Source organism: Manis javanica, chromosome 4, assembly GCF_040802235.1.
Source record: "Manis javanica isolate MJ-LG chromosome 4, MJ_LKY, whole genome shotgun sequence".
Classification (NCBI taxonomy): Eukaryota; Metazoa; Chordata; class Mammalia; order Pholidota; family Manidae; genus Manis; species Manis javanica.
Window position 1 is genome coordinate 56,029,454 of NC_133159.1, and position 283,936 is coordinate 56,313,389.

A 283,936-nucleotide genomic window follows, 5' to 3' on the forward strand; every position below is an offset into this window, starting at 1 on the left:
TGGAGCTCTCTGTGACTCCTGGACCTGGATATCTGTTTCCTTCCCTAGGTTAGGGAAGTTTTCATTTACTATTTCTTTAAGTTTTTAACCCCTTTCTTCCTGTCTTCCTCTAGGACTTCTATAATGTAAATGTTAGGGTGCTTGATGTCCTAGAGTTCTCTTAATCTAACCTCATTCCTTTTCATTCTTTTTTCTTTATGCTGTCCAGTTAGATTGTTTTCCATTACTCTGGCTTCCAAATCACTGATTCATACATTTATATCCTCTAATTTGCTGTTGATTCCTTTTAGTGTATTTTTTCATTTATTATAAACCAATCTCTGATTTTTAAAAATATTTTCATCTCTTCTTTGAGGTTCTCACAAGTTCATCCACTCTTTCCTCAAAACTGGTGAGCATTTGCATAACCACTACTTTAAATTCTTTGTCAAATTGTTTAATTTCTGTTTCCTTCAGTTCTTTTTCTGAAATGTTGTCATATTCTTTTGTTTTAAGAGCATACCTCTATCTCCTCATTTTTTTTGCTTTTCTGTGCTTGTTTCTATACTTTAAGTGAAAGAGCTACTACCTCTCCCAGTCTTGAAGGTGAGGCCTTGTGTAGGAACAGTCCCTTGGTGGACTGCTTGTGCCTGGCAATCTTGGCTGGCTGGCTGGAGATAGGTAGTCATGGGCCAGGGTGTTCCAGTGCCAGGGTTCTCAGAGCATGGGTGGGGGTCTCCCAGGGCTGCACTGGTCAGGTGCTGAGGTAGAGTGGCATGGTTGTGGGGTCCTTTTGGTGAAGAACAGCCAGGGCCATGTTAAAGGGGTGGCTGGGGGTGGATGGGGTGAGTCTGCAGGTCTCCTGGCTTGGCACCAGGCCGGAGATGTGCAAACAGGGTGGCCAGGGACAGAAGGAGAGTGGGTGGGGTGAATCCACGTGAGTGTCATACTAGTGCTGATGGGGCTCTCTGACCTCTGACAGGTGTGTTTGGGTGTGGGTGGGGGCCAAGAGGCCATCTCTGGCACATGTAAAACTGGTGTGTTCATTCTAACTTGAGCTCCTGGCTGCGTTATCAATGTGTGTAGGGGATGTAAACAATGGCACTTACCCTGCTCCTGTCCACACTAGCAGTGTGCAGGGGTGACATAAACAGTGTAGCTCATGCTGTTCCTGTCTGCACTCGTAATGTGCAGGGGGAACATTAATAATAGTGCTCATCCTGCTCCCATCTGTGCTAGTAGTGTCTGGGGGGTGGGAGGTTGGGATAAACAATGGCGCTCACCCTGCTCCATTTATCCTCGCAATGTCTGGGAGGGAACACAATGAAGGCTCCGCCTAGCCCCTCCAGTCCCAGAGAGAGTTCCAGCAGAGCCCCTGCTGTTTGGCAGGTGCTTGCATTCTGAAAATCAGCTTCTTCCATTATTGTCATGATTGGCTTTAACCCTCTAATTAGTGGCTTTTTTCTGTGCCCTGGACAAGTGAAGGATATCCTTTCCTGCTGCAGGGCTGTGCTGGGGGTGGGGCTCCCTCCATTACCATGGCTGCCTCTTCTGCCATATTTTATGTGGTATCATTATCCCTTGTTATACAGAAGGTGTTCACTCAGGATGCACTGCTCTGTGTGTAGGCATAGATTTGGGGTGTATATGTGGAAGGAGAGGGGCTCAGACTCTATCTACTCTGCCATCCTGGACCTGTCTCCCAAATTGAGTCTCATACATCAAAAGCCAGTATAAAACATTTTACCATAAGAAGACACCTGGTTCAGGGAACTAGGACTGTGCTGGGTCCGAATATTCAAAGGATGGGCCAGACCAGAGTTCTATAGCAGATATTAGCCAGTGAGGATCCATAGGTTAGAAATGTATTAGGGAGAAAAAAACAATCAAGTGAAACAAAAACTGTGATGAATCAGATGCTAGAATTATCTGACAAGGATTTTAAAGCAGTCATGATATGAATACAACAATCATAAACTTTCTTGAAACAAATACAAAGTAAAAATTTCAGCAAAGAAATAAAATGTAGAAAAAGGATCTAAATGGAAACTATAGAAAAATACAATGATAGGAACTTTTTAAAACTTTCTAAATAGACTCCGTGATAGAATAGAGAAGACAGATGGTAGAATCAGTGAGCTTGAGGCTAAAGCAATAAAATTTATTCAATTTAAACAACAGAGAGAAAATAGGTGGGGAAAAAATAACGGACAGAGTCTCAAGGAGCTGTGAGACAATAACCAAAATTGCAACATTTGTAGTATCAGAATCCCAGAAGGGGAGGAGTCAGAGAGTGAGTCTGAACAAGTATTGGAAGAAATTATGGCTGAAAACTCCCCAAATTTGCTGAAAGACACAAACCTATGGTTTCAAGAGCAAATGTCACCAGGATAATGACAGAGAAATCCATGCCAAGACATATAATGAATTCTGAAAGCTGAACACAAAGAAAGCTCTTGAAAACACCTAGAAAGAAACCTAGAAAGAAACAACATTATCTAAAGAGGAACGCTAATTTGGATGACAGCAGATACGTCATTTGAAACCACAGGTGACAGAGAAATGACATGACATTTTTCAAATCCAAAAAGAAAAGAACTTTCAACTGCAAATTTTATATCTAACAGAATGGTCCTTCAAGAATAAAGAGGAAAGAAAGACATGTTCAGATGAAGAAAAACTAAGAAAGTTTATTGCTAACAAACTTACCTTTAAAGAATGGCTAAAGAAAATTTTTGTAAACAGAAAGGAAAAAACAGAGGGCAACTTGGAATTTCAAAAAGCAAAGTAGACTATCAGAACAGGTAAAAATAGGAGTAAATAAACTATCCTTCTTCTCATGAGGTTTCATAATCCCATTTGATGACTGAAACAAAAATCATAACAATATCTGATACTCAAGGCAATAATATTGAAAATTGAGAACAGCAAAGGATCTAAAGAGAAGTAAGGTTTCCATACTTCACTCAGTGGTAAAATGCTGATACCAACAGACTGTGATAAGTCACATATGCTTATTGTAATCCCCAGAGCAACAACTTTCTATACAAAGGGATATATTCAAACACACTCAAAGTAAATCAAGATGGAATCCCCAAAAATGTTCTAATAACCCACAGGAAGGTGAGAAAAGAGAAAAGGAGGAAAACAAGAAAACAAATAATAAAGTTGCATACTCAAATATATCAAGAATTACCTTAAATGTAAATGGTATAATCACAACAATTAAAAAGGCAGATAGGCAGAGTGGATAAAAAAAAGAAATACAAGTTAACTATATGGTATTTGAAGTGAGAAGAAACTCACTTCACATTCAGTGATAGAGGTAGATTGAATGTAAAAGGATGTTTTTATATAGTAACAGAATATATGAAAACTAAAATTTAAAACACAATTTTATTTACAATCACTATAAATAAAGTGAAATAGTTTATATACACATAACAAAACACATAAAGAATCTGAATGCTGAAAATCATAAAATGCTAATAAAAGAAATCAAGACTAAATAGGTAGAGAGACATAATATGTTCATAAATTAGAAGACTTTTAGTAAAATATCAATTCTCTCCAAATTGATCTATAGGCTTAATGCAATTCTTATCAAAATCCCAGCAAGGTTTTTTTTTCTTTTTATAGACATAAACAATCTTATTTTAAAATGTATATGGAAAAGCATAGTACCTAGAATAGCTAAAACACTCTTGACAAAGAGGGATAAAGTAAGAAGAATCATTCTGCTTGATATTTTGGCTGACAACATATCTAAAGTGATCATGCTGGGTCATACTGGTGAAGGGATAGACATGTCGATCAGACATGTTGATCAGTGGAACAGAACAGAGAACCCAGGAAGAGGCCCACACAAATATGCCCAACTGATTTTTGACACAAAAGCAATTCAATGCAGGAAGGCTAGTCTTCCCAACAAAAGGTGCTAGAGCAACTGAGCATCCACAGGCAGAAACAAGCTAACAACACAGAAAACTACAATCTTAATCTCATACCTTTAAGATGGATAAGGGACTAAAACATAACATGTAAATTACAAAATTGTTAGAACATAAAAAACCAAAATCTTTGAAATTTAGTCTAGGCAGCATTCTTGACCTTGACACCAGTTTCCATAAAAGGAAAATTTGATAAATTAGACTTCACAAAATTTAAAGCTTTTGCTCTGTGAAAGACCCTGTTAAACTAATGGAAAGAAAAGATATACACTGGAAGAAAATATTTGCAAGTCACATATCTAGCATTGGACCAGTATATAGAATATGTAAGGGACTCTCAAAACTCAATAATAAAAACTAGAAAATGGGCAAGAGACACAAATAGACATTTCCCTGAAGATATACAGATAGCAAATAACCATATGAAAATCTTTCAACATCATTAGCTGCTAGAAGAATGCAAATTAACAGCACAAGATACTGCTACACTCCTACTAAATACTTAAAAAATAGTGATAACATAAAAAACTGATGAGGATGCCGAGCAACTGGATCACCCATACATTGCTGGCGGGAATGTAAAAGGACACTCTGGAAAATAGTTTGGTGGTTTGTTATAAAACTAAACATGTAACTAACCTTACAACAATTGCACTCTTGGACATTTATCCAAGAGAAATGAAAACCATGTTGACAGAAAATGCACACAGCCATCCTTTAATGGGTAAAATAATTCAAGGTATATCCATATCATGGAATACTACCCAAAAAAAAAGAACAATTGATACACACAACAATTTGGATGAATCGCAAGAGAATTACAGCGAATGAGAAAAAGCCAATCACATAAGATTATATACTATATGATTCCATTTATGTAACTTTCATGAAATAACCAATTTATAGAAAAGGTATTGTTAGTAAGAGTTAGGGAGGGTCATGGGAGGAATGTGCTTATAAAATGACAACATGAGAGATTCTCGTGATGGGATTGTTTTGTATCTTGACTGTGCTTGTAGATATACGAACATACACATATGATAAAGTTCCATAGAATTAAATACATACACAAATGAGTACAAGTAAAACTGAGAAAATCTGAATAAAAGCAGGGGATTATGTTAATACACTGGGTATGATATTGGCTACAGATGCAAGTTATTACTGTAGAGGAACATTGAGTAAAATTTATCAAGATCTCTCTGTATTATTATGATTGCATGGGAATCTTCAGTTAACTCTTAATTTTAAGAAGCTCTTGCAAAAAAAAAAAAAAAAACCCAGAAGCAACACAAACCTCATGGTTCCCTGTTGCCTATACATTTGAAGTTCAAATTCTTTAGGTTCATATTCCCAGCTCCCTCCAAACAAATCCCAAATTCCCTTCCCAGTCTTACCTTCCACGAGTCTTCTACACACATAAGCTTAATAACGATATTCTTGGGAGTTCCTATATCTGCTTCTCCACTCAGCTCATCCCCCAACCCTGTCCCCTCAACCCTACTCTCTTCCAACGGTCACCTCCAAATGGCACCTCCAGCTGGAGGGAATTTCTCCCTCTGAGCTCCCAAAACATCTTTTCACCTTATGCTGAAGTTTTGTATGTACTAGTTTTCATTTTCCACAAAGCTATGAGATTTTCTCAAACAGAACTGAGTGTCTATGTTTGAAATATGATTGACTTATTTGTGTAAAATTCAAGCAGGGTATGGCTTGTGGAGTGTAAATGAGCTAACATTTATTTGAGTGTTTGCCATGATCCAGGCAGTGTTCTAATTATTTTACATGTGTTAACTCATTTAGAACTTACCATGAGTCTATAAAGTGGAGACCTCCATTTTACAAATGGGCACAGAGGGATTAACTAAGCAGTAGAGGCTAAATTCCACAAGTCTGGCTAGCTCCAGGGCTTGGGCATTTTACACCATGCTGCGTTTCTAGTAGAGACAGGTGGTAATGTTCAGAATTATAATTTTGGGTCTGTTTTCTTTCAGTTTTTTTCTTGGCTCCTCCCCCTTCTATACACTCTGTAGTAAACTTCTCTCCTTCACAAGGAGAGTATCATTTTTACAATTTTAATTTCCAAGATCAGGATTGCTTCAGAATCCCTTTCCTTATCCCATGCAGGCATCTTCTCCCATTCCTGCCAATTTTGTTACCAGCCTCACTGCTTTCTCCTAGCACCCTGCTGCTACAAATAGCCCCTTGTTCACAGAGATATCTCCTACCTCATAGATAAAGGAGGCCGCCGGATAAAACTCCACCAGCCCCTCGCCCACATGTATCCTCCAGCATTTTCTCTTTTCTCCATCCAAGACTAATTCCTTCACCTGAGCCCTGGCATGCTTTTCAACCCAGTCACCTGTATTGGAATCACCTGGGGCGCTCGTTAAACATACCAACCCAACGTACACAATGTTACATGTCAGATTTATTCAATAAAAAAATTACCCAGCCCATATTCATAGAATCAGAGTCTCATAGGTGAGAACTGAATTTTAACAAGCCCCCTCAAGTGAATCTGATGTAGAAGAAAGCTTCAAACTACTCCCTTAGCACCTTACTCGATCAGTGACTCATCTCTAACCTATCTCTTGAGCTCACACTTGACTGGATTCTTACTCTTAGACTGCAAATATACTCAGATCTCTTCTATCCTAATAATAAGAGGTTCTAATGTTGCGATATGTGCTCCTATATATTGTTTTCCTCTGAAACTTTTTTCACCATGGTTAGACTGGTTTTTAGGAGGAAGATCCCAGATGAAAAAAAAACATTTTCATTATATAATATTCAGGGTACATACTATCAACATTATTTTGGTATTGTAAGTAAAAGTTTATCACCAAACTAAAGGTCATCTAGATTATCTTCTATGTTATTTTCTAGGTGTTTTATAATTTTTCATTTTACATTTAGGTCTATGATCCATTTGAGTTAATTTTTGTGAAGGGTATAAAGTCTGTGTCTGCATTCATTTTTTTGCATATGGGTGTCCAATTTTTCCAACACCATCTGTTGAAAAAAAAAACTTTCCTTTCTCCACTGAATTGTCTTTGCACCTCTGTCAAAGATCAGTTGACTATACATTATTTAGCAATAAAGAGGAATGAAGAACTGATACATGCTAAAACATGAATGAACCTTGAAATCAATATATATGAAAGAAGCCAGTCACAAAACACCATATTATAGGGTTTCACTTATATGAAATGTCCAGATAGGCAAAACTATAAATAACAGAAAAATAGACTAGTTGTTGCCTAGGGCTGGGAGGGTTGGAAGGAAATGGGTATGAGGTTTCTTTTTGGGGTGATGGAAATGTTCTAAAATTAATACTGGTGGTAACTGCACTCTGTGAATATACTAAGAACATTGAATTGTATACTTTAAATTAATAAATTGTATGGTATGTGAATTATATCTCAATAAACTTATAAAAGAAGATAAGTTGACTGTAATTGTGTCAATCTATTTCTAGGCTCTCTACTTCTAGTCATCTATGTGTCTATTCTTTTGTTATTACCATTTTGTGTTGATCACTATAGCTTTATAGTAAGTTTTGAGGTTAGGTAATGTCAGTCCTCCAATTTTGTTCTTCAGTACTGTGTCTGCTATTATGGGTTTTTTGCCTTTCCATATAAACTTTAGAATCACTCTGTTGATTCCATGAAAAAGCTGCTCATATTTTGATCAGATCATGTGGAATCTATAAACCAAGCTGAGAGGAATTGACATCTTAACAAATTTTGAGTCCTCCAACTCATGAACAAAAACTGTCTCCCCATTTATTTAGATCTTGATTTCTTTCATTTTAGTTTCAGATTCCTCTGAATATAAATCCTATAAAGATTTTGACAAATTTTAACCTATTTCAAGTTTTTTTATGCTAATGTAAATGGAACTGTGTTATTAATTTTAAATTCTAAAGCTTATTGTTGTTATAAACGAAAGAAGTTGACTTTGTACATTTACCTGGTATCCTGTGACCTTACTGCAGTCATTTATTAATTTCAGAGGGTTTTTTATTTTGTCAATTCTTTGGGATTTTTTTCATAAGCAAAAATGTAACCTATAGACAAAGACAGTTTATTTATTCCTTCCCAATCTATATACCTTTTGCTTATTATTATTTTAAAAAATATTTCATTCTATGGTCCCTATTAGTTGGCATAGAAAATTTATTGACTGTTTCCTATGACCCAGGCACTGTTCCAAGTATTTTATATTTATTTACTCCTTAAATACTCAGTATTCACTTACATGAACTCTATAAAGTAGGTACCATTATTATCCCAATTTTATAGATGAAGAGACAAGATAAAGAGGTTAAACAAATTGCCTAAAACATGGAAATATCCAAAGAATGTCAACACTTTAGTATTAAATTTTTCTCTCTTTCATCTGGGCAAAACACAAAAATTTATTGCAAACTCTGGTTCCCAGGTTTTGTTTCAGAAAATATGGTTATCAAATCTGTCCATCCAGCCCCAACCTTTCCCTGGAGATCTATTCCCATTGCTCCAACTGAGTACTAGAAATAGTCTCCTGTGTGTCCCCCAGGCATTGCCAACTCAACATGCCCAAAATCATACTCATGATTTTCTTCTCCAGTCTTGTTTACCCTCCTATGTTTCTTTTTCATTGTTGTTATTTTTTCTTCTTACCTTTGGACCCTCTTTACCCATTTCTCCCACCCTGCCTCTGGCAATCACCAATCAATTCCCTGTATCTATGAGCTTGTTTTTTTTATTAAGATTCCACATAAAAGGCAGAGAAAATAGTATTTTTTTCTGTTTTACTTAGCATAATGCCTTTGAGGTCCATCCATGTTGTAGCACATGGCAAAATTTCATTCATACATTTTACCTTTTGTTTTTGTTTTTCTTTTTATTGCACTAGCCAGGACTTTTAGTTCGATGTTGATTAGGTGTGACAAGAGGGGCCATCCCAGTTTTAGGAGAAAAGCATACAGTTTTTCATTCTTATGATATTAAGTGTAGGTTTTTTGCAGATATTCTATATCAAGTTGAAGAAATTCCTCTCTATTCCCATTATGCTGAGAATTTTTAAAATCATAAAAACATATTGCATTTTGTCAAGTGCTTTTTTTGCATCAGTTGTTATGATGTGAGTTTTCTCCTTTAACTTGTTGATGTGGATTACACTGATTAATTTTTGAATGTTAATCCAACCTTACATACCTGGGGTAAATCCTACTTGGTTATGATACATAATTCACTTTTATACATTGTTGGATTCAAAATGGTAAAATTTTATTGAGGATTTTTACATCTATGATTATAAGGGATATTGGTCTATAGTTTTCCTTTCTTATAATGTTTTTATCTGGTTTTGGTATTAGGGTAATGTTGTCCTCATAGAATGAGTTTAGGAGGTTTTCCTGTGTTTTTATTTTCTGAAACAGGTTGTAAAGAATTGGTGTCAATTCTTCCTTTATTGATTTTTTTTCAAAGAACCAGTTTTTTTGTTTCATTGATTTTCTCTGTTTTCCAGTTAATTTCATTGATTTCTGTTTCAATTTTATAATTTCCTTCCCCTTGCTTGTTTTAGTCTTAAATTGTTCTTTCTCGAGTTTTCTAAGGGAAAGCTTAGATGATTGATTCTGGATTTTTCTTCTTTTCTAATGTTAACATAGAGATTTTAGAGGTGGAATTAACACGGACATTCCATGTTATAAATTTCCCCCTATAAGCACTGCTTTATTGCATATAACAAAAACTATGCTGTTAAATCTCTGAATATTTGGGGATTTTTTTTTTTTACCTATCATTCTGTTATTGATTTTGTTTTATTCTACTGTAGTCTAAAAACATACTTTGCATGAATTCTAGTCTTTTAAATTTGGTCAGGTGTGTTTTATAGCCCCAAATGGGTTTGTCCTGGTAAATGCTCCATATGAGTTTGAAAAGAATGTGTATGCTGCTCTTGTTGGATTAAGTATTTTATAAATGTCAATTAGGTTTACTGATTAACAATGCTGTTCAGTTCGACTGAATTATTACTCATTTTCTACCTGCTGAATCTATTAATTACTGAAGGGGTATTTAAGTGTCCAATTATAATAATGAACTTGTCTATTTCTCCTTGAAGTTCCGTTGGTTTTGCCTCATGTTTTTCATGTTCTGTGGTTAGATACATACACACTAAGCATTGCTATATCTTTTTGGAGAATTGATTCTTTTATCATTATGTAATCACCCTTTCTATTCTTGGTAATTTCCTTTGTTCTGAAGTCTGATTTGCCTGAAATTAATATAGCTACTCCAGCTCTCTCTTGATTAGTATTGTTATAGTATCCTTTTTCACGCTTTTACTTTTAATCTATCTGTGTCTTTATAATTAAAATGGGTTCCTTGTAAAAAAATATATAGCTGGGTCTCCCTCTTTACTCTGACAATGACTCTTTTAATCAGTGTATTTAGACCATTTATTTTTAATATGATTACTGATGTATTTGGTTTAATATCCACCATGTTTACAACTGTATTCTATTCATTGTATTTGTACTTTATTTTTTTCCCTCTTTTTCTGCCTTCTTTGGTTTTGACTGAGCATTTTATATAATTCCATCTTCTCTTCTCTCTTAGCCTATCAATTTGCAGTAACTAATTTAAGTCCACTTTCAAATAGCACTATACACTTTACATGCAGTGCAGATACCTTATAATTTAGTGTTCTAAACCCATCCCCTCTCCATCCCTTATAACAATGCCATGCATTTCACTCATTCATATGCTATAATCACCTAATACATCATTACTATTATTACTTTAAGCAGTTATCTATTAGGTCAATTAATAAGAAAAACAAATTTTTTTTAACCTTCATTTATTCTATTTGTAAAGCTCTACCATTCTTTATTTAAATCTGAGTTCTAAGGAAATGTTTTATAGAGAACATGCTATATGGAGAGAAACCTTGGAGAGAGAAGAGCACATTGGAGAAAAGACAGAAGAATGAGACCAAAAGGGCAGAGAGCCAAGAAATCATCTGTGGACGAAACAGTAGTTGAGTTGGAATCCATCTGAGAAATCATCTGTGGTTTAATTACCTCATTTCCTAGGTGAGTAATTTGCCCAAAAATTACACAGCTAGAAAGTTGTGGAACGGAGATTTAAAACCAGGAAGAGTGACTTCAGCACCTGTTAACCAAGAAGGAGGTTAGGACTTGTCCAAGATGGCCCAGCCAACCGGACTCGGCCAGGATAGGGCCTTGGTTCCTGCCTCCCAAATCCTCTACTTCCTATTCTCCCTCAGGTGCGCATCCTGAACCAATTAATGCTTAGAAATCCTATGAGGATTTTAGAGATGCAGTTAACATAGTCTTCCGGGGAAAAGGAAAATAGGTCCATAGAAATCAGAAATGATATATTCTCAGTAGGTAGAGATTTGTAGACTAACATGAATTACAGCTTTGAATAAGCTGCCAGCATAGTCTTAATGAACTGATCCAGAATCCTTCTTTGGAAACTTCCCTAGAAGAACAGGTATGTGTAAGTGAATATTTGTACCCTAGATCCAAGGGAATACGCCAACCAGATGAAGTATCCCCGAGGAGGGGCTGGTGGGACAGTGTCAGACACCATGATGGGCCAGGTGGGGAGGGTCTTTCTTTCCATGACGTGCGCCTTGGAGTATTGTGGAGCAATCACAGGTAAAAGACTCTAAGTTCACAGAATAATAAGAATGGGTGTTAAAAACATAGTGCTACTGAAAAGAGTAAGAAAATGGGATGAGATATGTGATACCTCACCATTTATATAAATTAAAGACTTCCTGCAAAACAGAATTATACATTATTGCAGAAACACATACATACAAGATATATATTAAACACATTGGAACAGTTGTCCGTGGGTGAGGCAAAGAAAGACACAGGATATGTATATGATCTACATATTTATATTTATTATACACACATGACTTATATGAGGATATAATACACGTGGATATTTATATATATCTGTGGATGTCTGTGTGTGTGTGTTACAAACCCAAATGATGATAAGATGCCTGAGAGTAGCATCTGTAAATGATTCACTTACTTCCTGGTATATAGTTGGCAAACAACGTTTCTGAATGAACAGCTTCATCTCCAACTTCCCTGATGTTCTGAACATGACCTGCCAGACAGAGCAAAGCCCTTTCTTCCCAACAGTTCCCTTGCCTCTGCTCCCAGTTCTCTCTTTGCCACTTTGGTCTCTTAAAGCGGCAGGAAAGAACTGCCTAGAAAAAGAGGAATAATTATTGAAGAGTGAAAATGATTATCCCCATTAAAAACAGGTAGCATATTTCATACACTTCTTTTAAATACAAAAGTTTAGTTTTCCAGTGTATTCTGAGTATTTCCACATAACAGTGTTTCCACTATAAAATAGTCATTAGCTAAATGAAAGTATTTCTCTGTGCAAATCAGTAACAGAAGTCAGTTTCACCCCATTGTATTGTACCATTTCATCAGGACCCTGGTTGTTATGGTGAAACATAATGGCATATGCTCCTTCTGTCACTGTTTTAAATCCTATTTCTACTAGTAAAATTGAATTCTACAAGTCTGATTTTTCAAAACTGTTTTTAGATTTGATGATAGTTTTAGATTTACAGAATTCTTGCAAAGACAGTAAAGAGAGTCCTCCTATCATATGTCTCACAGCCAGTTTCCCCTATTATTAACATTTTACGTTACTGTGGTACATTTGTCACAACCAATGAACCAATGTTGATACACAATTATGAATTCAAATCCACATGTTAGTCATTTGCCTGCTAAGAGGGCCTCAGTCTTTTCTTTCAAGACCTTCAACTGATTGGATAAAGCCTACCCACACTGTGGAGGGTAATATGCTTTACTCAAAGTCTGTTGATTTAATGTTAATCACATCTAAAAAAATATCTTCATGGAAACATCTAGGCTTGTGTTTGACCAAACAACTGAGTACCAATGGTCTAATCAAGTTGACACATAAAATTAACCATCACATGTAGTTTAGACAGTCCCCAAATACCTCACAGCCAGTTTTCCCTCTATCAGTGTCTTAAATTAGCATGGAATATTTGTCACAATAAATGAACCCATATCAATACATGATTATTAACTCAAGTCCATTTTTTATTCAGATTCTCTTATTCTCTTCTAATGTCCTTTCTATGTCTCAGTATCCTGTCCGGGTCACCGCATTATAGTTAATTACCAGGTCTGCTTAGTTTCCTCTTGGTTGTGATAGTTTATTAGACTTTCCCTGGTTTTCATGACCTGGACACTTTTGAGGAGTGCTGGACAGATATTTTGCAGAATGTCTCTCAACTGGGACTTGTCTGATGTTTTTCTTGTAGTTCAACTGGAGAAATGTTTTGGGAGGAAGCTCACAGAGCCCTAGTGTCAGACTCCTCCCACCACCTCCAGAGATGTGACCCGCCACCACTGACGTTACCCTGACCACCTGGAGGACACAGTGTTTGTCAGGTTCCTTCACTGCAAAGTTCTTCCTCTTCTTCCTTCCCATAATACCCTCCAACACTGCTTTTAAATTTTATGACTATTAAAATTACAGAGACTTGTGTTAAAAAATGATGTCTTTACAATTAAAGAAAGGCATTTTAGAAAAGAACAAGAGATGATTCCTTCTGACTCATGAAGACTGAACAAAGAATCTGATGTGAAAGTTTGAAATAGATGAGTTTCACAAGAATATTGCTTTTCTGTACAATATGGAGGCATGCGACTCTGTGTAACTGTCAGTTGGTTCCACTCTTTGCTGATGTACATTTGTCCTTGCACACATAACATGGGAATAATGTATCATATCACAGTAATATAATAATCAAATAGAGATAAACAAAGGACTGTGAGGGTGCTGGAGGAAAGGAAAATTCCTACATGGCAACTTGAGGACAGCTTCTTGGCGGGCATGACATATGGGTGTGGTTTTAACAGGCAGAGGAGGCTGAAGGAATTTCACATGTGCCAGCATGGTTAGGAGAGAACATGAAATAAGAGATGGAAAGGTCTGATGTGTGAGAACAAGTAGAACTTGTGTGCCCGGCTGAAGAGTTTGTACCTTATTCTGTAAGTATAGGTGTAGGTACACTGACATTTTTGGGTCAGGAGAGTAATATGATGATCAGATCTGAGTTTTAGAAAAATAACTGGCAACTGTCTAAAGGAAATTGGAAAGAAGAGAGCTTAGAAAGAGGGAAAAAAGGGGTTATTATAAGAAGCTGTGAAAGGATAAAAAAATAAAGAAGATGTTAGTGGAAATACAGAACTAGTAAAATTTTAGAGGCCAAAGAGGCAGGACTTGGGGCCAGTACTGCACCTAACAGCAGCAGCGATGTTCCTTGAATGCTCCTCAGGCCCATTTCCTCTTCTTCTTGGCCACCCAGCTGGACTACAGTTTCCAGCCTCCCTTGCCTGTGTGAATGAGTTCCAGGTAAACAAAGCGTTCTGGATGAAAGTCGTGTATGACACTTCCAGGCCTATCCTCTAGGCTCTCTGTCTCTTCCTCTTTCGCCATCAGACAGCAATGGAGAGAACTCCCAGGACCACTCTGAGAGCCATGCATTGAAGGCGGTAGAACCACGGGATATAAGAAGTTGTTTCTGGAATCACTGCTTCAAGGAGAACCATCCAGCTTGCTAGACTGTAAGACAAGAGAGAAGTAAACTGCTTTCTGGTTGAGCCACTACATGTTTGGGCCTATCTGCAGTCACAGCATAGTTTAGACTGCCAGAACCAAATGAGAAACTGGGGCTTTGAAGTGGGTGCTCCCATAACAGAAAATGAAAGCATATGACTTTGGCTTTGATATTGGAGATATCAGATATTGGAGTCTGGAAGGCTGGAGAGGCCTATTGTGCATGGCTAAATATTTGATGAGACTGTTGCCTGAGGCACTGTGCAAGGGACTGGGGTGTACACAAGTAAATGTTCACAGGAAGCCTGGATGCTTCAGTGGCTCCAGAATTACTGATTGAAAGGGTCTGATAGGCAGGCAGTCATTGGTTGGTGTGAGGCACGAACTGTTTATTAGAGAATTTTACATTAAATGTAGAAAATGCAAATTGTCTTCATCTAAGAATGGGACAGGAAAGGCTACAGAATTATGAGGGCCTAAAGCGCACCTGGAAAGCCCTCCGGGCTGCCATGTGCTTGGGGAGGTGGTCTTCTCGGCTTCTCACCCTCTCAGAGCTGTACCGCACCTCACAAATGCCTCACTCAGACCTTTAGCTTCCAGGGCAACTTGCTCTTGAGCAGGGAGGTTGGATCTGGACTGAGGGCCAGGGATTCTGGGAAGGACAATAGCCCTGCTTCTAGCACTCTATAGATCCAGGGGACCCAGAAACATCTCTCAGTTTACAGGTGTGCACTATTCTGCTTGGGTTCTCAGAGAGTTAAGCAGGAGGTATGGGTGAGGACACTAAGGCCTAGAGATAAAATAAACCATTCAAGGTCACATAGCTGCTTCTCTATTTTAAATGGTTTGCTAGGATGATGGACCAAATTGGAAGCAAAGTCTAGATTAACTAGAACTCGTGAAATCTAAGAGGAGGCTGAAAGGGAAGCAATAGTGTCTGTACTACAATCTGGTCCAACTTCCATTTACAGATGAAGGCACTGAGGCCCACACAGAGAGGCAGTAGTGCTCGCTGTGCCCCAGGACTTGCTTTGTGCCATGTACCTGGTGCCCTTCAAAGAGGTTTCCATGTATCAATTCATTTTCTGCTCACAACAATCCTGAGAGAAAAAAACAAAACAGACAAGGACTGAAGAAGTGACTTCAGGAAGGCAAGTAACTTGTCTAAAGTCACACATCTTGTAAGAGACAGAGCCAAGATTCAAAGCCGTGTAGTCTGCCTCTAGAGTCTGTGTTTGCAGCCGTTGTGTTACCAACTCTGAAACTAATGAGCACCTACTGGACCTTGCATTTCCAGGTGGCTGAAGCCTTCTTACTCCCAGGTACTGTCTTCCTTTTGCCGGTGGGACAGAGCTCAAGCTCAGGATGCACCGTCCTGACATGTACAAAACTCCAGGATCAGGCCCAGCCTCACTTCCAGCTTCTTTCCATACTGTATGCCTCAACTGACCCAAACCTGGCCAGCCCTGCCCTTTCCACATCTGTGAACAGCTCTGTGGCCAAGTAGGGAACATGTACTGAAGAGCTAGATAGAGCTGGGTTTGAATTCTTTCTCTGCAATTTATTGTCTAAAGAAAAACATTGGACAAGTACATGATAATATCTCTCTACTAGGATTATCATGAGGAATCAGTGAAATCCTCTTCAGTCTGTGCATTCTGATTTAGGAAAGAAAAGAGAGTCAATACGTAGCCTTTGGAGTGTGCAGGAAAGAGCACTGCAGCGGCCTGGAGGGGTCAGGATAGCCTCTTGGAAGAAGCTGCACTGAATTCAGCCTTGGAGGCAGAACGGATTCATCCAGGTAGAAATGAGTGGGCCAGGTATGGACAAAATGCTCAAAGGCAAGATGCACACAGTATTTTGTGATGTTGCTTTTTGTTTAGTTAATACAGGCACCACAGAGGGGATCAGTGGGAGGTATGTTTAAAAAGGTAGCTTGAAGGAAGATTATAAAGATCTTGAAATCCAGGTGAGGGACTATGAGATTTCTCCCTCCCTCCTTGCTTTTCTCTTAAAACAAAACGATAACAACAGCAGTAGTAAAGACAAAACGCCACAGAGGAAAACAGCCCAGTTACTAAACTGCCCTCAGATTAAAAATTAAAACCCAAATCTCAGCGTCCCACATGTCCACGTGGGAGCCTGTGGCCACACAAGTGTTCTGGCAAGTGCATTCCTCATGACAAAGATAGCCGGAGAGGTGGGGGGTGGGGGGGAGCGGTGGCTGCATCCCCTCAGGGTGAATCAGCAATTTGCAGTTTTTTGTTGCTGAAGACATTTCTATTCTGCTGTTAGCCTGGTCAGTGCTCAAAGGTCTGCCCCCATCTAGGCCAAGTTGAAGACAAAAGCATTAGTGGGACCAGAGGAGGGGTAGGCTGGGTATGAACCAGCAAGAGCCTCATAGGCAAGGGCAGAGTGTGCTTGAATACCAGCAAGACTCGGTCTCGCCTATCTACAAAAGAGGAATTTCTGCCCACTTTGGGTGTTGGGAAGTCAGCAGGCCCCCACCCTTCTCCCTCTCCTTCACTTCTTCCTATGGGATGGCAAGGTTTCTCTTCTTGTGGGGCTGGAGAAGGGTCCCAACCAGGCTATTTGCACACAGGGCGGAGACATTTCCTCACTGCTTCTGCCTTACTGTGGGAAAAACAGTTGAATCCCAGCCCAGAGAGCCTTGTCTCTCTTTCTCCGGAATTCGTGGGTGTGAGGCAGGCTGCCCACCCTCGTGTGTCTGCACTGTAGCCCCACGGTGCAGGTCTGGACTTGGTCAGGGTTGTACCCTTTTGAAAGTAATTGGTTGCAGGTCCACTTTAAGTACTGCACATGACCACCAATAAAACTGCTATTTTCATCTCTGTCTAACTGTAAATACAGCTATTTAAAACCTGATCCCAAACCAGAGAGGTCCTAGTATCCAAAAGAGGTGCAGGGGGCCTTGAAAATGACCCAGCTCAAGCCCCTTATTGCACAGGTAGAAAGCTGAGAACGGGCCACCCACCCTCCCTGACCTCCTAGGTGCTGGGGTTGCCGAAGGCCGCTCCACCCCCTGGTCCTGCTTCTTCAAGCCCTGTCGGAGCCCTGGGAGCTGTGCGAGCTGGCCCTGCACCAGGCCTCACCGGGTCTCGGCTTTGTCCAGGAGACCCCTTGCCCCAGCTGGCTCTGTGCCCATTGTTTCCATGTACTCAGAAGCCCCCAAGTCTTCCTCCCCCTGGCATGCTGACACCCTTTGCTTTTCTTGGGGGCATGATCTCCAGTGTCTGGGGATATGTTCCTGTTCTGGATCCAACCCCAGTGGAGGGGAAACTGAATACTGGTCTTCTGCCTCCCTGCCCAGTGCTCTTTCTGCCCACACGCAGTGGGTACTCACTGAATTAAATAGTTGGACCTCTCAATACTTCATTAACCAAAACAATAGTTTTATCTCACCGTGTGATTCAGAGATGGTTGCTATAGAAACCAAGGAGAATAGGTATAATTTGGAAATCCTGTAATTGCCCTAAATCAGCAGTACTTTGTGCATTTGCTTCCAAAGGCATTGGGCTGTGCTGACTGGAGCAGGTGAGGTGGGAACAATCAGAGGGCGGCTCCCACTGTGGTATGTTCACTCTCCTCATAAAGTGTTTTTTCCCCCTGCTTTGCCAAAAAAGCTATAGAGATTTAAGTTGGAATCAGAGGGAATGCCATGGTATCTTTCTAATGGACCCAGAAAGCTAGTAAGACAAAAGAATGCTGTCCCTTTCCTCTCGGCAATGCAGGCGTCAGAGCAGGGTGGCTGGGGCAGCATAGATGTGGGGGGAGGGAGGTTAAACGAGTCTGCAGGGGCTCTGTACTTTAAAATGGATTCGAAATCCTAAAATTATAATTCTTGGGGTACTACTAACTCCAAATTAGGAGACAAGCTACTTGGGAAGTTTCATCACCATAAAATACCAGGGGAAGCTAAAGGTAAGTTCATGGCATAAGATCTGGAAGGGAGGCTGGCATCATCTCTGCCAAGCCTTTTCTTGCTCCACATCTGCATTCAGAGGGTCACCCACACTCTGTTCTTGGACATTTCCAATAAAGGAAAACCGCATTCCTTTCCAAGGTAGCAAATTCTGTTTAAAACAGCCCAGATTGTTAGAGAATCTGCCTTATCTTAGTAAAATACAGGGGTGCAGGGTAGGTTGTACTTTCTTTGATGCAGTTGACTGGCTGAGCTCAGGGAGGCTCTTTTATGAGCCCAAGACACATCTTCCCTCTGCCATGTGCCCATCACGGAGCAAGCCATGCTGGCTCCAGGGCCCAGGACTATCCAGATAGTTGGGGGCTCCAGCCTCCAGGCAGAAGGGAAAAGCAGTAGGGAAAAGAGCTGAACATTCCTTGATGCAGTGCTTGGTTAAGAGCAAAGAGAGTAGCCTCTGTCTTTCAGGGCCTGTGATGTTTCTCACTGTCATAAAAACCACAATCAAAGTGCAGACCCTGTTGCCAGGGTACACGTCATGTGAAAGCATTTCTTTATACAATGCCAGGATCAGCGGAGGAGGACTGTGTGTTCCAGAGGAGGCCAGGTATGCTAAGTCTGGTGGGGTCAGTGCCCTCTCTTTTGGAAACATCACCGTTCTGTGAATGCAGCTGAACTTCACATTACCTCGGGGCAGCTGCATCCTCCTGGTGATGCGGGTGGAAGGCTGCACAATCAGTAAAAGCCCCCGGGCAGTTTCTCCTTTGTTGATGCAACATCAGTGGCCCCGAGCCCCAGCTCTATTAGGGCCATAGATGTCCAGGACACCTTCCTTCTGGCTCCTTTTCTGCTTCTGTTGTCAGGTTCCCGAGTTCATCTTCAGCATTTTAAACTGCAGGATTGCAGGGGGTCTACAACCTCCTGTCCTGGTTCTTCAGTGCCTCTCCTGGTCCTCAAGGCCCCAGGAGGTCACTGCCTGTGGATAACTGATCATCTGCATGGTCCGGTTCTCTTCAGCGCTAGTTCATCCAGCCCAGCATGCTTAATGAAGTTAAATGTCTAACCTGCCTTTTATCACTGTCTGCTCTCTTTCCAACTTCTTGACCAAAAGTTGGAGGGAAGGCAGGAACTGAGTTCTGCTCTTTCTCTGATCTATCAAAGCACTGTAATTAGTTTTTCTGATGACAAATTACCCTTGTGATAGGTTAATAGTTTGGAATTTTGGAAAAGACTTCCAACCTGAGTGTTCATGTTTTGCCTTTTTACTTTGGTTAGTGCGGCTGGGGTGTGTGCCACTTAATCTTTTTAACAAAGAGTTATAGGGTCTATAAAAATGGACACAGTCACTAAATTCTCATTCATTTCAGTTACTCTCATGGGAAGTCTAGTTTTGTGTGTCACAAAGCCACAACCAGGTTTGCCTCTTTGTAGAGAAAGAATCCAGGAAGACATAAGTAGTCATGAGTGACAACTTTGCAAATTCTAAGCTAGGAACAATGGCAGAAGTCATGGTCAAAAGGTTCTTAGATCTCCATGAAGTGCAAATCCCAGATAAAAAAGGGACCCTAACTTTCCCTCTGAACTCCACTCAAGGTTTACTAGGAAACTGACTGCCATGTAAATTTGGGAAATCCAGAAAGGACATATTTTTTGGAATGTGGGAGATGTGAGTAACCACAGCCATGGAGTATGAAATCAGAATGTGTCTGACTGAAGGAAGTAGGGTTGGAAAGACAGGACTGGCTTCTGAGACTGCATCTATGGAAAATGTTATCAGTACTATACACTGACAGGCAGAGGAATACACAAACACTTTTAGTAGGAAAGAGGAAGAAAGGAAGAAGTGCCTTTGGCCCCAGATAGGAAGGAACATGGCTGGGTGTTGAGGTACCAGGGATGGGAGAGGAGAAAAGATGGTAATATGTGATCTTTTTTCTATTTTTTCCTTTCCGAATAATGATCTCAAACTTGACATTGGTCACTATAGTCAAAGTGTTGCTATATACAAAATCAAGTACATGGCTTTGAAATTCCAGAATTCCTTGGTGCAGATTTTTCCTGAGAAGAATCTCAGCTAACAATGACTAACAGTCCCTCCCACAGCACTGTGCTGTATTTAAAATATAGATACATCAATCTACATACATTTTTGAGAGGTTCATTAAGAGGCACTTAGAACCATTCATAAAGGGATAATGCTAAGCAAGGTGACCTGCCCAGGAGTGGGTAGGGCTGAGGGCTCCCAGAGCAATGCTGAGTCTAGGTGGACAGGGCAGCTGCGAAGAGAGCCTAAGGAAGTCCCGAAAGTGTGCGTGGAAGATAGCATCCTCAGATTCCTGAGTGTGTGTGACCTCTGCAGCCTGACTGTACCAAGGGCCATTTGGAGGATAAAGGTGGCACTGGGGCAAGAGTTAAAACTCCAGGCCTATACAGTCAAAGAAAAAAAAATTCCTAGAAAAATATTGCTTTTAAAACTAATTGAAGAAGAAATAGAAAATGTAAATAGCCTTTTAATCATAAAATAAATTGAAACAGTAGTGCAAAATCATCCTGCAAAGAAAATGAAAGGTCCAGATGGTTTTGCTGGCATATGATTATCTCATTAAATGAAAGACCAAATATCCAAGAAGACCTAAGACATTTTGAAGAACAGCAAGATGAAGGAACTTGACTAGATTACATGACTTCCTAAAAAGCTAAAGTAAAACAGGATGGTTCTGCAGTCAGGACAGTCAAACTGGTCAAAGAACAGGCTAGAGAAATAAACTACATATATATGATAAGTTGCTAGAGGGAGAAAGTGACAGATTGTGGGTGGACCGTTCAATAAATGGTGCTGAGGTCATTGTTATCCATACAGGAAAAGTGAAAGACAATCCTCATATATACAAAAATTGATTACCAAAGGACTAAAATCTGAAATAAGAAGAGCAAAGCTTTAAAACTTTTAGGAGCAATTTCAAATATCTTTATAACCTTGTGATTTATTAAAAAGATTTCTTTAAAAAGACACAAAAATATACCAATCAAAAAGGAAAACCAACTACATTAGTATCACCAAAAGACGCCACAAAGAAACTGAGAATACCAACTATCTTGGTAGGAGATAGTTGTAACAGATGTAACTGACAAGAAATTAATATGCAGTTTTTATTAATATGTTTTTAAAAATTCCACTCACCAAATAGGACAACACAATAAAAAATGCAAACAAGATACAAATAGGTATTTCACAGAAGAGGAAACATAAATGACAAACATAATCTCATTAGTAGTCAGGGAAATGAAAACTAAGACCACTGACATACCATTCTACACACACTAGACTGGGAAAACTAATGTAGTGGCAGGGTTTATGAGGACATTGTTTAACAGAAACTTTTATACACTGCTGGTAGCAGTGAAATTTGTACAATCACTTTGCAAAACAATTTGATACTATATAGTAAAGTTGAAAATTTTTACTCTCTATCACTTATCAATTCCATTCTTAAATACATTCTTAGAGACATTCCTCTGGACACGCACTGGGAGCCACAAACAAGAATGTAAAGCCTGTGGGACCATGGGCAGCTACGTGGCTCCCAACCAGTCATGGGCTTCACAGCCATGCACTGCAACCCTCGAAATAGAATTTAGAGAGGGCCCTTTGACAGATTCCTAAATGAGAACTGATCCCCTCTCTTAATAGAAGAGACAACTGGGGTGCAGTGATGTGTCCAGGTTCACTGGGCAAAGGAGGGGCAAGGCAGAAGCGTGTAGGCTGCCCACTCCTCACCACTTCCCGCCAGCTTCCCTCTGTCTCTCCACCAGTGGTCCTCCTTCTCCAGCCCTCATCATTCCCTAGGTTTCTGAACTGAGACCACAGAGCACAGTATAGCCAAGTGACCCAAGTTCAGTCCTGTCTCAAATGCTCCAAAAGCGGCCTTTGAAATAAGTAGGGTAAAGTCTTTGGTTGTCACAGTGACTAGGGAACCAAAACATGAGTGGTGCCATCAATGAGAAACCCTGGCTCTTAGAGTCCTTTGAGCCATCTACATTTCTCTGTGTGTCATCTGCATATGTGATGTTTGGTGCCGCCGGGCTGCGAGACTGCAGGATGCTTTGTGATGTGTGCAAGTCTCTGATCAAACCCCCTCAAGACAGATGGTGGCTGGTCCTAACTTTAGGATCTTTAGGCCTTCAGATGCTCTGTACTCACTTATTTCTTGCATAGGAGTTGAATCGTTCTCGTGGTAAGAAGAGTTGGTTGAATTTGGTTGAGTTGGTTGAAGTGGACAATTACAGACCACTTGCTGGCTTGTACTGTCAGCCAGCAGAGCAGAAGACTGGCTTGCTCTGGTTCTAACTGTATTCACAGAACGCATTCAGGGTTTTGTCGTCCTGTGCAAAGCTGAGCAGTGCCCTCCTTGGGACACACTGGGTATGTACACAGTTGGCTGCCCTGAGAAAATGCCTGGCCGTGAAGAGAAAACACCCCGCGGCTGAGGTGTCAGCCCACTGTACCACCACCAGCCCGTGCAGGTGCCTTAGTGAACACGGGGCAGTGGAGCCCCTCCAGCAGTCAGCTCCAGGCCACTGTGCTCAGCCCGCTGAGCTGAGCGAGAGGGGCATCTCAGTGCTCACCTGCTCCCTCGGCCCGATGTGCGTGTGCAGTACACCTGTACCTGGTGGCTGGACCCTCACTCTCCATCAATCTGGGGACCCGCCCTTGGCTTCACTCACAGGCTGTCTCTTTGTGACGGCCTCACAGCTGCCTAAACCTAACATTCAAGAGTTCTACATTCTAGTTCCAATTTGCTTCTCTGTGTACTACTACGTCCCCAGCTCTCTTCTAGGCAAGCTGCTTTAGTTTGTGAAATCTCACCTGCCCACGCTCTCATACTCTTCCTTTACGGTCCCCTATCATCCAACCACTTGAAAGCTTGGCTCCTTTTTGCCTCTCTGGGAAGCCCTCGGGCATCGCCCCAGTCCAGTAATCACTGAAAAGCACTCACTCTACCTCCTGTTGGTCATCAGCTACACAGCTCAGGTGTTGGGGGCCTTGCTCCCCAAGATTATAAGTTCCTGGAAGGTTCCTAGGGGCCATAATTGGAGGAGACTTGGACCCCATGCTCCCCCACTTCAGAATCTCACTGAGCAGTTACCATGGTAACAAATAGTTTCTCCTTCTGTTCTCTCTGATCAAAACAAACAGACAAACTGTTAAAGAGCAAGGAATTTGGCTCCCTGCCTAGACTGGCAATTAGGACAAGGATGAGGCCAAATCTGTGAGCCTGGTTTAATAAGCCACCATGAACTTGGCCTGGGATGCTCTGGTGACATCTTAAAGAAGAGTGCTCATTCTGGAGATGCTGGTCTGTCTGTGGCCCGTACCCTGAGGCCGGAGCAGGAAGTGGGAACTCGCCCTGTGTTACTCAGAGATCACTGGGACTCAAGTTCCCATAACAAGAAACACAGCCATGTCTTCAAAGTGGGAGGCCTTATAGATAAGTTGGCCAAGTCAGATTTATGAGTTTAAGAAAGAGCTTTGGACAGCTTTCAAAAATCTTTGGTGAGTATGCAGTAGTCCTGGACCTTAAACACTCAAATCCACCACAGTTTAGCACAGCATATGTTTCAGAAAATGCCTGGAAAAGGGCATCTTTGGTGGATTTCGCTAGGAAGGCACTCATTCCGCCGGGGCTTCCTGAGCACCTCTGCCCTGGGTTTGGGACAGAGAGCTGGGAACAAAACAGACAGAGTTCCCTGCCCTCAGGAGCTCATCCAGCTCAAGGCCCAGCCCACTTTCACATGATTCAAGTACTCCGCAGGCTGAGGCCTGGGACAAGGTTGTCACAGGAACTCCTGGGGCAGGGAACACAGCCGACCCAGCTTTCAGAAGATCTCCTCAAGCCGCACCATTCCAAGTGTGCTCTGTGGTCCAGAGCATCAGCACACTTGGGAGCGTGACACAGCGGCAGCATCTCAGCTTCCTCCCAAGACCTTCTGAATCAGAAACTGCTCCTTAATAAGCTCCCCAGGTGAGCCACATGCCGGTGGAGGCTTGAAAGGCAGTGCTAGAGAACAGCTAGTCTCCCAAGCAGTGCTGCAAACAAAAGAGAGCAAAATGGTCAAATATGTCTGAGAAGGAGTGTCCCTGTCCCTCCCCGACAGACTCAGAGCCGGCGTGTCAATGGCAGGGTGGTCCTCAGGGGAGAAACTCGATTAAAATGCCCACACTCCTCAATTTCATTTGACAGCCTAATCATGACTCACCAACTGTAAACATTCGATGGAACAAGTGTCCTGGGAAATGCACCTTGGGGAAAACTGTATTGGGCCCTTGGCATTCACAGATTCAATTCACTTGGTTTAAACCTCACTAGGCTTTCAAGTCTGGATAGAAGGAGTCTGTAGTGTAATAACCAGCAGCTTTGCCGAGGCACAGGTTTGGATCATGCCCATGGCCTGGTCGGGCTCTGGGCAAAGGTCTCAGTTCCAGGGGGCAGATTAGGGGGTAGAGGGGACCGGGGCTGCTCCTTCATGTGGCTGGGTTGGTCTCTGCCCATGGCCAAGTCTGTGGCAATGATTCTCGGGTAAAAAAAGACACTGAGCCTCAATGAAAACAGGCCACCACAAGAGAGACGTCTAAGCCTTCACCATGATTTAAATTGCTGGTTAACTTGTGAGAGGCTATGCACAGGCAACACTGCACTTAAGAAGGAGGCTGTCATTTGGAGACACTCAGTATATGCCAATATAAGCATTCCTTATTTGTCATTTAAGAAATCTGAGAAGGTTCTGGGCCGCACATACTCCACAGGTGTCAGGAATCCAGGGTGATGACGATGATGGGATTTATTATCATTTACTGAGTTTCCTAAATGCCAAGTGCTGTCCTGACTCATGTTTCCCTTACAGCAATGATGAGAAGAGTAGTGTAATCTCTAGATACTCCTGAGGAACCTGCAGCACCGAGCCAGTTCCTCACTTCAATCCCTTTTATGTTGAATGGGCATTCTTAAGTGACAGATGACAGGGAGACCAAACCAGCCAGGTGGCAGAGGGCCTCTGAGTCCTGCCAGCCCCCCAGCCAGCTCCCTGAGAGCTGGGATCCTCACCCAGGGCCCCAGCCTGTCCATGGGCATGATTCAGGGCTGCCAGTGGTCAGGCTATGGGCTCATTCCTTCTGCAGCGGTGTGAACCAAGGAAGTTGAATCTTCTCTGGGGGACTGTCCCTCCTGTCCCCAGTATGGGGGTGCCACTAGAAGCAGCACAAAGTGAGCACATGAAAACTGAAGTAGTCTCAGGGGTGGGCCCAAGGCTGGGAGGGGACACCTGTTTGCCTGAGACTCTGTTTCTGTCATGCTCCTAAGTGGTTCTGTCACTGCTGGGTCACCCTGGAAGGCAGGGTACGACACTGCCTGCAGGTGGGACTGGCCTTGCGCTTAGGAGGCCTGGGGTCCAGCTGCTGCATGGCCTCTGGCAAGCCTCTTCCCCTTGTCTCCAGTCCCTTCTCTTTAGTGTTTGGAGTAATGGGAACCCTCCCTCGCCCCCACATAAGGCAGCTGAGAGCTTCTCACATAGCGTGTGGGACAGTCCATGGTGTCTCATGTCTCAATCCACTGAAGACTTCCCAGGAGATCCTTCCTGGAGCTCCTTTGGGCTTGTGTCTGCTCCAGGAGGGTGGATCTGGATCATGTGAGAGGCCGCCAAATCACCCCTCTATCAGGGACACACAGATCTGCTCCCTCCAAATCACACCAACAGAACAACCACAGAGACGAGGATAAAACCGCTGTTGAGTAAACTGTCTCTGCTACTTGGGATGACATTTAGAGGTCCCTGGGACCTGGAGGTGAGTCACTCTGTTTAAGATGCTTCCCTTGCTCTGAGTCACAGCATAGGGTGGTGGTAATGGAGCTGTCCAGGCACAGCCTTGAGTGTTGGCTGTGTGACCCAGGGCAAATGACTAAGCCTCTCTAAGCTTCCACAAGCTCATCTGTAAGAGGCGTGAAGAAAAGTACCTATGTCATGGGGCTGCTTTGAGGTGCTGGCACAAACTCAGTGCTTCCTAAAGAGTAGCTATTATTATTTGAACACTGGCTACAAGGGGAGATTCTGAGGTATACCCAAACACAACACTTTAAAAAATGTAAGCTTGCCTTTTAAAAATGTAAACAAGTTTTAAAAATGAAATTTAAAAATATGTTCTTCTCTTCTGATAAGGTTAGTTTTTGTGTAAGGTTGGGCACACATGATAGAAATAATTAACAGAAATCTAGGGCTTCTGGAAATTCAAGGACTCCATCACTCCTCCTGTATTCTGCTGCTCTTCACCCTCTCCCTCCCGGCAGCAGCCAGGGCATGTTAGCAAGGCCCTCAGGGCACACACTGGCAGGTCTCCACCTCCCAGATGGAGGTACTTCAGTAGATTGCAGCTCTCCATGGAACTGACCTGAAGCCATCTTGTTGCATGTTGTCTCTTTGCCCCAGAGACCTAGATCAAGTGGGAAAGAATTTTCAGTTTCATCATTAACACCTAGGTTGCCTCCTGCCCTTAATGCTGAACTGGAGAAGGAATCACCAGGAGAGATTCAGCCCATTCTGTGGCTTCTGTGACCCTCCATCAGAAGGCCAGTGTTGGGGAGGAAGGACAGGGACAACACTTGATAGGGTCCTGCTGTAAGTATGCACTTAGCATGTATCAATCTTCCCACAACTACATGGGGTAAGGGACTGCATGCAGCCACACAGAGGCTGAGATTGATGAATGGCTGCGCCAAACCAGCAGAGTCGGCGTTTGTCTTTCCACCTAATAATGCTGTGGTCTGTACAGTATCTGGGGCAGGAAGAGATGTGTATCTACTAGAATATGCCAGTAAACGCAGTGTATAGACCTGTTAAGAACAGGCTCTGGAGCCAGATGGAGTTAAACTAGGCTCAGTGACTTCCAAGCTGTGTGACCTCAGGGAAATGGTTCAGCATCTCTGTGCACCAGTTTCCCCACCTGTAAAATGAGAAGTAACCAAACGTACCTCACAGGACTGATTTGAGGATTAAAATGAGTTGATAAATATCAAGCAGTTAAAATAGTATCTGGTACATGCATATCAATGACTGTATAAATGTTAGATATCACAATTGTTATTGAATTAAGTACCATGAAGGTAAGAATATTTGTCTGTTTTGGTTACTAGTCTGTTTTAGTAACTGGTCTGTTTTATTAAGTACCACTTAATAGTGTACTTAATAGGTGCTACATAAATATTTGTTGGGCAAATGAGTATTGTTACCACTATCAGATAAAATTGTCTTTTGTAATGTGGACATTTATTTCGGCCAGCAGAGGGCAGCAAATAGCTATGACTGATTAATTCTGGGCAGGGAGGGTTTTGACCTTAACTTCTGCTGGGGGTGAAAGGTTGTCACCGCACAGGTATGAGAGGCCCCAACCCCTCCCACACAACTCACAACAGCCCTTGGTGCAGTTTTTGCCTCATAGGCCTAACTTGTTTTCAGCTTCTTTCCTCCCTCCCTTTTTCCTCTTTCTCTTCTTTCCCTTCTTTATCCTCTCTCTCTCTCTCATGATGTTTCTCTCTCACACTCACTTCTTTGCTTCAAGATTGTATATCTTGAAGTATACAGTACACACTCCCAATTTTTATCTGCACAACTGCTGCTTGTACTCCAAACCATGAAGTCTAGAACGCATATCTTTATGCAGCATTCTTCCCAACCAACTAATGATGCAAGATGTAATATAATAGAAAGGATGTTTGATTTGATAAAACTAGACTCAGAGAGGTATTAGCTGTAAAGTTAGAGTACTAGCTGGGGCCTCTCACCATCTACCCCACCAGGTCTGCACTAACTTCCCTTTTTTGCTCACAGGACACGTACATGGTCCCTCTGTTGATCTAGTCAATGTAGCCATAGACCTCTAGCCCCAGGTGCCATCCATCCCCTTGGGCTCTGGGACAGAGCAGCAGGCTGCCTCCCAGAGCAGCTCCCCTGGAGGTCCAGGAACAGTGGTCAGGAACCCCCACTGCCTATTTGTTTCTCAGCTTGCTTGGCCCTGCCCACAGTTCTCACATTTCCTGTGACCCAGTGGAAGTCCATCTTCACCAGATGGTGCATTTCTTAAGGGTTGACAGAGCCCATACAGGCAAAATCAAAGGTGCATTCCTTAGTAGCCTCTTGGGAGCCCGTGGGCACCTAGAATGTTCTACTTTTTGCTGGCAGCTTCCAGCACAGCCCTCCATCAGCCCCACAGCTGCTCCAGAGTCTTAGCTCACGGGTGGTTTACTGCCATGCCTCCCCAATTTGCTTAAGATCCTATCTTTCCCAACTATTATTTAAAAAATGATGCCTGGGTGACCATTTGGAAAAAATATTTAATTGAGATTCCTATTGAAAAACAAATTCCATGTGAATTGTTGAGTTAAAGGAGGGAAACTAAAAAAGGAAAAATATAAAACTAGAAAAAGTATGCACAACCTATTATCTTAGATTAGGAAGATTTCCTTAAGTATTAGAGCAAAGATAGAAACTCTAAAAGATAAGATTTACAGATTTGATTGCATAAAATTTAAAAAGCTCTATGCCAGAAACATCAAAAACAAAATTAAAAGCAAGCAACAAATTGGGAAAAATTTGGCTACACACACAACAAAGAATAAATATCCTAAATCAGAATATTAGAGGAAAACAAATGAAGAATTTGAACTGACCACCTAAAAATATAAATTTATGGGATTATGGAACATGTTCAGTTTCACTGGTCATGAAATAAACACAAGACCAACTTTACTTATTTTTGGCCACAGAAGTGACAGATAACAACTGTGTAGTGTCAGTAAGGATGCGAAGCCGAGGACCCCTCGCTCTGCTGGTGGCACATTTTTGGAGGGTACTTTAAGCTTACAGGTGACCATGATGAATGCTTTCTAACATAGCCTTTATCACTACTACTGTATTTATTTATATTTATTGCTCCTCCCCACCTTCTCCTATCAGGTCAATACACACCTTGATGACAGGAATGTTGCTTACTGATCTGTCCCATCACTGGATGCTCAACATAGTGAATGAATGACTGAATTTTGGCCCCAGTAACTCTACTCTTAGGAACTGATCCTAAGGCGATAATCAGGGATCTATATAAAGATTTACATCCAAGGATGTTCATTTCAGCATATGCCATAATAGTCAAACTTTGCAAGCCATTGAAATGTCCAACAATAGGGGATTAATAAATTATGACATATCCTCATTGGAAACTATAATAATAAAGTCATGAAAATCATGTTGTGTATGATATGATGAGATGGAAAGATTTTCTAGATATAGTGAACTGTGGAAAAGGCAGGTTACATATTGCTGTTTTCTAGAGAATTTCTGGAGAAATTAATATGATCCTAGTGCATATATATATACACACACACATTATATATATGTGTGTATGCATATTTTATATATGCATAGAAAATGATATGTGCATATATGCATAGAAAAACTTGTGTAAGAACACCATCCAACATTTTAACAGTACAGATGACTCTTGAACAATGCAAGGGGTAGTGCTGACCTCCTATGCTGTTGAAAATCCACCTATAATTTTTGACTCCCCCTAATTTTAACTAATAGCCTACTGTTGATTGGAAACTTTACAAATAACATAAACAGTTGATTAATACCTACTTGTAGTAAACATATGTAATATATTATATATTGTATTCTTCAAATTGTATTATATACTGTATTCTTCACACTGTCACAAATCTCCAAAAAATTTTCCAATACATTTACTGAAAAAAATCCAGAGAAGTGGATCCACCCAGTTCACATCCATGTTGTTCAAGGCTCGGCTATATTTATCTCTGGGTGATGTGATTATGAAAAATTTACCTTTTACTCTTTTATGTATTTTTCCAAAGTTTTACAATAAGCCTGTTTTGCTTTTAAGATCAGATAAATGTAAGTATCCACATGCCTCAAGCTGACCCGGCTCCAAGTAGCCAAGGCCCAGGGGTGACCTGCCCCGGTAGAGGGCGCAGTGTCTGGCTAAGCCCCCCAGCCTCGCCTGCTCGGCGAACCGCTCTGCGGCAGCTCCTCCCGCTTCCCCCAGGTCCCGCAGCCGCGCACCCTGTTGGCCTTTCTTCGCTTTTCTGTCTTCTGACCCTTGACTCTGCATTGCCTCTGCTCTCAGTGCTGCCAGGGACCGCCTTCCCAACTTGCCTCGGAGTCTGCTTTTAGGGGAACCCTGGCTAAAACACATGAAGGTTGTTTTAAAACTCCTTCCCACTCCTGGGAACGACCCCTTTTATGAGGCCTTTTCCAAACAAAGGGATAACCTTTATATGGTGCCTTCTCGGTTCGTGGGGCCTTGGCCAGCTTCTGGGTCTTTCTTGTGTTAGCATTCCCACCGGCATTTCCATCTTATGTTCCATATCCTGGTCTTTCTGCTGCAGCATTTCCATCGGGTGGGCGTGTGAGAAATGCCAGCCAAGCCGCTGTGGTGGAAAGATCTGGTGTGCTGGCCGCTCCTGTTTGGAGATCACTTTCAGTCTCTCCTTTTCCGTGAACTGGAGAGAGACGCTGCCTCACTGGGAGTATAGACCGTCCCGGCCTTGACTCAGCTGTAAAGAGTAGCTGGATACAGGAGCCACCTGAGGGAGGTCAGGGCCTCGGAGCAGTTCAGAGGAATGATAGGGGGCCGCAGGCCTGTGCAACCAATATATATGCACGGGACCTGTTTAGCATCCCAGGCAGGACACCAGACATCCGCCCACAGCAGGTCTGGATCAGGTGCCCTACCTTTATTGCTATGAGATGGACATTATTAATGCAAGACTTCCTGTACGGTTATTAGAATCAGGGCAGAGGACTTCAGAGATCGCCTAGTTCAAGGGGGGTTGGGGTCAGCTGCCCGGAGGGTCTCAGAGCAAAGTTATATGCCGGAGCAGGACCAGACTCACTGCTTTTTAGAGGAGCAACTACGAATTTCCCAGATGCAAAGGTCTGACGTTGTCCTAAGGATTCACTCAGAGATAGCTGTCATCCTCCGCTTGGCCAGAAGAGGGCAGACAGTTGCCATGGATGGAGGGGGAGAGCCACACATCGTTTTTAGGCTGGAATACCATCTCCTTGTTATGGTCATTCTGCTTTAATGACAGTTGCACTCAAAACAAAATTCTGACCCTTCTGGTGCAAATATGCTACTCAAGGGACAGTGAGTTCAGAGACTGAAGATCTCTTCCTAGTCCCAGCTTTGTCACTTCACCTCTCTGAGCCTCATTCTGTAAAGTAGGGTCTCCACTATGTGACTGTCAGGAGGTGGTATTAGGGGTAATTATGTAAATCACAGAGCTCCACATTTCAAAATACACATGAAAAAAAGGAGTTTACTAGCAACGGGGTGTGTGTGTGTGTGTTTGTGTAGAAGAAAGCTGGACAAGGGAGAAAGGTTGAGGCTATGAGAGGCTTTTCTGGTGTCAGGTGAATATATATTATGTTCTCAAGCAATTGAAACCAACTCATTATACACTTGGAAAAGACTTAACTACTTTCACTTGTTTCAAATTGTACTTATTTTAAAAGTTAAAGATATGCTTTATCTATTGAATATGTGTGTGAGGAAAAGTACCACAGGGTTATATGTAAAGTCCTAAATTTAGGTGGAAAATATGGCTGAATGCAACAGAAGTGCTTGTGAAATTTTACATGGTCTTGAGAAGCAATAAAGATGTGGATTTTTTTAAAATTTAGTGCTATTTTCTTTAGACATTAAGCCCTAGTAGGAATATTATGCTCACATTCATCTGCGCTAGCCAGAGCAATACTGCCGTCTTGAGCACCATGTTTTGGAGCAATGAGGGACCAGAATGTCTTGGAGCAATGAGGGACCAGAATGCAGGTAACAGGCAGGCAGCCTGAGGGAGCAGGCTGGAAACCATGTCTGGAAGGGAGGTTGAGGAACTGATATGTGGGTCTGGGGAAGAGCCACCCAGACTGTGGGAATGAGTTCGGTCAGAAGAAGAGGGTCAGAGTCACAAAGGGAGGTCTGGTCTCAACCCCGAAGGGCTTCTCAAGGACTGAAGCGAAGCGCATGGTCACAGACACGAGAAGCTCCAGGCGCTGGACAGTTCCAGGGGTGCCTGGCAGACCCGATGTCAGGAGAAATGGGGCTGCTGAAGCAGGTTCAGAAGCCAACGTACCCTATGCAACCTAAATGGTCACATACCAAAGCGGGCTGGGCGAGAGCGAGCTAGCACGAGCCAGAATGGTTCCTGTGGCAAAAGAGGGTGAAGGGCCCTGAAATGCAGGGGACAAAGGCACCGTCTCATAAAAATCAGATGCACCGGCAAATTAAGCCACATCAATGGCACTAACGCACCCTGATGATCAATGTCAGCAAAGTCTGCTTGAATCAAAAAACAAAAAAACAAGGGGCTACCAAAGAATTTATTTCCATAGCAGTCAGACAACGACTGGGGTTAGCTGAGGTGTGTCACCTGCTCACACATGAACCCTCCCCAGTTGAATTCCCATACCGTGCTAGGCACTTTTTAGGGGGCTCTGTGTATTTTCTTTGGAGGCACAGGGATGATTCCTCAGGCTTCACCATGGTTGAGATATTATCTTTCTTCTATTTCCTCTTTTAAGCCTTTATGGTCACCCTGCAATAGGAAGGAAGAACATGTTTGAGATGATGGAGCCACGGGTATGTGCATGCTGTGCTGTGAAGGACTGTATGGCAATTGTAGTTTCCTGACATTCCCCAATGAGATCAGTCAGCCTCTCAGAGCCTGATCACTTTGAAAGAGTTGATGGAACACTTCTAGAAATGCCAAGATGGGGATGAGACCTGAGACCAATCCTCCGTCAGAATTTCTTTCAACCGCCTCACAAGTACCTGCCAGGACCCCAAGGGTGTGACTTCCAAGGGCTCCACCTATTTTGAGAGATGGGCTAAGGACTCAGGCATCAGATTTGTTCAAATGCTTTACCTCAGTTATGGGAAAGATTAAAACCACCTGGAGGTTGCAAGGGGAACCGGTTATTTCATCATGGACATTTTCTTCCCTGATGGGGACAGTGTAGCAATAACACTTAGTGAATACTCAATAGGTTGACCAACATAAAACTGATTTTGTTTTCAATTTGGAATAGCAATGGTATTTTATTTATTTGTTGAATATATTGGCGAACTCAGATTTTAAAAGCAGATCAATTGGAAAAATGTTATGCTTTCCTGAACATTCTTCAAACCTACCTGAAAAGTTTTAGGATGATTTGTAAAACTGGTATACATGGCCAATAATTACATGTTTTGGTAAGTTGATGGTCCTTAATAAAGGCTTTTTCTCACCTCTTGAAGAGTTTCTTGAACGTCCCACTGATTGAAAATAGTGGTGTTCCGCCTGCATTCTTGAAACTCAGAACTTTTTTAGCAGATTCCCAACAGCCACTTCATGTTTGTCGAGAAGACAGAACACACAGTGAGGCAAACTGCAACCACTGCTGGACCTCAGGTTTCTCCTCCAAGATCTACCTGTTATTTCTCTCTAGTCTCAAGATGAAAATGTCGTTTCACTCGTTCAAAACTAACTCACCAGCTTGTGTCTCTGATCCCAAACCTCTGACCCACCTCGACTTCAAGGCAGCTCTCACCCCTCGGGCCCGCCAGCTCTACCCGTAGTTCTCCCCCCAGACCGCAAGCCGTACGCTTTCCCCGCACTCTGGCTCCTGTGGGAGCAACAGTCCTCTCTTTCTTCCCCAACATGACCGCCCATTGACTCTGCTCCACCTCTAACTTGTGCTCTTGCCACTGGCGAAGGTCACACACATACAAACCACCAAATCCAACAGCTTTTACTCAAACCTTAGATGCAGTTGAACCTCTCTGGAGAGCTAACATTTTCCCCCCTGTGAATCTGGGTCTTTCTCTGGCTTCTCTGACAACTTGCATTCCCTGAGTGATTGACTTCATTTTCTTCCTCTCACCTATGAAACGAGGCCGGGCCTGGTTCACTGGTCTTGCCAGTTACCCTCCTTGAGGCATCCACGCTCTGCCCCAGCTGTGCTTCTCACTCCCAGGATGATGGCTGCCCAACCTCCTGCCTGAGTTTCACCTTTCAGCTGTTAGCTTCATTTTTACAAGGACGTGGCTCTTAAACCCCAGCCCAGGTAAACCCAAATTCATCATCTTTCCCATTGTGGTAGATCTTTACTGATGGTTTGCTCAGCTTAAAATGGATTTTCTGCTCTTTGGAAACTGACCCCAATCCACAGGTAAGCCCCTAGCAGCCATTTAACTTGACTTTCTGATCACAACTGATTGGCACAGGGACAGACACCTGCCTGGGGCTGAGCCACTCACAGACTCTCTCGTAGACCTGAAGTGAGGCAGACAAAGATTCGGGCTGCTTGTCCATGGCACTGCTCTACAGCGAAGGGCCAGGGAGTCCTGGTGCAGGAGTCCCTTAGAGCCGACTGGGTTCCTAACCTTTCTGGTTAATTAGACTCTTCCGTGGATCCATGATCTACTCTAGGAAAGTTCTTGTAAAGTTCCTTTTTTAGCTAAACTTGCTGCAGTTGGCTTCTTCTACACACAGACCTGTAAGTAATAGGCCCACAACACTTCTTCAGGACTTAATTCTGTTGAGGGCCCTACCATTCTCTCACTTTGTCATATCCAGAACTCTCAAACCTCCTCATTATTCTCTCCTACCGACCCCCTCCATTCCATGTTCTCAACTCCTGCCCTGATTCCAGCCTCTGTGGTGTCTCCGCCAGGCTCATTAAGCTTCCTCGTGCTCCAGTAGTAATTCTGATCATCACTTCCCTGCCTGAAACCTTAGGCTGAGTCACACAGCTCCTACCATAGCATTAAAAACCCTTCTCATTCTGGCTCGTGGTGCACAGGGCCCATCTTCTGCTATTTCCAGTCCTTCCATGTGTAAGCAGGTCAGATGACCAGACTTAGCCAACCATCCTCTGTCCTTTGCTTCCTCCATGATTTCTGTACTGCTGTTCCCCTTGCTCTCTGGCCCTGGTAAAATCTTACTTCCTCTTCAAGGCCTATCTGAGGTCCTTTCCCCAGCTCCTTAGGAGAAACCCTCCCTACATCCTCTAGGACAGGAGATCCTTTGCTGTGTTCTAAGTTCACCTTCCCTTCCAGTCTGTGGCACAGGCTGCATGTAGCTCCTGGCACCACAGTGGTTGATCAGAAGGTGGATGGTGAGGGCATGGGGATCACACATCACCACACATTCACCAGGATAGGAAAGGGTCTGAGAGAACAGCCAGAGCCAAAGTACTTCCTCTGTCACTGTGTACCACAATTTTAACCAAGATCAGGGAAAAGAAAGCATTTGGGCTACTGAATGGATGAATTAAATGGACTGTGCCCCAGGGCTCTAGGCATCAGTGTCTGAAAAACAGAACACTCACGAAACTGTATTTAAACTCCAGGAAGAAAACATTTATATGACTTAAGAGTATCAAAACCATTTCCATAAACATTAAATGAATTAACGGCACTGCAACCCGTGAGGCAGTTTAAGTTTATTAATGCCAGCTTGCAGGTGAGGGAACAGCCAGGTCAGATGACTTCAACAAGGTCACACTGGTAAATGACAGACCTTTGACAGGAAACTTCAGACCTAGTATTCTCTCTGTGAGACCATGCTGCCTCTCCAATGGCAGAGCTAAAACAGAATCAAACAGGTTCCTTGGGAGATAGAAGTAAGGTGTGTGAGTGGGGAGAGTATCTCCTTTTAAATCATGTAACTTTTTCCCCCTAACCTTGCTGCTGTCCGTGTAAGCATTCACTGCCAGCCTAGGGAGGTCAACCACCCAGTACAGAGAGTGTTGCCTTATTTCCGGAAATAGCTACCTCCCCCAAACACTGACTTGATGGCAAATATTTTAATTTTTATGAAGCTATTCCCCCAGCCCATAGAATCAAGGTGAAAAGAAATCTACATGTAGTGTACTGGTGGAGCAAAGAGGATGACGTGTGCATACACACATCTGCGTGTACATACAGGTTTATTTAAATGATCGCATCTACACGCTTGGAGGCTGTTTGAAGCATCTTATCAAAAGAAAACACATTTTAAGCAAAAGGTTAAAAAGGCTTTTCAGACCCAAAGGTCATTTAATACAATAAACCCTACTTGGGTAGTTCAGCAAACATTTCTTTAAAACCCACATCCAACAGACTGGTTAGCATTGGATATACAGATTTGGTTTCAAAGCCGAAATGCCCCTGGTGCAATAGACGTTCTCATGAAATTCAGTTATTTTATATTATGCCATAAAAAGTAGGGATACATATCTATCGACAACTTAAATATTAACACAGTAGGCTACTTGGTGATATAAATAGGAAAAAAAAGTGGTCATGGATTAGGAGTCAGAAGTCTATGACATCAGCCTATCTTGGACTGCAGAGGATGTTAAAATCTCTCCTAGAACCTAAAACAGGAAAAAAAAGGCAAATATTCCAATCCACACAGACCCCATCTGGCCCAAACCATCCCCCCAGGAGTCCACCCCCAACACATGAGATTTACTAACCACCTGCTACAGATGTTACTATGTCACTAATTAACAATGATCACAGAAAATGTGTCATAGCAGAGGCTTCCTTACCATACACAATGCGTTAGTGGCTGTAATAATCCTTCTCTAAGAGCTACACTCAGGAGGCAAACTGACAGCTGGTTCAAGAAACCCCAGCTCTGAGACACGAGCATTTGTTTGCACATTGAGCTCTCTCTGGCACGCCCCCCACTCCCATCAGAGGGGTTGCGATGTGGGGGCCGGTCCCAGCCAGGTGCTGCCCCCTCCTACTCCTGGGCTTCCTTGCGTGTCAACTTGTAGATCTCAGTGGGTCCATCCACGTGGGTGATAGTGGTGGTGAGCTGCAGTTCTTCCCCACTGTGGACACCCAGATCACCTGAAACAGGGTTTTGGTGTTAGATGTGTTCAGGGAGGAAGGAGAACAAAGCTGGGATTCATCTCAGGAACCACCGCCCCAACACCAGCCCTCCTCCACATTCTGAGTGTACAGAGAAGACCAGGGAAAAACACCTGGGCGAACTCCCAACCTTCTCAATCCGACTTTGTAGTAATTTCATAGCATTTTTGTCTCCCGGAGAAGAGTTATGAATGATAGATGAGTCAGCTTAATGCATTTAATGAGAACTTACTTTGTGCCTGATGCTATTCTCCATGCTCTGTAGGAAACTATTTAATGCTCTCAAGAGCGCTCTGTGGCAGGCACTCTGATCATGCCACGAGGAACCCTGAGGGGCATGAGGTGCTGGCCCACGTGGAGGGGCGGACACCTCGGAGAGCCGGGGAACCACGCTGAGGAAGACAGGTGGCCTCCCAGGCCCGCGCTCTGCGCTAAGCCAGTGGCCCGTGATGGGAGGGTGAGGACTCACACATGCTGAGTAACTGACAAGCGGCTGCACCACATGGAGGCAATCAAGACTTAGGTGTGTTTAACAACAGGCCAGGCAGGTACTCCACGTAATGCACTGAGGAATAAGTAGGGCATTTATTCTGGAGGGAAAAAGTGTCAGCCATCTGCTCTGGATTTTCAGCTGTCCCTAGGCCAGAACACCATCAATGGTTTGGGCCCATCATCATAGACAGAGGAATTCCTCTACTGAGATGGAATCATGTGGCCTTTTCTCAACTAGCGGGGAAAGGTATGTTTCTGTAAATTAACCATAACTTAGAGCAAAGCCTTCGCCATACACTTAAAACTAATATCCTGTCACTAGTTGAAGAATTACTAGCCACGAGGCATCTGAGGACCTCAGGAGTCGCCACATACCGGTCTCACAGGCTGCTTGGCTGGTGCCCTTCCCACATGCCACATGGTATTAGACTGTCATTGTAGACCCATTTCTCAGTGGCTGTGCAGCTGAAACAGTCTTACTATTAAATGCTAGTCTCAGCAGCAGGGACATTAGCTGTTGCAGAGGACAACCAATGGCATTTGGGGCTGTTTTGGCAAGGGTCTGGCCCACAAGATTGGGGGCAGAGCAGGTGCTAAGGGGAGTTTCAGTCCAGCCTCCAGCAAGGCTCGCCGCATCCAGCCTTGGGCCAGGGCATGGACCCATGGGGGCAGAGGCTGCTGAGACGCTCTGCCAGGGCCACCCGGGACCAAGCTGGACCATCGCTTGTGCAATGAGCAAGTTTTCTCAGGCCACTGACTCTCATTCTCACTGCTGCAACTTCGAGTTCCCCTCTCAGTCCAAGCATGTGTATAAGCCTCAAGTTTCTTGGTCAAAGCTAGCTCTGGATTTGCATATCTGAGCGAGCTGTCAAAACTTCAAGGCCAGTTTCATGATCTGCCTGTCTGTGTGAGCCATCAAAACTTCAGAGAATTTTTACGGATCCCTCCAGTAGACCCATAACACCTCCAAATGTTTACCTAAAGGATCCCTTTCACTTTAGACTTACTGAAAAAGATACCAGAATCTAATTCCAATCAGGTTTTGAACCCACGATGCTAATTCTTTAAACTTAAAATGTGATTCTAGTTAGCAGGTCCTAGAAAATGTGTATGATCCATTAGCCAAAATTACTTTGGCTTCTTTATTTGAACAGGTACCTACATTAGAGTGCTATAGAGAGTGCTGACACCAGGCTAAACACTTTACAAAAATTAATGCATTTAGTCCTCACACCAGCCCTTTGACAGAAGTACTAGTGTCATCATCCCGTTCTATTGAAGAAACTGAGGCACAGAGATTAAGTAACTTGCCCAATGCCCAGATAATGATGTAAGATTCAAACTGGAGCAATGAAGCTCCAGAATTCAGGCTCTCAACTTTTAGGCTAACCTGACTCTTTGTAAATATTCTAATTTCCAACAGCCAATGAGAGAGCCAATGAATGAGTTCACATGCAATGAGTTACAGTCATATACATATGATAATTTGAATGAATTGTTCAGCAAATTAATTCTGCTTTTGTACCTGATGAAAGAGAATTTGTAGCACATAGTATATCAGTGCACTGACAATAAAGCGACCTATTATTTAAGGGTATTTATCATATGCACTATTAGGAGCTCAGGATGCCGTGTATTTCCTTGTAAGATAGGAAGACACTGAAGCTCAAATAGGTGATCTATTTCTGTAATGTGACCCAGCTCGCTGCCGGCAGAGCTGGGACAAGGACCCAGATCAATGCATCTCTGCCTAACAAAATCTATACTTGAAGTGTGCTTTTAATGTACCTTGAAGGCCAACTTTTGTCCCTTAGGAATGAATATGGGGATGTGGCAGTAACACAGCAGGAGTGGGGGGGTCCCTCCATGTATCTCCAAATTCCATCAACTCCTACTTCTGCCAAGGTCTTGCTCCATCTGTTATCTCCTTCTCTCTCAGTTCCTGCTGCTTAGCGCACAAACGTGCTCAAATTGTTTCCCACGTAAGACAAAGAAAGCAACCTTTTTGAAGATGTGGTATGTTCCTTATTTAGGAGAGGAGAAGAATAAAAGGGAAAAAATTAAGAAAGGTAAAGAAAATAATTCAGTTTGTAGTAAGTCTCCTTCTCTGGTAATGATGTCAGTTCATCTCAGCTAATGAACAAGAAGATTGTTTCTTTCTGACCACTGCAAAATGAGACCCATCTCTAGCATTAGATTTAATCTCAAAGGGCTATCAATGGACCCATACCTATGGTATCACACCCTCAGGATGCTGCTGCTGCTTGAATCTAACTGCCTAGAATGCATTCTTGGGACACAGAAAGCTATAGAAACTGCACTCTAATCAAATAACGATAACCACAGCTTCGTAAGACTGGCAGCATTTAATGACAGTCATTTGTGTATATATGACTACTTGAACAAAAAGAAAGAAAATTGCTAGGCTAATTCCAAGACTGTTTCACAGAATTTGGGAGAGTCCAGGGGTCCTGAAATAGTCATGAGGGCTACCTACTTATGCCCTCATAACCACCAAGACAAATGAACACTCCATTACCCAGACATGGAAGCCAGACAGCTTCCACACCATGAGATCCTATTTATTCCTTGAGGTCCTGCACAGTACTTATTGGAGCCAAGATTCCAAAATTTATGTGTCTACCTCCAAAATTCATGCTCTTTCTTGACTTTACTCTTCTCTGTGGGTGTTTCTTCTAGTCCTATCCTGACCTCCTCCTACTCACCCTCAAAGCTAAGCTCAAGTGATAACTCTCTGTAATGAGTTCCTTGATTCACAGCAGAATGAGAACAAAGAGTGTAGTCTTTGTAAAGCTAAATTATTTCTATGCACAGGGCTGTTGTTTACTCAAAGGTTATGTCCTTCCTATATTTTGGGTGGTAATAAAAAAAGTAGGTAGTAAATTTTTTAATCTTTTACATTTTTCTAAAGAATGTAAGTAGCCAGAACATTATCTGGTATGTCATAGGTGCTCATCAAAACACCCAAGACCTGCCTGGTACAGGCCAGTCCAGACCCTCTCTGTTCTACACTGACCAGCTCCAGGCCCCAGCACTGGTGTTCTGCCCTGGGGTTTAGGAACAAACCCTCAGCTAGAGAACAGGGATGCCTTAGGACGGCTTGGCTTTTGTGATCCCCTGGTGGATGGAGCAAGTGGTTTTGGGGGTCCAGAATTTAGGAAACCTGGGTCCAGCTATTTCTCAAATCTTTTCAATCATTTAGGTAGTTTATACCAGGGTTGGGATGAGCCATTTCCCATCTACCTCCAAAGTACCTCTAGACACTTACTTAGTACAAGGATGTGGACACAAGAAAACCCAGAACTTTTGAGTGAAATCTTAGTATTATGGGCTGAATTATAACCGCCAAACTGACTTGTTGAAATCCTGTTTCCTGGCACCTCAGAATTTGACTATATTCGGGGACCGAGTCTATAAAGAGGTAATTAGGTTAAATAAAGTCATCTGGATGGGCCCTAATCCAATATGACTTAGATATTTGTAAGAAAAGGAGATTAGGATGGTACACAGAGGTGAGACTATGTGAAGATACAGGGAGAAGACAGCCAACTATGAGCCAAGGACAGAAGCCTCAGGAAAAAACAACCTTAATGATACCTTCATCTTGGACTTTCTGCCTCAAGAATTGTGAAAAAAAACAAATAAATTTCTGTTGCTTAAGCCATCTCGTCTGTGGTATTTGTTTCAGTAGCCCTAGGAGGCAGAAAGTTCCTCCCAGGGAGGTGACAGGGGTACCTCCTATCACAGTGGGGTGACAGTCAGTCTAAGACTCAGAAAACATGAATTTCACTGCCTGGGCAAGGGGAGATGAGGTCAGTGGAAGGACAGCAGCCCTGGGAGAGGCAGGAGGCAAAAGGTGCCTGACTACAAAGAGCAGAACAGGAGGTGCCAGGCTGGTGATGGCCTGTCACCTGCTTCCGATCTTCATTAGAAAAATGGGAAAAGGCTGCCAAGACCCACTTCAGAGTGTGGGTCCAGCCCTGGTGGTAAGACCAAGTCCATCTCTGCTCACAGACAGCAGGAGGCTAGGCTGGCCACAGGTGGGTCATCTAACACACACCGGGGGAAGACCTCAATAAAAGCCAGCCACTGTCAAAGCCTCATGATTCAAACTAAACATTTATTCAGGCAACAAAAGCCAAAGCCACCTTTCCTGTGAAACAGGCCACAGCAGACCTCAGAAGCCTCAGGGAGTGAAAGTGACACAGTGTGGCAGCCAGCGACCAGGACAGGGCACCCAGGATCAGTGCTCTGGCTTCCAGCAGAATGACTGTGTCAGACACTTAGTGTGAATGGAAATAGAAAGGAGCCGTGGCAATTAGAGTGTCTCCTGTTCCCTTCGTCTCAGTCATCCAGTCAGGAATTCCAACTTCCAGTTTTTTCCTAAAACCTTTGGACAAGAATTCTACAGACAAAAGAACACAAACATGAAAGCTATTATCCAGAACTGTCTGACTTCATAAGCAGATCCAACTTTTATTTTCCACTGGAGCTGGCAACCAAGTGGGTTTGGACGGTGGGCTGTGCACAGGGTGGCGAGGCTATGCCTTTTCTTCAAGCTAAGGGGTAACACCAGCCTGCTGTAACTCAGTTCCACCCGGGAGACACCCATAGCAGTTCACAAAATGGTTATGGAAACTGTTACAAAGAACAACTTCAATGAAAGGGCAACAGGAACAGAGCAGAAAATGGGAATGGTGTGTCAAAGAAAGAGGTCTACACGACCTTAGCTAAATGAAGAAAAATACATAGGCATGATTGTATATGTGTGTACACATACAATATACACTTGAAACATTATATATATATATATATATATATATATATATATATACACACATATATATATATGTATATATATGTAAAATGATTGATATGAATGTGTTTATACAACCACTGCAGCTGTAAATCAACCAACAATAAAAGGAGCCCAGGCCCCACACCCCTGCAGCACCCAACAGCTGTAAACACATCAAAGCATTCCAGCTCGGAGCTGTGCCACTGCACCCCACAGCTCAGGAGGCCACTGAGGAAGCCCTGTCTTCCAGAACAGCCTCACGGCTCCCTGGGAGCAAGGCCTGTGTCCATGTGATGCCTTTGGGCTCCAAGTTATTCCATCTTATCAAACCTAGCACAATGCCAAGTCCTGAGGTGCTCAGCAATCCGTCTCTAAGGCCACTTTACAAGACACACAATAGAAGAGAAACAAATGTAAGAGAGAAAATGCTCTTTGGAAACTGACCTTCTTTTAAACCTGCCATCCACTTTGTTCCTTTCCATCCACTGCTTGACCAAAAGGGAAAAGCAAAGGTCTATGCTCTTTGCTTTCATTTCCTTCCTACCCACTTCCTCCTGACACTTCTTGGCATCTCTCTCCACCTCCCAAACAAAGCAACCTTTCTCAATGGTTCTTTCTCTTTCTTCAGCCCCTTCAGCCTCTGCTACATCAGCAACTGCTTGCCAAGTTCCCAGAAATAAGCTTTTTCCAGAGGTCCATTCAGGATCCATCCCACGAAAGCAAGAAGCAGCACACACCTGGGAGTCATTCTCCATAGCAAGAGATCTAAATTCTTGGCTCTGGACTGTAAAAGCAAAGGGGCTAGTGGGGGACTGGGAGGGAGCCAATTTACAAATAAAAACGTCCTAGAGAAAGGAGGGAGCATGGAAAGGCTTTGGGAGGAGAAGAAATGCCACCCAGAGACCCAGAGAATAAAAATACATATATTTGCGTATTTTACATACATAACATTATGAATCCCCCCCGTAAGAGTTCACTTTCTAGGTTTCCATGTAATATTCCAAACTAGCTCTTTCCAAGCAGCTTCAAAATCTTGGCAAATGCTCCATAATTCCTAGGATACATGTGTGGTCTGGCAGCAGATGAAGAGATGAAAAGTGAGAGGAAAGTGATCAGAGAACCCAGCATGGGAGAGTGCCCTTCCAGATGCAACAGGGCACGGCCCCATGCGGGAAAGAAAGGGCACGGCAGGCTGCCCGGGGCCACGGGCTGCTGGGAAGTCACAGCTGACCAGGTCATCATTGCAGAACTGTAAAATCGTGTGACTTTTGTGTTTATGGTCAACAGGGTCCCCAAAGATCTCCCACTAAACTGCTTGAATGTTTTTCAACGGGGGCCCCACGGGCATTTGGGGCAGGACAATTCTTTCCTAGAGTCTGTTTTGCTCCTGCAGGACATTTAGCATACCTAGAATCTGGCCAGTAAATGCCAGGGGCACATCCCAGTCATAGAGACAATCCAAAATAACTATGAACATTTCCAAATACTGCTTGGCAAGGGATATAGGGATATGACGTCCTGCTGAGAACTAGCTTTTGAGCTTTCTGTGAAATTATAGACGGAGCTGTCTTCAACAAAAAAATCTGATGGGCAATAGACTGAGGGCTATTCTCAACTGCAAATTTTCCCACCTAGGAGGGCAGCTCTTGTACAGACAGAGAAGTCCTCACGAGAGCTGCCTAACACCTGGCTCACCACTCGAGCATGTGGCCCGACAGGGTGGCAGGCAGTCATCCTGCTTCTGCAGTGTTAGGCTGGCTGCAGCCTGGACTCTCACACGCCTGACGGTGCTGGAGTTAGAAATTCTCCAGTGTTTGGAAACTGACAGAGGCCAGAATCCTTACCTGTTGACAGGAAGTGCTATTCTGCCCCTTCCTTGCTAACCATAGAATTTCATGGTTCCAAAAAGACTTTAAAGAGATCATTTACAGTTGGGACAAGAAAGGTTAAGCAATTTGCCAGTAGTCACACAGCAAAAACAACCAGAAGAGTTTATGTGCATAAAGGGCTGTAGCACACAGTCAGTACTCATTAGCTATTGCCCACTAGTAATATTCCAACATCCCAGGAAGTTCAGTGATTGTTTTATGTGGTATTTCCCTGGAAGGTAAGAACTCCATTTACTGGGTTCCTTCCTGCTTAATACTCTCACGTCGAGGACCAGTCCATGTGGTTTTTGTCAAAGTTCAACAGGAAACCATGAAATGAAATCAAGATTCTTGTTCACAAGCCCAGAATCCCTTCCTGATGGCGTTATGGAGGTCTACTATTTGAGAGCTACATGCTCCCGTTTTCCATGCATAAGTAAACACTGAGTGCTAGCAGTGGAAAGAAAGTTGAAAGCTGTCTAGCTCACATGCTCAGTCTCGAAAGGAAGTCAGTCAAACTAAAGATGGGCAGGGGGTAGGTAAGCCAGAAGTCTTTATTCTTGCCCAGGACACATGGTGAAAGACAACCCAAGCTGGGTGTGACAAGAAGTCAAGGAGGAAGGAAGAGAGGCCCAATGTCTAGAATGCTCCTGCACAGATGTGGCAGTGCGGTCCCAGAGACAGACGGTGGGACGGTTGAGACCATCTGACTACCCTTGTCCCTCAGCGGACAAGCTTCTCTTCCTGTTCCACCTCTCACGTCATCAACCCTCTCCCTCGGCCCCTCTCTCAAGATTATTGGCCCATCTGTGAAATAGGAAAGCTAACCTTGAATTTTTATTTCTAAAGCATTATTTCACTCAACATTTTCAAACCACCCTTAAGAATCAGCCCTGGCCCTTCTGGAATCAGTGTTCCAGCAGGAGAGAGAAGCCAAAGGCTCACTTATCTACTCCACCTCCACAGTGTCCTGTGAACAGTGTGATCATGTTCCCCAAGGCCTGCTCCTTGGACACTGGTTCCAAAGAATACACTGCCTGGAAAAGGGTTCTAGGGCCAAAAGATTTAATAAATTGGGGAACTACTTACACCCAACCATTTAAAAAGACTCACAATACAAATTAATGTACTAAAGGTATTAAGATACCTTTCACCAAAAACCTCATGAATGCTGATTAAAACCCCAGTGATTCTCAAACTCATCTGACTACTAAAACCTATCAACAACCTATGGCAAGAATGTTCTCTTGAATGTAATTTGATGGATTACAACTGGGGTGATCAGGAATAGGCTTCAAGAAGGGTGAAGCATTCTGAATGGGCCCAAAAGATGCACAGGGTTTCATCAGGCCCAGATGGAGGCAAGTCACAAATCCACTCATTCAACACGCACTCGCTGAGCACCTATCAGCAAGGCCAACCCTCGGTTCCGCAACGCACACGCAGGCCTGAGGGCCCCGGTGTCTGCTCCATGGCAGGGTGAGGAACACTGGCTCTGATCTGAGAAAGAGCACAGTATATTTGGAGAAAAAAAGAAAGCAGGTGCAAAAAAGAGAAGAAAGAATACGAGTGGAGCCCAACAGTGTGGGGCTAAATAGTTAAAGAACAAGGAGGTATCAGATCAGTTGTCTACCAGGCCACCTATTCCAAGTGAACAGTGTTGCCTAGGCAGTGATATTCCTTTCCTTGGCCATGGCTGGCAGAGGATCCCCCATTCCTTCTGTGGGCCTCAGCTTCTGCATCTATCAGGTGACCAGACTGGCTGAGTTCTCCGAGCACCTTGCAGTATCAGCATCAAGGAGCAGCCAGCACTCGAGGAGAGGAGGGCTATGGGGACAGAAGAGCTACGGGTTTGCTCGCATGCCAACGAACAGTCTTGCAGAGCAATGAGCAGGAGAAAATAAAGGCAGCTCCATCTTCAACTCTGAAGGTCTAACCCCCTCCACCTGACACCTTAGCTAATGCTTCTCAAACTAGAAAAATAAGTGAGACTTATTTTTCGACAATTTTGCTCAAAAAACTGAAAGCAAACTTAAATTTTGTACTAAGACTGGGACACAGGTTAGACTAAAATATATTTTAAAGATTAAAAAATGAGGACTTAAAGAGGTTTCTGCTTGTGCCGGCTTTTCGTCTTAGGGCTCCAGGGTCCCTAGGGGTGCCGACTGACACGTGGAGGGAAGGTCTGACTGGGAGAGCCACTGTCTCTGCTACTTACGTCTTGTAAAGACAGAAGCCCAATTATCCTGAATAAAGCTGCGTTGGAGACTGGAACTCACCATTGGACTGGTCATCCCCGTAGTTCTTATGGGATGGTGCATACAAGAACATCAAGGCAAAGACATACAGGTTCCACATCCCATAGATGCCTGTGAAAAAGGCGCTGTTCACTTGGACTGTGACGCCGCCCCACTTCCAGTGGCCTTCAGTCACCTACAGAAAAAGGACAGTGATGTTCAATTGTTACCAAGATGAAACCTAACACCAACCCAGGAAACTAACCAACACAAAAACCAAGTCTCTTCTACATATGGGAAAAGTAAACAGCCATGAAAGGCTCCATGTTCTAATCTGAATCATACTGGTATGAACTAAGGTTCACTGAGGGCTTATATGTGTTAAGCACAAAGTCAAGTGATTTTCACCTTGCTTGCACATCAGAATTACCTGGGGAGTGTTTCTTCTAAAACAGCAGTGTATGGTTTTCCCTAATCCCAAGAAATTGTATTTGAGTCTAACATTTATCCACAATTCTAATTCTTCCTCTGCTATCAGTCTTCCTGGCTAGATGTAAACTCCCTGTTCTGGTTTATTTACTGCCATATCTTCAGTGCCTGATTCACCACAAGGATGCAATGAAGAAAGGATTTAATAAACAAATGAATCCTTAGAGGGAGCAGTTTTCCTTAGTGGGCAGCATGGGGAAGCAGAAAGAAGAGGGCTGAAGTCAGAGATGCAGATTCAAATCCAGGCTCCATTGTTCTGCTTAGTCTAAGAGAAATATGATTAAGACTCTGAACTTCAGTTTCTTTAAGTGCAAAACAAAACCTTGTGGGGTTACTGAGGAGAATTAATAAATGTATTTCTAGAAATTTCCTCTCCTGGCACCCAGTAAATGCTCAATAAATCTTATTTATATAATGTCACACTCTATGGAAGTCACTTCTGAAGGAATTATGTAGCTTTCCTATGCTTTACAATTCAGCAAGCATGTTCTGAGCCTGCTTTTGTCTGCGTTGATGATTTGGTAATTGTTTTAAGGGCTATCTGATGACATGTGGATATGCTAAGAACTGTCAACAGAACCTAATGAGCCAGTGCACATAATACTTTGTGCTAGCTCTGAGATCAATGAAAGGATTTTGACCACTTCTGCTTGCAACAGGAAATCTTAAATGGGAGTAAAACAAAGTATTGGACAGATGCTCCTGTGATCACCTAATGAAGCTGTGTTACAGAAGCCATCTCTAGAAGGCCCTTCTTCGAGGAGCTGCAATGTGAAATGGCAAACGACAGCTCAATGTTATGACTTTAACAAGCAGGTTGATTTCACCTCCTGTTTATGAGGTAGTACATCTATATTAATTTGGTGCTCTCGTTATAACCCATCACTCACTAGGGCTCCAAGCATAATAAAGCTTTAAGTATAGGAATTTCCTTTTGAAAGACCCAGGCTGTCACTTAACCAGGTTAGATGGTTATAAATGCATCAGTTTTGGTGGACCCTTGATGCTACACAAACTTTCATACACAAACCAGTATCATCACCTCTTATTTAAAATGATTTACTTTATGCGACATGCTCAGGAATGTTTTTTGCAAAGGATTCCATAAGCATCACTGATTTTAGAACAATGTACCAGCACTGAAGCTACTTAGGTTATTTCTTAGAAGTGAATCACTCTTCTTAAGTACAGAACATCCGAACTTTATAAAAATTACAGTATTTAGAACATATGTAAGATGACTTTTAATGCACACAATGCAAGCGGAGAGGAAACCTTAAGATAGTTCCTGGAAATATATGTACCTGCTGTCATAACAAAGGGGGCTCTTTTGTATATAATTAAGGAGGGGAGGCTAGGTCGGGTGAACTATAGGTAAGATGAGGAAGGCAGTTCTTATTTTCTTCAGTTCTGTTAAGACAGTGGCCCCCCCAGCTATAGGAAGGGCCTGTAGGAGACCCTACTTCCTGTTACATAAGCTGGGAATACTAAGTATTGCCAGTTTTGCTGAAATTGATCCTTGCTGGGATGGGCAAGACTGATCTAAGGAACACCCACCTGCAGCCTGGTACACAATGGTATTCAGCAGACAGATGTTTGTTGAATGAATATGGGCAAAAGTACAGGGACATGTAGGAATGCCAGTGCAAAAATACATGGACAGAAACAGTTAATCGTACGAATATCTGATTGAAAAGTAAAGAGAAAATACTGAGGTCCTTAGTAAATCATAATAATGACACTTAAAGGGAAAAGGTCAGTGGGTAGTATTATTTCATTTACACATCACTCCCGACTGTATTTCTTTATTATCACTTAAAGTCAATAATTAACATGGACATTAACAAAGCTAAGACTTTTTGAAATAATAACAAGGATATATATAATAGTTAACACTTACTCAATGCTAATGATGTGTGAGGCGCCATACTAAGAATTTTACATGGAAGTTATTATTTAGTTTTAATAACAACTCTATGAGGTAAGTAGGTAGGCAATACTTATACCCAACAAATGGGTGAACTCTGATGCAGGAAGGTACATTATCCTGCCAAGATTGCTCAGCCAGAAAGTCATGGCTCTGGTTCCAAGAGGCATTCCTAAGCATTTATTCAAGAATAGGAATATTATCATAAATATGATAATTCTTGCAACAAGGAATCTTAAATGGGAGTAAAACAAAGTATTAGACAGATGTTTAAATGGGAGTAAAACAAAGTATTGGACAGGGTGAGTCTCTTAAATTAGCATATGAGGCAACTATTGTATAAGGTCAAATTTCCTTTGAAAATTCACTTAACTGACCTAATGCACTACATATATGTAATATGTACTATATGTAATATGCAAAGCATGTAATATATATATATATATATATATATAACATTATGATCTATTATGTGAACTATGGACAGTGTACACACACAGGTTTGTATATTCAAATCCATATAGTAATATATGTGCGCTATGCATCTAGATACAGTGATGTATGATACACCATAAACTGGATATATGCAAAATACAATTTTACAGTAGAACCATACAATGGGGACCACATAGGCACTGAGACTGACTGAGGAAACAGCAGGTTCATGCCCCCATTTCATGTCTGCTTTGAAACATATACACGTTGTTTAAAATCGTGTTGCAGAATTACCCATACTGATTAATTTGTAATCTCTAAATGTGTTATTTCCTGCTAAGGGCAAAGAATTGAATTTGCGTAAATGAACTGTACACATAGTATCATTGTACTGTTGGGAGACTCTTGTTTTCCCCTCTTGTCTCTCAATTATTCATGCCTAATACATCCTGAAGTGGGCACATTCCCACCAATACGTACCACAATAAGCCGCCTTGACACAGCAGGCCTTGTAAATCCAAAATGTTATTAATGCCAAGGCAGAGAGGTGACAGGCACCCCCATTTAGCTTTCAGAGAGAAAAATCAGGTAGCCCCAAACCCCAAACAAAAAGAAAAAAAAAGAAAATCATCTCCTCCCTTCTGCGTAAGTCTTATTTCTGAAAGTCCCTGTTTTTCCTGATCTAACATTTGAACAATTTACTTTTGTGTGAAACCACCCAATTATACCCCTGGAGCCAAGTGAAGGTCAAATCCTTTACACCCAGTAGTCTTGACAACCAACATTCCACTTAACAACAAGATTTCCAAATCCTGGACACCGGCTCTCTTACCGGAAACATTTCCTCTGTAAGTAACAGAATGAAGTGGTCACACACATACAAAAGAGCTGGGGACAGGCTCTCTGGGAGTTTGCTGCATGTGGGCTTGACCTGGATGTCAGGCACCTGGGGGTCTCCTTAGTGGAAGTTGGTGACCTTCTCCCCTGCAGTGCACTTCTGTTCCCTACTGCCTGCCACCTCTAAATGGAATGCCTCTTTCTTTTCTGGAGAGAAGAGACTAAAATACCAGGCTATGATGTACCATCTCTTCGTTGCTATGACTGAGGCCATTAAAATGGCAGGCATTAAAAGACTGCACCTCAGGACCCAGCTACAAAGCTTCAAGGTCACTGCATTCCACAGCTTCCCGTCGGCCTTTCATTCCTGGCCTCAGAGTTTCAATATCCTGGCAAGATCCCCTTGCATTATATTTCATGGGGCTTAAATGCAAGCTCTCCCAGCAAGCTGGAGAGTATAATGGGAGTTTTAATACATTCCTTTTACCTAAGGCTGGGATCTATTTCAAAAAGTTACCTAATAGGTTTTCTTTCAGGTGAGCTCATTGCTGAGACATTCCAAAATGACATTATAAAATAAATCCTCTGATGACTATATTAATACAGTACCTGGGACACTGAGAGTTATGCCTGAAAATGTCTCAGATATCTATAAATAAACCTTAAAAAAAAATAACCCAGCAGGAGGAATGTGAGGAGCTAATGGAATCCAAAAGACCTCATTGCTACCCCCTTAGAGCTGAAATCTACTCCAGGCTGACGGTGGCAGCAGATATAAAAAGCCAGCCACAAGCTGAAGCATGTTAGAAAATACTGGTGCAATGCAATCATCTTTTTCTTCAGAGAAAAGTCACAAAGTCTGCTCCTTGGAAGACTGGCATCCTTTGCTTTAAAAAGGTGCACTAATTACACAAGAACAAAGTTAAATTCAGGCAACCTGGATCTGACTTAAAGATCAGCCTCTTGACTTCATAGTGTCGCTTCCTGATGTCAGATGAAAGGGCCTCTACAGAGAAGAGAGTCAGTGGGACGAGGTGTAGGAGAATGACCACCACTTTCTAAAGGGCAGAAATGTGTCAGGACCAGAAGTGCCCTTTCTGTCTGGCTTGTTGAAAACACATTTTGGGAGTCCCTGGAATGCCCCAGCCTGCGCTCCTTGGGGTTCCGCTTGCCCAAGCAGTGTGCCCTGCTTTACTATAGGCCTTAGTACAGAACCGGCTGGATTAAGTGTCCCAGGGCATTACCACGGGACTGGAGGACTGGAAAGCACTTTGGTCACACAAGGGAATCAGCCAAGGGATAAGTCAAGCCTCAGACATCCTTGTTTGAGCCTCAGCTGGTTGAATAAAAAACTCATTCAGAATGCGAAATATTTTTACTGCACTTGGGGTGGAGAGTGAAGTTTCCAAGGTTTTATAAACAAACAGTCTGATACAAACACAGCACTCTCATAGGTCAAAGCAGATGTAAGCACAGACCTTAGGAAGATGTGTATTTTACTTTTTCCCACATTCACATCAGTCTTGGGCAGCAGCACTAACGCTGCCCAGTGGGCATAGCCTACAGGGCCCTGGGGCCCCTAACCTGGGTCACAGACACTCTTGGATGTCCTGGATAGAATTAAGGGGTCCATGAGCTGGGACGAGAAAAATATCACATCTTTATTTTCAGTCTCTAACTGAAAGTTGCCATTTCTTTTAAATATGAATGTAGAAAACAAATCCCCATAATGTTAGCACTACCTGTAATCATGTCACCAACAGAAACTGTGATATTTTCATATCAATTACAGTTACAGATACGTATCTGTAATATCTGTAATGTGTATAATTGCAAATATCTACCTACCTATATGATTCCCTTTGAAATTCATAGTGTTTTATTGTACTCACTTAAAAACATCCGAAGAAGAGGCCCATAGCCTTCACCAAGTTGTCCAAGGGGTCCATGACACAAAAAGGATGCCCTCTGCAAGAAGGCAACCTGCCAGTAGAATGGAGCAAGTCTTGTCCCTAGGCTCTATCTGCACTACTAACACTTTCAGTTTTGGCCAAACACAGGAATGACAGAACAGTTGGCAAAAAAAGTCAAATTGACCAGGTTTGGTTCCTAACGGTTTATGTCCTTTGGCACAGCATGCACCGTCCCTGCCATTCATGCTCACAGTGTGCCTCGCACCCTGTGAGTCCCTTTCTGAGCATTACTTCGTATGACCCTTACAGCCACCTTCCATGGGTGGCAGTAGGAGTATAGCCACCTTACAGATAAAAATAATTAAACCTTTGAGCTGTTACGTAATCCATCCACAGTCCCACCCAGCTAGAAAGCAGCATAAATAGGAAATGTCTGTAAGGCCATGTGACTCCATATTCCAGCAAACTGGGGTAACAAGTGCTGCCCTACTCCCACACAGGACTTTTGGGTGAAGCCCAGAAGAATAACAGATACATAATACGTCACATATAAACAGCACCATTCATTTCCAAAACAAGTTACCAGTATTTTAAAATTATTATCACTACCATTATTGACATTCTCAAGTATATCAAAATTTGAGTTTTGGAAATACCCAGCAGAAAACCACAGTTCTATCAAGGGGACTTCTAGATTATATTTCATGTTGAAGTGGCAATATAATGATTACAAAGAATGGCTGAAAGGCTGTAAAAGGATCTAGGTTAATGCTAGATAAGGATCGAATCAAATCAGTGCTTGATTGTTGGTATCTGCTACAGAGCTTGAAAAGAATTCTCTTATGTAAATGAAACAAGTACCCTTCAATCTGGCTACAGGCTTTTAACTTACTCCGCAAGTTTTTCCTTCTATGAGGCTGTACTAAAAGGGGAAATTCAGTCCATTTCTGGCCAGGTGGTAACAAGCCCCAGAGTGGAGAAGCCTAAGAAAACACAGCTTGGTCAGCTGCCCAGCACTATAGCTGCTTGTCTCCTTTCTCAGTAGCTCCATAGAATTCTCTGTGCAGAGTAAAGGTACCTTTCCAGGGACATTCTCACCTTGACCTCCCAGGTCCACTTACCTGACTAACAATGAAGAAAATGACAGTCATGGCAGCACAGGCCAGGGTGATGAGCATGAGGAACTTGAACCTGAAAATTAGCCCCTATGAGGAAAGAAAGAGTAGTTGTTAACATTCCACTGCCTACCACAAGTCCTTTCTTAATATATAACTCTATACAAAGCTTATTTTATTTTATTTCTTTAAATCAAGTGTTTTCTGTTAGATTATAGCTGATATGCAATATTTCATTGGTTTCAGATGTATAACATAATGGCTCGATAATTATATACATTACTAAATGCTCACCATGGTGAAAGAGGTGAATTTTAAATATATCTATAAAAACCAAATCCCTAAGAGTGACTGTAGAATGATTGCATGTAGGAACTTTCCTCCTGCAGAGGTGAATGTAGCTGAAAAATTTATCAAGCTGAGTATTTCCTATGTGTTTATCTGTCATGAAACAGTGATACTGGAGCCTGGGAAATTATATTCATGGCACGTCATGAGGCTGCTAATTTTCCTGCTAAGCTGGTTATGCTTCTCTGCAAGGGTTCAAAGTTACCAAATCCAAGTTTTCTGTGGTTGTAATGAAATTCTGCTCCAGTGAACAAAATGAAATGTGCATATTAATTGACATGAAGTGGATCTGGTTGAATTTTTTCATGTGTCACTCCAGCTCTAGCAACAGGCAAAGCTTCAGAACCTGCCAAGAGCTTCCTGAGACAAGGATTTAAGAAGGCAACCTGTGTTTCAGGGAAGAACCCCTCTTATTCAGGGACTCTTATTTGCAGATTGATTCATATAAAAACTCTATGATCCTGCAGTTTGTTTCTCTTGCCACAGAGGAATTAGGCCCGTGTCTCCCAGGACAGCCACTTAGGCATGAGCCCAAGGGTTTTGAAAATACAAGAATGTGTTGCCTGCATTAGAGATTTGAGGATGTTGAATTTCTCTTCGATGAGGCATATGCTATATAAACAGAGATTACTGAACTCTATCTGAGCACCTGCTTGATATTTTAGAAAAATGTGGCCTAATATAGTCTGGAAATCAGATCACCTGGGCTGAACCCCAGTCTTAAGGCTGACTCTCAGCAAGGAAACCTTACCTAAAGCCTCACCCAAGCCAAATCCCAAATCTACCAGAGTCAAATCTCCCACTGAGTATGCACCTACATTCCATCCCAAAGCTGAAGAACCTGCTCAACAAGTTCAGTTCTTACAGAGGATAGAAAGACATTTATACCACAAAAACTTCAAGATTTAGATGGGCCAGCTGGATGCTTGTCAGAGTAGGAGTTAGCCTCTTGTTTTGCCCAGAGATCACATCTGACATGAGGGTCTCTTAATGTGTATTTGAAATAAAGGCTTCTCATCTCCAGGTGCATGTGTGGGTGTGTGTGTAACAGATGGAGCAGGCAATACTGAGCACCAGTTCCTGAATAAGCTGAGACATTTGCTCACCTCATAGTGCATCCGCCGGACTTTGCTCATGGCTGGCAAGCTGGACTGCTTCCCACTGATGTTTCGGAACACCTGAAACACCATGAAGCACAGAAACAGGAAGTAGAGGCAGAGACAGATCCCAGCCACAATGATGAAGGCCATCTGATGGCGGGCTGTAAAGGAAACGTCAGGCTAGCCAAGGACACAGGCACTTCTCCCCGAGCTCTGCTGGCAATATGCTCCCAATATTTAGGCAATTTTCAGGGGGATGAAATATTAAAACCTAGCACTCTAATGCCAGTGATAGAAGTTTTCTGCCACAAAAGGACCACAGAGAGGAATGTTTCAAACTGCTTTTTAAGATAAATAATAGGAGGACTAGAGTCTTGCTTATTACAAGTGCAGACCTCAGGGCCCACTCAAGACTTACTGAATCAGAATCTGCCTTTTACAAGGTCTCCAGGCGATGCACAGTAAATTTGAAAAGCACTAAAATACTGGATATTGGTTACAAAATATTGATCAGGGGGAAAGCTACATTAAAATCACTGGAAGAGTTAAAATGCAAGTACCCACATCCCACTGCAGATACATGGAATCAGATCTTCCAAGGGCTAGGAAACCAAGTATAACAGGGAAGCACTGGGCTAATCCCTGGATTTCCTAAGAAGGAGACTGAGATACCCTGGAACTGGGAGGAGACGGAGCAGGGGCTGAGTGCCACAGCAGTTGTAAGAGCCACTGGGCATGGCCCTGAGGTTGTTTGCAGTGTTCTGTCCCCTCAAGAAAAATTCTGTCAAATGGAACAGGGAGCAGAAGGACAGAGGGCCACAGTGGGAGCTGAGGGTGGGGAGAGCATGAACTCTGAGACCCACCAGGGCAACTCTGAAACCTATCTTTAAAACTCAATCTGAGAACAATCAAGGCTTGGGGTAGAGTGAGCTGGCTGGGGAGGCAGCTGACCCAAATCCAGCTCCTTTCTGCTACAACTCTACCCAAGATGCATTATTTTCAAATATTTTAACAAGTGTGAACTCAGAGTGTATATTTAATTAAACAGTACGTTTAATGCAGTTTCTCCTCCTTGCCTAAAATCAACAGTACCCTGGAATGAAGGGAATATAGTTATTTGATGCAGGACCTGAAATGTTATTTGCCACCCTGGTCCTCCACTATATCTGTAGAATGAAAGGATTGAAATAGATTTAACATTATAAATAGTCCCTGTGTTGGACAGCTGACATTTTTTAGGTGGGGCATGGGGGAAAGACAGAGCTCAAATTCTCTCATCTTTAAGGTAATGACACTACTAGTTTAGCTTGCGCACAAAGTTCTTGTGATACTAAGAAGTCCACAGAAACATTGTGGCACATGACAAATTATTACCCATCAAGAAAGAATATAACCCAAGCCTTTCTCCCTTCTCCAGAGGAGCATCTTATTCTCCTGAAGCACTTAACATATTATTCAGGAAGATAAAATATTTAAATCCGGTGTCCTAAAAGGGATAAGCTAAGACTGTCACTTCTGTTTCATGAAGATGACACAGATGGACTTTATGCCAACCAACCAGAAGCCTATATGGCTCCTCTGGAACTAATCCCCTTAGCCTTATCTCCAACTGGTCTCAGGAATGAACAGCGGCGGCATGGTGTGCCAGTGCACCAAGGTCACGGCAAGAAGTCTTGCACACAGTCAACTTCAGAAACAGGCTCCCCCACGGAGCCCCAGAGATGAACCTCCGAGGCTCTAGGAAAAGCTATTCATGCTTCAGACTGCAGTAAACAAGTGTATCACAGCTAATTTAGACAGGCTGCGGTAAGACCAGCAACTCCAATCCCTCTGCTGTGCAGATGTGAAGCAACTTCCTTGTTTCGCCTGCTCTCACCCAGGCTTACAAGCAAGCACTAATTCTTCTCATTATTTGCCTGAATTGTGTCATTATCATTGGTCTGGGGATCAAGGATCTGGCTGAGCACATATGGAGAACATGAGAGGGACTTAGAAAAAGATTCTGGGGATTGGGTGGCTAGAGGAAGAAATAAAATCCCGAGCCCGTCAAGGAAGGATACAGCCAGCTCTGTCCCCACATCGGTAGTCCAGATACTGTAGAAAGGATTCGTGAGTTGTACCCCTCTGCAAGAGAAACAGCAAGAAAGGCAAAACATAATTGACACAGAAGCAAAGGGAAACTTCCTTTTTACATATTCTTAGCTTTTCAGCCAGAGGGGTGGGGGCTGTTATTGAGATTTAAAAATCACAGAACACTTAAAGACAAATGTAGTTGGAAGGACACAATTAACCCAAATGTTCTGTATCTATAATGACCTTTTCCTTTGATTAAATCCAAGTCCTATCTGATGACGTGACTATGTCCAATGCTTCCGTCCCACTGGTCCCAACCACCCTTCTCCTTTCCAAACATTCCTCCTACAGAGCAAGGGTGGACACCGTGATGCGCATTTCAGCCTGGAGTCCCAAGGGGCCTGCTCACCTCTCACACATGTCGAATATGAAGAGGCAGAAAGAGCCAATAGCAATTGGTCCGACTTGCTTCCAATACCCTGCTATGTGATTCCGCTCATGTTGATCCTGGGGAAAATCAGTCAAGAAACGAGACAAAGATCGGGGAGCGCGAGTCAACTCTAAAGGCGACTCAGGCATTCAAACAATCCTTGCAGACCACCTCTCGTGTATCAAGCACCACGGTAGACTCCAGGCACACATTAATGAGTAAGACCAAAATCTCTGTCCTAAAGAGATCACTTTTGTCTGCCCATCCATAAGGGCTGTCATAGTCATAAGAACAGGATGCTACAAAACCCAAAGAAAGGACTTGGGTTCTAGGGGCACAGATTTTGTTGTCCACAAAAGAACTCATGCAGAATTAAATTCCCATGTGACTTATCACTTGTGTTTATTAAGGTGGGGTGGTCCCCAAAGGACAAAATAAGGACTCTAAGACATTAAAATACATCAAGTGTAAGAGGTTCCTTATGGTTAGGAAAACAGATATATGCTCTCCCTTATCTTCCTTAAAAACAAGGGTGGTCTCTCTTCATAGATATACAAAGACGTTAAGAGAAAATGAAGGAATGTAAAATGAGAAACTAGAGAGAGGCAAAAAATGTGTCTTAGCATCCATCTGGAGCCCAGATAAGAGTCCACACTAGCACCCACTAGTCCCTGAGCAGTCCACCCGGCTGCTGTCCGGCTGGAGTCCTGGGGTCCTCACACTTCCAGTCCCTGCTGCCGAGGGCACATTCTCAGGGAGTCACTGCTCTCCCGGAAGAGCTGCAAGGCTTCAGGAGCAATGATCAAACCATAATGGAATTTAAAAACAGTCTGCTCTACTATTTTCTACAATGAATCCCATGAGCCTGACGTGAGGACCACACTCTAGTTGGCATATCGTCTTAACCACAGCGTGATGACTGCACCATTCTTATTTTTATCCATGATACCTTTAATCCCTTCTGAAACATGATTTGGTGTCTGTGCTGAGACCAGGGAGGTCAGTATTTCAGGGTCATAGAGGTTACTGGGCCGCCTGGTCAAACGGCCAGCTGGAAAGCATGTGGCCCACATTCCCTGCTGGTTACTTTGGTTCTGGGGGCAAAGAGAGCTTAAGCCAAAGGACAGGAAATAGTGATGATCATTAACATTTGTCTGTTTGCTTTCTGCTAAATACTTCCTCATATTATGTCACTTAAATCTCACAAAAAGTCTATCCATGAGGCCTTTAAAACCCATTATATAGATGAGGAAGCTGAGATTCAGAGTGAAGACACTTGCCTATGGCCACTCAGTGAGTTAGTAAGCAGTGAAGCAGGCATTTGAACCACGGGTCTAACTCCAGAACTCACTCCTGTAACTACCGGTTTATTCTGCCCCAGCCACTGCCCCTTCCCCAGGAGCTCTTACCATCATGTGCTCGCCACAGAAGATGACCCAGAAGGAGAGAAGCATTGCATAGAAGATGCCCTGTCGGATGTCACCAAACAGCAGCATCCAGGTCCAGTCAAACCCAATGGAAAACCATTCCACTGGGATATTAATAAAAGTCATGGAAATCCCAAGGGCAAAGATGACTCTGATGGTGAGAAAGTATCAGGAAAATCATTTTATTCATCTAGGAGACAGATTTTCAAAAACCAGAACCCAGTTTGGGGCACTGAGATGTCACACATAGGGATGGAAGCCATGAGACCAGTTTCTTAGCTCTCAGAGTTTCTACACAGAGAAGCGGAATGAAGGAGTGTTACATTAACCTGTCTGTACCACCGAACCTCACCCTCTTAATGCCTTGAACTTTATTTTGGTGCCGCCTCAGATTAAAGGCTTCCTACAACATTTTTACCCTCCCTTGCCTTCTTAATCAGATAACTGAATAGAATTATCCTCTCTTACCTACTCTAGTTATCATTAACCTGATCAGTCAGAATGCTATTATTGTCATGGTATCCTCAGCAACTGTGGATTACCTAGGCATATTTCTTTCACTAATAAATGACTCCAGGCAATATGAAATACAAATTCTTTCAGATGCTTGTTTGGATTTTACTTTGCTTTTCCCTGCCACACTATTAATTGCTACTTCTCTATCAAAGTATCATTCACTTTGTCAATGAATATTTCTATTTTCATTCATACCTGTGAAATACACATGTTTATTAAGTATGATCATGTACTGGGCATTTTCTAAGGGCTACAGATACCTACATGAATAGGACCAGTTCCTTCACTCATGGAGATACACACTCAGTCACTCAGTGATGTACCAGATATAAGTGTGGGAAGTGACACAACAGAAGTATGCACAGGTTGCTACTGGAACTTCTAACTTTGACAGAGACAGAAATTGTGAGTTGTGAGTCAAAGTTAGGGAGGTGGAAGGGTGTTCCAAGCAGAGGGAGGAGCCAGGGTGGAAGCACAGAAACCTGGAACAGCCTTAAGCATTTGGGGATCTGCAGGTAGCACATATCAGGAAATGTCAGAACTTGTCAGAGATGGAAAAAAGGCTGAGCTCATGAAAAAACTTGCATAGTTTAATATGGAATTTGAAATTTATCTTGAAAGGATGGAGGATCCAATAAGAAGGTTGAAAAATACTCAGCATTGAAAAACTCATATTTATTCAATATGAATAAATAGCTTCTACTATGTGCCAGTCACTCTTCTGGGTGTGAGGATACAGCAGTAAACAAAGCAGGCAAGAAGCCTGCTCTGTAGATGCTTGTATTCAGATGGGGTGAGAAGTGATGTATGGGGGGAAAGATAAGAAATAAAGAGAGTATGAGTATTATGAAGAAAAGTAAAGCAAGGTAAGAGAATGAAGAGTGATAGGGGGCTATTTCACATAAGGTGGACAGGAAAAAGCCTCTAAGGTAAGAGACATTACAACAGGGCCTGTTGGAAATGAGGAACTGAGCCACAGAGATATCTGGGGAGTAGCATTTCAGGGGACAAGAACGCACGTGCAAAGGCCCTGAGGAGAGAGCATGCCAAGAATGTCCGGGCACAAACAAGAGGGGATGGTGGGTAGCAGAGAGGATAGATGAAATCAGGGGTGGCAAGGATCCAGATCACCAAAGGCTTTATAGGCCAGGGCAAAAGGAAATGAAAGGCCAGTAGGGAGCTTGGAGCAGAGGAATGACATGGTCTGATTTATACTTAAAGGGAACACTTGTTTGCTGTGGCAGATCGTAGGGAGGAAAATGGTGGAAACACGGAGAGCAGTTGAGAGGCTATTTCCAAAAACCCAGGCGAGAAATGATGGTGAGTTAGATTAGGGTGGTAGCAATGGAAACAGTGAGCTTTTCTGGTGGGTTGGATGAGGGGGGTGTGCAAAAGAAGAGACATAAAGGATGATTCCTACATATGTAGTCTGAGCAGCTGCAAGGATGGAGTTGCCATTTCCTAAAATGGGGTGCCTGGAAGAAGAGCAAGTTTTAAGTGGGAGGAAATCAGGTGTTGTCCTCTGCATCTGCTGTCTTTCTGTGCGAGCACAGATGGAACATTTGGGTCTAGAGTTGGGAGAGGCTGTGGTTGAGGATATGTATTAAAAGTCATCAGAGTATAGATGAATTTTAAGGCCACGAGACTCGATGAGATCACCTGGGAAATCAGCATAGCTAATAAAGAGAAGAGGTCCAAAGACAGCCCTGGCTGCAAAGTTTAAGAGGTTGGAAAGATGATTGGAAACAGCGACGGAATCTGAGCGACGGTCAGCAAAGCAACGCAATGACCATGAGATGAGTGGAGGAGGCTCTGTGAGATAAAGGGAGTGGCCAGTTGGGTCAAATGCTGGTGAGGAGTCAAGAAAAGGGAGGACTGAGAAATGACCATTGGATTTGGAATATGGAAGTCCTGGTGATTCTGTCAAGAGCAGTTTTAACGACGGGGTGGAATGAGATGATGAAAGAACAGGAGGAGAAGATAAACAGACAAGATTTTTTAAGGAGCTTTGTTGTAAAGAGAAGCAGAAAAATGGTGTGGTGGATTCAGAGGAAAATAAGGAAAAGAAGAGTTTTGTCTAAGAATAAGAGATGGTATAAATGTGTTTGTGTATTAGTGTGAATAATGCAGCAGGAAAGAAAAAGTCAATAATGTGGGAGAGAAAGGGGATCTATCTACAGGAGCACTGCCTTCTGGAGTCAGAGGGGCTGGGCCTGGTTAGGAGCACGGCAGTTTGTCCCCTGTGACAGAGAGAAATACCTGATTCAGACCATGGGAAGGAAGAGCAAAGAGAATGGAGACCCACAATTGTGGAGAGGCAGAAGCAAGAAAATGAGTCCAGGAAGATTCCGGGTCCAATCACCAGCCCAGATAACACATGACCACTTGAACTGGACCCCGGCAAAACCACAACTGCAGAGGAGACCCTGGGCTGCCTGCATTCCTTCCGAGTGCCCCCAGATCAGCGCTTACTTTTCTAGAAGCACCGGGGGGCGGGCCATCATGACGATCCTCCTCCAGTACCACACCGTAATGATGAGGATGCTGGGCGTGAGGAAGGTCTTCATGGCGAACCACACCTTGGTGAAGCCTCCATTTTGGTGGATTCCCTAGACAGAGACAATCATGATTTTGAAGGTGAATATAGCTCACTGCTACTTTCTACCAACAAATGCATTTTGGGGAGAAGAGGGAGGACTTTTCTGCTGCACTTTCAAGATGAAGAGCTTTAACATTCACAGCATGTACTGTCATTATCCCCCGCCCCCTCGGCAGGCACCACAGAGGGCCCACAAATAGATTGGACCCACTCTGTAGGAAGGGAATGATTTTAGGAACAGAATTCAAAGATTCTTCTGTCAGGTTTTCACTGAAAAATTGAAGATATCATAGATTCTCCAAATTGGTAATTTTTCTGTAGATTTAAGGTAAATCTATACAGTGGAATACTAAGCAGTATTGAAAAGTATGTTATATTATATTCACAATATACCATTAAATGAGAAAAGCAAGAAACAAAAGTCAGTTGAATATGACCCTTTTTTTTGTAAGGGAAGGATTATATATGTTAGAAAAAATCTGGAAAAGAGATATATCAAAACTTCAACAATGGTTATTTTTCTACAGAGTAGGATATTACAGATAATTTTTAGGTACATCTACATGTTTATTTGTGCTTCCTAATTTTCTACAATAATATGTATTTCTTGTGTGATTTTTTTTTTTGGTTAAAAAAAAATGGCCTCTTGCTCCATGTTTCACTTTTTCCCCTTTTAAACAAGTTAAATGGAAAGAACCTGGAATACCACTGCTCCCTTTAACATTCGTACTTGCAAGGTGAAATGTGTAAAACAAACTACTTTTATCTTTGTGTTATTTACTATGCAATCATGATTATTATAATAAAATCTTAAAAGGGCACAAAAATTACATTACTTCCCATTTCTGTGATCTCTCACACATTTATGATCTTAGCCGTCATGGGTATGTTATTATTCCTATTTCTCAGATGAAATAATTGGGCCATGGAGATGCCAAGAGTGAGATTGAGTTCCCTTCCAATACACATGCTCACACACCAGTGTTCCTAGCCAGCGTTCTAATGTCAAAGGTTGCCTGGATCAATCAGATTGACGTACCACCAGTCGAATATCCTTTATCTCCCCAATCCCAACGTTGATTTTCTTCTTCTCATTCACAGGCAGCCGGATGTTTAGAAGGTAGTACTTATGAGCCACAGACCCGATTTCCATGAAAGGGAGGACATCACATTCATAGTAACGGCCCTCATGCTCAGAGGTCTGGAAGAAGACAAGTTTGAGGCAGGATCACTATTTCCCCAACAGACTCTGTCTGAATTGTATGACTTTGCCTCCTATCACCAATCCTTAAAAGCTAATGCTTAAAGGTATACCTTAAAAGTACAGATAGTAGGGCACACAGGAGGCATGGTGACTACCGTCTTGCCGCCCTCCAAAAACAAAAACAAAAAACACTAGCCACACTTGTGATAGAACCAGACACTTTTTTAAAACAAAAAGGAGAATTCTCTTCTATCTCTAAATACTCTTCTCAGCTCTTCAGTCCTCAGCTGAGCCTTGTATCAGACTACCTGGTCTACCTGGGCTATTAAGGGCTTTTAATTTGCAGCTTATCATTGGAGATCACCAGTAAGACTCAGTGGAGCAGTCAACTTCCTAAATATTCAGGGGGAAGCCCTTGCTGATGATCCTCACTCTTGGTTGATGGCTTATTATTTTCATGGTTTGGGCCTATAGGAAAAGGTCCAAGAAGGTAAAAATGTTCTTATTGATTTGATAAATAAAAAATCAACTCAAAGAGCCCTCGTAATTTGGGGAAGACAAAGGGATGGAAGCCAATAACGGGGTTAGTTTTTAAAGTCATCCACTCAGAATTCTCTGCCTTAAAAGCTTCCTCACTGCCCAGGAGGCAAGATGGAAGAGGGAGCAGAAATTTTAATTAAACAAAAGTTTAGCTCCATTTCTAGAAAAGCCTCTTGGGTTTTTTTGAACTGTCAAGAATTGAAGAGGAACTGCTAAGAGCATGGTGGTGGGGAGATTAGAGAGTAGAAGTACTTGCTTTTTGAAAACTAAATTCTTGCTTTCCTCACCAGAACTCCTGGCTATGTGTCCCTGTCAAGAGGCAGGGGTAAGGGGTAAATATGGGCATGTAAAAGCATGAGCTTTGGCAGCCAGAGACATTACCCTGATAAAAAAGATGAATGCCTGCCATCAAATTTATATGCCAGCTTATTAATATGTTTATAATGCCCATGTTTGCTTGACATACACCTCCTGATCAAGTGATGGGAAATTTAATTTGTTGTTCCTAAGCCTGAATTCTCAGGGAGTCCCTAATTTTTTGTGTATCATCAGAGTAAAAAGCCCAGTAGAGAAATGAGAAGTAAGATAACAAAGAGTCTAGTCTAACTAACATATGAAGGGTCTCTGCCCCTTCCATGACCTGGGGGAGCTCCTGATTGGACAGTCAGAACTTAGAGTGAAATAAACAGACCTTTGCACAGAAACAAAAGACCCACAGGACAAAAGCAGAGGTGGAACAGAAATATCTGGCTTACGTGCTTCTACTCTTCCCTTCCCCATTCACAGCAGACATCACTAATCAATCATGATAGTTCTTCATCCTCTAAAGTTTGAGGGGTTCTTATCAGAACTACCAGTTGATTGAACTTGGTGAAATCCTGCTTCTTTTCCAAACCTCAGCTGCATTCTGGATGATTCTTCCTGTACAGACTGCTTTTTCTCCCCTCTGCTTTTTTCTCTCTCATATTTACAAATCAGGGCTAGTATTGCAGCTCTGCAGAAACTACTGACAATACATTCAGGCTCTAATTCAGCCTCAGATGAAGCTACATTGAGGAGGCTGATTACCTTCTGTGGTAACAGAAAGATGAGGGTTTGTTTTCTGATGTGTTTCCAGTCAGTCTTGTTATATTTCTAGAAATTGAGTTTGAGGGGGAAGGGAACCAAACTCATTTAGTCCAATGCCACTAACTTGATTATGCATCTTATCCAAGGTCCCAAAAGTAGATCCAGTACCAGGTGAGGCCAGGGGTCTCTAAGCCCAGCCTCCAGCCCTGATGGGATACCAGAGTACAGCAGGCCAGAAGGAATGGCCTTGCCTCAGAATGCCTGCAGGCAGGCATCATGCTGCGGTAAGGAGCACATGGACCCCCAAGCCAGGGGACTTAGATTCTAGCCCTGACCGGGCCCATTTCTGGGTCCCTAGGGAAGGCCACCTACCTCACCTGGCCTCACTTTCCTCCTAAGTAAAACAGGAAGGTTAAAGGAAATGATCTCCCCTGTTCCTTCTAATACCCATCATAGGTCTCTGGGAGTCCTCCACTTCCCTGTCGTTACAGAGAGAGTAACACTGCCACTCCATGAGACCCGTGTACCCAAGTTCACCCCATTAGATACATCCAATCTGGGCTCCCGGCCTGGCCTACCTGCCTCAGGGACACACTCACTGCACCCTGTGGGAACTTCTCCTTATGCATTGAGGTTCTGCCTCTGCCAGTATTTAGGGCATTTAGGGAAGATACTCTCCCCCCTCTTCCTTTTCCTTCCCTCATCCCCCTCAGCCCTCCCTCCAACTCCAGCATGAGACTAGCTAATTAGGACAAATTACAGCAGGTGGCAACTTGACTTTTTTTTTTAACTTCAGAATCCACTAGGGACTAAAAAGCTTTAAAGCAATTTCTCATTTAATCTTCAGACTCAAGACTAAATTTCACTGCAATCAAAGAGTAGATTTGATGATTCGTTTCCTTCACACTTTTCAAGGTTTAATCTTTCTCAAAAGGGATCAACACATCCTAAAGATAATTAAGCAACCATCATTAAGAAGCAGTCACAGGCTTTTTAATGACCTCCCCTTCACTCTGCTACTCAGTGCCCTATAAATGGATAAGTAAAGCGAGAAACAACTTTTCCCTTTTCTGAAAATGAAATTCCATATCCCAAAGCTTTATATCCTTGAGCTTAGATATCCAACCAGTCTCACCTCGGAAAGACGCAATCACCTTGTAGCAACGGCTAGAAAGGTTTTCATTAATTCCCTCCACTGCATAGAAAGATCTGAAAATGTCTACTCTCCCTCTCTCCTGCTACCTCGTTACTCTCTACCATTCATTTTCACCTTAAGATTGCCCCCAGTGGCCTGCCCAAAACAATTCCAGATAGTATTTTGGGGGGACCTTATCTATAACAGTTAGCAGAAGGTCTAGGGCAGTGATCCCCAAACTTTACTGAGCCTAAGAGAAGGATTTGAACTTCTGTTAAAACAGATTCCTTGATCCTACACCCTGTGATTTCTATTGGGTAGGTTTTAAGTGTGACCCGGGAATCTGCATTTCCTATAAGCTCCCGGTGGTGCTGATTCCTCAGGTCACACACCATAGCTCTGGTGTGGGGAATCTGGGGAAGGAAAACTTTATAACCGCCAGGTGCCCCGACAGGTGTTTATGTGAAGGGCATATGGCTTGCCACAAGGGTCCTAGTGGCCCACCTGGTTAACATCCTTTTTCACTCTCTAACATGTTCCAGACTGGATGCTGAATGATAAGGTCACCCTGCTTATGTTCATTACCTCATCCAGTCCTTACAAAGAATCCCAAAGCAGGTATTATCCTCCCATTTTGCAGAAGAGAAACTGAAACTTGGATAGATTAGATAAATTTGCCTAAGGTACACAGTCCATAAGTGATACAGCCTGGAACTGAAGCCAAGTTATGTTGTGCGCCAAATCCATGCTTTCAGCTACTGCTAATACTGTGACCCTGCCCCACCCAACCTTACTCCTCTTCAGGACAGGACAGACAGGGCTCAGAGGCTTCAAACTGCCATTCCTACCACTCCACAAGGAAGCTCACGTTCAGTTATAAGCAAAAGCAAAGTTAGGAACGTGATTGCCAGGGGAGGAGAGGAACTATATTGATCAGCAGAGCAGGGACTACAGAGCTGTCCAAACCCTGAGCAGAAGCAACAGATCAGAAGCTGTCAAGTGACAAACAATACAATCAAGAATGTGCTTTGCTGCAGTTTGGCCTCTCAGACATGTCACACAAAGAAAATGAGACTATCCCTGTACCCGAGGGGACATCAGAGACCACCTTGCTGATGGTGCTCCACATCTACAACCTTGAGGAATATGACCAACCACGAGTATCAGTAACTATGGCTCCATTTCAGTCAGAGAAACTTTCAAGAGTGGGTGGGGAAGCAGGGGTAGGGGATCACAATCTCAGGGAGGCATGTGTGAGGGAAGCACCTGGCATTTGAAAAGAGCCCCTGGCTAATTCTGATATGGCCTCACGTCATCAACTCCCACTATCTTCCAAGGGTCACTGACTCAATCCCTACATTTTCATTGATGAGGATCTAAGCCCTTTGCCCTAAATAAAATGTCTTGCTATTTTCAGGGCAGGTGGCAACTTCCCTTCCTTGGGCGGTCGAATGAGTGGCCCTGCAGGAACCAGAGAAGGGAGAGTCTCAAAGACAGGTTAGAACACTCAGGTCTCAGCTGAATTAAACTAAATTTCCTCCCTTGGGTCCTGTTTTTGTTTGTGGAATTCACTGGGATTTTTCACCTTCATACCTGCATGTTACCTTTGGCAACAAAGGATGCCTAAGAAACAGAGAAGCAGACACAAGCATTGATCCAATCTGAACAGATTCTCACACCTCAAAATAACTTTGCAACATTCTTCAGACACTTTCAGCTGTTAACTAAAGAACCAAGAGTTTATTTTTATGGAGCTAATTCAGAGAAACAACTAACATTCACTCCTTCCTCTGTTCTTTCTTCCTCTGCAGGGATGTGAAAAATCTACATTGCCCTTTTCTCCAACAAGACAGAGGGTGATGAGCAAACCTTTGTGGGCCATGTGTGCTAAGAAACAAGAAACATGTCTGTAAATTGTAAAGCAAATCTTCCCGCAAACCTGAACACCAAATAAAATTCCAACCAATTTGGACATCAAGGCGTCCTACCTTGGGGGATGTGAAGGTACATTTAAGTTTCCGGGGCACTCTCTCGTGGGCCATTTCAGTCCATTCAGCAAGCATATCATCACGGTAAGCCAGGGAAACATCCATGGAAACTTCTGCATTTTCTCCTATTAGAAAAAGGATATACAACTCAGAAATGGCTCCTGGGAAGACAGATTGGAAATGGTGCAAAAACGCCTCTAGGTTCTGCCATGGAAACCAGCAAGACAAAAATATATAAAAAAGTCAGGATGAATGTCTAAGATGGATGCTGGCTCCTCTCCCATTACCACTCTGCCAAGGAGTCAAAGGGCTTCCACTCAACTCCTACAGAGGTGGGGGGGTCTCACTCTCTCTAAGGCAGCTCAGACGGTCAGGTTCTGAGCCACAGGCAGCACTTACACCCCTGTAACTTGCCCCACTGGTCCTCCATCTGCCAGAGGAGGCACACGGATGATGAGGTCCTTCTACAGAAGTATCTTAGACACTTGGAAGCCCGTATCTCATCTGCCTCGTTTTTTCCCCCTCTCCAATAAAAATGACCAAGTTTTTCAACCACGCTTCACAGACATGATTTAAACACCTTTGCGGCTCCCTTCTGGACACAGTCTAATCTGAAAGCATCCTTTTTAAAATTATCCACCAAGAAGTTTTCAAATATAGGATCTGCTATTTCTCTAAAACTTAAAACCTCTCTCCATGTTGTGGACAAAGTTAACATAAAAGGTGAAGAGATTTTCTAAAATTAAAGACTTATACACAGATAGGAATATAAGAATGAGCACATAATTGTACAAATGAATGTTCACATATACTTCCATCTCAATAAGGGCCATGAATGGGTTTTAATCACCACAGACAAGATTAAGGAGATTAGATTAATAGACATCGCATCTATCTATTTTGTCTGTTTTATACCATGCTCAGCAAGTTCAAGAACAGAGAAGTCTTTAAAAAAAGAACACAAAAACACAGACCACATTTCCAAAATGTCTGGAGAGCCAGCTGCCCTGAGGTTATGAGATGGCCCATTCCTAGGCTCTGGAACCTGAACACACAGAGGTCGCACGGGGAAGCCCTAAGAATAACTGCTGTCTAGAAAATTAGGGCTTTTCTATCCACTGGCACAGTGTGGCTTGAAGCCAGTTTGACAGTGTGGTAAATCCCTGGTTCTCTGAGGAAATCCAGGAAGGGGAAGAAATGATGCAAGGAAGAAGGGATTTGAGGCCATTCAGATGTACAGAACACTGAATGAACATCAGCACCCCCACTTAAATAATTAATACTATTTAAATCCTCAAACACAGTAAATTGGCCATTCGTGTTTTCCTCCTCTACCACCTGACACTCCAGAAATAAGACAACAAAGGATGCTAAACATGGGGGAAAAGTGACAGTGACATGAGCAGACCAGAGATAGCAACAATTTTTTTGAAGATGAAAAACAGATAAAGTAGGGCTTCCTGACAGCCACAAAGATGGGCACAGCCTGAACTCCCACAGCAGGGGTATTTTGTAAAAGTGACCGAACATGCCCAGTTCAGCAGCAACAAGGTGAGGCATGGTGCTGACAGCAGGATAGCTGGGTCAAAGCCTGCCCACAGAATCGTTGGACCCCCATTTGTCCTACATCTGCCCATCTCTGCACAGTCTGAGGGGAGGACATCAGGCAGTGCATTTACCCAGGGCTAAAAACGGGGAACAAACAGTAAGAGTCTGTATAAAAACTGGGGTGCCCAGTTTGGCAGAAGCAATGCTCAGAATTAGTATATCCTCTTGATTAGGGGCCAGGCTGGTTAGAGCTGCTTCTTGCTTGACAGCCTTAGTGGTCAACAGAAAGAACAGACCAGAGCTCCAATATTAGGTGCCAACGTACAGCCTTTCCATTTCTAACACTGGGATTAGGAATTGGGACTTTCAGCTATGCTGGAAGACATTTCCAGAACCACAGGACTCAAGAATGCAAATCTGAAAAGCTGTGAAGAAGCTATCTTTCCCCTATTGTGCTTCTTGGAGCCCTGGGGTTCGGAGCTGCACCAGCCATAGGCATAGGTGGGGGGCAGGGCTTAATCTGGGACCCACTCTTTTAAAAGATCTGGCTTCTGGCCCTTTCCTAGCTGTTCCCTTCCTCACAGGACAGAAGACCCTGAAGGGAAGGGGATGTGCCACGCAGAGCCTAACTCCTCTCCCAACTCCTAGAACATGCTCCAGGAACTCGGGACCCCTGAAAACCCTACCCATACAGCTCCAGGCCCACCTCCACAGACTGGGAGGGGCCTCTTCCCTAGATCTGGCCTCCCTTGGGGAACTCTCCAACCACTTTTGTACCCCTGGGCTCAGGAGTGGTCAAAGGCTGCTATTTCTAGAATGAATATGGACAGAGACTGAGCTTGGAGGTTGGTGCATCCAAACCTGCAGTGCCGCTCTCTGTATGGGATGGAGCCAGGGATGGAAAGAAAAGGTATCTAGAGGTCACACTCCCTGGCCAGTTATATTTTGGCACTGAATTCTAAGGAGTCGAGGAATCAAATTCAAACCTAGCCTTCCAGTTTATCTGAAAGTAAATTTGTTAAAATTGGACAGTAGAACTAATTTAGATTATCAATTGGTTGGCCTGATTTATCACTTTTCAATATTCAGACATACGGGCAGTCATGCCTTCATAGGTACTCTTGCCCTGGGCCCCACTGATGTTAGGGGTGTGCCTAGTTCACAGCAGGGACCTCAGCAAGAGGGAAGGCCAGGTAGGTTCACTGCATGGCCTGCTCCCAGTCTGAAGAGTTATTCCTGTCTGCGGGGATTCCCCAAAGGAAACAATTTTAAAAGATGCTGTTAAAAACAAACAAAAATTTTAAACACTGTTTTCATGTATAACTATTCCATATTTGGCCCCCTGACTTTCACTAAAATTACCTTATTTAATTCTCCCAAAAAGTCCATGACGTGGGCACGGATAAGTGAACTGAGATCCTCAGATAAGAACTTGTCTTGAGTCATATTGTTGTTGGTAAAATGAGGCAGAGAACTATTCTGAAACCATACCAAAGACAATCATCTTTTTTATATTGCTTAACAAAAACTGGCCAACTTGTGATGAAAGAAGCCTCTCAAATTCATCACAAAAATGTGAATATGGAACTATTTAATAAAAACAAAGGCTCCACATAAACGTGCTCTCGTATAGTCCTCATATCCATCCTATGAGGAAAAGGTTATATAAACTGCCCAAGAATACATAGCTGGTAATGGCAGAGCTGGGACTTAAACTTTGGACTGGATCACCCCAGAGCCCCACTTCCCTCTGCTAGTTTTGTTGGTAGAAAACAGAACTCAGACTTTAACAGTTGACTCAGCACACTACATGCAAGGGGCCATTTAACTCTGACCAACACCCTCTGCAGCTCTCCACAGGGAACAAACACGTAGTATTCTTGGGACGCAGTGAGCAGGGTTTGTATTAGGTCTGGAATTCTCTAATCTGAGTTTTGAAGGGAAGAACTGCTTAAATCTACAGGTACCATTTCAGAAAACTGAGTGGAAAAGTGCGATGTGATGCAAACAGCGTGGAGTTGGAACCCCGGGACACCTGGGTTCATGCTGTAGCTCTGACAACATGCATGGCCCGGGGCCAGGCTGGGTTTGCACAGGGCAGTAAGCTCCATCTATCGCAGGCAGCTGCTTTTAGCTCCGGCCCAGAGCCATCATGAGGCGTATATGTTTATGCTGGTCTTACCAGACCTTCTGCTTTTTGCAAGAGAAGCAAGAAACTCAGATTGTTATGAAACATCTCTCAATTTTTAAATGTCAGTAATGAATTCACTAAAAACCAAAACTAAACTAAAACAAAAAGAAAGAAAATCTCGGTGCAGTTCAGTTAATAAAACATCAGGTGACTCAACTCATGCTGGAGGGGACACTTTTCATGCTGCCCCCGCACCACCATTCTGCTTTTCCATTCTAACGTCAAATAAAGCTTTCTGTTATTTTTCATGAACCTGATCAAATGTTCTGCCTAATCCTCACACATCACCTACTTCCTGTGTTACCATTCCTGAAGCAGATGTGGAGGAGTCAGCTTGGAACGTTCCCCCCCAGAAACATCAGACTCCAGCTTCTAGGGCTTCATGGCCCAGTCATAGAGCCTTTTGCTGTCTCTCATGGCGTACCTTAAGAACAGAAACCACAGAAGAACAGCTGGTTCAAGTGACCATCTCACCTCTCACTGGACTCAAGGATGGACTCTCAGGCTCCTTACCCTGTTAGAACAGGACTTCCCTCTTAGGATTCTGCGATCATTAAATTAATTACCACCTGAAAAGTGCTTGGAACAGTACAGAATGCATGATTAGCTTTTCTTTTTACCATTTTATTAGGGAAGTAAAGCCTTATACCTACCTTTAATTCAAAATAATTACCAGGAGTCAGGAACATGGAACTCCCATTATGGACCTCTACCCAAACCTAGAGCACAAAAGTCAGAAACAGGAAAGTGCTGGGCAGAGGAACCCAGCAAAGCTGTGGTTCGGCCATCTGAATCATCTTCTCTCCTGCCTCCAATGGACTCAGAAATAAAGTTCAGCTTTAATGACTACGTTGTGTGTAATAAAGCACCAGTTTCACGACTCCTGGGACACTGCGTTGGCGATACAATCCTTCCCCGCCCCCACCACCACCTCCAGAGATAATGAAAGTGAAGAATCTAATCTGAACTCGCTGGGAGAATGGCAGGAAGGCCAAGGTAACTCTGGCACCTGGAGAACCTTCCCTATAAAACAAGGACACTGGTTATACCAGTTCCATGGGGTAAAGGTGTAAGGTATCAGCGTGGGGCATTTACAGATTTAAAATGCATGGTTCTCCACACCTATGCCAGACCAGTAGCTTTAATATCCTAAGGGCTGTTCAAGCTTCCCGTTTCTCAAATGGCTTTGGAGACACACTCTGGTTAGCTGGAAAATTCATTCAGAATACTGAGAAGGGAGGTGCGGAAAGGTACTGTGGCTCTTCACACTAACTATTTCCATCGTGTTATGGGGCAGTGCTCTGAATGTGAGAAAACCTTCACTAGGGTTCTGAAGGAACCGACTCCCACTGCAGAGTTTCATTACAGTTGGAAGGAAAGATCCTCTGCCCTATCCGGAGGCGTTAACTAATCACAGCCTTAGGAAGCATGTATCTCTGTACTAGTTAAACTGCCCTGCCCTGCATCAGAAAAGCATTTGCCAACCAGTTTTCCAAAGACAAGAGGAAAGCCAGAGAAGACAGCAAGTCTTTTGCATAAGCCAAAAATGGTTGGGGGGAACAAATAGCCAGGAAAGAGTTTGTGCTCCCCAAGAAACCTAGGGCAGCTGCTTAATGTAAGAATGGACCTGGGGGTGTGAAGTGATGGAAGATGAGGCTTCACAGGGGAAGTCATCAGAATGCTTCACACTTACACTTTTCGAAATGGGCATTTGCCAGCCAGGAGAGCACAAAGACTATGGAGGCCAAACAGATCTGCTTTTGAATTTTATCTTTATGTCTTTCCAGTAGAGTGACCTCAAGTCTCAGTTTCCACCTCTGCAAGATAGAAATAGTGGGACCTGCTTCCCAAGGCTGTTGACAGGACCCCTTGGCCCACAGGCACTTAAAAATACCAGTTCTCTTTCCATCCAGTCCCAGGATGGTTCGGCTGACCAATTAACTGGAAATAAAGGGGAGGAAGGGGAGGACAAGTTACATTAAGAGAAAATAAAGAATTATTTTATGGTTGTCAAAAGCTTACAGGTTCCCTGAGAAACCTTGATTTTCCTGGGCTCTTGCCCTGGGAAAAAACTGAAGAGATTTAAAAATGCTCCCATGCATTCCCACATTCCATCGGGGAGCTGCCAGTCACGGGGGGTTGTTTGGGTAACCTCAGAAGGAGGCTGCACAGACCAGCCTCCTCCCAGCCTCCAGCAGACATATCATCTGGGGTTATTTATTCCAGAGCGCCTTCCCCAATCAAAAACTCTCTGACCTGGCTTGTATTTTCTTGACGCTTTCAATTAAGGAATAACAAAACCAACCCTGTCCTACATCCATGGTTAAGTCTGGCAAAAATGGACTCAGCTAATTATAAATTTGGCCCTGGCTGTTTTCTTAAGATGCCCTACAGGCCTGGGTGTGAGCAGTTATAAAAATGAATGAGTCCAATTATTCTGCAAACCAGCCTAACAGTTTAGCTCACATTACTTCTCATTTTTCTCCATCATGTCCAGCATTTGCATTGTGGAGAAATATTTTCCACATGTAGAAGACATTTTTCTAAGCATTTTCAAAGTGGTTCCTTGCTATGCTCTAAAGCTAATTCTTCTAGTTGGAGTAAACTAGGAGACATGATTAGGACAAGGAGGAGCATTCCTTATATCAGGCCCTTTGCAAAGTGACATCTTTTCAGTTAGAAATCATCCACTGATTTCTACTGTACCCCCATTGTACTGCTTAGAGGCTGTACCTTTAGAAAAGTGGCCAGGGATATCAACTGTAAATAAATGATCTGAAGGACCACAGAATACAGAAAAACTACATCGATTGGCATTCGCCAGGTCATAGAGTAGCTCTCTCTCCCTATAACTCAGCATACTTGCCCTGAGGAGTCTCATGTGGTACCTGGATGCCAGTCACCTTATCAAGTTCAGATTTCCCTCTTTTGTTTCAAATCTGCACAATCATTTCCCACTGGATGTCTCTACTTCCATGATTCACAACACCAAACCACCAAATGTGGTCTTCTCTCTGCTCCTTGCATCGTGCTGATTTATCCCCCTCTCTCTCCTCACTGCCACTCCCCTTGTTCAAAGGCACCATCACCTCAGGCCTAGATGATTCAAATATGCACCCCATTGCCATCTGTTTTCCACATTGTAGCCAGAAAGATGATTTCTGAAATGCTTCTAATGCCTTTATATTGTCCTGCAAACGTTTAAAGATGAAACTCCTTAAAAGGCATAAAAGGCTAGTATTAGGCACCTACATACCTCAGGTCACCTAGAATATAGCCTACCACCCCTCCTGGAGCTTTGGAAGACGGGTCAGAGTTCAGGGGCTGGAGAGACAGCTTGGAACCTTAGTCCATCTGGCTCCTTGGTGCCTGTGCAACAGTGGGCAAGTCATCCAACTTCTCTATCTGCAGATGGGGTATCGGTAATGCCAGCTTCCTACAGTTGTGAGGATTAAATGAGATGATAAGTGCAAACTGCTCAGCACAGCCTGGCATATAGGAAGCACTCAGTAAATGCTGACGGCTATTTTAAGGTCACAAAAGTTACCTACATGGGCTGCAGTCAGGGTCCCTGCTGGTACATCATGTTTTTTAAAAGGTGCCTCCTTTGAGAGGGTGAATTACGAAAGGGCTTCTTTTCCTCTGGGATGCAGACAGCTATCTGCACGTCCACACTCCTTCCAGACTAACTCCTGCTCATGCAGGATTCCGTGAATTCATTTCCCCCTTCCCTCACTCACACTTGATGAGGTGCCGCTCCTCTTCCTCCCACAGTGGCACCCTGTGCCTCCGGCTGGAATACTTCTCCCATCACGGTGTAACCCCCGGCCACTACCACTGCTTACCTTCCTCTCCCTCCCTACCCACATGCCCGCTGTGTTCCTGAAAACAAGGGACTGCCTCACTCTTGTTCACAGCTGTTATCACCTGTGTCTTTATACAATAGATATTTGTTAAGTATTTGTCGAATTAATATCATCTTTCTCCAAATACTTTACAACCCACCCCAAATCTCTTGTCACTCCATCACTTTTATACACCACATGCATGGTCTAAATATAATTTGCTCTATTTTTGGTGGCATTCACACTTCCTTTCCCCAATGCCTGCTTCTCTTCCCCTACCCCTGCACATATGTACATACATGCACACATGTATTCACACACACACACACACACACACACACACATGCATGCACAACGTTCAGAAAAAAGGGTGTTCCTCAAATTTGCCCCAATGGTCCCATCAAGGAACAATGTGCTTATTTTCCAGGGCCAAATGGAAAGGGAGCTTTTCAGGGAAGCAATCCTGAGGGATGTGCCACCTCCTTTCCCCCTCACTGTCTGAATTACAATATGGGGTTGCACTAACGTTCTGCTGGAGATGGGCAGTGGGGGCAAAGGAGGAAACAGGATGTAACCCCAGGGACGAGAAACCAAAGAGTTCTCTGAGTTTAAGGATTAAGCAAAGTAATAAAAGGGTGGGCCTCTGAGATCTGTACCATGCCTGTCCAAGTCTATAGGGATGAGAATAATTTGGACTACTTGGAAGAGATTCCAGGGAAGAAAAATTGTGAAGCACTCATTTGAGTACAACATATCATGTCCCTGGTAATCTACTCAAGCCCACTTGGCCAGAAGTGGAAAAGAAGCCCATTAGGAACTGAGAATCCCTAACAGTTGGCACTGCCAAGACGGCCTCTGTATACTTCTGCAACCCCAGTACTAGACGTACCATCTAATCCAATTCATTTTTCCTTTATCATATACTTGTAAGCATAAGAGCGGAGGATACAAAAGAGATACAAAGCAAAGTCATTGCCCTTAGTGGTTCTCAGTCCAGTGGGGAAGGCAGGCATATACATAAATACATATAATTCCACGTGGTTAGTACTACATTAGAGTATATATAAAGTATACAGTCAGCACAAAGATGTCAAGCATGCTGGGGTGAGGGTCAAAGAATATAGCACAGAACACATAATCTTCTGGATCATCTCATCAGAAGAAGTGATGTTTTACTGCTAGTCACAGGGTAAGGGTTCCCTAGGTAATGAAGTAAGGGAAGGAACTGCAGGCAGAGGGAGCTGAACATGTAAAAAGTCATGGAATCACAGACTCATGCAGTGCAGTCAGGAAATCAGCTAATTCAGTATGGGGGGAATGGAGAAGTGGAGAGAAGAGACAAGGCTGAAGAGCAGCCAGGGTCCGATGACAAGAAGCTCGTCTGAACGCTGCTGCGGCGTTTCGTTTGGAAGGAGGTTTAAGCAAGGAGATCTGGCAGCTGTGTGAAAGGCAGGCTGGGGTGAGGCTGGGGGATGGGGAGGTGGAGATCCTGAGGAAACGGAAGCCCGCTGCACCCACACCATTCTCTGCATGCTTAAGGTTATTTAATCTTGTAGAAAATACTACCAGAAGGACTTTCCCTGTTTTCTAAGGAATCTGAACTCAACAATGAACCAATTTTTTCCTAACAAAGCCAGATAAATCAGAACCATCCAAGCTGGCAAGTGTTAAAACACTGGAAAGCAAATGTGGCAACAGCTCTTTCCTATTTGACCATCAACATAAATGTGGGTAGAAAACAAACTTGACAGCCAGGGAGGAAAACACACAGTGGGCTTCTTTGCTTTCTCCCCAGGTCGCCGCCAGTGCACAGGGCATTTAGAAGAGCTGACTTGATGGATACAAAAATCTACCTGCCTCTCTCTCTCTCTCTGAATGCAATTAGAGAAGAGGGCTTCATTCACACTGAATCTAAAAATAGATGGCGGTGGAGTTCACAGACTGGCAGCTGCATTCTCATACAGTAACCAGGAAAGGAAAAGGGATGGCTAATTTAACTTAACAACTTCCAAAACAAACAGTGCAGAAGAAGTCCAGGGTAAAGAGAAAACACAAAGGTCAGCTCTTCAAAGAGCTGGAAGAGGAATGGGGTCACTCTGTGGCAGCTTATTTGTCCTCCCCAAATCCTGATGAAACCAGCTAAGTAGTCGAAGAGCTCTGGCAGATGAAGCTGCTAAAGGAACCCAGGCAAGACCAGGAGGAAGGGCCAGAGCTGGCCCTCTTTTAACTTCCTCATTCATTACCTGGACACCAAGGAAACTAAAAGTCGTACACTTTTAGATAAGATAAATAAGCCCCTTTTCCCCCCCTTCACTGTATCTAAATTACACTCTGCCTACCCTGGGGCAGGAAAAAAAAATGTCTCCAGGAAATAAACATGAATCATTAAGGGGGAGAAACCAGGTGTCTAACAGACATGAACCATTTCTTCCCTCTCCTCGATCTGCCCTGCCCAAGGAGGGGGTCATGGCTGAGCTTCAAAAGGAACAAGGCAATGCTTGTGGCCAGGACAGGCTCCCTCTCACTCTCCCACAGGCCATGTGAGCTCTCAGCAGCGCTGCTGGCCAGCTAAATGTCAGATGGCTGCACCCCGGCATTCCCGCGCCGCACTCCATCCATCGCCCTGGTGACTAAGCTGTTTCAACAGCTGTGTTATTGCTGGAGTCAGGCCAGTGTTCTTCACACAGAGTATTTGTTTCGCGCGGCTTATGTAGGGAATTACTGCATTCAGGATTCGGGGTTCTATTTGCAGTTCAGGTCCTGCCCTTGATTAATCAGCGAGGACTGTCCCTGAGCTTGAGCTCTGAGCAGCAATGGGACAATACTGAGCTGCCAGCCAGGCTTCCAGGAGATAGACAGATTCATAACACCACAAAAAGGGGAGAGAAGGCATGTGAGTCTGTGTTAGAGACAGAGGAAGCATAACCAAAAATCACGACCCTTGCTTGAGCCCTGGAAGACCTCCATTGCCCCTCGTGCAAAATAGGCCACCGGTGCTAACCAGCTAAGGAGCTGGTTCCTTCTGTTCTTCCCCTCTAGCCAGCTCTGTCTTTCCTTTGATGTAATTTTCCATTCAGGTCTTGTTGGCACCCCCCTTGCCTCTGCTGCTGCATGCATCTCCCCCACAAACTTGCCCCTGAGCACAGAGCATCCTTCTGTGTACTCACTCCATCCTCAGCCCCTGGCCTCCTCCCCTCTCATCACATGGCTTACCATCATTTATGTCCCCATCACCACTAAAGCAAGTTGGGCCTGTGACTTGTTCATCTCCCTCACCACCCCACATCTCAAGCCCCCTTGCTCAGCATGACAGGTGCTCTAACTGCTGAGCCAACCAACCAAATGCCCTTACACGGAGGGTGAAGGAGAACGGGGAATGGGAAAGGGCCTTGCACTGGCAGCCCGTGTATTTCCAGCTGGCAGGACCAATTCCCATTTCTAGTCCATTCTAGACTGCATCCACCTAAGAGCCCTCTTACCTGTTCTCTCTCCTTAGTGCTCACCAAGAGCAATTGGACTATATTTTCTGAGTTTGAGGAGATCACAGAAATGTGAGTTTTCTTAAAAAGGGGGTACTTGTTGTATTTTAAAAAGGAATAAAATAGTGATTCTGGAAAGTTCATAGTTTTGAGTGCCTACTAGGTGTATGAATTTTCAGCCCCACAAAGGTGCCAGCCTGGTATAAATGATCACCTGCAATCTCAAAATGGGGAAACTGAGGTGCATGGTCATCCTAATAGTGTGGGAGGGGGGCAAACTAGGAGCCTAGGTTTGCCTGACTCCACAGTTCAAGTTCTTTCCCATTATGTCATGAGTTAGGAGACCTGTTTCTTGCTCTGGAAAAGCCACTAATTACCTGTACAAATTGAGTAAGTCTCTTTACATACTGTGTTCTTTCATTAAATGTTGAAGTTAGATCGCAAGATTAGGTCCTTCTGGTTCCACCATTTCATGAGTGTAGAAGTCTGAAACACCACCAACTGCCTTCTACGTTTGAGCACTGTGGCAGAAACAATTCCTGCCCTCGGGACACTTAACAGTGGAGCTGGAGTGACAAGAGATAAAAACTTGAGTTTGACTAATGTAAGAGTTGAACAGTAACAAACACAAAAATACCAGGGTACTTGGCAATGCTTGAGAAGAAAGAGTCATAACTAGAAAAAGGACAATAGTTATATTTCAACAATGGTTTCTGCCTCCCTCCCCCCACACCCCCAAAAATATCTTTATGCTGCCTGCAGGAAAAGCCAGCTGCCAGGAGGGATCCCATCTGTTTCACAGGAAAGCTTTGTTTCTGACAAGTTTTGTAAAGGAAAAAGTAGGCTAGAACAAGCTTTTTATTTCAAACCCACCTTTTCTTCATTGCCATGAATGAAGAGGGGATACAAATGAGAGGAGGCAGCCACGGAAAAAAAATAATATGGCTGGTGGTTCCTGACCCCTTGGATTCCTGCCGTCAGAGAAGCCCAAGAGGCAACATTTAATTGTGGAAAAACCAGCCTTGCTCTCCTCTTATCTTTTTCCTCTGTGACTTAAACCCACAATTACTGGCAACCCCTAGATTCCGAGTTGCTCAGCTGGCGGTGGCAGCAATTGCTGTGTCTGTAGCTGAAAAGCAAAAGAAGACTCAGATTTTACCTGCCTCCTAAGCCAGCCTTGAGCAAACACAGCCCTAACCCAGCTCTCCGACTTCTCCCATTAAAAAGTTCACAGATGCCCTCCCATCAGGAATACCACAGTGGGAGAAGTCCAAACAGGAAAAAAAAGAAATGTGGTTTCCAGCTGCTATATAATACAAAGGACAGGCTACAAGTCTCAAATCCTGAATTCCACATTCTATTTCTGCACTAGATGCATGATTTTCAATTCCTTTGCTTAAGGATCACACTCCAAATTCCTTAGCCTGGCCAGCAAGAAAACTCACCAAGCAGCCAGCCTCTACCTCTTTCAGGAGCTCATTTTTTCTCTCCAGTATGGGATTCTTCTACAGCCTGACAAGATTCTTCTACAGGCTTCTGTTCTTTGCATACAATCTGTTATTTTACAGCATTTCACGGTGCAAAAGGTGAGTCTTAGTCCTGACTTTCTCACCCGTAAACCAGGTAACATTGGAGAAGTCACACCAACTTCCATAATTTCAGTTCGTAGATCTTCAAGAGGCTGTCTCCCAGATACTTCTGCTCCAATCTTGAATTATTATTCTATTCTATAAAACATTTTACTTCCCATGTTAATATGTTCAGTCAAATATGATTAAATCGTGCCTTTAGGAATATTCTCTTAAGAACACTGAGAATTTCCCACATCTTCTACTTATGGTGTTCTCTGATTGTTTAAGTGTTGATCAACACACAATTTGACATTGATGCAGTCTACTTATACCATGAACTTGGAGCTGTTACCTTGAAATTCATAAACTTAAGAATTCCAGAGGTAACCTTCAGGACTTCAGCTGAAATATGACACAAAATGTCTGAACGGGACCTATGTACTTTTTCCTCCCAAGGTTAGGGTCTCTGATCCAAAGCCTGAACCACTGTCCTGAAGTAATGGAACCTGTGGCTAGTAGCACCCACCCAGGTCCTTGCTTTGCACACTCAGCCCTGTTGCCTCCCTTTCTGGGCTTTTGCAGTTCTCTGCAGAGTTCATACTCCTCCTCTCTGCTCAAGTCCAAGAATAGTAATTACTCTCTGTCACTGAGCACTCACTGTGTATTAAGCACTTACTATGTAAAAGCCTAATAGTATTATTCTAGTTTCAACCTTAAAGTGATCCTATAATGGTGGTACCTCTATTATGTCTATTTTATAGATGAAGAAATTGAAGCACAGGGAAGCTCAGAGACAATTTTGGGGACACAAATGTGTCACATAATTTATAAGTGGCAAGCAGGGATGTGGCACAAACACTCTGGCTTCAAAATAAAACAAAATAAGGTTGCCGTTGAACTATTTCTCTGCTATCAGAAAGTAGACAGTCACAAATTCCAACATCTCCTTTCAGCCTCCAACCTTCAATACTCAACTAAATATTACCTTCTGTGTTCATAGAATACTCTGGGCATTTTACACTGAACACATTGGTGTAATTTTTTATTTCCTTCTCACCAGACTGTGAGCTCCTTACCAATTATTTTGAGTACATCCTGAGTATTTACTATGCCCAGGGCTGTACTAAGTATGGGGACCAAAGATGAACAAGATACAGAACTTGCTCTCAAAATTCAGTCAAACACTGATGCACAGTGACTGCAGTGGGGTATGGGGGGGACTTGATAATATGGGTGAATGCAGTAACCACAATGTTTTTCATGTGAAACCTTCCTAAGCATGGATATCAATGATACCTTAATAAAACAAAAATTCAGTCTAACAAGATAGAAGTAAACAAAGCAGGGCCATGAGGTTTTTTTGAAATTGTGTTATGAAAGACAGGAACTTATCTTTGTATCTTAAATACTCAGTTAAGAAATGCCAGCACAGTCCAATAAATGACCATTGAATGAAGGAAGGAAGCTGGGAAGGAGGCCTCAGAAGCCAGACAGTTAAATTAAAAGATCTACCATCCCTTTATGAAAACTCTTTGAGGTTATTTATACACTGACTCACCTAAAAACTGCTTCCTGTGTTGGTGTCTATGATACATTTTTTAATGTCAGACTAAAAATACACTTCCAGTACACCAATCCTGTCTGCTCGCCCAAGGCCTAGAAACGAACACAAGGTAACATGCAACAAAATGAAATATAAGAAAACTCCCTCATTTCAGCACTAAGCTCACTCCGTAGCAGAGGGGCATCCACCACCCCTGAACGGCATCTTCTAAAATGGTTCCCCCTTGAGGGTCTCTGAAGTCACCTATTTACAAAGCCAAAAGAATACTCATGAGATTTTTATAGAGCCAAAGAATTTTAAGTGAGTCATGGGCTCTAAGCAAAAGAGAGGCAGAGTAGATGGGAACTTAGTGGTCATCTAGTATAATTTCCCACTCAGAACAGGAAGACACTCCGTAGCACTACTGACAGACTCATGGTAGGATCAAGGCACTAACGTCTCAAGATCACCTTTGCTTACAATTCCTCTACTTCCCAGCTCGGAGACTTTGTACAAATCATTTAATCCCTTCCATCCTGAGTTTCCTTGTTCTGCCAGGGAGAATTGTTGAGATGACAGGTGAAATAAAAGCAAAGTTGTCTTGATCAGAGATGATCTGGTTGTAAGTAACAGGACTTCACCCACACTAGCTTAAGTAGAATTAGTTGGAAGGACACAAGGGTATTTCATGAAACTCAAGGGCAGATAGGGTGGACATGCTTGAGGGACTGGCACCAGGAAGAAAGTCATCATTTGTAGCTGATCAGAATCACCCACTATGGCCCTTCATCTCCACTATTCTCTTTGCAGTTGGTTTTTCCACTCTGCCAACCAGCTTTCTCTGCCTCATCTTCTCCATGCATGTGGTGAATGATGGCTGCCCGGGTAGCCCTGAGAAATTTTCGGTTTAAATGCCAATGAAGGCCCAGAAATACTGAATCCTGATTTTCACAAGAGTCGATCTGTTGTCCCTTGGGTCAAGGGCCCACCTTAATCCAATCAGCTGTGGTTAGGGGTCTGCTCACGCGGCCAGCTGCCCGCTCAGCAGGTGTGGTGCAGGCCCGCACACTGAGGGAGGGGAGACAGGCAAGTACTGAAAGAAAATGGTATGAGACCAAAGCAAACGGCTGGCAACAAAGCTAATCATCAGCATCTCTGGTACATAACCACTTCGTAAAGAAATTACCACCTAATGCAAGCTTTCTTTGTGACCATCATTAGGAATTCCACCAACAGCTTCCTCTTGATTACTACCAGTGACAGGCTGCTCACTCTCTGAAGAGACAGCCTTTTCATTAAGCTGAATAACTCCAACAATTATAACTTTTTTGTATGTGAAACAGCAACTATTTTTAAGATACTACACTTAAATATTTTCAATCTTCTTCCAAACCTTACCTTTAAAGAAGGCATAATCTTGCTTGTTAGGTCAGACTGGGGGCTTTCCTTTGCTCTAATATATTAATATCTATTAAGGCAGGAAAGAGATTCACCGGACAATTATTTTAGGGAACAACCTAGACCAGAACCTCTTTTTCCTTTATACAATTACTATTACCTCTCCTACTAACACCACGAGCACTAACTACTAAAGCAAAAGAGGAATTGGAACCATTTCTAGGGCCAGTGTGTAGAAAGTAGGTAGATGTTGAGGGAAATGGTTGTTTCCAATGTAGAGTCTCTGGCACTTTTCCATAGAATTCTCAGTAGAATTCTGCCTTGCTTAACAAAGGATTTTCCTCTCCCCATCTGATTTCCTTTTGCTCTGAAAAGCACAATCCAGAAAATAATTGTATTTCATATGTTCTTAGGTTACCCAAAATAAGATATGATTCCCTGTCAAATAACCTCACATAGGCCATGTGATGACTGACTGGCATTTAAATATGACAAGAATACCCACAGGTAGAAGAGGAGATATAAAAACAGAAACATCATATACACAGGAGGGGTGCTATCAAGGAATCTGCTCTGCTTTGCTGTTCACAATTTTCATTGATGTCACCAGGCTTTTATTTTAGTAACCAGGATATACTTGTTATGGATGCAAAGAGAATCTCCTCATTTATATTCTAAACTCAGAGCAGGAAATGAGACACGTGGGTGATCTGCAGCTGTGGCACTATAAACAGGACCAGCCTACCTCCCAGTCTACATTCTAGGCGCACACATTCCCTGAACTACAGATTGGGAGATTCAAAAAAAATAGAAAAGACACCATTTTACAAAGACCAGCACAACTTCTGTCCAAGCATATGAGAGGCTGCCATTCGGTAGAAGGCTTGCTGTATATAGTCGTGTGCTTGTTGCTATGCACCATCCACCTACCTACATGGCTGATGTACAACTAGGAGGTTCTGCTCTGTCTTCAGCCAGCTGTTCTGGTGGGCAAGTATCACTGGGTGTAAGGTTTCTTCATCCGGTAAACTAAAGGATTTGCCCTTTAACATTCTTGGGGCAAGCACCCATCTGAAACCTTGACAAAAACCACAAACCTCCTTACTCCAAAAATGTATATAAGGGAAGGTGACTGAAATTTTACACAGGGCATCAGGAGGCTCACTTGGCTCTTGAACTCCACCCATAGGCTTCCTGGTTGAAGACAATTAGACCACCAAGCACTCAAATGTTCCTCCCAGTGCTCAAAGTCTGCAATCAAATGGCTGATGTTTAGTAACAATTACTGCAAATTATTTAACATCATAGACGAACGCATTTTGTTAAGACTAGAGACCGACCCAATACAATCTACTTTTCAATGTTAAACTAACCAGTAAGCCAACAGATGACTGGACAGAAGCAGGAAGAAATGGACACAGAAAATTATAAACGTTACTAAAAAAACTGGGAATGCTTTAAAGGAACCTAACTGTTTCTTGATTGGATTTTTTCATTTGGAAATAGGTAACACAAAACAATTGAGCCAGATATAGAGATCCAGAGAGCTATACAGTCATGCTGTCCAAATAATGAGCTTACCAATCACCACACCCAAACAAAACAAAGCCAAAGGTCCCCATACTCCTGCTACTATAAACATGTTTAACTGGTTAATTCCAAAGTTGTGCCCAAGAGTCCCTCAAAAGGAAAGATAATCCATGAATGAAAGCAACAATCACAATGTCCCTAATTTTTTACTAACCTGGGTTAATCATCAAGTAGTCTTCTCCCATGAGTTTAGTTTATTTCTATCCCAAGTCAGTAGGTAAGACAGACTCATACTAAATTCTAGGTTCTAGCCTTGATTTGAATGGGGCACACAACTCAATAAGAAGAAAGAGGACTGGCCATATAAGCTCATCTCAAATACCAACAACCTCCCTACCTTTAACCCACTACCACAAACCCTACTCCAGTTAAATCTCCTGGATTGTTTTGGCATGTTTTGAACTTTTTCAGCTTATCTTATTTTGGAAGGAGGAAAAAGAAAGCAAAGGGAAAAATTTTAAGTTTTTATTGCTGCTCACACTGACTATGATTGAGGTTGGTAAAGAAATTAAAGTGGTAACACTAAAAATTTTGCTGACACTGGCCTGCAATAAAAACTATCCAATCAGAAATGTTTCTTATAAACAGAGGCTATAACATGGTCATGAATCCAAGAAGGTCTCTTTTTGGGGAGAATGCGAATGGGAGGGTAGAATCTGATTTCTTCTTAGTTGCGTCAACATACTTTGTTAAGGAGGATTACTTGATGAAGCAGGGAAATCCAGTCATATGAATACATTACTTACGGCATGCTCCATCTTAAGTTACAGTTTAATGGTGTATGGAATCCTCTGCCCCATTAAGCTTTCTTTGTGGACCTTTCCCAAGAGGCATTTGAAAACACAGAATTAAGAGCCATCCTCTTGCTAATGGCTAACAATAAATTCACAGGCTTTCTTCCTTCTATAAATTAACCCCTAATCATTTTGGAAAATGTTATTTTTACAGTCAACATTGCCTCTATTTTAACTGTCTTCACACAGTGTCTAACATTCCACAACAGATGCACCAGTGGAAGAGCACAATCACATCACAAAATGTTAGGCAAATTTTTCCCAGGACACTCAGCCATCTAATTTGAAAACTGGTCGGTCACAGTATCTTTTTTTTTTAACTAGAAATATGTTTTACAGAAATGTTTCCCGTTTGAGGGAAGAGAAAAATCACTGGTAAGTTATAGAAACAATTTCATTGTTTCCTGTAGTCTTTTGCAATAATGAAACAAGCAAGTAGGACTTAACACTCAATTGTAGTGTACAACACAGGGCTCAAGGCAAAACATAATGTCTTCTGACTTTTAAGACGTAATAGACATTCTGGTTTTCCCTACCTACCCCATACCATTTACTAGTATTTCTTCATCCTAAGGGATTTTTAAGGCCCCTGAAATCCTAGATTTATTACTCAAGAAGATCGATCCATTCTGCAGCTTCTGTCAATGAGTCTCAGTGTTTCTATTTCAACAGCCTGTAGATATGAAAGATGGATAGAAACATGTCAAAAAACAAACAAAATATACCTCTTTCTTTGATCTCTGCACCCAGGTTTCTCAGAAGAAGCCCCAGGGAGAGTCTGAGGTTATGTGAAGTGTGTGACTTGCAGTTGTAAACAGTAGATGACATTCTGTTATAAGTGGGCACCATCTTATTAGTCCATCCAAACTGACATTCCACAAATGTATATATAAATTAAGTGACTGATAATACACTTTAAAAAGAATGAAGTACACTCACTCTAGAGGATATTTTCATATAACAGAATCTGGTGTTGCAGAAAAATCTGAGCCCATCACATAGGTAAACATTTGTTTTTTTTCCAGTGATTGACCATACATCCATATACCAGATGCTTAGGCAGACTTTTTTTCTGATACTCTTTTCAGTCTATTCACACTCCCTCCATTTCTTAACTCATTGGAATAAAAATTAAAGTCCTATGTCCTTTACAACTCTACAAAAAAACTGTGCCTGTGTCCTGACTAATAGGTTAATTCCATGCACCTGAAATGTTCAGGAAACTATCACTGACTCAATTTTGACAGGTCTGCTCAGAATTTGTAATTACTATTCACTGAAAGGTCAATTACTCCTGCTTCTAAGCATCTATAAGCCTCTAGATTCTCTTCAATTGCTTCTCCCTGCTTTTGCTCCCCGTTTTTTTTAAATATCGCTATTTAAAAGTTGAACTGGATACTATTTTTATAAGTATCATTGAATGACAACTATAGGTTTTAAAAAATGTTTAATTTTAAAAGCTGAAACGTAGGAGTTCTATTTAAAATTTTCTCAAAAGTGGATACATTTTTTTGCATAATATGCATGGAATCTCCTTTCTCAATAATCAAATATACTATACCCATTCTCTAACTACCATTGTTATTATAAATTACCCTATAAGGTCACCATACCCTTCCAAAGGCATCAGCCTGATTAAATCTTGGAGCCAATAAAACACTGACCAGCTTTGAAAGTTTAAGTCAGTGCTTTTCTAGTTTCTGTGGGTTTGTCAAGATTTCAAATCCTAGCAAAAACCTGTATCACATTTAAATTGAAAAGCTTAGAAGGAATAAACATTTAACACCAAATGACTAAAAATCATATATAGTCCTTAGTTTATTTTATCCACTCAAGACCCTTCAAAGATCAGTGAAAACTCTGACTATATATATAGGAAATCCCAACTTTAATTTCATAGTCCAAATGTAAACTCTCTTCTCATTACTTGAAACCTGAAATTCATTTCATAGACTGCCTAGGAAAGTTTAAGGAAAAAATAAGATTGGTTCTGACTTTTCCTTACATTTGAGGTAATATTGTCACAGCTGAATTTTTGGTAAACAGTTAATGGTCCACATATATTAGGATCTTGTTGACCACATTCCTGATCTCTCTTTTCTTCTGTTCATTTATTGCTGTCAGAAAGGCACCCAAACTAATGATAAGCTGTAAAAAGTAAACAGGCAGGCTCATGCATTTTTAATATAAGGTTCAGAGGAAAACACAGACTTACAGTGTCTCATAAATATTATTATAATTACAATATATGTGTGTTTATATACACACACACAATTATATATATACATCAAGCAAAGACAAACCATCACTCCTTCCTTAATCGATGCCTTCCTCAGTGTCCATAAACAAATGTATAGAGAGTAAATTTAAGAAAAAAAATATTTACACAAACCAAACATGTAACCTTCTCATATTAAAGTCAACAGACTCCACCTGCTGCTACTGCTCAAGAGGAGTATTTTTTTAATCTTGATGGCTTTATGGTTCCAGTTATTTTATACATTTATTAAATGAACTGTTAGTTGTCTATGTTGTTAATGTTTTGCCCTTATTAATTAAGTGTAGGCCCTCATATTACAATAAATTTAGGGATTTTTTTTAAAGGATAAAAATCTGTAGTACAATCTTCTTCTAGATGAAGATAAAATATATGTGGAGCCTAAATATGTACTTGAGAGAGAAAAAACATAAGACACATTCATACTTTATTGACATACAGAAATGCTTTAGTTAAAGCCTCACCTACACAGGCATTTTTGTTTTTTAGGATTAATATTTTCTGGGAAATAATTCATCTGTGAAGTTATTAAGATATTAAGATATGTAAGTAACAGGTTCTGATCGCCAATTAGAATGTGACGGGTTCCCCACATACCCAACAATTCTTGGACACCAAGATTTCCAGGGTGTCCTATAATTCAACTCAGTTCTGACATATTATCTACCCAGAGATGGCATCAGATTCCACAGGTTAAAGCCTCAGTTCCGCGAGTCCATTTTAGACGCCAATCACAAGCCCAGGTTGTTACCTGTACTTCTGACCACCTGGCTATAAGTCAGGGGTTCCCACAACCTCCTCCTTGGGTTCAGTTAATTTGCTAGAGCAGCTCACAGAACTCATAGCAGGTCTGCTCACTCACTAGATCACCGACTTACTACAAAGGTTGTGAACCGACAGCCAGTTGAAGAGATGCATAGGGTGAGGTCCCTAACAAAGGAATTCTGTCCTTCTGTAGTTTGGGATCCAGCACAGAGGCACACAGAAGCACTCTGGCTTCCCAACCTGAAAACTTTCCAAACCCCCTCCTCCTGGGTTTTTATGGAGCTTTCATTACATAGGCATATTGATTAAATCACTGGGAGCTGGGGACTGATTCACCCTCCAGGCCCTCTCCCCTGCTCAGAAACAGGACAAGTCACTGAAAGTTCCAACCCTCTATTCATGATTGGCTCCTCTGGCAGCCAGCCCCCATCCTTAGGAGCTTTCCAAACGTCATCTCATTAACATAAGTCAGCTGTGGTGGAAAAGTTCTTGTTATAAATAGCAAGACACCCATTCCACCTTTATTGCTCTGAAGTGGTTTCAGGAACTGAGGACAAGAAACCAAACATTATAACAAAAGATGTTCAGTTATTGCTCAAGAAATTCCAGGGGTTTGGGGAACTATGAGCCAGGAAGTGTGGATGAAGACCAAATACATATGAGAAATATATTTTGGTCATCTGAATGACCACATGCATATTTCTTATAAATCACAATATCTCAGCATTGCATATTCTGCTCATCATAGCATGTATCTTTCTTTTTGGTAAGTTTAAGTGTTTCCCAACCATGGGCTTCTTTAACTCCTTATAAAGATATGTTTTGTTCAATCTTGTGCCCTCAGCACCTAGTATGGTTGAGACTTAAATGAAGTTTGGATGAGTGAATGACTATGTTTACCACTAATGAATAAGTCAATAGGCAAGAGTATGGGGACACGGGAAATACCACTTGAATGTTTCAGGCTATTGTGCAAATCTGAGCCTACATGTCAGCTGTCCCATCCATCTAGAATGTTCTTCACCCTCACCCCCAACTCCTCTTTAAAAGTGTTCACTCTTTAACACTGACCTTCAATACCTGCTCATCTCTACACACACACACACACACACACACACACACACACACACACACACACACACACACACACACACACCAAAGCAGCCTTCCCTTTTCCAGCTCTAAAGCCTTTTCTCCTGGGCATATCTTGGCTGCAGTACCCAGCACACTATCCTATAATAACTGGTTATTTGCCCATCACTTCCACTTGATTATAAGCTCCTTGAAGGAAGGTGTCTTCATCTGTGTCCACATGCTGAGCATTAGCAGTGTGCCTGGCAGTAGTGAGCATTCAAAACTAGTTAGAAATAATGGGTAAGAGAACCAATAGGGTGGGGGGATGCATTCTGCAAAATTATCTCAATGTAATCTGTGTTTGTTCCACGTAAGATGTTAACCAGGCATATACTGTTCCAACTCCTCAACAGAGTATTACTATGATTATATATCAAGATTATTGCTGATACAGGAACATTTGAAAAAGTGTGTTAATCCACAGAGACCCCAAGGCAGAGAGATCTTCAACACACTTTTTTCTCTTTTCCCCTCTCTCCTGATCCTGATGGCGTTAAAAAATGTTTTCTTCCTTCTTGACGTACGATTCCCTATCCTGTTCCCAGATGCCATATGTGGATCTGCTTCCCAGAAATCACCCAATAATCTCTTCCTCATGAAATGTTTATATTCTCCATCCCCTGAGGATCTTGAACCACAGCTGAGGAAGCTAAAAAATAACCTGGTTTTGTGGGAAAACAGGTGCTCATAGGCTGGTGTTTCCATTTTGACAGGGATCTTTTCTAAGATGGCTTTACCCCAAGGTCAGTGGAAAAAGACATTTTGAAACAAGGGACTTCTCAGAAACCCTCAAATCACTCCTCTGGGGTGAGCTCCCTGTGGCACTAGAAAGGTGATGAAGCGTGGTGGTTAGGACAGGCTCTGAAGAACTAGGCTACGTGGGTTTGAATCCCAGCTCTTTCACTCCCTGGCCTTCCGACCTTGGGTAACCTCACTGTTGCCCAAGGTTCCTATCTGTAAAATGAAACAATGTTAAGACCTACTTCAAAGAACTGCTGGGAAGATGAGAGGGGTTAAATACAGGTAGGATACTCAGAAATGCCTTGTAAGTAGTAAACAGTCAATAATGGTCTGCTGTTAATACCATCATTTTACTTCTAACAGAACTGGCTCTGAAAGAACCTGAGAGAGAAATTCTCCACAATGGGAGAGGGCTGAGTGCACACTTACTGATCTGGTTGTTCAACTTGAACGCGATATCCAGCTGCAGGATAAACAGCATGAACTGGAACCAAGGACTCATCTCCCTGGAGGGGAGGGGAATGTGGACAGAAAAGACAATGTGGTTGGCTTCAATTTCCCTTGGAATCGCTTCCTCGATGTCTTGGATCTTGTCGCAGTGGTTGGGTCCCCAAGGCATTAACCATTTTGTCTTGTGATGGTTTTTACGGACGTCCACACATTTCACGCACATGTAGGACACTGCCGTTGTGGGTCCTGGAGCTGAAAAGAGAATGGTTTTCCCTTTTAGAAAAATCACCCACTAATGTGCCTTCTATAACTTGGAATCAGTAATACCCAGAGAGCTCCCAAATCCAGGTGAGGATCTCTCAGTGACCTCCACAGGTATCACAAAGTATCTGCAAGAGCCTTCCCATTGTGCTTTCAATCACTGTTATTTATTGAAAGAATATATTTGTAATCACTTTGGTTCAGTTAATCTCCTCACTCCAAAAAATCACCTGTGCTTCATTTCCTACCTGCCTGAGGACTTCGAGGGCCCTGGTGTTTCATTGAGCATGGTGTCTTAAATCAGAGGACCTGGGTCAGGAGCCTGGTTGAAAAACTTACTGTCAGTTAATCTTAGATAAATTGGTTAAATTTATGGTAGCTTCAGGACCCTCATCTGAGAAACAAGACGGTTGGTTTCTAAGATTAAACCAAGATAGCTGGTTTCTAAGATTTTTCTTAGTTCTAAAATTCTCCAACACTGCTTTTGATTGAATAAAGAACTGTGTTGACCTCAGGCCCCCACTGAGTGTGGCACCTATGAGAAGGTAGGAACAATTAGTGACTTATACTTCAAAGGTGTACTGAAATATGATCCATGCATTTCAAAGGAGATCATCAAACCCGACTCTATTACTACTTAAAATTTTTTAATTATAAAATGGTTATTTAATTATAATAGAAAATTTAAAAATACAGAAATTTTAAAGTTCAAAACAACATTTAACCAAAATCCCACTAGAGAAAAGTAACCACTGTTGGAAAAATATCAAAATACTATCTATCTTTTCTAAGTGTATAATCGGATAAAATTTACAAATGGATTGTATTGTGTAACTTTAAAATACATACACAAACACACACTTCTATAAAATGGAGTCATACCATACATAGTTTTGTAGCTTTTTCTTTTTATTCACTTAGAGAAGCAGAGCAGCAAAGTGGAAAATAACACCAGCTCTGGAGCCAACCTGCCTGGTGTCAAATCCTGGCTCTCTGATTTCTAGTTATGTCACCATTAACCCACACTACGGAAGTTCTGGGGGAGTTACTGAACCTATGTATTAGTTGTATCATCTCTTAAAATGGCAATAATAATAATACCTACCTGTTGGACTCACTGTACATATTAAATAACATGAAAAGTACTCAGGACAGTGCTGGAGCACATGAAAAGTACAAAACTTGCATTAGCTATCATTTTATCAATTCTTCCATATAATTAAAATTTGCAAAATAATCAATCACATGATAGACCATATTTAATTTACCTACACTCACCCCCTGGATTATAAAAGTTATCTAAAAATAGTAATTTTGCCTAATATTTTTTGCTAATAATTTATCTTAACTTTTCCATCTGCTGTCTAAATTTGCTTATGGCATATTATAATATAGAGAAGTTCCAGATTCTATATAGAATTTTCCTTTTTATTTACATTTCTTCCAATGCTTTTGTGCTTAGACTTTTTGTCTCCAGATTCAATAAACAGCCACCTTTATTAACTTCCCATTATTTTTTCTAAGCTCATTTTTTAAAACTATTTAGTTGATCCACCTGGAATTTGTCTTAATGTAAGAGATGAGGCAAGGGTCTCATTTTATTTTTTCTAAATATTTAAATTATTCTTTACTGAGCAGTAAAGAAACATCTTGTTAATGTTTTACATCACCTTTACCTTAGGTATACCAATAGATATTCCTGGACATCTGCTCTACTCCATGTATTGGGCTGTCACTCAAGGCCCAATACAACATTGTTTTGAATCCTCTAAGTTGATGGCTTGTATCAGTATCTGATAGAGCAAATCCCCTTCCCAATTCATTTCAAATGTGTATCCTTTTGCTGGGTTTGACTGGAATTACATTAAATCCATAAATGAATATAGAAAGAACTTGCATCCTTTCCCAACAATTAGTTTTCCCAGCCAAGAACAGCGATTGCATCTCCCTTACCTGAAGTCCATTTTTGTATTCCTTTGAAATTTGCATTGTTTTGTCTTATCATGTGGGTCCTATTAGTGCATTGTACATTTGTTATTTATTTATTTGGGTTTTTTTTATTATTTTTTTTTTACTGAAGTATCATTAATACACAACCTTATATTGGCTTCAACTATACAACACAGCAGTTCAACAGTTACCCACATTATTACGTCTTCAACCCCCACTAGTGCAGTTACTATCTGTCAACATTGGAAGATGTTACAGAATCTAGTACAATGTACTTTTAAAATCTATTTGTAAAACTTGACTTTGAAAGTTAGTAGTGAAAGGAAAATGCTATAAATTATGGTTTATGTGTATGGTTTAAACATGTTTAATTCTGTGTATACAATATTTGTCATACTCTGCTTTCAGACCTTTTATGAGAAGAGATCATCTCCTAATTTAACAGGTATCAGATAGCACCTAGAAAAATATGTAAAGCCAGAGGAAGTCACTTAGGAGGTAGAGGGTGCATAATTAATATTTTGCTCTACTTTTAATGCTCAAATACACATTTTTTCTATCCTGAAATACGTGTCCTAATGGTAAAACTTTGAGTAGTAAAATATTGTCTGCAGAAAGCTGTGTGACAATGCCTACTAGAACACACAAACAAGTAAAGCACTACTGAACTCCAGGGAAAGTCCTTCCACACAGAATCCTGAACACTGCAACACAGACTCACCATTTACCCATGAGGTAAGTTTTTCTTTAAAACTCAAAACTCTACCACAAAGATGTTTTACACCTAATCCACCTAAAGTCAGACCTCTGCCTTATTAATAGACATATGAATCAGTCCAACTTTGGTGATCTTGACTTAGCTTAACAGCTCACTAACATTAGAAAATCCAGGGACACATTTAACTAAGTTCTTTTTAATATGGCTGGACAAACAAACAGGGAGACAAAAGTCATGAATTCTATTTTTGGCTGACATACTCAAACTGACGATTTGCTGCAGAAAATAGTTACTATGATTTAAAACTTCTATTCTTCCAAAATGAACCTAACCTTTTTTAATTTCTTTCTTTCTTTCCCACCTCTTGAAAAACAAGTCTTCCCCTCCTTAGACCAAATGAAAAATAACTAGCTGAGTTCCTCAGCTAAGCTCAAAACCACATTCCAAACTTAATAACAGTGAAGCTGAACACTTTACGGGCACAAAGGCTGCATTTTTAATGGACACAGTGAACGCCTGCCTTTGTAGCAGCCTGAATTATTTTCATTCTTCCATTAGTCTAGTATTTCTTGTACAAAGAAAAATATCCCAGGAATACTAATATTTTCATAAAGATCCTGGCAATCAACTTGGAGAAGACCCAAGTGCATCTCAAGCAGTACTATGAGAATCACGAATATTTTTCTCTGCTTGAATAAATTTGTCCTGTGGTCTCAAAAACCTTTTCCATACCTTAAAAACCTAAATATAATTCAACATTTCAATTTTTCCAGTATTGCTCAGAAGGCAAAAACACTTGTATTGTTTGATAAAGTAAACCAACATTCTGATAGACAAACATGGACAGTTAATATTTACAGCTCAAGACAACTTCCTACACCAGCTAAAAATAATTTCCACATGTATATGTAGAAAACCTATCAAAACAAACTAAAAACAAAGCTTATAGGAGGTGCTTTCATTAGCTATGGCCAAAATTGTGACTACCTGGATCACAAAACAGTGTCTAAAATCAAAAGAGGTTTGATTTCAATCATTAAATTTAAAAAAGAAGAAAGTGTGAGGGATTTTGTTTTAAGAGAAAAGAGCAAAATAGAAGAAGGTGAAATCATCTGCAATCTTTAGAGAAGCTACCATCAACAGGTATATGCAATGAAGGCCTTACTGAGTCACCAGCCTGGTTCTATGAATTAGTACAGTTTGTATATTTAAGAAGGGGCTGGATACATACAGGTCAACAAACTGAGTCATGTTTGCTCAGGTGAAAGCTAAAAATAACCACTCCTCAGTATTCCTAGGATAGTAATGCAATATCACCCAGCTGCCTCAGCACACATTATAAATGTCCCCTCTACCTATCCACAGCATTTAGATGAAAAAAAGTGGGCCAAACACTACTCTACATCATTGCAATTTAATATAGCAATCTGGCCAAAAGTGAGTATGAATATGTCCAGACCCCGTGGGCTGGTTTACTTATGGTGGGATAAGACAGCTTTTACAGCATACACGGAAGTCACAAAACCATGAGCTATTCATTGAAAACTCTGGTCCATTTTAAGTTCAGTTCTCTTTACTACGTCAAACATGGGGCATTCTTTTTTCATCTGTATTTCAGCACAGTATGTCTGGCCTCTACCTCTCCACTATAATATGAGAATTGTGAAATGTGATGCTACCTGTCATTTAATTTTAAAGTGACATGAAATCAATTAAGACTTCTAACTCAAGGCTGTAAAAAACTGCACAAATACAACTTAAAGCCTCTTTGGTCCCTCAAAATACATTACTAAGGCTCATACTACACTCACCAAATATCTTGAGTACTAAGCACTGTGAGATGCTGGAGTGAGCCTAGCTGACACCAGCCATGTGGAATGTACAAATAATGTGGAAAATAAATAATTACAGGAAAAAGTATTTGTAATTTTGAATGCTACATTTACCCTGACATTACCTGAGAAAGGTCAACAGAGAGATAGTTGGGAGGTAGGAGAAATGAATTCACTAGAATGAGGCAAAAATTCCAGACATCATTACAACATAACCTTGAATAAAAATGTAAGTGACCAATGACTAAACGTGTAGTCCTTTTGGAAGAATATTCATTACTCCAGTCAGCTTCCTGTTATGGCTTCTCAAATGACGGACCAGCTTGCAAATTACTATCCAGCCAACCACCACTGGCTATCAAGCTCAAAGTTGAGTCAGCATCAAATCATTAGCCCCTACTCCCTCCAGAACATATAATTAAAGAGTTAGACAGAGATACAAGACTTACTTGGTTGCCTCCTAGAAAAGTTAAAATAAAATTAAAACAACATGCTGACATGACACATGGTCTCCACTTAGGCCGACACAGACTATTTATTTCTTTGCTTTATTACAAGTAAAGAAGATTCCTTTAGCAATTATCCACGGGTATTACTATTATGCGGGCACTGCACTAACTAAAGATAGAGACAAATGACAGTCCCAGACCCTGAGTTGCACAGTCTAGTGTGGGAGGCTGAGAAGTTGACGAAGGTTTGCACAAGAAGCATCAGTTGTAATACAAGACGGCTTTGGCCGGGGAGGGGGTTGCAGAACGCCTGCACTTAGTGTTGAAGAAGAGCAGGTGTTAGGTAGCCAGGGGGGAAAGTGTGGCTTCTGGGTGGGGAAGGCACTGAACAATAGCGTGTGCAAAGTCATAATATATCCAGAAAGTCACAGTATGTCCTGCAGATGTCTATGTTTGAATATTAAACTTTAAAAAAAGATCCTTTACTAGGTGAAAATTCAACATCCCCCCTCCCCCAGCTTTGTTTCAGCCCTTCGCTTTCTCTAGCCAGTGGCACAGTTTTATTAGGATGCCTGGCTTCTGCTCCCAACACTCTCTGCTCCATGCTATAGAGCAATGTAAAGAAGGAGTAATAAAGAGACCCACAAATAACAAAGAGTTTATATTGGGGGAGATCTTTCCTTCTAAGACACCTGTATCTGTCCTGTCGGTAGTAGCCACCAGGCCAGATATGAGCTCTGCTGGGAGCAGGAGGAGCAGCGGGTGGCAGGGAGGGAATGGAGAAGCGGTGCCTCCAATCCTGGCAACCCAACCAAAGAGCCTTTGAAGTCTAGATCATCAGGTAAAGCCTTCACCTAAAGTAGAGGAAGAACGTCTGCTTCTCAACAAAGATTACATTTAAAGATTAATCTGCTTTGGGCTACTAGGGGAAGGAATGTGGAAAGCAGATCACTTAAAAGAGTAATTTATGTTTACAAGCATTAGTAATTGGAACCCCTCAATTTGAAAACATCATGATTTTAAGTAAAAACGGTATTTCAGAAATATTGTAGAGAATTTCATTTTTACAATAGCAATCAGCTAACAAAAACAAAACAAAACAAATCAACTTACTCTGGTTTAAAAACATGTGGACAACTGCTGGCAGATACTTTCTTCTGCTGACTTCAGAGGGAGGCTGACTTAACTCTTGAAACCTAGTTTCAGTTAAAAGTCTGCTGTTATGATATGCCTGTAAAACGACTGCTTGCTTTATTTATCTTTTGTTTATAATTTCATATACTTATTCTCTATCGTTCCCTACCTTGTTCCCTAAAAGACTTGGGTTACTAGAAAATGAATATTAGACTTTATATTTTAAGAAGAACTGGGGTTGATTCAAAAGGACAGAATTAATGTTTGAGGGCACTAAGAATTACCTGGCTTATGTCTGTATCTATAAAAGCAGAGAAAAAAAGCAACAGCGGGACAATGTAAGTCCCAACAACTCTTGCCTGAACTATAAAGCTAGACGTAGCTAAAAGGCGTGTTTCCCTTTGTAATGTAGATTGAACTTCCACTGCCAAGCTATGAATGGTGTTTATAAAAAGTTCATAAAAGATTATATACACAAATTGGTTCTAAGCTTCGTCCACCTGAATATCTACGCTTGCCTTAATGAGAATGTATATGAAATGTATTGGGCATTTTAGGCCCTTGGATAATTCCAGGGCTTGCTTAGGATTTTTTGATGCACCTCAAGGAGGGGAAGAGAAGAGGAACATGGGTGGCAGTAACCAAAGAGATCAGATGAATTCCTGATATTTATGCAACTACAGTTTTTATTCAAGACCCCCAAAAGTACTCATTAACATAAAAGAATCTTCAGGTAAACTTAGAAATTAGCTTTTAAATGTGTTAAATTGAGTTCCCTCAGAGATTCTGCCTGTCTTTACCAAGCTTAAAAACCTCCTACTTTAATTCTAGTTAAAGGAAAATATGTGGAATATACAACGGAAGAAAGCCGATCACATTATCTGGTTGCGCTGTGAGGTTTTAGACAGCCAGCAATTCTTTACACCGGTTCTGCTCACTGTTCGCTCCAGGTGAGTTCCTAGGAAGATTTCTTAGCATCTGCCACAGCACATATCTAAGTCTTAGAATGTCTCATTATAGCGACGGCTTCACAATTTTCAGCTAAAGGAAATGTAAATATTTGTGTTAAACTGACTGAGTGCTAGGAATTAAGGGACTCAGTCTGTTAGTTTCTTTAGAAATTGCTCTGAAGGTCAGACCAGTAGAAATTACTACTGGTCAGACACCCACTCGACGTGTGGAACTAACTTTGAAGCTGAAATTCTCCTATATTTCAACCATACCAATGAAATCTTACTAGATTACTAAGTGAAATATTATTTCACAATTCAATCTCAATTACTAGAGCATTGAAAGTGGGTCTGCAAGGCTAAGACCCAGAGAAGTGATTTTCAGAATTATCCTAGCCATGCCTTAGTGAATGTAATAGGGTATGCTGAGTGAAATGTAATTCATTCTTGCCAGCAATTTTCAATTAGTTCATTATGCTAACATCTGTTCTAGGAAAGTTAAATGTTTGAACACAGCAGAACATTCCTCTACACTGAACTACTACCATCAAAACACACAAGAAACACACACACACACCACATAGCAGAGTCATATGCAAAGTTATTTGTGTTGTACACACAAAAGTCAAGCACTTATTTAAAAATACTTGCCTACAACATCAACTTATGAAAAAAATGACAGAGACATTTTGACACCAAAGTTTCAGAAATTGTAGCAAGCCTTTGTTTAACTCATTCTGGCTTTAAAAATACTGAAAAATATTACGTGTTTATTTCTTAGGCTGATGGGGATTTTAAATGCTTGGCCTGCAACCTCAATTGTTCTAGAGCCAGAGATGTAACAGCTTTGAAGAATAGAAGAATTACTCGACATTTGTCAGATTCTACACAGCAAACAAGCAGGGCACTTGGCTTCCCTTGTGGGCCTGGCTTGGGTCCCATGAAACTGAGGAGTGTTGGAACCAAGAGGAAAAAAATAAGAGTTCTTTGGGACACTGAGCCAAACTCTTCTTCCATAGTATGTGAAATGCTGTGATGAACATGAAATTACTTTAGGTTCAAGATTGGTGCTAGTGTGTTTTATCTCTTTTTGAAACAAATAACAAAATTGGATAAAGGACCCTGAACAACAGGACACATAAAATCTGCCAACCATTAGAGAGACTAAATGTGGAGAGCACATGTGGACAACTGCTGGCAGATACTTTCTTCTGCTGACTTCAGAGGGAAGCTGACTTAGCTCTTGAAACCTAGTTTCAGTCACCTTTGGTGTCCAGCCACAAAGAGAGACTAAATGAAGAAGCTCAGCAGAAGCACACGAAATCACTAATTCTAACCCCTACCTCTGAAAAATATTTACAGTGACTGTTTCTCCATATTCCAGGAATACTCAAAACAGTAAAAGTTAAATACACATGAAATGAACACAAAAGACCTTCACAGAAAAACCAAATGGCTCATCTGTTGATGTTTGCTCACTGCTCGACAAATGAGTCATCTGGGCTGTTTCTGACTTTGTGCCAGTGCTTCAAAATCCACCACCTTTCAGCCAAAAGGCTGTGGAATGCAGCCAAGACCACCTATGGAAACTGAATTATAGCATCTTCTAATTTACTACCTTGACTATGATCTCATAGACCCAGCATGGAGGGTGCACTGGCTCTTGTGTGGGAAATCTCTCAGAGCCCTGGCAGAGGCTCCCAAAGCTGCTCCCACAGAGCTATGTAGGGTTAGGGGGTGATGAAAAGGGGGATGGACAACCGCTCCACTTTGTGAACAAGCTTGCCACCTAACTCAGAGTATTAAAATCTCTGAGTTAGGAAACCCCCAAATTAAGCCTTCTAGGAGAAACATTTGCTGTGTTCTGAAGTGCCTGTTACACACTATAAATTTCACACATTTGTTATTTGTGCTTTCTTATTTATAAGTTAGATACTGTACTTTTATCAATATTATCAATATTGATAGTAAACCAAATACTAACATGTGGATTGCATATTACATTTTACAAAGCACTTTCACACACACTTGGATAACCTAATCCTCAGGGTAAACAGGTCAAGTCCTCACACTGATCCGCACCGCGCTGCAGAAGCAGGGGGGTGGGGACCACCGGGAAGTGGCAGAGCTAGATTAGAACCTTATATATACAGAACTTCTTTCAATACACCACGGTGTCTCTCAACTACCCATTTATTAGCTCTCACTGTTTACTACCTCTCTCAAAGTACCTGAGAGGTAGTGTGGAGAGCCACAGGATGGATGAGGAATACTGAATGGGGACATCAGGAGCTCACTGAAGCTTTGGGGACCAGGCACCACCCAGCACTGGGCCGGGCTCCACACAAGGGGAGCCAGCAGGCTGGCTCATCTGGGAGGTTCAGTCAGCAACAGAGGACCTCCACAGAGCTCCCTCCATAAAGGGATGATGGAGTAACAGGCTCCCTAAAATGCACTGAACTCACATGAAACTAATGGCTACTCTCCCATAATTCACTGGGGTCTTGGTTGTAACTTCAAATTCTGGGCTGTCAGTCCAGGATGTTAGCCTACAGATCTGACTCAGAAGCAAAAGACAGAGCTGCCATGGATGAGTCTATGACAGATCTTGTAGGCAGAGGAAGGGCTGAGATAGGCTGACTCAGAGCAACTTAAGGAAGAATTCACTGACAATTTGGGTAGGCAAACAATGGTACAGTTGGACTCAGGAAAGGGCAGGTTCCCCACCCACAGAAACATTCGGGAAGTAACTGAATAGATAAAAGCTTGAACTAAATAAATAAGCTTTTCTCAGTGACATCAAAACGATAAAGTCTCCTATACACGCTTGCAGGATACTAGGGAATGGAGACTTTACAGCTCAATAAAAGAGCTTCATCCAGTTTACTGATTTATTTTTCTCCATCTTCTGACCCATTTCAGAAAAACAGATAAAAGCAATTAAAGGAACAAAAGTATCTGAAGAGTCAAAAATTTAGTGTTCAACAGTGGGAGCCAGGCTGAGGTCACCAAGTTTTCTTAGTGACTTTATCTGGAATTTCACACATGCTAGGAAATATGCCCCCTTCCCTAATTATTCAAAGAAAAGGTAGGATCTTATGAATTTCCTACAATTGGAGGTGAAGGTAAGTTTTAAGGATAAACTGCAGTCTTAATAATCATAATCTTAGGAACTGTTTTTTTTTAAACACTGAAATAACAAAATTAAGTAAAATCACTATGTAATTATTAAGTATTTTGTTATTTTTCTCATTTGTAGGTTCTACCTCAAGTGTCACCTTGTTCATTCAATTTATTAAATTCCTATTATGTGCCAGCATCTGAGGCCTTAGCTAATCTCCATAGTAACACATGATCCTTACTTATGTGGGTGCGAATTTCTCCCAGTCTTTGACTTTATTACAGCATTCTACTTTATTTGGGAACAAAACTGTAAGCTCCTGTGAGGAAGGACCATGTCTTATTCCTCCTCCCATCACCCAGCATAGAGATTGGACACGCAAATCTTCCAAACCTGAATTGAACTATTTACATTAAAGAGTCTTTATGTCGTAATACACACATTAATGTTATGGCTGATTACCTAGCAAGCTTTTATCAAACACCTTCTAGGCATCATAAAAAAAAAAGTGCTACAGTGGCTTAGATCCATGACCTGCCTAAATCAAAGTACAAGTAAGACTGGCATTCAGAGAGTTTGGGAAGGAGCCAAGGCCGCCTTCATGATGCCAACTTCCCAATGTTGTACATGTGCCCCAATGGGGGTTCAATTCCACCTATGATGGTCCTTGAAGATCTGTGTCAGCCTATATATAAAATGAAGACTGAATTTTGAGGATCAAAATGAACTTCGTCTAAACTGAAACACTATCATCCCAATACACAGGAAAAAAAGTAAATTTACACATCTAAAGAACATGTATGAGAGACAACAGGCAAATAAAAATATGGTTATTGTTTGACAAATTTCTCTCACAGGGTTTGTAGACAATATTAAAACTGTGGGAGGAGGTTTAGGTAACGACTCGTTAGTGTTATTTCCTGAAACTGAAGTTCTCAAAGGTTGGACTTAGAGTTATTTATTTATCTTATTTCCAGCACTGCCCTGTGGGGCTCAAGGCTTACATGATAGAAAGTAAACAGGAGATAAAATGATAAAATGTCCACATCTTAGCTTTAAATGTATATAATTAATGGTTGCATATTTGAAGATTTTATGTGAAAAGTCTTAAGACTACTCAAAGGGAAAATTCTGGCCATTTCATGAATTTCCTTCCAACATATCCTACCAGAGAGAAAAAGCAAAAACACCCCCTTTAAAGGCATCAAATCCCACTTCTGAAACCAAATCTACAGAAGAGGCTCAGACAGAAACCTGGGCAAAGGAACCTTCTGCTAATAGTGTGTTCTATTTACCTGGCAGCTCTAAATGACTTTTTCTCTCTGCTCCAATTAATTACACATGAAATTTCTTAAACAACTAGTGAAGAAAAGCAATCCAAGACTCCCATCTGAAGGAACTGTGGAGCATGGATTGGGTACTGGAAGTCTTGAGATGCACTTCTGAATGGTAACAGGTAGATGCAATTGTGGCTGGAGGGAGGAAAACTTAGGGGGAAGAATTTGCAAGCCCTCTTGATTCACGTGGCATGTGAATGAGAAAGAGCAGTCAAGGATATCTCCATGTTTCCTATATGGGCAACAGATGGGTGGCAATGTCTTCTTCTAGGAGAGGAATCAAAGGAAAATGAGGAAGGTGACAAGTCATGTTACAGGCAGAATGTGTAGAAGCCAGAATTGTAGAGCTTGTTAAAGAAAAGAGCTTAGTTAGTGTTGGGGGCAGGGGAGAAGGTTCCAGATAAAGGTCAAATACATGAATGACTAAGATTTGGAGGAAGAATTAGATTTATACCAGATGGTTCCAGTGTCACAAGTTTTAAGGATGGAAATGTGAGATCAATAAACCAACAGTCTGAGGTTAACCTGACCAGCTGAAGACAGTGAGTGGCTCACTCCTGTGAGGGCAGAAATGCTCCTGCTGGTAACTCTTGGTGAGTGCGAAGAGCACAGGGGACATCAGAGTGCCAGAAGGGGGTGGAATGTTGGCCTTCAGGGCCTTCCTCAGCGTTAACGTTCAGCGAGCTCTCTTCAGTTACAGCTTCTTGCTGAGCCACAGACTGGTTTGCTATTCTTGAACTACCATAAATTGGAGGAGAAAAAATCTTGCCAGATTGAATAATCTCAGGAAACAGAATTGCTGAGTTTTGATACTGGATATACCACTACCCAGGTGAATAAATCGACCAATCTTGATTCCCATCTCTTTCAACTGTAAAAGGCAGTATTTTAGCCGCTAGATATTTCTTACTTACAAGTCCTATAAATCTAAACATGATTTGTATACTCTTATGTTCTGGTGAAAATCATTATTTTAAGGTTAAAAAATATTTTTTAAATTTACAATCAACGATATAGCAAGAGTAGAGGCTGCCAAGCCTTGCCCACCTAGATCCCTTCTCCCCGCATTTTCCTAGTATTCTCACATCCCTTAGAGGAGACCTTAATTGTCCTACTCTGTTCTGTTGCTCTTAGGGGTCAAAATGGATTTTGGGTGTTTTCTATCTTCCAACAACTTCTGAGATCAACAAACTGCTCCAGAAAGCAAAGGCACACTATAACCAACTGTAACACTTCATACTGATTGCTCAGCATGGTGAAATATATTCCCATAATACATATTATGGGAAGGTGGGTCTAATCGAATCATAATGAAAATGCTTAGGGAAAAAAACTACAAGCCCATTCCAGTTTCCAGCCAATGGCCTACACACTCACAGCATCATACAACACAAAGACATTCCAATACAATGAAATAATTTGGAACATGTCCAGACTCTGTTTTTCAGGATGATTAAAATAAGCTCAAAGGAGCTGAGTCTGTTTTCAGACGAAATGGAAGTCATGACATACACTGCCCTAAGCCAAAAGATCATTGACAAAATTTGCTAATGAGATACCAATTCATAACACATTCATTCAGATATCCATTTAAACTGCTGGGTTCTTAATATATTTCAAGATTTATCCAGATTATCTTCTACAGAAAAATAATGGGAGAAAATGACGATTCCAAGGAAGCAAGAGGTTTGCTTTCACAGGAAGAATTCTTTATGGTGCTCAAAAAAAAATAGGACAGTCTACAAAAAGAGAGTAAGAATAATTAAAAGCAAGGTCTCTGGATTAGAAAAACTTGCTTTCAAATCTGAGCTCTTTTACTTACTAGTAATTTAGTCAGGGAACTTACACAGCCTTACAAAATGCCAGTTTCACCTTTATAAAATTTTACTAAGAGTACCCAACTTACAGGTTTGTTTTAAAAATAAAATAACAGAAAAAGCCCATTACAGAACCTTACAATAGTGAGGCCTTAAATGTTCACTATTGATAATAATAAATGTTACCAGAAAATAGAGAAGTTAGGTCTGGTGGAAGATGGTGAAATATTCCCTTCTCTCTGTCTTCTTCCCTTTAGGGATATGTTAACTGACATTTAAGAAACTAGAAGTTCTGGATCTTGGGTCATTAAACACAAGGGTTCTCCTTGTCACCTAGTGAAGAGCCCCCAACTATTATAAATGATTCTATGAGAATTTCACTTAGGCATCTAAGATGTCTTTCCCTAAGAAATATTCCAGGGATATCCTAAACAGCCTATTGTTGGAGGGAACACAGAAGTAGCCCTCAGTTTTCTCCTCAGTGAAATGGGATTCTAACATGTTTCTTTCAGAATTATTTGCACAAATTTCCTATGATAATTACAGCCAAAAGTATGAACATGATCCTCCCTGCCCCTTGCCCTCCTCCCTGAAGATACAGAGAATGCCTGTTCCACTGCACGCCCTCCCCTGTCCCTCTGCAAGGATGCTACTATGGCCAGTGGGTTCTTTGGGTTTTCATGATACACAATCAAGAGAAGAGATGGGCTTGGGTTTAGGGAGGAATTTTATCATAGGAGATGCTTAAGGGAATTTAAGAGACAGGAGACAGGATGAAAGCATCAAAGTGGATGGGAAAGAAAAGGGGAATTTCTACAAATATTACCAGAGATCATATATCTTCTTTATTATGTTCTGACAATAAAATAAAGAACTTAAGTTACTAAATCTTTTAAAATCATTTTTGGTTGTTCATCTGTTTCTTTGACAGAATCACTATTTCAAGACTGGACCAATTACATTGGTAATATTTTTAGTATAAGGAGCAGCATAAGAAAGTAAGATACAAGTAAAAAAAAAACTTCATGTAAACCTTTGGCAGGATTTATTTTATTAGCACAGAACATTAGGAAGACAGAAAGGACTGACATCTCAGGCACGTTAGGATCACGGGGCTAGACTCTATGAGCATCAGACTACAGCTACACTAAAACATCATCTTATTTCAATATTTTGTCCAAAGTCTGGGTCCTCACAATCAGAGAGCCTCACTTGCCAGTTCCCTCTTAGTACTCCTGCCCCAATCCCTCTCTCCCAGAGCTTCTCATCCTTGGCACTATTGGTATCTGGGGCTGTGTAACTGTTGTGGGACTGAATGCCATGTGTACTAAAGGATGTTTAGTGGCAGACCTGGCTTCTAACCACTAGTTGTCAATACAACTTCCTCCCCCCAGCAAGCAGTTAATACCAAAAATGTCTCTAGGCATTGCCAAATATCTCCTGGGGGGAGAAAATGCTCCTTCTTGAGAACTCCTGCTTTATCCCAACTCCCCAGGCTAAGGAGAAAAATTCATATGCCACACAACCATGCTGTGACACCCCCTTTTCAGAGTTTGCAACTACAAGATTCCAAGTTCTCAGCAATCCATAGCCATTACAGATGCCCACATGCTGGACTGGCTGCATCAGGATGGCATCTGCAAATTATAAATACATTTGTTTGATATTTCTTATGTGCCAGGCATTGGGCTAAGAGATTTAAATGAATTGATTTTCATTTGTATACAGTTAATAAGAGGTAGATATGATTATTTCCACTTCTGATGAGTAAATAAGTACCTGAGGTCATAGCCAATTAGTGGTTGTGGAACTTAAATCCATCTGAGCACAGAGTCCCTCTTAGTCCACACTATTTCTAATGAGAAAAACCAATGCAGAGATAAATGGGAAGTGCATTTGGGTAAGTTGTATGAGATGAATGGTAGGCCAGGCTGTTGTAGGGCTTGGTGTTCTCTGCCATAAGCTGACCACCAGCAATATAGATGTTTTTGTTCTACAGACATTAAAAGTTTGTTTTTAAATTATGGATTTTCTACCGAAAACAGGAAAATGGTGGTTTCCTCTAAGTAGAAACAAGCAGTAGCTGGTTGCCATGGCAGCAGAGGTGAACTTAATCTTGATTTGGGAATACTGTCACCAGACAGGGACAGCTGTACAGTAAGGAGTCTAAACCACCCAAGGGGTGTTTTTCAGCTGGAAAAGAGAAAGTCAAAGGAAAAAATGATAGTCATCTCCACTTATTTGAAAGGCTACCATCTAACAGAAGGGAAGCACATCATGTTCTAGATTATTCTGAAAGGAAAATCCAGGCTTAGTGAGTGGAAATCACAATATGGTAATGGAAGCCAGTTTTCCACAGACTGGTAAGAAAGGCCATTTAACCATCAGAGTGTTTTTCAACTGGACTGAGAAATTAAACAAGCTATCTAGAGTAGCTTCTCCCTAGAATAGCAAGTAGGTTCTCTGTTGGGAGACGCCTGTATGAACCAGACAAATTCCCAGGCCCCTTACCAAACAAGAATCAGTTTCTCTGAAGAACTGAGAAATTGTGAATTCCTGTTGAAAACAGACAAATGGAGGGAGGGGTCTGGTAACAGGAGAGGTAAACTCTCACCTTGCCTGGGAAGGAAGTATCACTTACGATGAGACCAGACACAAGAGGAGAAGACTTTGTGGGGATATTTTTCCTTCTGTTTTGATGACCAAGGATAGGCCATTAGGAGTTAAAAATAATAATCGTAATAGTAAGACCAAGAATTAAGTAGCTCTTTCTTCTGTCTTCCAACCCTAAGGCACTGGGATGCCTCCTTCTTGGAACTTAAAGCCACCTCTCACAATTTTGGCTTCAGAATTCCATTTGGTTCTTAAAAGAAAATAGGCAAACATACAGCTAAGGAATAGCCAGTGTAATCATTGATTAGCTCTCTCTTACACACTAATATTCTTTGGTTTCTCTGCTCTTGACCTAACCCATAATCAGCAATTTATTATGAAACACCTTACCACTAGATTCAGAGAATGGAAAGGACAGCACTAACCATAAACTTTCCTCCTGGAAAACCAAACACAAGTAGATCTGCAGAACCTATCTTGGAAAATGAAATTATTACAAAGTCAACCTCTGCTCAGGCACACAACCTCCCTTATAAAAGGGAGGTACTGAAAGTGTAACAGATTTTACAAAGAGAAAAATATATATATGTATATGTATATGTATATGTATATGTATATGTATATGTATATGTATATGTTTGTATATATGGTTCATCTTTCTATATTAAATAAGAATAATACTTTAGAGAATTTTCCTTATCTCTTCATCTCCAGGGCACTGAAAGCATTTACAGTCTCATTATTTTACGCAACCTCCATTAAGTGGGTACCAAAGATTATTATCCTCCTTTGATTTCTAAAAAAGCAACTATAAAAATATTAAAAAGATTGCTCAGATCTTACTACGCTGATGGACAGTGACTTCAACGGGGTATGAGGAAGACCTGATAATATGGGTGAATATAGTAATCAGAATGTTTTTCATGTGAAACCTTCATAAGAGTGTATATCAATGATACCTTAATAAAAAAATAAAAATAAAAACAAATAATAAATAATAAATAAAAAAATAAAGGTTGCTCAGTAAATTGAGATGGCTTGGGGTGTTCCATTTAACACTTGCTTTACGGATTTACTACTACAAAGAGAGTGAATGTTTTAAACGTACCCAAATCCCCATGTCATACCCATCTCTTCCCTGTTTCTCACACATACATGAAATTTTCATCATCTAAGCACAAATCTGCCACCATGCCAATCTTGGACAAAGGTATCCTACCAGACCAGTGCCATGTGTGCAGGAAGCCTTGGTTTTCCAATCAGAATCAACCCACTACTTTATCAAGTGAAGTGGATTCTGCCTGGCTGTGTCTGGGAAATTTTTAACCCCTCGATTAGCTATTAACAACTGGTTTAACTCAGACGTGACAGAGGGCAAAATAATAGTGGTTGAAAAAATGCCTCCACCATTCTGATTACAAAGGAGGCATGATTAACGAAGTCCCCTTTGTGTCCAAGCTCCATTCGGAAAGCCAGAGAAAGAGCTTTCCACCCCCCTTTTCTGATTCCTGAGTCTTTTCCTACTTGTCTCCTCACCCACACAATCTGTTCATAGCCCAAAGAGACAATCCAGCCAGTCTGTGGAGAGTTCCTAAAACATTTATGTCGTGAAAGCAGACAGGATGAACAGGACCTCATCTCAACAAAGGATGATGGGACATTCAGCAAAAGAGTTCACAAAGGGAATACGGATGCAAGTCCCTGGGCTGAATGGATTTGCCCACAAAGTTTAACACAATGCCCATCCAAATGGGTATTTATAAACCTCTGGGTCAATTTACAGCCACCTCCAGATTTTGTCTCCAAAGCTGCATTGCTTTTAGAACAGATGGTTTTTAAAGAAAATACAATTAACAAGTTAAGGAAGTCCAAATCACTGCTTTATGGATCCTTCAGTCTCTCACGACCTTTAAACATGAAAACAGCAAAGGAAACAAAGAGTCTAGTTCCACCTCAACCACCTCAGTGGGTTGAGATAATGCATATAAAACATTTAGCACATTGCTGGGCACATAGTAAATGCTCAATTAGTATTACCTAACACTTCCATCATATGCTACTATTTTATTAATGATATTGTTATATATGTCCTGCCCACATACTCAGCTAAAATACTGCCACCTTATTTGTCTTTGGTGCATTACAAAAGATAAGTGCCTTCATACACATCATCTTATTTAAGCCTACAGATTCATGGTAGGCGACAGATGATATATAAAAGCAACCTATTCTCCTAGCTGGCAAGTGGTAGAGTTTCTGAGATCTCAACTCAATTTCACATCCAGTGCATTCTTCCCACAACACCATAGATTAGCATCATATCTTGTGCCTCTTTACATGCCCCAGAATTTAGCAAAATGCTAAAATAAACCTTAATCATTGTCTAAACAAATTCCTAATCTGTAGACAACTTAAAGACCCTGAGGATTTACTTTAGTGCCTTTAATAAAAAGAAAAGGTGGAAAGGACAAACATATTTGGCTTTGAGAAAGACATGCCTTTTTTTATTTGCCAAGGGAAAGCATTACCAGCTCCATTTAGCAAATGACAGTGGCAAGAAGAAGCATGAGGTACTGAATAATATGCCTAAGGGGCAAATGGGGTTAGAGCCTGATCTGCTGATACTTTCTGCTCATGGCTTTTCCTATTAAGCTCATTTTAAATTCGGTGCCTTAAATGAGGTGAATCTTATCTTAGATTATAAACATCAATGCTTAAAGTGACCATGCCATGCTTCAAAGACTCAGGTCAAACTCTCTAATTCTTAAAAAGATTTATTTTTATCTGACCTAAAAAATGCCTAGAACTCTTAAGTCTATTTCACCTTAACAACCGACTTATTTTACTGCTCTGTCCCTCCAATCAGATTCAACTTACTTAAGGCAGGATCCACATGTGCACTCCTAGAGCCCATGACTGATCCAGTTCAGGGATCACAGTGATGTGCTTGCTTATTCCTTGTTCTTCCCCCAGACTCCTGGATGTCCCCACAGAAAGCTGGGCCTCACAGAGGTTGGTTCCATACCTATTTTTATTTTAAAACTGTTACAGTAGAACTATTCCACCAAACATGAGCAAACTCTCTATATAGGCCTTCTGCAATTCAGTCAGTGGTCTCCATTAACCTATCTTTAAACCAAAGACACAGTAGGTGCCTAAGTCTGGGGTCCTTAAGTTGCAAGAGAAAGGAAACATTACTCAAAGTTCCTTGAGCAAAATTAATCTATCAGTTACTAAGATGAAGCTGAAAAATGTGCAGAGACAGAGTGGTGATCTTAGTGGTTGTTTTGAGAAATCAAATTATATCAACAGATCTCACTTTTCTACTTACATTTTGTTACCTTCTTTCTCAGGCATCACTGGAAGGACTCCAACAGTTCTAGGTTCATTTTATCTGGGTTCAAGTTCAGCAAGAAAAAGGGAGGACATCTCTTCCTGGTAAGCCTCCACAACCCTCAGAATTCACTCTGATGAGCCTAACTGGAGCCATGTGTCCACTGTGACTTGGTCACATATCCATCACTGGAGACAGAGGTGAAGATACTCTTAAACCAGATGGACTGAGAGTTGGGAGGAAGAAGTGCCACAGAGGAAACTCAGGGTCCTGCTATCAACAGAATTAGACTGAACCATCCGCCCCAGGAGTCTTCCCTCTTTCCCTAATCTGGAAGAAGTTGTATTAAAGGGATGATCAACTTCAAAAATAGCATTCTAGAGAAGGAAACCACCGGGCAAGTCACAAAAGAATACAGCCAGTGAGCATATGAAAATAGGTTTGCCCTCACTAGTAATCAAAGAAATGTAAATTATAAGGAAAAGAAATTATTGGCACCCTGGCAAAGAATTTTCAAATAAAAGTAATGTCCAGTATTGGCCAAGATGCAGGGAGACACTTCCAGACTTGACTAATGGGGCATATGGTGGTGATCACTGATCTGTAGGACAAGTTAGCAATTACTACCAAAATCTTTAAAAATTGGATCTAAGATAAATTCACAGACATGAAATTTCTAAGGAAATAATTAAAGATAAGAATAAGAATTTAACTACAAGGAAGGTTTTCCCAGAACTGCTATTATATACTTCCCAGCAGGAAATAAGAAATACCATCCTTGTCCAACAATAGGAAATTGGGTAGTTACATCCATTCTGTGGAATATCATACCAACACCAAAAGTGGTGTTTTACTGCATATTTAGTGGCATGACTTAAATAAGGGGGAAAAGCATACCACAGAGGAGTTAATACAGCAGGTGACTATATCACAGTGCTAAACAGGTTCACTAGCTAAACCTAGTGAACTGGTTTCATCCTCATCTCCTAGACATTCCCTGGCTCCTTCTTTAAGACTTGCCATATGATTCTCAAGACCCAGATTCTGCCCAGGGAAAGACCAAAACATCTGGATAGCCTCAGTAGGCTGAAATTTGTTGTTCCTTCAAAGAGATTTTATATATATATATATCTGCTTAATTAACAACTACTTATGGGAGCAGCTGAGTGCTACCTGGAGAAAGGTGAGGAAGATAGATCACTGATGGCATATATTTGTCCTGGAAGACAGCTCAAAAAGTAATGTCCAGTTAATACAGTGACTTCTATAACAAGTAATTCTATTAACTTTTTTCCTTCCTTCATCCTATCATCATCTAGCAGTTAAACTTTAAATCCCCAGAGTAATTGCACCACAAACAAATCTCACTAAATCAAATCTCTCAAACAGAATTACCACAAGCACAGCTATCCTCCAAATCAGTCTCCCTAACTTTAAAATGGGAATACCCTCTGTAGACTGGCTTTAGGGTGCTATTAGTAAAACTAAATTGGAAGATTTCTATGAAAGTGCTTTGAAAAAGGATAATAGCACACTACACAAATGAGAGGTACCAGGAGTATGAATCCATCGCCCAGACCTACCATGTACTCAACAAAGTATCTGAGAGTCCATGGTAGGCCTTGGGCTCAGCCATAATCTTCACATTCTTTTTTCATAGTCATTTCTGAAAACCAGATGTTGGCCTGCAAAGTTTCCTGCTAGCAAAAAGACAGGGCCCTCTCTACTTTCTAACTGGCCAAAGAGTGATCATAAAACCATGGTGGTGTTAGCTGTTGAAATTTAGGTAATTAAATAATCGGGGAAATGCCAAAAATAATCCAAAAAGGAGAGAGAGATACTTGGTATAGACCGGAGCTGGAAATGGACAAGGGCAGCAGCGTGAATGAGTAGAGGGATTAATGGTTTTCATTACTTTCTCATTCAAGCCACAGCAATTACAAATCCTGAGAATGTACAGTTAGAATTTTTTTTAGAATTAGCACAAAGTACTACTAGTAGCAATATTTTATAGTATTTCAAATGTCTTTTCAAAAGGAATCACTACTTTAAAAAAAAAGTTCTTTCTTGGTAGAGCTGTGCCTCTATACCAGACTTACATAGTGTTTCTTTTAAGGTCTCTTTACCATTTGAAGAATGGTGGAAGTTTAAATAAAGTATGGATGGGTAAATAATAAATACACCGAAGTTCTTAAATGCATTTCTTTTTAAAGCCCTGTCCCAATTACATCCCTCCCTTGAGGATATTTACAATCCTCTATGACACATGCTCTGTACCTTCTTGGTTCAAGGAAAACACACCTACAGCATTTCAAATTAACTACTGACCCTTACTCTCACACTATAAACAAACCCTTTTCAAAATCTCAATTGCATTGTGTCCACATTGATTAAAGCTTGAAGCCTGGTGACCTCATGTGGTGTTAACTTCTCCCATGCACCAACAGCACTCTGCCTTTCTACTCAATTACCCCCTTTGGTGCCAGAGGATCGCTACCCAATGAACATGCACAATGGCCTTCTGCTTCATTACACTAATCAACAGCAGGATAGAAATAAGCAGAAGAGGAATAAACAAGCTAATTTATCATGAGGACAGAGCAAGCTTTCACCAGTCACGCCATGGAAAACTTTAGTGGTTAACAGGAATATCAATAGTCTAGGGGTGTTGTTTATGATTTACAGATTATAGACAGAGCCACAACAGAACCTCAGTGATTAGAGAATTGTGCAGATTACCAGGTATGAACAACATGCACACAAAACGCATGCCTTAAAACTCTGGGGTCCCACATAAAACCTACAGAATAATTATTTTAGGAATTACAACCCAGGACTTTGGATAATGTGGACTGACACCCTGGTAATTTGCCTCAAGTGTTCAACCTAACTGTGGGGCCCCTCTTATTCATTTTTGACGAGGTGGTCAGGAGGGACCCAGCCTCTTTGTGAGAGGGATCTGGAAGGCCCCCTTCATTAGGCATGGCAAGGGCACAGTGGCTGATTGAATTAACAACTTCGGAGGGCTTCAGTCCCAGTTCCCAGACATTAGCACCATCATCCAGAACAAATTAAAAGTCTCACAGCAATTAAACAGATTCTGAAAATGAATTTCCCATGGTTCAATGGTTCAACAAGCAATCTTGAGTTAAGTATTAGAGAAGCATTTGGAAGGAGGAGAGGGGGAACTGACTGCTGAATTTCCAAAGTAAACATACAACTGGTAGGTATAAACAATAAACTTTTGAGCCTCTGCTAGCTAAGCTTTTGTATTTCTTTTACATAAAATTGGAAATATTCCAGGAGGAGAAAGAGTAAAAAATTAACATGGGATTGTTATATTAAAATGGATGGATTTCAGGAGGATTTTTTTCTTTGTTTTTGATTCCTTTAACATCATTGTTAAAAAAAATTGGAAGAGGACAAAAACACATGTTTCTAGTCACTAGATTTTAAATTCTCACAAGCAGGCTAAGCCTGATTCTAGAATCATCTCTATCTCGGGTTCAGAGCAGACAGAAAAATTTATACCAGCCTCCCTTAAGACTCCAGGTGATATGACCCCAGGAACTCACTCCTGAGTTAAAATAAGACCAATAATAAAATAATACTGAGCATAACCTAAATGTTTACTAAATGCCAGTCACTGTATACACACTATTTCATTTAGTCATTTCACATATTATGTCATCTAATCCTTATAGCAATGTCATGAGATGAGCATTACTACTCCCATTTTAGCCATTTAAGAGATCAGGAAATTCAGGCTCTGAGATTTAAGTAACTTAATCTCAAATTCAAGGCCTTGTAGCTAGCAAATGCTGGGGCCAGGACTGGATTTGTATCAAGTCCTCCAGCCCCCAAAGCTGTTGCTTACATTTAGAATAGCAAACTCCCATTTCCAGTGGAGTTTTACCTAGTCTTTAAAGTAGTGGATGGGTCCATAGCAAAAAAAAAAAAAAGTGCCACTATTTTAGAGGTAGGGAATACATGATGACATGATGACCCAGCTGAGGAAGAATTCCTGTTGCCTTCCTTTCAAGCCCCTAGCCCCTATTTTCACTCCAAACCACCATTACTCCCCCTCCTTCTCCCCTTACTGAGTCCACCCCCTTCAAAAAAAAATACTCCAACCTCTACCTGGAAGGTCTAACTTAAGAGAAGCCCCTGTCCAGTCTTTGTGTGATTATCTCCTTGGTTTTTGCTTCCTTCCCTTTCAGTTTTCCATCTGGTTCTCAAATCTGTTTCCACCTCTCTACCTGATTCCACTACAAAGCCAACAGGCCCAAGTTCGTCTTTGCCCTCAGGCACACATTCAGCACAGCCGGGTTTAGTGCTGTTCAAGAACCTGGAAGAATGTGTGGATGAATGCATTCCCACCCACCGATTCACAGGCTGAACACAACAGAATGCAGAGGTGCTTATTTGAATGTATTATGCTTTCTTGTCAAGGGCCCTTATAAAAACTGACACCAGAAATACATTATCAATCTCTAAAAACCATAAATATACATACAAAATTCTTAGATGGGAAAGTCTATAGAAAATTAAATAAACTGTGTGGTCTTAAAGAAGCCTTTAAAATCCAGCCCTCATGGAGCAGATGAAACATATTTACTTCTCAAAACAACACATGACAGTTTAATTATTTGATGTTCTCATCTGAATATTCAAAATCTAGAAATATATATACTTAGTGTGTGTTCCCTTCCCCAGCAAACTTATCAACCAGTATGGACAATCAGTCCCAATCAATTCCCCGTCTCTATGGCCAAAGACCAAATACATAGGCCAGGGGCAATAGTAATCTGCGTAACAATAGGCATAGATACTGAAACTCTCTCTACTAGTGGTCAGGACACTTGGTTCAAATCTTAACTCTCACTATGACTTCTCTGGGCCTTTGTTTCCACAGTATTAAATAGAAGAAGGTTCCTAGGAGGAGAATTTTAGAAAACTTTAAAAATGATACGCTTTTATTTTTATATCTAAGCATACAAGCCATAAGGTGTCATAATCTTTTAGGTTCAGATAAATGAAAACAAAACTCACCTCATTTAAGTTATAAAAGACTAGCCCAGGATATAATGTTTCAAATCTTAGGGTAGACCTTAAAGCTGAAGCATTTTAGCTACCTCTGCAATGGGCCCAAAAGGCCAGGCACTGACCTGTTTCCTTCTTCAGCACCCAAACTGCATTACCACCCTGTGATAACTACTGAAGAGAAAGGTGAGCAAATTAGACCATTTTTTCTTTTGTAGCTTTCAGACATACAGGGGTTGTAGCTGCATTTTTTATTCCTCATTTCTTTTAATACAGCACTATAATTCTAGCCTATGTTTCAGAATGGTTAATATTTTATAAGAAAAAGATCATCTTTTCCTTGAAGCATGACTTTCAAAGATCTTTGTCATTTACATTATATCTAGAAGCAAAAAAGATTCCCAATGGAGAATGACTTCAATTTTATAATGTAAAACAGAGGAACAACTGGGATTCGCTTTGCAGCAAACATGATGGAAATGTATCTTCCACTTATTAAGTTGTATCTATTTAAAAGTCTTGCTACCTGGGCTTATCTGTGCTATAATGAGCCATCAATACTGACCCAGCGTTGTAAAACACAAAATTTAAGAATCAAATTAAACCATGGTAAAAACTATCACCAACTGGATCCAAAAGTAAGTTAATCCCTCTAATTGACTAAAGCATGCAAATGACATGCTTCTTGAACTATTAGTTAGCATAGATTATGCCTAAGGGAAGACTATCAAGTAAGGTTGCTGGGTTTCTAATTTTACATAACCCAGTATAAGGCAGAAATAAACTTCCATGGACCTAATCAGACATAGATTACTCAAAAAAAAAAGAAATAAATAAAAGAAAAAAAAATTAAAAAGTTATTGACAACTTCTAATTCTGGGAAATGACTAACATATTTTGATTGCTCTAACATGTATGTACAGTTAACTTATGTTCTCTCATTTAAAACCCACAACTTCCCTGTGAAGAATAAATTCTTAGGTGAGAAAACAGGTTCACAGTGTATAAGTGGTTCATCCAGGTTACAAAGAAATTTGATAACAAACAGACCACATCCATTGATCAACCATAGTACACATGCTGTCAATTAGAAATCTGGTCACTTTGAACGGAAGGATCAGTAAGTTTGTCCCTGAACAGATCATATGGAAAATCTTGAACCCACCACCACATTGTTTGGATAATGACCATTTCCTAGGAATCCTATAAGAAGCCCAAATCGTCAGAGGCAACTTTCAACATTATGGTAGTAGTTCTGCTTAGCAGGGAGAGTTAATCTACAGTGAGATATAGGGAGAGTTAATGCCTTCTTGGACAGAGCTGGTATCAGTACCTAACTCAGGTCTTGACCCAGAAATAATATCACTCAAATATATACTGATGCTGATTTGGTTCAAATCCTAATTGTATGTTCATCCTTCTCCCAAACTACATGTTCTTTTTCTAAAAGCTGGGTGGGGTAGGGGAAAAGGGAAATAAATGGAGGAATTCTTCTGATATCTGAAAGAAAAGAAACAAATGTTAATTGAAAGGTGACCTTACTGTCCTTTTAGTTTAAAAATGTTGAACGCCTACAGATTATCCTGTCTTTCTTTCATCAACTATTATCCAGAAATGTCATGTTCTCATAGAGCAAAACTCTGTTCTGTCTGGGCATGTTCAAAGAATGATGCCAAGATTTAACACCAGCTCTCTCATGACCTCCAAGTTCTATAAAGAAAAGGACGTCTAAGGTCACAACCAAGCGCCATCAACCCCACTCCATCCTGTCTCCTAATTCAGAAGACGCTGATCCTTTCTAAGTAGAGGCAGGTTCTACAAGTGATGGGAAGACCCCATTGTGCAGTCTTTTCAAAGCCTCAGTAAAAACCTTATCTACAAATTCCCTTAGCCCAGGCACTCAGGGGCTAAAGTTGCAGCCTGCTTCACACAAGCCAGAACTAGCTCAACAGAACAGAGTAAAGAAAGGAATGTGGGGATGCGTCTTTTCCACATTTGAGGCATTCCATTCTCAGGCAAGTTACAACCTAAATGAGAGCAGATAAAATAAATAGGAACCCAGAGTAAATGGAACAGGACCTCAAAAAGACCTAAATTGCCTTGAGAGAAGGCTAGATTTAACAAAATATGAAGCCCAACTTTTTGGCTATGCTCACCTGAGGGTAAGCATATTAGAGACTTAAGAGTCAATATTCATGACAATAATACACAACAGGGCAAGGGCAGTCTCTCCAGTGGTGTTGGGAAAACTGGACAGCTACATGCAAGAGAATGAAGCCAGACCCCTATCTTATACCATACACAACAATTAACCCAAAATGGACTAAAGACTTGAATGTAAAACTTGAAACCATAAAACTCCTAGAAAAAGACATAGGTAATAAGCTCGTTAACATCAGTCTTGGTGATGATTTTTCTGGATCCGACTCCAAACACATGGGCAACAAAAGCAAAAATAAACAAGTGGGACCACATCAAATTTAAGCTTCTAAACAGAGAAGGAAACCATCAACAAAATGAAAAGGAAACCTACTGAATGGGAGAATATATTTGCAAATGATATATCCAATAAGGGGTTAATATCCAAAATATACAAAGAACTCAAGTAACTCAACACTAAAAAAGCAAATAATCCAATTAAAAAATAGGCAGAAGAACTGAATAGATATCCAGATATCTTAACTGAATAGAAGACATTCAGATGACCAACAGACACATGAAAAGATGCTCAGCGTCACTTATCATCAGGGGAATGCAAATCAAAACCACAGCGAGATATCACTTCACACCAGTCACAGTACCTAATATCAAAAGGCAATGAGTGACAAGAGTGAGTGCGGATGTGGAGAAAAGGGAGCCCTCATGCACTGCTGGTGAGAAAGTACACTGGTGTGGTCACTACAGAAAACAGGATGAAGGTTCCTCGAAAAATTAAGAAGAGAAATGCCATACGATCCTGTAATTCCACTTGTGGGTATTTACCCAAAGAAAATCATGACATTAACTTGAAAAGATAAATGTACCCCTGATTATTGCAGCACTGTTTACAATAGCCAGGATAGGGAAGCAACTTACGTGTGCATTGACAGATCAATAGATAAAGAAGCTGTGGCATATAAATACAATGGAATATTACTCAGTCATAAAAAAAGAATGAACTCTTGCCATTTGCAACAGCATGGATGGACCTAGAGGGTATTATGTTAGGTAAAAATAAGTCAGGCAGAGAAATACCGTATGATTTCAGTTATATGTAGAATCTAAAAAGCAACACAAATGAACAATTTGAATTTTCTGCTTGCAATTACCTTCAGTGTGAGGAAATGGCAGAGCTAACGGATAAACAATTCTGTTGTTTGTTTTGAATGTAAAACAGACCAAAAAAATACAGGGCATGTCACTTCCCTGAAACTCGCTACAGCTTCAGAATCATGCCTACTGCAAACATCCCCTGAAAGCACAAAAGTTAGTTACAGAATCTTAGACAAAGAAGCTTCAGACTGATTAAGTGTTAAAACCAAACAGGAGGATGATACTTTGGTTAGACTTGTAAGGATCATAGTTAAGGGATTTTTTTTTAATTTATACCCTTTTCTCAAGCAGGAGGAAAGGATTGCACCACACCGTTAGTAAGCAAGGAAGGAATTTAGTTGTTACTGTTCTTTTAACTCTGTGGTTTTCTTTACAATCCACATATAACAGCACAAAACTGTATGTAATTCTATTCTGGAAGCGATTCACTAAGAATATTAAGTATACAAAGGCAAGAGGAAGAAGACACTAAAGTGATTGCTATTTTATTTTCAAGTAACAGAAAAGTCAGTAGAACTGTAAGAACCACACGTTGGGTATTTTCTTCACATTAACTCTATAGTCTCAGGCAGAAATCAGTTGATCTTCATGCTGAAACCCAGAAGGAGATACCTGCTCAGAGTGCTGACTGGCTAAGGAACCTGAGGCCAAGCCATGGCTCTGCCTGTAACTGTAAAAACTGAGTCATTTCCCTTTCCTGGGACTCTTCCTCAAAAGAGGCAGGACAAGCTGGTCTCCAAAGCCCTTTCATCTTTATAATTAAACAGTGACAAGCCCCACAGTTTCCATTCAGCACAAACACTGCCCAAGTCTATAGATACAGTGGACCCAAAAAGCTGCACTCATGACATGTAATGAGATCACACAACTTCAGAATTCAATCAATTAACGTATCAGCCTATAATGGAATGATGGCACCAAGGGGGCTACTGGGTATGAAATGACTCCCCTGTATCCCAGAGACCCCAGAATCCTCGGCATTGTTCCTTTCTCTTCCTTTGTCTTCTTGTTTTACCTACAACACTCCTATCTGTCTGCTGCCAGTGGGTTTTGGCAGCAAATCATTCCAACTATTGTAGACTTAGAAAATAACATAACCAAGCTCTATTAAGACTGTATATAAAGCAAAAATAATATACAGACCTCTAGTAAAAGATGAGCAGTTCTATGGATGGAGCTGAGGGCATTACGCTCAGTGAAATAAGCCAGGCGGAGGAAGACAAATGCCAAATGATTTCCCTCATTTGTGGAGTATAACAATGAAGCAAAACTGAAGGAACAAAATGGCAGTAGACTCAGAGACTCCAAGAATGAACTAGTGGTTACCAAAGAGGAGGGGTGTGGGAGGGCGGGTGAGAAGGGGACTGAGGGGTATTATGCTTAGTACACATGGTGTAGGGGATCATGGGGAGAACAGTGTAGCGCAGAGAAGGCATATAGTGGATCTGTTGCATCTTACTACACTGATGGACAGTGACTGCAATGGGGTATGGGTGGGGACTTGATAATATGGTAAATGTAATAACCACATTGTTTTTTCATGTGAAACCTTCATATGAGTGTATATCAATCATACCTTAATAAAAAAATTTTTAAATAAAAAAATAAAAAGGTGAGCAATTCTCCTGGGAGGAAAATGTACATGCTTTAGACTTGTGTTATTTACTAGTTATCCGCAACTATAGTAATATCTACAAATTTTGGAAAGGTTCATTATGAGACATTTGGTTGTAATATGGGGAATTAATGTTTGAAAGCAGGATAGCCTCTCTGGGTATTTTCAAATTAAAATCAAGTAAAGCTCTGGGCTATTCTCATTCATTCTGTTTCAATACATAGAAGAATTTGGAGACGTTTGACAAAGTGCTGATGACACAAGATGAAACTGAACAGAAAATAAACAATATCATGGTTAAGTTCCCCAGATCTAGGAACAGAGAACAAGAGAGAAAGAAAAGTAGGAGAGATGGACATGGGGTTAAGCAGATGGTTTTAGCAAAAACCCTCTGGGAATCACGCAGGCCTGGTTCAATGACACAACCCATTGGGTGCCATGTCCTTGAGACAGTGGATTCCCCAAACCAATCATCCAGAAGATGGAGCTATCCCACATCACAGATGAGGGTGGAAGCCAAGGAGCTTTCTGTAACTTGCTTGAGATAGCAGGTCATCTGCAGAGCTGAAGCCAGGTTTCTCTCCACTTCGTGATGCTGCCTTAAGAACGGGAGCTCTCTCCTTGTGAGGGGCTCAGCCAGGACTAATGGCTGTTAACTGGCCCGCAACCAGTTCTCATAAGCTTAGCTTTATTAATCTGGGACTTGAAAAAAAAAAAAACTGAGCCAGTCATTTACAGACCCATTATCTTCTTCTTAAGAAAAACCAAAATGTCTCATCAAAACAAACAGAATTACATCGCCTCTTCTTTCATTCACCTCTCAGGTAACCCAGAGAATTAACTAGAAGTTTAAGAAGAAGGCCCTATAATTCCCGTAGGCCAGCAAAGAAAGAACACCCCTTTACCAGGGAATATTAAAATGGAGTAGGAAGGAAAAAGAGGGAAAAGTTAAAAATTGCACTTGAAGGCCCTGGATTTAAACAGCAGATAGAAACACTAGCTCAGTTTGGAGGGTGTAGGTGGCATTGGAAGGATGTTTGGAAAATCCAAGAATAAGCTATGCTCCAAAGAGATGGTCTTACATGCTTATAAAGGCCTTAGTTTTTTATTTCTGCGTCCATATTCTACTCCATCTCCACACCCTCGTTCCCCTCTCTTGTACTCAAAAGCTATAGCTATATTTCAAGTCCCCTGCCTGGAAGGGGCACTTTGGGAAATATCCATATATGGCACATTTGTCTATTCTATTAGACCCCTATTACAACACTTCCGAGAAAACACAAGACTTAAATGAAACTGACATGATCATTTCAGGTCTTGATGCTTCCTGTCTCCCATGATTTCTTAAGAGTTTCTGTCAAAGTTGAAGGATGTAAATCTTTCAACACAGAAAGTCTATCAGCAGTTTTTCCAAGGAAGAAAATGTGCCTATTCACAGTGTCAGTATGGAAGCCTCTACTTTGAAATGTCCTTAATACTAGGCCTGGGTATGGATACAAACAAAAATCTTCCTTTGGGAAACAAAATTTTCAACTTTCAATAAGAGGCTCTTCTTTCAATGCTCTACCATCACTGCCAATCCACAGCTTCTCGAATCCTCTCCAACCTCAGCTGATTCCTTCCCTTCTCTTCCTTTGAAAAAGTCCAGACTTATATAGCCATATAAATATGTTAAAACCATTAATTAGAGAAAATAAAATCAAGTAATCTTCCTTAAACTATCAGAACTCAGACACTTTATGGTTAATGAACTTGGCTGCTCAACCAATTGGATGATTGATACAGTTACAGGACTGGTTAGAAACTGCAAGAATTGGTTGCACAAGCATCTGCAGATTTCTCAAAAGGTGTCCTCCTTTAGCCTTGGCAAGGCACTGCTTTGGTATGTACAGCTAGACACTATTTCATTTATCATCATATTTGATTTTTTTTCCTTTTGATATGTACTCAGTGATTAAAAGCAAGAATCAGTTGCATTTATACACTACTCATCATGTCTTTTGACATTCAAATCATTTTTATTCAGTCCTAAAAGTCAAGGCTTTGGGACGTACAACAGGATCAACTTCCGGCTCTGATATCAGATTGACTAGAGCCAATCCCAGCTTTGATCCTGTCTACCTAGGTAATCTTGAGCAATTTTACTAGAACTTTCTGCACCTCAGTTTACTTATATGTAAAATGGGTAAAACAGTACCAGGTTGTCAAGGTTTTGTGTGGATTAAATTAGATAAGGTTTCACACACAGTGTGCATTTAACACATGCTAAATTTATTATTTTATGCATGTACTCATTTCAAAATGAAAAATTAATATAATTATTTGACGGTATAATTAACAGGGCTTCTCATTTCTCATGTTCTCAAATTCCTAGTAAATGAGTGAGCATTATCCTGATGCTAGAAATGTCATCACAGGAAATCTACTGGTGAATTTAGTTTAAACAGGGGTTCTTTTCTACCTCTAGCCCCCAGGTTACTCAGGCTTCAAGATCCCTTTCCTACCCTCTTTCCTACCATCTAGTCAGCATGACAGCCTTATGTTGAGCACGCAGCAGGTTCTAATCAATATTTTGAACATTAGTAGGGGGCACACATGAGCTCTAAACTAAGGACCTTCACAAAAATCTCAAATTCTAAGTCTCCATAGAAACACCTTTGTGGAGAGGATAACACAAATCTTTCTTCAGTCTTAGATGGATTTTTTTTTAAATGTTAAAGGCCAAATTATTGCAAAATGTCAACTAGCCAGGAAAGGCTTTGTGTGTAGATCTGCCTCCCAGGCAGGGGACTTGAAAATCTTACAAAGCCACACATCACACTATTATCTCACGGAAACGTTTTTCACCTCGAATAGGGCAAAGCGAAAGTTCTAACAGAAGGCTAGACAGACAGTACGGAACGATTAGATGAAAGCATGATTAGAGATTATTAGCCCAAGCATGATTCTGTTGCAATAACCAAGTAGGTAGTTTTTTAAAAGTTAAATAATGTAATTTCAGTTATAAAAAAATTCCACCTTTTATAATAAGAATTTTTGAGGTTGCACAGTACTCTTACAAACTACGTAAGATATTCTAGTAGTTAACAAAAAGAAAAAGATGACATGGTCTAGTCAGATTTGAAATTTTACAAAATCAAAAGCAGAATCAAATATGGAAAATCTGGGTTAACATCAATCAAAAGCCAAACTAATTGGTTCTTTTCAAGATTCTCACCAGATCTCAAACACTGCAAGATTACAAGTATTGCACTAATATGTGCTAAAATATAATAAATACCACGAGCTTAAAATATAATGTACTAGAATGCAAACCCTTATATACTCTGCCTTACTGCACTTTTATTGAATTTCTGAAAATCTTGCAACTTCCAAATAAGTAAAACAAAAACTCACACATACAGACCACAATCAAGACCACTGGTAGTTCCCATTTAAACAATCAAACACAATAATACAGGCTATATCACTGAAAGGCAGTAGATAAATCCATGCAAAAACTGAGAAAACTGATTACATATATGTGTATTATGTAGTCACATAATATTCTCAGCATTAAAAAAGAAAAGGATGCTCATATAGTGAGCTTTTGAAAGAAAGTAATCCTTCCTATGGATTTAAAAATTGGTAATTTGTTGATACTCACTGGAAGTTTAGAATATTTTCATTTATGGGTATGCTTAAAACAATACAATCATTTTCTATTCATCCAGGCCTAATCTTCATACTCTCAACAGTTTCAGAACAGGTGGGAACAGTGACCTGCTTTTTCAAGCATTTTATCCCCCAGACATGACTAATTTGAAGCTGAGCAAATTGCACATAAAGGGCCAGGGATTCAAGTTTATGATTTTTAGTAGGCAGCACTCTTGTTTCAGCGCACATGCTGTCCTTCCCCTCCCCTCTTCCACCGCCCCTGCAGCTGCCTCTCCATGAATTCACCAAACGTGAAATCAAAAGAAAATTATTTTTTAAATTTTCTACAGGGCTTATTTTTAAGGAGGATAAAGATTAAGCTGTATCTTTAAAAATATTTTCTTTTTCTTCAGGGGTTCTTAAACTTTTTTAATGAATTCTAAATACTAAAGAAGCTAGCCACTTAAGAAACCTCAATACATAAGAAAACAATCAGATACATGATTTTATTATGGCTCAAAGTTTTTACAAAAGCATGGCATAATTCGGTGAATTTTTAAATAACTCAAATTCTACTATCTAAGTTACTGCTTTTCACAGCCTTTTTACAAAATCCCATTAAAGGTTTAGTGGTACACAAATGCTGGCACAGCAAAAACAAACAGAACAAGGACAAAAACAAATAAACAAGTTTTAAGAAGGCTATTGGGGTAGGGAAGTATTTAAGCTTGCTAAATCAAGAGCCAATCCCTCTTATCTGCTTATTTAATGTTTAAATTTTCCCCATCAATTCTAGAAAGCTGCAACATATCTAAACATCACATAAAATTTTAAGTACTGAAAAATTCATACGATTTTGTAACCGAAAGGGACCTTAAACTCATTAATCTACCAACAAGGAGGCTGCCACCTATTGGTTAACTCATTTGCCTGGTCACTTCGGGGTGTGCAATTTGTCCTTGTCTGGTGGTAGTTGATGTTTGTTTTGTTTTTGTGTATATGTGTGTGGTGTACTTATAATCAGGAGTCTTGCCATTGAGATCCTCCTTTCATAGGCTGCAATGTTTCCTTTCATGGAAGACAACAGTGATCAAAAAGTAACATTATACATTCTGGCCAATTCAAAGCAAAGAGTTCACCTTCTCACTTGGCCTCTGCAGATGTACTAAAAAGACATTTCATACCCAGGGCACCGACCTTCTTACCCATTAGAGGAAATGAGCAATGAAGGAGCTCTCTTCTCACTGGAGATACAGGAGGAGGAGGTTTCTGAACTTGATTTCAACTTCCAATCCTACAAACAACTCCTTCAACTGCTAATTCCACTTGCCCACTTTGTTGGTGCTCCATTCTCCACTCAGTTTAATCCACTTTCCAGTTTGGGGACGTTTGGTGGGAACACATGTCGCTGACTTTTGTTACTGGTTTTCCCTGTTTGGATCTTGTTTATTTTAACAGCAAAAAATTACTCTCTAAATGGCTGAGATAAAAGCTAAGTCACTATTCAAAATGTTTAAGATAGACTGGATCTCATCTTTCCAGTGTTATGGCGAGAACTGGGAACATAGCCCTGGCAACTGAGGAAGAAGGGAAACAAAGGCAATAAAATTATGTTAACACTTTACCCCAACAAGTATTATATATAGATAGTTTTCTCTCTAAAGGGAAGTTGGAACTAAAGCAGTTATTTATTGAGGAGAATCTAGTTACAGTTAGAATCTATCACTAACTTTTTGAGATTGTGATCAAGTATGGTCACTAACCAAGTTGTCTGGGAAAAACAACCCTGGGCACCACGTACTCCAGACAAACCGTGCTTTGAACAAACAATTGTTCTGATTCAATGGCAACTCTAATGTCCAGGAGCCACCATGAGTGCCCTTCCACCATCTCCAAAGTACTGAGATTCCAGAAATTATACCAGTTCCAGAAGTGCCCTAAAAAACGCTACAACAGTGGATAATGGGCACTTCAAAGCTAGAAGATTAGCTTCCTAGAAAAAGAAAAAGAAACACCAACAAACGCCAGGGAACTATGTGTAATGGTTCGCTGCTTGTGCAAAAACCTCAAAGAGGATGAAGGTCAGACAGGGATAATAGGCCAATTTAATTCTGAAAGCACAAGGTGCAAAAAATTTTAATTATGGTCTGCCACTGAAATCACACAAGATCCAATGGCATCTAACTGCAACTGCTCATCAAGGGAGACAAGAGGTGTAATTGTAACCGCTGCATAATCACTGTGAGGGCACAGGGAAGGCTGCCTTCGGCTCGCAGCAGAGAATGTATTAAGAGCCTCGAAAAATCCAATACAGAGAAACACGGAGATTGCACGTAGCCAAACAGGAGCTCCTAACAGGAAAGCCAAACCAGATACAGAGAGAGAGAGTGTGTGTGTGTGTGAGTGTGTGTATGTGTATTTGGTGCCTAGAGGTTCCAAGAATAAGATTAAGCTGTTTGGCCAAATCGAGGATATGAGCTTGGAAAACTCTGAACCCCTTTCTGCTTTGTGGATTCCTACATAAAAGAAAGGCATGATCTCCTCCAGAAATTTCTGTCAGTGAAGCTTCACCCACTCTCCTTTGTTTAAAACAATTAGCTTGGATGTTATAGTGGCTTACAGAACCAGATTCTCTTTAATTTGTTCCCATCAAACTCAAATCTTGAGACAAAACGCCACACGTTTGACTCGAGGTGCCCAAGCCTGTGAGGTTCTCACGACCACGACGATGCCCGGACAAGCGCCGGCTCTCAAAAAGGGAACAACGAAGAAAGCCCCTTCGCGGACTCGCCACTCCGCAAAGTTTTACAAATCAGCGAAGAAAGCAAAACCTATCTGCGCCTGCTGCAAAGTTGGCGCAGAAGTTTGTGCTGGGATGTCCTAAATCTCCAGGGGGAGGGAGTACACGAGTGTGCGGCGAGGCGGGAAGATGGATGGAGATGGAGAGACGGCCAGAGGGAGGGAGTTTTTCCAAGTGGAAGATCCATGAGCCCGTCTTCTTCACCCGGAAGCCTGTTAGGTCCGAGAGGTCCGCGGGACGCACTCCAGGGGAGGTATCCCAAGACGGGTGCCGTGGCCAGAAGACGAAGGAGCTGTCACCTGCAGGGGCCTGTGTCTGGGGAGGGGCGCTCTCCTAGGCGCCAAGGAAGGACCAGGGACTCCAAACTCACGGGCTTTCGGGGCTCCAAGGAGTGGGGGAGGGGAGATTCGCGAGAGGGCAGGAGGCCAAAAGCAACACCTTTCGGATACGCTTTTCCCGTCAGAGCTCTCCAACTTCCCGCAGCGCCAGCCAACGACTTTCTCCCACCGCACCCTACCCCACCCCACCTCCGGACCCAATGCTCGGACCTGTTCCCTCCACGACCGCGGGGAGGAGGAACTAGGAAGCCGCGGGCGCAAAGGTAGGGCCCCAAAATGCAAACTCTCACCGCCTAGCCGAGACGACCATACGCGTTTACGCATGCAACGATCCAGCCCCGCAACTCGGCTCCGGGTTTGCGCCGGGCGCAGTTCCCTGACTCTTCTGTTGTTCTCACTAAAGTCGACTACGTTGCCCTCCGGGTGCTGACTGGGAGGGAACCGAGAGGAAAAGGGGGGAACGCGGGAAAATGCGGGGGTGGGGGGAGCAGCAACCAACTTTGTAACCCAGCGCTTCCTCGCGCGATCCGTCGCCATGCTTAAGATTCCCACCCCCACCACCCCCCTCCTTCCTTTCAAGTGGATACTGAAACTAGGCCAAAACTTTTTCCCCTCCTTTTCTCTTAGCCACTAGACTGGATTGTGCCCCACGGAGCCCCATGGAGCTCTGCTTTCTTAAGCACAATAGCCGGACTAATTAGATCATAGAAGGAAGGCAGTGATACTGTAACAAGTAGCCCGAGAGGCAAAGAGGGAAGGGGCCCGAAAAGAGAGAAAGGGGGAAAAGTTTGCAGCTCTCACACTTACCAATCAAGCCTCCCACCAGAAAGGCGATGATTTGGAACACGAACAGAATCCCACCAACAATGCACAGCTTCTTGGTGCTCATGTTTTCTATAATTGCCCCAGCCATTTTTGCGCCCCCCTTTTTCTTCTCTCCTTGAAATAAATGTTTTAGGTGTGCTTTTTGCTCCCTCTCCTCTCACGCTCCCTCTTCCCTCGCCTCCTTTCTGGGGCGCTGCAAAACTTCAAGGGTACGGGAGCGCGGCGAGAATGGGACCGGGACGGAAGGCGCCCGCACGGATTCCCCCGGCACAGCCGGCTCGGGCTCCCCCAGTGCCCGGAGCTGTGATTGTGGCCGCTCCGCCGCCTGTGGACGCTTAAAGGAGCAGGGAAGCGGATCACATGACGCCGCCTCCCTCCCTTTCTTCCTCCCTCCCGCTCGCGCTTCCTTCCTTCCTCTCTGCCTCCCTCTCTTCCTCTTTGCCGGGCTTCGAAGCTCCGGCGGGTGCTGGCGTCCTACTCCCGGGTCGGCTTTCCCGCCAGGGACTGGTGTCATTTGGAGGTGGATGTTGCTAAGTGGGTCCCCCTTTCCCCGCCTCGCACATGTTTCCTTTTCTGGTGCGAGATTTAAATCACCCGTGGACAGCTTTGCAGACCTTTAACTTAACGTGTTGACTTTAGGAAATGGTCCCCACCCCCTACTACTAGAACTCTTATTTCGGAAAGAAGAGGAGAATTTTTTAAAGGGACCCAAAGATGCTCAAGTCAAAACACAGAGGTGCAGAGTAAAGTCTCGACTTAGTTTACTACTACCTGATCTGAGTCTCGGTTTATTGGGCATATACTCAGCTAAATCCTCTCCCTCTGCACCCCTGGAGGAACCTACACTCCAGCCAAGTCAGACCTCTGTTCATTACCGTGTTATCCCCCATGCCATGGGTTCCCTGAGCCTTGACCCTGTCACTATTGCCTTTAAGAAAGAAAAAAGAAAGTGTATATGATATTACTCTATCAGAGTTTTAAATCTCATTTAAAACCCAGCTCACCTGAAAAACCTCTCCAGTTTCCAAACCACCTCTATATACTATCTCCGGGAACGGAACTCCTATAATGTTTTGTTTACATTCTTAGCTCCTATCGTAAGGACTCTTGTGTCACGTTTGTCTCCATCACAGAGCTGTAAACTCCTGGGGGATAGGAACTGAGTTTTGTTCAGCTTGGTACAAGCACCCCCCACCCCTGCCCCTCCTCGCCGGTGGTGCCTAATAAACTTCTAGCTCTAATAGGTCCTCCAAAAACTTTTGTGGAATGAATAAGTGAATGTGAAAGCAAGCCCGCGGTTTGCATTTCAAAAGCCTAAGACACCTTATTTGATTTAGATGGTACCCATATTGAGTTTCAATGTTCGCTGATCTCTTTGTAAGGATGTATTTATGTTTATACTTAACATCTAAGGGAAGGGGATGAGGGGGGAACTGGACTCTTAAGAGATTTCCTGGTCTATCAAGCCTAAATGCACCAGCCTGGTTTTCCTATGTTTCATAAATTGGTTTCTTAGCTCAACCCACATTGCTCAGTAGACCCTTGATAACCTTGGTAACCCTCCACTCCGACATGTATTCAGTGTCCACACCCCACCACCCCTTACCCACCTGTTTCTTGCCCTTACCCTCCATCTACACCCTCTTCATGTCAAGGGAATATACCCAGTCCTGTCTTCTCCTCTACTCTGTTCCTTTCATTGCCCTTATAGAAGATGTCATGCAGGTTGCACTTAACGGAGGTATTCAATTCCAATCTCCACCTAGACTAGACACTCCTTAAGGGCAGGTGCTAAACTTTATGTACATAAAACTCTGTCTCTTCGGAGTCTGTTTGGAGCTATTGTTACTATTTATTCATTCTTTCCTTCAACCCTTTAACCAATAGTCAAATATTGAGCCCTTAATATGTTCCAGTTGTTCAAGGAGTTAGCTTCAAAAATATATAAAGAACTCACATGCCTCAACAACCAAAAAGCAAATAACCCGATTAAAAAATGTGCAGAGGATATGAACAGACACTTCTCCAAAGAAGAAATTCAGAAGGCCAACAGGCACATGAAAAGATGCTCCATATTGCTAATTATCAGGGAAATGCAAATTAAAATCACAATGAGATATCACCTCACACCAGTTAGGATGGCCAACATCAAAAACACTAGGTACAACAAATGCTGGCAAGGATGCAGACAAAGGGGAATCTTTCAACACTGCTGGTGGGAATGTAAAATAGTTCAACTATTGTGGAAAGCTATATGGAGGTTCCTCAAAAAACTAAAAATAGAAATACCATTTGACCCTAGAATTCCACTCCTAGGAATTTACCCAAAGAAACAAGATCTTACATTCAAAAAGACATATGCACTCCTATGTTTATTGCAGCACTATTTACAATAGGCAAAATATGGAAGCAACCTAAGTGTCCATCAGTATATGAATGGATAAAGATGTGGTACATATACACAATGGAATACTATTCAGTCATGAGAAGAAAACAAATCCTACCATTTGCAACAACATGGATGGAGCTAGAGGGTATTATGCTCAGTGAAATAAGCCAGGCAGAGAAAGACAAGTTTCAAATTATTTCCCTCATTTGTGGAGTGTAACAGTGAAGCAAAACTGAAGGAACAAAACAGCAGTAGACTCACAGACTCCAAGAAGGGACTAGCCATTACCAAAGTGGAGGGGTGGGGATGGGCTAGTGGGGAGAGAGGGACAAGGGGATTGCGGTGTATTATGATTGGTACACATAGTGTGGGGAAGGTCATGGGGAAGACAGTGTAGCACAGAGAAGACAAGTAGTGATTCTGTGGCATCTTACTACTCTGATGGACAATGACTTCTGTGGGGTATGGGAGGGAACTGGATAATATGGGTGAATGTAGTAACCACAATGTTTTTCATGTGGAACCTTCATAAGAGTGTATATCAATGATACCTTAATAAAAAAAAATTGAAAAAAATATGTTCCAGTTGTTCTTTTCTAAACACTTTAGAATACCAAGAGGTGAAGACACTTAGCCCTATCCAGGAAGAACCCTATTCTAGCTGTTATTGGAGAAAATCAGATCAGATGGGAAGTAGCAGATGTGTTAACAGTAGAGATCAGAGATGTTTGACCGATACCCAAACATAGACAGACCAGCATAGGATATTTTCCTTTCTTCTTTACCTTTCCAGAAGGCTACATCATTTTTTTTTTCCTGAAAGGAGTAGTTTCCAGGGCATCATAAAAAAAAGAATGCCACTCTCACCTATGCTGCTGCTAATTCCACATTCTGGGTTCTCTGTCTCAGCAAATTGTCAAATTCCACACATTTGAATAATAATGATGGTTTTGGATTAGAATTTTTAATAACAAGGGATTTTTTTAAAGTAAGATTGGTAGGATTCAACCTATCTCCCAGATGCCCATGTATCAAGATTAACTCTCTATTTGATACCACGCTTCACTATCTAAAAAGAAATGTTGTCCCAGGCACTTCAAATATGGATTAGATCCACAAGAAATGCCTAGCTACTTGAATTGACTTAAATCATCCCTCTTTATTGGCTGTTTTAGTTACCCATAGTCAACAGTGGTCTGGAAGCAGATGATCCTCTTCTGACCTATCATCAGGTCAATAGCGGCCTAACACTAAGGCCGAATACCTGTGTCATTCATCTCACTTTATCTCATCATGTAGGCATTTATCATCTCGCATCATCACAAGAAAGGTGGAACAGCACCTTCACATAACCTTTATTACAGTACATTGTTATAATTATTCCTTCTTGTTATTATTGTTAATCTCTTACTGGGCCTAATTTGTAAATTAAATTTTATTATATGTATGTATAGGAAAAAACTCTGTGTGTGTGTGTGTGTGTGTGTGTGTGTGTGTAGTAATAAGTCAGTACTATCCATATTTCTGGCATTCACTAGGAGTCTTGGAACGTATCACCACCTCTCGCGCCCTGATAAAGGGAGACTGCTGTATCTGCTTAAGATTAGTGAGCTTCTTGACTCACTTTTCTAGCAACTGCTGCAACGCTCTATGCCCTTGGCCCCCAGATGCATCTTTTCAGAGTAACTGGCCTAACTGCTTAGGTTCCAGCTTCTCACCTGGAATTGATAGGCTTGAAATAAAATACTGGTTCTCCATCAAGGTGATACCCTATTTTGAAGGGGCACTTATTATATAATCACCTAATTAAAAAGAGGTATTTCTAATTGCTAATTGTTGCTTCTAATTTGCATGAAATTACTCATATTGCCAAACTGAGCATGGGACAGATCACCTGTATTATTCACCACTATAAGCTGATTTAAAAATTTTAGAATTTCGATTATGTCTTTTTACATATTAAAAGTGACTACTGGATCCTTAGTTCTGAAGGAAATAACACAAACAAATAGTAAAGAGCATGAGTGAGTTGGCCAGATCTGGGATGGAGTCTAGATCTCAGCTCTGACCCTTGCTATTCATGATACAGGCTATAATACAGTCACTTAGCTCTCTGAAGCTCAATTTTCTCATCTGTAAAATGGAGATAATAATAGTTCCTGTTGTGTGGTATTCTTGCAAGATATGATGATAAGGAGGAAGAGAATGAGGATATTTAGGAACTAATAAAACTGATCATTAATTGGTTCCTTCTCAGCCCTAAAATTGTATCTTGTTATAATTATTTTTTGAAGCATAGTTTTGGAGCAGTCTGGGTGATTAACTCTACTTGACAAGGGTGCTAGTAAGGCCAACATCTAGTATTGAACTCTGAACAACACTCAGCTTTAAACACAGAAACATTCTATTCTAAAAATTGCTCCCAATCACCCATAAAACACTTGTTTTGAGTCATACGGTAGATTGTTCCAGAGACTGGGATAATCCAAAGGTGCAGTCCAACACTGCCAAGAGAAATTGATCTTTCCAGCTCCATTTCACTAGATTTTAAGTTGGAGATCCTGATTTATTTATAGTTTTATTTGAAGGGTTTGGCATGTGGAGGCCACACTGATGTTCAATGCATGTTTGTTGGATGGGTGAATCAATGAATGGATAAAAGAATGAATATTTCACTGAAGGTGGATTAACTACAACTTCCCCTCCCCCAATTCCTGTACCATTTACTGACTAAATGACTACCTGGTACACATATCCTGGGCTATAATTTGCACATATTTCTATATATGTGCTGTATTGTCAGCCCTGACTTGAAAGCTGCTTAAAAACAAGGAGAGTGTGACCTCAGGTTTGTCTCCTGCGCAGCCCCAACACAGCACCTTGTACAGAGTAGGTCTCAGGTCCTGGAGTTGAGAGCCTCCTTTGGAAGCCAAGGGCAGCGTGTCATTTTTGTCACTGCAGTAAATGTAATGTAGAGATCTAAAAGAATTGCATATACCTACTCAACCACCTAATTTACTTCCCGGAGGAACCTAACAAGAGTAATAATCCCTCTCTGAGGCTTCTCATTCTCATAAATAGCTTTTATCCATAAATGGCATCCCCGTGGCTCCTCCGTTGTTGATTTTCCCCATAGTTAGTGCCTGTGAACGTGAGCAGGCACTTTGTTTCACACTCTATTATTCAGTGTCACTTTTCACGTAGTATATATGTATGAATACATATATTCACAGCTCCTTTTAAAATGTTGATTCTTTATTTTTTTTTTCAAAACCACCCTCCCCTTCTTTCTCTAGGAGCCCCATTGTCTAGTTTTATATGTAAATAAAAGACCTTTTCTAATACCTCCTCCCACACACTAAGCTTGGGTAGAAACTATTCAGAACCCAGGGCTCTGAAGATGAGTACTTCAACTTGATCTTTAGATGAAATTGTTTAATAAATACCCCACCACCTCCTCCCTTCTTACACATCCACATGCACCCTGCTGTTCTCCAATCCACCTTTTCTTTTACATTCCAAATACATTTCAAACATTAGGCTAATTCAGTCATGGCTCTAAGTCTTAAGAGTTGTGTAAATAAATTTGAGAAAATTACTTGCCTCTTTCAGACTTCCTTTTCTCATTTCTTAAAAAAAAAAACAGTTGCCAATCTCTTGAGCCCAGATAAGCATTAAACCAGTAATGTTACAACGTGCCTAGCAGAGAGCCTGACACAAAGTGGGCACTCCACAAATATTTTGCATGTTATAAGGGAGGAGGGTTCTGTTCCCAGATAGCAAAAAAAAAACAAAAACAAAAACAAAGAACCATAAAACGCCTAATTATTGTCTTTTATGAAACTGTCTCTTTGAACCCAGGCAACTTGGGTTCAACAGATAAAAAAATATATAGCTTTCTAGAGGCCTCAGGTGGGGAGGCAGATGATGATCTGAAATAGTCAACCAACACCCTGTTGATCCCAGGCTTTGAAAGATGCTGCAGCAGAGAGCTGGAATGCCCCAATATTTAAATCTCTGAGATCACATGTGCTGGGGGCCTGGAGCAGAGGTGGAGAAAAGGGCTTTCCTCTTTGCCAGTTTCCACAGTATAAGCCAGCGGGGTCTGAACTGACTGCTCCTGGCTTCCCCACTTGCTCATGGCTGCTCTCCCGCCCCATCTCACCAGGTACTTCGTTTGTCATGCTCACAGCTCCTCTCCATCTGCTCCTCCCCATGGAGAGGGCAGGCCAAGACGCTCCTCCCCTGGACAATGATCCTGTGACAGATATATAACACTCAACACCATGGCGCAGCCTGGGCACACAAATTTTTTGAGTGATACGTGAACATGTTCCCATCCCTGGCTGTCCAGGGGTTCAAAAGGCCACCCCACCAATGGTCAATGGCAGGAAGAGGGGGTCAGACTTAAACTTAGTGCTACAACATCTGGGGTGAGAATAAGCCCTGACTTGGGCTAAAGCCCAGTCCTTACCCCATACTGATTACAAATAAGCTCAGAATCATCACTAAGTAGCTCAACATGAAAGCAATCTCTCATAAAAACAGCTTGAGTATCTTATGTAATGTGGGAAAGTAAAGGTGTTATTGAGGTAGGGCAGGGACATGGGACAAGCACAATAATTAATTTTCCCTGCCTCTCATAAAAAATGCCAAGATATCAACAGTATAATAAGAACAGGAGGGACTCCATCTTAAGGCTAAGATTCCATTTAAAAAAACAGGGAGTTAGGAGGTAAGATTCCTAACGTATTTTATGGTTGACTCTATCTTAAGACAGGGAAGCAGTCCTAAATGGTATGTTTCCACTGTTTGAGGGTAATCACTAACTTAGAGAAGAATAGGGTCAATAAATTCCTTGTGTGAAGTCTATCTTACAGAATATCTAGATGACAGACTATGGATGGTGACATAGTATCTCTCATCAGAGATAGATATTATGAGGCCACATGTCAAAACTACACACCTCCACCTTTGCCTTGTTCTTGAAATCCTTAAAAGACAGAATCCTAAGCCCTTAAGTGAGCCACATCTCTGAGGAAGCCGGCAAGGCACTCCCCTTTCCTCAAGTGTGTACTTTGCCTTAAATAAAGACTTCTCACTGCTCAACTTACTGTGCTTTGTCTCTGTGCACTTCTAGTGGTTAAGTGCCTGTTACTTCACTATTTCATTCAATTTCCTAGACTTAAACACAAGTCTTCTCTCTCTCTGTCCTACTTCAGACACACAGGGAAGGGCTACTAAGATCGCTGATTTGGGCTTGCAAATTCCCATCACCTCGGTGACCCAGACAGGACTGCAACTGTGTGATCATGCTCCTTAGTAGCCTACCCCAAAAGCTCCTTCTTTGCCTTTGGGAAGTTCTCAGAACATTATCTTACTCTCTCCAGTGCTCTGTGGCTTCCCCAGATCCTAGGGTAGTAGGGGCTTCATTCCCATGCCATGCAGATTCAAGTGGATACTGGACACTAGGTGACTCTGGCTTCAGGAGTTGGCAAGGGGTCTGCCCTTTGCCAAGCAGTTCAGTGAGCTTCCCTTTCCTCCCTTGGTTCTTGCTCGCTCTCTACTGTCTCCATGGCTGCTGCCATTCACTACTACTCTCACTTTAATGAATTCCTTCCTAACTACACTTGTTCAACCTGTTCACCTGTTCAAGAATTCTTCCTTGATCATTGTCAAAAACCCTCCCCCATCCAGGCTAAGATTTCACCTAGTAGGCAAAGAGTGACCTCCCCAGACACAGCTGCATGACTACAGTATGAGGATAAAATACATGACAGTCAAGGACCTCTAATATTTCTACTTTGCATTAAAGGGATCTGGGATGTCTGGGAGTGAGGGAAGGCAGATAGTTTCCCAAAAGAGATCCAAGGGTAACTAATAGGACCTGATAATATTGTCAATAATTACAATAAGAGCAAAAAGAAGTTTATTGATTGCTTCCCACCTACCAAGAACTCTGCTAAATGCTTTATATATGTTATCACCATTAATCCACACATCAACCCTATGAGGTAGGTATTATTTTTATCTTTTTAATAAGAGGAAAGCTGGTTTAGAAAAGTTAAGGAATAGTCCCTTAGCCATACTGCTAGTAAACTTGGGAGTTGAGATTCTAAGGTAGATGTCAACACATCATTCATCCATTCAATCACCAAATAGGCATTGAACTCCTGAAGTGCCAAGAACCAATCTAGATCTTGGGGAAGAACACTGGGGCCGACAAAGGACTTGCCCTCATGTACCCTGTTAGAAAGCCACTTCAGAGCCTTGATTCTTACATTCTTTATGTCAGCTATGACCTTTGAACTCACTGAAACCTCTCAGGAATGTGGAAGTGAGTAAAAATCAAGTCCCTGGTGTGGCAGCAGCCTCACTCCTGCTTTCCTCATGTTTCCCTCAGGAAACCTTTGTTCAGAAATTCTTTTCCCTACCAGTTCTGAGACAGGCATTATTTGGTGTTTTTTGACTTTCCTTTGTTCACACAGTCAACTCCGTTTTCTTCTCCCTTACTCCCGCTCAGATGAAACTCCATCCAATTAATCCTTAAATCTTTACAAGGCATAACTTGCTAGTATTTGCCACTAAGGCTTTTCCAAGCTGAAGATCAATTTTCAAGTCAAATGACTCATGGAAGTAATTAAGCATAATTTCAGAGTGTTTTGAAAAGGACATTCTTGAAAAATACACATTAGCAAAAGACACACGTTAAAACAGTCTGAGTACAAAGCTAATTTTGGCTTAGCTAACGGCACATTGATTCCTAAAATATTTCCATTTATTTTGTTGACCTGGTATGAATCCCTAGTAAAGACCCTCTGTACCAAGAATCCAAGTTGCTTTATCAATATGACTCATCTTAATGTAATAATCTATGAGGGTAACATTTCGCAATTCCTGACGTATGACTTACCTTTCTAAGAAATTTGATACCTGAAGCCTAAATGTTTGATGATATTTTGTTGCATTTATTTCATAAATATTTATTAGGTGTTTACCATATGCCAGGTATCTGGCAAGTGCTGGGATACAAATACGAAAGGACAGGTAGGCTCTTGCTCTCACTAAGTTCATACTCTCAGGGATGTAAACGGGTCTCAGTGATGTAGGGGCTTTATTAGATAAGATAATAAGTCCTCAAGAACTGTTGATGGAAGAGGGATAGATGAGACCTCAGATCTGAGAGAAGGAAAGGACAGGGGTGCTCTCCTTGACTTGGGGCCGAGGTGCTCTGGGCTCAGGCTCTGCTGGGCCACCGCAGAGTCCCCACACTGCGGCAGGGAGGAGTGTGGGCTCGGGAGCCAGCCTACCTGGGGTCTGCATCCTGGCGTGGCCACTTGCTAGTGGTATTCCTAGCCCCGCTAGGGCAATTGTTCTGCCTCTCTGCGCCCTCATGTAGAAAATGGGAACAATAATACTCTACCCAAATATGTTTGTTATGAAGATAAAAAGGTATAATTTGTGTCGAGTAATTGAAATGGTGCCTGAAACATAGTAAGTTCAGTGTATTTGCTTTAAAAAAGTAAATTTTTTCCTCTTCTGCCACTCCTACTAGGGTACCTTGGGTCCTGTCACTTTAAATATCTTGATAAATCCCCAAAGCAGCAGCAGCATGTTTTTAGATCTATATCCATTAGTAATTTTTACTATTATTCTCCATTATTATTTTATTGGGCATCCCCTATATGCCAAATGCTATTCCATAATTATTGGAGGCAGTGTGAGAAGCAAGGCTAAGGATCAAACAGATCTAGGTGGGATTCTGGGACCTTGGAGTGACTTGACCTCTCAGAGCCTCAGGTAAGTCATCTGCGAAATGGAAGGTGATGGTACCTTTACAAGAGCTATGGTGAGGATTGAACACATATCAATGTGTAAAGAACTTAGCAAAGTGCCAGGTCTTTGATAAGCACTCACTAATGAGGACCTGGAAGAGGAGGAGGAGGAAGGGCAGTAGGCTAATCTTAGAGGTGGCTGCCATCATTTAGTTAGAAATTTGAGGTTCAATGCCCTCAATCCCCATGCTCCCATTCTGCTCTATTCAGGGACTCTTTCTCCCCCCATGCTGTATTCCCTTCAACTCCAGCTTCCTGTAATCCTTGTTGACACCCTCTCTCTCACTGAACAGGTCGTAGATCTGTCAGTTGGAAAGAATGGAATACCAAGCCTCCAGGACTGGTTGTTGAAACTGTATCCTTCAAGTATCACACATACTTGGAGATACTTTTTGATCCTCCTAAGCAAATAGAGTGTCTCTCTTGGGTGAGCCCTCATATAGCTCTGAATCTATTATATCCCTTCTCCCATGCTACCTAATATTGCTGTTACTTGAGCAATGGTCATACCTACTCCACTACATCACATTTTTTTTAAGATACAGGATTGTGTTTTACTCACAAGTCTCCTTATTTAATTCCTAATTTAATTATAAAATCCCAGGCTTTGTAGCAATTCCAGATCTTTGCCTTTTCATCTTCCTCTCAAAACAGATATCCTCTTTTCCTGGGGAAGTTGCAGAAAGGTGCCATCAGGCCTCCAAACTGATCAATATTTTCCTGTGCCTGATCTCCAAGGAAGCAATAAAATACCTCTTGGTCATAGCATTCACCTTTAGTTGTGGGAAGACATCTTTGTTTATGCTTTTAGACCTATTTTAGAGAGCTGGCAGCATAGCATAATGGTTAAGAGAATGTGTTCTGTTTAGCCCCCTGCCACCAGGGTGAGAAAAAGGATTGAATGAGTTTAGCATGTGAAAATGTTCTTAATAGATAGAGTACTTAGCACACAATATACACTCAAAAAATGTTAGTTATTACTACTAATTACCTTCCACCACTTTCTATACTTGCTTCTTTAATCCTCTCCTTTCATAGCTTTCCTCAATATTACTCTCAAATCATCTCCATCTTATCCTTCTCAATCCTTCATTCTCCTTAATCCATTATCTTCACTGGCTTCTTTCCTTTGACTGTTAATCAAACTCTGGAAAGAACAGTTTACATTTGCTCGCTCTGTAGCCCCACTTCCCAATCTCAGTTCCAGACCTAACATTCCACCAACTCAGCTCCGACAAAGATCCCCAGTGACCTCTTTGGTGTTCATCCTACTTGATGTCTCAGAAATTAAACATTCTTCCTTTTGAAAAAAATCCCTCCTTAACCCCTCAGCCTCAGTAATGTTACTCCCTGGTTCTTCTACTTCTCTAATATCCCCTTCACTTTTTCCCTACTGCATTTCCTCTGCCCACTCCCTGAATGCTAGTATACCTGAGTATTCTCCTCTTTACTTCATCTCTTCTCATAGGCGTTGTGGGCAAACCTTTATCTTCAGCCATGACCTCTTTCCTGAAGGGAAGCTATAGTTAGTAGTAATAGTTACCATTGTTATGGTATTATCATATAAGAGTACACTGGATGAAAGCAGGAACAGAGAATCTTTATTTTATATTGGAAAAAAGAAAGGAGTTCAGAGGAAAAGAGAACTCTAGATGTGTTTTAAAAGATGAGTAGGTGTTCTCTAGGAGACAAAAAGGGAAAAACAGATGGACAAGGTTAAAATTAGTAATTCCTAAAGCTTATACATCTGGTTGAAGAAGTGATATGTTGTTGTGTCTCTATCAGATCGTTTTGGAGACCTACAGCCATGGGAGACAGGAATATAACAAGGGTGGATAAATGATGTTCTCATTATGATTATAGATCTTTGAAAGCTATTATTTGAAACTGTGTTTATTACTGGACTGAGAATAATAACACCTCCTATGTTTGTATAGCACTAAGTTAGTACAATTTTAAGATATCTCAGTAATCTTCACAACCTTGGTGGTCTGGCTAATTATAATTATCACTGTTTTCCATGTGGGAAAGGAGGAGTATAAAGAGGGGAAGGCAGAAATCCAGGGTTGCTCAAAATTTATTGGTAGATCTAGAAATGAGACTCTAATTTGTAGCTCAAATTAGAGTGCCCAAAATAACAAAAATCATACATGTATGCAGTGGTGAATTTCCACAAATGAACACTGTATTTGTTTGTTAGAGATGCCATAACAAAATACTACAGACTGGGTAGCTGAAACAACATAAATTAATTTTCTCACAATTTGGGGGCTGGAAGTCCAACATCAAGGTGCCGGCAGCATGGCACTCCTCTGAGGCCTCTCTCCTGGCCTGCCATGGCCACTCTCTCACTGCCTCTTCACAGGGTCTTTCCTCTGTGTGCTTGCCCCCCTGGTGTCTCCTTCTCTTCTTATAAGGACACCAATCATATTGGATTAGGGCCCCTCCCTAATCGCTTCTTTTAATTTAATCACCCGATTAACAACTTTATCTTCAAATACAGTTACTTTATGAGATACTGGAAGTTTGGACTACAACATACAAATTTGGGGTGGGAGGAGGATGTATAAAAGACATGGAACCATCCAGATCAAGATTTAGAACACTTCCAACATCTCAAAAGGTTCCCTGTACTCTCTTCCAGTCAATTAACCCTCCAGTGCTAATCCCTTTTCACCTTTAGCACCTTTGACCCTGTGTTTTTCCTGTTTTGAGCTTCATAATATGTCTTTTTTACTTTCCCCACCCCACCAACATGGTATGATGTCTATGAGATTCACCTATGTTATTGCTTATAGCAGTATTTTATTGTATAAATATATTACAATTTATATGATACTTGAGGGGCTTCCAGTTTTGGCTGTTATGAATAAATCTGCTGCAAGCATTCTCATATACATCTTTTGGTGGACATAATTGTTCCTTTCTCTTAGGTATATACACAAAAGTAGAATTGCTAGGCAATAGGTATATAGGTAGGTGTATTCAATGTTAATCCATACTGTAGAATAATTTTTCCAAATACATACTGTAGAATAAGTATTCCAACATACACTCACACTAAAAATGTTGGTTCCAGTTGTTCCATATCTTCATCAGTACTTGGATTTATCAGTCTTTTTGATTTTAGCTATTCTGGTGGGGAAGTATGAGTGTATCATTGGAGTTTTCATGTACATTTCCCTGATGACTAATTTGGAGAGAGGACTCAATATTTAAAAAGGCATCCATTATCTTTGACTCAATCCAAAATCTGAACAGGCCTTTTAGGTTTTTTTTTTGAAACTTGATCTAAGTAGTGCTAAAATTCACATGAAAAATATACATAAAGAAAAAAATTCTAAAAGAGAAGAATCATGAGGGGAATAACAAATAAAGTACAAATCTTTCTCAACTTAAGATGGGGTTATGTCCTGAGAAAACCCATTGTAAGTTGAAAATATTGTAAGCTGCAAATGCATTTAATGCATATAACCTACTGAATATCATAGCCTAGCCTACCTTAAAAGTGTTCAGAAGACTTACATTAGCCTACAGTTGAGTAAAATCATCTAATAAAAGCCTATTTTAAAATAAAGTATTGACATCTTACATAATTTATTGAATATTGCAGTGAAAGTGAGAAAGAATGGTTGTGTGGGCAAAGAATGTTTATTAGTGTGTTGGTTATGTACCCTCAGGATCCTGTGGCTGGCTGGGAGCTGCAGGAGAGTGTCATACTCTCTCTCACTTTCCCAGAAAAAGATCAAAATCCAAAATTTGAAGTGCAGTTTCCATGAATGCCTATTGCTCTCACACCATTGTGACGTAGAAAAACCATAATTCAAACCATTGTAAGTTAGAGACTGCCTATATTTAAAACTGTGTTTCCTTGACCTTAGATTTGACAAACAGATCAATCAGACCAATGACAGAATCCATAAGTAATCCTGAATAATTATCACAATTTAAGAAATGGTAAAAGTCACACCCTAATAAATCAGAAATTTAGCAATTGGTCAATCAATAATGTTGATAAGACTGGCCAAATGTTTGAAAAACATAAAGCTGATTTTTCCTCTTCCCCTTCCTTACTAAAATGTGAAAAAAAGAAACAAATGTTAAAAAAGGAACCACAAAATACCTAGAAGAGAACTTGGTATAATATTAATTCATAAATAATTCACCAATGCCCTTTCTAAGCATTTTTCAAAGCCCTCAAGCTATATAGGAAAAGTTAATATCCAAATACATACCTTAATATTTTAAATTTTAATCAATTTTAAAACTCCATGCAGTAAAAAAAAGGGCAAAAAGCAAGACAAGAACATAATGGAAAAAATATTTGTAATACATATGCCAAAGCATCCTTAACATAAAAACTCTCACAAATAAGTAAACAAAGGATAAGTAATCAATAAATATGTACAAAGGAATTCATGGAAAAAATATGAATAGACAATACATGGAAAGATACTCACATTCACCTTTTAAACTGTCATTTTTTTCTATCCACTTAAACAGGTAAGCTCAGGGCTGAAGGAAAATAGGTATTTCTATGTATTGTTGATAGTATAACCTATTATAAACCTTTTGTGGGAAGCTTATTAACATTTTTCCAAATTACTATCGGGCATATTCTTTGACCTACACTTTGAAATTTATCTGACTCATGTACCTGCAAAAGTTTTCAAAGACATATGTATAGAAATTCCACAATTTCGTTGTATTGCTTTTAATAGTGCTCTGGTTTAACAGTTGAAGTGGGTCTCCCCCAAATTCCTGTGTGGAAGCCCTAAGCCCCCCCAGCCCCCAGTACCCCAGAATGTCACTGTATTTGGAGATAGGGATTGTAAAGAGGTAACTAAGTTAACATGAGGCTGTTAGGATGGGCCCTAACCTGAACTAACTGGTGTCCCGAAAATATGAGGAGATTGGGACACAGAGAGATGCACAGAGGAGAGTGCGTGAAGACACTGGGGAAAACAGCCATCTACAGCCCAGGGAAGGGCCTCAGCAGAGATCAGCCCTGAGAACACCTTGATCTCCAGCTTCTAGCCCTCAGAACTGTGAGAAAATAAATTTCTGTTGTACAAGCCACCCAGGCTGTAGCAGTTTGTTATAGAAACTCTAGTAAACTTAAACAAATAGTAAAAGTGAAATCTTTTCAATGGCTATAAAAGGAAGAAAATGTTGCCAATATTTGTCTCCAGAAAATGGTATTATAGAATAGGGAGGAAAGAAGGCAGGGAAACTGTATTTCACCTTACACATTTCTACTCTGTTAATTTAAAAAATATCAAACCTGTCTTACAATTGTAGTAAAACAGTTAACTTTTAGAATCAGTGGAGAATTTGTGTCAATTTTGAGTGTGTATGTGTTTGTGTGTATTTGTGTCAATGTGTGAAGTTCCAGAAAAATGCTGAGAAATCTTTAAAAGCATAAAAACCTGTTGTTTTATTTATTTTTGATTTGCTATTTCTTCATAATCTAGCTTTAAAAATAAATGCAATTCATTTTGACTCTTTTGGTTGGTTCAATTGCTAGTTATTCAGCAGTATTATTTTTCTTTCATAAATCTTTGGATTTATTTCATCTTCTTCTTAAACCTGACAAATCATAGTTCTGTACACTCAAGAATTATACTGGGGTGTTTAGAAAAATCCCTCAGCTTAAAGCTGAGTTCTTTATTTTTCAAGAAGACACCGAACAACCTACAGTAACATGAAGCAAGTAATAACTATGCAGTTGTAATAGCCCTCTTTTAATTACAATCTAGGCTTGAAGGTTAGGGCTGAATATATAGTAGACAGCACTGTTATTGGGCAATATCCCACTTTAAACACAACTCCACTTCAAATCTCCTTAGAAACCTGATTCTCAGATAGCTAAGGGAATAGAAAAATGGAACAGTTACTAATTATTAGCTGGCCTTAGATGTTAGTATAATCCTAATACTAACATTTTTTCCCTTTATTTTAGGAGAATACTATTGAAGTCTAAGTAATTATTTCACCCTAGTTAAAATCATGGTGATGTGAACTTGTTAATAAATGGAGAATGTGGAGTTTAATTAATATGCTTGAAAATTGTTCGCATGCTCTTAAGCAGAGAGATTACAGAGCAGGACAGAGATTACAGAGATGCACGGACTGAGTGGCAAGAATGTCTGAGGCTCAGCTCCTCAGGCCTTCTCACAGCTCACGTGCACTGGCCTAGAGTCTTCATTGATGCTGTCATCCAACTGAATAGGCAATTTTCTTTTGAGTCTCCTATGGGTCTGGAGCATCTGAAGACAGCCAAGGCACCATGGAGAACATTAGCGATCAGGTACCAGCAGGGGCTTTTTTGCCTGCCTTGAGCAAAGGGGAGCCCATCTTTACTGCAGCACCTCTCAGGAGTAGGAATAAAAGGACAAGAGAGGATATAACCATATGACTTGATAGAAATTTTACAAATTATTGCTTTAAAGGCCCATGTTTAGAATGCATGAATTGCTTATTGTAGTTTACTTATTGGGTACAACACATATTTATTTGGTTCCTGTTATATGGCAGGCATTATGCCAGACATCTGCAATATAAATCACATGGCCTTCCTGACTTTCATGAGCTTACAGATAAATGGCATTGACAAAAAGTAAACTGGCAACTAGGATTTCCAAATCTTAAAAGACAGCTGGAGAAGTCCTAGATTCCTTTGCAAATGGGGACTCTTTTTTTTTTTAAGCCATAATGGATGCTTGGTCCATTGTTGAGAAGCTGTGAGATTCTTTGTGTTTACAAAAATGCTCAGCACAAAGAAAGGAGAAGAGAGTGGGGGACCCCTGGATTTGAATCCCATTTATTCAGTTTCCTAGGTATATGAACTCAATTAACGTTTTAGAGTGTTTCTGCTCCAGTTTTCTTATGTGAGGATGTCAAACTGAAGATAATGATAGTGTCTAACTCACGTACTGGCTATGAGATTAAATTAACTATGCATGTGAAGTTTAATAGTGTGTGGCTCAGAGTAAACACTATGTTATATTTATGTAATCCAGATTTAAAGAAATATTGCTGGCTTCAACATTCAAAAGAAACTGTAAAATGGATCAATTAAAATTAATACATATTTAGTTACAGTCTAGAATTATGTCATCTAATCAGTAACAATTCAATGTCAATCATATACTCAAGATGGGCTAGAGATGCGTTTTAGTATGTTTGGCATGACAAGGGGAAGGCTTCCAATAGTTAAGTCTGTAGGTACCATTTCTAGATCAGAAAACATTCCTGAGCACAGAGAAAGTATATCTATTATCAGGCACTATGCTAAGTGCTTTCCCTATATTACTGATCCACAATGTCTTATCTACAGAAGTAAAATCCAAGAAGCTCTGAAAACCAAACTATCATGAAGTATTTCTAATTTGTGTTTATCCCACTTAATGTATAAATATATTCATATGTTTTACTGAAAAAAAAGTTAATATGTATACTAGATTAGAGTATTTAACAGGAAAAATTTATTTGTTTCCTGCTGAAATATATTTCCCTAAATTTGGACTTGGCCATATTGCTTTGGCTGATAGAATATGAATGGAGATGATAAGAGCAGAGGTTTGAAATGTGCTTGTGAGGTTTGAGTTTGGCTTGCCTCTGGTGTTCCTATGATTGACCATGAGAAAGCCTGCCACAGGAAATCACTGATCCAAGAAGAATGAGAAGAAATGCAGAAGAGCTTCCCCAAACTATAATCTGGAACAAATTAAGCCAGTCCTAGCCAAGCACAGATGCCCTGCAGCCTGAAGTAGTCACCCTAGCTGACCTATAAATAAAAACAACATATGATTGCTTTTGTAGGCTATTGAGTTTTGGAGTGTTTGGTTATGAGGAATTATTGAGGCAATAGCTGACAGATACATTGTATTTGATTTTGGAGCATTTCCCCAGATTGTTGGGGGTGTTGCATATTGTACAGTATGAACACCATATTTCCTTTGTAAAGATGTTATCTAAATTTTGAAACACATTTGGACTGTAGTTTTGCATTTTGTACACCATTACAACTCTCCAATGAGATATTCCCATTTTAAAGATGAAGAAACTGTCTCAGGCGGGCTATATAACTTGATGAAGGTTTTACCATTAGTAATTGGCAGAGCCAAGATTTGATTCCAGGATTCTGCCACAGAACTGTGTTCTTAAACATTAGGCTTTTCTGAGTTTCATAGGTGATATTAACGTCTACTATAAATATGCAACATGCAGAAAACAATGATTTCATTGAAATTATGCCTATTGTTTTTACTGTTAAGATTTCTAATAACTTCTGTCCTTGATTCTTGGGAAAAAAGTTATAAACCTTTTGCATTTGTTGAGACAATCAATAGAGGATTTTTCTAAGAAAGTGGAACATTAGAAGGGATTCTAGCGTAAAATAATCATTTTAATGGTAGAAATAAATTAAATCACTGAATGCTAACATGTTTTAACTATTCCTTGGTGTGGATTGACTGCTATTATTCAGAGTTCACAAACCACTCATCTTCCCTATAGAGGCACATGTGGATTTCAGACTCAATGATTGATTTCATAAATTAAACTGAAGAAGATTGTTGTGATATTTCCTTTTGGGGATTTTCATTGACTATTGGAGTTCCTCTGACTAATATTAGTTACTAGTCAATCTTTTTTAGAAATGATCTAGTTGTTAAATATCAATAGTAACAAACTATATTAATATTTATATTAGTGTCAGAAATTTAAACCTTTACCTTTTTTTTTTATGCAAATGTGCATAAGCCTTTGTTTCCTTTCCTGGTCAGAATCAGGTAGCTAACTCTCTTCTTTAGGTGGAACTAAAGGTCATAAAATGAGCATAAGACAAAATTAAACAAAATTATGAATTTTAGGTTTTGTTAGAGTAATTCAGGCTCTTTCTAGGTTGAATAATTTGGCTCTTGTTGCCTCCCTGAGACCGCATAAGAGAAATATTCAATTTTATGAATGAAGGCTGACTTCAGAAGTATGGTATCTTGCCAAAAGAGATTTCATCAAAATATTCTAAGATCAGTGGAATTGAGCAGTTGAGGACAACAGCAAAGTCAGCAACTATTAATTCTTACATTTCATATTTCTTTGCAAAGCAGGGGAATCAACATTTTAGCACATAAATGTGTATTCTAATGATAAAAATGACTTTATAATATTCTATTTATTAATTAAAAGAAAATTTATAAATTATACATTGAAAAAGCAGTACTAATTTTAGTTGTATATGTGAGTAGAAAATTTTTCTGAAGTAAAAAGACAGCAAGTTCACCCCAAATATTATACTAAAATATAGTAAGTGAAGATATCAGTATATCGTAAAAAGTACCAAAAGAATAATCTGATAGTTTGGAGTAATTCAAATTTTAATCTTCATTTATTTAAGCTATGCCTAGACTTGGGAGACATAGTGGCTTCAGTAATTTATTGTTTTAATTCAGTCATTCAGTCATGACAGAAGTGGTTGATTTCTCTGAATGTCTTGTTTTCCTTATAATTTGGTTTCTTTGTCTATATATCTGGTTTCTATCTCTACGAATGACAGAGGAGTAATTTCTGAATTAACTGATTCCCATGCTGTCTTTTCTTTGTGTTCTACAAATGGAAGAAAAATTATCAGTCACCAGGAAAATAAGCAGGGCTTCTAATGTTTGGTTTAAAAAGCTGGAAAATCTTCATTTTATTAATCACTAGCTTAAAATGTTTCAAAATCAAAAAAATGGAAACATTTATCAATTCACAAGTTGCTTTCTTCAAAACTTCAGGGAATGTAGATTCAGGAGTATCTTCAAGGGAATGGAAAGGCTTAGGTACATGGATCTGTTTGTGTTCTTGGTTGAAAATGGATCTTAGGGAGAGAGACATACATGCTGCCTGCCTCTGTGCAGTAAAGGTTAGTGCTTTAATGACACCCACTGGTTACATTTGTTGGATTTCTTTGCAGGGAGGGGAGCAGTGGAGGAGGGTGATTCATTTATCCATTTTGTAAGTGACTCCAAACTATGCCTTAAGCAGCACCAAGGGCAAGTCTATGCAATTTAATCAATTTGTAAATCACATTTGTTTAGGGCATTAAAAGGTGTATCTACCTCTTTCAAAACATAATGAAGATGTTTTAAATTTACCTTACCCTCATCAAGAATGAACTGGGTTTCAAATTGACATTTACTTTTTTAATTCAAGTTCCCTCTTAACACTCGTACAGGTATTGATCAATCAGAAGAGAGGCCAGCCTTAAACTACCACCTTTAGGCTGAATTAAGAGTTCCTCTGACTATCAGACTTACCAGTTTTGCTTCCTCAATTCATCTCACAGGGGTGTTTGTGAGGGCTTCATTGCACAGTCATGATTGATTGACCAGATCATTGGCCACTGGCTGATTCAACCTCCAGTCCCTGTTCTTGGGTGGGGTCCAAAAGTCTCTCATTAACATGACAAGACACCCATTTCACTTTAAGGCTCTGAAGTGTTTCCAGGAGCTGTGGATGAAGCCCAAATACACCTGGGAAATATATATTTGGTCATCTGAGAAACCAAATCTGTATTTCTTATAACTCATTATATCACAGTGGGCTACACTTCAGAATATTCAGAGCTGGATTTGATGATTTCTGAAGCCCTTTTCAGCTCTAATTTCCATGATTCTTTCTTAATGCATATGTGAGCCAGTTAGAATGATGCTAGTTGCTTTAGCTCATAGATGCCAGCATCCCAGTGACATAATGTGAAAGATGTTTATTTCTCACTCATATAAAATCCAAAGTATGTATCTGATTGACAGATGGCTCTCTTCCAAATGAAGATTTAGGGCTTCTTTCATCTTGTGATTCTGCTGTCTTCAACCTGTGGTATCCTGGGTCACTATGCTTCTTGTCACCAAGCCAGTGAAATAGAAAAGAAAATGAAAATTGTATGTTCCAGAGGAATGGAAGGCTATTAAATAGATCTACAATCAGCATATATCATTTTTGTTCACATTCCATTAGCTAAAACATGATCACATTTAATTGCAAACAAGACTGGAAAATGTTCTAGGGAGAAGAAAAAGCAGATTTGGTGAATAGCTACTTGGTTTCTGCCATAAGAAGCCCTTGACCCATGCTTAGTAGCTGGGTTCTATACCCCTGATTCAAATTGGTTAACTATATGTGCTCCTTCTTATATCCCAGCAACTGGTCCTGCTGACACTGAAAGAAAATATAATTAAGAAAATTCACTGAATCTAGACATTAGCAAGATGAATAGATGAAAGTTTATTTAGCTTGTGGAAAATACTGAAAGGAGTTCCTTACATATGATTGTACCTCTAGCCTTGGTCCCTGCACAGCTGTAAGAGACAGTAATGGCTGGGCTTCCAGGCTGTTTGCAGTTGAAGGGAGTAAAAGGAAATAAAAGCACCAATCATCCATTCACTCCACAAAGCCTTATTGCCTGTTTCCACTGCACTGGCAGCAGCACACTGAAAGGCTCCTGCAAGTGCTGGCAGTGTTTGGTGCACGAGGAAAGAGTGAATGCCCAAGTGGAGCTCTCCTCCAAACTACCATCTCTCTTGCCTATTTGTGGCCTCCTTGGCAGCTTCATACCTCTAACTCAGGCAGCAGGGAGTCTATGGAAGGGAACTCCCATGTCCAGACATGCTTTATGAAATGAGAAATTCATATTTGGTTCCTTTCAACTTGTTTAAGGATTACTTTCCACTATGGTGAAACAAGTCAGAACCCACTTTGAAAGAAAAATTCTCTAGTGGATGTACCATATTCAACAAGTCATACACAGGGATGCTGGACCTTTTCAGCTCCTCATTTTCACTTTTCTGTCCATCTTATATATTTGTCATATTCATGCCTCCACTGGACAACATTTTTTTTCCACGCTGTAACCATAGCTCCCTTTCCTGCAAAATGCTTTCTTTTATACCTCTCTAGGCTATGTGACTCAGAGTTAACACCTTCCATATAACCTTCTCCAGACACAACCCAAGCTCTCACCACGGAGGCCAGCTGCTGTTCAGATTGTCGGTATCACTGGGGTTAAGTTCCACACACATTCTACATCAGTCTGTCAGCTTTTATCACTCAACAGTAGGATAGTATTTGTATTTTTGTCTTCCCAACGCACTCTGCTTCTGGTCATAGGATCCTATCTAAGAGTAATCAAATGACCAAATAAGCTTTATGGTCACATAAGACCACAATTCACACTCTAGTTCTAAACCCTTTGCCAGAGTCATATGGAGAAAGAGATAAGAAAGGGTGTTATTTCCTCTCTGAATACCCCAATAAGTTTTACGCTTCCTTCATTTAAAGCGAAAAAGCATAAGTGGAAATATACAACACACCAAGTTTGTCTTACTAGAGAGATGGCCACATCATTCTGTGTGCCCACAGTGACTTGAAAGGATCCTCAAGTAGTTTTTTTTCCCACAAAAAGTCCACATAAAGTTCGTAACATTTTCATTAAGTTAAACCATCCATGTTTCTGGGTACTGTTGACTAAATAAGCAAACTTGAATGGGCTTGATGTGAAGGGGGCCAAGAGCCTTGAGATGACTTGGCAATATCTCTGCCCAAAAAACAAACATGGAGAAGGGGGAACAATGAACCCAGACTATATCCTGAATGATGTTGAACTCTAACCTGATGAATATCCCACTTTTGAAAGTACAGGAGTAATCAACAGTCACTGATTGCACAGCTCTCCATCACACCTCCACGTTACTTTTATTACCTAACCTACTTGAAACAAACTCACTTGAAACAAACTCTCATTGCCAACAATAGTCTGAAACTGACTATTCATTGTAGTCCTAAAGAGCTTTGCTAATCCAATTAATACTCCCTACTTCTAAGAAATAATATATATATATAACATATATGTATAATTACATGAAACTATTTTTATATGTAAGTATAAATAAATAAATATATATGTGTGTGTGTATGTATGTATGTATGTATTAAGAAAGAAAATGTGATATGTATTACCTAGCCTTAATTATATATCCTTTGGTTTACCGAGGACAGTCCTGGTTTACACCTGTTGTCCTGGCATAATTGTTAACAATGCCTTTTCAATCTCAGAAGTGTTCCAGCATGGTCACTCTAACTAGATAAGATGCAAACAAGATCTTATGTAAAACAGAAGATAACTAAATGTTGAAGTAGGGTGGGGATATCAGCAAAGGCTATGCCACTATCTTTGTTGGAAGCTCCTAAAATTTACTACTCAACCAAAATGTTCTAGGAAAAGGTCCAGTCCAAGGGGCTGGACAATGAACTTTGTTTCTGATGTTGTCAGAAACAAATTTCAAAATATGTCCTGGGTAAACTGGTGGTCATAGGGATATAAATTGATGTCCAATATGTCCAGAAGTTCATAATTTATGTTTGGATTATCTCATATATTTGGTCTAATGTCTTTAATGAAATCTTAGCTATGTTCTTGATTTTTACATCTATTTTCTCAAACCAGAGGTAAATGTTAGAGTCCACTCAGTGTCTCTAAAATACTCGTAAGCCATTCCCAGCTACCTGTCGTACTGTCTGCGCACCTCAAGAACAAGTCATAGAAATGCAGACAAGCAAAGCATGCCAGGCGTTGAAAATTGAAAATGGATTGCTTTATCAGTGCCCCTTGACTTCTGATCCAATAGCTTTTGGTTAAAGCCATTCTCATAGGTTTCAGATTAATATCTAGCTTGTACATTCTTGGTATTTCATTTCATCTCTATTGCTTAATTCTAAGCTCTTCCTCCTTAGTATTTGTGGTGCAGACTGCTAACCATTCCCCAATAGCCATCTGTCTTTTCCTGTGGTAATAATGCTTTTCCCCTCTATTACACACTTTTTTTGCTGGTAACATGGCTGCCAGTTAGAGGCTAAGCATGTTTGCCAGCCCCCTGGAAGCCAGGCCTGGCCATCTTACTAAGTCTTTGACTTTTGTATGAGCAAAAAGTGTGTATATTATTTCTACATTGTGTGCTTTAAGCAAACGTGTTGCCCTGGACTTGTTCTCTTTTCCCCTCCTGAGAACTGAAATCAAGATGTGCCAGCCACCCAGCTTTGACAGTGCAGATCATGACAGTGTCCCTGGGCCTTGCTCCCCAAGTGCAGTCCTTGGACCAGCAGCATCAGCTTCACCTGGGTGCTTTTTAGGAATACAGACTCCTGGGCCCCATTCTAGGCCTGCTGAACCAGAATCTGCATTTTAGCAAGATCCTCAGGTCACATTAACATTTGAGAAGTACTGCCTTAGTGGGGTGTGATGGATCAACAGGATGGAAGGAATCTAGGTCTCGATTATTTTGTTGTGCAGAGCTGTCTGCTAGCCTGGTCTACCTGCCTGTAGACTATTATGAGAGTGTACAGTAAAACTTTTTCTTATTTAAGGCATTGAATTTTGGGTCTTTTTGGACCTCTACATTAACTTAGAATGGTTTTTATTTCTTATAATAGCAAATTTATTTTTTAAACCTCTGACAGGATTATTGTGGAGGAAGAGATGAGAAAGCATATTTCCTTTCTGAATAGTCAAGAGTACTCCCCCAACCCTTTGGGAGAGTACCTAAATTTAACTCAATCTTTGTTGATTTATCTGGGACTGAGAGAGTGGGTTTTGCTCTGACCCCACCCTCCTGGGTATCGCTGCACATTCCAATGATCATTTTTGGTCTCCTTGAGGATGCTGAATTAAGAAGCTCAATATAAATATTAAATGAACTGAATACACAATGTCTCTGGAGATAGTATCACCATTTTTTTCCCAGAAGACCCAAATCTTAACTAGCAGCATTAATCAAATAGACCACATTTATTTTCAAGTACATCAGGGCATGCATGCTCTCCCTTTAATATATAGACTCTTGCCCACTATTTAATTTAACAGCAACCATTTCTTCTTCTTCCTTTCCATCTCTCCTCTAGTAAATGTGTTCTCCAGACTTGCAATTCCCCTGCTTCAATCAACAACTATTTACTTAATGCCTCCAAAGTGCTAGGCATTATATTAAATGCTAGAAAAACAGTAATGAATAAGATAAAACTTATCTGGCTATATATAGCTTACAGTCTAATTGGGCAGAAGACCACTGAACAAGTAATTACACAGAAAATCGATAGTACTTAAAATACTTCCAATAGTGTTCATTGACTGAAAAAGTGAAAAAATAAATTAACCATTAACACCTTCTCTCCAAGTGTCTATGGAGATAGTGGGCACAATTCCCTTGCTTTCGCTTTCCTGCCTCCTTTTTTGCTTTGGGTTCATTTTTTTGCCTGTGCAAGAGAAGTTGAATAATTAACCAGCTAAAAATAAAGGTTTACAGTTAATGCACAAGGAAAATGACTGGAAAAGAATTTGATAAAAAAAATAGTTGCGTTTGGTGCTAAGATTGTGGCTTATTTTATTCTTTTCCTTGTCATTAAAATATTGTTTACACAATAATTAAAAATTGGGAATAAAAGAGCATGTTTGTGTGTGTGTAAATTTTTTTTATCACTTTCCAAGGGGTTGCGTAATCAGTGAGGTTGCATTCCTGTGCAATACCAGTATGTAATATCATTTCCTTCCTTCTTGCCTCATGGAAACAAGCCACAGAAACATCAATTTCTGGTATTTGGTCTATGGAGGGTCCAGATTTCTATATGTATCACCAAACAACTCTGAATTTTAAATACTGTCTTCACCTAGTCCTCACACCTAGTAGTCTTCTTTGAGAGCATCAATCAAAGGTCAAAACCTTTTTCACAACATCACTGATCTTCCTTGAAAATCCACAGTGACAGGTAGTAGAGTGGTAATTGATGAGGTAAAGAGGAAATTACTCAGACAGGAGATAAAAGGCGAGACAAAACAAGCCAGTATTGGTTAAGGCACTTCTGAGACTGGGGCTCTGCCAAGTGGGTATTATTAGAGCACTCTGTTGATCTAGTGCTGCATAAGAAACCATCCCTAAAATTAATGACTTAAAACAACGACAGCCATAATTTTGCCCCCAGTTCTACAATTTGGGCAGGCTTGGTGGGGGCAGCTCATGTCTGTTCCGTATAGTACTGGCCCAGCGGCTCACCTGAGTGGGAGGATCTCAGGTGTCTTCACTCACATGTCTGGAGCTCCAGCTGGGGTGGCTGGAATGGCTGGAATGGCTAGGGATGGCCGGGCCTGGTTCTCTCCACATGGCCTCTCTATCTAGCAAGGTAGCTGGGCTCCTTTACGTGGTATCTCAGGTCTCCCGAGAGAGTGAAAACATAAGTCTCAATGCTTCCCAAAGCTTGGGGCAGTGTTGCTTCTGTTCTATTCTCTTGGACAAAGTATGTCACCAGACCATCCCAGATCTACAGGAAAGGAAAATAGACCCCAGTTCTAGATGAGAGACCTAGCAGAAGTGTAGGAACCGAAAGGGTTGGTGGTGGCCCTCTTGGCATGTAATGTACTACACATCTTGTGTCAGCCTCAGTAGTACCAACTGACATCCCACTGACCATCCACAGCCACCAAGAAGATTACAGTGGAGAGGGGATATTAATGCCACAAATGGCATATAGGTAGGAAACATGAAGTTACCCCACTCATCTTTAAGATTATGATTGTAACAACTACTATATTAAAAGGTCTAAAATGTATTAGCCCTAACCATGAGTACCACATTAAACTCACATCAGCCTATAAGTTGGTGCCATTTCTTAACTTACAGTTGAAAAAAAACAGCTTTCTTCTTTGCCATATCCTTTCATTTAACCTATATTTTCTTTAGAACTTATATGTATTTATGGATTTCTTTATCCAGTTTATTTCATTTGTCTTTGCTCATTGTATGTATTTTTACAAACTGTCCTAATTCTGTGACGTAGATATACAGATAGTTTGCTACATAAATATGCTACTATTTATCTATTTTAAATCAGGTTCAGGGAGCTTTAGTGGCTTGATCAATATTACATGCTTAAAGGAAGACAGAACCTAACTAGGTATTTTCTGCACCTGTAAGAGCTAAAATAATAAAATCCTAAGTGTATTCTCCAGTTTAGGTTTCGTTAAATTCCAGGGCTATACAAGGCTCACATGATTATTAAACACAGAGGAAATTGAAAATAGTGTCTTCTTTAAATTTCAGTTTACCTGAATTTTCAGTAAATGTTTATTAAGTGATTACTCTCTGCTAGGTACTGGTCTGTGTACTTGCAGCATATCAGTGAACAAAATAGATACTCCTATCCATGAAGAACTAATTTTCTAAAATTGACATCTTGTAAACAGAAAAAAACAAATATTTTCATTTGGGGAAAAGGATTTTCAGATTTGACTCTGCAGGAGATTGAACAAGATAATGATGATTTTATGATATAATCATTTAAAAAACACTGTTTTTCAACAAAGGAAATTGAACTCTTGTCATTCTCTCTTTGAGCGAGCAGTCTTTATGAGCTTTACCCCAGCAGAGTTCTCTCAGACTTGAACTCTGCTGGGTGTTGGATCATAATGGCGATTTTTACACAGATTCACAATTCATAACCTAAAGATTTCTTCATCCCCCACCACCACCCCCCTCCTTGTAGGCAGAGTCTGAGAAAGTGGACTCCCAGTGTTTCATGGATGGCCTTTTATTTATTCTTACGAGCAAAGGTGAACACAGATATGGGCTGGAATCCAGTAAACATCCATTTGATGCCATAGATCTGCTTCCTAGGGAATAGCTTCTATCTCACATATTGACTTATCACGTTTTTGTTACTGCCTTCCACTCATTATAAAATTAGAAGAGCAAAAGTAATAAACTATTCATATACTAGAACAAACAAGAAAATATGCCACCCTGTTAAGAGGCACCACCTTTTGAGGGTGGGAATTCTGCTCATGTGGTGATATGTAGAAGCTAAAATTGGCTTAGAACTGTTATTTTAGGAGTGTCAATGTGAAGTGTATATAATTTCATACATTGAAAAAATACAGAAATGAACCCCTTTGTGAATGGCTCCTGATCGCTAAGTTCTTACAGTTCATCAAAGAAGGCCTGAGAGATACTATAAAATTACAGGTAACAACGCAGGGCAGCATAGGACAAAAGCCAAATGAATGATGTGAGGACTGAACTGATGGACTGGGCAGAAAACAGTGTATCTGGATGCAGATATGCACTAGGTGCTTGAAAACATTGTCTCATTTCATCGTCCTTACAAAAATTTTACTGACTAGAATGTTGAGTGAAACAAGAGCAGTTAAGAAACTTACTGATGGACACATGATTAGAAATAAATCTGTTTGTCTAACTTTAAAGTTCAAATAATTAACATTTAAATGAATCAGCAATTCAAAATGCACTGAATTCAATTGAATTGAACATTTTCCATGTCTGCCTAGCTTTTTCTTAAGGCTTGTGAAGATACCACAGAGGAATATCTGTAGAATTAAAAATACCTGAGTTTGGACCCTGGTTTTGCCATTTTTCCTGGAGTGTTCGGAACAAGTTAGTGTATACATCTTTAAAATAGAAAGGATTATACCTACCATATGGCGCACATGGGTTTAAACCAGACACCTCAGTGAATGGGACTCTCAAAGTGCCTGGTAGAGAGAAGGCCCCTGAGTTAATGAACAAAAGTTGAACATAGCTTGACCGTTATTCCTGCTCCATCTGAGGCTGGAAACAATAGAAGAAAATGAACAGTTATCCCAGTCTGGCTCTCACATGTTCACAGGCTCAGGAAGGAGCTTGAAATAGTTCTCTAAATTGAGGTTTGGGAATTCTTTGTGGATTTTAATTACCCATCCTATTGCTGGACCTCATTAGTACACATAATCGAAAACTGACTCTCAATAATAAGGACCACTAGAATCTCCAGCTTGGAGGCAGTTACTTCGGTGTTATTTATTACCCATTCTCTCAAAACGCACCAGCAGCCACCCCTCAGGCATACAGTCTCAGAAGCTTGGGAGAAAGAACCGAAATTCTTCCATTATGATCTCAGCTGTCTTGCCTCAGGGTTTCATCCCCAGGGAAGTTCACTATGGATTCAGAGAGACTGAGAAATGACAACGGAACGTTCTTGGGGTAAAAGGGTTTACACCCAGCTTTATTCTTCCAGTGGTAGGTTGAACCTTAGAATCATGTCTGTGTCCAGCAGTCTGCAGATCCTTAATCCACCTCCATCTCTGCCTCCACCCAGAACAGTGGGCAGAGCTCTTTATATAATAACTCAGTCAATAATAGCTTATTGCCTATGGATGTGGAAACATTAGCCTAGCAGTAGGCCAACTGTATCATCAGGTTTAGGGTCAGGTGAGGATCCTAGCCATAGGAACTTTCATTTTCCCTACATCAGCCTATGTGGGAGCTTTTGTTTCATAATACATTTTTGTAACATGGATAAACAGTGGCAATATAAAAGGTCCTACAGAAATTCTTGATATTGGCCTTCTTGGAATATGCATTCTTAACAGAGGACATTATTGTCACCAGGGAGGTAAAATCTGGTTCTTAGAGGGTGAGAAAAATCAGATACTACAATGGTTTGTGGCCCTTCAGAGTACATAAATAGATATACAGTATATCTGTGGTATTGAAAGTCCATGGGGAGGGGGTGATTAGGGAAATAAAAGCCTAAAAAGGCTCCTTAAGGGAGGTGATAATGGGGAAAGAAAAAGAAACACTGTTAGCAAGAACATAAAGTTCTCCAGATGAGTTTTTGACTTAGGAAAAAGACAGTAGACAGCACATTCTTGGTGCTCCATCTTATATTGACAACTTCAGTGGTTCCAGTTCATCATGACAGTGCTTAAAAAGAAGGGCTCTGAAGACAGGCTGCTTGGTTTGAAGCCCAGTTCAACCACATACACCTGTGTGATCTTGTGCTCATTAGCTATCCTCTCTGTGTCTCATTTCTTTTTTTTAATTTGTAAAGTGAACATAGTAATATCTGACACTTGGGATTGTTGTCAGGGATGTAGGAAGGGTCCATATTTTTAAAAAAAGTCAGTAGAAACCACTTTTGCCTTTGTGAAAGATGACCTTTTAATTCACATCTTCTAGTTGATCAAATCTAGGCAACATATTTTTTTATAACTTTGAAAATTTTGAAAAATATAGAATATATAGAAATAGAACTTAGAACAGTAATAATATATATTCCTACAACATGAAAAGTTAATTTATGTTAGCATTTTGTTATATTTGCTTTAGTCTTTTTTTAGGCATAAAATGTTTTTAATTACAAGGAATTAAAAAAAAAAAAAAAATATATATATATATATATATATATATATATATATATATATAGTCCCTTTTGTCCTTTATATACGTCCAATCCCACCACTGTGAAGCAAACTTTTTGAAAGCACCTACTGCCTGCCAGCTGTAATCTTTTAGAGATACTCTTTCTCTGCAGGGAGCCTGAGGAAGAGCTGTCGAGGGATGCACAATTCTCCACTCAGATAAGGTAAACTTCTTTATTCAGATTAAGACCCAAATGACATCTTCTTGATTAATTAAAAGAAATTTCTTGTGCACCTACTGTGTGGGAGGTGTTCTTGAACTGGGAGCAGAACTGGGTGCAAGATAATGGCCACTTGCTGGAATGGCATGTTCTCTCCCAGAGGGTAACTCTTAGATCTTGGAATTTGGCTAAAAGAAGGAAACAGTATGTGGTGCTCTTGCAGAAGTCTGGAAAACAGAGTTGTAAAGTGCCCCAGATGTTTTTAATTATGGTCTGCACATTTCTTTCTCTCTCGACTTTAAAAGCAAAAATAAGTATTTTAACTACTTTGGTATAATTCACTAAACTGTAATTATTGATATTAATAATGATAACAATACTCTCTACCGTGTATTAAGTGCTTCTCAAGGGCCACGCCCAGCATCAGGCTATTCTCACAACAGCAGTAAGTCTGGAGCAGGAATCTGCATTTTACAAATGCTCATTTCACTCATGCACGTGCTCACTCACAGCGTAGAGAACATTTACTGATCCTTTGCTATGTGCTAGGCTCCATGCTGGTGCCTCTAAGAGTTTATGATTCATCACAACTAACAAGAGGACATGCTGTAACTAAAAGTCACACTTTTATTTTTCTCAGTTGAAATTGGCAGAGGAAATGGGTGGCCCTAAAGTAGAAATGAAATTCTGTGTAGTATTGGCTTTTTAGTGCATGGCAAAAGAAAAAAAATAAAAGGGTCTCATGAAATTTGTTTCTATTTCTAAACAAATTTCTGGGGTGGGGAGGGCATGGGATGGAGAATATATGAAGTTAAATGTATCTGTAGACCCTGCAGAGGAGAAAAGGCCTAGCTCAGTACTTCTTTTTTTCCAGTGCATTTTGCTCACTGTTTCCCAGCACTTCATGCTAACCTATCATAGAACAGCATCGTAAAGCACTGATTTGTCTGTCTCCAACAGCCTGTACACAAATTGGAGTCAGTCTCCTTAAAGGCAGGGGTGGCTTATTTATTGCCACCCCCGTCCCCACCGCAATAGCTGGAGCATTTTTAAAAGCTCATTTAATTTGATTACATTTGCAGATGAATGAATGAACGGATGATGGATTCTCTTGGGTGATTCTCCTGCAGACGTAAGCATGGACGTGCAGATTCACACCGAGGACAAAATCACACAAATACATATGTTCCTGTAGAGGTAGACATACTGTTCACATTACTGAAGTCCTCCCTTTGCTGGCTCAGCCATGCTGTGTGGCCATCTCTTCTATCCCCACTCCTCTCGCAAGCCCAGCTCCACCAGTTCAACCCCCTCCTACCACTACCACCACCACCAAACCTTCCTCTTTCAGCCGATGCAGAAGATACTTACCTTCCTAGTAAGCTAATCTAATCGTATGCCTAAAACAAGACATCAGCAGCTTCCAGAATTCCTGGCCTTTTAATTCCATGTGGTCTTGGAGGGGATTTTTGCCCTGAGTTTGTTGTCTTTAGGAGAAATCTCATTTCGGAGAACTTTCATCTGGGCGGGAGAGAGGAGGGCAGGCTCCTGAAAGAGACTACAGAACCCAGATGTGAAGATGACTGAATTCCTCAGTGCTCAGACATGCATTCAGGTAGGTGTCAGGAGCAGAGGAACTAACTTGACAGTGTGTCTTTGATGTCCTCAACGTTCTGCTAGATGCTTAGAAAAGATACCTCATCTAATCACCCAGAAAATGGAAGTTTCCACATTGGTGCTATGATTCTCATTCGGCAAATGAGGAAGCTAAGGCTGAGAATGGAAAGGGACTTGCCCAAGGCTAACAGTTAATAATTGACCACCTTAGAAACTATTCAGATTCATAATACTGGGGCCATTAGATAAGCTTTCTTCCTTCCTACCCGATATCTTATTATATACACAAAATATTGTCATTAGTATTACTGGGGATCCAAAGGTAGGATAGATAAACTCTTAGCCTTTAAAACACAGATATAAGAATATGAGAAAGTAACATAATATCATTATGGTATCTATGGAAATGCTCTAAAAGTAGTATAAGCAAATTTCTTAGAAAGTCAGAAGAAGGAAAAAGAACATTTTCTAAAGAAGGAAAAATGCAGCATTTGAGCTGGACCTTAAAGGGTGAGTATTATTTCCCTAGCAAAAAATGATGCTGTCAGGTAGCAAACACTATTCTTCTATCTTCTGTTCAGTAATTGGAGGCCTGTGAATCAAACTGACAAAAGACAAGTTAGCATGAAAAGTCACAGATTTTTATTTACATATGTGTATATGCAAGTTCACAGGAAAATGTAACTCAAAACCAACAAGCCTTTTTAATGGCTTAACCATGGATGTAAGAGGTGTTGCACCAAAGGGTGCAGAACATGATCCATAGTCACCCCCAAAGATGGCCAAAGAGAAAATAAAAGCCCTCAGTATCACTGGCATTCTCAGCACTAGCAAGGCAATGAGGAAAGGGGACAAGCCTCCTGAAAGCTGGCAGTGGTGCAAATGGGGTTCCCAGACTCCCACATGTCTGTTCAGCCAACTATAGATTCCTGAGACCCCTAACCTAATGGCTAGCTGCCTGCAGATGCAGGCCCAACAATCTGTACCCTCTGGGTGGTGTAAACCCCGAGAGAGAATGCTCTCACTGAATCCAAGCCATGCTGTCCGGACACAAAATGAGACAAACAGGACACAATGGCTATCCCTGGGAGTGAAAAGATCTACAGCCAAGAGAGGTCCAAACCTGAGCCACCTGAGTCATACTTCCCCAAAACTAGTTCCTTCACGTGTATTCTCCTGCCAATGTCAATTTAGAAGGAAAAGACAAAGACAAGTCCTTACTACCCTTGTTCACCTGGCCTCCAAGCAGTCATCCAGGTGACAGACTGCTAAGGAAAGCTTACCCTTGCCAACTTCACCAGCGGTCCTGAGGTTTCAGCTTCAGTCGCTGGAGCAAACCATCCCATCCTCATGGCCAAACTGTCAGGGAGGAAAAACTTTTCCTCTGTCCTCTTAGGTTCTGTACTTGGGATCTATGAATTACTGATCAGATTAAAGGCTGATCAGCAAAAAGGTCAGATTTTTATTCACTTATGTACAATGTACAGGCGTGCTCACAAAAAAATGTGACTCAAAGAGGTGGTTACAATTTGGGGCTTATGTACTAACACTCTAGGGGATGGGGAGAAGGGCACTTACTGGAAAACAAATGAGTTTTAGGAAGATAAGTGGGCCCAGATAGGAGATAGTTTGTGTAGTTGTCAGTTTAGGTGTGGTGCTAATTTCTATTTTTCAGAGATGAGAGTCAAGCTTTCCTGGCTGCTCTCAGAGAGGGGTTTTATGACAACTGAGTTCTTTTGGGAGATTCTGCTCTTTGATAAAGAATTAAAGAAAAAATCCTTTTGAAATGCCTTCAGCTCAAGTGTGACACAGTGGTGTATTCTGGACCCCTTCAATGCAGAGAAAGGGGATGATGTCTTAATACTTGTTACTGCTTTGTGAAAAATATGCCAGGAATACATCTTACCTTAAACGAAGCACGCTGTTTTGAAAGTGCACTTTTGACGCCCTAGCATTTAGGGACCTGAAAAACCAACCACTAAGTTTAGAGCTGCTCCTTCTCCTTCTGTTCCTCATCTTCTTCAACACCTTGTTCACTTTTCCCTAAGCCCGAGGTCAGAGGTGAACCAAAGGGCATAAAGGTCATCGTTGGGTATACGGATGATGATTGGCACAAGACTTGATTTTTATCTTAAAATTCTAAAATCTTAGTTTTTTTTAAGGTCATCCAATAGGAGTAAGTATTAAATGTCTATGACATGAGAAAAAAATGTATGTGTCCACCTAATAGGCCATGGGGAAAGGGCTCCTTATCTTCTAGAGACCTGACCTAAATGTAACAAGCCCAAGCAGAGTGACAAGGCCATTTAAATTAAAATTCTTAGGGGAATCTAAAGCTTATAATCTAGATAGGTTTATAAAATACAAATAGGTGGTTGAATATAAGAATGAGTCTTTGTGTTCTCATCCGGGAGCCATGGTCCTGGCTTGCAAATCTTGGTTCCCAAGTGGTATGATGAATTTTCTAAGAAACACAGGCTTAGATTTAACTATAGAAAATGAGGGCAGGAACACATCAAAGGAGGACCCCTGGAGTGAGAAACATTAAAGATAATTTTTTTCTGGAATTATAAGAGCCTTTGATTTTGACATGTTCTGCAACTGATACCCAATGAGCCCTCTGGTATGGAAACAGTATTTTTTTTTAAGTTATCTTAGACTGATTTGGAAAAGAAAAAGGTAGAATTATCACATTGAATTTTTTTAAGATTTAATAAACTCCAAATAAGCTAACCTAGTAAATGTTCTTAAAATTCTTGCTTCAAAAAGGAATAAAACCGTTATAAGTATGATTGTTGCATTTTCATGCTTCCCAAAGTCTTTTCATGGAATATTTCATTTGAAAACAATGATATCAATTTAGTATATCCACTGATGACTTGTAAATCAGTGAGTCTAAAGAAATAGGCCAGTGCTTGAGAACAGGCTTTGCCAATTCATCTTGTTCCTGATGACGGTGTTTAAACATAAATTTCTAATGTAAGTCCTTTCTTGTAACAGTGCAAAGTGAAGAAAACGACAAAGATATTTTACAATGAAGTTAAAATTAAGAATGAAATAAAAGTACACAGTAGGACCACTGCTCGTCTGTGAAAGTCACTTGTGGGTATCTGAAGAAAGCCCTATCTGTAGGATGTGCATAACAAAGCCACAGAATTTACAGTTTGACAACAGAAGCATGAGCTGGCTTTTGGCCCCCACGCACTTTCCACTGGATTATGTGTCCACCCTGTAGAATTCCATGAAAATATGCTACCATTTGTGTACACACACATACTCACACACATGACATGCACACACTTATACAGGCATACACTACCTCTGAAAAGATACGCAAGGAATTAGTAACATTGGGTACCTCGGGGGAGGAGAACTGAGTGAAGAGGGTGACAGAAGCAGACATGTGTCCTTAACTATCACTTGGTCTTTCTGAATTGTGTAATTACTGTACTTATGAATCACTTACTAAAAATAAAACAAAAGTTGTTAAGGAGTTTTTATTTTGAAGTAGAGGAGAAAGCAAATATACAAATGAATCTTACAGAACACAGTGTACCACATAGAGTAATAACAGTGCTTCGGCCATTAAGAGAACAATGGCCCCCTCTGTTTGGGAAGATCAAGAAGTTTCCTAAGGGACATAGACTTGGTCTTGGGGGCCTGAATAGGATTTCAGTTAACAGACACTGAAGGGCCTGAAGGAGGCATTTCAAGGTGAGAGGGAATGGTGAGAGTAAAGGCCAGAGCTTAACAAGGGTACTCCCTGGAGAACTTAGTAGGCCTATTTATGGAATAATAGGTCTGCACAGGGAGGTCTGGTAGATAAAATTGGCAGTCATCTGGAGTCATAATGGGGAAGATCTTGGCTTCCAGGTTGAGGCATATAAAGTTTGCAGAGCAGATAAATAAATGAGAGATTTGCAGCTGGGCACAGCACCAGATCTCTTCTCTAACAAGTTTATGTATTATAGTTTTTCTTGGAAAAAGGAAATTTAAAAAAATTAAAGTGCTTATTCTATTAGCAAATGTTGGCAATATTATCAGTTACCTGAGTCTTTAAAAAATTTTGTGTTCAATTTTCCTATACTAAGTAGAAACCTAAGTGCTATTAATTAACTTATTGAATTTTTAACTGCACTAGAACATAAAAAGTTTTAGTCCCAACTCTGCTAAGTAAAAAACTGCAACATAACAATAAATAAGATCAACAAAGGAAAAAAAACACCCAATAATGACCAAAGAAATATAAATGATTCTCTAGATTACAGGTCAGGTTTTGAGTCATTATAAAGCAATGAAAATAGACTTCCAACTCTGAGATTATGAATTCTATATTGTAGGAGTTTCTCTTTCTTTTTAAACCTTTAAACACATAAATTGAAAATTTTGTGTGCATGAATGCTTTTCATAGGTTATTTTCAGAAAATGAACTATAGATATCATATATAGATTCTGGAGGAATGAAAACTGTATTTAAATTAAAATGAGAAGCTTAAATTGGATAGATGTGAATGAAATGCTTTATAGAAGGTATCCATAGAAACCACTTAAAATAAAGAGAATTGTTAATTCTCTTTGTAAATTAAGCTCCCAGAATCAAAATGAGAATGAGACATTTTGTGTAGGTATGAATACAGTTTGGCCTTATCTGCATGAAGCACACCCATTGACGATTATATTTTTTTGACCGTGGTCACAGCTGATAGTCACAATCAATTTATGGCCTTATAGTTGATGGGATTCAGCTACTACAGCAACTGAGACACATTCAGTCAACTGTTGATTTAATCAAGTGATCAGACAACCACGGCTCTAGTGCCCCAACCTTTCAGCAGCTTCTTAACCACAGAAGAAATCAAACTTTAACTCCCACTTTATAGTCATGATGTAAACAGTTTTGGGACACTATTAAAAATAATTTGTAAAAAATAAATTTTCTTATGTGACTTCCCAAGAAAAGCCTCCATTTTCCACATTCCATTGTAGGCCTCTGTGCAGACATGTTTTACATTGCTACAGCCACAGTGTTTGGAATTCAGTGTTCTGCTTCTGTTTATACATATATATAGATAAATATTGATATATTGGAAACATTTTCTGGTCACATTTCTTAATTTCCTAATTTTCCTTTGTCATAATCACAAATGATGTCACTAAGTTGATCATTTCAGCAGTGCTAACTGTTCATTATTATTAACTGTACTAGGTCATTTTGCTAACTGCATAGCTTTTTCCGGTTCCTCCCCACTATAGGTAGCTCTATGATGAACTACTGTTGACCTCACTCGCTTCATATTCCAGCACATGCACTCTGAGCTGCTATTTATAATGGGCTCAGACATTCTCAACCATTTTCGCTACAGGACATCTTTATACTCCTAAGAATTACTGAATATCCAAAGAGCTTTTGTTTATTTGGATTATATCTGTCAGTATTTACCATATTAGAAGTTAAATTGAGATACTTTAAAAGCATTTGTTTTAAAATAACATTAAAAAACTATTTATATGTTAACATAAATAACTTATTTTTTGTTAAAAACAAATTATCTTTTTCCAAAGAAAAAAATATTTAGTGAGGCAAGTGGCATTGTTTGAGATTTTGCAAATCTTTTTAGTGTCTGTGGAAGACAGCTGAAATTTTGTATCTACTTCTGCATTCCATCTGTGGCGGTATCTCACTTTATGTAGCCTTTGGAAAACTGAGTGAAAAAGGCATGAACATCATAGTATTATCAAGAAAACAGGTTTGACCTGAAAGAGTATTGGTTGTCCCCAGGGACTTAAACACACTTTGAAAACCCACTGGTGTATGGCATAGTAAATATGCAAAATTATTACATGGCTACAGTGTTTTGCAATTCTGGAAGATACTTACCAGAGAAGAGACTTAATTTATTTCCTCTTCAAAAACATTAATAGCAGTGATTACTTATTATTGTCAATGTCTCTTCCTATTTTACTTTCTCTACAGGTTAGGAAATACTGGGTACTAGTGAACTAAATTTCAATTTTAATATCCATTAATATTAACTTTCCTAATTAGAATCAAAGTATTTTAGAGCTGGAAATGCTGAAAGAGAAGCTCACAATGTCATCCCCAATATGAGATTGGGGATCACAGGTTGTATGCAAAAAATTTTAGGTGAGGCAACTTTAGGTCGTACATAGCTATGATGTTAAGTAACTTTGAGGAAGGTGGTAAGAAAGATTTTTCCTGTTTGATTCTCCTCTCACTGGGTTACACTGGCCGGAAAGTCTTTGCTTGTGTTTGTTAGTATGTCTTTCAATATATCTTAACTAACTTGCAGTATCTTTAACTGACTTGTATATTTTCCAATTTATCATAAGGTTAGCCTAACTCTTAAACCCTTGGAGTATCTAGTTAGAATTTAATAGTATTGTTTTTATCATCTTATTTTTATCATTACCATCTAGAGCAACTTATTTGGTTTTTACCTTAATAAAGTTTAAAGATATTTGGTTTTAAAAAGTGCATTGATTTAAAGAAAAGTTACCAAGTATTAGTATGAATGTATGAGAAATAAATGGTTATGAGTAATAAAATGAATGATAGAACTTTGGCAAAAAAAAAAAGCCCACTGCAAAACCTGATTTAATTTTTTTTTACTATGGTATCATTGATATACAATCTTATGAAGGTTTCACATGAGCAACATTATGGTTACAACATTTACCTGTATTATCAAGCATCTCCCCCACTTCATTGCAGTCACTGTCCATCAGTGTAAAACCTGATTTAATTCTGTCCTCAATTTACAGGTTGGGAAATCAAGGCATAGAAAAAATTAACTTGCTCGAGGTAGCCACAGTAAGAGACTTAAATTCTGGCCTCCTTAAACTCAATTAAGAGCTCTTTCTACTACAACATGAGTGCTAATGTCTAACTTTTAACACATCAGTGTTAGAGTCTACCTCGGAAGCCCAACAAATGCAGGTTAAAACCCCTGTGCCATTGCAGGCTAGCTGTATAATCTTGGGCAGACTGCTTAGCTTCTATCTCCTCAGTTCACTTATCAAGTCCACATAATCCCTATTTCATCTTAATATTTTCCAATATTAAATGAGATAATATTCTAAATGGTTTAAAATGGCTCCTGGCACTCGATAGAGCTATTTTTGGTAGCCGAAGTTACTATCAGTGAACTGCAGAGCATTTGTAGCAAAAAAATCTTCTTAGCCAGGGCTTGGCTCCAGTGTGTGTGAACTGCATCTGCCACTTGGATCCTTAATTAAAGGCTGGAAATCATTGCATTTCTCTGGAGGAACCTAACACGCCTATGGTTGCGAGGAATGGAGGTAAAAAGTGTTAACTGGGAAATATGCAACCAAGGGTTAAAATAGCCTCGAAGGGAAAGCTGAAGAATTCTGGCCTCTGGTGCATGATGCTAAGCCAACTGTGTTTGCCTTTGTGAGCCCAGCAATGCTTCTGGTGAGCCTTGTTTGTAGTGGAAACTGACATGATCAAAGTGGGGAAAATTAAAACGATCCATCAGAATAGCAGTCAAGGCTGTATATGAACTCCCTAGAGGGAGCCTGGGGGAGCCTTGAACGTGAAGGCTCCCACTGAGGACAGACAAGCCAGCTGACAGCAGCTGGGAAGAAAAGAAAAGCGTCTCTCTAGGCAGACGTGTGTAGCTGGGAGATAAAGACTGGGTGGGAAACTGACAGGAGAGTTCAGATCTAGCACCTTGCAGTGGTGAAATGGAATGCTGACCTTGTGTTCCTTAGGATTCTTGCAGTACCAGGGTTGTGGTTTTCAGGTGTCTGTTTTTAGAGTGGAGTTACTAAGTGAAGCAGGCACTTTTAGTGTTAAAGCCTTTGGGGGTGTGAAGACTGCTAATTGCAATGGAGATCTTGTGCCAACTGCACAGTTCTAAGTGTTCTAAGGCATGATGTCATGCTTCTCCCGTATTCATTTCCAAATGTTGAAAAATTCTCATTATGATTAAGCAGAATTGAGGGTCCCTCAGTGGCTGGCATGATTCTGGATTGTTTGCTCACTTAGTCCTTTATCCCAGGATGAGAAATAAAACTCTTTGATATTCTATCAAGTATGAAACGGCCTTGGAGCCTCAGCGGTGCTAAGTTAGGATGCCTAAGTGAGGCATCCAGGAAATCATAAAACAGAAGTGTTGGATAAGATCTTAAAGAACTCCAGTCCTACTCACATATTTTAGAGATGGGGAAACTGGGGCCTGGAGAGAGGAAATTGCCTCGCTCCAAGTTAAGTAGTCTTCCACTTTTCAGGCCAGTGTTTGCCTATTGCCATGGCAAAGAATCCCCCAGAAAATGCACAACCGGCCTAGACTAATGCCCACATGAGAAACCATCACATTCTGAGCGCCTGTAAGTCGAAATGCTGCAGGTATCACTGTTTTTACTTCTGAAAATAATAATGATCCCATTTTTTCTGTTAGGTTTTTGTTCGGATTTTTCTTTGTGTATCTTGACATACTTTTTTACCTCTGTCCCTCCCAGGACACACTTCAGGAGAACTTCCTTGGGCAGCAGGAGGTAGACTCAGAATGAGGTTTTTATAAAGATCATTAACATAGCCAATACTGCAGCCAACGAGAGAATTTAATAATCATAATACCTTATATTGAGCACTGTACAAATTACAAAGAGCTTTTTAATCTCTTCTTCCACTAATCCCTACAGGGTCCTATGAGGGAGGCAGAGGAGTTGTTATTACCATCTGCGCCCAGGTGGAGGGAGCCCAGAGGTTTGCCTCTGGTCACAAGGCTCCAGAGCAGCTGACCCCGCGGCTCTGGGCTTCAGCCTCCCGGACCTGTCAGGGGTGGCACCTCTCTTGGAGAGCAGGGGCCCGGACTGGTGCATTCCCCAGGGTCCGTCCTCTGGGCTCTCGCCTTGACGGGAGTTCCAGGAAACGGTTTCCGCAGCAGGAGGGACTAGAAGGGGACATAAATGTTCAGACGGCGCAGGGGGCTGGGGTGGGGAAAGCAGCCCGCAAGTCTTCCATTTAAGAAGGTAAGAATTAGTGAAAGATTTGAGTCTGCAGACTTCAGAGATGAAACCCCAGGAAGAGGCTCCTTCCTGTCTTTTCTCGAGGCTCCCAGCAACTGCTTCCTTGAGGAAAACATTTGACATTTGCATTTCTTGTTATCTGCTTTGCTGGCGCGACCCAGCCTCTGAACGAGGAGGAGGTTAGGCTCACTTCGCTCCTGGCCGCGGACCCCTTGGGGAGAGCTCGCAGGCCTCCTGCCGGGAAGCCTGGGGATGGGAAGGGGTAGTCGGCCGGCATCAAAACCAGACGAGAACCGTGGGGGTACTGGGCTCCTCGCCCCTCTCAGCCAAGGCTTTCCCCCAGCTCACTTCCTGCCCAGGGCCCACCCCACACACCCCACCCCTTTCCCACCTTCTTCCAGATCCGCTTACTCCCAGACTTCTCTAAAATCGGGAACCTGGAAAAAGTAAACTGGGCCCTGCGGGGTTCTGTTTGTCTTTGGAAACCACGGATGGAGCAAGAAGTGGGGCCCACGAATGTGGACCCTTCAGGAATGACTCCCCCCACCCCAGCTGGGTCACCAAATGAGGCCAATTCATTCTCTGGAATGTAGCAGCCCGGGCAATGGTGATTGATACTGACAGGGAAGCTTTCATGTAGCAATATCCCCGGCCACCGGCTGTGAGGCAAAGAGAAAGAACTCTCTGGAATTCACAACATTCCCCCTCCAATTAATCCCCAGCCACCCCGCTGTGTGTGAATGGGTTGTGCTGGGGATTCGTAGCTCTGATGCGGGGGATTTGCTGATTCCTTTGAGCCCCCTGAGGAGAGGTGATATGGAGAGCAAATAATCAGCATGCAGCGCTGAAGCGTCCTAATGAATTGGCTCGGCTGGGCCTGGCTTCACTATTTGTACACTTTCAGGCACCTCGGAAACTGGGTTTGCAGACAAAAACCTGTGCTGAGGGGCCCTCAAGCCCCGACCTTTTGTGGACCTGGATCGCTGCAGCCTCTCTCACTAGTGGAAGGTTGGAGCCTTGTCTCAGAACCCAGACACCAGGGGAAAAGTGACTGGAACCCTGATTCCAACTCCCACCTGGCCTGCCCTTACGGCCCCCCTGCCTCAGTCATGGGCTCACCCCAGTCAAGACCAGAGTTCTGTTCCGTGTTTGCAGTTGGCTTAGGCACAGTTTTTAATCTAAGTGCTTCTCAAAAGCTATTTTTCACTCATAACTCCAGGTTCACCTCTGAGAAGCCTTCTGCACTAGCAAGAATAAACTGACAGTTCAATGTGTGCTCTGTTTTGCTGGATATGGGGTCTGTCTTTGTCCACTTGAGTGCCTCCCACAGTGCTAAAAAATAATAATAGTGGCTGATCAAAAAAATAATGACTAACATTAATGGAACACTTACTATGTGCCAGAAACTCAGTGTATGTGCATTATCACACTTAATTCTCACAGTGATCTTTGAAATAGGTGCCATTCTCTGCTTTATTTTACAGAGGAAAACGAGGGTTTGGAGTTCCTAACCATCCTGGAGTCAGATTCCCAGAAGGGTTTGCCCCTCCAAACCACCTGTCTTTGTTCAGGCTTTCACTGCTGCTTCTCACCAGGAGTGTCTGTCATGGAGATCCCAGCTCCCAAGCACGCAGACCCTTTAGCCCCCTCCACACAGCAGCCAGGAGCCTTTCTGAGAGACACCCCATGGGTCACTCGCCTCCTTAAACTCTTCAGAGCTTCCTCAAAGAACTCTGGAAGAAAATGCAAACTCCTCACCTTACCACACAAGCCCCTTTATGATCAGACACCTGGAAAGAATTAAGTAAAGATTGAGGCATAATCCCAGTTCTGCTGGGTGGGGCTGTGAAGGGAGTGAGGGCCCCTTTTCTTAGGATCTGGAGCCTACTTTTGGACCTGGCTCCTTGAGGACAGTTTCCACTCTGGCCCTGCCCCCATCTTGTCACTCTTGGCAGTTGCCACTATTTACCTGCTTTCCTGGGTCCCCTCCATTCAGGACAGAAGGCATTAGGTGCAGGCCATACTTCTGGTTCCATTGTATCTGCAGGGGAGTCAAGATGAGCCATTTGGTTTTTAAGGGTTTTTGGTGCCAGGAACCACAGGGCATGAGATAAAAACGACGACAGTGTTCCTAACTATTCAATGGTCAGTGACAACCAATCTGCAAGTTCATACCTGTGTGCCAAGACATTACCTTTTGTACACCTGGGCTTTCCTCCCTCAGCTGGCCAGCGAGCCACCCGGCCTCTCCCATGGGCCCTGCCTGATGCTCACTGTTCTGTTTTAGCAGCTGCATCTTTGTTTTCATAGCAATGAAACTACAGTTATTTAAGGATTTCAATATAAGTTGTCCCTATTTTATAAAAGTACATATAAAATGGAAAAATCTAACTTTTCACATGAGATGCTGGTAAAAGTGTGGGGGTAACTGTGGCAAACAGGACAGTCACAGGGCCCTGCATTATGTGGTTTATGGCAGAAGGGCCAAGAAAGACAAGAATATGAAGAAATAAATAGATCAGACCACGATGGTCAGCAGCATAAGGAAATAAATAGGGTGATGTGATAGAGGGCTGGCAAGGACTGCTTTAGATTAGAGTATGGCTTTCTAAGCAGGTGGCATTTGAGCTGAGACCTGAATGGTAAGAAGGAGCCATCCATGCAAATAACTGAAAGTCGAGCATTACGGACAAGTGCCAGGGACCTGAGGCGGGTGAAGCTTGCCTTCCCCTATGACACAGTTAGGAGTCAAGAAGGGCTAATGTATCTTGAATGAGACAGGGGGTGAGTGGGAGATCAGACAGGAAGTGTGAATGAACAGATTTTTAGGATCTTGTGGGCCAATGGCTTCCCACATTTTTTAATGCAACCCATAGTAAGAAATACATTTTAGGTTGCAGTCCACTACACGTACACACACACATCTGAAAGACAAGTTTCATAAAATAATATTTATCCTTACTACACACAGTAAACTCTGATATTTTCTATTTTATTTTATCTTAAAATGCTGATACTTACTAGTATATTGGTTTCACTGCCTAGTAAGTGGCTTGGTCTGTCCTAGACCATAGTAAAATGTCTGGATTTTATTGAAGAACTTTGGTATTGGTGTAATTGGAAAACTTTGGGAAGTTATAAGCAGGAGAGTAACATGATCTGATTTACACTTTGAAAACTTCACTTTGGCTTCTGTCAAGAGAACACACTGTATGAAGGTGGGTGAGAACAGCAGCAGGGGGACCAGTTAGGAAGCTGTTGCATGTCATCCACGGGAGGAATGGTGGTGGCTTGGACCAGAGCGGCAGCAGAAGAGACTGAGACAAGTAGATGAATGCTTTAACACTGGGAGGTAAAGCCAACACTGGATGTGGAGTGTGAAGCAGAAAGAGGAGGCAAACAAACCCCAAGAGTTGTTTGTTTGTTTTTAGCAATGAGTGGTATAATTATTAGCTAGATGAAAAATTGGGGGATGATCAGGTTTTGGGGAATGGAAACACTGTTTTGGATATTTCAAGTCTAGGATATCTATGTCTGTTATACATCTTAGTGGAGATGTTAGGTAGGGAGTTAGTCGTACCAGTAAGTGTGCTTTGGTGAAAGATCAGGGTTGGTGATGAAGCTTTAACAGACAGTGGCACATGGGTATTATTTAAAGCAATGGGACTACAGGTATTTACCTAGAGATAATGTGTGGCTAGTGAAGAGCAATAGGCTTAGCAGCACCTTTTGGGCCACACCAACATGAATAGGTCTGGCAGAGAAAGAGTACATCTATTCTGAAAAGGATGCTGCTGTAACAAAAATGGAACATAAAAAACCAGTAGGTATACTGCAAGTCTCAAGTGGTCATCCACTGGACTTAGGATGGACAACTGTGTGTTAAATTACAGAAGAAAAATGAAACCTAAGAATATATGGAAATGCTGGTGATAGATCACCAAAAGTGTAATTAAGAGTTTTGTAATATGTTTAACTTTCTGGGGATAGAACACTTTTTACATTGTTTGTATGACTTCCTGTTGAATTTTTACCCATACAACTTTAGTGCTGTTTTTTAGGAATTCTTCACAAAAGTGGGGGACTCTCCGGGTAGTAGAACTTACTGACTCTAAAACTATGCTCTTATACTCTCCTGTCTCTATTAGATATTCTAGCTGAAGGACTTAATACTCTCATTCTGTCTAACTTTCCTTCCTAGGGCTGAGAAACATCTATTTTCACCTGTCTTAATAGAGACCCTACCCTTGGTCTTCCATCTTTCTCTTCCAGACAGATAAAGATGACTTAATTGTATAAGCCATTCTAAGAAAAAGAAGAATTTTCACTTCTTTCTCTCTTCTTCCCTCCCTCCATCCCTCCCTTTCTTCTTTCCTTTCTTCCTTTCTTTATTTCTCTTTCTTAAGGGCAGTAGTTTTCAAACTTTAAATAGCCCCAAATAGAAAATAACGCTGGATAATGGTACCCTTTTCTACCCTTTGTAAGGACCTCTCAACATTTTCATGAATTCCTAGGGTTTCACAGATCCTTACTGAAGTAGATTCATTTCCTCTTTGAGGAGACTTCAGTTAAGAGAAACTCTAACGTCATAAACTGTTTGTTTACCGAGGGAGGGCAAATTAAGATGGTTCCCTGGGACAGGATCACTGATAGGATTTCATCCTAGCAGAGTAGTGGGGAGCCAGAGAGCTTACACAGGTTGTCTCTTACAGAAAAATCACATTTCATTAGTTGATCAGAAAATATGGTCTATCCAATAAAAATTTAAATAACTTAATAAAAATACATTGGTATGATTTTTTCAAAAGGCAATATAATATAGTTTAAACAATGCTCAGTTTGGAATCAGAAAACTTTAGTTCAGTCTCTGCCTCTGACCAGCTACAAGCTTGGCGTAAAAGCAAGTAATGTAATTCCTCTGAGCCTCAGATTTGTCTAGTATTACTTGGGCAAAAAGTCTTCCTCATAGGTTTTTGCAAAGATTAAATACAAATAACATGCAGAGCACCTAGTACCTGCCAGTACTTGTCACACAGTCGGCTCTTAATGTAAGACAAATAGTTATTATGATGATACAGTTTCTGACATTTGGTGACAAAGATGAAGGCCAAGGTCAGATATGGCCTTCAACCCTATAAATGCTGAGTGGTCTGGCCGATATTGAAATGGAGCACGACGTGTGTTTAAGAGCTAAGTGAAATGGATTTTGTAATATATAGTAATACTTTGGATGACTTCTCAGAAATTCAAGTTGTGATGTACCTAAGGAAGTGAAAAAGCCAAAATTTTCTGGCCCCTGGCCTAACAGCCTGGATTCTTTTGAGTCGATAAAGTTTGTCCTCTTTGTTCTTATTTAACAGAGATTAGGTTCTGACCACAGCTCATTTCTGCATTATTTCCTCGCTGGGATGCCTCTCTGAGTTTGCAGGGCACAGAACACAGAACACAGAGGATGAACATAACCAAGACATTGTATTTATGAAAACGGGGATCTGCATATTTAAATGAGATTCATTCATTCCTTGTTTCTTTTGCTCAATAAATATTTACTGAGCTTTGTGTACTAGGAACACATATGCACACACTGTATTGTGCCAGTGACAAGGCAAACAAAACTCTGCCCTCATGTGGGGTGAGGCTATAAGTAAACACATAAATAAATAAGATAATTGCAGGTCATGATAAGTGTGATGAAAAGTAAGCAGGGTGCTGTGACAGAAACTAACAGCAGTAGTCAGAGAAGGCTTCTCATAGGAGATGGTGTTCAAGATGAGATTTAAAAAGCTGGCCAACTGAGGGGTCAACAGAGAAGCTTTCCAGGCAGAGGCAACAGCAAAGGTGTTGGGGCGGGAAAGAGCTGGAAAAGTTTTAAGAACACCTGAAAAGCCAGCATGCCTGGAGTATAATGAAGGAAAGATGGGGAAAACAAGGCAGGAGGTGTAGGAAGATTGTCTAAGTCTGTGGGAGATCAATGAAGGCTTTGAAACGGAAGTTACACGAGCTGGTTTACATTTACAGAAAAGTCACTGTAGAGAAGACAGATGGGAGAAGGGGACTGCCATGAGAAGGTATGGATGAACATGGAGGGGGGCTTAGAACGGAGAGGGCTAGAGAGTTTCAGGATGTATTCTGGAGGCAGAGCCAGTAGGACTCGCTGGTAGACTGTGTGGAGTGAGAGAAAGGAAAGAATCTTAGTTTCAGGTGGTTCTGTCACATTCAGAGAAAGAGAAGTCTGTGATATGATCAGTTTGGGAGTCGGGTGAAGAGGGAATCACATGTTCCATTGTGGAAATGTTAAGTTTGAGACATCAGTGAGACAGGCAAGCAGATATGCCAAAAGTCAATGAGATAAAGGAGAAGGAGGCCTGGAGCCCAGGGGAGACTGTCAAGCTGGAGATGGACATTTGAGAGTTTTCAGAAATTAGTTTGTATTTGAATCCAGAGTAATAGTAATGGAGAAAATCATGTAGGAAGAGGAAGAAGAAAAAAGAGCCCAGGATCTGCCCTAGGGGACTCCAAAATTGAGACAATTCTGGAGGAAAAGGAATTAGCAGAGGAAACCAAGAAGCCATGGCCTCAAGGTAGGAAGGAAACCATTAAGTAATGAATACAGGAGAAAAAACAGGAGGGGTAAGTGTTGTAGGAATGAAGAGGTACTCAGCTATGTCGGAGTCTTATTTACAACCTCATACAAACTTCTTTATATGATTCTCAGCAACACCCATGAGCAATCTATTTAAACTTTTCTTTTTGAAGTCAATATAGGAACTTTATTTTATGTTTTTAAGTTTCAGCTTTATGGAGGCATAGTTGAATTATTTAAACTTTCTGAGTGTTAAGTGTCCTCATTTATAAAATAGAGGCAATACATGCATTTTATAGGCATTTGTAAATATTGAATAAGATGATTTATTTTAACTATTCAGAGAACACAAGCTATACAGTGCTCAATAAGTGTCAACTATTATGAAATACCATTATGGTTAGAAACTGGAAGACCCACATTCTAGTGATTTTCATGTAGATCCTGCATTTATCAGTTGTTTCTTTGGGCAACAGCAATCATTTGAATTTTGATTTCCTTACCAGTTAAATGGGAAAAATAATTCTTGTCCTGCCTTCCTTTCTCATAGGGCTGTCTGAAGGATTAAATGGTGTAGTGAATATGAGAAGGTTCTATAAGCAATCCAGTGCTAAGTAGATAGGAGGAACTTCTATTTGTCCAGTAGAATTTCTCTTTGTCTAACTTTCAAATCAGTCAAGTGTCTACATGTTAGGAGTGCTGGGAATAGATCTGAGGGAGGTAATAGGCAAAACTGAAAAGTGAAGCTTTTTAGCTAGACCCAAACATCTGATGTAAGTTTCAGCTCTACAGGACCCTGTTCCCCATACTTTCTTTTGAAGAGAGCCACAAGAATAAAGGTAATAATGCAAATAGAAGCAACTGGTCCCTGGTCCTGCTATCTTCCAAGGATACGTAATCCATTGTAGATGTTCAAGATTTAGCCTTTGTGGATTGAGAATGCACAGCCAGCGTAGTTCACAAGGGCGGGAATGCTTCTCTTCCAAGTCACGCCCACTCTCCTCAGTTCTCCTTGGCTCTGGAAGAGGCAAGCAGAATGGGAAAAGGGAAGTGAGGAAGAAGAAAACAGGAGGGAAGTAGAATGATGCACAGGGAGGGAGCTAGGGAAGTAACCCTTAGAATTGGGAAGAGGGAACACCATCCTCAAATTAAATTTCCTGGAGGGAAGTGCTCCTAAAGTGCCTCTGGACCAAACACAAAATGTTTTCTAATGAAGAAACTAAAGTTAGCGAGGTAAAATGACTAATTAAGGGTTACTTATAAAGGCTGATAGTTTAACGATCACTGGTGATTTTCTATGGAGTGTAAAAAATAACAGCAAAACCTTGCTGTTATCTTTGACATCTCTCTTTCTGTCTCTCACACTCAAATTCATCCATAAACAAATTCCTTTGCACCTATTAAAAAATAGATGCACACCCTGAATGCTCATCCCCTGCACCACTACCATCCTAAGCAAGCCACCCTCATCTCTCCTCTGAACTGGTGAATTCTCTCAGGCTCTGGCCTTGTCCCAGTACAGTCTTTTCACAAAGTAGCAGAATGATTGTAAAAACTTAAGATCATGTTGCCTCTCTGTTCAACACATTCACTGGCTTCCCATTTACTCAGAGTAAAATTCAGAAAGCTAACCATCACCTATGGAGCCCTGGATGACGCTGCCTCCCCCGTGCTGCTTTCATTTCATGTCCCACCATTGACCGGCCCGCGCATGTGCACACTGCCTCCCCCATCCCCTCCCAAGCCCTCCCTTCCACTGCATCCTGTTGGCAAAGCAGCATGCTCCTACCTCAGGGCCTTTGTGCTTGGAGGTTCCCTCTGCCTGAAACATCTTCCTCAGGTCTCTGCCTGGCTCACTCTTCACCCCTTCAGGTCTCCTTGAGGGTCAGCTTATGAGACCACCTTCACAGCCAGCTTTGTTTAAATTAGCACACACAACCAGCATTCCAGTCCTCTACTTACTTCCCATCTAGCTGTGTCACCACTGTACATGTTTCATATGTAGTTATCTATCTCCATTCACTAGAATGTAAATTCTAGAGTTGTGAGGATTAAAGGAGACACTGAAATTAAGTGCAGTCAGGGCAAGAGAATAAACGTTTGTTGAGCACCCTCTGGGCTGGACACTTGGCATGCTATCATTCTCATAACACTCTGGTAAGGCAGGTATCATTTTTCCTATTTAACTGAGATTAGACAGTTGTTAGCCAACCGGCAAGTGATGGAGTTTAGGGTTTTCACCCAGTGCCCTGTGGCCCTTTCATTCGTGTCCTTTTCTCCACAGGCCACCTTCAAATGTTGGTTATTTCCAGGACAGCATCAGGAGCCCAGTGTGGAAGCCAATGTCATATACTGAGTTGTTATTATCAAATCTTGGTAAGAGAACAACCATGTGAAAGAAGGTCTTTTAGCAAGCAAAACTTGTCTCCTTGAGGTTAAATCTTGCAAAAGATTTAAACTTCAAGCTTAAAATGCAGCTGGGCCCCCTGAAAGAGCTGTAGCCAACCAGCAGGCTCAGTAAGGCCTTCCTCAGCCTCTGCCTGACCAGGGTCACGACTTGTTTCAAAGTCCCTCTGGAGTGCCGGTGCCACTTTTACCTGCCCTCCTCGGTGGGGTCTGCCGTTTCCTGGAGAAATGCTCTCTTCTCAGCAGGCTTCCTTCATATGCCACAAAGGGAGGAAGAATGGCCAGGTTAAAGCAAAACTCCTGCTTTCTTCTTTTGGACCTCTTTCTGGCCCTTTTTAAATACATGTTGTGATATCTGCCCGAGGCTCAGGGAGCTTCATTTTTAACTCTTCTATGTCCCGAATACATTCTTAGTGAATGATGTCTTCTCCCTTTCAGGATTTTTGGGCCAGTTGGGTCCAGGTAAGTCGCCTGTCTCAAAGGAATGCCACTGATTCTGATAGAAAGCTCCATGAATGTGGATCACTATCCTGCTAGTCTTATTTTCATTTTGGTTGCACTGGTGGGGAAAAGTGCTTTTTTCACACAATAAATTGCTGTAATGAGTAGAGTTTTCCATTTGTATCTCAGTGTAGGTGGGGTGGCAAGCCTGGTCAAGTAAATAGGTTTCTTAGAACAATAGTTTTCACAGTTTTCATGTTCATGATATTTTTAGTGGCAAGACTTGAAAGGATTAAGATTCATCTAACAACAGTAAACAAGTCAGCAGTCATTGCTGATCACTCTGAACCACTGAAAATAATATATTGTCTCATATTTTATTTTTTTTTTCAGTATTCCCTTGATCTCTCAGCCCCTATGCTGCTGTTTGATAGAAATGTTAACTATCTTAACTTACCCTTTCTTATATTCACAGGAGAGTGTTCTCAAGTGTTCCAGGAAACAGCGCATTGTTTGGCATCTGCTTGAATCTGTGATATAATCCTTTCTGGTTCACAGCAAGCTTTGTTCTGCTCTACATCACTGTGGGTTGCACAATCCACTGAATGCCATGCTTAATCTGACAGCCATTTCTGAATAGAATATCTTTAGTGACTGCCAAAATGTATTGGGCATATTGATAAAAAATGAACAGCACATCCAAATTTATTTTGCATCACACCATTTATAAATCATTGGTCTGGACAAATGCAGTCCAAAATTCCTACTTTCTCTGTTCTCTTTTATTATCTTCTTTTACATAAAACTGTATGTAACTTCTGCTTTTGCCAAGATAGTTTGTGGGGATTTTTTTTTTGCCTCCCAAATGCCAACTTCCCTGCTGAGTTAAATCAGGTTATGAAACAGTAATATCTAAACACAACTCTGGTTCCTCAATGAAGGAATCCAGTTTGGAGAAATTGTGTGCATGTAAAAAATATGAGCTTGATTCACAGCCACTGGTAATTGAGTGCTGCTGGTCTGAACTCCATTCTTTCCTCTGTAAAATAGAGTTAAGAATGCTACCTACCTGTGAAGATTAGATGAGGTAATATATGGAGTTTGTGTGGCACGATGTTTAGTTAGTCCTAATTTCCTTTTCTTCATGGCCCTGTCCTCTTCAGGGTACCTCTATGTGTTTGTTGTGCTGTTTGAAGGATTTGGATCAGGTCTAAAGGACAGAAAAGTTGGAACTGACAGCTAGTTGGTAAACAAGAGTTAGAGGCTGACTTCCTGAAGTAGTGAAAAGATGTGTATTAACTCTATTCTTCAGAGGTTGTTTAAACATAGACCTCTCTTTTTATATACCTGGATTTTACAGATATATATAAATATAGATAGAGATTTTTTTTTCCCAGGAAAATCTCAGTAATGCCATTTGCCCTTAGCCTGGGTTCTAATCCTGGACAGCAGTGCTGAGGAAGAAGGAGACTGAGGCAGGGACAGTCAGAGGAGAGCCAAGAAACAGGTGCATTCAGCTGCCCTACGTAGTCAAGTGAGACTGTTACCTGATCTCATGGTACTTTCTTCTGAGAGACCACAAAAACCACTGCTTCTCAAGCTCACCCTTCTAAGAGAGGAAGGATGGAGAATTTACCCATTTGTTCCCATTTCTCCTTTGTCAATGTTTGCTCCCAGGACAGTAATTCCTTTACATGTCAAGGCTGTGCATACGTGGTACCCAAAATAATATATTGTCTCACATTTTAATTTTTTTCAGTATTCCCTTGATCTCCCAGTCCGTTATCTCATCCCTTAGCATCAACTGGAGCAGGAGGCAAGATGTGTGTTGTGTGAGCATGTGTAAAATGCTGTTAGATTGTGCCCACATGAACTTACAGTCCAATGAGAATTTGCCAATACAGTGACTGTTGGTGCTGGAACAAGAGTGGCAATTACAGAAACAGGTGAGGTCGAGACATCTGAAGCAAACAGAGATGGCATATGATACAATCCACTCCCTTGCACCATTCACATCAACTCACATGTTCACAGTATATCTGCCTACCACACTATACTGAGAGACCTCTCTATTTTTTTTGGTAAGGATAGCATGCTGTCAGTTGCAACTGATTCCAGGGGTATACTAACCATCATCTCCCTTCCTCACCATCTATTCTCAAATCCCCTTACCTTTAGCTGCTTGCCTGCTGGGGTACCAGGGACCCTCCTCTTTGAGGGTATGTACAGAGAGTCACCTTGCTCTTGTCAAGCTATGGTTGCTACAAGTGATCCTCTGCTGGGCGTAAGACCAAGAGCTACTTCAGTGCACTGCCCTTTCCATGGCAGAGGTGGCCTGTTGTAATTGATCTCCTGCTGACCTCGAGGTTACCTTAAGGGACAGTACCATACTGATGGCTCTGACTGGATCTCTTCTCTTGGGAAACTGGGTATTCACCAGGGTGGTAACTGCATCAATCTTGATAAAAGGAAGTCCACTCCGCTAGACCCATCTAGTGTCTTTAATTACTGCCATGTAGCCATTTTATCAACGACCTATTTCATGCTCCTTCAGGTTGCTAAGGAAAGGGGAAAACTGACATCTGCAGGAAGAGTCATTTTCTTCTAACTGCTGAGAGCTTCCTCTGCCTGGTATACTCTCTAATGAGCACTTTTGTGAGACACAAAGTTATCTGCACCTTTGTGCCCACTTCTATAGATTCATTTACATACTTTTTTCCCAGAACTACTTGTCTAAATCTTTAGTGGTGCTGTTCTTTCTAAGCCCCTCAACAACTAGCCAAGTCATGCAACTACTTACCAGGAGGCTAAGTACCTCAAGCTACATCTCCCTCCCCTAGAACTGGATGACCCAGGGCACTGCTGAAAGTTTTGTTCACTGGGAGGATTCCTCTTTACTATTGCCCTCTAGAAATAACTGGAATTGTAATGACAGTTGTCCATTTTCAGTCAGCACCAACATATTATGCCAACCCACTGGTGAAATGAGCCCCAGTTCTTCCTTTTTCTGACAATTGGTTGTAGGAAATCTGTCTGTGCACTATAGGTTTGAGTTTTAGAAGAGGCATTGATACAATAGGAATAGGTGACCTGGGAGCCTGAGTACTGTTTATGCAATTTACCTGTGCCTCCTTGAATTCCTTGGGTGCAATCCCTAATGTACTGTTTCCATAGACTGTGTTGCACTTGCTTCAGTTTATGATACAGTGGATTAAACAATATCCAGCATATGATGGGCTGCTCTGGTCACGTAGTCCTTGATATCAGTACTCAGTTCCTCCTAGGGCCTAGAGAATGTCAGGTGTTGATTTTCAAACAGAAAGTTGTTTCCTGATGCAAAAGGCATGGTCTGAGTCTCAAGCTCTAGGAGACTATGTAGCAATTCTCCTATTGGGACATGCCTGGTCCTCCACCCAGCATTCCCATCTGCCACTGACACCTTTGGTTTATAGCCTGAGTGGGAGGGCAGGTGTGTCAGCAGTCTCAAGGTGCTGCAAACTCCTCTGTTGCTCTGGTTCGTATTTGATGGCAGCCTTCTGAATCACCTGATAGATGGGAATTGAGAAGTGTTCCTAAGTGCAGTGTATGCCGTCTTCAGAATTTAAAGAGACCAACTCAGCGCTCAGATGTGCAACTCTTCCTTAATGGCAGGAAGTGCAAGATGCAACAACAGTTCTTATCTCAGAGATGAGCTACTATCCAACAGAGTAGCCGCTAACCCTACATGGCTATTTTAATTCAAATGAATTAAAAATTTAAAAAATATATAAAGATTCAGTTTTATAGTTTCATTAGCCACATTTCAAATGCTCAATATCTACATGTAGCTAGTGGCCTTTTTATTGGACAGCATAGATACAGAATATTTCTATGATGGCAGAAAATTCTGATGGACAGCACTATCTGAAAGGCTCTGTCTGAACATAACAGGTTAAGACTTGAACACAGGTCTGCATGATGCTGAAGCCCATGCTTTTTTTCCATCAGCAAGTTGCAGAGGGTCTGGGTCTAAGAAAAGGCTTTCTTGCTGTTGTGCTCAAGGGCAACATGAACTTTCCAATTAGATTTTTGTGCAGCTGAGTTTTGGTTCATGCAAAAATCTTTTCATTTCAACAAATCTGAAAGACATTTTATCTAAAGGCCAGATCTGCTGTGGCAACTCCTTATATCTGATCTCTCTTTCTGGGCTACAGTGGACTTAGAAAGCAGTTTTATTTTTAAAGAGAGTTTTCTACAGCTCAGAAATATTATGTATTTCCAAAGAAATAGGGCTGAGTAGAATTCTGCGACAGACTGCAGAATCTCTCTGAATGCTGCAGTTCTGCATTTGCATCTGCACTCTGTGAAAGGCAAGAATCTTTGTCCCCACAGAATGTAACTAAATGGCAGCTGGAGTATGAATGGACAGAAAAACACCCTCCTTCCTCTAATAACACCACTTATGGCAGACAGGCAAGGTTCTCTTCTGAATGTGGTAAAGAGATGCTATTATGATAAGAGTAATTATTATACATTTGTTAAAATCCCATTTAGGGAGTGTTGTATTGCTGCTATTTTAAAAGAGGTTTGCTAACCCTGCAAGTTGGAGGGAGAGATTAATCAGTGTCAATGGAAGGATCTCTGAGATAAAAACAAATTAAGCCTCCTCATCCAGCCTTTTCTGGGTGTCCTGAGTTGCTGTTTCCTTTGTGACAGAGATAGTGGTTTGATCTATTCTGATTAGAGAGAAAGGAAGGGAAAGCACATTTGCTAAAGGGCATCTGATGTGTGGTGAAAGGTACTTTAAAAGAAGAAGGCACCTTTGAGCTAGGATTTCTCATTGTTCCCACCCAGCCCACTGGAGGACATTGCTAAATTGAGGCATTTGTGCCCTAGGACTGTGTTTGTGACATAATTTGAACAGGTATCTGTTTTGCATGCTCCTTCCCAAGCCATTGGTGATGATTAACTCTCATTTCATTCCAACAGTCAAAAGAAAATGGGATTAAAAAAACACAGTTGTTTGTTTCTTTTAAATTCTTTCATGAGTACTAAATACATTTGTTTCAGGATTGCTGACTTGGTGGATATTTAAAAAATATGACAGGTCCATCTAATTCTCATCTGACATAGTTCTCATTAACTTTTATCCTTTGTCCAGTCCCAGTGACTATAATATTTCCTCATCATCCCTCCCACCAAATATTTTGAACTTGGAACCCAGATTTCTGAGACAGATTTCATTTCATGTATTGTACCTATTGTCAGGTAAGGCAAATTATGACATATGTACCTAAATGCATTATGATTTTTTTTAACCCTTATGAGATTTATTACATAAGAAAATTTATAAATAACAAAGAAATCTTATGTAATGTACCAAATTTTAGTTTCAGAAAATATATGCATTTATTATCCAAATCTTGACCTAGTCCATATATTTCAATTGGTTTTGCTAACTGCATGACTTTATTCCAATTATGTAATCTGAGACTCAGTTTTTCTTTTAAATGATAAAAAGATAAGATTCAAAGATGGCTGCCTGAGAGGAGAGACAGAGGCTTCCTCCTAAAACTGGATACAATTACAAAATTTAATTAGTGCAACTAATCCTGTGAGAGACACAGGAAAGAGGGCAGCATCAGACTGCACACACCTGGAGAAAAGAGCAGACCTCAGTGAACGGGGTAACTTATCCAGGGCTGTGGCTCGTGGGACCTGAGCCCCTCCCCCACCCCAGCTCTCCCACCCCAGCTCACTGGCGGGAGGAAGAGAAACGTAGCAGGGAGGGAGTGGAAGGCCTGGGACTGCTAAATACCTAGCTCTGGAGATCTGCTCTGGGAGCACAAACCTACATTTCATGGTGCTTTCATGAGACTCACATGACTACCGGGTTGGAAAGTTAATACAGGCAGAGTTCCTGGGGAGACTGGGATTCCGGCTGCTTGTGAAAAGCAGGGATCCATATCCAGCTGCTCTGGGACAAAAACTTAACACCTGTGTGCTCCACCCACTGGCTCAGGCAGTGGAGACAGGCACAGCAGCTGGGAGGCAGGGAACAGCTCTTTCCTACCCCAAGTACTCCCCTGCGACCCCTGACATTGCTTCAGGGGCACAGCAGCTCCAGAATAGAGCTTCTGAACAGTAGAGGGCGCCATATACAAACATGAAATGCCAAAGGAACCTTGTCCAGAGTAAAATTGTTAATACAACTCCTGAGAAAGATTTAAATGATAGGGACCTCATGACACTTCCTGAAAGGGTGTTAAAAATAAAAATAATCAACATCCTAATGGAGGTACGGAAAGACATCCAAGAACTCAGGAATGAATTCAGGTCAGAGATCCAATCGTTAAAGAACACGATGGAGGGTATTAAAAGCAGGTTGGATATGGTGGAGGAGACAATAAATGAAATAGAAACTAGAGAAGAGGAATACAAATAAGCTGAGGCACAGAGAGAAAAAAGGATCTCTAAAAATGAAAGAATATTGAGAGAACTATGTGACCAATTTAAGTGGAACAACATTATAGGGATACCAGAAGAAGAAGAGAGAGAAAAAGGGATAGAAAGTGTCTTTGAGGAGGTAGTTGCTGAAAACTTCCCCAATCTGGGGAAGGAGATAGTCTCTCAGGCCATGGAGATCCACAGATCTCCTACACAAGGGACCCAAGGAAGACAACACCAAGACACATAGTAATTAAAATGGGAAAGATCAAGGATAAGGACAGACTTAAAAGCAGCCAGAGGCAGAAATAAGATCACATACAAAGGAAAGCCCATCAGACTAACAACAGACTTCTCAGCAGAAACCTTACAGGCCAGAAGGGAGTGGCATGATGTATTTAATGCCATGAAGCAGAAGGGCCTGGAACCAAAATTACTTTATCTGGCAAGATTATCATCTAAATTTGAAGGAGGGATTAAACAATTTCCAGATAAGCAAAAGCTGAGAGAGTTTACCTCCCACAATCATCTCTGTAGTCTATTTTGGAGGGACTGCTATAGATGGAAGTGTTCCTAGGGGTGGATAGCTGTCACCAGAGGTAGTAAAATCATGGTAGGGAGGGTGGAGCAGCTGATTGCGAGGCAAATGCAAAATTAAATTGACTACCCCCAAAGCCAATCAAGGGATAGAGAAAAAGTATAGAATCTGATACCTAATATATAAAGAATGAAGGAGGAAGAAAAAGGAGGAGAAACAGAAAAGAACCTTTAGATTGTGATTGTAATAGCATACAAAGTGAGATAAGTTAGACTCTTAGATAGTAAGGAAAGTAACCTGGAACCTTTGGTAACCACAAATCTAAAGCCTGAAATGGCAATAAGTACATATCTATTGATAATCACCCTAAATGTAAATGGACTGAATGCACCAATCAAAAGACATAGAGTCACTGAATGGATAAAAAAACAAGACCCATCTATATGCTGCTTACAAGAGACTCACCTCAAACCCAAAGACATGCACAGACTAAAAGTCAAGGGATGGAAAAAGATATTTCATGCAAACAATAGGGAGAAAAAAGCAGGTGTTGCAGTACTAGTATCAGACTTCAAATACAAATAGACTTCAAATACAAATGAAAATAGACTTCAAATCAAAGAATGTAACAAGAGATAAAGAAGGACATTACATAATGATAAAGGGCTCAGTTCAACAAGAGGATATAACCATTATAAATATATATGCACCCAACACAGGAGGACCAGCATATGTGAAACAAATACTAACAGAACTAAAGAGGGAAATAGACTGCAATGCATTTTAGGAGACTTCAACACACCACTCACTCCAAAGGATAGATCCACTGGGCAGAAAATAAGTAAGGACACACAGGCACTGGACAACACACTAGAACAGATGGACCTAATAGACATCTATAGAACTCTACATCCAAAAGCAACAGGATATACGTTCTTCTCAAGTGCACATGGAACATTCTCCCTAATAGACCACATACTAGCTCACAAAAAGAGCCTCAGTAAATTCCAAAATATTGAAATCCTACCAACCAATTTTTCAGACCACAAAGGTATAAAACCAAAAATAAATTCTACAAAGAAAACAAAAAGGCTCACAAACACATGGAGGCTTAACAACATGCTTCTAAATAATCAATGGATCAATGAACAAATCAAAATAGAGATCAAGGAATATATAGAAACAAATGACAACAACAACACAAAGCCCCAACTTCTGTGGGACACAGCGAAAGCAGTCTTAAGAGGAAAGTATATAGCAATCCAGGCACACTTGAAGAAGGAAGAACAATCCCAAATGAATAGTCTAACATCACAATTATCGAAACTGGAAAAAGAAGAACAAATGAGGCCTAAAGTCAGCAAAAGGAGGGACATAATAAAGATCAGAGAAGAAATAAACAAAATTGAGAAGAATAAAACAATAGCAAAAATCAACAAAACCAAGAGCTGGTTCTTTGAGAAAATAAACGAAATAGATAAGCCTCTAGCCAGACTTATTAAGAGAAAAGGAGAATCAACACATCAACAGAATCAGAAGTGAGAAAGGAAAAATCACGACAGACCCAACAGAAATACAAAGAATTATTAGAGACTACTATGAAAACCTATATGCTAAGAAGCTGGAAAACCTAGAAGAAATGGACAACTTCCTAGAAAAATACAACCTTCCAAAACTGACCAAGGAAGAAACACAAAATCTAAACAAACCAACTACCAGCAAAGAAATTGAAGCGGTAATCAAAAAACTACTGAAGAAAAATACCCCTGGGCCAGATGGATTTACCTCGGAATTTTATCAGACATACAGAGAAGATATAATACCCAGTCTCCTTAAAGTTTTCCAAAAAATAACAGAGGAGGGAATACTCCCAAACTCATTCTATGAAGCCAACATCACCCTAATACCAAAACCAGGCAAAGACCCCACCAAAAAAGAAAATTACAGACCAATATCCCTGATGGACGTAGATGCAAAATACTCAATAAAATATTAGCAAACTGAATTCAAAAATATATCAAAAGGATCATACACCAAGACCAAGTGGGATTCATCCCAGGGATGCAAGGATGGTACAACATTCGAAAATCCATCAACATCATCCACCACATCAACAAAAAGAAAGACAAAAACCACATGATCATCTCCATAGATGCTGAAAAAGCACTCGATAAAATTCAACATCCATTCATGATAAAAACTCTCAGCAAAATGGGTATAGAGGGCAAGTTCCTCAACATAATAAAGGTCATATATGATAAACCCACAGCCAACGTAATACTTAACAGCGAGAAGCTGAAAGCTTTTCCTCTGAGATTGGGAACAAGACAGGGATGCCCACTCTCCCCACTGTTATTTAACATAGTACTGGACGTCCTAGCCACAGCAATTAGACAAAACAAAGAAATAAAAGGAATCCAGATTGGTAAAGAAGAAGTTAAACTGTCACTATTTGCTGATGACATGATACTGTACATAAAAAACCCTAAAGACTCCACTCCAAAACTACTAGAACTGTTATCGGAATATAGCAAAGTTGCAGGATACAAAATTAACACACAGAAATCTGTGGCTTTCCTATACGGTAACAATGAGCAAATAGAAAGAGAAATCAGGAAAACAATTCCATTCACAATAGCATCAAAAAGAATAAAATACCTAGGAATAAACTTAACCAAAAAAGTGAAAGACCTATACCCTGAAAACTATAAGACACTCTTAAGAGAAGTTAAAGAGGACACTAACAAATGGAAACTCATCCCATGCTCTGGGCTAGGAAGAATTAATATCGTCAAAATGGCCATCCTGCTCAAAACAATATAGATTTGATGCAATCCCTATCAAATTACCAACAACATTCTTCAATGAACTAGAACAAATAGTTCAAAAATTCATATGGTAACACTAAAGACCCCGAAGAGCCAAAGAAATCCTGAGAAAGAAGAATAAAGTGGGGGGGATCTCACTCCCCAACTTCAAGCTCTACTATAAAGCCACAGTATTCAAGACAATTTGGTACTGGCACAAGAACAGAGCCACCGACCAGTGGAACAGATTAGAGACTCCAGACATTAACTCAAACATATATGGTCAATTAATATTTGATAAAGGAGCCATGGACATACAATGGAGAAATGACAGTCTCTTCAACAGATGGTGTTGGCAGAACTGGACAGCTACATGTAAGAGAATGAATCTGGATCACTGTCTAACCCCATACACAAAAGTAAATTCAAAATGGATCAAAGAACTGAATGTAAGTCATGAAACCATAAAAATCTTAGAAAAAAACATAGGCAAAAATCTCTTGGATGTGAACATTAGCGACTTCTTCATGAATACATCTCTCCAGGCAAGGAAACAAAAGCAAAAATGAACAAATGGGAGACTATATCAAGCTGAAAAGCTTCTGTACAGCAAAGGACACCATCAATAGAACAAAAAGGTACCCTACAGTATGGGAGAATATTTTCATAAATGACAGATCTGATAAAGGGTTGACATCCAAAATCTATAAAGAGCTCACCCACCTCAACAAACAAAAAACAAATAATCCAATTAAAAAATGGGCAGAGGATCTGAACAGACAGTTCTCCAAAGAAGAAATTCAGATGGCCAACAGACACATGAAAAGATGCTCCACATTGCTAGTTATCAGAGAAATGCAAATTAAAACCACAATGAGATAACACCTCACACCAGTAAGGATGGCCACCATCCAAAAGACAACAAAAGCAAATGTTGGCGCGGTTGTGGAGAAAGGGGAACCCTCCTACACTGCTGGAGGGAATGTAAATTAGTTCAACCATTGCGGAAAGCAATATGGAGGTTCCTCAAAATGCTCAAAATAGAAATACCATTTGACCCAGGAATTCCACTTCTAGGAATTTACCCTAAGGATGCAGCACTCCAGTTTGAAAAAGGTGCACCCCTATGTTTATCGTAGCACTATTTACAATAGTCAAGAAATGGAAACAACCTAAGTGTCCATCAGTAGATGAATGGATAAAGAAGATGTGATACATATACACAATGGAATATTATTCAGCCATAAGAAGAAAACAAATCCTACCATTTGCTACAATATGGATGGAGCTAGAGAGTATTATGCTCAGTGAAATAAGCCAAGCAGAGAAAGACAAATACCAAATGATTTCACTCATCTGTGGAGTGTAAGAACAAAAGAAAAATGAAGGAACAAAACAGCAGCAGAATCACAGAACCCAAGAATGGAGTAACAGTTACCAAAGGAAAAGAGACTGGGGATAATGGGGGGGTATAGAGGGATAAGGGCAGGGAAGAAGGAAGGGGGTATTATGATTAGCATGTATAATATGGGGGGTGGGGGAAAGGGGAGGGCTTTGCAGCACAGAGAAGACAAGTAGTGATTCTACAGCATCTGCTATGCTGATGGACAGTGACTGTAATGGGGTTTGTTGGGGGGACTTGGGGTAGGGGAGAGGCTAGTAAACATAATGTTCTTCAAAAAAAGAAAAAGATAAGATTCACCTCATAGAATTCCTATGAGGGTCAAATGAGATGATGTATAAAAGCATTTAGTCACTTTTTCTTCAGGGCAAGATTGGGATATCAGAGACCAGATCTACCCTTCTGGTTGAAACAACCCTAAATTGGCTAAAATATATGAAGCAATAGTTTTTAAGACACTGGGCAACAATCAATAAAGGACAGTAATTTCAGAGAGATGGGAAACAAATGAACTGAGCTCTGCAATTGTCCCAGCTTACTGCCTTTAAGGAGTTTCCAGGCAGTGGAGCAGGGAGGCTAAGTAAATTTCAGAGCAGAAGCTATTACCAGGAATACTAAGTGTCATTTCATAATGATAAAGGGGTTATTCTATCAAGAGAACATAACGATCTTGAACACATAGGCACCTAGTGACAGAGCTTCAAAACACATGAAGCAAAAACTGATAGAACTGCAAGGAGAAATACATCAGTCCACTGGTAAGTTTCTCTTCCTAAATATCTTCCAGTCTTAACTGGATGAAAGATTAGTCAACAATGTGACAAATTAGAGAACTCACAGTGTTTTAGAAGTTATGCTATAAAAAACAACAAATAAAGGAAATGAAAAACAGCTAAAGTGCAGTTACTAGAAAGGAGGTTTGGATAATGGACCATTTAGAAACTGTGAAAGGACTTGGGTAGGGTGCAGGAGAAGTAGAGTTCTTTGGAGAGGTGCTGGAAGGGCCGTAGAACATTGGCAAAACTAGGGCAACTTGTGTGAAAGATGCCAGGCTGAGGTATTAGACAGTAGTGTATCAGCACAAAGGAGAGAGATGCAAGATGCCCAGCAAAAATATTCTTTCCTTGCCACAGACATTCCTCACACTAAACATTTTGTGAGATTGCCTTCCTTCGAGGTTGGACTGGATGCTCACTGTAACCTAATTTCACTTGGATAATCATCCAAAAGGATGATGTATTGGTCAGGATAGGCTATTGTGCAAAATTAAGTGATTTAACGCAATAAACACTTCTTTTCTTTCACATGGTAATCCAATAGCATTCTGCTCTCTGTGGTCATTCAGGAACACTGACTCTTTTTATCCTGTGTCCCTGATCCTCTCTCCCTCTTAAATTCTGTTTATCAAGTGGATTGGGAAGGAGGGACAGGAATGCATGAAGGAGCATTTTATGTTTCAGGCCCAGAATTGGCTCATGCCACATAGGTTCACATTCCATTAATAAAAATTCAGGCCCATGGCCTCAACCAACTGCAGGATATGGTCCAGTCATATGCCCAGAAGAAAAGCAGAGCGCTGGTATTTGTAAACACTCTCAAACTCTACAACAGATGTCCTTATCCTGTCTCTTTATTGATGCTCTGGGAACCACATTGTTGAACACTGAACCTAACAATTTATTTTGAAGTGTATTCAGTGGTTTTTATTATAGCAAATGATCATGGAAAGAATTTGAACTGGAGTCAAACATGGATATTTTCTAACATTATGAATGGAACAAAACCTAATACAAAGATATAAAAAAGCTTGATACATCATCAGATCTTAGAATGTTAGAGGAGAGCAAAAGCATCCTAAAAACCATCTATCTAATTCAGTCTCCTAATTTTGCAGCTCAATAAACTGTGACCACAAAAGGCCTAATTATGTGTCCAAATCTATGTAGAAGATTAGTAAGAGAGCTGGGGTCAAAACCTAATTAGTGTGGCCTCATACTTTAAATTACCAACAAGAATTTAATATATCAAGATAAAAGATCCCATGTTATACTTTTAAAAGGCATAGAACAATTAAATAATTTTGAAATCTAGTAAGTCTTTAAATTGCATAGTCCTGTGAAGGAACCTCACTTTTATTTCTGATACCGATTTTGCTATTTTAACTGATAAGATGATAGTCATTTACCAGAGAAGTGCCTGCTGCCCGTGGGCTAGTGAATTGGGCTGTTAGAGCAGTCAGGGTGGGGCCCCTTTGGAGGAAATGGCTGACCATTTTCTTGGTTTTCATAATTATAAATATAGATCAAGTCAGAAATCTGACATTGCATAGCCCTTTGCTTTTAGGATAGCAACGTTTCTCAGTTCCACACATAGACATTTATTTTGTAGTAAGTGTTCTTTTTCTTAGACTGATGTAAGAGCTGCCATTTTCCTCCTTCTCCTCATCTTTTATATACACAATACCTCATTTACTTGGATTTGACACTGAGAATTGCATTTGAATGGATTTTCTAGACAAATGAAGTTTACCCACATTATCAAAATTTAACAATTTTACAAGGAAATCTTTCTAGATGGTATCATGTGCTTATTATGTATCACTTTAAAAGAGCCTTGGTATCTTTCCCTTAATATAGAGCTTAGTAATTGAGAGTAAGAGCCAGGCTGCTTAGGTTTAAGAACTGCTGTGTGACCCAAGGCATATTACTTAAATTCTCTATATCTCAGTTTTCTTATTTGGCAAATGAAAATCTTAGTAGATTCATCTTAAAGTAATTGTGAAGATAAAGTTGATAGATGTAGGCACTTAAAACAGTGTCTAGGATATAATAAGTACTAAGTATATATTAGCTCAAGGAATCACAGCCTGCACTGTGGAGAGTGATGGGGGGAGCAGATGTTAATTAATGGAAAGCACATATACATTTTCTAAGTGATAGGGAAGGGATAAGTGATAGGGAAGGGAAAGTATTAAATGCTATTTGAGTGTTAACAGGGGACCCAGATTTAGCCTGGCATTGTATTAACAAATTCTTTACATTTTAGTTTTTCCTATTGATGTGTGAATTTTTGAAAGTGAGAAGTATGTCTTAATCTTCCTTACGTAACTGTCAGTAAGCACAAAATCTGGTGCATAGCAGGACCTTGAGACTACTTTGGAAAGAGAGATTAAAGGAAGAAAAGAAAGAAAGAAAGAAAAGTATCTTTCCACCAAGAGAATATAAAGATGTTAGAGGTGAGTACTCTGCAGTGGGTGGAGAATTAAACTTCTGGCTGACTCCCCCACCCACAAAGTACAGTACCTCCACTATGTGGGTCACCATCCCAGTGATTCTGGGCACCTGCAGCTTAATAAGGAAGGATCCATTTACGCATTAAGACTCCTTCACTTTGTTCAAAGCAGTGGCCCAGGTCTTCCCTGAGGAATGGGTTGCTTATTTTATATAGGATTCTTGGAATGCTGCTGGCATGTATGGTAATCAGGGAGTCTTGGTTGTGCGGGTTGCTTATCTTGAGGAAAGGTAGTGAGCTATGTTTGAAGGTAGGCTTTCCTCCTCTCTTCAGAACTGAACAGCCTGAAAAACAGACTGCCTTCAGCCTTGCCTGGAATCCAGGGTGAAGGAGAAATACAGGGATTCAGTATCGAAGGGGCTCCACCACTCTCCTGGCCTGAGATTGAAGTGATTTCACAGATTGCCTGGTGAAAGCAGCTGCCCACTTTATAGAGGAGGAAATGGAGGAGCACGTGCCAGTGTCTTACCCCAGGTCACACAGTGGCTGAGGCCAAAGATCTCAGACTGTATGTTCCCAGTCTGTCACCTTACACCATTACAAGTGGTATTTGAGCAAATGAAACAATAAAAATTCTATAAACAAATAAGGAGAGAGAAGGAAGAGACTGAATTGTCTGAACCTCCTATTTTAAATTGTGTTACCCTGGATGAAGGCCTATTTCTCAAAAAATGCAATCAAAATAGCAAATAATGACAGTAGTACCAGCAAACTTATGTTATATAAATAACATATATGTTATTTATCATTTGCTGGGCATCATACTGAGAGTTTTATATGTATAAATTCATTTAATTCCAATAACAACTCCATGACCCGGGTTCTATTATTATCCCTGTTTTACAGGTGAGGAAACTGAGGCATGAGAGATTAAGCAACTTGCCTCAGGTCACACATTTAATAGGTTGAATTAGAATAAGGATTTAGTTAAACATTCAGTAAACCGTTACTGAATGCCTGTTATGTGCTAGGTGCTTCCCATCTTTGACAGGATGCACTCTCTGTCCCTTTAATCTGGTCCCATTCTCACCCATGGTAGGGACGGATTGTTCCATGTTATTATACATCAAAGCTGTGCTAAGGACACAATCAGGATCAGCAAGAGAGGCTTGTTTCATTTCAGGAGCTCCATTTAGAATGCATTTGAATAGGGCTTGTCCCAGGCTCAGATATGAGGGACAGACTCTAGCCTTGGCTGGGATCCAGGGCAAAGGATAGAAAAGAAAATGGGTGTCAAGAGAAAACAGAAGGCAAACTGTGTGGACTGGAAGACAACCTGTTAAGAACGATAGCAAAACAGTTTGCAGCTTCCTCTGGATTCCAAGTGGAGCTGTGATCTAGCTACAAGAAAACTGGGCTCTTTCTGATTATAGTTGATATCTGCATGACCTTCCAGGTGCTCTATTGCTAAAGGCAATACCTCATCTTGTCCAACCATCGTAATTGCCCTCTGAGTTAAATGTTGTATTCCCATTTATACAGGTAAGATCTAGATAGCTTACCCAGTGTCGTGGAGCTAGTATAAGGTGGAGAGGTCCTGAGACCCAGGTCTCTGGTTTTGAAACTGATACACTTTTCCTTATTCCAGATGCTGGTTAAATATCCAGCTCATCCTATAAATGCTTCCCCTTTCCTCATAAGTTAGCTGAGTTAGGTACTAGTTGTGTAAAGGTAAGTTCTGGGTCCCTCTTCTGCTCCTCAGTCCCTCCTTCCAAGGGCTTGGTCCTGATGCTGCCCTGCAGGGGACCAGTCAACCAGGGCCACATTGGCAAGTGGAGGAGGGTAAATGATGGGGTGTGCCAGGGGGGTCAGTGGAGGAGCAGAGGGTTGCCAGGGGGCTCAAGGGGGCCCTCTCCTCACTCAGGTGCTCAGTACCAGACTATCAATATCATCCTGAAATAGAAAACATCAAACAGCTCAGGACATGGCTTTGAGTCTTCACCTGCCCAGGAGGCCAGCACAGGAAGCATTAGCACATTTTGCTCTTCTAGGAATAAAAGAACCACAACTGTGTCCTTGAGTCTGTTAAGCAATGTTAACTAGAGGGAGGGGTCTGGAGAGCCGTTCACATGGTGGTTTCTGGGCAGGAGATGAGAGAAACCACCTGGCTCCGTTGCCCGGCACTAATGAGCCTGAAGGAAGTAGCCGCCTTCAGAAGTGAGAAGCAGGGAGAGCAAGAGAAGTCCATTAGTGTCCTGCTTGTATTTCTCCTCATCTGAAGCTGGACTCCAGACTCACAGGGAGAAAAAACCAACAATTTTCATCTTCAAGAGCTTTGCCCACTAGTGTCAAATTATTGCAGGAGGGAGAAGGCCAAGACAAAAAACAAAAATTCCCAACCAGAGTCAGCAGTGTAAATAGAAGATTCGGAAGCTCACTGGGATGTCTCTCTTCCCCCGCTGGACTGCTGATGTCCCAGGAAGATGCTCAGTGGATAGCTGGGGGCAGGAGCTTGTTCCTTCCCGTCTGCACCTACAGAGCTCACCTTACATATACAGGGTGTGAATCAAGTTCCACTAGCTAAAGAATCATTAAAAGTCATCAATATTGCACATGACCTGTTAATCGGTAACTTCATGTACCTTAGCTCTGAGCCATCATTAATTTTGCCAAGACAGAATAGTCTTGATCTACAAAAATAAAAAAATACCAAATAAAAATAATATCAAGTATTGTAAGCACTTCTTTTGGGCTAGGTATTATTTGAAGTGGTTTATAAATTCCACCCCATTTAACTCCTACAATGGTGCCAAGAGGTTTAAACTGTTCTATCTCCATTTTCAATCCAGAACACCAAGACCCAGTACAGTGTTTCATCATCTGTTTTCACTTACCAAACTACTCTGACCCTTAGGGGCATATAACAACAATTTATTTACTATGACTGCATGCTTTCTTAGGTCATAGATTTGGACAGAGCATATCAGAGTTGACTTGGCTTTGGTCCATGAAGTCTAGAACTCTAGAACCACAGCTGGGAACGCCTGATGGTCTTGGGGCTGGCCAGGCATCTCTGCATGGTCTCACCACATGGCCAGCATGGCGTTCCTCGTGGCATGGTGGACTCAGAGTAGCTGGGCTTCTTCCATGCTGCCCCAGGACTCTGAGAGCAAGTATGCCAAGATGCCTGCCCTGAAGCTGAAAATTTTCTTATGACATAGCCTCTGAAGCTCCAGAAGCTGATTTCTACCACAGGCAGGTCATTAAGACTAGCCAAGATCAAGGAGAAGGGAGTGGGAGGGACATCAAGGAATTCAGCATCATTTAAAATCTGCCACAGTAAGTAATCAGTCGAGTCATATATCCACTAAGTTGGAAAACAGCGTTTTAACTCAGATACTCTTAACCATTAACCAAAGCTTAGTAACACGGAAACTGAATTTATGTATCATTGAAACAAATATAGCAGATGATGGATATTCTGGCATTCTTTGGTTGTTCAGTTGTTTGGAATACAGATCATAGTTCTCTCAGGAACTAATATGGAAACTGAGGGAGAAACATCTAATTCTACATTAGGGGTCTGGGAAGATTTTCTAAAGGAGATAAGTTTTGATTATATATTGGAGGATTAAGGGGAACTTGTCGGGTGTCATGGACTGAATGTCTGTGCCCTCTCAGATCCACATGCAGAAGTCCTGACTCCCACTGTGGCCATATTTGGAGATAGGATTTTACCAAAGTAATTGAGCTTAGACGACATTATAAAAGTGGGGTCTTGATCTGAAAAGATTAGTGTCCTCATAAGAAGAGACAGAGGAGAGCTAGGTCGCCTCCTCCCCTCCACTCCATGCCCCAAGGGAAGGCCATAGGAGGACATAACAAGAAGGGGGACCTTCTGTAATCCAGGAAGAAAGTTTTCACCAGAAATGAAATCAGTCAGAACCTTGATCTTGGACCTCTAGAAGCTGTGAGAAAAACTTTATTTTAAAATGTTTACGTCATTCAGTCTGTGGTGTTTTCTTATCCCGAGCTGAGTTGATTAAGGCCCCAGCTGAAAAGCTAAGGAAGAGTATCCCAAGGAGAACGGTGTCTTTAGGGCACCAGCAGTAGTTCATCAGGCCTGAAACACACAGTGTTCTGTAGTAAGTGGTGGAAAGTAGACCAGAAAGATGCCAAAATCTGGGTGCTTTGCCTTCCCTGAATTGCTGAATTAACTCGCCCTGGGATCGCCTGCCCTCTGGATTTCTCCTTGTGTTGAGACCAGTTTCCACATTCTTTGAAGCATTGGGATATATGATTTCTGTTCTTTGTATTCAAAGGCATTGAATCATTTAGGATGAATTTTGGCCGCATGTTGGAAAATTCTCCAAATAATCATAATTTAAACAATATAGATTTACAGTTCTTTCTTAATAAAAATGCACTATTGTTGGAGTCCAGGGTAGGATATACTCGAAAGTGGCAAAGGCCTGGGATCTCTTTATCATGTCTTTACACCATTCTCAATAAGACTTTGGGATCATGTTATAAGGACCAGCTATCATGTCTCCATTCCAGCCAAGAAGACAGAGGACACAGATCACTCATCTTTTCTTCTTATGGACATAGAAACACCCCATTCGACACTTCTGCTGTGTGCCACTGGTCAGAACAGAATCACCTGGGAGCCCACATATGGAGGCTTACTTTGCATGGTTATGCTTCCTGACAATAATCTGCTGGCTTATTACTAAAGGAGAGGAGTGGAGATACAGAGGAAAGCTCACCAGTCTCTACCACCCAGAGACTCCCCCTACCTCATTTAGATGATGGTGCAGCGGTTTGAAAGAGTAAAGGGAGAGCGGAAATTAATTCCTAGAGAGGATTTTTTTGAGTTACTGTGAGGATAATGCTGATGTGATTTTGGACTTCTTCCATGGAATCAGTTTCCTGCTGAAACAATATGTATTCTTTCCCAATGATGTTAAAACTACTTTCCTGGAGTTTTATAGAATTTTTATGCAGCTATCTTTGTTGACAAGGAAGTGAAAGCACAGAATATGTTTATTTGTGGGATCTATGTTCTTGCTATTTTATAGTACTTTACAGTCGCTAATTTTATGTCATATAAGCCACCTGAATAGAAAAACAAAAACTGTATGAAAGGGCCATTCTGGGTTAAAGAGGAAATCTAGTTTTGGCTATTGCAGCTACTAGAATCTTGACTGCAATACTTGGGTAGAATATACCAAGTTCAGGTATTTACAATAGAACTGAGAGACCTTCCAACTCAGGACTGAAAGTAGATGATTCAGGGACTGAAGCTATACTGGAGGATGGTGTCCTCATAAAACATTTTACAAAAACAGTGTGGTAAGAATTTATAAGGAACAAGACTTTGTGTGTATTAATGGCATTCTGTCACTTTCTTTTCTCCATCTCCCTTAGGAACTGGTAAACATCCTTAGATGGTGAGTTAGTTTCCTGGGCTGCCGTAACAAAGTACTGTAAACTAGGTGGCCTAAACAACAGAAATTTAGGGTGGAAGTTCCAAATCAAGGGTGTGGTAGGGCAGGTTCCTTCTGAGGGCTATGAGGGAGAGCCTGTTCCCGGTCTCCCCAAGCTTCTGGTGGTCTAGCCATCTTTGGCTTGTGGATGGCGTTCTCACCATCTTCACACATCTTCTTTTAATACATGCCTGTCTGTCCCAATTGCCCCTTTTTATGATGACACCAGTTGCATTGGATCATAAAGGACACCCTAATGACCTCCTATTAATTGGATTAATTGTTTCCAAATAAGGTCACATTCTGAGGTACTGAGGCACTGGCAGTTACTACCCATGTACCTTTTTTTGTTGGGAGGGGAACACACAATTCAGCCCATACCAGACAGGTATTCTTGAGGAGAGAGCTTTGATTTCGATACAGTTTAGCTTTATCCTCCTCCAGCCTCTGCTGTTTTTTCTCTGGTGGTCCACACTCTTTTTCCCCAAGTTATTCTGTGCGTATTTGTTAGGGCAGTTGGTAGTCACTGCTTATGTTAGGATTCAGAATACATGTTAAGTGTTCATATTTTATCATCAATATTGCTGAGGGGGCTGGATCCCTCCAAACTACTGCAAAATGCTGGCTGCCTGTTCCACTTTTACTATGGGAATGGTTGCAAGGAACTTCATTCTTCCTTCCCTCATTTCATCTCAACACTCTGGGTGCTGGATTCATATGCTGTATTTGCCTTCTCTATCCACTCCACCCTAAATATCTGCCATATTTCCTTCTACTTGCTGCAATGAAGGGAAACTTCTAGCATATCCTTAGAGTACTCAGGAGACAGTTTATCTTTATTATTTCTTTCTCAACACAGTGTATTCATACATTCCTGCCTTATTTTGGAATAGTCAGTGATGTTTCCTGCCACATGTAATATCCCATGGCCCATTCACAGCCCTCTAAACAGGAGTAGTACTTGACTGTTCTTTGAGTCAAAGTGGCCACTGATTGGACCAGCATGGGCTTATTTGGAGATAATATTGTTATGAGGGGCTGTTTCATGGAGGCCACGATGACTTGCTAATCACTCAGTTGGGTGCACTTCAGGATACCGTCTAAATTCTACAGTGTTAACCAGGCAGGTGGAAAGAAACAGAGATGCCATGAGAAAGAGTTTGAAGGACTTGTCTGGTTCTCAGAGGGGTCTCAAGTTCTGATAGCTTTGTGTTCCTGCTCCAGACAATATAAATCCTGGAAATAAACTCCCTTCCTTTTATCCTGGAAATAAACTCCCTTCCTTTTTATAGTTGTTCCTTACAACCAAAAAACCAGATTTCTAATCATTATTCCTTTTTATTTAAATTTAATTTGTTCCTCACAACAATATCTTGAGGCTTAGAGATGCTAAGGGATTTGCCTAATTTTGCACAGCTATTAAATGGTAGAGCTTGGACTTAAACCTGAATTTCTGATAACAAATGCCATGTGCTTTAAAGTAGAGCATAGCTGTTAGTGAAAATGTATGCTCAGAAGCAAAGCACAAAGATGACATTGTTTACTAGAGGCTGTAGTGGTGCTGGATGTGGAGAAACAGTATCAATTCCCACCAAAGTTCCTTCCTTTTAGCTCACTAATTTTATTGCATCTTCAAAGCAATCCTTTGAAGTACAGGCATGAGAGGCAACTTTATCTTCAATTTTAAATGCAGAAACTGGCTTCTAGAAATTAATTCACCTTTCCAAGGCCACAAAACCAGCAAATAGTAGTGGCACTGATTAGCATTATGTCTTTTTTATACCCAGCCCAGTGGATGACACATGAAATAATGTTTTTAGGAAAGAAGAAAATAAGAGAAGCAACAAAGGGTGGAAGGAGGAAGGAAGGGAAGGGAAGAAGAGTCTCTTTTCAGGACCCCAAGCTATGGTCAGTACTGAGTGAGCAAAGATCCAGGGCTGGTCACCATCCATTTGACCTGGGGTACCATCCAAACCATGCTCCGCTGTCCCCAAGCTGATTTCTTGGAAGTTCTGTGTTGGGGATACCTAAGGCCTCAGTAATTCTTGTACTCAGTGAGTCATCCTCTCCTCCATCTGTTTATGTAACAAGTCTAACCACAGTCATTGTTGCTGATTACATGCTGGAAATGACCTAACAACGTTTTATTTAATGATCTTCAATCATTTCCATCTGGCCCGTGGGTGGCCACACAGTCATTATTCATCAGTGAAATTTTGCAAGTACAAACGTATATGTGTGTATATAATAAAACCTCAATAATTTATACTAAATGGAAGGGAGGCCTATCTGACTTAGCAAAAAGTAAGAAATGTTGTTTCATTACTTTCAAGCTCATGATGTAATTAACCACCTAATGAGCATGTGGCAGGGTAGAAAGAGCACTGTAATGAGAGTCTTATGAGCTGGACATTGTTAAGGAGAGAGATGAGAGGAACAGAGGACATATGCAGTCTAGGTCACAAGGTTACACAGGATTCAACACTGGAGCCTGGTGGCCACATCTCAGGGTCTGGCCCTTAGATCTGTAGGTCCAGAAATGTGAAATTGTTGGTACTGCTAGAAACAACCCACTTAGTGAAGCTAGAAGACACATCCCACACAACAAATAAATGAATGCTAAACAAAATCAAATGTGATGTAAACATAAAACTTAATGCTAATTTGTTAGTTTTGTTTGAATGCCATCTTTCAGGTGGACTAAATACATTATGTTGGATCCCTAGTACATTATCTTTCATACAGGAAAGATCTCATGATGAACCAATATTGATTCTATTAGGCAGTGTTCTGTTGCAAGTAACAAAGACTACAATTCAAAGTAGGTGACGTGAGTGGGGTATTTGGTGGTTTCCATAATTGGAAATCCAAATTAGAATGAGACCTGAATTTAGGTTATGAGTAGAAGTAGACTGATTTAGGCATTCAGCCATACTATCAAGTTCTGGTTTTAATTGTTTATTTGGTGTGTGTGTGTGTGTGTGTGTGTGTGTGTGTGTGTGTGTGCATGCTTGTATGCCTTATATAAAATCTCTGCCTCTTGCAATGTCATATTCATTCTCAGGCTGGTTTCTCTTACAGTAGCATTTGTCTTATGGATGCATTGGTGTTACATCTGCATGCCACACAGTCCAGAATGGAACAGGTCTGATTGGGGGTGGGGGAAAGAAGATAAAGGGAGAGGAGAGGTTGAGAAGACAATGATATCGTCCTAACATATATTACTCTTAGGTGCCTGGGAAGAGCAGAATCAGAGAGGAAAAGATTTCCTGGATAAAAATAATAGCCACTATCATCCAGCTCATGACATCACCTTCTTGGGAAGAGATGGAGGCAACATGGTTAACTGTGTTCTTTCATTGCCTTTTTCTAGTTACCATGTAGGCTAGGCCTCCTCTTCCATTGTCATCTTTCTTTAGGAAGGTTAAAATAAAATTTGTTAGGCCACATCTCTTCTTTCCCCATAAATTATATTCTACTACACAATCTGAAACTTCATTCCAATTAGTTTGACTAGCTTTTGAAAATTAGGTGATTAGGATAGTTGGTTTTTCCCAATTTTGTGTAGATTTCAACTGGTTTCCCTCTGTTAGAGTGGACACTAGTCAACAAGTTCTGAGGGACATTAAGCCCATTGGGTAAGCCCTTTCTGTGTGGCAGCCACCGAAATAAATGTAAACTTAATGTAACATGCAGACATTATTGTATCTTATTCACAGAGGGCATTAGTCCCATTTAGAAAGATTAAGAATCTGGCCCAACAACCCATGGCCTCTGAACTCCAGTTCTCTGAGAATTAGTTCTAGTTACAGCTCTGCCATTATCTTGCATGTGGCTTGGTTTCTTCATCTGTAAAATGACAGGAGAGGATCAGATGGTTTTTGAGATTGTGTCTATTTTAAAGATGTTATACAGTATGTATGGAAGTATGGTCTTACTTAGTCTGCTTTTCCTGAGTACATAAACTCATATAATTAGTAATGTGTAATGTGAAAATCATGTGCAATGGCAAAGAGATTTGAAAACTCTTTATTCCTTTTTATTGGTTAGATATTACTCTTGAAAACATCTTTAAAAAACAAAAGGTGAGCTCCAGCCCCACCATGGTGGAATGTGGGTGGCAGAAATGGAGTTGACTTACTCTGGGATATATAGGCTCTTCTCCATTACGAATAGTGTCCTCTCTTTCTCTGATGCCTCTTACGTCATTGATAGATCAAGGATGATCCCTACAACATCTGAGTAGTCACTGAGCTGAAGTACGGTTAACAAACTTTAATCACATTTAAGTTGTCTAAAAAAAATTGAGGTGTGAATATTCTCAACTGGAAAGAAAACTAAGCAAGGAGTGGTTAAATTTACACTTGTGTAGCAATGGTTGTTTTTTGTTTCTTTTCCTAGTACCCTCTACTCTGATTGTCAGAGAGAATGCAGCTCGGTGTCTACTGAGCCTTGATCCCCACCAAGCTAAAAATAGTTCAAACATAGCCAGGGAAATTTAAAATATGCCACTTACATATTTGAATCAATGGGTTTAATTAAGAAAATAGTACTTGATTTGCCTTCTCTAGCAGTCTTCTTTGCTACAAAACTTTATTATAGTGCAGTGAGCACTGAACTTGGAATGAGTCCAGGGCTGGAATCTCAGGTCTGCCTCTTGCTAATTGTGTGGAATTTGCTCACAGTTATTGCTGTTGTTTGTTTTCCATCCCTAGAAGTTTTATTTGGGTCTTTTTCATATCCTTCATTTCTCATCATGCTTATGCTTGAACATATGGAGTATATTTATAGAAGCAAGCCATCTTAACATCATGTTTATTAACTATATCATCTGTGGCATTTCATATCTGTTTCTATTGACTGCTTGTTTCCCCTAGGTTTGGGTCATATTTTCCTGCTTTTTTGAATACCTGTTAATTTTTTGCTGGGTGGCAAACATTGTGAATTTTGTTGTTGAGTGCAGATTTTTTTCAATCCTTTAAATATTTTTTAGTTTTTTTTTTCTTTGGCAGGGGATGCAAATTGATCCTTTTGAGTTGCTTTAAATTTTCTAATGGTAGATCTGGAGCAGCCTTTAGTGTAGGGCTGATACCTTTTGAGGAGGTGCATATTAGGAGAACTTTTTACCCTGGATGGCGGGAACATTTACAACTCTGGGTGACCTGGGGGAGTGCTGCTTTCTGATGGCCCTCTCCTTTTCCTGGTAGTTTCTCTACATACATGTGCTGATTAGTGCTCAGCTAAAGACTCAGGGGGAACACTCTGCATCTCTCTGGAGCTCCTTCTGTGTGGCTCTCTCATCTCCACTATGCTGCCTCAGGGATTACAGCTGCTTTGGCCTTCCAGCATTCCCAGAGCTTTGTGTCCTCGAACTACTGGGCTCTGTTTGGTTCCTCCTCCCTTTGGTGTAGACTGGAAACTTTCTGCAGACAGAGAACTTGGGGCATGTTAGGGCTCATCTCTTGGTTTACCTTTTTGCATGTATCACTGTCTTGCTCTGTCTGTTGCTGAATGTCTAAAAACGATTGTTCCACAGCTTTTGTTCAGTTGTTTAGCTGTTTAAGATGGAAAGATAAGCCTGGTCCTACCATGACAAAACCACTCCATCGTGGCTGGAAGCAGAAGTCCACGTCCCCTACTTTATGGACCACCGCCCTACTGCTCACCAGCTGTGTGGGCCTAAGCAAATGGCATAACCTCTCAGGCCTCAATTCCCTTGGCTATAAAGTAGAAATAATAGTAATATCAATTTATAGTGTGGCTGTGAACATTAAGTAAAATAATCCATATGATATACTTAGATACTGCTTGGCACCTAGAAGCTAGTTATAAAATTCTAGAAATGATGATATTGATGTTCAGAACACACCTGTTTATGCTGAACTGAAAGCTGCAAGTTTCTCTATGCCATGACTTTCATGTCTGTAAAATGACCAGGGTCTATTTTTACTGCTGAATCTGACCTGGGATTTATCAGGCTCTCCTTTCTGCCCTTTAAAGTAGTCCTTGGCAAATTATGGCCCATGGACCAAACCTGGCCCTCTGCCTGTGTTTTTAAATTAAGAGTCAATGGAACAGAGTCAAGTCCATTTGTTTAATATGGTCTGTGGCTGATTTTGTACTACAGAGATCATTAAAGCCCACAAAACCTAAAATGTTTACTATCTGGCCCCTTACAGGAAGAGTTTGCTAACCCCTATCTAGATGTTGGGTTAGCCAAGTCCAAAAGACATTAGCAGATTTCTGCCTCTTTAATTCTCTGTCCGTGGCTCAGGCGGATAGGGGTAGGAAAGGGGCTACATATGTCAGGCCATACAGAGGGCATCTCTGGAAGAACTTGAAATCCACGAGTTTCATCCTGATCCAAGCCTTCTGTGGGCCTGCACTCATCTCAACCACCTGGCCCTTCTCTGTGGTGGATCCCCACTTCTTGCTCCTAGCCAGAAATTCCTAGAATTCTGAGGAAGAGTGAAATGTCACAGACCAGGTAAAGGTCATGACAAAATTTGAAAAATGACTTGGGTTTGCACCTTTTATTTTGGTTAAGACTATTTTTCATTTTATAAAAGAGAGGACATTTAATCCCTAATGATAGTTCCCATATGGGGTAAATTTTGCTTCTGGAGAAAAGCACGAGAGTATTCTTATTTCTCTCTTTTCACTGCTGGTCAGCTACTACTTTGCCTGCAACAGATGTTTGGGAATCACTGCTCCATGTATTCCTTTTAGATCCCGGTCTGTTTCCCTCTGGAGTTCCTGACTTCCCAGCTTAGCGTCTGGCTGTGTGCTTCCTATACTGCTTACTTTAAATGCTGCTATGGCACCTTCCCATGCTATCCCATGGTGTTCTACTTACACATTTGATGATTCTAGACCAGTAACAGCTGCCCAATGTCTGTGTCACTACTTCATGAGGAGTGACTTGGTCACTGTCACATGCAGAGTAGCTTCCAGGTGACTTAAGTGCTTTTTGAATTGATTTCATTTTAATTTCGGGCTTATTTTCCTTTGGAAACTTTCTCTTATTAAATGCTGTCTAGTTCGGTAGCTGTATCCTTCTTGGCTTATTACTCCTTTTTTCCTCCTGTGAATTCAGGGACCAGAAGGCTTCTTAAACTGTTCTGTGACCGTTCCTCATTGTGGAGGAGCATGAATGAGGGCTCCTGGGGAATCTAGGCAGGTAGCTGCCCACCACATTTGGGAAATTTCTTTGAAGTCTCATGTTTTAGCTTGAAAATTTGTATGAATCTTACATTCTACTCCATAATATATCCAATTTGTTTTGCAGAAAAAAAAATTATTTACTTAACAACATGACAAGATGTTCAATATCATTAGTCATTAGAGAAATGCAAACCAGCATGCTAGGCAAATGCAGCCACGATGAGATACAACTTCAGCCATTAGGATGGCTATTACTAAAAAAACCAAGCACCATAATGTACTTTGCTGAATATATATAATGCTGAAGCCCATGTGGAAAATATAGAATTAAATATAGAATTACCATATGACCCATCAATTCCACTTCTGGGAAGGCAGGAACTTGAACAGATAATTGTATACCAATGTTCACATTATTCACAATAGCCAAAAAGTGGAAACAATCCAAATATTCATTGAAAAATAAATAAATTAACAAAATATGATACGTAAATGTGTGTGGGTATATTGACCAAGCCTTAAAAAGGAAGAAAATCCTGATATATGCTACAGCATGGATGGGCATTGATGATATCAATGATGCTAAGTGAAATAAAAAATTAGCCAGACACAAACAGATAAGCATTGAATGATTCCAGTTATATGAAGTGTATGGAATAGCTCAGATTCTAAAACAGAAAGCAGAGTGGTGGTCTAGGGGCAGGATGAGGAGAGGATGAGGAGTTATGATTTAATGGGTACAGAGTTTCAGTCTGGGATGATAAGAAGAGTGTGGAGATGGACGGTGGTGATGGTTGCACCGCAGTGTGAATGTACATAATGCCATGTAAAAGTGGCTAAAATGGTCAATTTTGTGTTACATATATCTTACTACAATAAAAAAGTGAAAACAGTAATAAAGGCTCATTTTAGAAAATTTACAAACTATAGAGGGGTATAAAGAAGAAAATATTAATCATTTGAATTTTTGTCATCATAAATAAACAATAAGAGTTTGAAATATATTGATCTTGTCTTTTTGTGCCTGGGCACCAAGTTTCAATGACTGTGGAACAATGTTGTTTCATAGTTTTATAATGAGGGATAGAAATGAGCACCTCTATGTGCCACTATCACTTATTCTATTTAATTTCATTCTTTCTGTGAAATAAATAGGTTTTAAATTTCCATTTTGGAAATGAGGAAATTTAGAAAATTTTCTCAGGTTCATATAAGTGACAAGAACAGTATTTAAAGTCAGTCTGTATGTTCACAAATCCCATATATCCTTTGCTGGACTCTACACTGCCTGTAGCCCTGGGAGGCAGAACAAGGAATTCAGAGACTCATTTTACCAAGGAAGAAACTGAGGATTAGAAAATGTAAAGTGAGGTAACCAAATATTTGGGCATTACAAGTCCAAATCCCAAATTTTCACATTTCATGAGGTATGAGATGTAGTTTCTAAGGGAGACAGAATCGGATTCTCCAGAGGCCACACTGGTGTTGGCCTGGGTCACCTGTAAGCTCTTTACAGCGGCATCTACCATGTAATAGATGGCTAGTGAGATGGCAGGTCTCCCTTGGAATCCTTGTCTCTCCTCCAGGCTTGAGGCAAGTCAGTGTCTGCTTTGCACAGAAGTGCTGGAGACTTTTGCTTCCCCTTCTCATTTTACAGCCTGATAAGACTCTGAAGTCTTGGTTGCTTTCAGGCTGGAATGTTCTGTTTTGTTTTGGTCCAGAGTCCCAAAGGCAAGTCCCTCCTGAAGATGGAGATGGAGGCAGAGATGGGGCGTGGCCACGAAACCTTACATGACAATCCTGCCAGCTAGTGGCCACGCAAAGTATGGACCTCAGGACCCTGCAGCCCAGGGACTGACTCCCCAGACTGACTCAGAGCCAGAGAGCATGGGCTTCACTACTTTCCTTTACACTGCATGGGAGAAGGGGAGGCCCGCAGAGATGAGGTGATGTGTCCAAAGTGTGGTTAGAGTCAGGATTAGAATCTAGTCTCTCTTAGATCCCAACTCATCTGATATATTTATTAAGTACATTCAGCAACAATGACAAATTCAGGCTGCTATGTACAAGATTATTTCTATGTCTCAAAGCAGTTCTCCAATGATGATACCTTTTTATGCCCATTTTGTTGATGATAAACTTAGGCCAGAGAGATAACTTGTCCAAGGCTCCCCAGCTATTTGGTAATGAAATTAGGATGTACCAATGAGTTTGGGTTCCCTGAGGCCGAAGTGTATAAGTAAGCACAAGTTATTTTAGACTTTGTCACAGTTTTTTTCCAAATTCTAGATAGAAAATAAATGTTCTTTTGATAAATACATAAAGAAAAAAATCCTATTGCTTTGATCCTAATCAAAATCAGTATAAGTTAACAAAACAAAAGCCATCACGGAAAAGGTAGTATTAGAGATGGAACTTGGAGGACTGAGAAGAGTCTCAAAAGGTGAGTGATCTTATAATAAAAGGCATCCAGGAAAGGTGAGCTGCATGAGAAAAAGTTGGGGAAACACCAAATAATCCATTTCGACAAGAATCAAAATGTAGACTCACAGTGTATTAGTAATCACAAGTTATTTTGGAGAACTATGAGAATTGAGCTAGTTTGGAATCCTATTGCAAAGGGCTTGGAAGAGAAATTTGTTCCTTTTTCTTGAGCAATTAGAAGTGATGGAGAGTTTTGGTGGATTGGAGCATGGCATGTGTGAAGCTACACTTTAGGAAGACTTTTTTTTTGATAGCTGCATTTCAGATGGATTATAAAGGCACTCAATCCAAAAGGAGAAGCAATAGGAAGGGGATAGGTAATATGTCCTTTGAAGAGGGGTGTATCTGATAGATACACCTTTCTAGGTAGAGAGAGGGCTAGGGCAGAGATATCCTGTTTGTTATAGAGTAATAGAAATAACGTTTTAAAAATATGACTTTATTGACAGTACATATAAAATTGGCACAAATTTCAGTTGTTCATAAAAGTTATTATTTTAAAAAATTTAGTTGTGTTGTGTATGCTGATGGGGAGTGTGGGGAAATTAATGGCCCTACCCTAAGCTACCCTTCAGCATTGCCACTGACTATAATTGGTCACTTATAAGTGAGGTCTCTCTTTTAACTTCTTGAAATATCCTGCTTCTAGAACTGTGATCAAGTACAGTTTCCTGGGATTTGACCAATTCTAGTCCTTAAGGGTGGGTTTTAAAAAGAGAAGAGAAATATTCTGGTTTTCCCTGGAGACACCAATTTATGGGAAAGTACTAGATTGCTCACACAGATCTTAGAAAGTGGCTGGAGTAAGGTGGGGAGGGATTAATATTTGTTGAGTTCCACTTGTCAAAGCTGGGTGCTTTGCAAAATCTGCCTCTTGTAATCTTAATGGCAGCCTTGCAGAATATGCATTATTATTCTCTTGTTTTAAGATGAGGAAACTAAGATTCATAGAGGTGGGGTAATTTTCCTCATATCACAAAAGACACTATTGAATTCAAGTCTGTTGAGCTCCAAATCCTGTGTCTTTTCTAGTCTGCTTGAGAGATGGGGAGTAAGGAAATAGGGGAAAAGAAAGGAGATGAAGTCACATCCAAATTTTTAAGGTAGAGTAAGATTAAAGGAACAGGACTAAGGCAGGAAGATGACTAGCTTATTGAAGAAAAATTCAGTTTTAGGCATATTGACTTTGAGTTGATATTATCCTGATGGGATATCAGGTAGATAGCTACTAATGTGTAAAAGGGTTTGGAGGGTCTGAGGAAAGGTAGATTTAGAATTATCTGAGCAGATTCTGAGGGGCAGGGCATAGAACAATCCTTTGATGGAGCCAGAGATACTCTGTCTGACTTTTCATCTGACCAACTATTTAGAATAATTTGTACTCATAGAACAACGTAAACAGTGAAAAATAAACCTCTTTTCTCTGGCTTTGGTCCAGCCAGAATCAAAGAGTATGTCCATTTTACTTTATAAAGTTTGTCCAATGTGCACTGTGCATAAGCACTTGGTGGGTGGGGAAGACAGAGGGGAAGAGAATTAGTTCTAATTCATTTGTCTAGAAAGAGTACCTTTTTCAATGTGTCCCAAACAACTGAGGCTAGTGGTATCTAGGTCTACCAGAGGCAATCCATTGCTACCAGTGTAATGAATATTTCTCCAAGAGATTTGTCAGTCATTTACAAATAGATGAATATGCCTCCAGCCCTCCCCACCCCACGGCAGCAAATCTGCACATTATTCTGTCCCTTGCTTTTGTCCCATAACTATTTCTCTTGGAGAGTTTTTCATGTCAGTACCGTTAGAACTGACTCCTGTTGTAAAGGGACTGAATTGCATTTCAATGTTCACTGTATACACATACCATAATTTAGTAAGAAAAAGTATTTAGCTATTACAAATAATACTACAGTGAGCATTCTTATATCAGTATGTTTAAACATGTACAAGTATAATTTGTAAGACAAATTCTTAGCATTGGATTTGTTGGGCTGAAGGGCATGTCCTTTTTAATTTATACAGATAATGCCCAATTGTCTGTAATACCAAGAGTCTTCGACTTATAAGAGATATAAATTGACCTCAAGCTAGATATGGCAAAATACATAGTGGTTATTAAAAATTTTAGACTCTTCCATGTGATATGTGAAAAATTATATCTTGGAATTTTAATTTGATGGTGAATTTTTTAAAAAGTCACATGCCAGCATTCCATTCTTGAATATTCTGACTGAGGGAGCTTGGATTGCCACCAGATTCAAGGAAGCAGTGTTTTAAAACTGAAGGTTTAGTTAACAGTGTGTAATACTGGGGACAAGACCAGGACAGTAAGATCTGATGAAGGCCCATTGCATTTAGCAATAAGGAATCTCTGGTAGCCTTATAAAGAGCTGATTCACATGAGTCATGAGTAGAGAAATGTTCCAAGGAGTTCTTATTCCATGTGATGTGAACAAGTGTTCTCCAGAAGAATGGTTCCATCTTCAAATGTGCCTAGAAAATATTTGATTAAATTAACAGTGTCCATTATTTGGCTACTCTGACATTTTCATCTGCAGATATGCATTGCACTGGAGAAATAATTTTGAACAACCATCAACTTTTTAAGGAACTGGTATTTCACACAATGAAATTTGGAAATGTTATACTCAAGATTTAGATTTCACTTGGTTTTATACTTTCATAATGGAAGGGAATAGAGTAAGAAAACGATTCAGTGAAAAAGAGTGTGAAGATGCAGAAGTCAGACAGTACAGTGTTTTTTAAAAATAAAAGTTTAAGGTAAAATGGGAAGAAAATAATATTTTTTCAGAGTAGAACAGAATACGAATTTCCCTTAAATAATGGGCTTCTTTAAAAAAAATAAGAATATGCTTAATAGGAATTTTTCAAAACCTATGTGATGAGAGATATAAAACAGTGTTTGAAGACACATAAGTAGATTTAAATGAACAGTGTCTTAGTACTAGAGCAGCTATAACAAAATACCATAGATTGGCCCAAACAATCGAAGCTTATTTTCTCACAGTTCTGGAGGCCAGAAGTCCATGATGAAGGAGTTGGGAGAGCTGGACTCCGCTGGGGCTCTCCCGGTTTGCAGATGGGCATCGTGCTGTGTCCTCACCAGGTCTTCCTCTGTGCTCCAGTGTCCCTGATGTCTCTCCCTCTTCTTAAAAGGGCGCCGTCCCTATTGGGTTAGTGTTCTACTCTTATGAACTCACTCCACCATAATTACCTCCTTGAAGGCATTATCTTCAAATACAGCCGCAGGGCAGGGCATGGGTGGGGGGTGTTGGTTAAGGCTTCAACATATGAACTGGGTGGGGAGGGACACAATTCAGTCCATAAAAAATGGGGACATGTTCCTTATTCTTGATAAAGACACTTCAACATTATGACGTGATCCCAGTAAAAATCCCAGTGAGCTTCATATGTGATTGGGCAAGTTGGCCCTAAAATTCATAATTTCAAAACAGTGAAAAGGGAAACCTCTCAGCAGATCCCAGCACTGTCAGATGTCACAACTACAACAAAGCCTCTATAATTGAAATGGCGTAGATCTGGCACATGAAGAGCCAAAGCAATGGAAAAGACGAGTCCACAAATAGATCCAATTACTTATAAAAATCTAAAGTATGATATGATGAAGGTAGTATCTCAAAACACGGAGGCAAAGATAACCTTTTCAACAAAAAGGTATAACTGGAACAATTAGATAGCTTTGGAAAAAAGATACAATTAAGCCATTCATCATATACACAAGAATACTCTCAAATCAATTACAGCTTTAAGTGTAAAACCGAAAACAAAATATATAATGATGGAATACAATATGGATGAACTTTCCTATAACCTGGGTATAAACAAAGTTTTTCTAACTATGACTAACAATCTGGTGCAAGGAAAGAAAATATTGATACATTTAACTGAAGAAAGTAAACAAACAAAAAATCCTACTTTTGCATGGCAAAAATTACTGTAAGCAAAGTCAGAAGAAAAATGACAAATTGAGATAAAGGATTTTAATACATGTCACAGATAAAGGGCTAATATCCAAAATTTATAAGGAACATTTTTAAATTAAGGGAAAGAAATAAAAAAAATCCTGTAGAAAAAAATGGGCAAAAGACCTGCAAAGATAATACATAGAAAAAATCTAAAAATTGTCCTTAGACTTATGAAAAATGTTCAACTTCTGTAATAACAAGAGAAATGCAAATGAAAGCCATACTGAGCACTGTTTCTCACCCACCATATTGACAAAAATTTCAAAGCTTTACAGTCAACCCCATTGACGAAGCTATGGGGGAAACAAGCACTCTCATACATTGCTTATGGTGATGAAAAAATTGTGCAAGTCATAAGGAGAAGAATTTGGCAATATTTAAAAAAACTATGTTTGTGGTATCCTTCAAATCAGCAATACTGCTTCTGGAAATTATTCCTGAACATGGATGTGTCAAGGTTATATTCATTGAAGCATTATTTGTAATTGCAAAATATTAGAAACTCCTAAGTGTCCATAGTTTAGAGTTAGTTGAATAAACTTTTATATATACAGGCAATGAGAACTTTGCAGCTATAACAAAGAATAGGATGACTTCTTAGAACAGACATGGAGTGATTTCCATATATCTGCTTATAATTACAAGAAGAAATGGAAAGAATGAACCAGGAAACAATAAAGTTGGTTACCTACAAGGGGTTGTGGGAAGTAGGGATGAATGGGTTAGAACTATAGGAGGGAGTGATACTTCTCTGAATATAACTTTTTGTATGGTTTTGATTTTTGAAAGCATTTTAATACTATACATATTCAAAGAAAAAAAATAATCATCAAGAAGAGGGAAGGCTAAACCTGAAAGCAAATGGAAACAAATGAATCTAATTGTACTTATATCATCTCACAGAAGGGAGATTCAAAACAAGGGAATGGAAAGAAAAGGAAAAGGAGAAAGAAGGAATTCCAGTTAATTAGTGAGCACAGTATTTGACTATATATCTTGAGTGGTCGGCATGGTAGGATGTGTATAGGTGTGTGTACTGGGGGTAGGGGTAAGGGGTATGAGAACTGGAGCTAAATCCTGACCTCTTTTTAATAGTTTTGTTTACTGTAGTGGCATTAGTGAAGGAATTCTGAAAATATTTAAGATGCATCATAGGACTAAGCAAATGAATGAATATGATGTTGTAGGGAACCAGGATTCTATATGTGGAAGAAGGGATATACAAATATGGAATATAGAAAAGCAAGGAAAAGCTCTGTAGGTATGAATTGGAATTGGAAGCATCAGTGTGGACCCTTGAATTCTAAAAACTTGTGTGTATGTTTGTCTGTGCATCTTTACATGCTAAGTATTTTTGTTTGTATGTATTTATGTATATTTGCATATTTGTATGCATGTATATGCATAGATTTCCTAGCTCAAGCTGAAAGAGCCAAGAAGCAAAGACCCCCTCCTTTTCACAGTAGGAGTGAGCATACATATTGCTCAGATCTTGATCTCTAACACCATTTTTCATTGTGAGGAAGTGATTCCTTAGAAAAATGGCTAATGTCAGATCTGGAGCAGGAAAGGTACAAGATGGATCTTATTATACCAGATAATAAGGAAATTCTAAAACAAAACAAAACAAGAAGATGTCACAGAGACACAGGAGCTAACTTTGAAGGGCTCCCACTGGCCCAAAATGGGACAATTCAAGCAACAATATAAGTACAGTAATAAATTCGAAATCATTGAAAAGTATAGTTACTCATAAGTCCATACTAATGATAGACAAATGGGGGAGAAGGAAGCACTCTTAGAGTAGAATACCACGGACTGCCTGTCCTCGAGAAAAAAAATCATGAATTTTGCAACCATCATAGTGAAGATCAGATTACGCAACCATCATCAAAAGATGCTAAATCTAGGGGGAACTTTTGCTTAGGAGGAGGATATTTGTGTCATTTTAGTGTTGTCTCACAGATTGCCTATTAGTTGCAAGGAGAAATAAAAAGCAATAACTACATGGTGGAGAGGTCAGACAGCATCTTGACCATGTGATCAAAATTAGGGGCTCCAAATATGGTACCCTGGGACTCCAACAAGGGGCACCAAATGCTACACCCTGAGAAGGACATAAGGTCACCTACGTACTTGCTGGCTGAAAGTGAATTTAATCACATGGAAACCACAGACAATCATAAAATGAGAAACTTTCTGTTTTAAAAATAAGGGGATGTGGAATTGTGTTCTTCAAAAATGTAGATGCCATGAAAAAAGAGAGATTGTGGAGCTATTTCAGACTGAAGGAGGCTGAGCAGCCGTGACAGCTACACACAGCACCTGCCCCAAGACCAGTCCCCGAGGGTGAGGAAATGTTACAGAGGACATGCGTAGATCGACTGATAACACTGGAATAGGGACAGAAAATTATGTAATGGATTATTTGAGAGACACATTCAAGTACTTAGAGGCAAAAGGCTGTGATGTACAGCCATATATTTATAACAGGTAGGATGTTAATAATGGACAGATCTGGATGAAGAGGATATGGATAGTCGTTTGTACTCATTTTGTAAGTTTGAAATTATTTCCAGATAAAAAGTCACTTTAAAAATGCCATATTTAAAAAATAACATGAAGGATTCTGAAACAAAGTATTTTTCAGGTGGGACAAATGGATGCAAATTAGTGTGGCAGTTAGACAAAGCCTTCCAAAAACATTTGCTTGATTTACGAAGTAGACAAATGGAAAACAAGCTTGTAGTGTTCAACGAGGTGCAGTAGTTGTTGAAGACATAGCTTAAATGTCTTCTCGTCCTCATCCATTTCTAATGCCACAGGATAACTTATAAATATTTCAAAATGAATCAACTTGAAAAAACAATGAAAAGGTTCTCATTCTTGAAAATAAGTAGCACTATTTACTCAATCAGTTATAATGTGGCATTCATTTGGCAAAGATAAACAAGATTAATTCAGAGATGAAAACAAATCTAATTTCTTAGATGACTAGCTGATGGAATCTTATTTTCAACTAAGAAATACCTAAGAAAACCACAACTAGCATTCTTCTTAAATGGGAAGTGATAATTAATGTTTAATATCTGTAACTCCAGGGGGTAAGTCCCAGGCAGATACCTTTGAAACCGAAATCAGCCAAAGGGAGAAATAAAGTTTATTTCTTACAAGCAGTCATCCACTTCTGTTCCCCCACATCTCTGGCAACCAGGCTGCAGAGAAGAGCCTCCCACCCAACCTCTTCTGGCCCAGAGAAGCCCTTGCTTGCCCTCGTAATTACCTATTCAGATGGAGATGCTACTCCTCTCCACCCCTCTGGAAACACCTATTGATGGTAATGCACTAAAGCCAGGTGAGACATTCTGGAAATATTGCAATTTTACCACAGTATCAAAGGACAAATATCCTCCAACTGCTGTTTGCAGGGCATTCTGTCTTTGACAAGGTGTTTTTTCCCTTTCCGTTGTGCATTGCTTATTTTGAGCATAGTTTATTGCATTAGATAGCTTCTGTGTGCTGCTCACCTGTCCCTGAGGCCTTTGGCTCCTTGTTTCAGCCCCAGACACGGAATCTCACTTTGCCCTCTGCACTTACTACATCGTTCACCTTCTGCTGTACACAGTGAAATGAGACCCTGAAGACATGTTCAGTGTCCACGCCCTTGCAACTCAGACAGAGGGAGAGAATTAAGACCCTACTGGATAGAACTTTGACAATGAGATAGAGCCAGTCTGGATGGACTGTTTTATGAAGCAGCTCTTTATATGGCCTCTCAGTAGAAGGTACCATAAGATCAAGGAATCTGTTATGTTTAATAGCAAGACATAACCTGCTCAGGAACACATCTGGGATTGTTGCTCTCCTTTTCTCTGCCTCCTTCTTCTTTCCCCTCATTCTTGGTCCCTGGGATTGCATTCCAAAATAAGGTAGTGGCACATAAGTTTTGCCTCAGGCTCTGCTTTCTGAGGAATCCAGTTTAATACGTTATTAGTTGCTCAATGAATATTGCAAAGTATGGGAAAATCGAAAAGTACTGTTTGTATTTTTATTTTGAGGCTTAGCACCCTCTAGTGGAAACTATTTTTCACTTTCAATCATAGTAAGAAAGTCCCCAAAAGGTTTTTTGTTCTATCACTTAGCATTCCCTGCAGCAATAGGTCTGGCTGATACAAGAGGAAATAAAGAGGGCTGTATTCCTGCTTGTATCCATTGTAGGTGCCAGTATTTACATATTTCTTTTGATATCTGAAGGAGCATTTGTAAAATAGAAAACCCACTTCATGTAATATGAATTAAACATAAATAGAAAAAAATCAGTTCTGATTATTTTACAGCAAGACATCTGATGGACCTTCCAGAAAATCTTCACCAAAAAATAGATTTTCTTGGATGTATCTTATGTTGCTCTGGTCTCATGTGGGCTGTGTTCTATCAAAGCAGTTGTTCATGGAAGCCCATTCTTGACCTCTGCCAATTCTCAGAGCTATTTTAAGCACTCCTTATTTATCAATGAAGAGTTTCTCAAATGCCCACACATTTTGCCTGTTATGAATCTCAGAAATTATGTTCACCTGTAAGAGCCAGTTATATTTTGTTTTCACAGCCCTATGTCCACTATTCTTTTTGTGGCAATGGTGCCTGATTTTGTTTTGGGATATGTAACCCTCCTCCATTTTTAGCCAAGAACTTCTTTTTGAAGATGACCTAATGCCTCAAGCTCGAGGATCCAATTAGCACATTTAATCACCTTAGCAACAGTGACTGGTTCGGGGTGGGGCATATATGCCCAAATCAGACCATAAAAGCTAAAGGGATTTGACTTTGAATATTTTGTTCAATCTTTTGGGAAGAGAATTTCCTCTTGCACTGAAGTAGGTCTTGTGATGATTGTGCACCCAGAGCTCGGAAGCGCCACCAGGCAAAGTCGTTAGAATATAGCCAATCCAGAGGAAGTTGGAATTGAAAAATGGATCCTGATGATGTAAATGAGGCCACTGGTGAAGCCAGCCCCTGTTAGAGGTTTTATAATTACATGAGCCACTACCTTCTCTTCTGTGTTTAAGTTAGATTGAATTGGACTTTGTAATCACTTGCAACTTAAAGATTCCTAATTGGTAAACTGTTTAATTCTGAACTCCCAGTCTTGAGTACAACTTGATTCTCTTTCATTATTCATTATTTTAATGAATTCCATTATCCTTCACCCAATTGTACCAGCTAGAAACCTAAGAGTTATCATGACACCTTTCTCTTCCTCAAGACCCATATCTAACCCACCAGTGAGTTTTGGGTATTTTGCTATTCAAATATTTAAATATTTCTTGAATCTCTCTATTTCTCTTTCTCCAAGAGAGCCTTATCTTTCACCTGGTGCTACTAAAAACATAACAAAACCAACCTCTTAAATATCTCTGAGCATCCCCTCATGTATCCTCCAATCTGTTTTCCATTCTTCATCCAGAGGAATCTTTTTCAAGTTAAATCTGGTCATATCATCCTTCTCCCATCCCAGTCTTCTGATTAAAACCCTTCTATTACTCTTAGGATAATGGAAACTCACATGAGACAGTCTGACTCCTGCCACCTGTTTAGTCTCATCTTTGCCCTTACCCCAGTCACTCAGGGCACCTGTACATACTGATTCTTCTGCCCGAAATGTGCTTCCCTTTGTTTTCAGATCTTAACTCTGAGCCATCTCCTCAAATAAACTTTCCCTGGCTCCTTTTATTAGGTTCAATGATTCTATTATAGTCTCTCATATCATTATGTGCTTTATTTGAGATCTGTCCCAAAGTAGGGGTGATTCCTCTTTTTAGACCATATTTTCATTCTTTCCACAAGAATGAGGTACTAAGACAAAAACCAGTAAAAAAAATTCACACATTCTTTTTTCAACTATTAAAAGTAATGTCCAAACTCTGCTTAGATATTTCCTGAACTGCCATTTGTCTGACGGTGGTTCTGATTCCAGAGCAGGTGTTAATAGGACAGGTATGTGGTTGAATAGTCAGAAGAGGCAGTAAGGTGGGAGGAGGTGTGTAAAAAGAATGAATCTGCAACAGATGAACCAGGTGTCCTAGTTATTTTTTATAACCTGCTGAATGGGAAGAAGTTGTGACTGATCTTATTACCCTGGCTTGGAGCAAAATTTTTACCATTTCAGTCAGTGTCCAAGTCTGAAGCTTGCACCATCATCCCAGAATAGATTTCGTAGATCTCACGGCAGCGATTTGCTCATATCTCTCTTGAGGTGGGAACATGTTACAAAAAGAAGAGTTAGCCTCCCCATGCTGTACCTTTGGGATCCACTGAAGTGTCCATGACAAGGAGTCTACAGGCTCCCTGGGCGGCTCTGAGCCAATAAGGGCAGAGCAGGTCCACTAGATCTGGGCCATTCTGGTACAAATTGACAGAAGACTGAGATCTGCATTGCAGCCTGGGAGGCTCTCCTACCCAAACGTGCTTTCCTCTCTCCTTTCACAAGTGCCCAAGAAGCATCATGGTCTGAAGCCTCTTCCCATCTACTGCTTTTTCTCTTTTATTCTTCATAGATGTTTCCCCCAATTAATCATCTGCTATTTGGAGCATCTGGATCAACACACACACTCAGTTGGGAGCTATTTGTCGAAGAAAAGGGGTGTGGAATGTTCCCTCTTTCCTTTCACCATATCTGGAGGAAAGAAAGTAGAAATAATTTTGAGGGAACAGATCCTTTCTTGATGCCCTGGATGTTGGTGCTGGCTAATTAGCTGCATACTCCTCAGCTGATCACCACCATCTATTAACTACACCCCTCATCTCCTGATGAGATCCTGTAGGTCTCTGCAGATGGTGGGGGTGATGCATCTATGGATGGTATTGGACTTGTCTCTGAGCAACTGTCTAGGCATCTGTGGTTTGCATGAAATAATTGACTGCATCTTCCATTTATCAGGCATTTCACCTAAATCTTTGATGAAGGTAGTTCATTTGGTAGAAGCCTTCTGTCTTGCCAATGGGTTTCAGCCCCAGCAAGTTCACTATGGATTCAGTGTGACCAAAGAAAATGACAGTAAAACATTCTTGGGGTGAAAGGGTTATACCCAACTTTATTATTTCCATGGTGGCAGGTCAACCACTAAAATCCCATTCATTCAGAGCGAGTCTGCGTGCAGCAAGCCAGTCTCTGCCCCTGAGCCCCTCTGCCTGCACAGCTGTCCTCTGGGCCTCTCTGCCTGCACAGTCATCCCACACAGCCATCCTCTGGGCCTCTGTCCTTGGCGCTGCCTCCACTCCAGCTTCTGCTCTGCTCTCCTGCAGCCTTGCAGCTGTGCCACTGCATTGCCCCCACACCACTGGGTGGAGCTCTTTATATAGAGTCTATGGCAATGTATTGCCCACATGTGTGTAGTGAGCCAGCCAACCAGGGCCAGGTCAGAATCTTGGCCACAGGACCTTTCATTTTATCCACACCTTCCCTTCCCTTTCTATTTATCTTTGATCAGTTTCCCCTATCTTGACATCTGTGGTGTAGTTGTCAAAATGATCCAATTTTTCATGCCTTTTGGGAAACATGGTATATGTGTGGTAGGGAGTAGTGTTGAGGCCTGAACCTTGCTCTCCTCCACCTGACTTTGCAATACCCATACCTCCCTCCCAAAATTCCTTTCCCAGAATCCTGGAAGAAGCCCTGAGGCTCAGCAGATAGGAAATTGGCAAAGAAGGTGCCAGTCCCTGCTACCTGAAGTCCTACTGTAATACAGCTGTCTGCTCTTGGAGCCAGTTCCCTGGGGCCCGCCTCCCCCGCCGCCTCCTGCCCCAGCCAACCAGGACAAACTCTAATAACCAGTAACTTCGATCTGACCCCAAAACAAATCTTCTTATTCTTCAGCTCAGTTTTATTTTTCTCTCTCCTACCCTAGCAAGGGGACAGGGGCTGGGAAAATGAACAGTTCTAGTTTGCTCAGACTTTTTGGTCTCACGTGGTAATTTCTTCATTGAGTTTAATCCAGAGAATGTTGAAGTGGGTATAGGGGGAGCCGGTAGAAGAGTAAAATTTATGTCTCAAGTGGATATCACAGGTTAAACAAATATCTTGCAAATCACAGCACTCACCTTACTGAGTTATGAGGATTAAGTAAGAAAATGCATATTCAGTGTTTAAAATAGTGCCTAGACATAGTAAATAATCAGTAATACTAGCCATTATTTTGCATTGATGAAACACCAGCTAGAAAACAAAAAAACCATTTTTATTATATAAAAATCCTATAATGCATATTTCTTGATTTCCCAACAAAAATTAGAGTTTATAAGCACACCCATTTTGTTCAAAATGGCAAAAGAAAGCATTAGGTTGTATTTATAATGAAAAAATCATAAAATTCTGACTTATTGGGAAAACCTTGTTCATTTGTAGCTAGGGGTATGATAGAATGATGCACATGACTTTTTACAATAGCAGGGACAGAACAGAAAACAAAATCTGCTTTCTATGCTTCTTTCCCTTTGGAATTTCTCCTCAGCCTGACATTGGAGTATCTTAAGCTCAGCAGGAAATTATTTTCATTGTGTGAAAATAATGAAATTTTGCCACGTGTAATGCCCTCTGAAAGAGTCATTTTCAATCTGTCTGTTAGGATCTACATCACCATGTGCACCTTGTTTAGCAGTCTGTTGCCCTAACCACTTGTCCCCCTAGTCCCACCATGCGCGTATGATTTGAATTGGGCCACTGTAAATCCCTGGATTGTATTTCCCTGGCCTTTATGTTATCACTATGCCTCAGTGCTATTATGTATCCTCAAGGATCATATTGTTGTGAGTTTAAAAATGAGTGACCATTAAAATATCATTTTGGAACAGTTTCATTTCTCAAGCATTGCCAGTATTTGGACTTCCAGAAATAATCTTTTGCAGCAGGTGTTAGCAAACTACAGCCCATCACCTGTTTTTGTGAGTAAAGTGTGTTGGACCATGGCCATGCTCATTCACTCACGCATTGCCTATGGCTGCTTTTGCACTACAATGGCAGAGTTTGGTAGTTACAATATGAGCCATATAGCTCTCAAGTCTAAAATATTTGCTATTTGGCCCATTACAGAAAAAGCTTGTGGACTTCTGTTCTTAGTGTGATTATTTCTGCAGAAGAATGTCCACTCCTAGGACACACAATCTGGGCTTCTCAGGCCTTCTTTTAGAGGCAGGTCTTTGGCCACTTCTGAAGAGCAGGGAGGGGGTATATAATTATTTTCTAGATTATCTTAATTGGCTTATCTGAGCAAGGAGAATGAGCAACAATCAATGCTGCTGCCAGAAAACCTATCATCACCTATCCATGGCTCCATTACAAATTCATTCTTAGGCATGTGACCTTTTGGACACAACTCCCACTTCTTTTGGGATTATGTTTATATGACACTATCAATTTGAATGGGAAAGAAGAGAAGTGGTCAGATTGTCCCTTTCATCTATATTTTGCCTCAAGTTGGCAGCCTTTACTCTCAGCTATGGGATTCAGCAATTATCCCTGCTCTTTTAATATTAATAATCTTCTTAGCAGTGGGCAGCTTTTGAAGTCTACCTGAATTTTGCTGTTTTTCCTTCAGAAACGCATATAGCCATTTTTCCTTCCTATAGCACATATTTCCTTCAGAATTTTTTTACGAATTGATTGAGTATGGAAGACTTTCTCACTGGCACCTTAATGCATCTTATCTTCTATTCCTATTTTCCTTTTGTCTCTCTGGGTAGTGTTTTGTAAACTTTTGTTTTAATCTCTATCTTCCAGTTCCCCAAATCTCTCCACTGCTGAGTCTAATCTACTGCTTTTTGATTTAGATTTTTTTTCTGTTTCTAGAATTTGTATGTGGTTCTGTTTTATATCTACCTGGTCGATTCAAATAGTCTCTTGTGCTTTTTCAATTATTTTCAATACTCCTTTTATTTTTTTGAAACATATTAAACATACTTAACAGTTGGGGTCTGATTATTCCAAGAGCTAGTCTTTACTGTCTGACTCTTCTATTTGTTCTATCTGCCAGCTTTCACTCATCATTGTTTGTTTCCTTCTCAGTTTGATAAGTTTTGACTGTGAACTTCCATGTTTTAGAACTTTACTTCTAAGAATTTTCTTAGAATCTGTGCATAAAATTAATTTCTCTAGAGTGGATTTAATATTTCTGCCAGGTTTCTAGGGACACTAGCAACCAAGAGTCACTCAAATTACCCTTGGCATGGAGTTTTCTAATACATGGCAGCATGAATTCTCAAACCTTAAGAATATAGATTTATTTGAGGAATACAGAGCTAAGGCTGCAAAAGGTAAGTTATCTCCAAAAGGCAGGTATGAGTCTTTCTATACAGAGAGGTTGTTCCCAGTTCACTAAATGAGGATACTGCCTTTCGGTGGTCCTGACTTTAAAGAAGTGGTCTTTGATCCAACCTCCCACTCTAGTTAAGCTTCTGGATGTGGTTTCTGCTTAGTGTCAGTAGGCCATTAAAATTCAGATTTTAGGCCAGTAGGAATCAAGTACCTCCAATGAAAAGGCTGGATCTAGAACAAACTTAAATTTTTGTACATTGTTGGACTCTTCTGAGTAATTCCATTCTTTCCTACCAGCTGTTATACATTCAAAATTTTGTTCACTAAGAAAAGTTTTTCTTAGCATTTTCTGGTGTGCTGTACTAGAAAGGGTTTTACTTAAACTTTATATAGCCATATTGCCAGAAATGCCCATTCATTTACAAAGACTCCTTTTATCTCTTGCTGTTATGTTTACGTCTATCAACATTCTTTCTCCACATCTCTTGCATTTTTCCTTTATTCCTCATGTTTCCCATTCTGATACTTACTCAAGTCCTCTACAACTTACACCTGGTCTTTTGCAAGGACCTCCAATAAGGACAGCTACCTCACTTTCCAGTTCATCCTGTATGTGATAACCAGAAACCTCCATGGACAAATGAAATTAAAACAATCAGAAACAGCATTTATATCAGCATCTTGGAAAAGAGGTCAGAAAAGTCATTAGCAATCCAGGGAGAGGAGGTTATACTGTTGAGGTAAATCTGTATGTAAATGAATTGATATGACAGTCAGATCAGCACTGATGCAAAGCAGTTCCAAGAGTCTGTCTTTGGGGTCAGAAGAAAGGAGGGATCAAAGCTGACTGGTTAGAGGAGTGGGATTCTAAATAGCTTTACAGAATAGATGATCTCTCGGTCAAGTCTTAAGTAGTTATTATCTGGGTAAAAAGTAAAAGAGAAGATATTCTGGGAACAGAAACAGTATATGCAAAGACACAACTGCTTATGGCTTATTTGGAGATAAGAAAGTTGAGTAAGGTATAGAATAGAGGATGTCCCAATGGTAGAAAATGTAGTTGCTATTTGGATTTCTGTTCTGCAGAAATATATGACAATAATAACACTTCTGTTGTTCCCGGTGTCTTATCAGAGTTCACCAACACAACACATTGGCAGAGAAGTAGTCTTATGTTCTAGACATTCACGTTGTTTTATTAGTCACCTAGTGCATGCCATATCTGAGGTTTAAATTTTCTTCACCACCTCTTTCCAAATGAATTGTGAGTCCCTTCTTGAATGCCTTTATGTGCAGACAATGTGGGGTCAGAAGACCAGGCTCAGGAGTCAGATTGAGTGGGTTCAAATCCTCGCTCACTGCTATGGCAGGTCACATAGTATGGCCACACATGCTGCACTGGAGACTCATATGGGCACACTGGCCAAGCAAAACCCAAAATAATTAGATTAGGTAATAGTGGCTCAATCAGAGATATTGAATTTGGAGCCTTGACACTAGGGTCAAAATGATGTGGTTCCCTCCCAGCCTAAAAAAGGAATAAAGGGCAAATATTGTATTGCAGATTCTTCCAGCTGGAGGATGTGAACATCCCATGAGCTGCTGAAACTGCTCCATTTTAGTCATGCTTCCTTGAGAAAAAAGGTTGTCACTAGAGAGACTTGTCTCCTTCCCATCTTGCTCTTTGTATCTTTTTGCATAGCTTACCGGTTGAGGCAATAATAAAACAAAGGAAAGTAAACCTTATGTCACTCAGAGTTATCAGTTTGCCAGTCTGAACTTAGACCAGCCTTTGCATAGCTTAATCACTTATAAACTATGATGTGGCCATCCGTAAAATGAAACTGGTTTGAGGATAAAGTGACATAATGACTGCAATGTCCTGGGAAGTGCCCAGCTCACAGGAAGCAAGACCTAAGGTTGGTATTATTAAGTCACTATGTCACATGGTTACCCTTTCCACTTCTTTCTTATCCAGAATCAGATGGCCAAACCTATAAACTCTACATCTTGGTTTTCATTAAAAAACTTTATAGAACTAGCTGAATCATCCTTCACAACAATTCTCTGTTCATGTTACCTTCGTATCATTCCACTTGCCTGCTCCCTCGGTCTTCCCCATCATAGTTCATGGCCCTCCATTCTTTCCCTTTGACTAAACCAAAAGTCTTAGAGTCAATATCAACTCCTCAAATCTTTTCTGACATCTCAAATCTAATATGTTTTATTTCCCTCCTACCCCTTGTCCGAGTCACTGTAATGTCTCTCCTGGCTTATTTCAGTAGCCTCACCATTGGTCTCCCTGCCTCTTGCCCTTTTCCCCATTTAATTTGTACTCAATGCAGCAGCCAAACTAACCTGGTAAAATAAAAATTTGGTCCAATCCACTATTCCTTTGTTCAAACCCTCAAATTGCTTTCCATCTCACAGTAAATGACCATATTCTCTTAATATGAGCTATGAGGCCCTATAATTTGAACTCCTGTATCTCTTGTCTCATCTACTACTCTCCTCCTTGCTCAGTTGCATACACACTTCCTCAATCTTGTATTTGTGCTATGGTGTGAATTTCTGAGTCCAAATGCATGACTTTACATTATCTATATGCAATTATCTTTTGCCTAGATGTGGCTTTTCAATATAATCTTAAATTCTGGTGTGTCTCATCCAGTTAATCACCATTCCAAATAAATGTCATGTTCACATTTGGTCAACATGTCAATTATGTCCTCATTCATGTATGCCATTAATAAAAATGTTCAGCAGATCACATTGGAGAACAAAGACCTTCGGTTTAACACTAGAGACCTTTACATAAGACCACTAAAATCACTTATCTGGTTGCAAATACATATATCTCTTCACCTTAGATTTCTCAAACTTGTTCCTTAGCAAGACGAGGAAACTCAGAAAAAGGTAAATGAATTTCTCAAGGACACATGGCTAGTAAGTAGTTTATGTGCATCTAGACTACTGGTCCAAGTTCTTTCCCATATTGCATAATTCTTTTAGCATTTTTTGTGTTTTCCACAGCACAAGTATAGTCTTTTGTAAACCTTCAATAAGCATGTATTTATTGTTGCAATACGTGTTTCTTTGACTCCCTGAAAAGTAAGTCCTTTATGTAGACCTGTGATTCTCAACCAGGGATGCTTTTGCCTGTAGTGAACATTTGACAATGTCTGGAAACAATTTTGATTGTCACAGATGGGAAGTGCTACTAGCACCTAGGGGGTAGAGGCCAGGGACTGCTTAAACACCCTACAATACTCAGAATAGCCTCCTCTAACAAGGAATTATCTGGTCCAAAAGGTGCTGAGATTGAGAAAGCTTGATTTAGGACTTAGCTTATTGATTTATAAGATGTTAAGGGAAGGTCTACAAAGGCACCAAAGCAATCTGATTTTTTTTTTCTCCCTGGTTTCCTGGTTAATGGACCCAGCTTCTAAATAAAACAAAAAAGCACTTGAGCTGAAAGAACAGATACACAAATAAAACCATGCAGCCAGCTCCTTTTAGTACCTGAAGTTCTTGTACAGAGGTGATAGCCAAGTAATAAACAGCTGCCCTCCTCAGCAGGAATAAAGTTGTACCATTACATATTAACATATTCATGTTTGCAATGGCATTCTTCACTTAAGAGATTCAGGGCACATCATTAATTAAAGCAATGAATTCCCCAGAAACAACACCAATTAAACCTCAAAATCAAAATAGCTTAAAAAAGCAGACCTCATTTTTCTATTCCATCTGAGCAACTGAGAAAATCATACAGCTTTCATCATGCCAAGTGGGTTGTGGTGGGACTTATCAGAAGGCAGACCTGTCACCTGTACTGATGTTTTCTTCTTGTTTCTTGCTGCTATCTCCAAAAATGAGCCAAAGTCAGAGCTGCCAAGAAATTTACAAGGTAAATGGCCATCATTTACATGGTAATGTGTTTTATTTTCCATAAAGAAGCAATGGAATTTTGGAGCAGCAGTAGGGTTGGGGTTTAAGGAGTCAGAGATTCATTCTCTTAACCTAGACAACTTGGCCCTTTGTGTTTCTATTCCACACCTGTTGCTTGGACAACCTCATAGTTTAACTCCCACCTATTTGCTGATTACTTCCATGTCAACAGTTTTGATTCCAGGAACTGTGCTTGTGCTGATGGCTTTGCATGCCTAATCTAGTGTGAGTCCTTCAACAGCCCTATGTACTTTTATTCACATCTTCTAAATTATGAAATTAAGGTTTGGAGAAGTAATTTGTCCAAGACCTTATGCATAGTAAGTACAAAATTTGGGACACAAACCTGAGTCTTTCATTCCCCTTCATTCTCTCAGTTCCATTGTTTGGTTCAGGTTCCCACTTTTTCACATCTGTGTTGTTGCCCTGATACCCTAACTAGACTCCCTGGTCTTGCTTCCTCTCACATAGCCCTCCACTCTGCAAACAGATAATCTTTCTAAAATGCAGACCTAGTAAACCTCCTACTTAGCCTAACTAAATAATGTTCCTTGAACTCATTAGGTTCCATGTCTTCACACATGGTGTTTCCCTAACTGACATTATTTTCCTTAAAATTCATCTGAAAGAATCAGCCATTTCCACAGGAAGGTAGCCACACCTTTCTAAACACATAGACTATGTTACTTGCCTTATTAATATCTGTTAAAAAAAAAGAGAAAAAGATAAACTTTTTAATATTCCTAACATGTTTGTGAAATAATTTCCCATCCACAATATTGGAACACTTTCTTTACGTTTGTTGATTATGCCATTTAAATGCATTTTGTTAGGTCTTACCATCTTACCTTTGGACAATGATGAAGTTCACGACTTTACCTTTCCCTCATTCTAAAAGGTCAAAATTTTCATTTTTTTAGTGTTCTGAAGGCACCTCATGTGATTTTCCTTACCCTGAAAATTAAGCATGCATTCAGAGTACACATAGTTATAGGGGTACCAGTTGGTACCTCTTTCTGTCTTCTCATTAGTTAGTGTAAGTCCACCAACTGGACACCTTGACCCATTTGGTCCAGTTCTTCAGTATGTTCTACATTCAGGGATGCCCACCTTCTGAATCTGTTTTGCTTGCCTCTCTTGAAGGACGTCCGTGGGATTGAAGATTCTATCCATGGCAACTCTTGAAAATCCTCAGCTGTCTCTCCTAGTGCCCAGCACCTTTTCCTTGACCTATGCCTCCCATCCTGGTGTGGCCTCTCAGTCTCCTCCCTCAGCTCTTCTTGCCACTTGCTCTTCCTTTCTACCCACCTGCACTGTCAGTGTGCACCACTCGCACCCTACTCCAGATAACCACCTCATCACCTTTTGTCTTTTCTACACATCCCACATACTGGGGATTGCATGCTATGGCGTCTAGGTATTAGTCTGGCACTATCCTGAGAGCAGGGAGAGGGGAGACAAAGTGGGCAAAACCAGAATGGCTTACACTTTAATGGTTTAGTCCTATCACAATTATAATTTTTTGCAGTGTAGGGGCCAGACTTCTACTTGTAATTATGATTTTGGTGATTTGAGGTACCTTAGACATCAGATAGTCCACTTTTCTAATTATATAGATGAGGAAACAAAAGATGCTCAGATAGGTGTAACCTGCCCATGGTTACCCCGCTGGTCAATGCCATAGGCGAGCCAGATCTTTTGGCTCCAAGGTCAGAATCTCTTCTAGTATTTTATGCTGTTTCAACTCCTCACTTAGTGCCAAGTGCAGTGCCTCTTGAAAGATATGTACTAGGTAAACAAAAACAAAAAAATGGGAACAACAACAAAAAAATGTATGATTTAATGATTATAATTAAAGTGGAGGGTCCTTCTCCTCACCACAGCATGGCAGAGGAACCAGATGGAGTAGCGAAATAGGGTCAGTCTGCCAGTCTGCTTATACTGTTTTACATGTGATGTTTCATTTTGGATTACCTGAGGGACCTGTATTCTCCTTTAATGATATAATGAACCTTTAAAATGAAGGTAAACACATTCCACTCCACCCCAAATGGCCTCTTTAGTCTTTATAGGTTGTGCTTTAATAGTAATAAAAATAGTAACAATACTATTTTCTACCATTACTGATTGCACACTGTGTACTAGGCCTCCCACTAAATGTTTACATGGTCTCATTTAATCTTCAAAATAACTTTATGAAATATGAGTGTGTGTGTGTGTGTGTGTGTATATATATATGCTTTACAGATGAGAAAACTGAGGCTTCGAGGAATATGATCACTTACTGTCACTCAGTAAATAGTAGAGCTAAAGTGTAAACGCAAGCCTCCAAGAACCTTTGCTTTTGCTCACTGCCACGCGGCAGAGGGTGACAGCGCCTACCTAATTCTGCCTTGTCGTGCATACAGTTCATTCTTTTATTAAGGAATTGTTATTGCTATGCACTGGGGCAGGTGATAGGAACACAAAGTCAAGTAAAACATTTTTCTGCTTTCAAAGAGACTTTACTCCAGTGGGAGAAACAGAGAAGCAAGTCAACAGTTGTAGTGGAGTCTAAGAGAGTGTTTTCCCAGAGGTATAAATGTGATGCTCAGGGTGCCTGTGGGACATCAAAACCAGTGGGAGTGAGGATGCTCAGGGAATGCTTGCAGGACCAGCAGGCCTCTGAGCTGAATGTAAGCAAGGACAGATGTCAGGGAAGTAGTGAGTGTGAGGACATGGAGCATGATGAACTGGAGGAGCGTGACTAGTTCAGTTAGACCAGAGGGAGGGGCCCAGAGGGACTGGCAGAGGGAGCCAGGTGGTCTGGGGCCGTCCTGCAGGGCGTTTGGTTTAGGGAGTGTATTTGTGCTTGGGAGGAGTTGGGGAGGATTGACAGGTGGCATGGGGCAGGGGGTGGGGACATAGGAGACTGTAGAGGAGAAGTTGCCCTAATCCAGGTTCAAAGGAAGAAAGTGCGCTGAGACCCCCTGGAAGGGAAGAGGTAAAGGAGGAAGTGGGTCCCCAAATCTGAAGCAGGTTCTTGCACTGTCCAGACTAGATGCTCAAAGCTATTTGTTCCCTTGACATTTGTCCCCTCCTCTCGCTCAGAGAGACTCTTGTGCCTGTGCTGTCTGTTGACAAGGAAGAAGACAAAGACCAGGTGTGAAATGAATCACAAAGAACTAAGACAGAGAAAGAGCAGCAACCCAAGGGCTGAGGAGGTCCAGAAGCAGTAGACATGACCTTTTTGTTTTCACTTAGATCCTTGCACCCCCTTTCCCTCTGCCTTTGCACTTAACTATTCTCTGCCCCTGTGACTTCAGCACACAGAGCAACACGGCTGAAGGCCTCCGGAGGGCATGGGACTGAACAGCAAATGGTGCTGCAAGTACTGCACAGTTTAATTCCAGAAGGGATTACTGCTAACCGGGGGCCTTTCCTAAAAAAAACGGCTTCTTCACTCAAACACTGCGTGGGGCAAAGGGTGGAATCAGGGAAGTTCAACTTTCACTTCTACCATACTCCTTGGAAAAGCCTAAGAACTGCTCTGAGGACAGGATTCATGTTTTTTCCACTGATATGTTGCTATTTGAATCTAGGCCTGTGAAGTGGCATGATGCTAATGACCCTTTGTTTTAAGAGATCTAAAAGAAGATTTTCAAATTATGCAATCCTCATTGCCAAAAAGCTTTCAGAGGACTTTCTGAGCACATGAAGAAAAACGACACATAAATTCACATCCATTTTCCAAGGTAAACGAGCATTTTATTAAAAATGGAGTCTATGACCAGGCAATCATAAATTAATGGGCCCTCAAATAACACTTGTTTTTGCCGATTATTTTTTCATATGATAAAAAATCTCTGGGTCCATAAATAACACTCTTTCCTATTCAGGAAAAGACATGCTCAGCAATGTGTTATTCATGACTTAATTATTCTATAGATGCTTCATTCATATGCATGCAGATATATCTGGCAGCATTGCATTTTAATGAAGATGCTGAAAGGCAGCAGGCTATAATTTTTAACAGAGAATTCTGTCAGGATTGAACAATAGCAGCTCCTGGGGATGACTACAAAACAGCATAGCCTAGAAAGAAAATTAAAAACCCATTTAAATATTTTAATTATAATCTTTATTAGTGAAATTTTGAAGTCTTTTTGCACATCCAGAGTTTCTGTAGTTTAGGAGCTATTCGTGCTGGCAGAGAATAATTTTGAGGAAGGAGGGTATTTTTAAGATTCCAATGGTTGGGGTACCACTTCTCCTGGGGGAGTATAGCACTAGACTCCATTCTTCAAATCTGCTTCTCCTCTGACTCTTGAGATGTCATACATTGCCAGTTTTCAGACTCCCTCTCTTTATATTCCTTACTTTTTCTTTTTATAGCATTGACCTTTGATAAACAGAATTTTTAACTGTATGAGTACTTGGATTTTCAATCTTTTCCTGTATCTTTTGTCTTTAAGGAATTGCTAACCCCAGGTTCATGCAGTTCTTCTAAAATTTCTTGTAAAGATTTAAAAGTTTCTATTTGCTGGTCATATTTGTATGTAGAAGTCCAATCTTTTTTTCCCCTGCTTGTATGACCATTTGTTCTAGAACTACTCATTACATACACCCTTTTTCACTAGGGATCTGCATAACCAGCTCAGTTACACATCAGAAATTTATGTAAGACTGTGTATGTTTTCTGTTGCTGCATAATAAATTGCCATAAAGTTTGCACTTAAAAGAACACCCAGTTATTGTTTCACAGTTCTGTACATCAGAAAGAAGTCCAGGCAAGCTCTGCTGGGTTCTTATAAGTGTCGAGGCCAAAATCAAGGTGTTGTCTGAACCAAGCTTTTGTCTGGAGGTTCTGTGGAGTAATCAGTTCTCGAGCTCATTCAGGTAGCTGGCAAAATTCAGTTCCCTGAGGCCCTAGGATTGAGGTCCCCATTTCCATGGCTAGTTGGCCTCAGGGGGAAAATCCCCAGTCCAAATACTGCCTAGCCTATGTCATCAAGGAGCTGGTCTGTGACTGGAGGAATCTCACGTTCCTGTAGGAGATTGGAGACACAGTTTTCACAAACACTGTTCTTACTACCTCTGAATACACCCTTGAAAAGTTCTTACTCTTTTGGTCTCCCAGATCTCAGCCTTTAGGGGCTGGTTGGGATAAGAGTGGCAAGATGTTTGTGTGAGCTAGTTCTTTGGATCTAAGAACTCCAGCGTTTTCTGTTGATCCCCTTCCTCCCAGAGATGGTCATTGTTTTCCTATGTTTCTGGTTTTGTGTCATTTGTCACAAAGAGAATTATAGGGTAAAAACAGGCATAGGTTCAATAGGCCTGTTGCTTGAACTGGTCTCAGACTGGTGAGTTTACAGTTCTAAGTTAGCATCTGTTCAAACTTTCCTATGGCACACACACACACACACACACACACACACACACACACACACACATCAACAACAGCCAGATCAGATTCTCCTTTCACCTTTTTTTATGTCCTAAGAGCCTGGCCTTGTGACCAGTGAGAATATTCTCTCTGTTCTCTGCTAGCCGGGGGCACAGGTTACTAGGTTTTCATCAGGGGGCCAGCCAACAGGCCTGGAAACTCAAAAGACAAGAAGTGACAAACAGCATGCTCTTTGCCCGGCCATGCCAGCTCTCAGATGAGTGTCTTAGTAAAGGGTCCCAGTACATGAGGGACCTTTATTGACTCAGCCTTCTTTATCTTGTTAGATCTGTGGGAGACCCATCCAAATACTGCCTAGCCTATGTCACCAAGGAGCTGGTCTATGACTGGAGGAATCTCATGTTCCTGTAGGAGACTGGAGACACAGTTTCACAAACACTGTTCTTACTACCTCTGAAATGAAGATTTTTGCTTTCTCAGGTTAACTCTGGGAATGAACTCCTTGGATCCTGCGGGCTGCATCTTGCATCCATGCCTGGGAAGTGACCCCTGGGTCTGCCCATAAAAACGCTTACTGGATTGAGTTCCTCTTGAAATACACCCTTGAAGATCCTACTCATCAACGTCCAGATGTCGGATCCTTTACATTGAAAAAAAAATTGCATATTCAAAAATTTTTAGAGAACTCATCTGTGGCTCTGGGAAGAAGGGGGTTCCCTGCCCATGTAAAATTCTCTATGAATCCAATGAGACCAAAGGAAGATGACAGAGAGTAGGGTGGGGGACTAACGGTTTATTTTGGACGGCTCCGTTTTTCTCTCCCCCGTGACACTCCTCTCCGAACCCCAGCTGCTCTGCTCTCTCTCTCCCAGCTCCACTCCCCAGCTCTGACTCCCCAGCCGCACAGGGCTCCACTTCTCCACCCCACGGCCCTTTCCTGTGGGAGGAGCTCTGTGGGCGGGTCCCTGGTGACTGGCGGGCTCCTGACCAATTAAGTACCAGGAACGGCAGGGAGGAGAGAATGGGTACAGCTCTCCGTGCTTTACCCCAGACCTGCCATCAGGGGAAAGAGCAGCAGGTCTGCTGTAATAGACATCACGTTGATGTGCAAACAGGCCCTTATATGCATATCACTAACAAGGCCAGGCTGGAATTCTGGTTGAAAACTCCCATTTACCCCCATACATCCTAAACAAACATCCTGTTGATACCTATGGGAAGTTCAAGCTAAAGAGGACACGAGGCGTGTAATGGATAGCCTTAGCAGACTTAAAGTGAAAGTTAAAATTCATACTCAGTATCATCTTCCTTCTCCACCCTCTTACACTCCCGTTACCCCTGACTTCCTGTCCCTGACTCTTCAGATCTAATTGCCCTCTGGGCCCCTGACTCAAACACTATTCCTAAAAATCTGACCCCATCTCCTCAGCAAGTTCCTTTAATTTCCCAAACTCCTCCAACCTTCCCCAAGGCCCTTGATGCCCACCTGCCTACTTTAACTTGATTTTCCCTGAAAGACTTACAGAAGCACTCTGGCCTGATTTCCAGGCCTGGAATACACCAGTTAATTGTATAAATGTTGACAGCAAGAAATGTGGTAAAGGCTCTGGGAACTAGGCTCACTTTGCTGTACTTTACAACTCTTCCTACTTCCTGGGGCTCGGCAATCAAACTCAGTCAACTCAAAGTCCTCCTACACAGCCGCCTACCCCTCAGGGATGTATCCTAGACCCCTGCCACAAAGGATTCATGTCCCTGGACAGCAGCAGATCTTTTAAATTCCAAAGCCTTTTTGCCTCCACTTTGAGAAGATCTGACCAATGTTAGAGAAGAATTAAAGAGATGGATGGCTTTCACAACTCCACTCATAGGGACCCCATGTTTATTAAGGGCTATTCTTCCCACCCACTATTACACTGTAGTTATTCAGACAGGCTAGATAGCCTCAGGGGGAAAATCCCCAGCTCCTGCGGAAGAGGAAGTCATTTTTCTTAGTCAACCAGGCCAACATTCAGGGCCCTCGATAGGTGGGATAATAGAAGCCTTTCCCTTTAAGGTAAATTGGTCCAAGGTTGAATTATGAACTCAGAAGAAAGGTGATTATCTTAAGACCTTTGGATAAGTGGGGAGCTTTATACAGACTTTGTAAAGGCATCCTGCATTAAATCCTGAAACCCCAGAACATAGAGATCTTTGAATTTCTGGCTTGGTTGGAAATGTCTCTGATTGGCTGAGCCACTCAGTCTCTTAGTGTTATTATAAGAGCAGCTACACAATTCTTTGAAAGTAGTTTGCAGGAAAACAGAACCAAAAAGAAATGAAAAATCAACAATCCTTGCTATGCACAGTGAATCTTTACAAGAACAAAATGATCACTTTAAGAGTCACTCAAAAAGCCCATTCACTTTTCTCATCAACTAGAAATCCTTCCCTGTTTGCCTCCAGACTTTTGCAGATATTGTAAAAGCTAGAATGTTGTAAGGACAATTATCCTGAACTTAAAGTTCAAATAATACTCAGAAGGTCCATTTCTCAATCCTGCTGTGGAGAGATCAGTTGATGGGGTCACCCAATTCTCAGTCATACCCTAAAATTCACTATTTACAATGGAGTCTTGGAGACTGGACTTCTGAACTGACATGAGTGTGAGCCTCTCTACCATTTACTCAGAGGATATATTGCTCCTGTCACCTCTGCATTTACTGAAGCTGTTGGAGTCTTTGGACAGCATGTACCATTGCCATTTCCCAGGCCACCCCAATATCTTTAGGACCTCTTAACACCCATCACCATTTGAATCTTTGAGGTAGAGATCTGTTATGTAACTATAATGCCACCATGAATGTAATAAGAAAGGTGTTTTTATTTCCCTGCCCTCAGATTGAACTTCAAACTTCCTACTTTCCCTACTGAAGATCCATCTCAGTTTAAAATCCTCTGAAGAGGTTGCAACCTAAAAAGATGTCCCGAACAGCCTCTGGGCCTCACTTGCAAAGGAGGCTGGATTGCTGCTGAGTGCATAGCCTGTGCGAATTGCTTGGAAAGGACACACCTTTCCCCTCATAGCCTAGTAGTACTCGCTCTTCCCAGACGCTGAATGAAGATTTGAACCTATAATACACTCTCTTCATAGCAAGGTGTTCTTAACTTTGTTTCCTCACCTGTAATGCCCCTATCTTGCTAGTAAAGAAAGAAGGGAAATTTGATTCAGACAGGAATCAAATCTATCGATTTGTGCAAGATCTAAGAAACACAAACTCCCTTGTAATTCCTTGCCACCCTGTAGTTCCTAATCCAGCTGCCATTCTTACTTCAGTTCCTGCTGATGCAACCTTTTCAGTAACTGATGTCTGCTTAGCTTTCTTTTTTATTTCATTGGGTTCTGACTCCCATATCTCTTTTACATTCGGAGGGAGAAAATTGATATGGACTTGCAATACCTCGGGGATTTGTGAGTCTCCCTCCAAGTCCTTAAAGCCAATTTATACTCTGTAGCCTTTACCCAAGGCTCCACTCTCGGTCAGTATGTTGATGACCTCTTACAGAATGCTCCTATAGACTCCCTTATTCTCCTAAGGGCACTGTCTTAACAAGGCCATAAAGCCTCACAAGAGTCTAAGCTTCCATAGATACAAGCAATCATTACCTATTTAGGACATGAGATATGTCTCAAGTCTCAAAAGGTCACTCCAGAATGCCTGGAGTCAGTTGTGCCCATCTGTCCCCCAAAACAAAAAGCAGCTACATACATTTCTAAGACCTCAGCCACCAGTGGATTCCTAACCTTGTGGCCCTTGCTAACCCCTGCATACCCTTCTTGCAATACTGCCTCAGAGCCCATTTCCTGGCCCCTATAGGCATTACTTTCTTTGAAGCCTTAAAATTAACATTGTTTTTTTTAACGTGTAATTTTAAGCTCTCAGTTTACCTAATTTTGAGAAACCTTTTCACCTATGTTGCCATGAAGATAATAGGATTACTGCAGGACAAGCTTTTACATCTCAGATACATCCTGAAGTGTGTTTCTCATGTCAATTGGACCCACGCTTGCACATGGCAGCTACAGCTGCTGTCCTAACTGATAAGGCCAAGAGTCTGGTATCAGACTCCCCCATTCACCTCTATGTACCCCGTGCTGTGTCTGCTCTCTTACAAGTTCATAAAACATAGTATCTCTCTTCATGACTGCAGATCATTTATGAACAAGCCCTATTAGAAATTCCTCCATGATCTTACATAGTTGTAACATTTTAAATCTGGTTACCTTCTTACTGTTCCCTGATGATGGAGAGACTTTCTGTTCTGCCATGATTACCTTGCAGCAATAGAAATGGTCTCAAAGCCTCTAGAAGATCTCTCAGATATCCCTTTAGACAACTCATACTTCCACTTTGTGATGACTCTTGAAGATGAAATTTCTGGGGAAACATAACTGGCTATGCCATGGTTTCCACACATGAAGCGTGGGGCGCACACTCTTTGCCCACTGTAAAGTCGGCCTGAGCTGCTGACCTTACAGCTCTCGTTAGCACTTGCACTCTGAGGAAAGGAAAAATAGCTACTATTTACACTGACTCCAGATATACACTTTCCGGGTCAGCTATGCTGTTGGCACAGTCTAGAAATCCTACAGATTCTTAACATCTCCTGGCATTCCTTTTGCCAAAGAGCAATTTAATTGCTGCCCTACTATAGGCATTCATCTCCCTGCCAAAATTGTTCATTGTCCAGTCCACACTAAGGACACTGATACTCTATCTCTAGGTAATGATAGGGCTGGCAAAGCTGCTAAATACACAGCCCAAAATGGATCCCTATCCTTTCTCCACCCAATTTATAAAATTGCCATATCCCTAGCTGATACTATTGATTATCAACAAATGTCCCGCAATCTGAAAAAGACAAATGAATATGAAACGGTGCTAAGCAATTAGATTATACATTGGGTCAACCAGACTTTGACCTTGCCCCCTTTCTTTTGACCTTTTTATCTGCACTTGTCTCCCATCAGATGGGGTATGTGCACAGATGGGAGGTAGTTAAGGAACTAAAAGATAATTGGTTCTATTCTAATATCCACAAGATTTCTGACCAAATTATTTCCCAGTGCACTACTTCTAAATCTCATAAAATTTCTAGAAGAAACCAAATAACCTTAGGAAGTCTCCCAAGACCCACACTGCACCTTGTAGTACTCCAAATGGATTTTATAAATTTGCCTCCAGCTTTGGGCTATTCCCACAGCCTGGTAGTTGTATGTTCAGTGGGTGGACTGAATGCTATCCAAATAGACAGGCTGATGCTACAAGAGTGATGAGGAAATTAATAACTAAGATTATTCCTTGCTTTGTCATTACTTTATGGATTGAATCAGATAAAAAAAAATCATTTTACAGCCAAATAAACCACTTGCTTGCAAAAACTCTGGGGCACTCTGTACCATCCTCAATCCTCGAGGCTAGTGGAATGTAAAAATCAAGACATAAAAAAGAATTTGGGAAAAATCTATAAATAATTGGATATTATCCTCTGTCCTTATGAAAATCAAGAGTGCTCCACAATAGGAGACATGGGTTAACTCCTTCTGAAGTAGTGTTTAGTTGCCCTCTACCACTGGCATCCCTAAACCTTCCACTCCCAGGTTGAGTGAACGTTAGGAGGACTTGAGTGAACAATTTGATGTTATGATGAGCTACACACAAGCATGAACTGGTATGCTTGGAACATATAATCAACAGGTAGGTAAAAAAGGCATGACCTCTACCAGCTGGCTACTTGCTATCCCTTTCTGCTAGGGGACTGGGGGCACCTCAAGGTTTTTGGAAGAAAGCACCCCTGTCACCTCACTGGGAAGGACTATGTGATGTGCTGCTAACCACCTATATTGCCATCAGAAGGAAAATCCTCCTGAATTCACATAAGCCACACCAAGCTAGACCCAGATCAACACTCCCTGGACAGTTGGAAGACAATTCCTACTTGTGACCTTTAAGTAAGGATTTCTAGGATCAGTTTCCAAGCCTGAGGGGCAGATAACATCACACAGTAGGCACCTTTTCCCAAGAACATGGATTAAGAAACTTCATTTCCATTTATATTCTCCTCCTCCTAAGCCTCCTACTCCACAAAAACAAATAAAAAACAAACAAACACATAAACAAAAACTACCCTCTTCCTCTTTCTCTTTCTTTGGCCATTTATTTAAAGGCTGACTGGAGATAGCTTGTCTCAATGTGACCTATTCTCCTTCTGACCCTCCACTCTGGCCTTTCTTTCAAACTGTGTCTCACTCTTATTAACTCTTCCTGTGTTCTCAGCAGGTCAAGCACAGATCTGACACTCCCTTACACTGGTTTTCCACGCCCTGGCCACATTAACTAACCAGTCAGTTTACTGGTTATGTCAACGTCTGAGTCATACAAAACAAATGGAACTCATTTTTGCTCCTGCTAATGCAAGCACCTGATTGACCAGCTCTAGAAAATGAATTTTTGACAGGGTATGGTGCCCACAGCCAAGAAAACATTTTCACTCTACTTCTTCTGCTGAGTTTACTGAACATGGGAAAAATGAACCTCTGTAGAATCTCAAGGACTGTTATTAGCTCAGGTAAAATCATTTGAAGGAATTTTTCCCCTTTGCAATGAAAACAGGAATGGTGCTGGACCCTTCCTAGGTGACATACCAAGTCAATATGACTATCACACTCTGTGGTTTGATTCCTCATGCGACATCCTCAAGTGTCTCACAAAGGTCATACATGGTCTTGACACTGACTCTTACGGTACATATACTTGCTAAATCATCAGATTATGTACAGGAAGCTTATATATAGGAAGACCAAAATTCTTGACTAGCTTGACCAGGTAAGAAAACCAAGCCTCCTAACTGCCAGAGCCAATCAGCAGGGGTCCTGTATCAGATATTCTGCAACCTGTTCTGCTCCCACGCACTGGTGGAGACACACAGAAGATGGAGGTGTGCAGATGCAAACAAGATGGATGACAAACACCAACCTGGTGGATCAAAAGTTCTATTCTGACCTTATCTGGCAAGGTATATGAAGTCTTCCAAATATGGTCAAGACAACAGGGACTTGGACACCTGATACCTTCTGTCATTGGGTACCCACTTTAATGCTGGCCAGATTACCTCCCTGGGCATCTTTGTTCATAAAGTAGTGCCACACAAATATATTAAACATACTAGGTACAATGTCTTAGAAAACTCACCTATGTATCACAATTCTAAATTGTTTCAGTGTTGAGATTGCTTTTCCTAGGCTTTGTACTATGAGTTGGAAAAGGCAGTTTGAAATCTTTCCATAATAATAGAACAATAGTTCAATGTCCATGTGCAAACAATGGAAGCACTTTAATTGGAGGTTAATAGTTTAGCCTCTGTTTTACTCCATAATTGTCATGCCCTTGACCCATTGGCAGCCTAGCAAGGAGGAGCTTGTGTGATTGTTGGTGGAGAATGCTGTTTCTATGTAAATCACTTGAAACAAATAATGTATCATCTGCACCTTTTAAAGGACAAGATAAATACTTCCCATTGCATAAATAAGATTTAACCATTTTTAAACTGGACTGACTCATTCCCATATATGCGAGACTGTCATAACAGGATATGGGGAGATGTGCTTAGGTATTTTCTTTTCCATTTATTTATTCTCATTCTAATCTATGCTCTTCTCCTTTTATAGATTGCTTGCCAATCAATTACTACACCATTTCTTCTCTTTACAGCCACCAACTTAATTTTTAATATGTGAAATTTCTAGGGAACTTTCAGATGGAGAAAGTGGAAGGGTTTGGGACACGGCATCCCAAATTATACCAACTTGGCGTCTTGATTGCTTTGAGTTAAAGACACTTAAAAACCAGTAGGTGCAAGAAAAGTGCTCTCATTCTCCCTTTTCTTCTTGAAAGCAGAAGTTCGAACTCTCACGTGAGAGCTGCCCTTGCTATGTGAAAGGGAAAAAAAACTCACCAGAGATGGGAGTTAAGGCTATGAGAATTCTGTATGAACAGAATAGACCCTTGTTTAAAAGACCTCTTATCTTCTTTTAGTCTCCTCATTTCTTTTAGTTACTTTTCCACGATTGTCTTTGTTCAACCCAGTAGATAAGCTTTTAAGTTTTGCCACTTCTTTGGATCTTCTTTTCCTTGTATAAGGTCCCATGTCATGTGAAAATAATATTAAATACATTTGTATGTTTTCTCTCGTTAATGTGTCTTATATCGACATGATCCTCAGGTTTAGCTGGAGACTGTAAGAGAGCAGAGGTAAAGTTTTTGTCTCCCCTACAAAAGCAGTCAACAGAAACTGTCTCTGAGGGGACAGATACTGGATTTAATAGAGGAACACTTCAAAGCAACTATTATAAACATGTTTAAAGAAAGGAAACAATATTTAAAGAGGTAAAAGAAATTGTCACAACAATGATTCATCAAAAAAAGAATATCAATAAATATATAAAGATAGTTTAAAAAAATCAAATAGAAATTCTGGAGTTGAAAAGTATAATGATTGAAAAATTCACTAGAAGGGCTCAGTAACAGATTTCAGCTGAGACAGAATAAAATGAATCTGTGAAGTTGAAGATACCCCAAGAATTATAAGATATTACAGGAAGAAAAATGAAGTTTCAGAGACTTGCGGGACTCCATCAAGTGATCCAACATAAACATCCAAGAAATAGAGGAGAGGAAGAGAGGGAAGAAGAACATTTAAGAAATTGAGCTTGAAAATATACAGTAAAAGGCATCTGTATTACTCTGCTCAGCTCTCATAGCAAATTACCATTGACTGGGAAGCTTAAACAACAGAGATTTATTTCTCACAGTTTTGGAGGCTAAGTCCAAGATCAAGATGCTGGCAGATTCAGTTTTTGGCGAGAACCCTCTCCCTGGCTTACAGATGGCTGTCTTCTTGCTCTGTTCTCACATGGCAGAGAGAAAGAGAGCTCTGGTCTCTCTTTTGCTTATAATGACTCTAATTCCATCATGAGATACAACCTCATGACCTCATGTAAACCTAATTACCTCACAAAGGCCCCACCTTCAAATACTATCATGTTGAGGGTTAGGACTTCAACATATGAACATTGAGGGACACATTTAGTTCACAGCAACATCCAACAAATGAATTTAAATAGTGTAGTAAAATACATGTAATACAATAAAAGCAGTAAAGGAAGAACCAAAAAATAAAAGTGCATGAGACACAAACATAAATAAACCCAAATAAAATTTCAACAAGTAAGTTAAAAGTAAAAGCATTTAAAAAACATATATTAGGATGGTCAAAATTCAAAAGAATGACAATACCAGTTACTGGTAAGGATGCCACAGGAACTCTTAATTCATTGTTGGTGGGAATATAAAATGATAACAGACTTTGGAAGACAGATTGGCAGTTTCTTAGAAAACTAAGCATAGTCCTACCTTAGATCCAGTGATTGTGTTTCTAGGTATTTACCCAACTGATCTGAAGACTTATGTCTGCAAAAAAGACCTGCACGAGAATGTTTATGGCAGCTTTATTTATAATTAGGCCAAACTGGAAAGAATCAGAATGTTTTTTAATAGATGAATAGATAAAGAAACTGTGGTACAGCTATAGAAGGGAGTGTTGTATAGGGGTAAAAAGACATGAAGGCACAAAAAGTCATGGTGAATTTTTTCATCATGAATGCACATTGCTAAGTGAAATAAGACACTTTAAAAAGGCCACGTACACTATGACTCTAATAATATGACAATCTGGACCAGGCACAACTAAACAGACAGTAAAGAGATCAGTGATTTCCAGGGTTTGGCAGGAGGTGGGAGAACTGGAGAAAAGGTTCAGTAGGTGACACATAGGGATTTTTTAAGGGTGTTGAAAGGATTCTGTATGGTAATATAACTGTGGATATGTGACATTTGTCAAAACTTTAGAGCAAAAACAGTAAACTTTACGCAAATGTAAAAAAATTATTTAGCAAGTTGGAGAAATCCTAGGATTAAATCCAGTATGTGACAAAACGATTTAACTATATATATTACAAATATATGAAACAACCTCACTGAAGGACATGGGGTAAGACCTAAGTAGCTTTGAAAATGAGTGTAGTTGGTAAAACTAACAACAAAGTAAACTGTGTATAAGCACTGTCACTAGTTGACAAAGTTATTTCCCATGGGAGTACTACTTAGCAATTCTGATATTGCTATTCTGGAATTGAACAATTAAGCAAATTGATGTCAGATTATGGGAGTCAGATATCACATGATGTCTCACTGCTGCACTGATAAATTACACTGATAGTGTGGGTCATTGATAAGCAAAGGGAGGGGGCTGGACTGATTAATGAATTAAAAGTTTGAGACATCAGTATGAACTCATGTTTAGCTTAATATCAATGTAGATATTTGTATATAGAAATGAATATATTCACAGGTTAGTATATACACATATATTTTCTTGGCATATATATATCTGTCAGATGAGCAGGCCTAGAAGCAATAATGCTTCAGTAACAAGGGCACACCTAGTGTCCAGATCTTAGTTTCTAATAGTTCAATCAAAGGAACTGGGGCTCCTTGGAGAACCAGCTGATTCTAAGTCTGGGGCTGGAAATATACGTGAGCCTGGAACATCTTACAATGCCTGAAAGTAAGAAAGTGCTCAAAAACAAGCACTCCCAGTGTTGGAGGTACTTCTAAGGACACAGGAACCAAATGGAAGTTCTCCCAAGGCCACAGTGGAACAATTTGAGCATCAGAATGAGCAAAGTACTATTGAATCATAGTGCAAATTATAAAATAAGTATCAATGAGTCCATCTTAATATAAATAAATGATTGCATAAATAATAAATGGGGGAGAAGACAAGTCTCCCATGTAGAATTCTAAACAGTTTATGTAGCTACTCTGCTCTCAAAAAGGAGGAGGACAACTGCCCACTCCTTAGGTTTGGGTTGTGTATCTTCCTTCCTTCCAAGGAGTGCGGTATGAAAAGGAGGGAAAGAAGAGTAAGTTCCAGTGAAGAAACATGACAATCATTACCTCAGTCAGCTGATCAAGGTCAACATCAGTAATTGTAAGTCATGCTGATAGTATATATCCTTGGGGATGGCACTTTACCTCTGTGGTCTTCCTCCTCGAAACCCATGGCCCCAGTCTAAGCACAAGAAACACATAAATCAAACCCCAATAGAGAGACATTATATAAAATAGCTGACCAACATGCAAATGCATCAGGTCATAGAAAACAAGGCAAGCCTGAGAAGCTGACACAGTCAGGAGGAGCCTAGGTGGACGTGACGGGGAATGTGGCTTCCTGGATGTTGTCCTGCAGCAGAGCAAGGACACCAGAGAAAAACTGAGCAACTTGGAGTAAAGAATGAACTTTAATTAAAAATAATGTATCAGTATTGGTTCATTAACTTTAACAAGTGTACCACTATGTAAGATGTTAATAAGGGAAAATGATTGTGACTTACACAGAAACTGTACTATCTTTATAATTTTTCTATAAATCTAAAACATTAAAAATATGATTTATTTTTAAATAAATATATATCTTTACATCTATATATCTGTATGTGTGTATCATGCAAGCAGTAACCATAAAAAAGAAAGCTGTAGTGGCTATAGTAATATCAAATAAAAAAGAATTGAAGACAGGAATATTTATAATAGATGAACAAAATGTGGTATGTCCATAATGTCCACATAATGGAATGTTATTCAGCAACAGAAGGGTAAAACTACTAATATATACTATAACATGGATAATCTCAAAAACAATATGCTAAGTGAAAAAGCCAGATGCAAATGACCTCTTGTCATATGATTCCATTTATATGAAATGTCCAGGAAAGGCAAATCTACAGAGACAGCAAGTAGATTAGTGGCTGCCTAGAGTTGGAAGTGAAAAAGTGGCTTGGGTACAAGTAAGCACGCATGAGGGATCTTTTTGGAGTGATGGAAATGTTCTAAAGGGGATTGTGATGATAATTTTGAATATTTAAATTTACTTTCATTGAATTGTACATGGAATATGGGCATATTTGAGAGAAAGTGAATTTTCTAATGTGGAAGTTATATGACAATAAAGCTACTTGAAATGTTAAAAACTGCTTTGTACTCTCTAGATAAGCTGATTAATAATAAACATGCCCATGCCCAGTGAACAAATAACCCACCTAATGATTTTTAAAAATACATATCTCCAGTGACCAGATAGAATATTCCATAGGAAAAAACTGAAGAGGGTATTCAATTTAAATCAATGAAATATTTATTTATGACTCTCCATTCAGTTTGTTCTTCAAAGATAGGATTATTCCTCTCAGAGAATAAACTTAGATATACAATAGCTCTTCAATTAATAATTGTTTTATTGATTTCAAAGATTTAGTCAACACTTGATTAAAGACGAAAGCTACAGTGTTTGGGGATTAAATCATTGTAGTCCTAGATGAGGTGCAGTTTCATATGCTCTCTAAAAGGAACTGCTGCAAGTTTTATTACTGTTCAAAACATTATTCCCTCCCTGTAACTTCCTGGGTGGAGTTCCAGTCCCTCACCCAGCTTATGTTGGTCTTGGCCCTTTATAACTTACTTGCTTTGGACTCAGATGGACAGAATGTACTTCTATACTCCTGACTTTGGCCTTGGCTATGTGATTTGCTGTGGCCAATGGGAGTTAACAGATGTGCTGTTAAGCTGAGGTTTAAGTTTGTACACAAGGTTGGCTTGCCATCTGTGCTTTGGCCATTGCCATGAGAACTTCTCTTGGGTGGCTCTTGCTCCTTTAGCTGGGTTCCAGAATAAATACTCATGGAGAAAGTTACCCAGCTAAGCCTAGCCTAGATCAGCCAATCTCTTATAGCCCACCAGCAGACTATAAGAGATGAATGCCTAATGGTGTATGCCACTGAGATTTGGCAGTTGCTGTTGTTTATCAAGTACCAACTGATACAGGAGGTGTCTTTATTTTATTATGGTTGATCATATGTATATAATTTATTTTACAGTGCCTTACCATCTCCAACTACCTTCCTACGCTCAATGCCTGGCACCATCCAATGCACTAAAGATACAGAAATGAATACAACACTTAACCAGATGTGAATAATGTTTTGTGTATTAATAAAAGAATATCTGATTGAGAATGTGCAGTCATCAAAGCAGGTTTTCTGTTTTTAGTAGTCAGTCAGTAACAGAATATGTCTGTCTCCTTGATTTGCTGACATTCAAAGAAACTCAACAGATGGGTGAGATTATTACTTCTTTCAAAAATATTGTTTAACACCTCCATAGGAACTGTAGGTGTGTGGTTGCTGGGTACCCTTCTGGGAGACGTTGGTTTCAGGTTAAAGGGAGGATGGAGGAGGTGGTGGCAACCTATAAATTATTTGAGATTAATTAAAATCTTGAGACAAAGACAGAAAAGGACAAAAGACAAAAACCTGTTTTGGACTTTAGTGTGTTCAGGTACTGGACATGTATGTTCTCATAAAGACTTCCTGACTTCGGGTGAGGTAGAACATGACATCTACAACCAGTGGCCATTGCAATGCACCAATCCCAGATGACAGAATCACCTGCTAGACTGCAGGGTATCCCAGAGGCCTCCTTTTCTGGAATGACAGATGTAAATACAAAGTAGATATTCGATAAATGTTTGTTAAATAAACAAAAGTTGTAATTTTTATTAAAAGATAGTAATAATAGTAATAATATTGAGCACGATGTGCCAGGTGCTTATTCAACACTGATTCTCAGTTATTTACAGTTTAGAAATGAAAGGTCTTCCCCAAAAAGTTGTATTAGCAAAACCGGGATGATTTAAGAGAAGTTGGCTCAAGTCCCTCCACAAAATTGGAGGTTTCTGGTCTAGTGCCAGAGGTTAGTAATGAACTTTGTTCAGGGGTTCTGGTTTCACAAGTGAGGTGTCGTAAGGAAGAGACACTGAGTGCAAATTGCACGGGGTGAAAACAGGCAAAGGCATGAGGGTGCCTGCTGGGAGCTGGCCAGGGATGTCAGGGAGGAGCCTGCAGGGAGTGGGGCAGTGAGCGCGAGCAGGCAGGTGAGGGTGGGGTGGAGCCGAAGCCAGAAGGCTGCGTGGGGACCCCACAACCCCTGACCTTCCTACCGCTGGGGCCAGGGGTGTGGCTGGGATGCTACAGGGTGGGTTGTGGTGAGAATGTGGCTGCTGCTGATCCCATTTCTCCATGCCCAGCAAAGTTGGGCTGAGGGTCCCCAGAAGAGGTGTGTGGAGGTGTATGCTATTTCTAGCCCATTTTATAAAAACGTTTTTATTATAGGTTCAGACATAAACTCTGAAAGTGGTCTTTCAAGCTCATGGCCTTCAACCCTAGATTTAGGTTGCAAATATGTGTCTTTGGTTGCTAGTAATGAAAAAAAGATTGAATTGGGAGATCTTTCCATGGAGAGGATTAAATGACATTTCAAAAGATTATAATCATTACAAATGATATTGCAGGGAAATGTCATTTTTTCAAGTGTTTTAGGAGAAGGTTGGCGAAGAGAATGAGCTCTAGTTCTCTCCAGTTCTGTCTCTATGGTTCTACTTACTGATTTGCAGAGGCCACACTGCATTATTCTTAGCCAAGATAAGCACTTAAAAAAAATGCATTGGTGCAAATCCTGCCTCCAATATTTGTGAACTCAAATTCATTTCATGCTTCCTTCTTTTCTCTGAACAAAGAATTTACCAAGATAAACAGACGTGTACTATGTCCTGAAACCTGAAATGCACTTTTTTCACAAATTTGACTCCCATTCTCCTGGATACAAGCCTCTTTATAGAAATATATTTCTTCCACTTATGACTATTACCTGGAAAGCAGTCTTGCCACAAGCTCAACCCACACCCAGATATCCCTGGAAGGTTCTTGTTGTCACCCACCTGGCTGGGCTGGACTGGTAGTACTTACTTCTTTGTTTTAGCAAATAGGGTTTTACTGAGGCAGGTGTTAAAATTTGGCCTCCTTAACGGACCAATTTAGAATGAATCCACCCTTATTCCATGCTTTCACATAAAAACCTAGTGCAATGTATTACAGCCCTGTGTGCATGACTGTTACCTGTATGTTCTTGAGGGCAGAGACCAGGTTGAGTACTTTCTGTTATCCACAGCACCTCACTCTGGGCCTGACACTCAGGAAGCATTTGGTCAATGTCTTTTGAATTAGTAGGTGGACAGGTGGAAAGTAAGGTAATGGAAGGCTGTGACTGCTAACTTTTAGCCCTTGGAAGGGTAGCAGTGTTTGGCACCTGTAGGGCCAGTCTTAGCAGAAGGATAAAAGGTGGTGGAATGTTTGCACAGCATTTGAAAATTAATGGTGGCATGGAGAAATCTCAGATGAGTAAGTGAGTAAACAGAAGGAAGACAGTTAAATGGGGTGGAAAAGAGGAATAGAGGAAGAACTGCCATCTGTCAGATTGGGCTCTTCCTCCCCATCAGCTCCAGGACCCACCGACCTCCTTTGGGTTTCTCTGCAGTCCTTCCCCACCTGCTCCAGTTCAGTCAGAAGCATTGCAGTGTAAGATAAGGAGCTGTAAGCAGGTGGAGAACAGGAACTGACTGTACAAGTTAGGAATTCATCTAGCCAAGCGGTGTGAAGTTATGTTAAAATGCCAGGCTGCATTATAATGTCTCACTCCTCGAGGGGTAGACCATCTAAATGACTAATCATCTTTCCCCTAATAAATGGGGCATACTGTGGTGGAAACAGCTCCTTGGGCCTGGTGTTCCATTTCTCCAAGGTCTGCCAAGGTAGCTGCTGGGTTGATTTGGAGGGTTGGCTGGGTTGGGCTAAGGTTAAGCCAAGAAGATCTTTTCAAAGTAAGTGGTATATGGGGGTAACTAGTATATGTTACCAAAGAAGAGATGATGATGCCAAAGAGCTGTGAGCTTAAAGGTGTGTGACCTCAAAGGTGCACAACCTCAGGCTTTTGCCTAGTCCTCTTCTGTCACACCAGCCTAGAGAATGACTAAAGGTCATATTGGAAGAAAAATGACAATTTGCCAAATTCTTTTTTTAAGCATCAGTATTTTAAGTAGCCGGGAATTAGCATCAATTGGAATGCAGGTGTCTTTTCATTTTATTATGAAAGCTTTTTTAGGATCTCTCAAAAGCCCCCCAAAATTTGGTAGTTAAAATTTAAAGTAAAAATACTGAAATAAAGAAAATAAGAAACTTGGCTGTTGGGCAAAAGAAGAAATTTCGAGCTCTTCCCTTGGGTTCAGAGTGTACCATCTGTATCTCTGTCCCCAAGTGCTTGGCATACAGTGGGAGTTAGTAAACATTTGGTGACTGAGCGGGGAAGCTGAATACCAACAGCACTATGCAGTCCTGCTCTGCTGGAAGTGGCCAGCTGATTACAGCTATGGGGCCTCAGCGTTTTGATTTCTTTTGTTATTCAAGTAGATAAAGTAAGGAGATAGGCACACCTTTAAACTAGGTGTTCTCAAAGCTTGTCATGAACAATAATTCTACTTTATTAGAAACTTGTGTGCTTTTGTGCATGTGTATGTGTTTGCAGGAAAACCTTGCAATGTAACAGAACCAGTTTTCTAAAAACTGACCATTGTATCTTTTGCAATCAGTACTTCATGCAGTTGCAGTCACCACAAATGGGCAAACAAATAGCTTCAGGTTTCTGTAAGGCCACAGTTATTTGAAGTACACAAATAATGGCATCATTCTGTACTTTTCCTAATTGCAAAGTCATATGATATGCTTTCTTAATTGTACAAAATCAAAAAGTAGAAAGAAATGAAAACTCAGAATCTTCACTGTTAATATGTTTCTTGAGTATTTTCAGTGTAAACATGTGTACTAAGCAGAGTTCTAAGATAGCCCCCATGATCCCTACCCTCTGGGGTTATTTCTGTGATTATGTTGTATTACAAGGCAAAAGGGATTTTATAGAGGCAATTAAATTACTAATCAGTTGACCTTCAGATACAGAGATTATTCAGAAGGGCCTAACCTAATCATATCAATCCTTTAAAAGCTAAGTTTTCTCTGGCTAGTTGGAGAAATAAAAATTAGAGATTTAAAGCATGAGAGGAATTCAACTTGCCATTGCTGGCCTCAAGTTGGAAGGAGACACAGGTGAAGAATCTGAGTGGCCTCCAGGAGTTCAGAGTGATTCCCAGACAACAGCCAGCAACTGAATTGAGAACTCAGTCCTACTAACAGAAAGAACTGGATTCTACCAACAACCTGAATGAACTCGGAAGCAAATTCTTATACAAAGCCTCCAGCTTGGCAAAAATCTTGATCCCAGTCTTTGAGATCCTAAGCAGAAGACCTAGTTAAATGTGTCAGACTTCTGATCCACGGAAACTATGAGATAATAAGTATAGGTTGTTTAGAGTCAATAAGTTTGTGGTAATTAGTTATGTAGTAATAGAAGACTAACACAAAAATGGGGTACTGCCCCACAGTAAGAAAAACCTAAAGTGTGAAAGTAGCTTTGAAATCAAGCAGTAACTGGAGGCTGGAAGAATTTTGAGGTACATGATAGAAGACTAAATTGCCTTGAACAGACTGTTAGAAGAAATATGGACATTAAAGACACCACTGGTGAAAGTTTAGGAGAAAGTAAGGAGCCTTATAGAGAAAACTTGAATTGTCTTAGAGAAAGCCTAAATCACAACGAACAGACTGTTGTACAAATTTGAGCTTTAAGAATACGGCTGGTGAGGACTCAGAAGGAAGTGTGAAACATGTTATTCGAACCAGAGGAAGGAGAATCCTTGTTGCATGGTGGCAGAAAGTTTAGAAAACTTGTGACCTGTGACTGTGTCAAAAGCAGGCTTCCAAGTGCTAAACTTGGAAATACAGCTAAGAAATTTTCCAAACAAAGTGTTGAAGGAGCTGGTTTGCTTCACCCTGATACTCATACTAAAATAGGGGAAAAAAAATAATTTGAGGGAAAAACTGATAAATATAAAGGGATCAGGACTGGATGACTTTGAAAACTCTTAGCCTTTCCAGATGGTAAAAGATGCTAATTATCAGAAATAGCTTCTGAAAATATGGCATAGAGGAAAGAAAGGCTGTGGACTATCTAGCTGTTTACCAAAACAAAAGAAATATTAAATCAAAGTACTCAGTCATATATAAAGCTCTTCCAAGAGATTAAGGGTACTATGCACAGATCCTGTTGATCAAACCAGAGGGTTTCTCCTAAGCTTAGGGGTGTTGTCCCTCAGCTCTTTGAGCAGAAACCAAAGCTAGACGAAGCAATAATCTTAAAAATATTTGTGGGTGTGGCTTTTGTCTAATGGTATGGAACCCTATGAAACTCATGCAAAGATAATGTAATAGATCAAATAGTTTTCTGCCCACATTCATGTCTACCTGGAACCTGTGAATGTGACCTTTTTTGGAAATGGTATTTGTATATGGAATCAAGTTAAGATAAGGTCATACTGGACTAGGGTGAGCTGTAATCTAAAGATAGAGAAATGTGGAGAGTGTTCTGAGTACTCTGGTAATATTCTAAGATGGTTATTTGATCTCTGCCCTCTGGTATTACTCTCTGATTATATTATGTTACATAACAAAATGGATTTTATAGATGTAATTAAGGTTATTGATCAGTTGACTTTAAGAGAGAGGATATCCAGGTAGGCTTGTACTAATCACATGGACCCTTTAAAACAAGAGAGCTTTCCCTGACTGGTTGGAGATGTCAGAGATTCAAAGTATGAGAGCAATTCAATGCACTATTGCTGGCTTGAAAATAGAGAGGGCCACAAGATGAGGAATGCAAATAACTTACAGAGCTAAAGGTGAGCCCTGGCCACCAGCCTCCGGGAAGAGAATGGAGACCTCCTGCAACCCCAAGAACCAGATCCTGACAATAGCCTGCATGAGCTTGGGTGTGGATTCCTCCACATGAGAACTTCCTCATGAGAGCACAGCCCTGCTGACATCCTGATTTCATTCAACCTTTGAGACCCTCAACAGAGGACTCATTCAAAATGTATCGGGCACCTGACCCCTGGAAACTGAGATAATCATTTATGTCATTTATGGTTATAAGTTTGTGGTAATTAGTTACACAGCAATAGAAATTAATGTTTGTGTGTGTGTATGTATATGTCTACTCATACACATTCTCTTAAGCAAAAGATATTACATTTTTACTAAACCATATTAAATTAGTCTAGCCAAGGGTTTATAGAACAGTCTTATAGGTCATTGATAAAATGAGAATTACAGTACCCATAGAATTCTAATAATTTTTAAAAAGCCCTTAATAAAGAGGGGTAGCTCTAGGTTTAAGCTTATTGCTTTATCCTTCTGGGAGTTTCTGTGAGGAGTATACATAACTGGGTAGATATACTCTCAGAGAGTTGAAATTTCAATCAAAACAAATCACTTCAACAAATAATCCGTGAGTAACTTGTATGCACTAGTAGAAAATGTGCTCATCATTGGGAACTGAACGATACATTTTTATTGCTCTCCGGGGGCTTTATGTTGAATGGGGGAAATAGTCAAAGTCAAGTAAATATATAATGGAAATATAGTGTGTTAATTACTATAATTGGGTAATACAGGAGCACAAATAAAGATCATCCAATCCAAACTTGAGAGGGTGGAGATGGTAGGGAAGTCTCCAGAGCTGAGGAGTAAGGAAGTGACCACCAAGTTGAGGATATGGTGTGTATGCTTGTGTAGGCATGCAGGAGTGTGGGGTGTAGGTGTGTGTGCATGTGAAAGAGTGTTTTGAACACCTGAAATATATATAAAACATGTCTGAAGGCATTTGATAGGTCTACAAGTATTGCAGTGCACCTGGAACTAGAATGCAATGGGCAAGTGGCCAGAGGGAGATGAAGAGATAAATACTAAGGGTCTTGCATACCAATTTGAACTTTATTTTGAGGACAGTGGGAAAAAATCATTAAAATCATTAAGCTAGGAGGGATGTTGTCAAGCTGTCATTTTAGAAAAATCTGTTTGCAGTGTGGAGATGAATTGTAGAGAAAAAAATCAGAGTGCAAGGAGATCAGACCAAACTTCCATATTAGAGATACCTGAGCTAAGTAGGATGTAGAAATGGGGAGTGCATGGATAAGAGATAAAAGGGATTAAATGATTAGCTTATGTTTGTTTGGACCTGGGCAATGGAGAAGGGGAAGAGCAAAAGTTAATGTCCAAGTTTCAGGTTATGAAGGCTGGGTAACTTGTTGCACCGGTCAGCAAGATGGAACCCAGAGGAGGAGGAACAGCTTAGGGGAGGACACGAGGTCAACTGTGGACATGTGGAGTTTGAGATGCATATGGGGAAGCCAAGGGGAAATGTCAAGAAGGAAGTTGCCTATATCATTCTACAAGTCAGGAGAAAAATCTCAGTGCAATACAAATTTGGACAGGTGGGTACAATGAAATGACAATTGAGAAAGAGAGTTGAAATTGTTGGTAAGGAATGGCTGAGGTGATAAAATCTGTGTTATTTTTCTGTAAAATGGGGATAATTTATCTGTAGTATTCCTGGAGACAATCAGGCTGGAGACTTGGCAAACTCTGACACATACATGTTAGAGCGAACGACACATTCTAAGCAAAGGATGCCCAGGTATCTCACCTAAGATATGTGAGGTGCGTGTGGCTTCTCAGGTTTCCCTGGTTCTTCACAGAACAACTGCCTACATTGGTGGGGATGGTGTTTCACCTCACCAGGAGGAGGTCTTGCCAGGTTGCAGGAAGTCCTGAGTAAGAGCTTACCAAGACTCATATACCCCAAAATATGTCACACCCAAACTCCAGTAAAATTACTTCCTTCAGTGAAATTACTCCAGTAAAAAACTTCCTTCAGCAAGCCCTATTATCTGTATCCAATCAGCATAAGTTCCAGGTACAATTTCTTACTAAGCCACCAATGCCATCGAGCTCGGTTGTCCTAGATTTTAGAATGGTGACTAGGCATCTTATGTGTGCTGTTACATTGCAATCATGAGCAGTGTATTTCTGTTCAGTTCAAGACCCAGAAAGGTCTTAACATGGAAGGCTTGATTAAGGCCCTCAACACCTAATTCACACAACAGTCCTGAAAATTGAATGATATAAAGCAAGTAAATGCTAAACACAGTGTCTGGCATAAACTAGGCACTCTATAAAAGCTGTGTTGTTAATTGCCATTACTTGTTATTGCTATTACTACTACTGTAACAACTATTATTGCAAAATAAGTGAAGACAAGAGGGGCTGATTACTGGGTGAAAGAAGAGGGTATCTAGAAGTCATGATGAGGTTGAGGATGTAGTAGCAGTAACTGAATGAGACAGATAGAAAGAAGGTTGCAGTGGGTGGAGTATTTGAATTTAAGCTTTAAGGGATGGCATAGTTCCAAATAATGATAGGACTAGAGCAATCTAGGTTAGACATGGGAGTATGAGTGATGTGAGATAAGAGATGGGAGAGCGAGATGTGAAATGAAGGGTCACTAAGGAGGACAAGTAAGTCAGAGGATGGGGAATCTGGTGGGTCATCCATGTGACTATGGAGCTCTCCTAGAATGGTAACATGACTTGGATTAGAGGAGAAAACTGTAAGTGCTAATATCTTTAGCAAGCTAATACCTGTAGCAAGAAGAAAATATTTGTACTGTGTTGGTAGGATCCCCAGGTGTGCGAGTGTCCTGTGGTTTTAGCAGAGATGTTGTGTGCACTATTTATATCTTTGGCAGAGTTCTCTCTGTCATCTCACTTCAGGAAGTGACTCTATTGGGCCAGTTATCAGAGAGCTGAGATAACGTATTTAGACCTGAGCTGGTGTTTGGAATACATCTGATGTACTTTACCCATTCTTCCAGTCCAGGCAAACTGGTCCCAGGAAGAAAGACCCCTTAGATCTACTTGATCAAACATCACGAATTCTGTTTTCATCTTAATTTAGAATGCAGAGACTTGTGTGGTGACTCATACATTTGAAATGCTCAAATTAAGCAGCGATGATCTCAACCATGATTCACTGATGAAAACTGGGAAGTGATTCATCTCCTTTAGTGCTTGTCCTTGGGAGTCATGAGGCTTAGAGGTCCTCCGAAGAACACACAGCACTCAAGGAAAGACGCTGGGCCCTGCTGTGGTGGTATTACATGGAGTCATTCACTGCATTTTTCTCACAGGGCCAAGTTTTTTTAGTTCGTTTTATTCCCATCTATAATTTGCAGGATGCTCTTATGCTGTAGTGACTCACTGCTAATAAATTAGGGGAGGCAAACATGCTTTCAGGCCAAAGGTGAGGGTATGCTTAGTAAGCCATTGGTGCACATTCACAGCCCTGTAATCCGTGGAGTCTTTTCTTTCTCAATATCTATTTGTTATTAAGAAGTAACTTTTTTCTTTTTTTTGAAGCCTTGTTGCTTTGCATCTTTTTTTTATAAGGTATTATTGATAAACATTCTTAAAAACAATGTGGTTACTACATTCACCCATGTTATCATGTCCCCCCACACCCCACTGCAGTCACTGTCCATCAGTGTAGTAAGATGCCACAGAGTCACTATTTGCCTTTTCTGTGCTACACTGTCTTCCCTATGATACCCCCCCACACCATGTGTGCCAATCATAATACCCCTCAATCCCCTTCTCCCTCCCTCCCACTTGCCCTCCCCCACCCTTCCCCCTTGGCAACTGCTAGTCTCTTCTTGTAGTCAGTGAGTCTGTTGCTGTTTTGAAGAAGTAACTTTTTTCTTAAAAGAATAATGGGTTTAAGAATTTGTAATTTCTTAATAGTAAACAGTAATAAAAAATACTTAAAAGTGAAGATGACTTCTGCTGTAACAAATAAACAAGAAATTAATGACTGTGGTATATCAATAATAGCATTGTATGGGATTAAAATCTGCACCCAAAATGTTAGTGGGAGTTGAGTTTATTTTTCTCAGTTCTTGTCCCCATGGCAACAAAGAACTGAAGGGCAGAGACACAGTAGTGAAGCAGAGTATAAGTTTTATTTGAATGCACTCAGGAGAAGAGCGGGCCAGAGTAAAGACAGACAAAGGCAGGTTTACTTGAATAAAGCAGAGAGGAAGGAAAAATAGAGGGAGGAAAGGGAAGCTCATTGAACTGCAGTTTGGCCCAAGAGCATAATTCCTTGCCAACTCCTGAAACCATTGTCACCTGGCATCCAGTGTCCGCATTGATCTGCACGGTGTGGGAATTAAGTCCCTACCACCCCAGACTTTGGGGGAGCTGCAGAGCACTGGATGGAGTGAGATTATATTCTGAGAACTTCCCAAAGCAAAGAAAGGAGATTTTCAGGCGGGCTACTAAGGTACATGATCACACAGCTGCAGTCCTGTCCGGATCACCCAGGTGACGGGAATGTGCAACCCCAAACCAGAGCTCTCAGCAGCCCCTCCCTACTTATCTGAAGTAGGACAGAATGACACACTCAAAGAAAGGTGAGTGTGGGCAACCTCAGAGAGGAGGTGTGCACTTAAGGGTTCAGAGTCTGGGGTTTTATAGGGCTTTTTTTGGTAAAGGTCAGCATAAGGCATGATGTATACAGGTAATTCATAATTCCTTTGGGGTTTTGTCTTACGAATAGGGTTATTTAGGTGACTGTGTTGGTTTGGGACTTCTGCATTCTTTGTCCACATAGGTTTATTTACATTTGTGAGGTTGGTCTCCTGCCCTAGTTACAAAGTTACCTGATTAAGGGCTGGAGGAAGAGAAAAAAACAGCATATAGGTTAAGTTAAAGAATAAGCTGGGTCTTTTAGCAGGCTAAAGTAAAATTTACGATGGCATGATCTAATTGGTACAAGGAAGATTTGGACTGTGCTTTGATACTTTTCTTTAACTGGGGAATATCTGGACATTCTAAGTTACTCCTGGCCTTTGGAACTTCAACTAATTAACTCATTGATTCTGTGAGTCTTTTCTGGCTCTCTGGTTTACCTGGTTAACTCTTTGAGTCCCTTTTAGTGGGCTTTACTGGCCTATTCTCCCTTTACCCTCTTGTATCTCTTTTCTGCCTAACAAAAAGATATATCTGAAAAGGAAAGACATATAATTTGACCACAATAAGTACTTATTTGTACCCCTACTCTGTGCCCAATCACTGTGCTGACTACCCAGGACTACGTAGGAACTCTTCTTATGAGCTTCCTTAGCTCCTTCTATCTCATCGCTCGTACTAACACTCACTGCAGCTCTTATAAACAATCCACTTCAATGCCATCTGACATATCGGTGACCTCCTCCCAGGTGTACAAAGCTTATAACTAACCTGTCTATTGAGCTTGTTTTGTGCCAGGTGCTGGGTCGAAGCACTGAACATATATTGACCCATTTAAACTTTACAGCAACCCTATGAGGTAAATACTTATTGTTATCATTATTCCTATTTTTATCTAAAGAAACTGAATCATATAGTCACTAAATATTGAGGAATGTCACACTGAATAAGATGGGAGAGGTCGGGTTCAAACCCAGGTAAACTCACTCAGGCCCAGGCCCCTCAGCAGCATCCCAGGTGCCTCTCTGTGAGTCTCTTTCTTGTCCATCGTCACATCCCTGGGTGCACTGGGTGTCCTACGCGGCCACTCTGTGCATTGGTTTGCCTACTTTGGTCTTTCTTCAATACAACTACCAGAGTAACATTTAAAACCATTAGATCAAGTTACTGTTCCTTGTCAAAACCCCCAGCGATCCCCCATTTCACTCAGAATAAAATCCAGATTCCAATAAAGTCCTACATAATCTGGCTACTGCCTACAAAATCTCATCTTTGCCATTTCCAGCCTTGTTCACTTCATTCCACCTACATCATTCTTCTTGCTTCCCATAAAAACGCTCATTCTTCTTGCCTCCAGAGCTACAAAACTGCTTCTGTTTGCCACTGAGATTTTGGCTTTTTTACTTCATTGATATTTCTCCTCAAATACCATCTTCTTGAAGGGGACTTTTCTGACCACCCTGCTAGAGCCCACCCACTCCCAGTCACTTACTTGCCCTGTCTCCACTTTACAACATTTATTCATCATATGAAATTTTGCAAGACAATTCTACCTTCATGATGGTAGGCGATTTAATGTCTTGGTCTCTATTGTACCTTGAAAACTGAGAACAAGTGGCTGGTCCCTAGTAGACTCTCAATAAATATTTATTGAAAGAATGCTTTTCTAGCAATAGATATAAATTTTTTGAATAAGTGAATGAATGTATATAATATTATAGATGAAACAGATATTTTACTAAAATGTGAAAACGCTCATGAATGCATAGAAGAAGGATTCCCAAATTTTTCTGGAAAGAATGGTAGGAGCTGAGTCTTAACAAAACAATAGGAGTTACTTGGCCTTAGAATGGGCAGAAAGGGGCTTCCAATAAGAGGAAACAAGATATATAAAGATTGCAGGCATGAAACATGTATGTATAGGGAATTACAAGTAGCTGGGATATTATTGGAGCCATAAGGTATAAAGTAAGAAGAAACAGAAAAATGACCCTGGAAATAATAAGCAGTGGCTACTTTGTCTTCCTTCAAAACTGAAATAAAAATGTAAAAGCCACAATCAAGCAAACAAAATCATCTTGTACTTATAAATTAGTGTAAAGTATCAATTAAAAAAATTATCAGTAGTCCTCATTCATCCTTTTGCTTTTAAAACTAGATACCCAGAGTTACTAATGACATCCCGACAAAGAATGAGAAGGGACATCCTAAGACACGAAGGCAATAATCACAAGCTGGTAGTACATGATCGCCTGGGTTATTCCTCGATGGTGAAGACTTCCTTGAGCTGTTACCCTGAGCAGGCCATGACTTACCTTATGGCATTGTCCAGAAAGCAGGCATCTTCACTGGTGTGATGCAGGGCTGTCTCTCATCCCAGATCTTATTTCACTGCAAAACTAGAAGCAGTTCTTTATTTCTTGTTTGTTGTCGATTTATCCTATTAGAATATAAATTTCTTGAGGACAGGGACTTTGATATCTTGTTTGTCACTGCATCCCCAGGACCTAGAAGCAAATGCACATTTATTGACTGCACATATGGATAGGTTCATTTGGAGATGTGTGGTTGACATGTGCATACATGGGTCCAGAGATGGTTCACTGGACTAGAGGGTAAATAAAGATATGGTCCTTAATATTGCCAGTGACTTTGTAGATTAATTTTATATGTAGACCTTGAAATCACCCACAAAGGAAGCAGGAGTTAAATACAAAGGAAGACTCAGACCAAGTGTCAAAGCTCGTGAATGAGGCAGAGTAGCTGGGATGTCTGTAGATGATAGCAATAATTTGGGATAAAGAGATATCAAAGTGGTAAGCGGTTAGCCTAAATATGGAAAAGAAACAATGTACAAAAGGGTATAGAGGAAACACCCTTCCTCCACCCCCGTGTGTCACGTGGGCCCTGAAGTGCTTGGAGTTTGAGGAAATGGGAAGTTTCAAGGGGGCTTGGGAAGACAAGTTCCTATGGGGGACCCAAGTTTCTGGTAAAACTAGGAAGGTGAAGGAACATTTTATGACTAGGTTGTGGGTATTAAAAGGATTGCTGAATGAACTCAAGAGTAGGATGGCCATGGGAAGAAGAATGAGAAGAGAGAAAGGATCACAGGAGAGTATGGAGAAGACGGCATTTAAAGGAATGGAAATGATGGGTTACAGAAACCTTCTCTTTGGCCAATTACCAAAGAAGGCAGAGGTGAGGGTGCAGTTACATTGACTGTTCTTGAAGAAGGGACCATACTTAGTCTGCAACTATCTCCCATGGTGATAATTCATTCTATAGCTATTTACTTAGATTTGCCAGTTGTGTTCTAGTCAATGTGGAAACACAGAAGATAAAAAGAAAAACCTAACAGATCCAATGAAAGAAATATGTAGAATGCAATGAGGATTTATAATAAGGGAGTCTGTCTTAATCTAGAGATTCAGGGAAATTTATTCCCAACAGATGAATAGTGATGAATCAAATTATAATGAGAGATAACAGCAAAGTCTCTGAGGCAAGAACGAGGAACTGCCAGGCACTGTATACATAGATAGCACCCCATAAAAGTTAGTACTCAATAAACCTTTTGTATTTTGTTGTTTTATAACACAGAAAAGTATTTTATGTCAAATGTGGCATTAGGTTAAGTCCCTACTACAGCATTTAAAGTGCTCTCAAATGCTGTTGTCATTTACACATTCTCAGTAGGTTGGCTTTGACATTTTCCTTCAACACTATAGGTCTGTCTTTCTGACAGATATAGAAAATTGAAAGAAACATTTGATCTTTAATTTAATTTATCAGCAACTTACTGATTGCAAAATATAGAAGACAACAAAGATGGTCAATGAGCTCAATGAAATGACAATGTTATTGAGAGTACAATACAACAAAATAATGAGAGAAGGGAGATACTATAACAATATAATAAGTATTACAGAACAGTGTATGGCAAATGAGAGGTATAAACAAGAGGTACTCTGGAGTCATAGGCTGGAGATAATACTGTCTCTTGGAGTTGTCTGAGAATACTTTATGATGGAGTTTGAGCTTTAGCTGGACTTTAAAGTATCTCAGAAGAGACACCCTAGCCAGATATTTTGAGTTTGAAGTAATTCTCTTCGAGTTTATATTAGGGTCATTTTGGTTGCAAATAACAGAAAATATAACCCAAAGTAGGTTAGATGAGAAAGGAAATATCTTGGCTTACAAAACTAAAAATTCTACCAATAATGTAGACATCAAGCACACAGTTTGATCAAAGACCTGGTTATATTTCTCTTCAGTTATCTTGGCCCTCATCTTTTCCTTTGTCCTCCAGTTGTTTTCCTCCTTCATGGTTGCTAGATGGCTACCCTCAGTAATGAGGGCTACATGCCTCTTTATTCACATTAGCAGGAAAGAGTGAGTCTCTTTCACAAGGGTCCGGAGATTTGCTTCTGACAAGCCTTTCATCTTGTGTTGTTTCACTATGGCCATGGAGATACTCTATAACAGGTTGTTACAGAGTTGGGTCACATCCCATTCCTGCACTAAAATGCCAGGCAAGGAGGATTAAAAACTATGTCTTAAAAATAACTGAAGCTAGTTAAAGAAGTCACAATTAAGTTCATTGCAATACGACCTGTAATTCCAAGCAATAGCAATCTGAAAACCAGTAATTTTGAACATTGGCTGTTTGTCCAGGCCTTTGCTATTTTGTTATTCTCAGATTCATTTCTAGCCAATAGACATGCATTGAGTGTTTATCATGGCATTGTGCTCAGTGCTGGGAGATGTGATATGAAGATTAGTCAGCTCTTATCCCTGTACAACACATATATAGTATGGGAGGGCAGGGCAATGAAGTATTGTGATAAGAGTAATGCCCATGGGAGGCAGAGATGTTGGGGGGGTGGAGTGGAGGGCCACCCAGGTCAGGTTCTGGAGAGGATCCTTCTCAGAAGGAGTAGCAGGGATTGGGAAGGAAAAGTTAAAACATATATAACAGGTTTTCCTGCTCAATATTAGTGTGGCTTTTCTTTCCTTAAAATAGAAACAAAAAGTATGCTGGCTTCAACTAACAAAGTATATTTTACCTTGAAATAACTTCTAATTCAGAGATAGCTTTATTCTTCCAGTCAGATACAAGTCAATCAGAAGGATATTTTAATTGAGTGTTGCCAAATTTTGTTTCTTTAGTCAGAGAAAGCAGTTGAGGTCTAGTTCACTAGGCCTTCACCTACCTTAACTATACCTATTAAGTTAGTGTAGGAGAGGAAAAATAATTTTTCCTCTACTTTTTTGAGTTCTTGGCTGTTTTTTTCTTGTTGATCTGTCCATTATTACTGTCTCAACTAAAGTTTATTAACACATATATTTCTCTATACCTGGGAGATACCCAGGGAAAAATTAGTAATTCCTTGAGGTGGCTTAGAATTCAGACTTAATACTATTTTCAAAGGGAAAGAGGCAGGGGCATATGGGTCTCTTAGGAGACAGTAAATGCTTTTTAAGAAAGGTGAGTGGACTCTTACAAGAATAGCCAGGGGTTATGATAGCTCGTTACAAAATTTGTCTGGGAATGGCGCTCACTTCCAGTTTCCTCTCCTGTGTTAAGGTTCACTCTTCCCTGGTTGGTAAAACTCCAAAGGAGATGCTTAGGACAACTTAGTTCCACTTGGAGGATTTGTCTTTAGGCAGACAAAGGGAGGTCAAGAGAAACCCTCTCCCTGCATTTGCTGTTTTTCAAGTACCTACAACTCAAAATAATGAAGTACAAGTGGAATATTTGCTACCCTTCATTTTAATGAAAAACAATTCCTCCCCCTTTTGGTATAATGTCCTTGGAAAGATACATATCACCAAGGAAACTTTTTTGTGTTTGGTATGTTCATACTCTATAAGCATGGTACATGGTGAACAAACTCCACTTTGCTTGCTCTGCTGGACTTCGAAATGTGCACATAAACAACTAAGCCATTGTGCTTTTGGGTTCTATGAACACTACATCACTCTGAAGGGAATGATATCCAGACCCATGGACCATTCCAGGACTGGGAAAATAGGGTTACAAGTAGCTGAGTCTGCTTATTTCTTTTCATTTCATGCATCCTGTATTAGTTAGCTTTTGTTGTGTAGCAAATTATCCCAAAACTTGGTAGCATTAAACAATATCTATTTGCTTACTCCTTTGCGAGTTGGAAATTTGGGATGGATGATCTCACTTACACATTTACTGTCAGCTGGCAAACATACAGAGCCTTACTTACTAGCAACTTATTATCACGGGGGGGCGATGAATGTTAATGGGCCATTGGTCAGCTGTTCACATGGTTGTGACAGTGTTCCTAAAAGCAGCCAAAGAGAACAAGCCTGAAAACACAAGTGCTTTTTAGGCCTTTCTTTGCATCATTTTTGCTAAAATCCCATTGGCCCCAGTAAGTCACATGACCAAGTCCAGCTTTAGATGGTGGAGAAACAGACTCCACTTCAGTGGGAGGAGCTGTACAGCATCACTGTAAACATATTTGGAGCCTCTATTTTGGAAGGGAAGACATAGAATAACTAACTAACTGAAAATATGTTAAGGGATAATGGGATAGGGAGAATTTCTTACCAATTTTACTACACATCTACCTCAGGCTGCCTAAATATCACTGTTAGCCCAAAAGCTCTTCTGCAACAGGGGTTAATGCCTGAGCCAATTTTACAATATTTGGAGGAAGAAAAGGTGAACATAGAAGGAGAGAATAGATGACAGTTGTGGATAAACATATACACTTTTCTTGTTATAAGACCCAATTAATTACATATTATTCTTAAGGAATTGGGAAGATATCTGGGGTCTGGCGTATGTTAATAGCCAATGACTCACAGTGAAAGGTGGGTCAGTGTACCCAATTATGGTGAAGAATCAGCTTCCAGCACAAGGTATTACAATAAAAAACCACCTTGCTATTGTACTTCACTGATAGTGGAGGAACATTCTTGCCATTATAGGTAATAATAAAATGATAAATTAATAGTCATTTGATTTCTTTATAGATTCATATCAATTATTATCATTGGGCAACAGTGATAATATTCATTTATGGCAGGAGGGTCCTAATCTTTGATTTCTGGAACATTGATTATATTCTCTGTCAGCTATGTGAAATTCCTAGCTATGAAACTAATGAAAAGAATTGATGTTTCTAACTGTGATTTTTTTCCTTCAAAGATATCACTGAGCTCATGTGTAGTAATGAAAAATTGTAACCTTTCACATATTTGGAATTCTGTAATCAGTTTAATCCAGTTCAACAATATTTTCTATGTACGTGATTTAGAGTTGGCATGTGCTAGAGGCTGGGGAAATAATGGTGGGGAAATAATGGTGAATAAAGTAAATATTTGGAGCCTATATTTTGGCAAGGAAGACATAGATTAAATAGCTAGTTGAAAATATGTTAAGTATTTCAGCTAAATCAGCTGAGGGAGCATATACTAGGGTATCTAACTCACTCTAGGAAAGATGTCCTTTCTGACGAAGTGATACTTAACTAAAACTTGAAGGATGAATAGAAATCAGTCAGGTGATGAAGACAAGCTGTAAGGAGTGAAGATGAACTTTACAGATAGATGAAAATGCAGGTGGACAGTCCTGTCGGTGTGAGAAAGCACATATGTTCAACAAACCAAGAGAGTATTCCTATGTAGCTGGGGCAAAGAGCACAAGGGGAAATAATGGATGATGAAGTTGGAGGGTCTGATAGATTGTCAATAAATTGGTGAGATAGATAAGAAAGGTATTATCTTTTTTGGAGATTGTCATATATATAGAAAGTGTAGACCTCAAAAAGCATGAAAAGTTTCTGGCTATGCTCTGTATATCCCCTATGGCTAGAAAAGTGTTCAAACTTTTTTCTTTATGGATTTGTTTAATTATACAGGTAGCTGCATAGGTTTCCATATTTTTCTAGTGAAAACATCCAATTGCTTCCAGTGTTTTGATATTAAAAGCAATGTCCAATGTACTTATTTCTTGGAGAAATAGGGCAAATATTTTTGTGGAATAGCCAGGAATAGAAGGGCAGATTAAGGTATATGTACATTTCAAATTTCATTAGAAACAGGTGCTTCACAAAAGGGGATAGTCAAAGATTAGTATGCATATGAAAAGGTGCTTAACGTAGTAATTCACTTGGGAAAAGCAAATTAAAGTCACAAGGAGATACTCATCACACTCCCAGGAGAATGGCTAATATTAAAGAGTTAAATTTTTAAATTAACAAATCTCTAAAATTAACAAATGTTGGGAAGAATATGATGCAAGTGAAATTCTTATACGTTGCTTATGGGAATATAACTTATTAAAACACCTTGGAAAATTGTTTGAAAATGTTTATTAAAGCTAAAGTTTTTACAACCCTGTGACACAGCTATCCCAGTAATAGTGAGTACGTAGACCTACAAAAAGACAGATGCAAGAATGCTCACAGTAACTTTATTCCTAACAGCACCAAACTAGAAATAAGCTAGATGTTTATTAAAAGGAAACTGACAAGGAAGTTGAAGAACTGATACACTCAACTGTGTGGATGAATCTTGCAGACATGTTATTGAAAGAAACCAGCCACAAAGAATATTAACTGTACCATTTCTTTTACATTAAATTCAGTAATAGGTAAAACTAATCTATGACAGGAGTTACTGTATCTTAATTTTGGTGGTGATTACATGATATTTTACATGTGTAAAAAAAATCTTTAAATTGTATATCTAATATTAGTGTGCTTTATATGCTTTGAGGTATATATATCTCTCCATAAAAAATAAAATTAAAGTAAATAAAAAAGAAGAGATAGCAAATTTACTAAATAGTACATACTTGTCTACCAAAACGTTGTACAAATATATATCCCGTATCAATAGTAAGGAAGACTGCCAATGTCATCCCATCTTTACCTACACTGGATATTAGTTCCTTTATTTTCCAAACTTTTAAGTGAAAATAAAAACCCACTGCTATATTAATTATGATTTCAAATTATTATTGTTATTGAAAATCATTGCCATATGTTTATTAGACATCTCCTTTCTTTTAATCCTGTGAAATAAAGGTTATATTTTGCCTATTTTTCTATTAGCTCAATTTGGTTCTTTTTCATTGATTCACAGGAGTTTCTTATATATTTGGGATATTAACTGCTGGCTCATTATATTTTACAAATATTTTCTACTGTATTACTTGGATTTTGTCTTATTTATAGTGTTGTTCTTCTGTGGAAGTGTTATTTTTCTTATGAACCCAAATCTTTGTCTTTTTAAAAATTTTTTATTTCTTGAGTTTGTCATATGTAGGAAAGCCCCATTCCTATATTATACAAATAAATTTCCCTTCTCCTTGTGGTCTTTAGTTTATCTGGAATTCATTTTTTTTTATTATGGGAGGTAGAAATCTGATGTCCGTTTTTCTTCAAAGATGGGAAATTCTCTACTGAGTTACCACTTTTATATTAACCTGTCATATATGCATGTGTCTATTTCTGAACCATCTGTTCAGCTCCCTGGATCCATTCGTTTATCAGTCACTGAATACTATATAGTTTTAGTTACTGGCTTTATTTGTCTTGATATCTGATAGGATAAGTTCTCTTCTACCCCTTCTCCTCCAGGAACTCCTCTCCCCCACTGTGGCCCCTTCCTCTCTCCTTTCCCTCCTTCTTCCTTCCCCCTCCTCTTTGTCTTCCTCCCCTCCCTCCCCTCTCTCCTCCTTTCTTTCCTTCTCCTCTTTGTCCTCCTCCATCTTCCTCTTCTCTGCAATATTTAAGCTTCTCTTTGACATTTCTTCTCCCACGTGAATTTTGGGATCAGTTTTTCAAGTCAAGTCTGCCTATCCAGGATGCAGTATATTTTTCTAGTTATTCGGGTCTTATTTTATGTCTTCCATAAAATTCTAGAATCAATTTCAGCGAGGTGTTTGGATTTTTCTTTTTTTTTTTGAGCTGTTTTATAAAATTTGCTTTAATGGGATCATTTTCATTACATTTTAAAAATGGACCTTGCTTATATATAAGAAAAATATCTTGCTCTCTCAATTTCAAAACCACAATTTTTCTTATTTATTCTAAAATTTTTAGTTGTCATCTTGGATATTACAGGTAGACCATTAAATTCCTATATGTAGAGATAAAAATTCCTTTATTTTGATGTATTTTGTGCTCTTTTTTATTATATTTCATAACATAGCTAAATGATGTTAACTACTAAAGGTAATAGACTTCTTATCTTCGATTTTATTAGGATGCTCCTGTCATAGGTTGAGTTCATCTTTCTTGGTCCTTGTCCCCACTGTAACAAAGAATTAAAAGGCAGAAACACAAACGTGAAGCAGAGCAAAACTTTTATTTGACTACACTCCAAGGGAGGAGCAGGCCAAAGTCCAGGTAGACAAAGTCCTTGATCCTTTAGGCGGGAGACCTATATATTGCATTCTGGGGAGGAGGCACCTCTTTGATTGATAAACTGGGATTATTTGACTGACAAGCCCATCTATATAGCCATCCCTCTCAGTGTACATGTCCTTTCTCATGATGAGGTGTGTTTTGGACAGTTCCTAGTTTTGTTCAATTGTGCCCATGTTGGGATCAGGTTGGGACCAGGTTTGGCCCGGTCCTGATAGGCAAAGAAATTATTTCCCTGAAAAGTATTTGTTGTCTTTATGTTGGACTCCCCACCTAGGCAATTTGGGGGGCTTTTCCTTAAACCTTATCTTCCCCTTCCCAGGCTGCTCCTGTCTGTCTTTCTACCTGACACTTCTACAGTTTACGAATTAAATAATATATCCTGTTAATTTGTAATAGGTGACTTTTGTTAAGGATATTACCATCTAGTCTTAATTTACTATGAGTTTTCATCAGTTGTTTTACACCCCCACCAGCACTGGGTATTATCAGGTTTTATGAATTTTTATTTTATTGTTTCATAACATTAATTTGTCAGTCTTTGGCAAAGTAGATAAATATTGCAATAGAATCTTAAGGCCTGTGTGGGTAAAACTGCAGTATTTCCAGAATCTCATGCCTGGCCTTGGTGCTTCTGGATGTCAGTAGGTGCTTATAAGGCAGGTGGAGAGGGAGTGTGCACCTGGACTGGAGAGGTTGGATGGAGTCTTTTTGCAGCCAGGTTACAAGACGACTACTTGTAAGCAATAAACAGGTTTCTCGCACTTTATTTCACCCTTTGATTGATTTTGGCTCCAAAGGTTTATTTGCCCCAGGCTGGGAATATATTTCCCACCCGCTGACTGCCCCCTCCTTTTCCCCATCCTCACCGCAATCCAGAGTTACAGTCTGAAAAAACCTATTTTATTTGTTTCACTCATTCACTTTAGGTAGCAGTGGTGTGGTGTTCTGGTATAACAGGAACTGCCTACAAGTTTGGTCTACCTGAGGAACGTGTAATTGTGGACAAAATTGGGTCTATGTTTCTGGGTGAGCCAGCTTTAGCAAAGGCTGCCACAAGAGAAGCTAACTCTGTTGGAGCCTTTCTGTATTTGGTAGAAAAGATGAAGAACAAATTACTTGTTCTCAAAAGCTGGTATTCAGAGCACAAGTAAACTGTAGGCTGTTCTCAGGGAGACTGAATAATTATAATTTGAGCATTATAAAAAAGGATCAATTCTTCGGACCAATTCATGCTGAGCATTATGCAATGGCCAGAACTTGGGGCACCACCCAAGTTTTGCAATGTGATCTTGAGCTTCTTAAAAATTCCCAAAGTTGAAATCATACAAAGAACACATTGGTGGTCTAAGTAGTCATTTCAAGATGCTAGAAAAATAACAACAGATTAAAAACAGCAAGCATAAGACAAAATAAATAATAAAGCAGAAAATATTTAAATGGAAAACAAGCATATAATAAAAAAAATCAACAGTAAAAAAATTATCTCTTTGAAACCATGAATAAAGTTGATCAGTATCAGGTGAAAATGATTCAGACAAAAAGTGGGAGGTTATAAAAAGTAAGAAGGAATGAAAAAAGGGACATTGAAAAGAACATAAATGCATTATGAACAGTTATGACATAATTGTTTCTAGGAAAATAAAACTTACCAAAAGGAAAAGAAGTACAAAAGCAAGGAATTCTTTAACTGCCAAATAAATTTAATGTGTAATTAAACATCTTTCTATAGAGAAAACTTCAAGTTCAAATAACATCACCAAGTTTCCTAAAATATATAAAGAAAGAAATAGTGCATCTTACACAAGCTTTTCTAGAAGAGAGGAGAAAAAAGGAATACTTCCCAAGTTTTTTTGTGAGACCTGCATAACCTTGATAATGAAACCTGACAAGAGCTTAAAAAAAAAAATCTCAGGACCATTTTTTTTAAATGAACTTAGATACAAAAATCCTGAATAAAGTGTAAGAGAACAAATCAGAAAACAAATCAGATTTTTTCTAATAATGCAAATTTAGAAAAATCAGTGTAATTCATCAAATCAATAAATTATAGAAGATGCATTATACATTGATAGACACTGTAAAATTATTTAATAACAGCCAATATCCATTCATAATAAAAAACTCTTAGGAAACCTGAAATAGAAGGGAACATCCTTGATCTGATAGATGGTATTTACCAAAAAAAAAAGCCCGTTGAAAGCCATCTCTCTGGGAGTGTGACAAAGACAAGAAGACTTTCTATCATTACTTCAGCCTTATACTGGTGGTTCTAGTTAGTATCATAAGAGGAAAAAAATGTATATATAGAAAAAGATTGGAAAGGAATGAGTAAATTATTATTCCAAGCATTTTAAGGCAGGTTACTAAGTTACTTGAAGAACAAGGTATAATTAAAATTAAAAATAAATGAGAAGAAGATGACAGAGTTTGGGTAGAGACATAAAACAGAGGCAGTAACGAGGCTGTAGAAGACATGTACTATAGCATATTATAGCTTCCGATCACCGAGACTCAATCCTGATTCTAACCTTTCTTGCAACCAGCAGCAAAAGGGATTCCAATCAATGTTATGTCACGTAAGACAAAAAAAGTCCGGTTGTTCAAGAGAAACACAATCCTTTCTCATGCTAAGACCAGGTAGGATTTTTTCTTGATGGAAAAAACAAAAAAACACCAATTGCTTTCTAATATATGGGCTTAAATTTTTATCTAAAACTTGAAGTTGTGATTTTAATTTTTCATGTCCATACCCTGATTTAGTTCCATTTTGCATCTACTGAAGAGGAAGCCTACAACCAGGTAAAAATGTTTAATTACAGATATCTCCCTGGAAAGCCTGTGGAATATGATGATCCTTTATATAACTCAGAAATGCTAAATGGGCTGGTACCGCAGTATTTTGAATCTCATCTAGATGTTAAATTGGTAAGGGAAGAAAAGTAACCTTGTTTCTAAATGGATTCCTTGGGCAAGTGATTGTTTTCACTAAAAATTATTATGCACATGTATCAATTATTTAGATGAATTGTAAAATGTGGCAACTTAAGTTAAAGCTTAGTGATAGGGAGTAATTATCTCTTTTATAAAGACATGATATAAATAAACTTTTATGATTGATTAATCTAGAGATTAACTTGAATTACAAGTCTGATGTATTTTCAAGCTCATGACAACTTCATGAGATATTATGACTCCTATATTGAAATATGATTTTTGTCTTCAAATTCTATTGGTATGTTTTAAATATACAGGCAAAAAATAATGTTAGATAGAAGGGGTTAAGAATCTATAATTCCCTAGTCCCAGGATCCTATTGAATTGGAAAAATAATTAATGACAGGAAAGAGATCTTTGAATTATAGAAGTTGTGAAAGGACTATAAGCAGGGGTGAATTCTTATGCAACAGGAAAACCATGGTTGCCACAAAGCAGCCTTTAGAATTCAATGATCCTGACTTTGAATCTCCTTTTAACCTCTTGTAACTGTGTGACCTTCAATAAGTTATTTATTCTCCAACTCTGTTTCTTTGTCTATAAAATGCGCACAATGATGTCTGCTTCTTAGTATTATAAAAATGTGTTTACCAAATATTCATGTAAATTGTCCCATACCATGACAAAAAATAGCTATTTTTGTTGGTGATTATGTAGGTGCCAAAATTCTCAGGCAGGGAATTGCTATTATTTGATAAAGCAAACAAGCAAAGGGTTTGGCCATTAGCTTAATGCTTTGCCAAGATTTATATCCTTTGTAGTAACTAACATATTTGTTGAACGAACTAATGAATGAGTGTTTGGATATAGTCAGTTCATTCATTCTCTAATTTATCCAGTAAATAATCATGAGTACCTACTATGTTGCAGATCAACCCACTTGACAGTGAAAAGACAGACATTAATTAAATAAAAAACATATAAATATATAACTATAATTTCTGCAAAGTGTATCATTAGGACATTGGAATTAGTTGAGTTTATGAATGTGAATTATCACATGCCTTTTATACATTTTGAACCAGTTGACAGATGGAAGTCAAGTCCATGAGTTCAAAGCAGGATGTGGCACACCATTTAACAGGCTTTGATCTCCTGGGAGGGTAAGGTTAACCTTGCAGGAACACATCTTTCTTGTAAGCTAATATACAAGAGGGCAAAGCATTCTTCCTTCCTGCCCAGGCTGATTCTCCTGATGGTAAGGTAGATAGATCTGGTTCTTCTAAATCCTGTTTCTATCAACAACATGGGACATCTAAGCATCTTTATGGATAAAGCAGAACTCCAAGTTCAGTTCCGTCAGAGAGAATGGCATGATGTGACTGGTGGTCCCGTTCCCTGTGGCTGAGAGGGTTCAGCTGTGGGAAGCTTTGTTCAACCTCCAAATTGTCAACAGCAGGAAGTAAAAATTAGGCTGCTCTGAGCGCTATGCCAGTTGCCTTCAAATACTTTGCTTATGTCAGGCAAATCCATTTTCCCCTGAGGAAGCTCATTGTTTAGGGCTTGAGTCAAAATTTTTCATGGTAATTAAGAGGTAAATTATACTGTACCATGTCTCATCATCACAGATATTTAATGACTATCCTCTGGGTATGTTTAAGTTTCTGGGCACATCATGAATTTTGAGTTTCTAGAGAGGAGTGAAAAAAGATGATTTAATAAATCTAGTGTTATTATCTAAATATTCCATTGGTTATATTATTTTGGAGTGACACCACAGCCCGTTGATTAGGACGTAATGGTTTCCTTGATCAGATGTTCTAGGAAAGAACCGACACACATACCATTAAAATAAACGGCAAGCAAACTTTCAGATGATTGTGTGACTTGCTCCAACTAAGCTGAAATGGTAACAAGATATCATATATTGAGCTCTTACTATATGCCAGGACCTGTTCTAAATGTTTTATGCACGTGACTTTATTTAATAATAAGAACAACTGTCCGAGGGAGATATTGCAACCAGTTTTACTTTACGGATGAGACTAAGGCACAGGACAGTTGAGTAACTTGCGAGGTCAGTGCTAGTCAGGGGTAAAGATAGGCTTTAAACCTGGAAAATTTGGCCTCAGAGACTGTGTGCTCAACCAGTGTAATATAGTAATTAGAGGTAGAATTAGTAGAGTAGAGCAGCAGCTTAATATTGAGAGGCAGTGGAGCTGGTGTTGAGAGTGGAGACTCTGGAGCCAGACTGCCTTGGTCCATATCTGAGCTTCCATCCTAACATGTAGTGAGACCTTAGGTAAGTCACATCACCTCTCTGTGGCTCAGCTTTCTCATTTTTGAAACAGGTATTGAGGAAAGATGAAATGATATAATGCATGTCCTTAGAATAGAGCCTGGCACATGATAAGTACTGCATAAAAGCTACCTGATAATATTTATATTATTGCTGTTATTTACCCTTAAAAATTAGGAAAAACATGCACAAGGAACCCTTTCTTTTCTCTCCATTCACTTAAAAAATATCATCACATAGATTTCTTAGTTTAGCATGCTTCTCTTTCTCCTCATCCTAGCATGCATTTTTCAGACAAATCTGATTTGTTGATTCCTAGAGATTTATGTTTCACCTGTCGAGATACATTAACAATTTCTCCAGAATATAATCAGTGACACTTTGGAAATACTGAGCCTGGTAGATAATGAGATGATGAAACAAGCCAGTCTTGTAAAACCAGAATCTGGAAACCAGGTGTGTTTCCTGGGGAGCAGGCAGGACTAATCTTGGAAAGTGTGAAGGGGAAGTTTTCTCAGTTAGAGCAAGCAAGCCATCTACAAGACCACTTATGAAAATCAGGGTAAAGCTCAGGCAAAGACATTGAGTTCAGGACATCCTTGAGAGGAAAGAAGGGGCGTACGGAGAGGAGATGTTGGTGAAAGCAGGTCATATGTTTGTTGACACTGGGTTTCTTTGCTTACAAAAAAGCCAATTAAAAATATGATTTATCAGCCACACTAGCTACATTTACAGTGCCAGTGGGTGTAGTATTGGGTAACACAGGACAGAACATTTCCATCATCACAGAAAGTCCTTAGAACACAGTGACTGGTTGTTCAGTAATATTAACTGAGTGAAAGGATTTAATAAAAGAGTAATTGCCTTGCTATCCTTGCAAAGTTTTTGGAGAATCAAAAGCTCTTTTCAAATAATGAGTGATCTGGGCACGTTAAAGAGCTTTCGTTTTCATTATGACTTCAGTGGAGGACCTTTTGTTCCCTGGATGCAGGTGAATTTTTACTGTGGATAATGTTTAAAGAAAGGTATTTCCTCATGGCCACTGTTGCTACAGTTAAACAAACCTTCCTTTTTGACTGCAAGGAACAAGGTGAATTTGACATAACTGTATAGCCCTGTTTTTTCTTCTTCCTTTTTCCAGCTGGCCCTTCAACCTTTTGATTCTCCATTCAGAACTCCTTTGGGACAACTCTAAGCACATTTTGTGAAGCAATTCTGTGTTAGGGAAATGATGTGAAGTGTGTGTGTGTGTGTGTGTGTGTGTGTGTGTGTGTGTGTGGTGGTTGTGAACAGAGCTGGCAGTCAAGGGATTTGTAATCCTCTTGGCGATGGTTTCCCAAGCAAATTTGCAGATTACAGAAAGCTGTATTCAATAATGGGAGTAAAAGTGACTTTGTATCTTTGGTATTTGCCTTTGTTCATTAAGTTTTTGCATTTAAGTATTTACATATATTTCTAATTGATCCATTAATACTCTCAAAAGTAACAGTTAGACTATTTGAGTCACTGCCTTACACTTAGATACTTCTCAATATACCAAAGATGTTTACATGTATCATCTCACATGTCTTACAACAATCTTGAAGGGCTGAAAGGGCAGATATAATTCTTCCAACTCTGTGGACAAACTTTATATCAGAGCATTTCGTGTAAGTGGATCACTTCTGATTACATAGTTTACAAGAAGCAAAATAGGGCTAGAACCAGGGCTTGTGACCCTTACTCCCTTGCATTCTGCAGCCTCATTTACTTTGAAGGAAGATGAAGTCACTGATAGGTGTCACAGATACAGACATTAACATGAGCCCATGTCAGTTTCTTCTAATATGCTTTGAACTGGGCTCTGCTTTTTTGCTTTTCTTTTCATCTTTACTTAATTTAGATGCATTTAGGAATGACAGAAAAGAATAGGCTTTGACAAAACTGAAGAAACAAAACGGCAGCAGACTCACAGGCTTAAGAAGGGACTAATGGTTACCAAAGGGAAAAGGCTGGGGAGGGAGGGTGGAGAGGGAGGGAGAAGGGGATTAAGGGGCATTATGATTAGCACACATAATGTAGGGGGGGTCATTGGGAAGGCAGTGTAGCACAGAGAAGACAAGTAGTGACTCTATAACATCTTACTACACTGATGGACAGTGACTGCAATGGGGTGTGTGTGGGGGAGTTGATAATATGGGTGAATGTTGAAACCACATGCTGTTTATGTGAAACCTTTGTAAGACTGTTTATCAATGATAGCTTAATAAAAAAAAAGTATGGGCTTTGAAGTCAGACAGGTCTGAGTTCTGATCTCTCCTCCCTTACTTACTAAATACACATGGGCAAGTTACTTACATTTTCTAACTTTGGTTTACACACTAAAAGACAAAGAAGCAAATAAATAAATTAGGAATACTGTCTGCCTCACCAGTGTATTGTGATAATCATTCTTGAAACCTAGCAAACTGTTTCTAAATACAGTAGTCATTTTACCCCCTTAGAGCTAAAAAGTGAATGACAAGTCCCAGATAATGTTTAAGCAGTCCATGTGCTTTTGAAGGATCTTATAGAGTAAGCATTTATAATGAATTAAATTTCTTTGAAATCCATAAGTACTTATCAAGCAGCTACCATGTGCCTGCAATGTGCTATACAAGACTTCTTAGAATGCAGTCCTATGCTCTTACGCTTTGAGGTTTTGAGTAAAGACAGTCAGTTAGTGGATAAATACTACTTATGGAGAACTCAAGCCCAGCAGTACGTTAAGAACGATATTTAAAAAAATGTGGCTTTTCCCTTTCAGATACTTACTTTCTAGTAAAGAAAATAAAGTATTCATCATTATTCCATTTTACAGATGAAGGTATTAAATAAACTGTCAAAGTTCACAAAGATGATATGTGGAAGATTATGGGCTCTGATCCAGATATACCTGACTCTAAAATCCTTTTCGCTGCTTGAGAGAAAATCCTATCTGATCTCAAAACAGCTACCCCAACTCAAGCACTTTCACTACCACATTTGTTCAGCACTCGTCTAGTCCCAGGTACTGCACCTAACACTTGACAGACTTTCTCTCCTTTTATCCTCACAGTAAACATGTGGATTTGGTACTCTTATTGGCCCCCTTCTACCAATGGGACATCAGACCTAGCTCAGAAATGGCAGTCAGGATTCAAACCCAAGTCTGTCACCAAATCCTAACTATTCACTACATGCTACAGAAGAAATTACCTTAGTTTCTTTTTAGTCACCTTCCACATATGGAGAAACAGCTCCCTCACACTGAAACTTTGCATGAATGACGACTACTCTCATTGGAGTTTTAGAGTATCATTCCTTCAGATAACCAGTGAAAGCTATTTGTAGCTACTATGCAGGAGATTTAAATTATGTAGCTGGTCAAATCATTAAAAATAAAGCTAGTATTTTCTTTAAATAGATAATCAAAACCTGGATTTCTGGAGAGGCAATGTTTATTTCCTACACGTTTCAGTTGTGTAAGTAATTCTTTATTCTATGGAAATAGGGCTTTTCAATGATGATTTATAGCTATAGGATAGATTCTACTATATAATTTTATCTATATGTTTTTCTGTTAAAAATCAACTATTTGAGAATAGCTCCAACCATAATAAGAAAGAACATAGGCTGGACTGGCCTGATACTATATAAATAATTTGATTCATGTGTTGAAGAATCAACGATGATTCTCAACATCCTAGCAGATCAAACCCCAAGTCCTCACCCAGGGCCCCCTGGATTGGTTCAAACATATCCATTACTTTTCTGTCATAAACCCCTTTTATTTTTCTCAATATCCTCAAGAGGATACTGGGAATGGATTTTGTTCCTTATAAAAAGACAATTAAAAATTCAGTTTCTCAGTTACCGAGAGTACTCAATAGCCACAATAGTGCATTTAGCATGGGACAGTGCAGATACAGAACATCCCCATCATTGCAGAATGTTCTACTGGACTCCACTAGCTTAGAGCAGAATTTTTAATCTTAGCCTCAGTCTTTCTATACAACTGTCTTACTATAATATGGTTTTTGTAGCACCACCTTTGCTAACCCAAAGTAAAATATAACCAACCTCTACACATAATTTTAAAAAAACCCAAAATATAAAATATAAGTATAAAATATTCTACTATAGTATAAGGGAGAAAAAGTGAAAAAAATTTTAATAAAATAAGATGAATTTCAATAATAATTAAGGGGCACAGCTGCATTAGAACACATAGTGAGTTCTAGGCACCTGCACCCTCGTAAGTGCAATGACTGGAAACTGTCGTCTCTGGATGGCTTATGCTTGTGTCCCTGCTTTCAATCTTCATGATGACCTGGTGTGTCTCACCTATTTCCAAAACCCCCAGGATTGTTTCATCTACATGGAGATCTCCTGCTGTAGGGTGTTTTGGGGCTCTGACTTCATGGGTACTTAGATGCTTGGTTCCAGTGCAAAATATAACTGCTCTGGAATGTTTCCTCCATGAAGGCTGTAGCTATGACTGTAATGAGAGAGGGCTAATATCATACTGGAATTTAATTTGCTTTTTAGAATTTTTAAACCATGACCTTTTATTTTCTTATGTGCAACTGCTAGTATTCTAACACCACTTTCCTAGGAACCTAGGATTCCTTTATACACTGAAAAATATGAAAGTATGGGTTATTAGCAACTCTCATGACACAAGAATAGCAAATAGAGACTGAATCTGTGTTTAGAGACTGACCGTGGATAACCTTGTAAATGTCTTACACATTTGGTCTTTGAAAATAGTCAAGTGGATATTTATGGTCAAGAAACTTACATTTAAAATTTTATGTGAAATTTTCCTTCATAGATACTAATAGCAATTTGGTCTTCATTTACTTGTTCATTTATTCACTGATCCAAAGAATACTTAAATCTTCATTAAGTACCAGGCCCTGTGCTAGCTACAGAGACACAAAGATAAAACACAGATGCTACCCTCAAGGAGTTATAGTCTAGTGGAGGACAGAGAAACAATTCATTACAGAACAATTGTAAGTGCATTAGCAGAAAGGTGTGTGGGGCACATGGGAACAAAGAGAAGTCATCTAGTCAGAGGATATATTGTGTGGGTGTTTATTATGGATGGCTTACTGGGTAGATCACAGATGACTTCTTGGAGAGGGTAATATGCATGCTGAGATTTAAAAGATGAATAGAAGTAACCAGAGAAATGCTTAGGAACAGGTGGGAGTGGGATTCTCAGGTGAGAGGCACAGCATGAGCAAAAGCAAAGAGGCAAGACCAAACGTGGTCAAAAGTGCAGCTATGAGGATTATGATGTCTCTGAAACTTAAATTTTGAGAGATGAGATTCTGGAGATAGACGGTAAGCGAGATTATGAATGCTTGGAATTCTTGTACTTGATACTCAGTGCAGTGAGGAAGCATGAAGAGTCTGAGTGTGGGATGATGTGGTCAGACCTACCATTTCACTGTGACATGAGGGCAAAAGATGAATTGAAAGAGGGACAAGACTGAAGTTAAAACATCTTCATTTATTGCAAAGTAAATATTTCAGGACAAGTATTTTGTGCCACAGGCTTAAGTAAAAAGTTTATCCACATGTATGTTATTCTCTTGCTTTTTAAAATATAGCCTAAGTGAAAAATTAGTTGTTTATGAAAATGTTCCCCAGCCCATAAATTCCAATCTTTCTGATTGCTATCATGACTTTTCCAGACCAAGAGCTTAAGATAGTTTTTAGTAAACAGGCAAAAGGCACATTAGTGTAACTATAACATTCTTCTTTTAAAAAGTTAAATCCACATGAATATTTTAGTTTATAAATAATTTTGGCATAACCAAACCAAAGATGTTCATTTTTACAAAATAGTACTTTGTCTTCTTCAAGTCAAAGTGATCATACAGTTAAAATAACCTTAAATTTATATTTTTAGAGTAATTACTTTCATTTTAATATGGAAAACAATATTTGGTTTTGTTTGTCAGATGCACTAACTTAATTTTTTTATGTCTTTAAAAATGTCAACTTGACACTTGATAAGCACCAAAAAGAAAATGTAGAACAATGTAATGATTGATTAATGCCTTGGCAATTTCCAATATTGGATGTATTAATTTAAATGAATTCTATTTTAGGATAAGATGGAATTAAAAATTACCTACCGCTGTATTCCAGACCCATCCCTGATTTGACTCTACTGAATCTCAGTTCCACTACTGAGGTGCCTAAGAACATTTTTATTTGTATTCAAATTCCTTTTAATGAAGAAACATATATATATTTATATGTGTATACAAGCATTATGCAGTGTATGGATATATATAAAACATACAATATATATGTTTATCTAAAAGCATAAATAATACATTGTAAATATAAAAGTAACCTTGGGTCTGCTGGAGCCTAATGCTTCGAGTGACGGTCTGGCACTGAGGCAAGCCTGGAGCCCGGGACCGAACGTGCCAGCTCAGAGGCTGGGTCTGCAGGTGTTGGCCTTGTGCCTGGGGCTGAGGCGACTTAGTTTCAGCATTACACTCACTGTTTTCCCATCTTGTTGCTTCTGCAGTCCTAGCCTTTTGCCTTTATCTGAATGGTCCAAACTGTCCCTGTGCCATGTCCTCACTCCAATAATATGAACACAAAAAGATAAAGGAAGACAGCACTTGCATATTGTTCAGGCAAGTCCTAACCTCGTACTGCGCTCATGTCCCGTTGTCTAGAAGTTAACAAAGCTGTGAGGAAAGCTGAGGATTGTTGTCTTGACCTCGGGCACAATTCACCTCTAATATTCAGAGGTTCGGCTAATTTGGCCAATAAGTCTCTTGACAAATAAACAGATTCATTATTTTTTTTTTCTATCTTTTTTCTGCTTTCTAGCTTTCCTTTGATTTCTTATGTTTCAATAATGTTTTAAAGTCTCATAAGAGTTTCACACATTTCTTATAGTCTTTTACTTCATGGCAACTTTTATGGTGTGTTTTTCATTTCTTGGCAAAGTTTTGATATACTCATTTTTTTTCTTTTTTCAATGTCATATAGTCTCTTCTTAGTATTCATTATTATGGATTGGTTTGTATCCCCTCAAATGTTATGTTGAACTCCTAAGCCCTAGTATGTCTAAACATAGCCTTATCTGGAAACAGGGGCTTTACAAGGTAATCAAGTTAAAATGAGGTTTTCAGAGTGGGCTCTAATTCAATATGACTGGATGTCCTTATAAAAAGGGGAAGTTTGGGTACAGAGACAGACATGCACAGAGGAAAGAATGTGAAAATACACAGGGAGAATGCCATCTGAAGACAGAGTTATGATGGGGTGAGACAGATCAGAGTTATTCTACCAGGAGCCAAGGAATACCGGGGGCCACCAGAAGCTGAGAAGATGCAAGGAAGGACTCGCATTACAGGTTAGAGGGAGCACAGGTTTGTGACCCCTTGATTTCAGACTTCTAGCCTCCAGAACTCTGAGACAATAAATTGCTGTTATTTGAAACCACCCAGTTTGTGGTATGTGGTATGGCAGCCTTAGAGAACTCATATACCCATTAATTATTGAGTTGGATTTTCCTGGATCAGCAATTTTTGGGGGACTTATTTTTGTATATTTGAGAAGAGTTGGCAGAGAGGCCAAAGCAATATGCCAGCTTCGTGTCCGAAACACCCTTTTTTGCAGTTCCTTCAGAGCCAGAAAACTTCTGCAAGATGTGGCTTGACTATGCGGTCCTTTGTGAAGCCCTATCTTTTAGCCAATCTAGCTTTGAGCCACAAATCAAGGAAGGCTTAGGCCACCAGCCCTTCTGGCATCCAGTTTTGCAAGCTTTGTGCTTGCTACACAAGCCATGGCAATGCCTATGTGGTATTTTAAATTCCGGGAACTCACTCTACTCTGCTTTTTCTCTCACTTCTGCTCTATGTTCCATTGCAATTACTTTGATTAGCTCTATGTTGGAATCTTCAAATATATTTATGTATTTTACTTAGAATGGAGTATGCAGGGTTTTTGTTGTAGTTGTTCTTGATGCTTTTCTGTGATTTACAGGAAGGGGAGTGCAGATTTGCACAGCCCTTTTCATGAGTGAAGACTCATCATATACTTTAAAAACTGTTGGCAATGGTAAGGACAGAAGTTGAAAATGCCTATGATTAAGTGGTGATTTTGTGTTATTCTTTTAACAGACGTGTGATTGAATTAGTGGCAGATAATAGTAAATTAACATACCAGGCATCTTTTTAAGGTGGCCACTTTGTCAATTTGTGTACTTTCAGAAATATCCCAATTCTGTTTTTCCTGAGCTAGCCCCCGCAGTGTCAACATCTGGCATATCTCACACAGATATGTTATTTTGGACTTTTAAAATGTTGTCAAGAAATGCTTGGGTCTTGTCAATCAATGAGCCTTCTGTTTTTTGCATTTAAAAGTTCAACAAAGTAAGTGTTTCTGATACTTTTTGACTTGGCATCAATGAAATCCTTTGACATCCTTTCCTCCAACAAATATTATAATTACAGAGTGGTTTCTGTGTACCCAACTTTGTGACTGGTGTGGGAGAAAAACAATGAGCAAAACAGACATTTCTATTCCTGCTGGAAGCTTACTTTAATTTTCTTTGAGAGGGTGCTACAGAAAAATATCCCAGATGGACTTGTTATCAAAAGCAAAGTTAATATTTATATTTTAGGTCTCTTTATTAGCTTCATCAATAAAGGACTGTTTAAGTCACCTTGTTACTCAGTCTGTGGAAGAATTAGATATATTCCTAATTAATAGTAAAAAAAAACATGATAGCATTGTTATACTAAAGCTTTCATTTTTTTCTACCTGAAGAATTTTCTTCATGCTTCTAGGGAGGTTGAGATCACAGAACTTTGAATTAGATAGGACCAGATTCAAACCCTGGCTGTATCACTGGGAAGTTACCTAGCTTGTTAGGAGGATTAAGCATGCAAAACCATGCAAATCCCTTAGATTGGCACCCAGGCTATTTTGAATTTTATTGTCGTTATAGTTAATTATGGCACTGTGCATTAAAGTTAATCATATATATTTTATATTCTAGGCATGGTCCGTAAGTGTCCTCTTTTCTATGATTCTCTACTCTACAGATATATTTTTTAATCATCATCTCTAACCCATACCCTTATTTACTGTGTTCTTTATTTTTGTTTTTGCTCTTGATGATGATTTTTCATTTAAAAAGTTTTTTTGTTTTGCTTTTCTCTGCTTATTTTGCCTTTGGCTCAGTGATGATACCTATGATGATTTCTTAGAAGAGTAGGTCTTCTAGCATAATTTCTTTTTTAAATATATTCTAGTTGCAGGCAGAAAATCTTGCCGAAGGCTAGGAGCCTAGGATTCCATGATGACCACTGTTGTCTACACAACTGTACCTAAGATAACTCTGGTCCTTGGTAGTTATTTTGGCAGCGAAAGCTATGCTGTGGCAATCAATGTGAGATATTTTGAATACTGGGTCACATAAGATGAGTTTTATACTTTTCCCAAACACTAAACAATACAGAAGTAATTCCAAATGCTGTCTTGATTCCATGAACAGTCCCAGAAAGATGATAGAATTACTAATTTCAGCTTCCCTTCTGATAACAGGGTATGGTCCTTCATTCAGAACTACCTCTGGCAATCAAAGGTAAAATAGCATCATTATTAAGGAAGACATAGTGATGTCAACGAAACAAGGAATATTGGGAGTCCTGGACTCTGTTTTAATCTTGGCTCTATAAGTAAAATAGATGGACTTGAGAAAAGTCATTACATTTTTCCAGGTCTGTTTAATCAACTGAAATATCAACTACAGTGTGATTAAACTCATAGAATCTGGAGCCACACTGCCTTGGTACAAATCCTATTTTTCCCAGCTTTTGGATAAGTCCATTAACCTCTAACTATCTCAGTTTCCTTACTTATGAATGAAGTAGTGCTTACTTCACTTAATCATTAGGATTTAATAATTAGGATTAAATGACTTAATACTGGGAAAATGCTTAGAAGAGTGCCTAGTACATAGAAAGTAAGGGAACGAATGGTTCAGTGAATAAGATGATTCCCACTTCAGGCTGTGATTTGATAGGGGTCAAGAGAGTGTTCAGTAAGATCATCCTTGGCAACCACCACCAGCAAGGCTAAAGTCAATGTCCTCAAACTAAGCCAGCTTTTCTACGGGGCTCCTCATCTCCTTTAGTGGGAGCCAGGTGTGAGGCCCTGAACAGTTCCTGCTTCCAGCAAGACACTCCTGTATCTCCCACTCCTAAACACTCATAACGTTTCAACCACTTTGTGCTTTTGGCACACCAGAAATAATGTCATGAGCCCCTTCATTACTGTTCCTGTCCTCCCAGGTCTCTCTCATACTCTAGATTCTAATTCTGTAAGACTCTCAACATTGCCTTTTCTGTCATCTCCCCCAGTTCTCTAGAAACCCGGGAATTCTGTGTGAAACATCAATTAAATCCTCTTTATCTTCAGTGCCATCTGGGAGCTTTTTCTTCTTTTGCATTAACCCAAACATGACTCTACCCTGATAATACTGCATTTCTGCATCCTTTCCAAGTGGTAAATACCTTCTTTACCAAAATCCTCACACCATGGGGCCTGGCATTTTTAGGCCATTCTCTCTCCTCTATAAAAAACACCCACCTCAAATCACATGTTTTCAGAATCTGCCATCCATCATATCTCCTAATGTAATCATTTTAGCACTTCCCGGGTTGTTACCCTTTATTTCTTGAACATTTTTGCTATTAGATCACTCTTTTCTCACCCAACATCACTTTTGTCATAATTCTTGGGAATTTCAACCTTCATTTAGAAGATTGTTCCTTTGCTCTGATATCATTACTTGGTAAACCTCCTCTCCGTAAGTCCTCCTTGGCCACTCATTCCTGTGTCCTGTTCTTGGTCTTGTCTTACTCCATATGGCAAACTCTCCATAATCTCAATTTCATGCATTCTACTTTGCAACCACTATCTCCTATTTTCTCCTACTCAACAGAAAATTTGACTTGACATGACCACTGACCTCATCACTGTAATCTTCCATTTTCCTGTCTTGCTCTGCTTAAATTCCATGACTATTCATTATAATTTTTTTCATAGATACTAAACTTCCTAAACCTATCCAATATATTTGTACCTTAGATCCCATCTTTTCTTGCCTATTCATGGACAATGCTCCAGAAACTTTGCTTTGTTTCTGCTAAATCATTATTTCTCTTTCTAACAGATCATTCTTATCAGCACCTACCTGTGCTGTATTTTCTCTAAAAAAAACACCCCTTTTTGGATTCTCCACTATCAGTCATCTCATTGTTGTTCTTCTCTTTATAGAAAAACTTGTTGGACATGTCTTCTATGCTTTTTATTTCCAGGGTTCTGCTCTTATTCTTTCTTGTACTTTTTCCAATCAAGTATATTTTCCCAGAACTCTGTAGAGTCTGCTATTAACCAAATCAACCAATGACTTCATATTGCTAAGTTAGATGAGAAGATCAAGCCCCTCCTTCTCTAACTTGACCTATTACAGCATTTGACAGTTGATCACTCACTTGTTTTAAAACGCTCTGCTTCCATACCACCCATCTCATTTTTTTCTTATATTGCTGTCTACTCATTCTATTTGCTTTGTTAATTTTTTTTCATCTCCCTTACTTCTAGATGTCAGAGTGCCACAGAGATCAGTCTTTGAACCTCTTTCCTCCCCTGTTTCTGTCCCTTTCTTAGGTGATCTCATTTAGTTTCATAGCTTTCAATAGCATTTATGTGCTGATGACTCCCAAATGCAGCCTTGAGCTCTCCTCAACTCCAGAAACTTGTAACCAGCAGCTTGATATGTCATGTGGATCTCTATAGACATTTTAACCTTGACATGTCAAAACTTTCCTTATATTTGTCACTAAACCATCACTCCATGCTGATATTCCCATCAGTAGTAGTTCTGTTCTTCCAGGTCCTCAAGACAAAGATTTTGGTGTTATCTTTGATTATTCACTTTATGTCCTCAGTCCTGTCTGAGAATGTTGTGCTACTTCTACCCTCACATTATATCCAGAATTCCACCACTTCTCTAACCTTCATCACCACTCCTTTAACTAACCCTCCACCTTCTCTCACCTGGATTACTGCAATAGCTTTTTAACAACCCCCTATTTTTGACTTTGTTCCACTACAGTCAAGTCTAAGAATACCTACCCAAGAGGTGTTCTTAAAATGTAAACCGTATTACCTTACACCTCTGCTTACAACTCACCAATTACTTACAATGTAAAATTTCACATGACCTCACCATCCTCCTCCCACTTCCTACAATCTCTCTGACTTCCTCTTACCCCCACTAGTTCACTGGACTGCAGATTCTTCCCTTAGACATGATTAAAATT

At 40.4% G+C, this 283,936-nt stretch overlaps 1 protein-coding gene and 2 long non-coding RNA genes across 6 annotated transcripts; 1 reads left to right on the forward strand and 2 right to left on the reverse strand.

Moving 5' to 3' along the window:
- Nucleotides 1-11,926: 11,926 nt before the first annotated feature.
- Nucleotides 11,927-25,206, reverse strand: LOC140848913 (uncharacterized). The gene is made up of 4 exons (XR_012130206.1): nucleotides 23,154-25,206; nucleotides 15,632-15,687; nucleotides 14,270-14,593; nucleotides 11,927-12,179 (listed from the first exon to the last, which is right to left on the reverse strand). It is a non-coding gene; the product is annotated as an uncharacterized lncRNA (long non-coding RNA).
- A 7,750-nt stretch (nucleotides 25,207-32,956) lies between these two features.
- Nucleotides 32,957-128,817, reverse strand: WLS (Wnt ligand secretion mediator). 4 transcript variants are annotated; one of them, XM_037024301.2, is made up of 12 exons: nucleotides 127,938-128,199; nucleotides 91,367-91,639; nucleotides 68,061-68,185; nucleotides 63,165-63,326; nucleotides 61,999-62,135; nucleotides 58,993-59,161; nucleotides 57,563-57,660; nucleotides 57,141-57,204; nucleotides 55,087-55,230; nucleotides 53,639-53,722; nucleotides 46,959-47,112; nucleotides 32,957-33,190 (listed from the first exon to the last, which is right to left on the reverse strand). In XM_037024301.2, the coding sequence occupies exons 1-12, from the start codon at nucleotides 128,182-128,184 to the stop codon at nucleotides 33,186-33,188; spliced, it is 1,662 nt and encodes a 553-aa protein (XP_036880196.1). In that variant the 5' UTR covers nucleotides 128,185-128,199; the 3' UTR covers nucleotides 32,957-33,185. The 4 variants fall into 4 exon arrangements, with proteins under 4 accessions (XP_036880196.1, XP_017506085.1, XP_036880195.1 ...); XM_017650596.3 differs by lacking the exons at nucleotides 32,957-33,190; nucleotides 127,938-128,199 and adding exons at nucleotides 36,654-37,479; nucleotides 128,455-128,816; XM_037024300.2 differs by lacking the exon at nucleotides 32,957-33,190 and adding an exon at nucleotides 36,654-37,479.
- Nucleotides 127,678-181,336, forward strand: LOC140848914 (uncharacterized). Its single transcript, XR_012130207.1, has 5 exons — nucleotides 127,678-127,910; nucleotides 159,091-159,141; nucleotides 160,221-160,753; nucleotides 178,635-178,726; nucleotides 179,673-181,336. It is a non-coding gene; the product is annotated as an uncharacterized lncRNA (long non-coding RNA).
- Nucleotides 181,337-283,936: the final 102,600 nt, after the last annotated feature.

Coding starts and splice junctions, on each gene's coding strand:
- WLS (XM_037024300.2), bottom strand. CDS start 128,184: ATGGCGACGGATCGCGCGAGGAAGCGCTGGGTTACAAAGTTGGTTGCT. Junction 68,186..91,366: donor CAAGTTGAACAACCAGATCA/GTAAGTGTGCAC, acceptor TTTTTCTAATAG/GAGAAAATGCAGAAGTTTCC. Junction 37,480..46,958: donor CGGGGATGACCAGTCCAATG/GTGAGTTCCAGT, acceptor ACCCTGTTTCAG/GTGATCTGGGTGTCCACAGT.